Source organism: Prionailurus viverrinus, chromosome C1 (assembly GCF_022837055.1).
Source record: "Prionailurus viverrinus isolate Anna chromosome C1, UM_Priviv_1.0, whole genome shotgun sequence".
NCBI classification, from domain to species: Eukaryota; Metazoa; Chordata; class Mammalia; order Carnivora; family Felidae; genus Prionailurus; species Prionailurus viverrinus.
Window position 1 is genome coordinate 177,302,493 of NC_062568.1, and position 282,889 is coordinate 177,585,381.

The 282,889-nt window shown below is 46.5% G+C and overlaps 11 protein-coding genes across 25 annotated transcripts; 8 read left to right on the forward strand and 3 right to left on the reverse strand.

Moving 5' to 3' along the window:
• The first annotated feature begins 4,727 nt into the window (after nucleotides 1–4,727).
• On the forward strand, nucleotides 4,728–15,500 carry LOC125172295 (cytochrome P450 4A11-like). 2 transcript variants are annotated; one of them, XM_047870117.1, is made up of 12 exons: nucleotides 4,728–4,937; nucleotides 7,520–7,661; nucleotides 8,471–8,515; nucleotides 9,272–9,399; nucleotides 10,551–10,675; nucleotides 11,028–11,182; nucleotides 11,618–11,724; nucleotides 11,811–12,001; nucleotides 12,098–12,231; nucleotides 13,509–13,573; nucleotides 13,722–13,798; nucleotides 15,202–15,500. In XM_047870117.1, exons 1-12 carry the CDS (start codon nucleotides 4,743–4,745, stop codon nucleotides 15,368–15,370), a joined length of 1,533 nt encoding a protein of 510 aa, XP_047726073.1. In that variant the 5' UTR covers nucleotides 4,728–4,742; the 3' UTR covers nucleotides 15,371–15,500. The 2 variants fall into 2 exon arrangements, with proteins under 2 accessions (XP_047726073.1, XP_047726072.1); XM_047870116.1 differs by having other exon boundaries at nucleotides 4,743–4,937; nucleotides 10,551–10,679; nucleotides 11,125–11,182.
• Nucleotides 15,501–17,727: 2,227 nt separating this feature from the next.
• Nucleotides 17,728–28,197, forward strand: LOC125172299 (cytochrome P450 4A11-like). Its single transcript, XM_047870120.1, is given in 11 exon segments — nucleotides 17,728–17,932; nucleotides 19,977–20,108; nucleotides 20,854–20,894; nucleotides 21,341–21,471; nucleotides 22,449–22,574; nucleotides 23,542–23,648; nucleotides 23,963–24,148; nucleotides 25,012–25,076; nucleotides 25,226–25,302; nucleotides 27,669–27,831; nucleotides 27,833–28,197. Coding segments are annotated over 11 exon segments (1,266 nt in total). The 3' UTR covers nucleotides 27,866–28,197.
• A 3,021-nt stretch (nucleotides 28,198–31,218) lies between these two features.
• LOC125172291 (cytochrome P450 4B1) lies at nucleotides 31,219–92,099 on the reverse strand. Of its 4 annotated transcripts, XM_047870110.1 has the most exons (13): nucleotides 91,806–92,099; nucleotides 68,239–68,376; nucleotides 38,860–39,001; nucleotides 38,633–38,677; nucleotides 37,962–38,089; nucleotides 37,035–37,159; nucleotides 36,567–36,718; nucleotides 36,307–36,413; nucleotides 35,418–35,608; nucleotides 33,086–33,219; nucleotides 32,223–32,287; nucleotides 32,040–32,122; nucleotides 31,219–31,611 (listed from the first exon to the last, which is right to left on the reverse strand). In XM_047870110.1, the coding sequence occupies exons 1-13, from the start codon at nucleotides 91,827–91,829 to the stop codon at nucleotides 31,428–31,430; spliced, it is 1,518 nt and encodes a 505-aa protein (XP_047726066.1). In that variant the 5' UTR covers nucleotides 91,830–92,099; the 3' UTR covers nucleotides 31,219–31,427. The 4 variants fall into 4 exon arrangements, with proteins under 4 accessions (XP_047726066.1, XP_047726067.1, XP_047726065.1 ...); XM_047870111.1 differs by lacking the exon at nucleotides 68,239–68,376 and having other exon boundaries at nucleotides 91,806–92,097; XM_047870109.1 differs by lacking the exons at nucleotides 68,239–68,376; nucleotides 91,806–92,099 and adding an exon at nucleotides 50,531–50,710.
• Nucleotides 92,100–92,179: 80 nt separating this feature from the next.
• EFCAB14 (EF-hand calcium binding domain 14) lies at nucleotides 92,180–131,463 on the forward strand. Of its 2 annotated transcripts, XM_047870114.1 has the most exons (11): nucleotides 92,180–93,327; nucleotides 94,760–94,908; nucleotides 100,636–100,781; nucleotides 110,546–110,644; nucleotides 115,333–115,443; nucleotides 117,444–117,548; nucleotides 118,516–118,707; nucleotides 120,451–120,537; nucleotides 123,327–123,438; nucleotides 124,442–124,567; nucleotides 127,974–131,463. In XM_047870114.1, exons 1-11 carry the CDS (start codon nucleotides 93,146–93,148, stop codon nucleotides 128,147–128,149), a joined length of 1,485 nt encoding a protein of 494 aa, XP_047726070.1. In that variant the 5' UTR covers nucleotides 92,180–93,145; the 3' UTR covers nucleotides 128,150–131,463. The 2 variants fall into 2 exon arrangements, with proteins under 2 accessions (XP_047726070.1, XP_047726071.1); XM_047870115.1 differs by lacking the exon at nucleotides 118,516–118,707.
• Nucleotides 131,464–133,646: 2,183 nt separating this feature from the next.
• On the reverse strand, nucleotides 133,647–135,107 carry TEX38 (testis expressed 38). 3 transcript variants are annotated; one of them, XM_047872446.1, is made up of 2 exons: nucleotides 135,027–135,107; nucleotides 133,647–134,395 (listed from the first exon to the last, which is right to left on the reverse strand). In XM_047872446.1, the coding sequence occupies exons 1-2, from the start codon at nucleotides 135,061–135,063 to the stop codon at nucleotides 133,788–133,790; spliced, it is 645 nt and encodes a 214-aa protein (XP_047728402.1). In that variant the 5' UTR covers nucleotides 135,064–135,107; the 3' UTR covers nucleotides 133,647–133,787. The 3 variants fall into 3 exon arrangements, with proteins under 3 accessions (XP_047728402.1, XP_047728404.1, XP_047728403.1); XM_047872448.1 differs by having other exon boundaries at nucleotides 133,647–134,316; nucleotides 135,027–135,103; XM_047872447.1 differs by having other exon boundaries at nucleotides 133,647–134,316; nucleotides 134,966–135,078.
• Nucleotides 135,108–139,213: 4,106 nt separating this feature from the next.
• Nucleotides 139,214–167,749, forward strand: ATPAF1 (ATP synthase mitochondrial F1 complex assembly factor 1). Of its 2 annotated transcripts, XM_047872050.1 has the most exons (9): nucleotides 139,223–139,600; nucleotides 142,425–142,533; nucleotides 147,269–147,319; nucleotides 147,953–148,015; nucleotides 151,341–151,391; nucleotides 152,569–152,616; nucleotides 156,410–156,505; nucleotides 158,413–158,520; nucleotides 164,929–167,749. In XM_047872050.1, the coding sequence occupies exons 1-9, from the start codon at nucleotides 139,278–139,280 to the stop codon at nucleotides 165,121–165,123; spliced, it is 1,044 nt and encodes a 347-aa protein (XP_047728006.1). In that variant the 5' UTR covers nucleotides 139,223–139,277; the 3' UTR covers nucleotides 165,124–167,749. The 2 variants fall into 2 exon arrangements, with proteins under 2 accessions (XP_047728007.1, XP_047728006.1); XM_047872051.1 differs by lacking the exon at nucleotides 156,410–156,505 and having other exon boundaries at nucleotides 139,214–139,600.
• Nucleotides 167,750–182,506: 14,757 nt separating this feature from the next.
• Nucleotides 182,507–191,066, forward strand: MOB3C (MOB kinase activator 3C). Of its 5 annotated transcripts, none has more exons than XM_047870142.1 (5): nucleotides 182,538–182,925; nucleotides 185,536–185,663; nucleotides 185,960–186,428; nucleotides 188,538–188,740; nucleotides 189,056–191,066. In XM_047870142.1, exons 3-5 carry the CDS (start codon nucleotides 186,011–186,013, stop codon nucleotides 189,083–189,085), a joined length of 651 nt encoding a protein of 216 aa, XP_047726098.1. In that variant the 5' UTR covers nucleotides 182,538–182,925; nucleotides 185,536–185,663; nucleotides 185,960–186,010; the 3' UTR covers nucleotides 189,086–191,066. The 5 variants fall into 5 exon arrangements, with proteins under 5 accessions (XP_047726101.1, XP_047726098.1, XP_047726097.1 ...); XM_047870144.1 differs by having other exon boundaries at nucleotides 182,577–182,679; XM_047870145.1 differs by lacking the exon at nucleotides 185,536–185,663 and having other exon boundaries at nucleotides 182,507–182,679.
• An 11,417-nt stretch (nucleotides 191,067–202,483) lies between these two features.
• Nucleotides 202,484–234,589, forward strand: MKNK1 (MAPK interacting serine/threonine kinase 1). Of its 2 annotated transcripts, XM_047870139.1 has the most exons (15): nucleotides 202,489–202,628; nucleotides 203,704–203,870; nucleotides 209,108–209,178; nucleotides 210,134–210,240; nucleotides 212,641–212,742; nucleotides 214,798–214,895; nucleotides 217,673–217,752; nucleotides 219,291–219,364; nucleotides 221,483–221,587; nucleotides 224,812–224,867; nucleotides 227,811–227,906; nucleotides 229,461–229,655; nucleotides 230,365–230,529; nucleotides 231,957–232,000; nucleotides 233,293–234,589. In XM_047870139.1, exons 4-15 carry the CDS (start codon nucleotides 210,225–210,227, stop codon nucleotides 233,519–233,521), a joined length of 1,260 nt encoding a protein of 419 aa, XP_047726095.1. In that variant the 5' UTR covers nucleotides 202,489–202,628; nucleotides 203,704–203,870; nucleotides 209,108–209,178; nucleotides 210,134–210,224; the 3' UTR covers nucleotides 233,522–234,589. The 2 variants fall into 2 exon arrangements, with proteins under 2 accessions (XP_047726096.1, XP_047726095.1); XM_047870140.1 differs by lacking the exon at nucleotides 231,957–232,000 and having other exon boundaries at nucleotides 202,484–202,628; nucleotides 233,293–233,419.
• On the forward strand, nucleotides 227,842–245,259 carry KNCN (kinocilin). The gene is made up of 5 exons (XM_047870146.1): nucleotides 227,842–227,906; nucleotides 240,318–240,568; nucleotides 241,657–241,725; nucleotides 242,439–242,513; nucleotides 243,326–245,259. Exons 2-5 carry the CDS (start codon nucleotides 240,418–240,420, stop codon nucleotides 243,403–243,405), a joined length of 375 nt encoding a protein of 124 aa, XP_047726102.1. The 5' UTR covers nucleotides 227,842–227,906; nucleotides 240,318–240,417; the 3' UTR covers nucleotides 243,406–245,259.
• Nucleotides 245,260–256,168: 10,909 nt separating this feature from the next.
• On the forward strand, nucleotides 256,169–256,693 carry TMEM275 (transmembrane protein 275). The gene has a single exon (XM_047869496.1). It carries the CDS (start codon nucleotides 256,169–256,171, stop codon nucleotides 256,691–256,693), a length of 525 nt encoding a protein of 174 aa, XP_047725452.1.
• An 18,313-nt stretch (nucleotides 256,694–275,006) lies between these two features.
• Nucleotides 275,007–280,292, reverse strand: DMBX1 (diencephalon/mesencephalon homeobox 1). 2 transcript variants are annotated; one of them, XM_047873102.1, is made up of 4 exons: nucleotides 280,130–280,292; nucleotides 276,988–277,166; nucleotides 276,381–276,729; nucleotides 275,007–275,449 (listed from the first exon to the last, which is right to left on the reverse strand). In XM_047873102.1, exons 1-4 carry the CDS (start codon nucleotides 280,281–280,283, stop codon nucleotides 275,007–275,009), a joined length of 1,125 nt encoding a protein of 374 aa, XP_047729058.1. In that variant the 5' UTR covers nucleotides 280,284–280,292. The 2 variants fall into 2 exon arrangements, with proteins under 2 accessions (XP_047729058.1, XP_047729057.1); XM_047873101.1 differs by having other exon boundaries at nucleotides 276,988–277,183; nucleotides 280,132–280,283.
• Between the last annotated feature and the right edge of the window lie 2,597 nt (nucleotides 280,293–282,889).

The window sequence follows — 282,889 nt, forward strand, 5'->3', positions numbered from 1 at the left end:
CTTGAGTCCTGGATGGTGAACCCTGACTATGGAAGAACCAGCACCATATATTGGAAGTTGGTTTATAGCATATCCAGCCGGTTGGAGAGCCATCCTTCACCCTGAAAGTTATTGCCTCTTAGCTGGTGCTGTATACCCTAACTTATCCTGAGGTTATTTCTCTGCTTCTGCAATACATAACTGGAAAGGACATATTCTCCAACTGAAAGAAGATTCAGTAGAATATAGGGGTTTGATGTCTCCAACCTCATGAGGATAACCTACATGTCCCCATTCCAATTTTCAAGCTCTTGTTGCTCAATATTCTCACTGTAACTTGACACCTACAAGATAGGGATTCAGTTTGGTTATAATTCAGGCACAGACAGGATGATGCTCTGGGTTTAGTTCTCCGAAATCTGAGCCCTGGCAAAGGGCAATGTGGCTATAGGGCACAATGATCTTGAATGCCAACATAGAAGCATTCAGTTCATGTATTTCTTTTCAATCCTCCACATTATTCTTTTACACTTTCTCCAGGATACCATGGACAACTAAAATGCTTTTTAGCACCAAATACATGGTCACCAAACCTTGCCTTTTGCAAGTATTTGATTAGCAGTATCTAATGGTGATGTTTTGCATTTTGCAACCTCAGGCTTGGGGCTACCAGTGACCTCTTTACCATTGGCAATAGGGTCATCAGTGCCTTTCCAATGAATCCTAATAGAGAACACATTCATGAAATCTAGAACCTATTCAGAAAACTCGTTAAGATTCTGTTCCTCTAGAACCATTCTTGCTATGAAAATTTGTATTAGTCAGAGTTACACCGGAAAAACAAAAACTGGCTGAGTAGATGCCTGTCTAGAAAGAAAACAACAGACCCAGAGGTATAATGTGTCTGAGCCCATTTTTTGGACAGACAGTAGCTTGTTTATATTCTCTTCTGTCTTCCTAAGGAGCAGCTTAAGTAAGAAAGGGCACTAGAGGGCCACGTTGTCCAGTTGGTGGGATGCCTGAGTGAGTGGTGACAGGACAGGAAGGATGCATAGAGAAGAACCATGGTCACCCAGCACCAAAGGTCTTGGAGGAGAAAGGCAGGGAAGGCAGGTGCCCACTCCTCAATCCAGTGGAAGAAGAAATTAAACACATCTGTGATCATGGGATCTGTAGGAGAAAGATGATCAGGTCAAGCACAGACTGGGAGATTCCTAGATATTTATTTGTGGATAAACAGGACATGTGGATAAATAGGACCTCAGTTCCTAAAAGTGAGATGCAGGTCCCAGGACTCCTCCCCACCTGGAACCTGAGCCCTTTGTTCTCTGGAAACTCACCCTCTCCTGAGAACACTAACCCCCTCAGGTCTACAAACCTTTAGGGAAGTCAGGCTCATAGATGTTCAGGAAGCCAAGGAACTGTTCGAGCCAGGGTGGGCAGGCTGAGGAGAATGGGTGGGCTCAGGTTACACCTTTGTCCAGGTTCTGTCCTTCACTCCTCTTCTAGCCCCTCCTAGGCAGTCACAGTCTTAATATCTTTGAGCTCACCTGCTCTCCAGTCCCAGAGCCACCACTGTAAGCCCAAGGCACCCTCTCTCTTACTGTTCCTGGGTTAGCTCAACAGCCCCAAACTGGCCAATCTGCTTGCAAATGCTGCCTGTCATCAACCTTCTATCTATACTACTCCCAGAAAGAAATTTAGTTCAGCATTAAAGTTTTTCATAAGAAAGATAAAACCAGCTTGCTGTGCAATGCAGAAGTCAGCTCAGTTCTGTTCCTTATGTCATTTGACACATTTTCATTGAGGACCTGCTATGTGCAAGGCACTGTCAAGATACTCCATGTGATGGGATGGACATGGTCCTGCCCTTTCATTCTTGGGGAAGACTGATAATATTCAACCAAGCAAGTAAGTAGAATGAATACAGAGAGCAGTCCATCTAAAACAGGAAACAAATACAGTGCTATGAGAGAGACTAACAGGGAGAGTCTACTTAGGGAGATCCAGGATGGCCTCTTGTTGGAGAGGGCATTCAAAGTGAAACTCGAAGGATGACAAGGTGCTGGCAGTGTGAAGGGTAAGAGAGGAGCATTCCGGTAGAACCAACAGCAAGCACACATGCTCTGGGGCAGGAAGAAGTGTGGTGTCTTCCAGAAGCTGCCGCTTGGTAGGACAGTCGTCTGAGATAAGTTTGGAGAGATCATCCAGAGGCTGGTATCTGTTCTAAGATAGGGTGCTTTAAAAATGTAGGTAGATAATATATGAAAACATTGGCATCATGTCAACAAATGTAACTATTACACAAAATAAGTGACACTCGGGTATTAGCAAAACTAGAGTTCGACATTTATGGTCATTGTTCTAAGTTTGACACTTACTTGCTTTGTGACCTTGAGACAGTCAACCAGCTCCCTGGGCCTTAGTTTACTTGTCTGTAATTTAGTATTGATAAATTGAGCAGTAGTTGTGATTGTGCTTTGGAAACCACTATGCCAATATTGAGGACATATTTTGGAAGCTTACCCATGCCAGCACCATGCATGGTACCGGGTAAGGAGCGCTCACATTCTCAGAATCACCCTAGATCTCATTCTAGGTAGAAAGGGGTGCTGCATAATGCCCCAGCCAAAAATAAATAAATAAATGATGGCTTCAAGCCTTCTCTTAGATGGGAAAAGCAAGCCAATATTTAGGAATATCCATCAGCCCCAGAAACAGCAAGTGCCTGGTATTATGAGTAATCACTTGAGTAATCACTTCAAGCTTCCGCCTTGGGGAATGACTGCACCCATTCACCTGCCTTTCTGCGGCCTATTCACAGAGCCAGGAAATACTCATTTCCCTTTAAAATGTGGCAACCATCACTAAACCCAGTCTCTTCAAGACAGTGATCTAACTGGTGCAGTGTTATCCTGATTTCCAGCTTCATTCGTTCGTCACATCAGTATTCCCTGGGTATCCTCAGCAGGCACAGCCCTCAGTCCCACGCGATAGAAAGCATAAGACATGGGTTGCCCCATTACAACCTTCAAAGAACCCTTGCTTGTGGTGTCTGGATCGCAAATGAACGGGACAGATATTGACTCTTTAATAATGTTGACAATGCCAGCACAACTTAGTAAGACTTAAACTCTCTACAGAGAGCTCTATGTTCTTTTGACCAGTTTATCATCAGCTTTACTCACATCGTGAAAATTCTCTGTGAGCATCGTCTTCAATGACTGCTACATCTACGGACATGGTGTGCCCTACACTTGCTCACAAAAACAGCCCTGCATAGTGAGGCTTGCATTTATGCCAAAATGTGGGATTGATACCCGAAACACACTGCTGCTCCCAGGAAACACTGGCTCAAACAAAGCAAGCATGAAACGTCCCCTGCAGCGTTTGGGCGTTGCCCCCTGCGGGCTGGAGCCTGGTTTTCAACAAATGGTTCACAGCAAAGTCTCTGGGGCAGGACTTCCTGGACTGAATGCCGGCTCTCCCTCTTACCAGGAGGGTGACTCTGGACAGACAACTAAGCTCTTTATGCCATGGTTTTCTCACTTCGACTTGGGGATTTTTGTTAAAAAGTCTATTCCGTAGGGTTGTTGTGGAGAAAACCTCTAAGGTTTCTTTCTCAGTGCCTAGAACATAGTAAGTGCTCACTAAATGTTAGCTACACCAAGCATCATGTGCTCACCGTATAGAGGAAACTGAGGACTCTGGGAGGCAAAGACAGAGTGACCCCCAGAATTGCACCCAGGCTGTCCTACTTCCAGGCTCTCTCCACAACTGCTCCTGGTATGCTAGTTGCAAAGCTGGTGCTGGGCCAAGTAAGGGAAATTGTCTGGCTCCAAAGTCTCTGACCAGGGGCCACAGAGGGATGGAAGGTAACCATATTAAGATGAGGGGAATGGATAATGTGATTATGTCCCCTAAGGTTTGGACAGGAGCCCAGGATTTAGGGGAAGCAGGAAAGAACTCTGGTCCAAGGGTTGTGTGATGAATCTTCTGTCATGAAGTCGAGAAAGGAGGACTTTGGAGGAAGGAACTTGGGGGTAATTTGGGAAAGGGACGATTACCCCACCTTCCAGAAGGAGAAACCGAGGTTCAAGTAGTCTACATTGCTGGCCTCCTATGTCATGAGCATGCTCTGGGGCTGGGGATCTGAGTCTAGGGCCGGTGCTCTGTCTGCCAGCACAGTCCGCTCCAGGCACAACTGGTGGGTGGACAGTGACAAGCATGGGGAACAATGCTGAGGCAGCTGAAGCAGGTGGTCGGGAGAACCCCTGATTCTAATCCCAGCTGGCACTCTCAATGGCAGTGCTCCTGTGGCCACATCACACTAGCTCCCTATAAGACTTCTGCTCTCTGATAAGGGAGAATAAGCCAACCAACCACACGTTCTGAACTCGGTAACTGGACTGCGGTCTTCTTGCTGTCAGGGCTCATGTCTGTTTGCAGGCATCTGTGCTGTGGCACTCAGTACACCTGGCACTTAGGGGTGCTCCTGAAATATTGAATGAATAATAGGGAGAAGGCCAAGTGGGAGTTTGCCAGTCACTGTTGCTGTCTGCTGGGAAAGCTTTCCTCCCACTGGTTCCCAAGGTGGATCCTCTCAGTTAATGAACTCTGGAGGCCCAGTCTAACCTCTGCCCCCTCCATTTGCCATCTCTCTCTGTGGGCAGGGCAATCTTCCTTGGACTGACAAGGCTGCGGTGCTCAGGGGAGGTCAGCCACATTCAGGAATAGTCAACAGATCCAGCTGTCCCTGCACCATGAGTGTCTCTGTGCTGAGCTTCACCAGACCCCTGGATGGTGTCTCTAGGCTCCTGCAAGTGGCCTCCTTGATAGGCTTCACTCTGCTGTTGCTCAAGGCCGCACAGCTCTACCTGCGCAGGCAGTGGCTGCTCAAAGCGGTCCAGCACTTCCCGTCGCCTCCTTCCCACTGGCTCTTTGGGCACATTCAGGAGGTAGGAAGGGGCTGGTTGGGGTATGGGGGGACAGAGTGGGCCTGGCTTCTCAGAGTATCCTCCTGGTCAGCAGATGCATCCCACAGGCTTCTTGTGTGACAGCACATGGGTCTAGCTTACCTCTCAGACCTCGGTGCCCCATGCCAGCCTTGGAGCTCAGCCCCTCCAAGGAAGCCTGTGCTGGTGCCCTCTTTCTTTAGGCAGATCTGCAGGCTGTGGTGCAGCTTTGCTCTTTGAGGACAATGGCTGCTCCTTCCAGAGTCTTCCCCTCCAGGCTGAGCAGCCCTGCCTCTTCTCTCAGAACTGGCTTCCTGATGTTTCCCTGCCCAGCCACTCAACCCCATCCTCTCAGCCTGGCCCTGAGATGCCTGGAAGTCAGATATTAGTGGTTTCCCAACCTATGCAGACCATAGACAGGAATCCCAGAAGGTGTCAGATTACAGGAAAACAGGGTCAACTGCTGGACTGGGGATCACGTCAGGTGTAGGGAACAACCAGGTTGGGTGCCTGAGACTGTGGATGTTCCAGACTAGTGGTGTCAGTGCTACAACCCTGACAAGTCACTGGCACACAGGAGAAGGTTCCCAGGATGGGGCAGGTAAAGAGCATTCACACTGAGCTCCACCATTAACAGAATCTGTTTCCACATCAGCTCTCATTCCCCAAACCCGGCACCATGTAATCCATGGGCTGAGGATGTCACCTCCTTCCAGTACCCCGGTGGCCAGCTCAGAGCTGACCCCAAGGAATGCTTGACTCAGGTTGTGCAGTGACAGAGGAAGGAGCAGCTTGGGGTGACTGGGTGGGAGACAGCACCTACCCAGCCAGTTCTGTCAGCACTGGTCCCCGAGGGAGGGTTACAGGAAGGGGGGCACTTGGAGAGGGGCTCACTAGTGGGGTGTGGATTGAACAAGCCTAGGAGGTGGGGTGTTGTAGAGAGCAGAGACCGGTCTTTTCTCAGAGAAGGAGGCAGAGCGATTTCAACCGAGTAGCGCCAGAGATGGAAACTTCATGTCAGCCACAGGGAGACAGCCAGAGCCCAGATCCTTCCTGCACATTGTTGCACCAATGACTTCTAGATTATTTGTCCAGTTGGAGAAATTGGGACCTTTTGTTAGATGCAGTTGTCACCTTCCCGAGCTGGGATTTGACATAAGGAACTAAAAAACTTCCTCCAGTGACTTTCCCATTAACTGACTGTATGTAGACTCTGTAAGCAGACAGGTTCTGCTACATAACGAATATTACTCCCGGTGCCCAATCATCTCTCATCGCCTGCTGACCTATCAGATATTGTAGCCAAATATTTCTTGTTTTTATAATTCTATCTGAAACCTTCCTTTATTCAATTCCTCTGTTATTGGCTAAGTCAGGAGTTAGAATGCCACCTGAGGTGAGTTAAAGCTAACCTTCAGGCAAGGTGACAAATCACAATGGGGACAGGGAAGCATGTGGTCTCTGAGCCAAGCTCTGTAGATTTTATCCTAGCTCTGCCACATACTCTATGCCTCTGTTTCCTCCTCTGTAAAGTGGGGATGATGATGCTGATGATTACAGTCTCAAGCAAGTCATTCTAACCTGCATAATTGATAAAAATTGAAAATAACGTAATGCCTACGAAGGACAAGCATGCTGTGGGTCCACAAACTCGCTGCACTACCTAGGGGTGAAATCCACCAGGAACTATGAAAGGGGAACTGCAGGGTGGGAAAGAGGTGAGTCAACAGCCCCATCTTTCCTCCCCTGTCTCAGCCTGACTGCTAGTAGCAGAGCCCACAACACCTGACCATTGTCTGTGCTGCCCCTTTAGTTTCTGTCCTCCTTCTTCCTTGTGCCTCCCTTGGGGGACATTTTTTGTGGCTGCAGCTTTAGTGGAGCATAGCCTGCATTGAGTAGTCGCAGGCTGAAGGCCAGTGGACATTGGGTATTTACCGACAGAGTAACTGCCACTGCCACCGTGGGCAATGTCTCTTCTACAAGACTGTCACCTGGCCCTGGCCAGACCTGCTCAGGGACAGATCGCAGCCCCAAGTGTATGTCCAGACAGCTGACAGATCAGTGGCCCTCAGAATGGCCCAGAGAGGGGAATAGCCAGGCATGGCACCATTTGGCTCCTTGGGGTCCCCTAGACGAGAGGAGCATGTGATCAGCATAGAGGCATTACACTGGGCAGAAACAGGACCCAGGGCCCCTGCTGTGCAGGTTGAGGGCATCGTGGTGGACAAAGTAACATAGCTTTGTGGTAAGAGGTTCTCACTGGATGGTCACTGCACTGGAACTAAGGAGAAGGGTAGCCCATGATGGCCATGACCTGGGAGCACAGAGCAGGCCCCTTAAGTAATTGAAGAACACTTCAGACTCTAAGGCCTGATTCTCTTCCCCAACTCCACCCCACACTAGAACATAAGTTCACTGAATGTGGAATCTAGATCAGAACCTGTCTCATCAGAAACAGTTCCAAATTCTTAAGCACTGTGGATATCTAGAACTATCACCCTGTGGCCAGCCTACCTGCCACCACCACTCTAAGCAGTGCACCTACAGAGGAAGGTTTTATTGACTTGTCTTTCCCTCGGTTACAGTTCCAAGATGGCCAAGAGCTACAAAAGCTTCAGAAAAGGGCAGAGAAATACCCGTGCGCCAGTCCTCGCTGGCTGTGGGGGAGCAAAGTTACCCTCATAGTCTATGACCCGGACTACATGAAGGTGATCCTGGGGCGATCAGGTGAGAACTACCCCGCGTGTCTTCTGCTATGGCTCTTCCCTCTTGGGGATATTCCTTGGGGACTATGAAATTCAGGAAGAGAGTCATGGCTCAGCCTTCAGTACCCTCCAGCAACCATCCTTCTAGCCCACAAGCCAGCATAAGGCCAAATATAGATACTTAGATGGAATGCTTAAACAGCTGTGAGGGATTACATTTTTCATTTTCTTTCTTTCTTTCTTTCTTTGCTTCTTTCTTTCTTTCCTTCGTCTTTCTTTTCTTTTCTTTCTTCTTTGTCTCCCTTATTTCTGTTCTTGCCTTCCTTCTCTCTCCCTTCCTTCCCTTCCTTCCCTCTACCTTTCTTTCTTTTCTTTTCTTTTCTCTTTTCTTTTCCTTCCTTCCTTCCTTCCTTGTTCCTTCCTTCCTTCACCAAACTTATATGATCCCAGATCTTAAAGACAATTTGCTATCCATGATGGCTGGGATTTGGAACCCTATCTGTTGCCCATGCTATGTCATGGAAATCCTGGATCATCATTAAAAAATACACACCAGCTACTGTCTTTTCAGTGGCACTGAGGACAGCAGTTATATTTCTTGCTGATTCAAAATCCTCGTTGGGGCTATGCTATAGACACTGAGTCTGCCATCATGAGCCTACAGTGACTATCAGGAAAGAAACAAGATTCATGGTTGGGAGGCAAGTGGGAAGTGGATGGAAACCAACAACCAGCTTACAGTCCTCAGGAAGGGATGGAGGCCAACGGCCAGGACCACAGCTGCCTCCTCAGTTCCCTCCAGTTTCCTGTAATGCCCCCTGTACTTTTCAGACCCAAAGCATCATGACTTCTCCAGATTCCTGGCTCCCTGGATAGGTAAGTACATGGAATCAGGACCACAGTCCACCTTCTGGTTAGGCTTGCCAAAAACTATCCATTCGGCCCAGATTAAACAAGAGGTGACCGGAACCACAGTCACACCCTCATCGCTGAATGGAGCTCCATCCTCTCCATTCTCTTCTTTTTATCTTTCTTTTTTAAAGGCTTTTTATTTAATATATTTTTTAATTTAAATCTATGCTTGTTAGCATATAGTGCAACAATGATTTCAGGAGTAGAATCCTTAATGCCCCTTACCATTTAGCCCATCCCTCCTCCCACAACCCCTCCAGTAACCCTCTGTTTGTTCTCCATATTTAAGAGTCTCTTAGGTTTTTGTCCCCCTCCCTGTTTTTATATTATTTTTGCTTCCCTTCCCTTATGTTCATCTGTTTTGTATCTTAAACTCCTCATATGTCCATTCTCTCCTTCTGATGAAACACTTCCTAATGGTGGGGAGAGCCCTCCTGCAGCTCAGCCTCTTCCACAACACTTCACAGTCCTCAGAAATGATGTCAACCTCACTTTTCACCAAAGTCCTTCTAAGACTCGCACCTCGCTCAGTTTCCATCTTGATCTCTCAGCTGTCATGACCACTTGCTGGGAACCAGCTCTTGGAAATTTACTTTCCCGACATGCACTGGCCTTCCCTGCCTCACCCAGGATGCCCTTCATCTCACACTCTGGGTTCCTCCCAAATACCCTGGACAACTCTTGGGAGATCCCTTCCAACACAGCCCCATTGTGGCCCAGGGTACGGTTTGCTCCTGTTGAATGGGCAGAGGTGGTTCCAGCACCGGCGGATGCTGACCCCAGCCTTCCACTATGACATCCTTAAGCCCTACATGCGGCTCATGGCCGACTCTGTCCATGTGATGCTGGTAAGTCCGCCCTACGCTCACCTGCACACTCACACCCACAGCATAGTTCACAGAGCCCACTCTCAGCCAGATGTGTCCTGGAGACATCAATCAGGCACCGCCCTAAAAATCATGCACTTATACCTTACTATGAGACCGGGTACCCCAACGAGGGAGGGAAAAGAAAGTACCCAGGCTTGCCTCCACTCTGTGCTCATTGCCCACAGAAGAGACAGTCATGGTGGATCCAGGGTCCCTTCTCCTCCCACTTTATGTCTTCCGCTTGGATAGGAAGAGCAGCCAATCCCCCTGGACAACAGGACAAGTGGCCCTGGCTGGCCTGGGCAGTAGCAGCTTCATTTACAGGTGAACACCCCAGGATGTCACTGAGGTGGGCACTAGCCTTGGGGCAAAAGCTTCTGCATAGATTTTCACCACTTCATGAAGGGAAGTGGAGACCGGATCTCAAAACCCAGGGCTGGATCATGCCCTAGTATCACTTCTGAGCAGGACCCTGTCTCACTAACTGTGATGAGCTGACATTTGTTGAACAGTCCCTGATACCTTTACTTAGGAATCCTGGTACTGGCCCATTACTTTTCTTTTGCCTTGACACTTGCTACCTAATGTGGGACTTCACCTTTTCTTTCTCGTGTCTAGATCAATCACAAGAGAGAGAAGATTCACCCTTTGTCCCCTTGGAAACATTGTTTTCCGGTCTGCTACAGGTTTTTAGCACCATAAATTGCTCCTAACTTGTAGGAGATAGTGATTACTTACGTAACAAAAGTTTTTGAGAAAAAACTCATCACATTGCAAATGCATATTTGCTGTATGTTCCCAAATTGTTAAAACACATCTGGGGTATCTGCGAGGCTCAGTCGGTTAAACGTCTGACTTCAGCTCAGGTCATGATCTCACACTTTGTGAGATCAAGCCCCATGTCGGGCTTTGTGCTGACAGCTTGGAGCCTGGACCAGCTTCTGATTCTGTCTCCCTCTCTCTCTGCACCTCCACTGTTCACACTCTGTCTCTATCTGTCTCAAGAATAAACATTAAAAAAATGTTAAAACACATCCCCTTTAGAAGGTGAGGACATCTCATCAGAATATCTACAGAGAGCGCATGGGCCTTCTGGAGGAGTAGAGGATTAATGTGTCCCTCCAACACAGGACAAGTGGGAGGACCTCATCAGACAGAACTCATATCTGGAGATTTTTGAGCATGTCTCCTTGATGACCTTGGACACCATTATGAAGTGTGCCTTCAGCTACCAGGGCAGCCAGCAAGCAGACAGGTCAGTGAAATCCTCAGTTTCTGGGTCCTATCTCCTATCATGCTGAGAGGTAAGTAGAGCAGTTGGGGTGTTTCCCAGCACAGACAGCCACATTCTGCAGAGCGTCCCAGACCACAGTCAAATTCAGCCCACCGCACACCTTCATTAGGCACAGATCCCAGGTCCCTGCCATATGGAAAAGCCTGGCTGCAATGTCCCACACAAAGGGCTGAGGGTCTTGAGGGTATTAAGACAGAAAGTGCGAATGCCTCAAGTTGCCTGACCCACTGACTGAGGAACCCTCACAGCCCCAAATCCACTTCAGGGCAGAAGTCTCTTTCCATCAAGGCCCTTCTGCATCCTCCCCATTTAGGATCTCCCAGTCCTACATCCAGGCCATTCAAGACCTGAGCAACCTGTTTTTTTCCCGAGTGAGGAACGCTTTCCACCAGAATGACATCATCTACAAGCTGACCCCTGAAGGCCGCTGGAACCACTGGGCCTGCCAGCTAGCCCATCAACACACAGGTTGGACTCTGACCCCTGGGTGGCTCCCTCCTTCACTGGACACATCTCAAAGGGACAGGCACTGAACCCTCAAGCAGAGCCCTATCCCCCCTTGAGCCATTTCAGGGGCTGGGACACACCTACCCTGGGTACCCCCCTGGTGCAGGTGTTAGATGCCAGTGCTGTGCAGGAGCTGACATGTGTCAGCACATGGGTGAAGGTTGAATGAGACTCCCTGCCAGCAGCATTCAAGCAGAGCCTCCCTGGGCTGTCCTGTTGAGGGGTGACCCAACACACAAGCACATGGTGCCCCAACTCTCACCCTGACATTACCACTTTCCTCCTGACCTAGCTGGCACCCAGGCCAGGATACAGGCAGCAGGTGGGCTAAGGTGGGTGGCTGTGTCTGGGCACCCAGAGCTCTCAGCTCTGCCTGGGAACACTGTTCCTGGACAGACCGAGTGATCAAGCTGAGGAAGGCTCAGCTGCAGGAGGAGGGAGCTCTGGAGAAGGTCAGGAGCAAGAGGCACTTGGACTTCCTGGACATCCTCCTCTTTGCCAGAGTGAGTGTGAGCAGGGGAGGCCTGAGGCTTTGCCCACAAGCTTGGAGGAGGGAGACAAATCCTGCTGTGTCACCATGCCTTCTCAGATGGAGGATGGCAGCAGCCTGTCTGACAAGGACTTCCGTGCCGAAGTGGACACGTTCATGTTTGAGGGCCATGACACCACAGCCAGTGGCATCTCCTGGATCCTCTATGCCCTGGCCACACAACCTGAGCATCAGCAAATGTGCCGGCAGGAGATCCAGACTCTGCTGGGGGATGGTGCCTCCATCACCTGGTGAGTGCTCACGAGATAGGAGAGCCCAGTCCACCCAACTGGAGAATTCCCTGCTTGCCAGCATCTTGCCTGTCCTTCAGGATAGCTTTGTTTCAGGGACCACCTAGACCAGATGCCCTACACCACCATGTGCATCAAGGAAGCACTGCGACTCTACCCACCAGTTCCGGGCATCAACAGAGACCTCAACAAGCCCATCACCTTCCCTGATGGACGCTCCTTACCCAAAGGTATGAAGGTCAGCACACTCGTGCACCAGTTCTGCAGGAGCACATGGGAGGTCAGAAATTTGCAGGTCCCAGGGTAGTTCTGAATATGTCTGGTCTTCATTTTTCATCAATAAATGGACACTTCCTCTCTGGTTTGGATGAGGAGAGAAAATGCCTGACACAGAGCCAGAGAACTGCCAAAGTGTCGTAAAGGTTAGTTCCTCTTCCTATCTATGGAGAATATTTTCTATTTTTGTTGATTCTCTCAAATAACCTGTAAGGTGCATCTCAATTCTAAGATCTCAAATGCATAGAATCCTAAGTTTCTACTCTTACCGAGGAAAAACATGCTATTAACGTGAGATTCCATTGGTTTGTGATGCTACAGCACTCCCATTGAAGGCACTGACATTCTCTGATTCAAAACTACATGCTCCAAGTCAGAACTCGTGGACTAATTCTGTTCCCAGACACATCTATTTGAATATCCTCAGGATTTTACACAATGTTTAGATATCTCCTTTGGAACAAAGGCAAAATACTATATACAGGCCAGTTAAAATAATAGTGACTCAATGCATTGCATTCTCTACAAGGAGGTGTTGGCTTCAGGAGGGGGCTTCAAAATTAGCATAAACTTCTAATATCCAGAGATTTGAATGCTGGAGAGACAATCCCACTGGGCTAGACAGAGTTGTTTTTCCTTCCCTGTGAGGTCAGTAATTGAAGCACTTCAGGGAATCCAATAATCTGTCATTATTTTGACAGTCCAGTCTGTGGGGAGCCCTCAGATTGGTGGCAGAGAGCACCTGATGACCAGATCTGAGAACCCAGTCATGGTTGGAGCCACCGTTGGCTCACCTCTGATCTGAACTCCAGGCCTGCCACACCCTAGCTGTGTGGTTATAGGAAAATTGCTTAGCTTCTCTGAGGCTCAAGGTGCCTGATATGGACAATGGGGACATGAATGCCTTCACCGGAGGGTTGTTGTGAGGACTGAATGAGTTCATGCATATTACCCAAGGGCCTAAGGGTGCTACTTGATAAATGTGAGTTTTCTGTCACTTGAGTTGTTCCAAAAAGTAAGCCTCCTGTTCTTTCCTACTTCTCAGCCCAGGCATGGTTCTCTCGTAATGAGTGTACGGGTGCTTTCCTTGTCCACCCCATCTCTCTTGCAACACAGTCATTCCACTCACAATGATGAGCAGTGGCTTTCACTGTGGCTTCCAGGCTGTTTGTGCATGCACATGACTCCTCGTGGCGTGGATATGATCCGTCTTCTCTCTTGTCTCCCACAGGATTCCAGGTGTCCCTCTCCATTTATGCCCTTCACCACAACCCGAATGTGTGGCCAAACCCAGAGGTATGATGGCCTTGGGAGGAGGGGCTGGGATGAGCTCTCCAGACCAATGCATCCTCCTGTCCCATCTCTGGGTGGTCCATCTGGTGGCTGGTTGATAGGAAGGAGGGGCTTGACCACACCTGTCCTAGTCCTGGTGCTCCCTCTGCAGGAGTTTGACCCTTCACGGTTTGCACCGGGTTCTGCCCGACACAGCCATGCTTTCTTGCCCTTCTCAGGAGGAGCAAGGTGAGTTACTTGTACCAAGATGGGATTGGGGGCTGTTTTCTGGGTATACACCTGATGTTTGTGACTTCCTATGTTAATATGGGTGCCTACAGATATGCCGTTGCGTGTCTCTGTGCTAGGAAAAAGGTGTATCCCTGTCTATTTACAAAAGAAAGTTGGTAAGCACCACATGACCTGGAGACTTTGACCCATCGCTCATACCTAACCTGTAGCTACAATTCAGTGTCAGTGGCTGATCCAAAGCTCACTGCATTCTGGTATTTGATTCACTGTATGAGTAGGACTTTGCGCAATAGATTTTCTCACATGTTAATTTTCAACTGCTGTTGATTTCAAAGTCTGGATGGAATCAATAGACTTCTTTTGTGCACATTCTCAAGCCAGCCTTTCCTACTCAACTCGCCATTCTGTCCCCGCACTGAACCACTGACTTCTTTGCCTGTGTGTCCATTCTCAGCTGCCTTGCATATCTCAAATATTTAAGTCATACGTGGGGATGGTTACTGTAGCCTATTAAGGGTTCCATGAAGTATTCGACTAATCTGTGTGGCTGTTATGTTTGCATCTATCCACAAGAATTCTTGAATACATGGTAATGGTCATGTACTTGACAATTTTCCCAGTTGTCAAATCAGTATATATGGTCTGGGCTCTACACACATTAACATTACACTCAGTCCAACGCTGAGTGGGCAAGTGTATGCAAATGAAGACATTAAACTGCTTTTGAGAGAAAAGCCTCTGTTTCATACATGACACATGGTATTTGAAAGTTTCCTGGAGTATAAAACATAAAGCAGACTTGAAGGGGCCATGGAGCTGGGTGACTGTTCTCCAGAGTGGCTGCTGTGAAATCCTCCAATGCTGCTGAAATTGTCCTCTAAATAGTAACTTCAGGAAACTTTCCAAGAGTTACTAGAAACAAGTTTTTTTCTGAATACATAAATCTATCAATTCTTCAAATAGTGAATCCACTTTCACAGAACGGGCTTAGAGCCGATTATGTTTGCAGGTATTGGCTCTAGGATTTGGTTTCTCCCTGGGAATGAGTCCTTCCTCTTAGATGTTGGTGGAAGATGTGTGGCTGCCAGTGGAGACAGAAGAGGGCCAGACAACACTGCCAGAAATCACATTACTTGCCTGTGCGGCTCAGGAAGGTGACCCTCTTGTAAAAGGATCTTAGGCCTGCTGACAGCAGAGGTAGAAGTAGGAGTTAGTCCTGGAAGACTGTCGGCTTTGTCAAAGGTCAGGGGCAGAGTGTGAAGCAAGGCTTGGGTCGAGATGTGTGTGTGTCCGGGAAGGAAACGGATTGGGGCTGGGCCCATGCATGAGGGCCCTGCATGTGCTGTTCCCAGCAAGGGGATTGAGGCCACTTCTCATTTCCTTTTCCCTCCCTGACCCAGGAACTGCATCGGGAAGCAGTTTGCCATGAGTGAGATGAAGGTGGCGGTGGCCCTGACCCTGCTCCGCTTTGAGCTGGCGCCAGATCCTTCCAGGGTCCCTGTTCCCTGGCCAAGAATTGTGTTGAGGTCCAAGAATGGGATCCACCTGCATCTCAGGAAGCTCCTCTAAAATCTGTGCAGACAAGGATGAGCCCGAGAACCTCCTGCCTGCCATCCTGTCTTCCTGTCTGTGTCTCCCGTCCCCTGTCTTCTGCCTCCCTCACAACCTCCATGATCTCCCCCTCTTTCCCATCAGACTGTCTGCCCTTCTCTGTCTCACCCTTTTCCAAGACTCCTACTAGTTTTCTGTTACCCTCCTCCTACTTGGCTGTAGCCCTGACTGGGCATGTAACTCTCGATTACGCACCTGTCCTCCAGCCTGTCTGGCCTCTCCTGTCGTTATTCTTCCTGTGCGCTGGTCTGTCCTGTACTGTTTTGTCTTGCTGGTTTCCCAAATGACACAAACTTAGCCCCTTAAGGGACTGGCCAGACTGTCTGGCTTTGAACACTGGCTCTCCCTCTTACCAGTATATTGACGCTGGAAAGGCAACTAAGCTCTGGGTGCCTTGGTGTTCTCGTTCAGATTTTGAGATTTATTTGAAAAAATCTGTTTCGGGTTGGGGCACCTGGGTTGCTCAGCTGGTTAAGCATCCAACTTTGGCTCAGGTCATGATCTCATGTTTCATGAATTTGAAGCCCACATCGGGCTCTCTACTGTCAGAGCAGATCACACTTCCAATCCTGTCTCCCACTCTCTCTGCCTTTCTCCCACTTGGCTTTCTCTCTCTCTCTCTCTCTCTCTCTCTGTCTCTCTCTTTCTCTCTCTCTCTCTCAAAAGTAAATAAACATTAAAAAAACCTGTGTTAGAGTAGTTGTGCGTTAAAATATATAACGTTCTTTTCTCAGTGCCTAGAACATGGTAAGCACTCACTAAATGTTAGCTATTTACAAGTATATGCACCCAACTATATCGAGGAAATCGAGGATTCGGGGAGGAAAGACAGAGTGACGCCCAGAATTCCACCCCAAGTATCCCACTTCCAACCTCCCTCCACAACTGCTCCTGGTATGCTAGGTGCAAAGCTGGTGCTGGGCCAAGTAAGGGAAGGAGTAGGGTCCAAATTCAGTGGGCCGGGATCAGAGAGAGATGGTAAGTAAACAGAGAACTGGGGCAAGGTTGAGAGGAATGGGTAAAGTGGTTATCTCTCCCTGGGTTTGGACAGGAGCCCAGATTTAGGAGAGAGAGCTAAGAACTCCGGTGCTGTGGGTTGTGTAATGAATCTCCTGTCACGAGGTTGGGCAAAAGAGAAGGACTTTGGAGTTACAGGTGAGATGGGTGAGGAACAGGGCAGAAGGAAAGGGGGACTCATGGAAGATGCCTTCTAAAGAAATCTTCATGAAGATATTTTGTTTTTATTTTTCTGAATTTTGGGCCTAGAGTTGACTTTGGGGAAGAGAAGCAGGAACAAGTAAGAGATTAAGTTGTCCCCATCAGATATGCTTTCATAGGCTCTCCATGAGCCTTTAGCGCCCATCCCCTTCTCTAGCACTCCACCTGGTGAACTTCTATTCACCCTTAAAGCTCCCACTCTCCTGTTTTGTTTTCTCCTTCCCTCGTAGGGCCCAGCCTACACTTCACTCTTTCAGTACAGGCTTTATTGTGTTTTCCTATAATGTTAGTTCTCTGCTTTTACCCTTTAGACTGTGAGCTCAAGAACATTGGCTGAGTGCATGAGTGACTGCATGAATGTGCATTCCTGGGAGCAACTTGGGAAAGGGACGATTATGCCACATTACAGGAGAAACTGAAGTTCAGGGAGTCTAAGTCACTGGCTTCCTAGGTCATGAGTGTGCCCTAGGGTTGGGCATCTGAGTCTAAGGCTGGTGCTCTGTCTGCCAGCACAGTCAGCCCCAGGCAAAACTGGTGGGTAGACAGTGACAAGCATGGGGAACATTGCTGAGGCAGATGAGGCAAGTGGTCGGGAGAACCCCTGATTCTAATCTCAGCTGACGCTCTCGAGAGTGGTTCTCCTGTGGCCATCTCACATTAGCCTCCTGTAAGACTTGCTCTCTGAAAAGGGATAATAATCCAACCAAGGCACACATTCTCACTTGGTAACTGGACTGTGCTCTTATTGCTTTCAGGGCTCATGTCTGTTTTCAAGCAGCTGTGTTGTGGCACTTAGTACACCTGACACTTAGGAGGTGCTCCTGAAATACTGGATGACTAATTGGGAGAAGGGCAAGGGGGAGTTTGCCAGCCACTGTCGTTGTCTACTGAGAAAGCTTTCCTCCCACTGTTCCCAAGGTGGATCCTCACAGTTAATGAACTCTGAAAGCTCTGTCAAAGCTCTGCCCTCTCCCTTTGCCCTCCCTCCAGGTGGGCAGGGCAATCCTCCCTGCAGTGATGGGGCTGGGGTGCTCAGGGGAAGTCAGACATAGTCAGGGACAGACAGGAACAGCCAGAAATCCAGCAGTCCCTGCACCATGAGTGTCTCTATGCTGAGTCTCACCAGACCCCTGGGCAGTGTCTCTGGGCTCCTGCAAGTGGTCTCTCTGCTAGGCCTGGCTCTGCTGTTGCTCAAGGCAGCACAGCTCTACCTGCACAGTCAGTGGCTGCTCAAAGTGGTCCAGCGCTTCCCATCCCCTCCTTCCCACTGGCTCTTTGGGCACATCCAGGAGGTAGGAAGGGGCTGGACCAGAGATGGGAGGGCAGGCTGGGCCAGCAAGAGCAGCAATACCCACCCAGCACTGACAGCACTAGCTGGTGGTGAAGGGTGCCCAGAGCAAAGGAACGACCCACATGGTGAGGGTCTCAACAAGGTTTTGTGGGTTGTTCAATGGTAGGAGTCGATCAGGATTTGCCTTCTGATGTCTGCCTTTCCTTAGAGAAGGAGTCACCTTCATTCTAGTGGCTTGACCATAAAGTGGAGAACTGGAAACAGCTCCTATGCCATATTGGTGCCCCAACACTGCTCTCTCCCTTCTCCTTCCTAACCTCCTCCTGTACCCTAGTCATTCATTGTCTCCCCCTGCCTGTGCATTCCCCTTCAATGGCGCTGCTCATACTTTCCCTTCTCCCTGGATAAATCTTGTCCCTCATATGGCCATCTGCCGAAGTCCATCCCCTCCAAGATGTTTTTCTGGGCATCTCAGGAGTGGAGAGGACAACTCTTTTTCCCCTGGACTGTCCTTCTAATAAAGCAGGGCTGACCTGACTCCGCTATTTTTGTCTGCAGTGTCAGAGTTGTGAGCTCCTTGTAGGAGAGACCACCTCTAATTCATCTTTGTAACCCAATACGGTGTTGGTCAATGACTTGATGAATGAGCAAATGCATGAGGAAGGGCTTTCTAATGTCCAATTCTGAGTGCCCAAAGCTTCCCCAGACACTTGGGTTTCCCTTTATCACATTAATAATCTACTGTCATGGCCACTTACTCTGTCTGTCTCCTCAAGTACAGCAGAAGCTTCAAACAGGTAAGATCTATAGTTATATCCTAACTTAGTGTTTAAACCAGAGCCGTACACATAGTAAATGCTCCGGTAACATGTGCTGAGTGAAGGAACCTGCCCTACAGTAGCACAGGTCACCTCAGCACTAGGAAATCCTGATTGTCAGTGGGGAGCAGGCAGAAATTAGATGCCAATGTAGCAGAGAGTTGCTTGAGTTACATAGATGTGGTAGAAATAAGGGGAGTTGCCTACGGGAACACGTCCAGGAACAATTGCCTATGTGAATTCCAGAAGTGGAGAGCAAAGCAGAGTGTTGAGAGCTGAGGAGTGGCAGTTGCTCTGTGGCAAAGTAGAAGGGCCCTCCAGGTAGAGGAAAGAGTGTGTACAAAGGACAGGAAATGTAAGCAGGTGTTGCAGGGCAGGTGTGAGGAGCAACAGTAACAGCATCTTCAGGGAAGGAGCAACAGGGCTGCTGGAATGGTCAGTGTGGCAGGAGGCAAAGTAGAGAAAGCGAAGTCAGAAAGCAAAGACTTTTGTAATCCCCACTGAGGAGATGAAGGATACTACTGCAGACGGTGGAAGCTCACACAAGTTTCTTTTTATTACAAGGTGAAAGTGAGATAAAACCCTCAAATATCAAAACCATAGATCAGTATCATTTTTATCTCTATATATCCAGACTTAACAACTGTGTACATATTCAATATGTAAAACTACATCATACACATAATTTTGTATTTATTTAGTTTTCACTTAGCTATATACCTCCCAAACACTATGCAATGTTAACAAACATTTACATGTATTTACATGTATGCTTTCAATTACTATTGAAAGTAATATGGCAAACTAAAGTTAATACATAAATTTAATTTTAAAATATAAACCATTTCATGCTCCAAATAATATAATGAGTTGGCAAACTGCTTACCAAGTAATAGAAGTTGTCTTAAATTTTTTATGCCAATGTTATACCAATGACTTCCAAAAGTTCTGTACACCATGGAGTCAATCCCTGACATGTTTCTGTAGGCAACTCGTTGTCAGGGCTCCTAACTCTACTCGACAATAGGACAGAACCTGGCCTTAGGGCAATCCTTGGACAGCCACCAGAGATGGATCAGAGGCCAGGTCATAAGACACAGTTCTGAACACTTTGTTCTGCTGATAGTTCCAGAACTCTTTCCCTGTGCCCATCCTGCCCTTAACGCCAACACTAACCCTGGAGCCAGAGGAAAGGGTTTACTGATTTACTTTTCCTGTGGTGATAGTTCCAAAAAAGAAGAGGATCTGCAATGCCTACGGAAATGGGTAGAGAAATTCCCATGTGCTTGTCCTCACTGGCTGTGGGGAACAGAGGTGGAGCTTGTGGTCTATGACCCTGACTACATGAAAGTTATCCTGGGACGATCTGGTGAGGGGACACCTTCATAACTGTTGAAGCAGCTCTTGCCCCTTGGGTACATGCCCACAGGTCTGTGAAATTGTAGAAGAGACTGGAGGCTCAGAAATCAATACCTGACCCTCTCTCTAGCATCCTCCCTGCTCACAACCAGCATGAGGCTGAATATTTATTGAAACCGAACTCTGTTTCCTTCCCTTCCCTTCCCTTCCCTTCCCTTCCCTTCCCTCTCCTCTCCTCTCCTCTCCTCTCCTCTCCTCTCCTCTCCTTAATCCTCCTTCCTTCCTTCCTTCCTTCCTCCATTCCTCCCTGCTCACCTTCTGGCCTTCTTTCTTTCCTTTTTTAATCAAACTGAGATAATTCTAGAGTGAAAGACAATTTTCTACAGAAGATGATCTGACTTTGGCACCTCTAACTGTTCCATATGGTGAGTAATGGGATGGCTGAGCCACTACAACTTACAGAAAAAACAGATTCTGTTTTTTCTTTGGCAATGAAACAGAACTTTTGTTTCTGCCCAATCCACCTACCTGGACTGGTAGGGCAGTATTGTGGACACTGAGTCTACCCTCCTGAGCCCACAGTGATTATCTGGAAAGAAAGGGAGTCAGGGCTGGGAGGCAAGTGGGAGGTGGCTTGACCAGCTGACAATCCTCAGGAAGGGATAGGGACCCATGGCCTGGACCACTGCACCTCCTGGGGGCAGCCTGCCTTCCTTATTCCCCTCAGTTTCCTGCAATGCCCTCTTACCTTTCAGACCCAAAGTCTCATGGCTTCTACAGACTCCTGGCTCCCTGGATAGTTAACTACATTGAACCAGGACTAAAGTCCACCTTCTGGTTAGGTTTGCCAACAACTATCCATTCAGCCCAGATTAAACAAGAGGTGACTGGCACCATAGTCACACCCCTCAAGTCTGAATGGAGCCCCATTTCTCTCCTGATAAAACCCTCACCCCTTCCTAATGGTGGGGAGAGCCCTCCTGAAGCTCAGCTTCTTCCACATCACTTTGCAGTCCTCGCCAATGATGTTCTGCCTGACTTTTCACCAAAGTCCTTCTATGACAAACACCCTACAACAGACTATAAGAGATCTCAGCTGTCATGACCATTTGTTGTGAAGTCACCCTCCTCATATGCATTGGCCTTCCTGACTTGCCCAGGATGCCCTTCTCATACACTGGTTACTCCCAAATTCTCGGGACATGTCTGGGAATACCCCTCCCCACACCCCCCCATTATGACCCAGGGTATGGTTTGCTCCTGTTGAATGGACAGTCATGGTTGAAGCACTGGAGAAGGCTGACCCCAGCCTTCCACTATGACATCCTGAAGCCCTACATGGGTCTCATGGCTGACTCTGTCCGTGTGATGCTTATAAGTCCATCCCACCCTCACCTGCACACTCATACCCACAGCACAGTTCACAGAATAGACTATCAGGCAGGTGTTTCCCTCAGATATTCATCAGGCATGCCCCCCAAAATCATGTACTTGTACCTTACCATGAGACAGGGCTCCCCAAGAGTCGATGGGACAGGAAAGTACCCAGGCACCAGCTTTTCGCCACTCTGTGCTCATTGCCCACAGAAGAGAGAGTCATGGTGGATAGAGGGTCCTTCTCCTCCCCACTTCATGTCTTTGGCTTGGATAGGAAAAGTAGCCTATCCCCCTGAAAGCTGCTAGGACAAGCTGCCACGGGCTGACCTGGGCAGTAGCAGCTTCAGTGGCAGGGTAAGATCCCAAGGATGTCACTGAAATGGGCTCTTGGCTTGGGCTAAAGGCTTCTACATAGATTTTAGCCACTCCATGGAGGGAAATGGAGACCAGGTCTCTACCCCCGGGGCTTGGTCCTGGAATAATATCATCTCTGAACAGGACCCTTATTTCTCACTGTGCTCAGCTGACTTTTGTTGAACAAAAGGAATTGAGATCCCTGATATCCCTTCCTTAGGAACCCTGGTACTGGCCCTTTAGCCTTTCTCCTACTTTGACACTTGCCCCTTAATGTGGAACTTCACCTTTTTCTCGTGTTAGATCAACTACAGGACAGAAAGATTCCCCCTTTGTGCCCTGGGGAACAATGTTTCCTGGTCTGCTAAAAGATGGTTAGTGCCATAACTTACTCCTACATCAGACTATAAGAGATCATGATTAATTATGTAACAAATATGTCTGAGAAATAATCATTTTAGAAATACTTACTTGCCATATAGCTCCAAATAGCCCCAAACAATCCACTTTAGAAAGTGAGGACATCTCATCAGAATATTTGCAGAGACAGAAAGAGAGTCTAGCCTTGTCAACATGGGCCTTCTGGAGGAGTAGAGGATTAATATGTCCCACCACCACAGGACAAATGGGAGGACTTCATCAGACAGAACTCATACGTGGAGATCTTTGAGCATGTCTCCTTAATGACCTTGGACACCATTATGAAGTGTGCCTTCAGCTACCAAGGCAGCCACCAAGCAGACAGGTCAGTGTAATCTTCAGCTACCAGGTCCTATTTCCTACCAACTGGCATGGACTTATCCTGAGAGGTAGGTAGGGCAGCTTAGGTGTTTTCTAGCACAAACAGCCACATTATGCAGAGAGCACCAGGCCACAATCAAATTCGGCCCACACCAAAGTTAATTAGGCACAGATCCCTGATCCCTGCCATAGGGAAAAACCTGGCTACCATCACACAAATGGGCTGATGGTTTTGAGTGCATAAGACAGAAAAGGAAAATGCCTCAGGTTGCCTGTCCCACTGATTGAGGAACCCTCCACCCACAGCCCAATCCACTCTAGGGCAGATGTCTCCCTCACACAGGCCCTTCTGCATCCTCCCCATTCAGGATCTCCCAGTCCTACATTCAGGCCATTCAAGACCTGAGCAATCTGTTTTTTTTCCCCGAGTGTGGAATGCTCTCTACCAGAATGACATCATTTACAGGCTGACCCCTGAAGGCCGCTGGAACCACCAGGCCTGCCAGCTTGCCCATCAACACTCAGGTTGGACTCTGACCCCTGGGCAGCTCCACTCCTTCACTGGACACATCCCAAAGGAACTGGCCCCAAACACTCAGGCAGACCCCTGTCTCCTCTCTGCTACTCCAGGGACTGGGACAGACCTACACTGGGTACCCCCCTGGTGCAGGTGTTAGGATGCCAGTGCTGTGCAGGAGCTGACACATGTCAGCACATGGGTGAAGGTTGGGTGAGACCCCCTGCCAGCAGCATTCAAGCAGAGTCTCTACAGGCTGTGCTGTTGAGAGGCGACCCAACCCACAAGCACGTGGTGCCACAGCTCTCACCCTGACATGCACACCCATTACCACTTTCCTCCTGATCCAGCTGGAACCCAGGCTGGGATACAAGCAACAAGTGGGCCAAGGGAGGTGGCTGTGTCTGGGAACTTAGAGCTCTCAGCTCTGCCTGGGAACACTGTTCTGGGACAGACGGAGTGATCAAGCTGAAGAAGGCTCAGCTGCAGGAGGAGGGAGAGCTGGAGAAGGTCAGGAGAAAGAGGCACTTGGACTTCCTGGACATCCTCCGATTTGCCAAAGTGAGTGTGAGCAGGGGAGGCAGGAGGCTTTGCACACAAGCTTGGAGGAGGGAGGCAAACCCTGCTGTGTCTCCATGTCTTCCCAGATGGAGGACGGGAGCAGCATGCCTGACAAGGACCTCTATGCTGAAGTTGACACGTTCATGTGTGAGGGCCATGACACCACAGCCAGTGGCATCTCCTGGATCCTCTATGCCCTGGCCACACACCCTGAGCATCAACAGCAGTGCCGGGAAGAGGTCCAGAGCCTTCTGGGAGATGAGCACACTGGTGAGTGCTCATGAGATGGGAGACCCCTGCTCACTCATTTAGAGAATTCCCTGCTTGCCAGCATCTTGCCTGTCCTTCAGGATAGCTTTGTTTCAGGGACCACCTAGACCAGATGCCCTACACCACCATGTGCATCAAGGAGGCACTGCGACTCTATCCGCCAGTTCCAGGCATTGGAAGAGAGCTCAGCAAGCCCATCAGCTTCCCTGATGGACGGTCCTTGCCCAAAGGTATGAGCATCACCACACTCACTAAATAAGAACACATGGGAAGTCAGAAATCTATACACCCCAAGGCAGTTCCTGAAAGTCTTTGAGACTAGTTTCCACCTCAGAATCAATGCTTCCTTTGCAGTTTGGGTGAGGTATATGATGTGCTTTGCACAGAGTTTAAATCCAGCAGAAACTCAATAAACAAATGGCAGCCTCTGAATGTGGCTTTGGGTTTTGCCTTAATATTCTAATTCCCTGAGATGTGAATGCTTGAAAGACAATCAGGTGGAGTAGGGGGAGATGTTATCTTTCCTTTTGGGGTCTAGGTTACTGAGAGACATTAAAAAATTCACTGTCATGGCTCAGATGGTCCAGGATCTGGAGAGCCCTCAGGCTGGTGGCAGAGAGAAGCTGAAGATCATACCTGAGATCCCAGCCATGGTTGGAGGCCAACATCCGGCTCACCACTGATCTGAATCCCAGCCCTGCCACATTCTAACTGTGTGGTCATAAGCAAGTAGCTTAGCTTCTTGAGGCTCAGGTGCCTCATGTGAACAATGGAGATATGAGCACCTTCATTGGATGGTTGTTGTGAGGATGGATAAGTTCATGCATATTCCCCAAAGGCTCATAGATTGTACTTGACAAATGTGAGTTGTCTGTCACTTTAGTTCCTCCAGAACATAAGCCTCCAGTTCTTTCCTGCTTCTCAACCTGTTCTGGTTATCTAGTAATATGTTCACATATGCTTTGCCATGTAAGCCCCACCTCCCTTGCCACACAATCAATCCTCTTGGAATGATGAGAAGTGGCTCTCATTGTGCACGCACATGGCTCCTCATGGCATGAGTATGATCAGTCTTTTGTCTTCTGTCCCACAGGATTCTTACTCATGCTCTCTTTTTATTGCCTTCACCACAACCCAAAGGTGTGGCCAAACCCAGAGGTATGATGGCCTGGGTAGGAGGGGATGGGATGATCTCTCCAGGCACATCCATCTTCCCCATCCCACCTCTGGGTAGTCTGTGTGGTGGTTGGTTGATAGGAAGGAGAGACTTGACTACACCTGTCCTGTCCCTGGTGTTCCCTCTGCAGGTGTTTGACCCTTCACAGTATGCACCAGGTTCTGCTCGACACAGTCATGCTTTCCTGCCCTTCTCAGGAGGATCAAGGTGAGGTGCTTGAACATGGATGGGGGTGTTCTAGGCATATATTTGATGTTTATGACCTGTTCTGTTCATCTGTGATGTCTGCAGTTACTGGTCTTTTATGACTGTGTGTTGGGAAAAGGTGTGTGTCTCTGTGTTCAAAGGAAAGGTGGCAATCACAACCTGCCATGATGTCTTTGACCCATGCTCTTACCCAATAGCCAACTATAATTCAGTATCATGGTGTTCCAAAGTTTAGTGTATTCCAGTGCTTTCCTCACTTTAGGAGGATGATTTCTCATAATCAGAATATTTCAGATGTTTGATTTTCTCAATTATTACTAATTTCTAAAGATGATTTTCTCTCATCCTATATTGTGAGTCCAGCCCACTGCTTTTTGTACCTAATTCACTGATCTGTCACTCACTGTATCAATGCTATTTGCCTGGGTTTGGATTTCCCATGGATTCCTGTTACAAATGGTCAAGTCATATACATGATTGGTTTGAGTAGTCATTTGAACAATGTCTCACATCAATACCTGTCTTCTCTATTTTTGCAATCTAATCCAACAAAATGTTTACTTTGCATTAATATTCACATAACCATGACAACTTTTCCAGCTAGCAAAATTCCTTATGCGAATGGGATTTATATATCTTAGTCCCAGAATCTATATAGTCAACATTAGCCAAAAGCACAAAATTGAGGACAATCAACTGCTTTTGAGAGAAAACCCACTAATTTGTAGATGACACTTTATATATGGCATTTGCAAAGTTCCTGGTGTGTAAAACATAAAGCAGACTTGAAGTGGCTGTGGAGCTGGATGACTATTCTCCAGAGTGGCTGCTCTGAAATCCTCCAGTGCTATTGAAATGGTCCTCTAAATAGTAACCTCCATAAACCTTGTAAATATTTACTAGAAACAAGTTATTTTCTGAATACATAAATCTGTGAGTTCTTCAAATAGTGAATCCACTTTCACAGAATAGGCTTTAAGCAAACTACTCTTCCAGATACTCGCTGTAGGATTTGAGCCTAGACATTAGTGCAAGTCATATGGCTGCCAGTAGAGACAGGAGAGGGATAGACAGCTCCAGCCTAGCTCACACCTAATAGTTACTCATATTTCATTTCATTCCATTCAGGGATTTTTCAGTTCAATAAACATCATTCAGTTATAAGACTACTAATTAAGCCTATCTATGTATGCCAAGTCCTCTTCTAGGAGTTGGAAACACAGAGAAAGATACTGCCCTTGCCTCTAAGAGTTCACAGTCAATAGATAAATGTCTCCACTCAAAGAGACATCATTCATTCATTCACTCATTATTATTTCACTCCATCATTTACTAACTGAACACACAGTAGGACATTCCATGTACCTGGAACTGTCCTATTATGGAAGGTGATGTGTCCCTGAGTAAAAAACACTAGTGTGACTTCACAGTCTGTGAATACAGATGTGCTGCCAGCAGCAGAGGTGAGGGTGAACTTTCATTGCCCTTAACCTTGAGCATGTGGCAGGTAGAGGTAGAGGGAGGGTATTCTCAGGGATCTCATCAGCAGGAGCTGAGCTGGAAGGTGGAGCTGGATAGATGACAGGTGAGTGAGGCAACAAGCAGGAGAGGGTTTTCATGCCAGCTGAGGCACAGGGACATGTCTTAGCTGTGATGGAGGGCCTGGGAGGGTCTGAACTGGGCTGAGGCTTCAGGACAGGAAGGGAAGGCAGGAGACAGGAAAGCTTGGGTGAGGAGCCTGAGGGATGGCAGGCTTTATCAAGTACAATTAATATCTACAGCAGCTGGTTGAAGGAGGGGTCAAGGGGATGACAGGAGTCTAGACCCAAACTGGGTGGCAGATGGTGTAGCAGGTTGAGCATCGCTAAGGCCTTGCCCCTCCAGGATGTTTCCCTGTTTCCATTCTGACTTCCCTACACAATTCCACCTTGTCCTTTCTCTGAGGATCTGGGTCCCTATTGCTCCCCAGATGGTTAAGGCCTGAAGTGTGTCCCAGCCTATCCCCTATGGTACCGTATCCTGGCTTTCCCTTTATGAAATCAGAAATGGCTTATGGAGAGGGCAAATAATTTGATTAACTGTTGTAGTGATCACTTGACTTGCCTGGGTGGCTCAGGGGGCTGACTCCCTTGTAAGAGGATTTCAGGCCTGTTGACAGCAGAGGTAGGAGAAAGAGCTAGCCCTGGAAGACTGTAGGCTTTGTCAAAGGTCAGAGGTAGAGTGTGAAGCAAGGCTTGGGTCAAGATGTGTGTGTATCCTATAAGGAAAGGGATCGGGGCCAGGTCCATGCAGGAGGTCCCTGCATGTGCTGTTCCCAGCAAGGGGATTGAGGCCACTTTGCATTTCCTTTTCCCTCCCTGACCCAGGAACTGCATTGGGAAGCAGTTTGCCATGAACAAGATGAAGGTGGCGGTGGCCCTGACCCTGCTCCGCTTTGAGCTGGCGCCAGATCCTTCCAGGGTCCCTGTTCCCTGGCCAAGAATTGTGTTGAGGTCCAAGAATGGGATCCACCTGCATCTCAGGAAGCTGCTCTAACCCCTGTGCAGACAAGGATGAGTCCTGAGGCCCTCCTGCCTGCCATCCTGTCTTCCTGTCCGTCTCCCCTGTCTCCTGTCTTCTGTCCCCCTCCAGCCTCCCTGAGAGCCTCCTCTTGCCATCAGAGTGTCTGACCTTCTCTGTCTCACCCTTTGCCAGGTTTCCTATTTACTCATCTTTTACCTTTTTCCTATCTATGTGAATCCCTGCCTGTCCACTTAACCCAATGCCTGCTTGTCCCCCACCTTGCTTTCCTCTGCATGTCTTTCTCCTTTTGTACCTGTTTGGTTGTCCCTATATTATTTTTTTCTGGCTGCCAAAATAATTTACCATAGCCTTAGTGACTTATAATAATATCAATTTGTTCTCTTACAGTTCTGGAGTTGAAATTCTAAAATTGATTTTGCTGGAAAACAGACAAGAAGTTGGTACAGTCACACTACCTCCAGGCTTTAAGAGAGAATCCCCCTGTGCCTGTTCCAGCCTCTAGCTGCATTCCTTGTGATCTTTGGCTTCTGGAGCCTCCTCTATATTCAAATTCAGCAGTATCTTTCAATGTTTTTCTGCTTCTGTATTCATATCACCTTCTCTTCCATAAAGGTTTTTGTGATTGTATAGCCCTGCTTGGATAAAACAGACCTATCTCAGGTTCTAGGACATGGACTTGGGGAACCATCATTCACCCTGCTTAGTTTCTGTGTGATTGCTATTGGTCCATGATCCCAGCTCTTTTCTGTGTGTTACCTGCATTCTTGTTTGTCATTATTCATATACCCTCTTCTTTTTTCCTCCCTGGAATAAAGTTCTTAATGTTGTATGGAGTGTGTGTCTTCCCTTGGAAGTAGATGAAGAAAAGAGAGAGAAGGGGGAGAAAGACAGAGGAGACAAGGAAGTGGGGTCATATCTGCTCTGTGATGCCAGAACCCCAGGAGGGCCGGATGTGTCCCATTGCATCAGGCCATGGAGTGGTTGGCTATCTAGGCAGTACTGGTAGGAGACCATGTGGGCCAATGGATTGGCCAGTGGCAAAGGATGTGACAAGCAAGCAGCAAACTGAAGGTGGCATCTCTCCCACAGGACAACCCCCTTGGCAGTCCCTTGCATCTCTGGTCTGCCACCCTGAGTGGGAGGGACTTTTTCAACCCTGCTCCATTATGTGACTGCTTGGGGGTTTGTCCTCCTGACCCTGGGCCCTGTTCCCAGGTCCTCCTTTGCCCTCCTCCATCTCTCTCAAACAAGCCCCCATTCTTTCCTTGGTTCTAAACACAGATCTCCCTCCTATCCCACCCCCTGCCATTCCTAGCCAGACCCCTGGATGCCATAGACAGACTTCCTTGCAGGCCTCTGCCTATGGTGTGATGCTACATTCTGCCTCCCTGAAGGGCCTTCTTCCCCAGTTGGTGCTTATAGCCAGGACCTCCCTTTCTGTCCCCTGGCTTTCTAGATCACTGGGCTAGTTCAGCCCTGCTTTGAGAAGGGACAGAGTGGATGCTTGGTGTTTGACTAGGGGTTGGGGCAGGAAAGTAAGCTGGGAAGGCACTGGACAGGAAGTCTGGAAGGTTCCCTGGCATCAGGTGGTGCAGAGGGGAGGGGCTGAGGCTCAGAGAGTACAAGATAATGGGAGCTTGGAATTCTGGGTGGCCAGCCATGGACACATGCTCTGACCACAGGATTATACTGATGTTAATGATTGTGACCAAGAAGTAAGCCTGCTGCCTCTAGGCAAAAGAAGAAACCCAGGCTGAGTTCACACTCATATGCACAATCCCCATGCCACATACCTGTATAGCCACACCTGTGTGCACTCCTCACACACTCTATACTCTACCCCATACACATGCATACAAATGCCAGGGGTCATAGGAAGCCACTGGGTGTTTGGAGGGCTAGAAAGATTAAGTGGAGTTCATCTTTGGTGCCCACTGTTCTGCAGCCTCGGTCCTCCCTTGCCACGTGGAGCTTTCCCTTTCTGTCAAGCTTGGAGCTCTCAGCTCTGTTTCCCACAGACATACACTCTCAGAACAAGAGAATCAATACACCTATGGAGTCTTGGTCACGAGGGTCCAAAGTCAGAAGGCCTCATCTCAAGATTTTTTCTGATGGGCATCTTGGCAGTTTCCTTCTCTTAACATTGAAGTAGGATAAGGGCCGCCTCCAGTCCTTCCTCATAGGTTTCCTGACAAACCAAACAGATAAGGGAAGCAGACAAGTCTTAGACTTGGGTGCCACCCATGGGCCAGAGGTGATTATGACCTCCGAGTTCTGCTCTCTGGTGATGGCTACCTCTACTTGCATAGAGAAGGGTCTTTCTACAAGCAGGACAGAGAGGGAAGTTGGTGACATGGATGACACCCTAGCTGAGGTCTCAGCTCAGGTGGGTAAGGAGGTCTGGGTCTTGACAAGGCTTTGCAGGAGTGAGCAGGTGGCCCATAGCCAAACTTCCAGGGCTGTGGCCTTCTTTTAAGAAGGGGAAGCATCAATAGCAGGAAGGTTGTGTCTCCATATGGTACATCCTCAGGGCAACATGGAGACATCCCCAAGTCCCAGGGCTAGAATTCCCCTCTCTTATCCATCCCCTCCATCTCCAGTGTCCTCCCTTCCACTGTTGTCTAATTCCTGGATTGGAACTCAATAGTGGCCTTAGAACTTGAACCCTGGTGATATATGTGACCCCACCCATCAGGCAGCTGCCGCAGGGAATACTGAAGAAGAATTTCTAATTCATCATGGGGCCCCCCAGTCTGAGGCCCTCCCCTAAAACCATTCTTTGTACCTTTGTACCTCACCTGCCTCAAGGTTTGATTTAAGCACTGTCTCTTCCAGGAAGCCCCCCTCTTTAATGCCACTCTACCACTTTCTCCAGCAAAAGCCTGAACACTCGGAGTACTGGGTGACTGTGACACAGATGCTGACAATGGCTGGAGTGCTACAGAAACCTGTCTCAGGAGGGGCAGAAGATACACTTGGGAAACCATGTTCCATATTCCTTGATTTCAGTGGTAGTTGCCTGGGAATTTCCTTTAGAAATTCATTGCCTTGTACATTTTTTGTTTAGGTAATTTTTCCTTATGTCTGTTATATTACACACACACACAGATGCACACACACGCACACACACACACACACAGTTAAGCAGAGAAATACATCTCAGTGAGGGGGAAAGTCCTCAAAGCCATCCCTCTTTCATGTGGAGTAGGTGAGTGCTGGATCAGAATCATGAATCCCAAGACAAAGCTTCCATTGCATTCACTGCATCATCAGGGCTGGCATGTAAGTTTCTGCTACATTCTAGAAAGATTGTCAATTATAGGAGATAAAGGGAGATCCTAGAAGCAAGTATGTGCTCATCATATGTTTGTTGAATGAATGAGGTTTAGAATACACACATAATAAACATTTATTGACACACATGCTTACATGTCACTGCCCTCCAGGTGACTGTTTATGTGGGTGCCTGCTCCCCTTCTAAACTGTAAGCCTCCCAAAGACAGGGAGCCATAGCTATTCTATGATCCAGCTTGGGAGATTCTATGATCCAGCCCAAGGAGAGGCCACAGTCTGGGCTGTCTGGGGCCCTACCCCAGGCAGAGCTACTTCCCAGAGCCCAGGTGCAGAGGCTTCAGACGGAGGTGGATTCCATTCTTGGAGCGCAGGATTAGCTGGGGCATCTTGATGGGGGGCTGCAAGGGGTCCAGGGCGAACTCAAAGCGGAGCAAGCAGAGGGCCGTGACCACCTTCATCTCATTCATGGCAAACTGCTGTCCGATGCAGTTCCTACCATGAGCAGCACAAGGTGGCATCAGACTATGGTGTGTCAAGAGTGAGAAAGTCCAAAACTCTTAGTGGCCAACAAAAGCCAATAACTATTTGTGGATGGATAACTGGCTGATCAATTGATTGACTTGGACACAGGCAACAGATCTTGGGAGCACAGTGAGGGTCCCAGACCGAGTAGATTCACATTGGGAGTTCTGGTTTGGGGGCTTCTCTTGGAATGACTCAGCCAGCCCACCACTTGCCAGGAACATGAATATGCTAATGGAAAGAAGAAAGTCCCTGGAATTTACTCTGCTTTAGGATCACCCAAAACCCAGTGGCAGCTCTCTTATCACAGAATTCCCCAAAATGATGCTTTACCCACAACATCTTCCATTCTCCCCTCCCCATTCCTGAGGGCCTGGGGACATTGGTCCTCTCCTTACCTGGGCCCAGCAGAGAAGGGCATGAAAGCAAAGGGGTGGCGTGTGGCCACATTCTCAGGAGTAAAGCGCAGAGGGTCAAAGACCTAAGAGGACAAGCCTTGTTTAAATATCTGCCAGGTGCTGGAGAGGGTGACCTCCATAGCCTCCCACCCCATCTGACCTCCAGGCCCGGGGATGGGGTACCTCAGAGTCAGGCCACACTGAGCTGTTCCTGTGGAGGGCATAGATGTGCAGAGAGATCAGGCTGCCTGTGGGCAGAGTAGAGGCTTGGTAGCTAGGTGGTCCTCAGAGAGCCATGCCCACCTCCTCACAGGGCCAGAATCCCCTAGTATTCTTCTAACTAGGTACAAGCCCCCACCTGAGCACTGCCAGTGATGGAGGGTTCATCACCATGTTCAAGACATAAAAGTGCTTTTGATGATCATATCTACTTCCTCCAGTCCCAGCACTGGACACAAGCACCCGACACAGACATTGTGGAATGGAGAGAGGAAAAAGGAGGACTGAACCCACCTTACCATGAGACAGGACAGGCAAGGACTATTACAACACTTTCTACTTTCAAACAATTGATGCTTGAGGGAAGTTACTATTCATAACCTTATGCTATCAATAGTAACACCTACCATTCATCAGGTGCATGTTGTGTGCCGGATACAGAGTTAAACACTCCTTACGAAGCTACTACATACAGCTGCACAGGTTGTGGAATGCACATCATCATTGTCTATGTGAATGGTGCTTCCTGAAGTTGTTCAGGACACAACCTACATAGTGGTACATGACATCCCTGATGAATACTGTCTCTTTAACCTTGACAACAACCTTGTAAGGCAAATACTCTTCTTGCCCCTGCTTTACAGAAGAGGAAACAGAGGCTCGAAGTAGAGATTTATCCATGCATTATAGAACCAGGATTTGGACCAAGGCCAAACACAAAGCTTGAGCTCTTCCCCATTGGTGCAAAGATTTGACCAAAGTGACAGAGAGTGTCAGAGAAGCATCCACAAGGACTCCAGTTCCATCCCCAATCCATTCCATCTCACCTGCAGGTAGAGAGCGGCCATCCACAAAGTTGACAGGCTTGCTGAGCTGGCGGTACACCTGGGGCACAGGTGGGTAGAGGCGAAGGCTCTCCTTGATGCACATGGTCAAGTAGGTCATCTTCCCCAGATCATCCCTACCAGCAATACAACCAAGCTTTCTGGGGATGGGAAGCAATGGGGTTCCACAGGAAGGCAGGCTCCAGCCCCACCTTTCCACCTTAACCACCATCACACATCCAACAGGGAGAGGGACATAAATGCTTCAAGTGTCTACACCAGACGGGAATGGGGTAGCCACTTGGACCCAGGGGTTCTGGCTCCACTTTTCCTTTTTTTCTTTTTCTTTTTTTCTGATTCCACTTTTCTCCATCCCTCCCTCATTGCTGCTAGAAAAGGAAGGCACAGAACCCTAGAGTTGTATGTGTATCCAGCCATCAAAGACAGTCACTCCTGTGTCTCTCAAGGCCCCACAAAAGCCCCATAAAGGACAATTCTTTAGGTTCCACTTGGTTTCCCCTGTGGAGCTGAGGTGGAAGAAAACAAGGGCTGATATACATTGGTTGAATGAAGAAATAAATGCATAAACTATGACAAGCTCAGTTCAAAAACAAAAATTGTATTTCTCTTTTCCTCTTTTCTACCAGGAAGCTCACACACAAATGTGGTCCAACCATGATCACTATGCAGCACTTTATTAGAGAGCCCCAAACCCTAAGGATTTTTTTTTGGCCAGGTCCTCATTTTTTTTAGATATACTTGACTTTGTTAAAACCAGGAACTTGTATTCATCAAGAGATACCTTAGAGGAGATGAAATGGCAGGTTACACACCGGGATAAGATATTTTCAATTAACATTAACAAAGTATTATATACCAGTAATAATTTTTTCATTTGTGTTTTATTACTTGTATTGAATAAGTGTCCTGTAAGTTGCTTCAAGTTCTAACTGAAATGAAGTGAAAATAAAATAAATAAATATTTTAACTCCCTGCCTCCAAGCCGTGTTCATGTTGTTATACCACCTAAATGCCTGTTTCTTTCTTCCTTTGCCTGAGTGTCACCCCTCCTTAGAAAGCCAACTCAAGTGGCATCTGGGTGGCTCAATCAGTTAAGCCTCTGGCTCTTGATTTTGGCTCAGGTCATGATCTCACAGTTCATGGGTTTGAGCCCTGCATTGGATTCTCTCTTTCCTTCTCTCTCTGCCCCTTCCCTACTTGTTCTTGTTCTCTCTCTCTCTCTCTCCCTCTCTCTCTGTCTCTCTCTGTCTCCCTCTCCCTCTCTCAATAAATAAATTAATTAAAAAAAAAAAAAAGAAAGTCAGTCCAAGCCCCACTCCTTCTGATTCCTCTGCTCTCAACATGGGCCACTCAATCTTACTCCATTCTGTGTTTTCTCTCTAGCTTTTGGTTATTTGGTTCAACTTTCTAAAAACCTCCTAATGGCAACAACTTGGCTCCTTTTCCTTCTCTTCCCAGCCGCACCCCCAGAAGCACCTGGCACATGGCTGGACACCCTGGGAGGTTTCCAACATCTGTCTGGTAAAAGTATATAGTGGAGACATCAAATCTCAGATTCTGAAATATAGGTCAGTCTCCTTCCGGTGAATCTAAAGTCTCTCCCACTGACGGAGCATTTGCTGTGCTATGCTCTGTGCCTAACCCCACGTTGGAGGTAGCCCAGGAGCCAGAGAGAAAGTTAAGGTGGCTGACAGAAGGCCAAGGCCTGAGGGGGAGGGGGGAGGGAGAGAGGGGCCTGTGGGAAAATCCCAGAGATGACCTGCAAAGAGGTCAGCACCTGTCAGTGTCATGTCAATGAGTTCAAATTTGAATCAAGAAACAGAGAACAATTGAAAGATTTTAAGTGGTGGGGTTTGGGAAACAGGCTTTTCTCTTTCACCAGAGGAGTCTAGAGGCTGCACATAACCATCCAAAGGCAGGTGGGAGGGATGTGGTCAGCTCCCCAGGGTCTGGCTGTATCCATCCTCAGTTCCCTCCTATCTCCCGGCAGCTGGCCCCCACTGTTCCATCCAGCACCCCAGAAGGGTAGTCAGGTTCTGCCAGCAGAGGCAGTCAGTACACCAAAAATCGGCCTCCTGGTGGCAACTCAACCTGAAAAAGGCTGCACTATGGGAGAAGGAGCTGAGGGATGTGTCTGCAGAGGTCCCCCCCTGAAAGCCACAGCACTGGAAGGAACAGGACAATGGCCACCACCCTCACCTAGTTTCCAGGATGGCCCCCCTGCATCATCTGAAGATGACACCAGACAGCATAGGCTCAACTTATTGCTGGGACAGGGAAGAAAGACACTGTGCTCAGCCACAGCCTCACTCACCACTGGAAGGAGTCCCGGTCCCCAAGGATCTCGCAGACCTCCTCCCGGCAACGACTCTGGTGCTCCGGGTACAGGGCCATGCAATAGAGAAACCAGGAGATGCCACTGGTGGTGGTGTCATGGCCTTCAAACATGAATGTGTCCACTTCAGCCCGCAGTTCTGCATCGGACAACTTGATCCCACTTTCATCCTAGGTTAGGGAAGGCATGATGGGACAGCTCAACGTATTTGAGATAGGTATCAAGAAGACATCATAACAGCTGTCAAATGAAGGTCCAAGGGAGGGAAGGAAAACTCCTTTTCAGACTGGGAGTTGAGACCTTCCCCCAGATTCCTATCCCAGGCATGGTTTGGATGCCTCCTACTCCAGGAAACCTTCCCTGATCCCTCTGCCCAAGTGACCTTACCCAGCCCTGACAGTCAATTCTGCTCAGAATGCCACCTGGCAGAGGAAGAGATCTTTGTCAGTGTCCACCTCCTGTCTCCTCCACTAGACTATAAGTGTCTGGATGCAAGGCCAGGTCTTTCTCATCTTCCACACAAGAACTAACCCAGGGTAGGGGTTAGTGAGTTTGTAGAGTGGATGAATAAAGGAAGGAAGAAAGGAAGGAAAGGAAGGAAAGACTCTTCAGAGTCTTAGAAGGCTAGAATTGGTCTTTAGGACTTCTAACATATGACCCAGGCTTCCTGCTACTACATCTCTCCCCACTGCCACAGCTTCCCATCTATGAGTTTTTTCTGATGTGTGTCATAAGACAAGGAGCAGGTCATATTTGCTGGGGAAAGAGAAGGGAAGTGCTTACCAGCCCCTGCTGCTGTCCAAGGGAGGGGCTTGACCCCTCTGGTACAAGTTCTCGGGTGGGGGTGGCCCACTGCACACTCACTCACCCGAGCCCCCAGAAGAATATCTAGGAAGTCCAGGTGCTTCCGGTTCTGGATCTTCTCCTGCTCTTTCTCATCCTGCAGGGCTGCCTTTCGTTCCTTGATGACCTGGTCTGGGCCAGGAGCAGAGAGTGTCACTGCCTGGGGACCCATTCTCTGCCTGAAGGGGGGCTGAAATTCTAAAATGGCAGAGGTCCCAGATGGGCCTAGAGGAGCTAGACTGGACCCTTGGCTTCCTGTGGTTGGGTCCTGTGGGAAATGCCCACCTGTGTGGTCGTGGGCTTCCTGGCAGGCCCGTAGGAAGCGTCGGCCGTGTGGGGTGAGCCAGTAGATGAAGTCATTATGGTACTGGAAGGACTCGATGCGCTGCTGCATCAGCAGAGTGAGGTCGCTGACCGCCAGGTAGTAGCTATTGTCCCTACACAGTAGAAGAGTGGGCAGGAGTGCTCAGACTGTGACCCACAGAGTTGCCTGGGGCAATTCTATTCCAGAATCCAGCCCCAACCACATGCTTCTCACCCTTCCTCTCCCTGCCATTAAGCCTCTCCACCAAAGGAAGAATCTGTCTTCTAACTTTGGGCAAGGCCCAGTTGCCTCCACCTATGCCCAAGCTGGGGCTTCCTAGGGCAGGACCCTATGTCCTCTCAAACCAGGGCCCTAGAGTCCTGCCAACACTCCCCACTGAGCTGGCCTGGGTAGATAGAGACTGTGGTCAGCCCCAAGTACCCCCGGACCTGTGACTGAGACCGCTGTTTCCTTTGCCAAAGGTGCACTTCATGAGTGAGTCCAGCGCCATGTGGCCCACATCACAGAAGATGTCAAAGCTCTTATCCTCACGAACCTTTTCTTCCCACTTGTCCTGGAGCCCAGAAATGGAAGGTAATGTCAGGGGGTCAGCTGGGCACCCCCACCCCTGTCCTCCAGGACGCACAGCCTATCCTCTCTCCCATGAACCAAGTCCCTGGCCTGGCCTCCATTCTGCTGGAATGTAGGGGTGCAGGGCAGGTAGGGGCTTCAGGCTAGGGTAGGACAGGAGGCAGCACATACAGACACTGAGCCAGAGAGCCTACATAAAGGGAAAAGGAGGGCTGAGAGGTGGGGAGCTCCTCAGCACAGCCTGTGTATAAGTCACGCCTGCAGTGATGCTAGCGAGGAGTTTCCTACGAGGGGAAAGACTAGCCCGGGTAACTTCTAGGGATTACCCATCCCTGAGAGTCAGAGCCTGATCCCTGATCTTTGGCATCCCTTTCAGAGATGAGTTGCTAATGACATTATTTTAGATAGTTGTGGTAGGCAGAGAATGAGAAGGAAGCACTTTCCAGATATGAAAGACCTTCCTAATATTCTCAGATATAGGCATCCCTCCAGTCTGCTACAGGAGGACCCCTACTGGGGCCTCACAGAGCCCTTTGTTCTAGGAAGAGGGATGCCTGGATTTCCCAGTGGAGACAGGGCCAGAGCTGCCCAACTACTTGGAGCCTCAGCACTTGATCAGAACCCAGCACACAGCAGGTATCAGGCACAGCAGGGCTTGGCACTGCTATTATAGGTAGTACAGGCCTTTGGGGTCTTAGCAATTCTCCTTATGGCCCTGCCCCAGGGAAGCTTGGGGGTGGGGAGGAGGCAGCCATAGCCTCCAGGAGCCTGGCACTGGACCTCACCAGCATGGCGTGCGTGGAGTTGTTGAACACAGCCACGTAGGGTTTCAGCACATCATAGTGGAAGCCAGGTGTGAGCAGCTTGCGGTGCTCATACCACTTGGGCCCATGGAGGACCAGCAGGCCTTTCCCTGGGTAAAAGATGGCAGAGGGGAAGCTGGTCATCTACAAGATCCTGTCCCACACCTGGCAGCTTGGGGCTCCCACCCCAGTCCTCCTTACCCAGACTGCTGTCCCAACAGCTCTGCCTTCTAGCCACCCAGTGTTTGCAGCCTCTGATGAAACCAGCTTAGCCCTACCATCACTCCCTCCTCAGGCTTTTGCCTGGCCAGCACCACCAATAAAATCTCCTAGGATCCCACTCCAGGGCCACCTATTCCAGGAAGCTGTTTCTCAGACTCATGTATTTTCCAAAGCCCTTGCTATGCCTGTCCATGGAAGAGGACATACCCAGCAGGAGAAGATGCCCGAGCCCCACTTTCCCAGCCAGCTAGGAGCTATCCTGCCTCTTCCCCTGTGTCCCCACTGAGCAGCTGAGCTTGGGAGGGGCACTTGGGAGCCAGGTGTTCCCATGGATGAGATAAGACTGAGTGGGCACAGGACAGAGAGGGATGGGACAGGGAAGGATGCTGGTAACCCAGCACTAAGGTCAGAGAAAGCAAGTGCCCACTCACCAATCCACTGGAGGAAGAAATCATACACGTCCGCAGCCTTGGGATCTGAAGGAGAAAGAGAAGATCAGGTCATGCAAAAACTAGTGATACCCGAAAGAGGCTTATTAATCAATAGGATGTGGACCTCAGCTGCCCAGACGTAAGGTGCAGACCCCAGGATTCCTCCCCACTTGGAGCTCTGAGCCCTTTGCTCTCAGGAAACCCCACCCTCTCCTGGGAGGCCTCACCTCCTCGGCTATACACAGCCTTGACATAATCAGGCTCATAGATGTTCAGGAAGCCAAGGAACTGTCCAAGCCAGAGTGGGTGGGCATAAGGGAACTGGTGGGCCCAGGACACCACCTTGTCCAGGCTCCCTGTCTTCTGGATCTGAAATAGTTAAAGAAGAGCAAAACATTCAGGGAACACTATCACCAGCCAGGCCTTAAGTCCCTGGGCAGGAAGAGAGGAGGCTGCCCAGAGAGACCCTTGGAGCATCCTCCCCTCCTCCTGCATTCCTCTGCCAGCCAGTCACAGTCCTATATATCTCTGGGCTCAGTCCCCTCTCCAGTCCCAGAGCCACTGCTGTAAGTCTAAGCACACTCTTACTATACGTGGTTTAGCTTAACAATCCCAAACTAGCCAACCTGCTTCCATCTGGTGCTTGTCACCAACACTCTGTCTATACTGCTCACAAAAAGCAAATGCTTTTGAGCATTAAACTTTTTCATAGTTTAGAAAGATAGTTTAGAAAGATAATACCAGCTTGCTGTGCAATGCAGAAGTCTGCTCGATTCTGCCCCTGCTATGTCATTCAACACATTTGTAGTGAGGTCCTACTATAAGCAGGGCACTGTCTAGATGTCCCAGGGGATGGGACAGACATGGTTCTACCCTTTCATTCTATGGGGAACACTGATAATATTCAAGTAAACAACAAGTAGAATGAATACAGACAGTAGTAAGTGTAACAAGGGAACAAACACAGTCTTATGAGAAAGACTAACAGTGCTATGAGAACAGACTAATCTGCTTAGACAGGTAGATCCAGGATGGCCTCTTGTTGGAGAGGACACTCAAGGTGAAAACCAAAGGATAACAAGGAGCCAGCAGTGCAAAGAGTAAGGAAGGAACACTCCCAGTAGAGCAAACAGCAAGCACAAATGCTCTGGGGCAGGGGGAATGTGGTGTCTTCCAGGAGCTGCCCCTCGGTGGGACAGTGGCCTGAGATGAGGTTGGAGAAGTTATCTAGAGGGTGGTGTGTGCTCTTTGGGGGATTTTCTAGCTACATCTACTCAACCAGATGTGCTTTATATAAATGTACTTTTCTGAAACCTGCCTTTTTCATTTAACATATTTTGTCCTTCTTTTCAAACTCATGCATTTAACTGTCCCTCAATATTTTTAGCTATTTCAATTATATGGTATTCCACTATAGTGATGTACCATTATGTACTTATCCATTTTCCCCTATTCAGAGGCAGTCTTTCAGAGATATACTTAAAACCCTTCAGTGGCCTGCCCATGGGTCTCAGAATAAAGTTTGAGCTCCAGAGTTTGTGAGGAGGTATAGTTATAGCTAATTGGGGAGCTGGAATGTGAACTAAGGAAAGCTGACTTCACAGCCTGCAATTTTGGAGCTTGGAAGATCTGGGCTTGATATTGATTTCCCCCATTTTTAGATGTGTGAAATTGGGCAACATCTTTAGGCTTTCTGAATCTTACTCTTCTCATCTGTAAAATGGGAATGATAACTTACCTTATAGGATTTTTTTTGGTATTAATTAAATCATGCAGGGCATGTGTTATTTGTTGAGGTCATGCGGCATTTAAAGCCCTTAACTGATATATTATATGGAAGGACCCGGCACTGGATCCTGCACAAGGTAAGCCCTCAACTTGTAGTTACCTCCCCTTCAAGCCTATCTTTCCCCAACATCTTCCTCCTCCCTGCATCTCCTGCCATATCCTACTCCCAAACGCCCCCAAACTACACTAAAGAATTCATTCTGAACATGCCCTACGATACTTCCACCCATGGATAAAGGATTAATCCTTGTCCCGAGTCACATGGGAAGTTGAGCTTGAGTTACACCCTCCATCTCCATTCCCTTGGAAACCTGGTAACTGCCTGTGGCGTTCTCTGTTAGTGTCCACTCTAGTATCTGGGACCACAGGCTCCCACTGCCCAGGAACGTCCTGGGATTGGAAAGTGGGGGCCAGATTCCCCAGACCGGCTCCTCTCTAGGGTGGACATCCTTAGGGGTCCATGGGTGCTCTAGTCTCAGTCCTCCCCCACCCCACCTCTTGGTCACTACCTCTCCCCACAAGACTGGGCAGCACTAAGCATGTGCATAAACCCTAACCAGTATCAAGGACACCAAAACTGTATATTCAAAACTAAAAGATTAGAAATATCTACCAAAAAGAACTAACAACAATTGAGATGAGGCAGCATCTATGAAATAACCATAAAAAATCAGTTTAAGAAAATGGATTAGATTTACACAAACTCCATGGGGCTAAGCACAGAGTCATCAGGAGATTGGAGGGGTATGCAATGGTCCACGGGGTAGAGAGACAATTTCCCCCCCACCCTAGTGACAAATAGGTGACTTCATTCTCTATCCTCCTTTTCAGAGACAAGTGTACTACCACAAATGTGCATGTGAACACATGTGAATGGCTGTGAACACACAACTCAGAAGAGACCCTTGGCTCAACAGAAGGAGCAGAGGGACTTTGGGTGAGATTCACATGGGTCACCATGACTCTCCCAGCCACCACATATTGGCTAAGAAGTGATGGTGAGCCTTGCCCAAAGTCACACAATCCTCAAGTCCAGGTCTTTCAGTTCCAAAGCCTGTGCTATGCCTCCAATACCTCCTGTATTCAGCACTGAGGATGAGCTCCAGCCCCAGGAATGACCAGGTTGGAAGGGGAACACAGGGAAGCATCCAAACACCTAAGAAGACAGGAGGACAGGGGCCCAAGAAGTGCCCAAGTCATGGGGATGGAGACATTGGCCCCCACCCTATACGAGCAGTTTTGCTGCCCCAAATTGGGTCCCCCAGGGATTCATTCACACATTCAACAAGTGGGCATGGAGTACCCACTCTCTTTCTTTTTAAAAAAATGTTTAATGTTTATTTATTTTCGAGAGACAGAGTGCGAGTGGGGGAGGGGCAGAGAGAGAGGGAGACACAGAATCTGAAGCAGGCTCCAGGCTCTGAGCTATCAGTACAGAGTCTGACACGGGGCTCAAACCCACGAACTATGAGATCATGACCTGAGTTGAAGTCTGGCACTTAACCGACTAAGCCACCCAGGCACCCCAAGTACCCACTCTCAATGCTAGACAACAGGGCTAGTTCCTGGGGGAACAGTAGTGAGCAAGGCAAAGCTCTGACTTCTCCAAACTCACATGCCAAGTGGGGAGAAAGGAAATAAACAGGAATCAAATGCATTAGCAATATAATTTCAGATAGCAGTAACTCCAGGAAGAAAAATAAAGCAAGCTAAGGAGCAAGGCTCCTACTGTAGACAGCAGCTTAGGATGGTCAGGGAAGTCCTCTTAGGGGACATTTGAGCAGAGATCAGCAGAAGCACCTTCTAGAAAGCCCCATAGCATTGGACCACTATCTACTTCTCAAAAGCTGCTTTCCTCAGTTGTCCCCTTCATCCCTCTGCTCCTTGCTCCCAGAAAATTAGCTTTGCTCTACTTCATAAAGGAAACAGAAGCCATCAGATAAGAGGGCCCTAAAACCACAAGATCTGAAGAACTATCTGCTCTGCACCAGCTTCCCTCCTGTTCCAGTAGAGGAGGTGCCCAGGGCCTCCAACCCTCCCTTTGGGCACCTCACCCATCAATCACCCCCTCACTCTCCCACATCACAGACCCCATCCTCTATTGGCTCCTCTCACCTGCATTTAAAACATGCTCAAGTCTCTCTCACTTACAAAACAAAACAAAACCTCCATGGATTCTGCTTCCTCCTCTAGCTAACACCCCCATTTTCCTTCTCCTTTCATAACTTCTCAAAAGAGTTTTCTGGATGTTTCCTCCCTCTTCAGCCCTCATCTCTCCAACACTGCTGTTGCTAATGTGACCAATGCCCTTCTTGTGGGTGAGCCCAGTGGATTTCCAGCTGCTGTGACACAGTCAATTCCCTCCTCTTTCTTGAACTCTGTCCTGGATGTCTTCCCACCTCTCCCGATGCACCCTCTTGGTAGCTCCTCATCCATTATTTATCAATCAAAGAGTGAGGCTCCCCCTAGATCCAGTCCTGGGCCTCTTCCCATGCTACACCTTCTCCCTGGAGGCTCTCACCTACTCCCATGACTTCCTTTGCCATCTATCTGAGACTACAAAATTGACAGCTCATCCCAGCTTATCTTTCTCCTAATCTCCAGAAACATGACCAGCCATCCCCTGGAAATCTCTGCATGACACCCCCTAGGCCCTCAGACCCAGCATTTTCAAACATCAACACAATATCTGCCCTCTTCACATACCTAGGAATGGAATCACCATCTGCCCTGATACCAGCCAGAAACATGAATGAAGTCCTCCCCCCTAATTCATAGTAATACAAAAGGGGATGCCCTATGGAGGTTGCCTTTCTCCCCTGCAGGTCCCCCAAGTGATTTTTTCCCTGGAATCAATAAACCAGAACTAAGAGAGCCAGATATAGCAGTTCCTGGGAAACTCTCCAAATCTGGACCCCAAGGCTCCTGTGCCCAGACACTGGAAGGTGCTGTCAGCCTTAAGCCTTTTTGTCTTGGGTCTCAAATCCCCACATTTTTACACTTAGACACATAAATTCATTCCTCCTGGTTACAGTCCAGTCTTGTGGCTCAAGGAGACCTTTTCTCTCTTTAGGTGACTTTTCTAAATTCGGCTCTTATCCAGCTGTATTAATGCCACAGTTTAACAAAGCTCCCCTTTTCCTAGTGCATACAGGGGACCTCGCTGACACCATTACATCTGGCTGTGGAGGAGGCCTTACTGCCAGCTTCTGCCATGCCCTCAATGCCAGGACAGCCTGCTCTACCTCATACTCCTCCCCATGTCACTAATATGTCATTCCACTAACATCTGCTTGGATGGGAGCCTCAGCCCTGTCCTGCTCTTCCTGCCTCCTTTTTGGTCTCTGCCAATCTAGCCACCATCCCAAAGCCAGTGTTCACACAAATCTGAGCTCATCACTTCCTGACTTGAATCCCTTCAATGGTTCCCCGTTGCACTCAGAACAAAGCTTTTTGATGTGGCCTACAAGGTCCTATGTGATCTGCACCTGCCCTCTTCCGGCTTCATCCTCTTGCTTCTGTCCTCCCCCCTCAGAACTCCAGAAGTGAACAGCCATGAACATACTAGACCTAGAGAAAGAAGTATTTGTTGAACAAATTAATTTCCTACACACTCGATGCTCTTTCCAGCCGCTGTGCCCCTACACAGGTAGTGTCTTCCACCCTTCCTTCCTCACTTCCATAGGCTGCTGCATCTAGATCTTTTGGGACTCACTTCAGCATCCCCTGCCCAGGCTGGGCACTGTGTTGTGTTATCTGTCTCTCTTACAGACCAGGTCACTCTAAGGCTGGCTCTAATCTCATTGCTTTATCCTCTGCCCTCAGCAGAGGGCAAGGCCCAGAGTTGTTGATCAGATAACACCAGCTGTTTGAGAAAAGAAGAACCTTATCTGACTCCCAAAGACTGGGTTGATTTTGGAGAAAGGAAGAGGATGAAAGAAACCAATGCCTCAGTGTGTTTTGCAGCAAGAATCTCTCCACAGGGGTTTAACAGCTGACATCTGCCCAGCACTTTGCAAAGTATCTATCTATATTTTATCTTTTCTGATCCTCTACTAACCCAACAATGTAAAAATGCTTATCTCCATATTGTTGACGAGGAAAGGGAAGCACAGACAAGAAGCACAGTGAAGGCCCATCAACTGAATAAAAATGAGCCAGGGCCCCAGACTCCAGCCAGGGCCCTTCACTTCACAATACAAGGTCAGGGGCACTGCCCCAGTGATGAGCAAGGCCAGGGAGGAGGACTATGCAGTCCCAGGGGATCACTGTTCCTGGGCTTGGAGCTGGCATTCTCCCCTCTTCCCCCTCACAACAGTCCAGATTCTCCAGCCCCTCCCAACCTCAGACCAACAATATGACATGGCACCTACTATGTGCAAGATCCTCTCTGGGCCCCAGAGTAGAAGAAGGGGGACCCTGGAAGAATAAGACATGATCCCACTTCAAGGGGACACACTGTGAGAATTGAATAGGATGATAGGCAGATGTGTCCAGGGCCTCTAGACTGTAATCAGAGATAAAAAAGGAAAAATTAAGGGGTGCCTGGGTGGCTCAGTTGGTTGGGCATCCGACTTTGGCTCAGGTCATTATGTCACGGTTTGTGAGTTCAAGCCCCACGTCAGGCTCTGTGCTGACAGGTCAGACCCTAGAGCCTGCTTCAGATTCTGTATCTCCCTCTGTCTCTGCCCTACCCCCACTTGTGCTCTGTGTCTCTCAAAAATGAATAAATGTTAAAAAAAAAATCTTAGGAGCACGTGGGTGGCTCAGTCAGTTAAGTGTCCAACTTCAGCTCAGGTCATGATTTCACAGCTTATGAGTTTGAGCCACGAATCGAATTTTTTAAAAAATTAAAAAAAATTTTTTAAAATAAAATAAAGGGAGAAGTTAATCCTGATGGGCAGTTCTGCCCCCACCTCCTGCCCTTCCTTTCCTACTTCCACAATCACTAGGCTAGGAATCAAACTTGCAGTCACTTTGTATGGAAAGATCATGTCCTGCATGAAAAGGCACAAGTCTTGAACCCAGCCTTGTCTCATTTCCTGAGCTACTATATGGACATAGGCAAATACCTCCCCTTTTCTGAACCTCAATTTCCTCATCTTGGTTTGGAAAAACATCCCTACACTTACCCTCCCATCCCTCAGGCTCACATGTGGATCCAACATAGCAGAGGTGCCAAACCCCAGAGGAATGTAGAGGTGTTAGGCCTGCCATGGTTCCCCAGGAAACCTTTGTAGGCCCAAAAGAACCTCCCCTCCAACACTTGTTCTTTCTTCCTGGTGCCAAGGCCCTCCAGATTCTTGTGTAAGAGCCAAGAAGCCAGAGCTAAGCTGTGCTCCAAGCCCTCTATACATCTCAAGGTGGGGGACAGAGGCATTTGGGGGGAGGAGGGCATCCAGCTCTGACATGAGATAGGGGAGCAAGTCCCTGGGCTAGGGAGTCCTACGGGCCTAGGGCAAGCCTAGCTTTGGTGGAGGCAAGTAGAAGTGGAAGGAAGTGAGAGGCAAGGGATTGAAGGTCTCCCTAAATGCCTTTCACACCTCCATTAGGGTTGACCTTCCCATGACCTCCTTCTGTACTCAGCAAAGCCTCTCCTTAACCCACTGGTCTCACTACTTGTCTTCTCCATCACTGTCTCCTCTATCAAAACCCTCCCTGTTCCCCAACATTCACTGTTTGTTCATTCAGTGATGTCCACTCTGTGCCAGGCTTTGTGATGGATCCTGAGGGTACAGAAATGAATCAGAGTAGATCTCCATCCTCCAGCAGTCATGGTCTGGTGGGCAAGATGAACAAGAAAACAGAAGATGACAACCCAATGGGACAATGATATAGAGATACAGAGCAATGATATAGAGATACAGAGCACACGCTGATGCAAAATCCTGTTTAGGCATCCCACTCAACCTGGGGCAAGAAAGGCCCTGGTGTCTGTTTTCCCTCTAGACAGCAGGCTCTTTGAGAGTAGGGCCTGGGTCTGATTCAGCTTCCCAACCTATCCTTTCCTTTCCTGGGTTTCTCCAGGATGTATGTAGGTTACTAAGCCATCCTGAGAGGGTAGTTATTTGTAGGGGAAAGGTTAAGTCTGGACAGTCCTTACCTGGAGGTCAAGCTCATTCCCAGAATCACGGAGGAGAGGCAATCCCTAACACAGTGAAAAGGAAATGGGTATTCAGGAGGCAGGAGCCTTAATCTCTGGCATTTATACCTGAGTTCCCAAACCTGGATGCACAACAACAAACACTTGGAGAGGCTTTTAAATTCAGCCTCTTCTCCTAAATATATAAATTCCTACATATCGACAACAACTACAACAAAACAACCAACCAACAAACAGACTACAATCCAATTTAAAAATGGGCAGAGGACCTGTGCAGACATTTTTCCAAAGAAGACATACAGATGGCCAACAGACACATGAAATGATGTTCAACAACACTCCTCATCAGGGAAATGCAAATCAAAATCACAATGAGAAATCACCTCACACCTCTCAGAATGGCTAATGTCAAAAGAGAGGAAATAGTAACTCTTGGCAAGGATGTAGAGAAAAGGGATCCCTCATGCACTGTTAGTGGGAACGTATGTTGGTACAGTCACTATGGAAAACAGTTTGGAGATTCCTTAAAAAAATAAAAATAGAAGTACTGTACAATTTAGTAATTGCACTTCTGGATATTTACCAAAGGAAAACGAAAACACTAATTCAAAAAGATACATGACCCCAATGTTTATTGCAGCATTATTTACAATGGCCAGGACATAGAAGCAACCCAAGTGTCCATTAATAGATGAATGGATAAAGAAGATATATATATATATATATATATATATATATATATATATATATATAATGGAATATTACTCAGCCATAAAAAAGAATGAAATCTTGCCATTCATGACAATATGGATGGACTTTGAAAGTATTATGCTAAGTGAAATGAGTCAGAAAGAGATAAGCACATACCATATGATTTCATCATTTGGAATCTAAAAACCAAAACAAACAAATGGCAACAAAAAGAGAAATTAACTCATAACAATAGAGAAAAAAATAATGGTTTCCAAAGGGAAGAGGAGTGAAGGGATGAGCAAAATAGGTGAGGGGCATTAAGAGGTACAAACTTCAGTTATAAAATAAGTAAGTCATGGAATGAAAAGTACAGCATAGGAAATATACTCAATAATACTGTAATAACTTCATATGGTAAAAGATGGGAACTACACTTCTTTTTTTTAAATTTAACTTAATGAAGGAAATTCTGCAATATTCAACAACATGGATAAACCTGGTGAAAAAAAGTTTAATTAAGATAAATAAATAGGCATCAAAATTGGCAAAGATGAAGTTAAGCTTTCACTTTTTGCAGATGACATGATATTATACATGGAAAATCCGATAGACTCCACCAAAAGTCTGCTAGAACTGATACATGAATTCAGCAAAGTCGCAGGATACAAAATCAACGTACAGAAATCAGTTGCATTCTTATACACTAATAATGAAGCAACAGAAAGACAAATAAAGAAACTGATCCCATTCACAATTGCACCAAGAAGCATAAAATACCTAGGAATAAATCTAACCAAAGATGTACAAGATCTGTATGCTGAAAACTATAGAAAGCTTATGAAGGAAATTGAAGAAGATATAAAGAAATGGAAAGACATTCCCTGCTCATGGACTGGAAGAATAAATATTGTCAAAATGTCAATACTACCCAAAGCTATCTACACATTCAATGCAATCCCAAGCAAAATTGCACCAGCATTCTTCTCGAAGCTAGAACAAGCAATCCTAAAATTTGTATGGAACCACAAAAGGCCCCGAATAGCCAAAGTAATTTTGAAGAAGAAGAAGACCAAAGCAGGAGGCATCACAATCCCAGACTTTAGCCTCTACTACAAAGCTGTAATCATCAAGATATCATGGTATTGGCACAAAAACAGACACATCGACCAATGGAATAGAATGGAAACCCCAGAACTAGACCCACAAAAGTATGGCCAACTAATCTTTCACAAAGTAGGAAAGAACATCCAATGGAAAAAAGACAGTCTCTTTAACAAATGGTGCTGGGAGAACTGGACAGCAACATGCAGAAGGTTGAAACTAGACCACTTTCTGACACCATTTACAAAAACAAACTCAAAATGGATAAAGGACCTGAATGTGAGACAGGAAACCATCAAAACCCTAGAGGAGAAAGCAGGAAAAGACCTCTCTGACCTCAGCCACAGCAATTTCTTACTTGACACAACCCCAAAGGCAAGGGAATTAAAAGCAAAAATGAACTATTGGGACCTCATGAAGATAAAAAGCTTCTGCACAGAAAAGGAAACAATCACCCAAACTAAAAGGCAACCAACGGAATGGGAAAAGATATTTGCAAATGACATATCAGACAAAGGGCTAGTATACAAAATCTAGAAAGAGCTCACCAAACTCCACATCCGAAAAACAAATAATCCAGTGAAGAAATGGGCAGAAAACATGAATAGACACTTCTCTAAAGAAGACATCCAGATGGCCAACAAGCACATGAAAAGATGCTCAACGTCGCTCTTCATCAGGGAAGCACAAATCAAAACCACACTCAGATATCACCTCACGCCAGTATAGATGCTGGAGAGGATGTGGAGAAATGGGAATCCTCCTGCACTGTTCATGGGAATGCAAACTGGTACAGCCACTCTGGAAAACAGTGTGGAGGTTCCTCAAAAAATTAAAAATAGACCTACCCTACCCTATGACCCAGCAATAGCACTGCTAGGAATTTACTCAAGTGCATAGAGGCACTTGTACCCCAGTGTTTATAGCAGCACTCTCAACAATAGCCAAATTATGGAAAGAGCTTAAATGTCCATCAACTGACGAGTGGATAAAGCAATTGTGGTTTATATACACAATGGAATACTACGTGGCAATGAGAAAGAATGAAATATGGCCTTTTGTAGCAACGTGGACGGAACTGGAGAGTGTTATGCTAAGTGAAATAAGTCATACAGAGAAAGAGAGATATCATATGTGTTCACTCTTATGTGGATCCTGAGAAACTTAACAGAAGTCCATGGGGGAGGGGAAGGAAAAAAAAAAAAAAGAGGTTAGAGAGGGAGAGAGCCAAAGCATAAGAGACTCTTAAAAACTGAGAACAAACTGAGGGTAGATGGGGGGTGGGAGGGAGGGGAGAGTGGGTGATGGGTATTGAAGAGGGCACCTTTTGGGATGAGCACTGGGTATTGTATGGAAACCAATTTGACAATAAATTTCATATTAAGAAAATTAAAAATGGAAAAAATAATAATAAAAAAATAAAATTAAATAAATTCAGACCACCAGTTCAAATATGCTAATTAGGCTCTCCAGAGACTGGGGGCCAAGGAATCTGCTTCTCCCAGTTGATTCCAATGCAGGTGTCCCTTGCCCTATGTTCAGAAAACTCTGGTCTCAATCTGATTAAGGCAGGGAATGTTCCTAACAATAGGTGCTAAGGTGGTCCCCAGCACCCTGAGGTAACTGGGAAGGACAAGCCAGGATTTGGACCCAGGAAGATGCCATGGCTCCAAGTTAGCCCATAGACATGACAGAGAGAACCCCATCTTTGGGTGCACCAATCACTTAGATGCTCCAGGGTAGAGGGGTCTCTCCAGGATTGCTCCAGGAGATGCTCTCTAGAAGCAACAGACTCATCTCTGCTTTCACTTTTAATTTCTTAAAAATGGAAATCTTTACACTGCACAGAACAAAGAGGATGGTGCTTAAGCTCTAAACAAGATAGCCTACTTCTTCTGGACTTTGTAGGTAGTTTTCCCCAATGCTATCACTGAGCCCTTAGCAGAGTTTTACCAGAATCTTGAGCCTGAGAATGATGAGGAGTCTGTGGCCCATTTGGGTTCCAACACTGAAGTGTTCCCACTCCCAAGGCTGGGTCAGAAGGCAGAGGTGACAGGAGGAGTCAGTGGGGAAGCTGAATGGAAACCGTGGCTCCAAGGACATTAACTCCCTGCCCAAGCATAGGGGCTCCCTCCATAGCCGCTGGGGGGTTAGGCTGTATTCTCTGAAGGAAAGGAGGCTGTTTCCTTTTTCCAACCCATCGCCCCACGTACCTCGAGGGCATGCCCGAAGAGCCAGTGGGTGGGGGGTCCTGGGAAACTATCCATAGCCCTGGCCAGCATCTGCCTCCGCAGCAGCAGACGAATGAGCTTGAGGAAGCCTAAGACCAAGATCAATCCAGATGCCCACAGGCCCAGGTGGGAGAGATTCAAGGAGAGCAAGACGGAAAGCATGGCTACAGCTACAGTCACCAAGGCTCTGGCCTCCTTCCTGCAACCCTGGGGTTCCCTTATACTGCACACATGGCACCCTGCCAGCCCCCACCCCCAGCCACACCCTATAGCCAACAGCAGCACAGGCTGGGCTGAGCTCCAAAGGGCAGAGACAGCAGCCCCAGAAGTCACAGGCAACAGAGAGACAGCCTGGCTGACTCCTCCCAAAACTCAGCTGAAGAGAAACCAGGCAATGTGTATACCTCCTTGGCTTCTTGGAGGAGAAAACAAAAGGCAATTCTGGGTATAATCATCAGCATAATAATGACTTCTTTTCACACAAGCACTTTGTATGTTTTGGGAATTTTCTATACACTATCTCATTTAACCCAAACAAGGAGGTCATAGTTACTCACTCTTTATATGCATTTGCCAGATAATGAAACTAAGGTTCAGCTTGCTTGTGCTTTCTCACAAGAAAGCTTCACTGTCTTCTTCAGGATGGACCTCTGGGAGGCCTTGCATTCATGCCAGGCTCATAATGCTTTGAGTCTTTTTTTTGTGTGTGTGTGAGGGATCTTCAGGGACAAGGTTCTAGCCCCAGAAGGGAGATCCTAGGTCAGAAAAAGGCTAACTCTACTCCCAAGATCCTAGTACAAACTTGACACTTAAGACCATAGAGTATTACACTTCGAGGGCAATGAGGAAGGTCATGAAATCTAATTACTCCTGGATTGATGGACCAAGTCTCTTAGGACCAGAGAGGGGCAGGGAATTGTCCAAGGTCTCACAGTAAGGCAATGGCAACTCTCAGTTCCCCAGGCCAGGGTTCTGTTGAGGAACAAGCTTGTCCCAGGCCCCAGACTTGCATGTGGAGAGTCTGCTGTTTCTCCCTCCACTCTAGGGTTGGAATACTCAGTATCCCCGTGCAGATGTTTCAGATGAAGAGACTTGCATCAGGCTCCTTTCAGAGGGGTAGGCAATGTTAAGAAATCAAACAAGGTATAAAGTGGCAGCCAGAGACTAGCAACAATGGAAACCTAAAGGCTGGAGAATACCATTCCCAGGTTTTTGGGCTGAACGAAGGGGAAGAAATAGCATACTGGAGCCTCATAGAGGTAGCTATTGAATGGGGCTGAAACAGGAAAATGTGTAGTCAAAGGTGTGTTCTAGGAAGATTTCTCCCTCTGTGTATGTGCAGTGGTTCTGAGCTGGACTGGGGTAGGAGGAGCCTGGAGTCCGGGTTCACAATCAGGAAGAGGAAGTCAGAGAGAAGACCAGCAGGATGGATGTTTCCTAGGCCTCAGAGGTCCTATATACCTTGTCCTGCCACAAACATGGGTCAATTTATCACTCTCTACTCCCTGGCTGAAATCTAGCAACCACTCACACTTCTAGAGCCAAAGACAAGCCATCATGTGGCCACCACATGGAGACTGGGCAGTAGTCAACTCCTGACCCTACCAGCTATGCTTCCAGATGCCTTGGCAGTGTGATTCTTGGAAGTCAAAATAGGCCTCCCTGGAACTTCCACCCACTGGCCCTCGAGGGCCCAGTAGAAAACTTTAGCTGTAAGGAAAAATGTGGTGAGAACCCTCTATCCAAGCATGCACATGTTAAGGAGACGGAAACAATGAGACTCTGCCTTTATCCAAATGCTCCCCAATAGCCCTTCCTTCCATACCTGTCCTCTACCCCAGAAACACCAGTTAGAGCCAGTCTTCTAAATCTGCCAACTTAGCCTGCAGGTCTTCCCTGATTTCTTCACTTTCTCCTTTGCAGCAGCTGAGGGCTTGGTTTCTCCTGAAATCTTCCCATTCTGCTGCAAGCCTGAAGACCGAGCTTGTCTCTTCCCTCACTTTGCTTGGCTGAGCCGGGACAGACAAGCCATAAGCATTCAGTGAATGCATGATCAGGTGTATAAATGAAAGAATGGACTACCTTGAGGGTTCAGTAGGTGCTGAGTTTTGTGGAAGTTGAGAGAACACTGGCAGTGTGCGCTCACTGCACCACCCTGCTACCAGCCACTCCATAAACCTTCAAGGGAGGCTCCTCTCTGCTTCCCCAGCACCAGCACAAAGTGGCACTTAATAAATACTTGTTTGTTGAATGGATGCTGCAAGGATTGGCTGCTATGGTAGGGGATGTGGGGAGGAGAAGGAGAGTAAAGGTTAACTGGCCAGTGCAAAATATATGGGAAATGCCCTACTGGCGCCCTTCTGGATGATGCTGTTGGCACCCCCTGTGGGCAGATCCCAGCAGCTGCTGTTTGATAGGGGGACCAAAACTCACCACCAACCTCAACCTGACCTCTACCTCAATTTCCCAGGGATGTCAGGCCAACTGAGGGAGTGGCGAGTATAAAACTCCTTGACAGGGGAGAGGTGAGGTCAGATTACATTCAGGAAAAGAGTTGTGTCTAAAACACTCTTTCTCCATCTTGGCTGCACATCGGAATCACCTGGAGAGCTTTAAAAAAGCCCAATGCTCTCGACATATCCCCATCCTCTCTGCTTGCCCACATCTGTCTCTCCTGGTTACACAGCCTTCTACACAGAGTTGGGGTGAGGACGCTGAGAGCCTGGCAATGCTCTGGACCCACTGTGAGTTCAGTGAACAGGTTAGGATATTTTTCATTGCTACAGTCATTTCCCAAAGCGAGTCCAGAGTTGGGGAGGGGAAGCAAGGAAGATGGTTCCCTGTCCTGGCATCTGGGACTTCCTGATTTTTAAGATCTGCCTGCCTCCTTCCACCTAGATTTGTATTTGCTCATGAGCAATCCTGACTTGCTTTGGCTGAGTACTGAGCTGAGAATTGGCTGAGTTAAAACGAAAACCACAGGATCATAATGGAGCCACTTAAGTTAGGGTCCCATGTCAGTAAACTAAGATTTAATACCTAACCTAACTGCAGTTTCCAACCCCCTCAGCTGCATTGGGATTTCCTAGAGGCAACCCTCTCAGGGACCCTTTCCCCCTTAGGAGGGCCACCTTGCCTAAACAATGCATTCCTTGCTAACCATTTTTTGTGTGTGTGCCTTCTCTCTGTCTTTAAAAACTTTTCCTTTCCTGCAGCTCATTGGAGCTACCCTCTGCTTGCTGGATGGGATGCTGCCTGATTCATGAATCATTTATCTTAATTTGTTTAAGTTTATTTATTTATTTTGAGAGAGCATGATCACGTGGGCAGGGAATGGGCAGGGAGAAAGGGAGAGAGACAGAATCCCAACCAGGCTCCACACTGATAGTGTGGGGCCTGAACTCACAAATTGTGAGATCATTCATGGCCTGAGCAGAAATCAAGAGTCAGACACTTAACCAACTGAGCCACCCAGGCTCTCCACATAAATCATTTAATAAAGCAAATTACATCTTCAAATTGACTCAGCTGAATTTTGTTTATTAACAGGATGCTGGTCCTAAAAGCATGGGATGTAGGGGAGGGGAGTGTGGAGGGTATAGATGGAGCAGGGGGCAGGAGGGAAGTTGGTTTCTCTGCAGCCTCTGTCCTGAGCTGAGGCTCTAGAGAGTATAGGGGACTTCTTCCAATGTGCTTCTGATCACAAGAGGAGCTTTGCCATGAGGACTGCTAACTAAGGGCCTTTGTCTCAAAATCCCTGCCCTTTGGGGGACACCAGAGCCCAGCCCTTCCAGCTGGAATGGTGTAGTGCTTTAGGTTGCAGGTAACACTGTGAACTGTGTAACAATCTGATGGAAGTTACTGAGAGATATGTGCCTGGGAAGGACAGGTGCAGTCATGGCAAATGGGAGGAGAAAAGGAGGTGAGGGAACAGAATGTTCAAAACTCAGCAGACCTGAGTTACAATAAGTGAACAAAGACATGTCAGTGCTCGTGAAGATACACATCAAAGCGGAGACTGCTTCTACTTGTGTATAAGAGGGAAGGAGCGCAAGGTGGCACCATGTTTCTATCAGCCATCAAATCATTCATTCATTCATCAACACATATATATTGAGTGCCTACCATAAGCCAGATATTATCTTGGATACCTGAAATAAGGTGATAGACAAAACAGAGAGTTCACATTCTAACACCATTCTGCCAAAAACAGATTTCTCCCTGTATTCCCAGGAGCTGAGGTCCAGAATTCAGGTGTTCCCATGCCTGCCAGGTGACCGCCCTTTCCCTGAGAAGATGACTTCTATATAAGCCCAGTAACATTAAGACATTTGGAGGAGTGAGGAGTCAGGAAATACAGGTTTTGGTTTCAAGTCTTGGGGCTCAGTGGGTGACCTCTGGTGAAACCCTGCTGCTCTCAGTGCCTCAATTTGTCCCATGTCAGTGGATCAGATGGTGTCTAGGGGGTATTGGGGCTGTGGTGAGGATCCTGAGAGCCCTGCAATGCTCTATGCTCTCCAGCATACAAACTATAGTACATTGGCCCTGGAAGAATTTTTGTCCCATTTTACATCCTCTGTTCCCACCTTTTGGCTCTGATCATTTCTGCAGCAGCCAGTTGGCATGCAGGTGTAACCTGTTGGCACCTTACCTCACTTCACGTCTCTTGTTTCTGCCCTAGGACTGCCCTGCTGCTAGTAGGGCCAGAGAACTACCACCTCTGAGGCAAGCTTTGACCAATGAAGTACGGGAGCTAGTGAGTAAATAGTCTCCTCTCCCATGCCCTGGACAATTTTGAGGTGCATTCTATACAGTTCCTCAGAGGCTCCCCTAGCAGGACTGAGCTGGTTACCTCCAGTGGCAACCAGTTCAATAACACAAGTTAGATCAGCTTTGTCTCCTCCCCTGTTTACTTGTCCCAGGCAGGCCCCTCCTATTTTCTGGGATCAGCTACCTGCAAATGAGACTTTCCTGCAAGTCCTACACTTTGGGGAAACCCAAGCTAAGCCATATGGCTATATGACTCATGGTGATATGACTCTGTGTGGATGGAGGGTGCTGGAGTGTGGATGCTACATGTTGTGCTAATGCCATCTTTTTAAAAATTTTTTGTGTTTTATTTATTTTTGAGAGAGAGACAGAGCATGAATGGGGGAGGGTCAGAGAGAGAGGGAGACACAGAATCTGAAGCAAGCTCCAGGCTCTGAGCTGTCAACACAGAGCCCAACACAGGGCTCAAACCCATGGACCGTGAAATTATGACCTGAGTCAAAGTCGGATACTTAATCAACTGAGCCAGCCAGGCGCCCCTGTGCTAACATCAGCTTATTGCACAGATTAGTGCAGTAGACTCTGAGTCTGAAGAATCGTGAAGCTTAGCAATCCCCATGTGAATACCCTGTTTCCCAGGTACCAAGAAAAAATGATACAGGTATTTCTCAATCGCTGCAGAACCCACAGGGAGAAGACGTGTATTTGGCACATCAGGGGAAACTCTATCTGACATTCTTAAAGGACCTTTGTCCTTGCCTCTCTCCTTCCCTTTCTCTTCTTTCTTCTTCTTCCCCTCTTTTTGCTAAAAGATAAACTGAGGCATATGAAAAATGTTAAAAGAGTTTATTTGAGCAAAAACTGATTTGAATGGGGCAGCAAACCATTTAGCAGATGGAAAGGAGCCCCAAGGAGCTGTACAAAATGGAAGACTTTTATAAGTAGAAGGGGGCAGGACAAGGAAGTTATGAGCAAAGAGCGGGCTGTTTCTGGCAAGGCCACTTTCCTTTAGGAGACAGCAGGGGTCTCTCTGGAAGATTACCTCATTAGTGCTGGCCAGGTGATTCCGTAAGATTCCACTCCTGGGAGAGGTTGAAACTGAATTAAATCAGGCATTAAATCTCAGTTTGGTGATGTTGGCTCAGCACAAATGACTCCATTTTGGACCTGTTGTCCCTTTTTTAAAACTCTCTCACCAGAGATGATGACTCAGTACATTCCCTGATTGGTCCCCCTGGGGGACAGATAGATGAGTTGGCAGTGTAAGCTCAGAGAAACAGGGCTTCTGTTCCCCACTGGAGGAACCCAGGTAAAAGGGTGTATTTCTGCATGGGTGTGGCCTCTGGTATATGGACCCTTACATCCCTCCCCTCATGCCCTGTTCAGCTCTACTCCACTTGGTATTTCCTAGATATAAACTTCCAATAGTTTCTGCCCTCAGGGGCCTGGCTGGGGGAGCCAGGAAAAAGCCAAACCCTTACCCTGGCATTCAGGCCACTCCCCATCTAAGCCTTGCCTGGCTTCCACCACCTCCTCCTCAGATAAACAAGCTGCCTGGGACAGCCAGGAACCTTCTCACCTAGGGTTTCTGAGTGGCCTGAGGCACACATCCAACCCTGAGTAAGTCTCTTAACCTCTCCAGCTCTCTGGTTGCTAATCCTGTAGAACAGAGGTTGTAACAGTATATACCTCATAAGATTATTCAGAGGATTAAAGGAGATAAAGTGTATAAAACACACAATTCCCACACTGAGTGCTCAGTAAATTTAAGCTTAAAATTCTTCCAATTGTTTTTGGATGGGTATAATCAATGAAAGGAGAATGGGTGAGACAACCTCTAGCTTTGTCTTTGGAACTGCTTGTCCCACTGAGATAGACTTGCTTCAGAGCAATGCCAGCCACCCTTGCTGGTGTTTAGGCCCAAGCATGTACAAGTTGAGGGAGACAGCTCAAGCTATGGAATGTTGGCAGTGTAGGGTAGGATCAGGAGGCCTGGAAGCCGGCCATGTTCCATTCAGGCACTACGCAGCAAGACAAGCCAGGATTCTGCCTCTGGAGTGGCCTGAGGGCCTTTGACTGAGAGTGCAGGATCAGGTCCCTGGAATAATGGATTTGGGGTGTGTTGGACAGTCTACTGGGCTAGGAAGCTGAATTCCAGGTCAATCTCTGCCATGGACTTGCCGTATAATCCTGAGTATGTTCCTTCTCAAGTCTTCAATCTGCCCATGTGTTCAATGGGACACAGGTCCCATCTTGCTCTAAGACATTTTATCTGAAAGAGTCTGACACCCAAAAAAGAGAACATACCTAGTCCCAAATCACAGATGAGTCTGAACGCAGCTGGGAGAATTCTAGAATTAGAAGAAATGGCATGGAAGAGAGACCATTTGAGTAAATAACAAGGAGGAACTTTAAGAACTAATGAAAGACAGGGGTGCCTGGTGGCGCAGTCGGTTAAGCGTCCGACTTCAGCCAGGTCACGATCTCGCGATCCGTGAGTTCGAGGCCCGCGTCAGGCTCTGGGCTGATGGCTCAGAGCCTGGAGCCTGTTTCCGATTCTGTGTCTCCCTCTCTCTCTGCCCCTCCCCTGTTCATGCTCTGTCTCTCTCTGTCCCAAAAATAAATAAACGTTGAAAAAAAATTAAAAAAAAAAGAACTAATGAAAGACATAATCCTTAGAATCAAGAATTTTAATAAATTCTAAGTGGGATAGATGAAGAAAAAAAAAACCCACATCTCAACACATCACAGTGAGTCTGAAGACGGTATTCTCCATCTTCTGTGCTTTATTGTTGCTATTGAAAAGAAAGTCATTAGTCTAATTTCCTTCCTTTATTGCTAATTACCTTCTGTCTTTGCAGTTCTGCAAAGTGTAAGAGAGAATAACCATCAACCTAGATGTGAATACCCAGAGAAACTATCTTTCAAAAGTGAAGAGGAAATAAAGACATTTTCAGATAAAAAAGATGGGGCGCCTGGGTGGCGCAGTCGGTTAAGCGTCCGACTTCAGCCAGGTCACGATCTCGCGGTCCGTGAGTTCGAGCCCCGCGTCGGGCTCTGGGCTGATGGCTCAGAGCCTGGAGCCTGTTTCCGATTCTGTGTCTCCCTCTCTCTCTGCCCCTCCCCCGTTCATGCTCTGTCTCTCTCTGTCCCAAAAATAAATAAACGTTGAAAAAAAAATTAAAAAAAAAAAAGAAATAAACATTTAAAAAAAAGAATACATTTCAACAACTTTTAAACATGGTAGAAAATGGAGTGAGAGAAAATGTTTAGTCAATCCAAAAGAAAGCAAGAAATACAGAAAAAATGCAGAATGCCATCTTCAATAAGAAATAGAAAAAAGAAAGCACAAAACAAAATAGACAGAGGAAGGGGAAGTTTTGCACCCAGCTGAGGCAGGGAGGCTGGGGAAGTCTGCAAATGGTACTGAGGGCACTTTCCTGACTTTTACCCCCAACCTTCAATAACCTACAAGAGGCTCCCACCTAGTGTCCTTCAGAAATACCATTTAAGTAAAAACAAAGCACTTGTTATGTAAATGCAAAAAAGCAGTGCTCCAGATACTCCCTACTCCTTCTCCAAAACATACCTCCCATTCCAGTTGAGGGTTCCTGTGCAGATTAGATGTTTAATTTGCACATGCAAAGATAGAAGGTGCTCCAGTCAATTTCATGGGCCTTTTATTGGGATTCTCCTGAGCACAGGAAGGACTGACCCAACCATTGGGGAGCATCAAAAATGTAAGAGGCTTAGGGGCACCTGTCTGGCTCAGTTGGTGGAGCATATGACTTCTGCTCTCAACGTTGTGAGTTGGATCCACGTTGGGGGTAGAGATTACTTAAAAATAAAATATTTAAAAAATACTTATAAGAGGCTTGGTATTAGACTCAAATGGGGGTGGGGTGGGATTCCTGGACATGCCTTGCAGCCTGGAGATAGGAAAAGGACAGGAGAACAGGAGCTCACAGTTACAGAACACTTACCATGCCAGGTCCATTATACAATCAGCCTGCCAGGCAGGCACACCTGAGCTTTGAGATGGTAAACTCCCCATCACTCTGAAATAAGTGAGCAGGGCTAGGGTTACAGTCAGTGAGAGAGAGGAAGAGGGGCTGATTCGATGCCCACAGAAACTCCTTTCTCCCTAGCTCAGAGAACAAGGCTCCACTTGAGCAAAGCAGGCCTTTTGATGGCCCATTCTCTGGGGACAATCGATGGGCTGGGGCAGGTACAGGTCAGGGCAAGTGATCAAGTTACCTGGCTATCCTGTGGGTCCTGCACCCGCCCTGTGACAGCTCAAGCACTTAGGCAGAATTTAGGGTTAGGACAGTGTCCAAAATCTCTGAGAGCTGGCTAAGTACCTTCGTCTCTTTGTGCAGCCTACGGCCCTGCCCTGGGAATGGCTCCCTTTACTGTGATCAGGAAACATTTCCTGGCCCTCAGGCCTGCTGAGGGGTAGCTGAGCAGATTTAGAAAAAGGGCTGGGCTCAGAGAAAAGTCCTGCTGGTTTGAGCAGGAATGGGTAGGGGTGTACTCTGGTGACCTGGGCCAAAGCCATGGCAGAGGAACAACTCTGGGGCCAGAAACAGAACACAGTGGATGGAGGAGTGAGTGGGGAGTAAAGAATGTAGGCAGTGAGGGACACGGATCAACTGAGCAGGGCTCAAAAGAGGAGAGGAGCACCAGAGTGTGCTTTACTTTAAAGGTGGAGAGACCGGAGCATTTTTTAATGTTGAAGGGAGGATTCTTTTAATGCTGAAGGGAGGATTTTTTTTAATGCTGGGAGAGAACAAGGTTGAAAATGCAGGGCACGGGGATAAGAGATGGACCCAGGTCCCAAGCAGGCAGGAAGACACGACCACTCCAAGATGGAGAAGGTGCAAGAGAGTGGGGTGGGCTGAAGGGATGAAGGTGAGGTTCTCAGGGGATCAAAAAGGATGCTGGATCCTTCTCAGGGCAGAAGCCAGGTTCAGGCAGAAGGGAGGTTACCCTGAGTAGAAGACATGAATAGGAAATGGTGGCCACCCAGAGAAGCTCAGGGACAGTGTCAGAGAAAGGACATAGAACAGAGCATGAGCTGGGGCACACCATACTGAAGGCAGATAAAGGATAACAGAACCTGCCTGGAGCGGAGGTGCACAGAGTCTATGAGGGCTATGGCAGCCCTGGATAGAGAGCTTAGCCCAGTGTCAGTGATAATGGGCTCTGAGCACCTGCCCACAGTACCCCGACTGGTTCCTCCTCAGGGACTGTTCTTCATCCTTCAAGACTCAGCCTGGGGCCTTCCCCAGTCCCTGCCACCCAGCCAGAGTGAACACCTCCATCCTGAGAGCCCCCGCAGGCCTCTCTTGAGAATCGCAACCCCTGAAATAGTGCCAGGAGCACCCAGATCTTTAGGTATGTTGCTTTTATTTTCCCTTTAACCCTTATAACACACTGTCCATAAGCAGGAATTACCATCCCTATTTTACTGAAGGGAGGACTGAGGTTAAGAGAGAGCAAGACAGTTGCCCAAGATGTCTCAGCCAGAACTTGGCCAGGTCAGTCTGACCACAAAGCCCAGCCTCTCCACTTTGCCATGATTTCCCTGCTCTGAACTGTGGGCTCCAGAGGGCAGGAATGGGGGCAGCAGACCCAGCATGGTGCTTGGGAATATTTGTTAAGATGACACCAGAGACAGATCATCTAGTGTGACCTTTCAGATGGATAAGGAAATTGAGGCTCAGTAGAGGAAGAGGGACTCATCAGGGTTGCCTGGCAAATTGGTCCCAGTGCTGGCTTAGGACACAGATCTTCTGACTCTGAAGCCAGAGGCAGGCCTAGAGAACCCAGAATAATGTTTGGCTCCTTTCCCTGGCACCACACTCTCACTTGTAGCTAATTATTTGCCTGCTAATCCCATTGTATACTAGGTCAGAAACAGAGTCTCCTCTGACTCTCTTCCAGTGTCTTCTGGAACTTTGGAAGGCTGCCCACCAATCTCCATGCTTCTTCTAACAAAGGAAGCCATTCCAAGAAACAACGCAGCCATCTTGCCCAAGAAATCTGGGCTGGGAGCTGAGTCCACAGGCCAAGGGTTAGGCTGGGTCCTCCTTGGAAACACGAGAGAAGTCACAGATCAGAAACATCTGTGAGGGGCCCAGATGTGATTTGGAGAAGTGGCTACAGAGCCGAAGTCTGTGTAAGAGGTAGCCACCCAGAAAGGAGTGTGGGAAGGGCACTTCAGGTGGAGGGAACAGCAAGAACAAAGGTGGTAGAAAAGTGAAAGATGAAAAGGACATCACAAGTTCAGGATGGCTGTAATGAAGGTGCCATGAGACATAGGGTTCAGGAGTAATAGGGGAGGAGATAGTGTACAGGGCTGAGTGAAGCCAGAAATCCTCCCCATACAAGGAAGAGAATGGCACTGGGCACTTCAGGTGAGAACAGAATGAGCAAATACCACAAGAGGGAACAAAGAGAAAACTATTTGAATCATGGCACTACTCAGTCTAGAAGCTACCAATGGGATCACACCTCTCACCCTCAGGATGGAAGTCAAATCCTTTGCCACCCAGGCCCTGGTACAAGCAGATTCCTGCAGGTTACCCGATGTCCCCTCCTCACCTGCTGTTCCCTCCTCATCTCCTGCTCCTTATGCCCAGGACAAGCTGTGCAGTTCTGTTCATGCTGTTGCCTCTGCCTGGAATGCTCTCACAAGCTCAAATGTCACTTCCTCCATGAAGCCCTCCATGGCCTACACTTGCAACTGGATACTCCCTGCTCTCTGCCCCAACATACCCCAGTGCTGGCCTCCACCACAGCTCTGGTTACACACCACAGCTCGGTTTTATAATTATATAACAGGCGCCCAAAATTATATAACAGGAAAGAGAAAAGTGTTATTTTTAAAAGGCATCTGCAATCTGGGCCAATTGGCTTAGGAAGGAAGAAGGTAGATCTGTTCTTAGGGTAAAAAAATGTTCTTCTGGTTGGAGAATGGCCCTAAGAGGGCACTTTTGATGAAATGCCCTGCCCATAGGTTAGATGTGAGCTGAGTGGACAGAGTTTAAGTTGCTCTGTGAGAAGTTTCCTACCCAGGGTTCTGCTATCTGTGTGCCTCTTTCCCTGCCCCTTCCAGTCCCCACCCAGGCAGCTAGGTAGGCCCAGGCTCTTTGCAATCAGAGTTAAGTTCTTGATTTGGGGATTCAAATGCTGAGACCTTGAATTCCAAAAACCTAGGCTTTGAACTTCAAAAGCCTAAGCCCTGAAGGATTTGGAGCATCAACTCTATAACGTATAGTAGATCTGGAGAAGTACATGCTCAGTCAGGGCCACATTCCTGCAGGTGAGACCAGAACTGAACTCAAGTGGGGCAGCAGGGAGAGAGGAGAGGCTGGGATGAAGAAGAGATGAGACACTGATAAGTCCCTGAGAAAGGTCTTTGCATCACATATGTGAGAACTCTGTGGAGATAAGAGACATGTGTAACACCTGGGGCAAGCCCAGGAACACAGCAAAGCTGAGTAGTGGCTTTGGAAAAGTGGCAAAGAAGGGGGTGGCATGGTGCCTCTAGGCTCACAGCTCTTAACCTCACTGCATGGGAGCAAATGAGGTTTCCATGCACTCAGGTGGGGTGCAGGGGCGACTGGGAGGGAGGTGGACCTGGAGAGGCTGGTGGTTGAAAATGAGGGAAGACATGGCAGCCACCCTCATGAGTTGGCAATAAGGGTGAGACAGGCAGCATGTACAGCTCAGGGTATGCCCCCAAGATCAGGCACCCCAAGCACCATACTCCCCACAATTGCAGTGACTACTAGAACTTGACATACACCTGGCAGAAGAAATGAGGAAACCCTGTAGTGACAGAAACATGTTTCTGGTGCCTGTAGGGAGGGTGTCGGAAGAAGAAAAGCTTAAATGTGGAGACAGAACATTTCGTTTCTTGCAGCCTTACATTTATGGACTAAGAATCCAACTGTTGGATGGTTCCCCATATGAAAACCAGAATTACTGCAGCTGAAGAGGTACAGGAAGACTGAGGGAAGAAGAAGAAAGAAAGGCCAGAGATGACAGGAGAGAGCTTCGGCCGAAAGGTGGACAGGACCAGCAAGAATCCCCTGTGGTGTGGAGCACCTGTGAACTTGCACTGAAGTAAGTGTAACACTCAAATTTATGTTCTCATCTGTCTTGGTCTTTCCTGCAGCTCCCCTCTGTGGCCCCAAATTGTCAGTCTCACCTACTACAGATGCTAGCCTTGCATTAGTGATGCTTTGTCAAGATGAAGAAGGAGAGGCAACGGTGTGAATGCAACCAAGCACCAAGAAAGAGCATGGTCTTGCCAGGACATATGGTGGATGTGGCCAGCTGGCGCTGAGGCTGGGGTCTTCTCAAAGTTTCCCTCACTCACATGTCACCCACAGGTCACCTGGGATGTCAGCTGAGGCTGTTGGCCAGAAACATACACATGGCCTCTCCATGTGGCCTGGGCTCCCTCATGGAACAACACCTGAGTTCCAAAAGCAAGTGGCCAGAGAGAGAGCTTGACAGAAGCTCTATCACCTTGTATGATTTTGACTCGGGAATCGGGTAGCATCACTTCTGCCTCATTCTGTTTATTAAAAGCAGATCACAGAGGTTGGTCCACACTCAAGTGGAGGGGATTAGACTCAACTTCTTTTTTTTTTTTCAAGTTTGTTTGTTTGTTGAGAAAGAGAGAGTGAGCAGGAGGGGCAGAGAGAGAAGGAGAGAGACAGAGTCCCAAGCAGGCTCTGCACTGTCAGTGCAGAGTCTGATGCACAGCTTGAACTCAAGAAACGAGATTATGACCTGAGCAGAAATCAAGAGGTGGACACTTAATCAACTGAGCCACCCGGGTGCCCCTAGACTCAGCTTCTTGATAGGAAGAGTATTAGAGAATTGGCAGACATGCTTAAAACCACCACAAAGACCAAAAGGTGACCAAGAGAAACACAAGTCCCTGAGAATCTCTGAAAATATTGATTGTGAGGGTCACGCTAGTTTCCCCACCATGGTGGAAATGGGTCTCAGATGATTCTATTTGAGTAGCAAAGAGCAGGATGACCTGAGAGGCTAGAGGACTTTGGAGAACCAGTTTGCCTGACTCCCAGTGTGCCTCAGAAGCACACTCACTGCCCTCTGCCCCTGGGCATTGGACTATGCAGGTGAATGAGTAACCTACTATAACTGGAACCATTTAGGGTTTCAGTTTCCAGGGTGGGCACATGCTTGCTTACACTCTGAAAAGTTTGTAAAATACATGATGCTCAAAGGAGCATTGCTACAAGAGAGGGTACAACACTTTTCATAAATGGAAATGAGCATCTGGAATGGACTTTGGGACTGACCAGGTCTCCTCTGGACACACCCAGAAGTGGGCAATGGTTCCTCCAGTGATCAAAACTCTCAAACTAAACCAGGCAGCTAAAATCAGTATAGATATATTGAAAAATTAATCCCTCTACAGCAGTTAGTATCTAATAATAAAACAATCAGACCTGTGTATTGCAAACATGTCTGTGAGTGGGAGGAGGACAAGACAAGGCAGAAAATGTGAATCAGTTTCTGCCAAAAGGAAACAAAAAAAAAAGAAAAAATCCCAGGGCCCCCCAGCTCCCATTGCCTCTGAGGACCCTCCCTTGGGAGAGGCTCAGCTCCTGACAGTAAATCGTTCACCTTCTTCCCTGCAGCAAGTCCAGAAGAGGAGGAATTACTTCTGCTTAGTCATTGTTGCCACTTCCCTGAGAGAATGGAAGTCCCAGAACACACGCATATTACTCAACCTGTCCACTTTCACTCTCTCCCATCTCTAGCCTCACCTTCTCCCTCACCCTCTCTCCTGATAAGCGACAACAGGGAATGGATAATGTGGAGGCCAGGAGCTACACAGAGACTTTGTAAAGACCATGGGCAGACTTCCGGAGAGGGAAGTGGCTGGGGAGAATGGAGAAGGGAATGTTCCTCAAAGCACAACTCAAAGATAGGCTCTCCCTCTGGCCATGGTGGGGTGTGGTGGGGGATATGCCCTACCTGTGGAAGGGTACCTGGAGGAAGAGGCAACCTGACTAGCAAGGACAATGAATCCAGCTCTTTCTTCATGCCACTTGGTACAGTTTTCCCAAAACCTCAGAGGATATTGGAGCAGCAGGAACTAAAAGCCACGGACCTGAGCAGTGAAGCCATCTGAGATCATGTTCATACATTTAACAGACACCCATTAAGGTACTACTATGTGCTGGACCCAGTGCTGAGGGCTGGGGACACAGCTATCTCAGACATGGTGCTTGGGGTCAATGGGAGAGACACAGAATTAGGGCAGTCACGTGTTTTTGGTGCCAGAACACGAGGAGGAGAGGAGGAATTTGTTTTAGCTGGGGTGGAAAGAGAGGTCATGGAAGCCTTCCCAGGGAAGGGTCACTAGACCTGAGTCTGGAAAGATAAACAAGCATTCCCTAGCAGAGGAAGTAATGTGGGTAGCCAAGACCACAGAGGTGGGGGATAGCTGGGGCACTAGGTGTGAGGATGGGGTAGACTGAAGGAAGACCCTAGAGAAGCAGGCCAGGCCCAGACCATGCCCAACATTGCATAATTTGGAGGAATTGGAGCTTTACCCTATAGAGGCCATGGGAGTGCTGGAAGGCTTGAAGGGAAATGAGGCATTGGCAGTGAGGCCTACTGTGGCTATGATGTGGGGATCAGTGTGAAGAGGTGGAAAGGTGTGGAGGGTGGGAGATCAGTGGGGAGGGCTGACAAGAGATGGTGGAGGCTTATACTAGGGCAGGGGCTATTCAGGAACACCTGGATGCAGGACTAGCAGCAGCAAGACCAGGATAATTGACAAGGCCAGAGGCCAGTGGTCAGGATCCAGCTGTCCAGTGTCCCAGATACTAACCCCAAGCATCTGGTTCCAATCCCAATCCCAGATTTGAATGGAAAGAAGATGTGGTATTGTAATATACAATAACATATATATATGTTAGAAATATATGTTATATATAGAAATTTATATATAAATTTATATATATAAAACATATATAAATGTATTTTAGAAATATATGTTATATATAGACATATAAATATGTAAACATATATATATATATATATATATATACATACATACACACACACACACACACACACACACACACGCACATATAAAGATATATATATCTTCCCTTGGTTCCTGGCACAGAGCTCCTAAAACTCTTGTAAAACCTAAGAACACTAAGAGCATCTTTTGTTCTAATATTTGTCTTTGACCCTGGTTTTGAACACAGGGCTCCTGAAATCCTTATAATTTCCTGGGCGATGGAAGTGTCTTTCATTCCAACAAGGCAACTCTGGGTGTATCCTGGATAGCTCCTAGATGAGGGCTAATCACCAGAAAAACAAAGCCATAATTAGAAGCTTGGAATTTTCAACCATACTTCCCATTCTCTTAAGAAGGGCAAAGGGCTACAAATGGACTTAATGATTTATCATTAAGATGCCTCACTAAAGATAAACCCTCACTAAAATCCCAAAAGTACAGAGTTCAGAGAGTTTTCAGGTGGGCAAACACATCCACACCAGGAAAACAAAAACTCCTGTGCTCAGGACCCTATGTATCTTTTCATCTGGATGTTTGTCTACATCCTTCATCATATCCTTTTATAATGTACCAATAAACCTAATTAAACTGTTTTCCTGAGTCTGTGAGCCACTCTAGCAAACTAATCGAATGCAAGGAGGATTTCACTGGAATTTTTGATCCATATATAGCCAACTGGTCAGAAGCACAGGTGACAAACTGAACTTGTGACCAGTGTCAGGAGAGGTGGGGGCACTTGTAAGACGGAGCCCTTAACCTGTGGGATCAAACACTATTTCCAGGAAGATAGTGTTAGAATTGACTACAATTGTAGGGCACCCCACTGGTGTCCAGACGATTGCTTGGTGTGGAGAAAAACCTCCCCACATTTGGTGACTGGAAGTGAAGTGTTCTGTGTGGATAGCAAAGAAGAGTCACTGGCAGGAAACATCCAGTAGGAAAGAACCCACCTTTTCCTGAAAAGATAAAAAGTTGAAGCTTTCTCCTTTTTAGAAATATTGGGGCCAGCTTCAGAAAGAAAAGAGAGATAGAGAGAGGAAGGCATCATGGGAGACACTGGGCAGTGACAGAATCCAGTGGGGGAGGCAGGGAGCAGGATGACTTCCTCCTTGAGCTGGGGATCTGCACTCAACCCTGTGTGGTGTTGACTTGGAGCAGTAGGATGGCTGGGAGGGAGGAGGACCCCTCCTTGACTTCATTCAACAAGTTCATTCAACAGACATTTGTCCTGGGCCTGATGAGGGAGAGGCACCAATCTTTTGGAAACAGCAGACCTGGTATGCCATTTACTAACTCCATGGCCTCAGGCAAGTAACTTAATCTCTGGGCCAGTTTTCCCATCTGGAAAATGGAAATGATCATCCCTTCCATATATAGTTGTTTTAGGGATTAGAAACAATAATAGCAGGAGGAGCCAAGATGGCGGAACAGCATGGAAGTTTTTGTTGTGTCTCGCATCCATGAAATACAGCCAGATCAACACTAAACCACACTGCACACCTAGAAAACTGATTTGAGGATTAACACAACAATCTGCACAACCTGAACCACAGAACTCAGCAGGTACATGGTGCGGAGAGATGAACTAGGGGAGAAAGCCGCCGCGGATGGCAGGGAGCTGTTTGCATGTATGGAGAGAGGATGGAGATAGGGGTGGGGAAAATATGGGAAAAGCACACCCCCCAAAAGCAGCTGAAGAGAAAGTGGAAAAGTAGAAACATCCACAGGGACTGAACTAAAAAGGGAGAAAAGGAGAAAGGAGAGGGTTTAAATTCCATTAAGACTCTATAAACAGGGGGAGTGCAGAGTCTGAGGCTCCAAAGCTCAATACCTGGTAGTGCTCTGGTGGGAAGGGCAAATCCCCTGAAGTCCGGGGGTCTTCAGGCCACACAGAGAGAGGCAGTTCCCCTGCTGGAAGGACATCTGGTAGGGGCTGTGTGGCCCTCCACAGGCAACGGTTCCAGTGGACCTGGGAGAACAACCACATTCGCTGGTGCTGGAACAAGGTGGTTGGGAGTGAAGCCTGGTACCAGACGCATGTTGTCATTTGCCATAATCTCTGAAACGCTGCTGTGACACAATCGCATGAACTTTTTCTGGGGTGGGCTGGCACCCAGCTGCAGTCTCTGGGCATCAACAGCAGCACAGTCCTGCAAATGTTCCTGGGTGCGGCCGGCACCCAGCCATTACTCAGTGAAACTGTCCCGCAGAGGGGCAGAACAGGTCAAAGCCACAGTCCCTCAGAAATAAGGGATTGGGAAAAACAGCCACATCTGAGATAAAACTCAGGAGGGAGGTGCTGCCTAGGGCTTGGTCACGAACAGTGTAAAAGCAGGGAGTGGACAGAAGCCAAAGACAAAGGATGGGTGCACTATTGCTGATCAGGGAGAACAGAGTTCTGATAATAGAGACTGAATAGCTAGATGATGCCATTTTCACTGCTCCCGTACATGCACGTGCGCGCACACACCTACAAGCACTGCAACAATCTACCACAGTAAGCTAAGCAGTGCCATCTAGTGGAGAATGGAGCCATTACAGTAAGCCCCACCCAACTGGGCCAACCTCTGTCTTCAGGAACACAAGTCTCTCTGCCTGCTTAGTTTATGGACTATAAAGCACTTCATAGTTTAACTTCTAGGGGAAAACGAAGTAATTTCAATCATATTTCAGTCTGTTCACTGGTCCATCTACTCAATTTTATTTTTTTCTTGAAAAAATTATTTTTATTTTCAATTTTTTTAATAATATTTTTCTTTAATTTTTTCTACTATATTTTTACTTTTGTGTAAATTTTTTCAAATTCTATTTTACTTCCATCATTTCACTTTATTCTATTTCAGTGTATTCAGTTTTTCAAATTTTCAAACAATTTCCTTTTTCTTTCCCCTTTTTTCTCTAATCTGTCAAGCCCCTTTCAAGACCCAGACCAAAACACACCTAGGATCTACCTTCATTTATTTGATTACGTGTGTGTGTGTGTGTGTGTGTGTGTTGTTTGAAATCTTTTAATTTTAATTTTTTATTTTAATTTAATTTATTTTATTTTATTTCACTCATTAATTCCTTTTCTCATTTCAAAATGATGAAATGAAGGAATTCACCCCAAAAGAAAGAGCACGAAGAAATGACGGCCAGGACTTAACCAACACAGACACAAGCAAGATGTCTGAACCAGAATTTAGAATCACAATAACAAGAACTAGCTGGAGTCAAAAATAGATTAGAATCCCTTTCTGCGGAGCTAAGAGAAGTAAAAGCTAGTCAGGATGAAATTAAAAGAATGCTATAACTGAGCTGCAATCTTGAATGGATGCCACGGCAGCAAGGATAGATGAGGCAGAACAGAGAATCGGCAATATAGAGGACACATTTATGGAGAATAATGAAGCAGAAAAAAGAAGGAGACTAAGGCAAAAGAGCATGATTTAAGAATTAAAGAAATCAGTGACACATTTAAAAGGAACATCAGAATCATAGGGGTCCCAGAAGATGAAGTGAGAAAAAAAGGGCTAGAAGGGTTATGTGAGCAAATCACAGCGGAAAACTTTCCTAACCTGAGGAAAGACAGAGACATCCAAATCCAGGAAGCACAGAGGACCCCCATTAGATTCAACAAAAACCGACCATCAACGAGGCATATCATAGTCAAATTCACAAAATACTCAGGCAAGGAGAGAATCATGAAAGCAGCAAGGGAAAAAAAATCCCTAACCTACAAGGGAAGACAGATCAGGTTTGCAGCAGACCTATCCACAAAAACTTGGCAGGCCAGAAAGGAGTGGCAGGATATATTCAATGTGCTGAATCAGAAAAATACGCAGCAAAGAATTCTTTACACAGCATAGCTGTCATTCAAAAAAATAGAAGGAGAGATCAAAAGTTTCCCAGACAAACAAAAATTAAAGGAGTTCATGACCACTAAACCAGTCTTCCAAGAAATTTTAAGGGGGACTCTCTGACAGGAGAAAAGATGAAAAATACACACATACATACATACATACATACATACATACATACATACCAAAAGCAACAAAGACTAGAAAGGACCAGAGAACACCACCAGAAACCCCAACACTACAAGCAACATAATGGCAATAAATTCATGTCTTTCAGTACTCACTCTAAAAGCCAATGGACTAAATGCTCCAATCAAAAGACACAGGGTAACAGAATGGATAAGAAAACAAGATCCATTTATATGCTGTTTACAGGAGACCCACTTTAGACCTAAAGACACCTTCAGATTGAAAGTAAGGGGATGGAAAACCATCTATCATGCTAATGGTTAACAAAAGAAAGCCAGAGTAGCCATACTTATATCGGACTATCTAGAGTTTAAAATAAAGACTGTAACAAGAGATGAAGAAGGACATTATATCATAATCAAGGGGTCTATCCACCAAGAAGACCTAACAATTGTAAACATTTATGCTCCAAATGTGCAAGCACCCAAATATATAAATCACTTTATCACAAAAATAAAGAAACTCATTGATAATAATACCATAATAGTAGGGGACTTCATCACCCCACTTACAACAATGGACAGATCATTTAATCAGAAAATCAACAAGGAAACAACGGCTTTGAATGACACACTGGACCAGATGGACTTACCAGATATATTTACAACATTTAATCCTAAAGCAGCAGAATATACATTCTCCTCCAGCGCACATGGAATATTCTCCAGAATAGACCACATACTGGGACACAAATCAGCCCTCAACAAGTACAAAAATATCTAGATCATACCGTGCATATTTTCAGACCACAACGCTATGAAATTCGAAATCAACCATAAGAAAAAATTTGGAAAGCTAACAAATACTTGGGAGACTGAAGAACATCCTACTAAAGAATGAATGGACTAACCAAGAAGTTAGGAGGAAATTAAAAACTATATGGAAGCCAATGAAAATGATAACACCACAACTCCAAACCTCTGGGATGCAGCAAAGGCAGTCATAAGAGGAAAGTATATAGCAATCCAGGCCTTCATAAAGAAGGAAGAAAGTTCTCAGATACACAACCTAATCCTACACCTTAAAGAGCTGGAAAAAGAACAGCAAATAAAACTGAAACCCAGCAGAAGTCAGGAAATAATAAAGACTAGAGCAGAAGTTAATGCTATCGAAACAAACAACAACAACAAAAAACCAGTAGAACAGATCAATGAAACCAGAAGCTGGTTCTTTGAAAGAATTAACAAAATTGATAAACCACTAGCCAGTTTGATCAAGAAGAAAAAGGAGGGGCGCCTGGGTGGCGCAGTCGGTTAAGCGTCCGACTTCAGCCAGGTCACGATCTCGCGTCCGTGAGTTCGAGCCCCGCGTCGGGCTCTGGGCCGATGGCTCGGAGCCTGGAGCCTGTTTCCGATTCTGTGTCTCCCTCTCTCTCTGCCCCTCCCCCGTTCATGCTCTGTCTCTCTCTGTCCCAAAAATAAATAAAAAACGTTGAAAAAAAAAAAAAGAAGAAGAAGAAAAAGGAAAGGACCCACATAAATGAAATCAAGAATGAAAGAGGAGAGATCACAGCCAACACAGCAGAAATAAAAACAATAATAAGAGAATATTATGAGCAATTATACACCAATAAAATGGGCAAGCTTGAAGAAATGGACAAATTCCTAGAAATATATACACTACCAAAACTGAAACAGGAAGAAATAGAAAATTTGAACAGACCCATAACCAGTAAGGAAATCGAATTAGTAATCAAAAATCTGCCAAAAAACAAGAGTCCAGAGCCAGATGGCTTCCCAGGGGAATTCTACCAAACATTTAAGGAAGAGTTAACACCTATTCTCTTAAAGCTGTTCCAAAAAATAGAAATGGAAGGAAAACTTCCAAACTCTTTCCATGAAGTCAGCATTACCTTGATTTCAAAACCGACAGAGACCCCACTACAAAGGATAACTATAGACCAATTTCTCTGATGAACATGGATACAAAAATCCTCAACAAGATATTAGCCAACCGGATCCAACAATACATTAAAATAATTATTGGGGTGCCTGGGTGGCCTAGTCGGTTAAGCGTCTGACTTCAGCTCAGGTCGTGATCTCTTGGTTTGTGAGTTCAAGCCCCACGTCGGGCTCTGTGCTGACAGCTCAGAGCCTGGAGCCTGCTTCGGATTCTGTGTCTCCCTCTCTCTTTTCTCCTCCCCTGCTCATGCTCTGTCTCTTTGTCTCAAAAATAAATAAAAAACATTTAAAATTTTTTTTAAAAAATTATTCACCACGACCAAGTGGGATTTATACCTGGGATGCAGGGCTGGTTCAATATCCGCAAAACAATCAATGTGATTCATCACATCAATAAAAGAAAGGACAAGAACCATATGATCTTCTTGGTAGATGCAAAGAAAACATTTGACAAAATACAGCACCGTTTCTTGATAAAAACCAACAAGAAAGTGGGGATAGAAGGATCATAACTCAGGATCATAAGAGCCATGTATGAAAGACCCAATGTTAATATCATCTTCAATGGGAAAAAACTGAGAGGTTTCCCCCTAAGGTCTGGAACAACACAGGGATGTCCACTCTCACCGCTGTTACTCAACATAGTATTGGAAGTCTTAGCCTCTGCAATCAGACAACACAAAGAAATAAACAGCATCCAAATCGGCCAGGAGGAGGTCAAATTTTCACTCTTCGCAGATGACATGATACTCTATATGGAAAACCCTAAAGATTCCACCAAAAAACTGCTAGAACTGATTCATGAATTCAGCAAAGTTGAAAGATATAAAATCAACACACAGAAATCGGTTGCATTCCTATACACCAACAATGAAGCAACAGAAAGAGAAATCAAGGAATCGATCCCATTTACAGTTGCACAAAAAAAACATAAAATACCTAGGAATACATCTACCCAAAGAGGTGAAAAAATCTATACACTGAAAACTAGAGAAAGCTTATGAAATAAATTGAAGAAGACACAAAGCAATGGAAAAAGATTCCATGCTCCCGGATAGGAAGAACAAGTACTGTTAAAATGTCAATACTACCCAAAGAAATCTACATATTCAATGCAATCCCTATCAAAGTAACACTAGCATTCTTCACAGAGCTAGAACAAATAATCCTAAAATTTGTATGGAAGCAGAAAAGACCCTGAATACCAAAGCAATCTTGAAAAAGAAAACCAAAGCAGGAGGCATCACAATCCCGGACTTCAAGGTGTATTACAAAGCTGTAATCATCAAGACAGTATGGTACTGACACAAGAACAGACACTCAGATCAATGGAACAGAATAGAGAACCCAGAAATGGACCCACAAATGTATGGCCAACTAATCTTTGATAAAGCAGGAAAGAATATCCAGTGGAATAAAGACAGTCTCTTCAGCAAATGGTGCTGGGAAAACTGGACAGCGATATGCAGAAGAATGAACCTGGACCGCTTTCTTATACCATACACAAAAATAAACTCAAAATGGATGAAAGACCTAAATGTAAGACAGGAAGGCATCAAAATCCTCGAGGAGAAAGCAGGCAAAAACTTCTTGGATCTTGGCTGCAGCAACTTCTTACTCAACACATCTCCGGAGGCAAGGGCAACAAAAGCAAAAATAAACTACTGGGACTTCAACAAAATAAAAAGCTTCTGCACAGCGAAGGAAACAATCAGCAAAACTAAAAGGCAACCGACAGATTGGGAGAAGATATTTGCAAATGACATATCATATAAAGGGTTAGCATCCAAAATCTATAAAGAACTTATCAAACTCAACACCCAAAAAAACAAATAATCCAGTGAAGAAATGGGCAAAAGACATAAATAGACCATTCTCCAAGGAAGACATCCAGATGGCCAAACGACACATGAAAAAATGCTCAACATCACTCATCATCAGGGAAATACAAATCAAAACCACCATGAGATACCACCTTACACCTGTCAGAATGGCTAACATTAACAACTCAGGCAACAACAGATGTTGGCGAGGATGCGGAGAAAGACGATCTCTTTTGCATTGTTGGTGGCAATGCAAGCTGGTGCAGCCACTCTGGAAAACAGCATGGAGGTTCCTCAAAAAACTCAAAATAGAACTACCCTACAACCCAGCAATTGCACTACTAGGCATTTATCCAAGGGATACAGGTGTGCTGTTTAGAAGGGACACATGCACCCCCATGTTTATAGCAGCACTATCAATAATAGCCAAAGTATGGAAAGAACCCAAATGTCCATCGATAGATGAATGGATAAAGAAAATGTGGTATGTGTGTATATATATATATATATATATATATATATATATATATACACACAATGGAGTATGACTCGGCAATCAAAAAGAATGAAATCTTGCCATTTGCAACAATGTGGATGGAACTAGAGCATATTATGCTAAGTGAAATAAGTCAGAGAAGGACAAATATCATATGATTTCACTCAAATGTGTAATTTAAGGAACAAAACAGATGAATGTAGAGGAAGGGAAGCAAAATATGATAAAAACAGAGAGGGAGGCAAACCATAAGAGACTCTTAAATACAGAGAACAAACTGAGAGTTGCTGGAGGGGAGGTGGGTCAGGGGATGGGCTAAGTGGGTGATGGGCATTAAGGAGGGCACTCGTTGGGATGAGCACTGGGTGTTATATGCAGTGATGAATTGCTGGGTTCTACTCCTGAAACCAATACTATACTGTAGGTTAACCACCTTGAATTTAAATAAATAATTTTTTTTAAAGATGGTGGATGTTATCAATGCTTTTATGCAGACGTGATAATAATATTGTTTTTCTCCCCTTATTCTATAATAGAGTGAATTGCACTAATCTTCAGATGCTAAATCAACTTTAATTACCAATTTTTTTAATGTTTATTTATTTTTGAGAGAGACAGAGACAGAGCATGAGCGGGGGAGGGGCAGAGGGAAAGGGAGACAGAATCTGGAGCAGGCACCAGGCTCTGAGCAAGCTGTCAGCACAGAGCCTGACATGGGGCCTGAACCCACAAACTGCGAGATAATGACCTGAGCCAAAGTCGGACGCTTAACCAACTGAGCCACCCAGGTGCCCCTAAACCAACTTCAATTTCTAAGATGAACTCCTAGTTGTTCATAATATATCCTTTCATGTGTAGCTGGTTATAATTTGCTAGTATTTGTTAGAGATTTTTGCATCTATTTTCATAAGAAAAAGTGAGTAATTTTCTTTCTTTGCAACGTCTTTCTCTTTTTTTAAATATCAGGAGAGTATTGATCTCCAAAGGTAAGTTGGAGAAAGCTCCCTTCCTCTGTTGTATTTGGAATGAGTTTGTGTTGGATTAGTATTATTTCTTCCTTTAATGTTTAATAAAATTCACCAGTGAAGAAATTTAGGCCTGGATTTTCTTCTCCTTTATTATTTTTTGGGAAGAGAGGGAAGAGATTTTAATTACAAATTTAATTTCTTTATGATATAGGGCTCTTCAAGACATCCCCCTTTTTCTTGAGTAATCTTTGCAGTTTGTACTTTTCAAGAAATTTGTCCATTTCTTCTAAATTGTCAAATTTACTGGCATGTTTTTCAAAATATTACCTTATTATCCTTTTCACATCCAAAGGACATGTAGTGATGTTTTTTCTTTCATTCCTGATGTTGATAGTTTGTGTCTTCTCTCTTTTCTCTTGATCAGTCTAAGTACAGATATATCTCATTTTATTGATATTTTCAAGGAACCAGACTTTAGTTTAACTTTTTCTATTGTTTGTTTTCTATTAAATGATTTCCACTCCTATCTTTCTTATTTCTTTCCTTGTATTTATTTTAAATTTAATTTGCTCTTTTTTCCTGGTATGTTAAGGTATATATTTATATAATTAATTTTCAACTTTTCTTCTTTTCTTTTTTTTTAATTTTTAAGTTTTTATCTATTTTTTGAGAGACAAAGCATAAGCAAGGGAGGGGCAGAGAGAGAGAGAGAGAGTCACAGATTCTGAAGGAGGCTCCAGGCTCTGAGCTGTCAGCACAAAGCTTGACACAGAGCTTGAACCCATGAACCATGAGATCACTACCTGAGCTGAAGTCAGATGCTTAACCAACTGAGCCACCCAGGTGCCCCAACTTTTCTTTTTTTCTAACATAAGAATCTGAATTGTAAATTTTCTTCTATGTTATATTAACCACAACCCTCAAATTTTGATATCCTTTGTTCTCTTTTCCTGCCTTTCTTTAGGTAGAGTTTTTGCTTGTTTTTACTATTTCATTATATTTCCACCAGTAGCCTATCAGTGATGCATCTTTTCCCTATGCTTTACAATATTTATCTGTAACTTAACTGCAATCTACCTTCAGACAATATTATATCAATTAATACATGTTGAAAGAGACATAATAATATGCTTCTGTCTCCCTCCTATCCTTTGTTGTCATACATTTTACTTCTATATATGTCATAAACACCACAATACAATGTTGTTGGGTTTTTTTTTTCATTAAACAGTTAATTTCAAATTTTTTAACTAAGAAAAAAATTCTGTATTTAACTTTCTTGGTGCTCTTCATTCCTTTGTATAGGTCCAAATTTTCAGCTGGTATTATTTTATTTGAACTTAAAGAATTTCCTTTAGCCTTTTTAAAAGTGAAAACTTGTATAAATTCTCTCAGCTTTTGTTTGTCTGAAAATGTCTTTACTTTCCTTCATTTTTGAAGAGTATTTTCACTGATGTATAATTCTAGATTAACATCTTTTTTTCTCATTCTGTTATTTTTTTATGTTTATTTATTTTTAAGAGAGAGAGAGAGAGAGGGCAAGCGGGGGGAGAGGCAGACAGAGGGAGACACAGAATCTGAAGCAGTCTCCAGGCTTCGAACTGTCAGCACAGAGCTGACACGGGGCTCAAACTCACAAACCACGAGATCATGACCTGAGCCAGAGGCTTAAGTGGCTGAGCCACCCAGGAGCCCCATCTCATTCTGCTCTTTAAAGAAATTATTCCTTTGTCTTTTGGCTTCCATTGTTCTTAATGAGAAATCTATGATATTTCTTATCTTTATTCCCCTGTATATAATACATATCTTCTTTTATGTCTGCCTCAAATATTTTCTCTTTATCACTAGGTTTTTAGTAAATTTGTTATAATGCGCTTTGGTATGGTTTTCTATGTGTTTATTCTAGAGTTTGTTGAGTTTCTTGGGTCTGTTGTTTATAGGCTTCTTGTTTCAAAAACATTTTGGCTACTATTTCTTCAAACATTTTTCTGCCTCTACGCTTTCTGGGATCCTGGTTATCCACATGTTATATCACTGCAGTGTTCCATAGGTAATGAAGCTCTATTCACTTTTTTTCAAGTCTTGTTTTTTTTCTTTTTCTGCTACAGGTTGGATATGTCTTCAAGGTAACTGATGTTTTCTTCTTCATTATATAATCTGGTTTTTAAGTTACACAATGTCATCTTTAGTTCAGATATTGTACTTGTAAACTCTTAAAGTTCCATTTGGTAACTTCCACTTCTTTCCTCATATGTTCATATTTTCATTTAAATCTCAAATCTCTCTCTCTCTCTCTCTCTCTCTCTCTCTCTCTCTCTCTCTGTATATACATATATATATAATATACATATATATTAGCTACTTCAAAGTCTATGTCTGCTAACTCCATCATCTGTTTTTTTCTGGGTCTATTTCTATAGATTAATTTTCTCCTGGTTATAGGTCATATTTTCCTGCTTCCTTCCATGTCTAATCATTTTATTGAATGTCAGACATTGTGAATGTTCCATTGTTGAGGGTCTGAATTTTGTTTCCTTCCTTTAAAGAATGTTGAAGTTTGTTTTGTTTGGGCAGGAATTTAGGTTACTTGAGGGTCAGTTTTGTTCTTTTTAACTTTTATTAAGGTAGCTCTAGAGAACCTTAACTCTGAGACTATGTTAGCTCTACTACTATGACCTTTTGAGGTCTCCACTGAATGCCCAGGTGTTCAACAAATTCTCTCCCCAGTAGCCAGCTGGAATTTTAATGTCTCCCAACCTGGTTCGGCTTATACCTACCTAGTAGTTATTATTTCCCCACACTCATTAAGTTTCACCCTGTGCACGCACAACTTAGGATTTAGACAAAGACTCAAGAGAGACCCCTACACAGATTTCTAGAACTTTTTTCTGGGTAGGTCCTTCCTCTCAGGTACTCTACTCCTAGAAACTCTTCTTGAGTTTTCTCTTGCTGCTCTGCCAGAAAGTGCCATCAGGCATAAAGCTAGGGTAATCGTTAGGCTCACCTTGTTTGTTTTCCTTATTTCATGGATCACAGTCCTGTGCTAGCATCGTCCAATGTCTGAACAGTTGTTTCATATACTTGTCCAATTTTCTAGTTGCTTATGCAGGAGGGAAAGCCCAGTACAATTTACTCAGTCATGTTCCATGTTACTTCATTGAAATGTTACTTCAAAAGTTGCAATCACGCCGACAATACTCCCTGTCCTCCTTTCCTGCTTCATTTTTCTCCTTAGTACTCAGCATCCAACACTATCTATTTTTGCATTATTTTGAATTATTTCCATTCATTAAAATCCAGGCAGGCAGAGATTTTTTGTGTATTTTGTTACAGCTGTAACAAGCACAAAGATAAGTTGTAGCTCAGGCACAAAGGTAAGTTTTTATAATACATTAAGGACTCAATAAATATATAATAGATGGATGAATAGATGAAGTTTCAAAAACTTTCCTAAATGACATCCCTAACCTTTCTGCATCTTGTATCATGGTGCTGATTCACCTTTATTGCTTATGTGTCTGTTTCTCTTCTTCTCTCTCTCTCTCTCTTTCTCTCTCTCTTTCACTCTGTGTGTGTCTCTGTCTCTTCTTACACACACACACACACACACACACACACACACACACAGGAGTTCTTGAATAACAGGAATATGATTTTGTCTATCTGTGTGTTCCCACCTCCCAACACAGGGCTGGTCACAGGAGAGTTACCATTTATATGAGTGGAAATTGTCCACATCTTAAAAGTGAAGTTTTCTAGAAAACCAGAAGAGGGCAGTACAAGGCCATGCATGTCTTTATTGTGTCCCAGTGCATCTTCCCTAAGTAGGAATTGGTCTCAGATGGAGCTGGACTTTCAGTCTTAGGCTTAGACACACAGAGCTAGTGCTATTCTCTCAGAAAAGGACTCAGGAGGGCCCAGGAAGTCTCCCTTAAGTTGTTCTGTCACACGGTTTTGCTGATTCACCCTCTCCCACCATTTACTCCTTCATCCATAAACACCCAGCCTTGACTGATGAAGCACACACACACACACACACACACACACACACACACACAAACAGTTCTTCTTTGCAAAAGAGACTTCCTTTCATGATCCCATCACCTCCTCTCCCAGCCTGTGCTATTTAAGTTTCATGGTTAAAATGGGATTTCTCAAAGGTCTGTTTCCTGGCCTCCCTGTTTACTTAATGCACTTTGCAAATTCCCTTGAAGCTTTTAATACACGCCATTTAAATTTAATCCTTACCACAAGCACTGCCAGGAGGTAAGCTTTGTTAGTTCCAATTTATAGATGAGGAACCAGGCTCAGAGAGGAAAAGGAACTTGCCTAAGGTCACACAGCTAGTGGGTGGAAAGGGTGAGACCTGCACCCAGATGTGCTAGTCCAGGGCTCCTGTGGTCACTTGCAGCCCTTTCTCCAGCTCAAGCTCCAGAGGAAGAGGGCAAGTGGGCTGGAGGCCACAGTGCATGCTCTTTCTTCTCAGGATTATTGTTCTCATCCCAAAATAAGCTCAGTCACTCCAGACTTGCTTCCCACCCCCCCCACTTCCAGTATAAACCTCCTCTGTGGTATTTACCCCCAGGGCCATTGCCTGCTTCCTGGAAACTCTTGCAGGGCAGAGCATGGATATTATTGGTGTATTCCAGAGCTTCACACAGCCCCCTGCAAGGGCTCCCTCAGACCAGGGTTGCTGGATGGATAAAGTAACCAAAAAGAAGGACAATGCCTAGAAACTCTTTAGAGTTTCATCTACTTCCCCCATAATTTAATCCAGCAAATAGTCCCTGAGGTCCTCCCAGTACGGGGCCCTGTGCTGGGGGCTAAAGACAGTTGACGGATGGGGAAACTGAGGCTACGACACAGCCGAGGCACAAAAACTTGCAGCAACTGAGAGGAGGCTGGGCCCAGAATAGAAGGAGAATCCCAGTGGGGGCAGCTCTCACCCCTGCCCATAATAATGCTGGGAACCAGTTGCTGTTTCCGGCTGCCTGGGACCCACTGGGAGAGAAACAATTGTTTAGCTTGGAGCCTGGCCCCTTTCCTACCACCCAATCTTTCCCTTTCCCATTGTCTTTAGGCCTCTCATCAGGGTACAGGATACAGCTGCTGGCAAAGCAAGGAAAAGAATGGGAAAAGGGTTGGGGGAAGCAGATGAGGCCATCCCAGGAGAGGACAGACCCTTACTGGTGGTCCCTTCCCAGATGAGCTGCAGACAAAGGCCTCAGGCTGCGGGCTCCCTGGGTGAACAAGTTGGGCTTCAGAGGCAAATAGATCCAGATTCAGGCCCCAGCATCTGCCTCTGACGTGAGGTGCCTCTTTTTCTGAGCATGGATTTCCTTCTCAGTTAGAGCATGGTAAGGTGCTTGCCTAGTGAGGTTGGCTTATTGTGGTGAGGATTAACACCAAAATGCCTGATACCTAAGTATTTCTAAATGTTCGTTTATCTTCCCTCCCCCCACTTTGATTATAGCAAACCACCAAGAAATATGATGATGGCAGAGAGGCTTCTAATAGCAGATGGAAGCAGCACATTCGATTAGGTAAATGACGATGTGTTACCAAGTCATCATTAAAATCAAATTTTAGGGGCACCTGAGTGGCTCAGTCGGTTAAGCGTCCAACTTAGGCTCAGGTCATGATCTCACAGTTTGTGGGTTCGAGCCCCACATTGGGGTCTGTACTGACAGCTCAGAGCCTGGAGCCTGTTTCAGATTCTGTGTCTCTGTCTCTCCCGGCCCCTCCCCCGCTCGTTCTCTCTCTCTCTCTCTCTCTCTCTCTCTCTCTCTCTCTCTCTCTCAAGAATAAACAAACATTAAAAAGTTTTTAATCAAAATTTAAAATCTGTAGTAAATCACATTTAATAATTAATAATGACATTAATGGAATAGCTGACATTTATTGAGACATTTATTGACATTTCCTATGGGATAGGCACATTACTTGTTCACAGCTACCCTGTAAGCTGGGTATTATCAGGGCCAGCTTCATGGATGTGTGAGTAGTGCAGTTACACAGAGCCCTCCACTCAGAAGGGCACTCCATAACTGGGGTTTAATGCTCTGTGACTACCATCTTATAATTCTTAATAATTTTAACTTTGAATTTGTGTTTTGTAAGTGAAGTCCAATGAAATAATGGAGCACGCTCTGGGGACTTGGAAACTCAGCTGACACATAGCTCTGCCTCTCATTGTCTCCCTGCCTCACCCTCCCCAGAATGGGTTCTTGGCTGCCTGCTCCCTGGCCCCTGGCCCAGGCAGGGGCTTGGATTCAGGCATAGGGAAAATTGGGTTGAGGATGCCTGCCAAGTCATGAGGCAGGGCCCCATAACCCTGTGAGTATCCCCATGCCCAAAGGACTGCAACTTTAGTGAATAATAAACAGGTTGAGTGCAAAATCACAGAAGCAAGAAAAAAGGCTTTTTTTTCCTGCTTTTTGAACAAGGAGCCCTGCATTTTCACTTGCACTGGGTCCCCCAAATTATGTAGTTGGTCTTGGGTACTATTACTACCACCATTTCACAAAAGTGGAGGTTCACAGAGGCTCAGTAATTCCCCTGAGATCACACAGCTACCAAGTGGCAGAGTTTAGGCACGGACTTGGATCCCAGAGGAAAGGATTCATCTGAGATCTCAAAGAGCCACAACCCAAGAATTAGAAGCCCTGGATCTGATTTCTGACCATGATGTTGGGCAAGTTTGCCCCCACTCTGTGCCTCAGTTTTCCCAAGTGATAGTGCTCTGTGGAATTTTCCCAAGGTAGCAGAGGGTCTCAAGATTTGGCTTTGCACCTATACAGGTTGAGATTTTGAGCACGGGAATGTCATCTCTGCCCACCTTCCCCACAGAGATGCTAGGAGGATTTAGTAGGCATCACTTGTCCTACATGACACTTCACAGCATATAAAGCACTTTCATGCCACTCCCTCCCCAGAAAGCTGGGCAAGGAATATTCTTATTACCAGTTTACAGACAGGGAAGTTGAAGCATCTGACCCACAGAGTGATTTAGTCAACTTCACACTGCATTTCAGGCAAGTTTTGGAAGGGTTATAAGGGTTCCACAGATATATGTACATCCCCAAATGAAAAGATGGGTCACAACATTGGTGAGTCTGGTGTGGGAGCACACCATGGGCTTCTCAGTGCAGGAACACTTGCTCTGAGAAGGTTGGCTTCACCTCTGGTCTTAACAGTCCCAGGTATGAAGGAGGAGGCCAGAGAGGCACCAAGAGCTCCTGAGAGAAGACACCTGACCAGCAACTTTCAAAGGTCCTGGGAATCCTTTGGGATGTTTACCCAACACAGGAGGGCTGTTATCCACAGATCAACAAACAGACAGACAGAGGGGCTAAATGACAGACTGAGCAGAAGTATCCCCTTAGCTCTCAGCTCCACTCCTCAAGTCTCCCCACCCATGACTAGCCCACTGGCCAGTCCTGGGATAGGGCCCCATCTGCAGAGAGGACAGAGTCTGGCTGACCGGAAGTCATTGCAGCTAGGTCATGCATCCTCGGCCCGGCACCACTCCCCTGGATTTCTCAGTCCCTGGTTCCCTGGGTGACGATGTGGCATCTACAACACAGGAGGGCCATGGGAAGGGCTGTCCTAAGCTAGCCACCTGTCTTGCCTGGGGACTCTCATGACCCCAGAACGTGTTTGTGAAATGCCTCCTGAAGTCAGGACCCTTTCCTGCCTGTCCCCAGACCTTCAGGAAGGTGCTAGTGCAGAGTTTTCCAATAAAACTTCCTATAGAGATGGAAATGTTCTATGCTGCCCAATAGCCACTAGCCACATATGGCTATGGGACACAGTGGCCAGTGAGACTAAGAAACTAACTTAAACTTTTTATTTAATTTTAATTAAGTTAAATGTCAACTTTAAATTGCCATGTGTAGCTAGTGGCTACCATACTGAGCAGCGCAGTTCTAGAAAAAAAAAGGAGATAATAAAAACAGAATAACTGCACCATAATTGGGGCTTCAAAAGCCCTTTCACAAGCACCTTATCTGGGCTAGACAAATGAGAGGAGAGTAGTATCTTAACTGTCCTGTGAAACAAATGTTAATCCCCATTTTGCAGAGGAGAAAACTAAGGCTCAGAGAATTTTTTTAATGTTTTTATTTATTTATTTTTGACAGAGAGACTGTGTGTGCAGGAGGAGCAGAGAGAGAGGAAGACCGAGAATCCCAAGCAGGCTCCGTGCTGTCAGCACAGACCCCAAGGCGGGGCTTGAAGCCATGAACTGTGAGATCATGACTGAGCCAAAACCAAGAGCCCAACGCTCAACCAAATGAAAGCTCAGAGAATTTAAATGGCTTCCATGTTGACAGAGCTAGTACTACAAGCATGACTTCATCCCATATCTCTTGATTCCAAAACTCTATTAGTACCTGTATTCAACCCTGCCCACTTCTGTAAACATTACATATTTATTGGCTCATTATTATTAGATGCCTAGCTCTGGGCTAGACACATAGAGACAAATAAGAGACAGGCCTAGGCTTTGGAGGGGGTATCCCAGACAAAGATGAATAATTACCACAATAATATGGGGGTATAAAAATTACTTCAAGTGACTTTTTTCCAATTAGTTCAAAGCACTTTGCTTTAAAAACCACCTACATTTGATAGCTTTCAGATTTATATTTCAGGCCCCAGCCTCTGCCCAGAACTCCAGATGAATACAGACATACTTCATCTTATTGTGCTTTGTTTTATTGCGCTCCGCAGATAAGTGCATTTTTTTTTTAATTGAAGGTTTGTGGCAACCGCAGGTCAAGCAAGTCTACTAGCACCATTTTCCCCACAGCATTTGTTTACTTCGTGTCTCTGCATCACACTTAGGTGATCCTCACAATATTTCAAACTTTGTCATTATTATATTTGTTATGGTGATCCATGAGCAGTGAGTATAATCACTGAAAGCTCAGATGATGGTTAACATTTTTTTAGCAATAAAGTTTTTAATCAAAGTATACTTTTTAATCAAAGTATAGATTGTTTTTTTAGACATAATGCTATTGCGCACTTAGTAGATGACAGTATAGTGTAAACATAACTTTCATTTATTTATTAATTTTTTTTTATTTCTTTTTGAGAGAGAGAGAGAGAGAGAGATAACACGAGCGGGGAAGGGGCAGAGAGAGGGAGACAGAGAATCCCACGCAGGTTCTGCGCCATCAGAGCACAGCTCAATGTGGGGCTGAAACTCACGAACTGTGAGATCATGACCTGAGCCGAAATCAACAGTCGGCTTAACCGACTGAGCCATCCAGGCACCCTAGCCATAACTTTTATATGCACAGGGAAACCAAAAAATTCATTTGACTCACTTCACTGAGATATTCACTTTATTGTAGTGGTCTAGAACTGAGCCTGCAGTATCTCCAAGGTGGGCCTATATAACAAGCAGTTCATTTGAATGTTGAATTGGCTTCTCAAGTTTGCCCCAAACTGCTTTTCCCGGTCTCAGCAATCTTTCTTTCCTTTGTTCCACACTAAGATTGTGGAGTCATCTATTATTCCTCTTTTGTTTTCATACCTTTCGTGTAACCCATCAGCAAATATCGTTAGCTCTGTCCTCAAAAAGCCAGAGTGATATTTTCAAAATCTAAGCCAGAACATGACTTTTCTTAGTTTTTTTTTTATTTATTTTAACGTTTTTTTTTTTTTTGAAAGACAGAGAGACAGAGCACAAGCAGAGAGAGAAAGAGATACAGAATCCGAAGCAGGCTCCAGGCTCTGAGCTGTCTGCACAGAGACCAACACGGGGCTCAAACCGTGAGATCATGACCTGAGCCAAAGTTGGCTGCTTAACTGACTGAGCCACCCAGACGCCCCTCCTCTTAGTTTTTAAAATCAAAAACAAATGGAGACCCGCCTTGAAAATTCTCTGAGCATACAAAACCAGTTTAATTCTACAAACAAAGCTTAATTTAACTTTAAGTTAGCAAGACTAACTTGACCTGAGTTGTTTTTTGCTTTTGCCTCTGGAAATCATAAGCAAAATTCACCTTTTCCCAAGGTTGATATGAGGTAGCCACTGGCCACCTCCCTATCATTTAAGAAAAGTTTAATGTTGTAACAAATCCCTGTGAACAGTCTCTGCTTTCTTACTATATAAGCAGCTTTATAACAACATAACCTTGAGCCTCATTCCATATTTTGGTTTGAGCGCTCCTGGTTTGCAAACTGTCTTTTTGGTGTGTGTATAACACACCTATGATCCATTGGTTTTCCTTCCATTATTTTTGAACTTTTGACATTTCATGTCATCAGAAGTGGAGCCCAAAGAAGACCTCTAACAATTTTGAAACCGGTGAGCCAGCAGGTGCTGGTACCCACAGAGCCCACTGAGCTCATTACTTTCTCATCCACCCTGGAGCTTGAGGGTAAGTCTATCTTGGATCCAAACTCCACTCTCTGTGTTTTGAGCCCTGCAACTTTATTGTGCATACCTGCATTTGATTTGTTGAAGCTTCTTGGTCAGTCACCCTATTGTGTTCAGAAGTGGGGAGGAGGGGAATACACGATTCCCTGTGTTTTGGAACAAATATTGGAAAATACGGCACCTCATAGTTAGGATGTCTTATGAAATCTAAAGCAAAGATGATTTCCTCCTGATCTATGAGCCACGATCTTGAGCCATTTTGGAAAATGGCTGAACTTTTGGAATCATTGTGAAATCTTTCACTTAGATAAGTCCACCTTAAGGGGATACCCTTAAAAGAGATGATTCCAAACCCCTCAGAGACAGTAAAATGCATTTTTAATTGATATGTAGAAGCTTCTAAATGACAAAGACTCTGAAAACAGCTCTAAAAGGATTCTCACAGCATGCAAATAAAAAATCTTTAGTAAAAACTCTTTGGTCATCTGAGCAGATAGCCTTAACTTAGTCCAGCTGCCAGAAACACAATTTCGATCCAACTATTCTTTTGAGTTCTGTACCTGAGACATGGTTAAAATATTTTTTTAAAAGTTGTAAGATCTCTGTGTCTGCCTGTATGTTCATGTATGTCCATGTATGTATGTGATATGTTTCTATCTCCAGGTGATACTGCCAAAATTAATTTGTAAAGAGCTCTATTTAATTGGCTTAAAGAAAATCAAGCATTTATACAAATCAAGTATGCTCTCAGAAATATGGAAAGTAATCCAAACGTTTTTCAAGTTCATGTGATTTGAGATAATCTTTGATAAATGAAAGCCAGTTTACGTTTATTGGTTTAATAAAAGCAGGCCTGTCTTCAAAATTTGTCAACAAGAAAAATAACTTAAGGTGATTAGTTGTTTAATGTCTAATCTAAGCATAATCGTTAAAAGCAAGTAATTTAAACAAATATAAAGCTTATACTAAGGTAAACTAAATAATGGATATTCATTGAATATATAAATCATCTCCAAATAAGATAAGCATTCAATGCTAAGTGTAAGTTCATCTACTTTTGGCTTTTTTCTAATTTTTTACAGAAAGACAAAATATATTTGGGTTTATTAACCATGTTTCGTGCCACATTTAAAAAGTACTATGAGGGGGCGCCTGGGTGGCTCAGTTGGTTAAGCATCCATCTCAGGCTCAGGTCATGATCTCACAGTTTGTGAGTTCAAGCCCCACATCAGGCTCTGTGTTGACAGCTCAGAGCCTGGAGCCTCCTTCAGATTCTGTGTCTCCCTCACTCTCTGCCGCTCCCCAGCTTGCACTCTGTCTCTCTCTCTCTCTCTCAAAATAAATGAATATTAAAAACAAAAGTTACCATGAGGAAGAACATGCTTCTAGAAATTATGAAATGTGTTTATCAATTTTCTAGTCCAATAATTGCTTACTTCTTAGTTTAAACTAGGAATTAAGGATTCTAAGGGTTAAGAATTTTGATAAATATATGTAATTAAAACTACTAGAAATAATAAGGTTGAAAAAACAACTGTCTATGGAAAGCAGAAAGGTAAGAAAAGTAGAATGTGTTTTTAGATAAGGAAAGGCATGAAGGACGTGGGGTTTGTTTTTTTGTTTTTTTTTTTTTTTGCTTTGGGTTTTGGTTGTTTTGTTTTGTTAAGAGAAAAAAGAAAGTAATTTTGTCCTAGAGTAAAAATTATTCCTAATTAAGGAAAAAAATAAGACAAAACCTAAATGGATAGAGAAAATTGTGTAAGTTGTGGACAAGGAATCTTGAGAAGGGAATTTTAGGTGTGGTCAAGCTGATTAAGATTAAAATGGATTTATTTATGTTAAAAAAATGGAGAGTTTTAATATCAAAAGTACACTGAAGCAGAATTAGAATTTAGTTTTCTCTCTATTAAAAGGACAAAAGTTTCTTAGATTATTGGTCTGCTCTTTTTTTTAAAAAATTTTTTAATGTTTATTTTTGAGAAAGAGACAGAGTGCAAGTGGTGGGGGCGGGGGTGGGGGGGTGGCAAAGAGATGTGGAGACACAGGATCTGAAGCAGGCTCCAGGCTCTAAGCTGTCTGCACAGAGTCCGACGCAGGGCTCGAACTCACAAACTGTGAAATCATGACCTGAACTGAAGTCGGATGCTTAACCAACTAAGCCACCCAGGCGCCCCTGTTCTGCTCTTAATAAAAATTATAAACAAAGATTTTTCTTTACCTTTAATGTAATCTGTCTAGAAAACAAAGATTCTGTGTTTTGTCTTTATAAAGTCTTTGATCATTTAGGAAAGAACCCAGTCTTCTCTATTAAAAGAGCTAGGTTTTTGTTGTTGTTTTACAAGGATGTAACTTCCAGTATTTGCTTTTTAAATTTTTTTAATGTTTATTTTATTTTTGAGACAGAGAGCATGAGCGGTGGAGGGCAGAGAGAGAGAAAAACACAGAACCCAAAGCAGGCTCCAGGCTCTGAGCTGTCAGCACACAGCCCCACACTGGACTCGAACTCATCAACTGTGAGATCATGACCTGAACCGAGGTCAGGCACTCAACTGACTGAGCCACCCAGGTGCTTTTTAAATCTTGTATCACTTTGGTTTAATGGGTAACTAAATATTGTATCACAGTGATCTATGATTGTATTTTATCAAATAATAATTTGTCTTTTGACATTTGTAACAAACTTCCCCAGATGAAATTCTGAATAAAGTAGTAAGAGAAATGTTAATTTCTTTGGTCATTTGAGATGTTAAATTACATGGGAAGCATGGTCAAATAAGAAGCGATGCTGAACTTTCTTTAGCTTATACTTATATATGTTAATATAAGTGTTCCAGAGATTGTATGAAATTCCTAAAAATCCGATGTGTTCTGGTATAACGTTATCAGCCATGATTTTTAAATGTATGTCACAAAAAGAACTAAATTTAGTTGTCAATTTCATCATTGTCTTTGTGTATGTGAACTCTTACCAGATCTTTTAAACTCTTTTGTAACTTATAGACTGTTATTGTTTCACTTTGATGCTTTTGCAAAAGTATTCCTGCAAAAGTGCTTCATCTTCAAAGAGATAAATGGAAAAAACCTTGACAAGTATTCTAAAATTCAGGTTTCTGGTATCGTTAAGATCAGAACATCACATAAAGTAAGAATTTCTAAAGCTCCAATGGAAAGCTGATTGATTCATAAAGCTGCTAACTCAAGATGAAGCAAAAGTTAGGGATTAATTGCCTAACACTGAAGGAACTGATGAGATGATTGTAATTTTTATTCCATTTAAAACATTGCTAGTAAAAAAAAAAAAAAAAAAAAGACTGGGGGGAAAAAAAACATTGCTAGTTCTTTAATGCTTTGTTCTCCAGATTTAAAGAACCCCTTTTTCTCCTCTCTTTCATGCTATCTGTAACTTATAGCAATTTGGTAAAATGTCTTTGTGACCAAGGTTAAAACATTTATCTTTTTCTCCCTACCTGATCCCTCCTGTATTCAGAAACTCCTATTAAATATTCTTGTTTTTATGATAATATATATATTTGCATAAGTTCAATAAGAATCTGTTCTCCTTGTAACAGGACACAATTGGACAAGTCATTGGCTTGGCTTCCTAGCCTCAAGAAGCTTTGGAAAGTGCAATCTGAGAGAAGTTCTAGCAAAGCAGATTTTAAAGAGCCTATCACTATCAGTCAGTCACTATCCTTGCGGTACTTATGCAAATAATCAGGCCCCATTTATTGAAACTACTTAATTTATAAACAAACTAGTCTTACTGTGGTTATCTTTGGCAGAAATGGGGATGATTATACAGAATCATAACCTCAAACTCAGAAGCAGTATTTGTAATTTGCTTGAACTATCAACCTTTGTTTTTATTTTGTTTCCATAGAAATCCCTCTCATTAAACTACCTGATTGCTCACATCAAATAGAAGCCAATTTAGCCAACACTGGCTTCTGACCTACAACCTCCTCAAGTTCAGCCTGTTCTAACTAATCATGCTAATACATGATGTGATGCCTATGTAAATAAATAACTCATAAAAAATTGAAACCCAATTGCACATTATTCAAAAAATATAGATTGACTTAGGTAAAACATGAATCTGATTATAACCCATTTGAGTTATTTAGTTGGTTAAATCTTGGCCCCTGGGAATCTCTGCTCTGGAAAATTTCTCAGTCCTTGGTTATTGTTTTCCTTACAGTCATCACATTAACCTCTCCAGCATGTTGCATACTCTGGAGGGTTTTAAATGCCTCAGCAGCCACTCATATGCCAAATGGTAGCCATCAGGATCAGACAACTGAATGAAATCAGCAATAGCCACGTAAATGATGAAGATGGTAACTAATGGCCCTCCTGCCTGATGACTCAACTACTGGGAACATAGAATGTGTGATTCTTCAGCCTGACTACATCAATGGTAGTAACCAAGAATAATGCTATATTGGTTGGTCATACCCTCAACGTGCTGAGACAATGACCAAAATGGGGGGAAGGGGGATTATGAAAATCAAAAACAAATGGAGACCAGCCTTGAAAACTCCCTGAGCAGACAAAGCCAGTTTAATCATACAAATAAAGCTTAATTTAGCTTTAAGTTTGCAAGGCTAACTTGACCTGGGTTGCTTGTTTCCCTGGAAATCATAAGCAAAACTTAAATTGCTTCCAAGGTTAATGTGAGGTAACCACTGGCCAATTCCCTATCATTTAAGAAAATTCTAATATTTATAACCAATCACTGTGAAGTCACTGCTTTGTTACTATACAAGCTTCTTTTTTTTTTTTTAATGTTTATTATTTTTGAGAGAGTGAGAGAGGGAGCTGGGGAGGAGCAGAGAGAGAGGGAGACAGGATCCAAAGCGAACTCTGCCCTGAGAACAGTGAGCCCAATGTGGGGGTCGAACTCACAAACTCTGAGATCCTGACCTGAGCCGAAGTTGGATGCTTAGCCCACTGAGCCAGATGCCCCTATACAAGCTTTTTTATAATGATATACCCTTGAGCCTAATTCCAAGTTTTGGTTTGATTGCTCCCAGTTTGCAAACTGTCTTTAAGTGGTGTATGTACAATACAGTTTTACTAATTACTACTTCTATGACCCATTGATTTAACTTCTGTTATTTCTGAAATTTTGACACAGTTTTAAGCACCAAACTTTCCCCAAAGTCTTCATCATGGTCCATAAAGCCCTACAAGATCTAGCCCCTGATGCTGCCTGCCCTCATTTCCTACCAATCTCCTCTTTGTTCTTCAGGTTCAGCCACACCAGATCTTCCAAGTCACTCCTTCCTCAAGGCCATCGCACAACTCCCCACCTGTCTTCCTCCCAGTATCTAACCAAATGCCCCCTCCCTTATCATGAGCCACTCCCTATCCCCTTATCACATTTCAGTTTTCCTCATAACATTTGTCACCTCCTGACATTTAATATACTTGCCCGTTGTTACTCTCCTCCCACTAGAATATAAGCTGCAGAAATAGAGTTGGCAGATAAAATACAGGACATCCAGTTAAATTTGAATTTCAGAGTTAAAAAAAGATTGACTTTCCAGTATGAAGACGTCTTAGACATTGCATGGGATATACTTATACACTGAAAAAAATTCGTTGTTTATCTGAAATTCAAGTTTTCCTGATGTGCTGTTTTTGTTTAATCTGGCAACCCTACGCAGAAAAGCAGGTGGTTATTTAGCTCATCGCTGTGTCCCCAGCGCTAGAGCTGCTCCTGACAAGTAGTAAGCTCTCAGAAAATATTTATACAATGAAAGAATGTGTTCAACCGGGTCACTAACCTGTAACACGCCTAAACTTTTCATAAACAGCAACTGAGTCAGGGGGGCGGAGTCTCTAGACTGTGTTAGCCCAGATCACAACCGGGGGTCAGGTGGCTGATGCATTTTACAAGCAGGTCGAGCAGGTGGGTATTTTGCCGGCCTTCACCCCAGCACCTGGCGAAAGAAAACTCCGCCCCGGACAAGTGAACCGGCTGGTCCCAGGTGGCCCTCCTGGGGGCGGGGCGGGGCCTCCCCAAACTGCCGGCGGGACCCAGCCCTCGCCGAAGCCAGGGCCTCTTTAACGCCCCGCTTCCCACTACGGCTCGCGTCCTCGTGTGACGTCACCCGGCTGACGGCCAATGGAAGCGCGGCTTACTGGCAGGCGGCGCCGGCTGCTGTGCCAAAGGGGAAGTGAGCTGGGGCTGGAGCGATGGCCCGGGTTTGGAGCCCGCGGCCGCCGCCGCCGCCGCCGCCGCCACCGCCAGCACGTTTGGAGCAGCTGCGGCTGCAACCGGAGCGGGGGCCGGAGTCGCGGCTGGAGTGGAAGCGGCGCATGTGAGTTGCCGAGAGTCGCCCTTGCCGAACACCTCAAACTCTGGGCGGGAGCGCTTCAGGTGGGCTGAGCCGCCGTCGCCCTTCTGCACCGCGCCACGCCGCTGGCCCAGACAGGAGGGTTGGGGTCTCCCAGGTGAAGGACTGGCGCTTGGCAGGCTTAGCCCTCCGAGCCGGGTTCTAGGCCTTCCTCAGTCTCGGGCTCCTTTCAAACTCAGGGCGGAGGCCGAAGGACCGTGATCACCCCGACCCGGGCATTTTCTTGGCGCCTAGGCTGTGTCGGGTCTGCGAGCCCCCTATTGCTGCCACCTCTCCAGCTAGAGAGCGACTAGCGCATTCCCACTGTCTAGCTCTGCACCTCCCCCTCTCCTCTCATTCAAGAACAAGTTTCTTTCCGCTCTCAGTTGGAAGTCCTGCCCTGGAAGGCCAAAACACCCATCTGTGTGCCCTTCCCCAGTTCCTGGAGCACACTTAGAAATACCTACTTATCGGGAGATAGAGGTTGCTCCCCTATCCACCCTCTTATCTAATTGAAACTCCATGCCCAGAGCCTTACCCATTTTGATCACCAGCTCCCTGGCCATCTCTATGTGACTTCCCCCACCCATCTGAGTTCCACTTTCCTCTGGGCTCCAATCTCTAGCCCCCAGCGGATCTGGTCAGTCCCACCCCTGGGTGGGAGTGACCCAGGGCTCTGGCCCAGATTCCCCACCCTGGAAGGCAGCTCCAAGGCAGCGAGAGAATTGGGCGTCGGGTACGAACCTGGCAGCTCAGGAGTGGGTGCTCCACTCACCCCACACAAGAAGATGAAGAAGCGCAAAGAGCTCAATGCATTGATTGGTTTGGCTGGGGACAGTCGGAGAAAGAAACCCAAGAAAGGCTCAGGCCACCGCCTTCTTCGCACTGAGCCTCCTGACTCAGACTCTGAATCCAGCTCTGAGGAGGAAGAAGAATTCGGTTTAGTTGGAAATCGCTCTCGTTTCGTCAAGTGAGTGATGCAGTGGTGAGGGGTGGGGTGGGGAAAAGGCATTTCCTTATATTACCAAAGGGGAAAATTGAAAGGAAGGAGAAGGGTGTTCTTACAAAGCAAAAAGAGTGTAGACCTTGGACAGCAAACAGGAAGAAAAGATGTTAGGGAGAAGATGAACTCAGGTTCTGAATGAAGAAGTTAGAGATCTGTCTGTAAGTGTATAAAGAATTCAGAATCCAGGGTGGAAGTATGGACTTGGGGAATGTGCCAAGAGCCCAGAGAGAGCAAGTTGGGAGTGGCAGAAAAGCTAAGAATAGGTACATGGGAGCAAAGAAGCTTTGAGGAGTAGACCTTTTTTAAAAAGTGTAGTAAAGACAGGAACTTTAAGGCTGAAGATTATTTTTCACACTCTTGATGAGTCTGAATCTTGATGGTGGGAGGATATGGTGAGGAACATACAAAGTGTGACACTTGAGAGTATGTGGAGAGTGGGAGACAAAAAGATGAGGCAACTTTTTTCCAAACCACTTTGAGATGGTGCAGCCACTAGGCAAATCCAAATGAGCTTTGAGAACATTGGGAATTGGGCCCAGGATAGAAAAAGGCTAAAGGGAACCTCGAAGGTGCCCTGGGACCCTCCCAAGAGAGCACACTCAAAGAATATTCTGCTGAGGATGTGCAAGCTAGAGCTAGGCAGAAGGTTGGAGTGCTAAAAGAGATAAATCCTTTGAGGTTTTTTTGTTTGTTTAGAGTGTCTTTGTCCTTTTATTTTGTTAAAGGAAGAGTTTGGTTTCTAATGAGCTTTGTCAAATTAAGCAGTTAAAAGCAGTCTCGGATTTGGGATATGAAAAGATGATGAATAGTTCTACTGGAATAGTTGCCCTGATGAGTTACTTTAGACCTTGAGTGCTGGTTGAAGTTTGGTGTGAAATCTAACCCTTTTCCATGTTTCCTGCCTTCTGAGCCGATAAGCTAGAGTGCTTCAGGTGTCCACTTAAACCTACGGGCTCCTATTTCTTCTGTTTGCACTAAAACTTGCTCAAAAGTCTATGAAGTTTCAATAATAGGAAATAGGGTCCCCTGGAGGGAATATATGTTGGAGAGCCAGAAATAGGGAAATTGTAGTGCTGTAATGGAATTGCAGAGATCTGGTCTTTACACTTTCCTAACACGAGTGTATCTCCAAAGACCTGAATCCATGATGATGGCTGTGGGCTGCCGTGCCCACAGGATCTCTTTCTGTGTCATGTGAAGTTTGAAACCTTTGTATCCAAAAGATGAACTCTTCATAAGGTCTTAATTAGTCACCTTCAACCCGCTGTTCAGATTTACGTGTGTTACCCAATGTTCCCTGGTAAACAACTATATGGCAACACATGTATGCTATTTCTAATACAGCTGTACTCATAATCATTTTTGTACTCCTGGTTGAATCTGTTCTTATGATCAGGGGAGACTACTTACGATGCTGCAAGATCTGTTATCCCCTCTGTGCTTTTGTCATCCTTGCCGCCTGTGTTGTGGCCTGCGTTGGGTTGGTGTGGATGCAAGTTGCCCTGAAGGAGGATCTGGATGCCCTCAAGGAAAAATTTAGAACAAGTAAGTGGTCGCCTTTTTCAGAGTATTATCTTATTTCCAGGTCTAGGTCCACAGAGTGGAATTAAGAGTTTGCCCAATTATATATTCCTTCCAGCCTTCTTATACTTTTTCTTAGCTGTCAGCTTGAATGTGAGAATAGCTGTTTGTATTTTTGAAACCCACAAACAAAAAGTTATGCTTATGTACCATCATGAAAAATAGCATCTGAAATCATGGCATTACAGTCAACACTTAAGGTGCAGAAAGGAAGTGCTAAAGTCCAGGAGTCTAGAACCTTGGTGAACCTCAGCCTGTTGCCACTTATATTTCCCCAAAGATGAAGTGGCAGTAGCCACACTGGGCTATTTCCTTCCTCCTCACAGGGCCATTTGAGAAAGAATGTGGGAATGTCTGTCAGTTTCCTCCTTAAGAAACACCATATGGAAATGGGAATGGGCAATAATAATAGCATTTATTGAGTGCCTACTGTGTACCAAGTCACAAATAAATATTTGTCTCATGAATGAGAAAACCGTTTAAGAAGCTTTTTTTTTAAGTTCAAGAGTTTTATATATTTTAAATTATAAAGTTATATTTTGCCATGTCCGAGGTACTTTATTTGAGAGGTGTATTTGCATAGTAGCTTCCACCAGATTTAACCTAAGTATCTTCCTTCAGCAACACTGAGATCTTTAGTTCTAGGATTCAGGAGTTAATTTTCTAAGCTAAAGAACCAGTTTCAAGTTAATCCCAAATGCCTTAACCCTAGCAGTATTAGCACATGGGGTAACTGACCACTAGGCTTTCTCAAGGTTTTAACAAAATCTGGCTCCAGAACTGGAATTAGAGCTGTGTCCCTTCTTCCCATCTCCATCCTTCAGAGATCACAGCCTCCAGGCTTTCCTTCACCCCACCCTCTGTTTGCTGCCTGCAGTTATTCAAGTTCCGAACCTGACCTAGAGGCAGCTAATCCTTAGTTACTGTGATAGTAAAGTTCTTAGTGATGTTGCTTGAAAAAAATGTTGAAATACTAATTTTGCTTTTCTTCTGATTCAGGGAATGGAACTGGGTAAACCACAGTTCTCTGCCAGAATCATCTTGACCTATATGTTTAATCAACTGGTGGAATCAGAGTACAGTATAACAAAAAATGAGATTTGTATTCTAATTAATTTCCTTCCTTAATGGCTGTCCATACCAGTATTACAAAGTGTTTTTAAGGCCAGTGTTGTTTTTGTAAGCCAGTAATCATAACTTGGAAATGAGGTTCTCAGAAACAATGTTTGACTATATATAACCACTAAAGACACCTGCCTGTGCCCTCATCTCTATATAATTAATTGGGCCACCTAGGTTTGTGCTATAGTTTGTTTTGATCATGTATAGCAATTATTTATTTATACATTTCAAAACATTGCTCACTTCTACCCTCCAGGGGTTCCTTTCTCTGACTGCTCTGTGCTTGTGTTTACAGGACACCCATGTAATTTATACCTTAGCTGAGCTTTTCAGGGAATTTCTTTTTTTAGAAATGTATATTTGAAGTGTATACACATAATTGACCTGGCAATCAATCAGTCAACAAATATTTGTTGAACACTTGTTAATATCAATCCCTGGAAATACTACATTCAGGAGATGCCAGGAATTGTACCCTGAACTATGAGACCTGCTTTCTACCATTGAGCAACAGTCCCCTGGGACCCTGACTACATTTGTCAGCCAGCTGAGTGAAGCAGATTTGGAATTGTCAGTCCAGCTGCTTTGTTGTCTTTGGTTTTCTGCAATAGAAATGCCAGCTCTGTAAGGGTGTCTGGGTGGCTCAGTCAGTTAAGTGTCCGACTTCGGCTTAGGTCATGATCTCATGATTCATGGGTTCAAGCCCTGTGTTGGGCTGTGTGCTGACAGCCCAGAGCCTGGAGCCTCCTTTGGATTCTGTGTCTCCCTCTCTGTCTGCCCCTCCCATGCTCATGCTCTGTCTCTCTCTCTTTCTCAATAATAAATAACATTTTTAAAAATTAAAAATTAAAAATTAAAAAAAAGAAATGTCAGCCCTGTAATGTCTAAAGCAGGACTTCTAGGGGGTAGATCACGGGGCATAGTCAGTAGGCTGAACCATCGTGGACCACTGGCCTCAGAGATGTTTTTTTTTTTTAAACCATTATCTTGAGTAAATGAGGTCAGTCATGTTAAGCTTAAATAGTCTTTCTTTGAATTACATTTCTACTTTAAATATATTTCAAGAAACTTATTTCTTGTTTTTCAAGAGGACCCTGGAAACCACTGATTTAATTAAGACCACCTGCTGGTCTGGCTTTACTAGCTTTTTGGGACATTCAGATCCCTTTTTCTTTATTTCAATAACTTCTCAAAGACATTTGTCAGGAAAGGAGGCAGGATTGCTGAAATATCTGAAATAGAAAGCAAATCCGATAGACTTGGTATTTTTCCTTGTGGTCCAAGAGTAACTTGATACTGAAGCTAAAGGTACTAACTGGCCTTGAAACTCAGCTCAGTATTCTTTCCAGACCCAGGTACTTCAGAAGACCTCCACAGTTATTCTAAGGAAGGTTCCGTTCTCAACCATCCCTCCCTGTCATTCAACAATGAAACACTAGAGTAGAGAAAAAGAATTTGGAAAAGAAGGAAAATATTAATAAATTAGGCCATCTCTTCAGTCACACAGGCAAAGTAGCAGTTTGGTCATTTAGTACAGAACTTAAAAGTGTTCTTGTGGTGATGAAGGCTTTAGGAGGTAAGTGTCTGACAGCTGGAGTATTCTAGAGAGAGTACTGGCCCTAAGAGCAGATTTGACTGATGAATCCTGGGTTGCTCATTGCTAGCTGTAAAACTTAGATAAGTCGCTTATTCTTTCTGAGCCATGATTTTCTCATCCGTAGAACACAAAGACCTATTTATGCTACCAAAGCACTTTGGGCATCTCTCTGTTGTAACATCTGTCACATTGCATAGTAACTCTGTGACAACACCTTGCTCCCCCGTAGGCTGAAAGCTTCAGGGTCTTCTGTATGCACTAGTGCTGTATGCAGGACTGGGTACATGGTAGAGACTCCATAACGAGTTTGAATGATTACACAAAAGTTTATTGCAAACTAAAGTGTTAAATATAAAATGTTGCTGTCGATAATGTATGTATTCTGACCAGAGTGTATGCAGAAATCTCTATTTCATTATCTTAGAGATCAGAAAAAGAGCTATGTAAAGTCCTTTGAGTATTAATACACCAAATTTTAAATGAGTTGCTTTCCATGTTGAAAGAACATAAATTAGTAATTGTAAGTTGTTTGCTACCCTTCCTCCCGTTTATGTAGTCAAAATACCTTGACTGAGCTGGTCTCTCCTAAAAAGCCCCAAATCAGATAATGAAAATGATCATCTCTTGGCTCATACCATCTTAAGTATCCAGGGTGTTTTCAGGGCTTATCAGCTTTATTTGTTTGTTAGTTGATAACTGTAACCCAAGTTACTTATGTATTTGTCTTATTTCCTCTTCCACTTCTGCCTTCTACTTCTTTCATATAAACTATAGGAAAGATTCCGGCTCCCCTCCCACTTCCCACTTGGGACATTTGACCACCTGAGAATGACAGGCATATGTGGGATAAGTTTTACTTTACAACCTCACTGAAAACGTAAAAGAAATTCAGTGAAATGCTAAGTGCTGTATTAATTTAGACTGGTAAAATGTTCTTACTGTTGGGTGGATGTTTTCCTGCAAACTGTGTGAGTCAAATATTACATTAAAAGCCCTGAGGGGGGAAAAAAATAAAAGCACTAAGGGAAATCTTTCATTTGTAAAGAAACCATTTCACACATATTTTTGAAAAATTAATAAAAATATCTAATTTTTTAAATCTGAATTTTGAGGTAGTGGGCTTGTTTGCAGTAGGGATACCACCACCACCCCATCCCCAGTTTTGTTGGGGACTTTTTGTTGTTGAGTTTGTTTGATTGCATTTTCTTTGTTTTACTTAATAGGATAACATTAGTTCCATTTCATACCCTATAGTTATTTCCCTGGAGAAGCATTTGGGTGCTTCTGTGTACCTGGCACTGTGCTGTGTGCTGGAAATACATGACAAATAAAACCTGTCCCTGTCCTTAAGCAGCTCTCTCTTGGTCTGATAGAGGAGGACAGATGTGTTAAATGTACGTAATGAGCACAGTGTGTTAAGTGCATTGCAGAGTTTGGAATGGTAAAGTGGTGGTGGTCCAAGCCGGGAGCCCAGCTATTTGTGCTGAATCTTGAAAGGAATTAACTAGGCTAAAGTAACAAATGGAGAAGGAGCAAGCCAAGGGCATTTAGGAAGAAAGAATAGTGTGCGCAGGGTCACCGAGGCTTAAAGAGGTTCATGTCTGGGAAATCCATTTGGCTGGGAGATAGTTTGAAGAGTTATGTAAAGTGATGAGAAATGTGGTTGGGAGGTAAGTACAGACCAGATTTATTTGATCAGTGATACTTACTGAGTGCCTAAGATGTGTCAGGTATATTCCAAAGCTGGCTTCACAGGGAGGAACCAAAAAAAGTCATGGTGCTTAAATTTTAGTAAATGGTTATATATCTGTCCTGTATGCCAGGGGTTTTTTTGTTTTGTTTGTTTTGTTTTTTTGGTTTCAAAGGAAATGTACAATAGCTTATCAGGCAGAAGAGGAAGGACTCTTTCAGGCCTCTGCATTCAGGCTGGCAAATCTCTAAACCAGTCAGAAGTTACAGTTTCCCAAAGGAAAGTTCAAATATCACCCTGTGCTTCACCTAACATGTTCCTTTATCTTCTATTTCACTTTGAGCTTTTGGGTTGATTTAAGATTTGAGGAAACACTTTGCTGTTTATGAAAAAGATTTAGAATTGTAATCCTCATAACAGCACTTGAAAGGTGATTAAGAACCTATCTTGCATTTGATCAGTTTGAGATATAAAAAAAAGTAGATGTAAGCACTTTGAGATACAACTTTTGATGTCACCTTGAGCATTAATGGAGTAAGGTTTATAAATCTTCACTGACTAATCACAAATCTCCTTAATTGCTCTGATTAATACTTAATATTTATTTATCACTTATTGTATGCCTGACCAGCCCTGTTTAGTACTTACTTTACAGCCATTCTTTCACTTAATTCCAAAAATCCTGGAGGCGCCTGGGTGGCTCAGTTGGTTAAGTGTCCGACTTGGGCTCAGGTCATGATCTCACACTCTGTGAGTTCGAGCCCCGCATCGAGCTCTGTGCTGACAGCTCAGAGCCTGGAGCCGGCTTCAGATTCTGTGTCTCCCTCTCTCTGCCCCTCCCCTACTCATGCTGTCTCTCTCAAAGAATAAACAAACATTTAAAAAAACTAAAAATAAATAAAAATAAAAGTCCTATAAAGTATATTTTATCCCTGATGAGGAAACTGAGCTCAAAGAATTTGAGTAATTTACTCAAGATCACAGTAAGTTACACAGTTAAGATCCAAGTCCAACTCTTTTTGCTGATACTTTATCATTTTTAGCCATGTGACTTTTAAAAGTTGCCTGTAGTGAAATAGCCCCAGTTAAAATGGAGCTTTAGTATTAAAGATATATGTTTGCATAAATAAAAGAACAGTATAGCTGATCAGATACAAATTCAGTCATCCTATCAGGATTAACTTTTACTAATCTGTCTTCTTTCCTAACATATGATCATTTTTTCATCTTGGAGTCATGAGGAACTTTGGCTATTTATGATTATTCTTGTTTTTGCTTTTAGTGGAATCTAATCAGAAAAGCTCATTCCAAGAAATTCCCAAACTTAACGAAGAATTGCTCAGCAAACAAAAACAACTCGAGAAGATTGAATCTGGGGAGCTGGGATTGAACAGAGTCTGGATAAACATCACAGAAATGAATAAGCAGGTAGCAAATGTGTGATTTTATTTCTGCGTAGTCTGTGAATATTTAGTTTGTTTAGTATGAATTTGTAGGTATAGAGCACTCACTTCCAGTTGTCTTACTTTTTGAAATGATGTCTTGCACGCTATGATCCGAACACATTACAGTCAGGCAGAATGGGTAATAGTTTTGCATTTGCCAAATATTTAAGATGTTAGCCTTTTCTGTAAAGCAACAGTTTTACCAAATAAAGTAGTTTGGAGGGAGTTAGAAGTTCTTGAGTCAACGTTTCCTAAGGAGCATTGTAGGTGTCAGATAAAGAGTGTCATTCTGACCTCTAAGAAAAATGGGTAGTCGATTTGTATTAGATAATGAGAGCTTATTTTGTTTAATTAGAGTTCACAGACTTACAGTTGCAGCCTTGAGTTTAGTGGTATACACTGTTGTAAGAAAAAAAAAATCTGTAAACCATCAATAGCTAATAATAGTTATTCTAGAGTAGCATAGGAAGAGGTAGCAGAGTTCGTAGCAAGCCTAGAGGAAAAGCCCCTAAATTGGCCAGTTCTCAGTAGGCATTGATTCCAGAAGAGGGGTTCTGCCACAGGAAAAGGGCTAATGCAAAGGATGTTGGTCGAGAATCTCCTATGTATAAGGTACTATAGTTGCCACTAGGTACTCAGCCTCTGTCCCCAGTTTTTGCAGTTTAGTTACAAAAGCTATGCATTGGCAAGACAACTCAAGTACCAAATGAATGGTATACCTGCAAAGTATTAAAAAATAAATATACCATCTTCATTGGAGCTAAGAAGATATTCTCTTCTTCAGAATGGAGTCACAGTGTTCAGAATCAGCCACTGGCAGGGAGCTCTGTGCTAGAATAAAGTGCTTACACACATTTCCAAAGCTACCCTCATCTTTCAGCAGCAGTGTGAGAGGGGCAGTTCAGCTCTTGAGACCAGGGGTCAGTGGCCTGTGTCAGTGGTTTTCAGACTTTGGCCTCGGACCCATAAAAATAAATGTTTTATGTCATGGGGCGCCTGGGTGGCTCCGTCGGTTAAGTGTCCGACTTCAGCTCAGGTCACGATCTCGCGGTCTGTGAGTTTGAGCCCCGCGTCAGGCTCTGGGCTGATGGCTCAGAGCCTGGAGCCTGCTTCTGATTCTGTGTCCCTCTCTCTCCGCCCTTCCCCCGTTCATGCTCTGTCTCTCTCTGTCTCAAAAATAAATAAACATTAAAAAAAAAATTTTTTTTTAATAAAAATAAATGTTTTATGTCATTACCCAGTAAACATTTATCTCCATACATATATGGGTAACCTAAATAAAATTTTCTGAAAACAGTAACTTACCCTTAATATGTTTTATGTTTACTGGTTTCTATTCAGTTCTATTTCACTTTCTTAAATCACTCATGAAATAATTGATGGGTTGTAGCACCTAGTATTTACTCGTTATCATTTATCTTTGGATTCTCAGTAATAAAGGAAAAGCAAGTATTCACTCCCTTTTTGTAAAAAGAATAGGATAAGTTGTAGCCTTGCTTATATTGACAGAGCAAATTAGCAGTTTGACCAGAGATTATATCAGGTGAAAATAGACCACAGCAAAGCACTGAGAAATAATTAATTAGCATCCCTCACTGGGGCAAGCCATGGATTCCATTGATATAGTTAGTCATGAAGAGACAAGAATGAAATCTTTCAAGATGAAGAGTCAATGTCAGCTCTTTCCCATCTCCTTCACGTAAATCGGCATTGTGGGAAGAGTCAAAGAGGAAATTGGTACTTGGTGTGAGAGGTCACACAGGTTTTCAAATGTTTGCTACATATTTTGGCTTCTGAACTCTCTTTAACCAGGAATCTAGCAACAAAAGAATCATTTTGTTCTTGTCCTGGCTGTTATTTTTAACGCAAGAAGTACCTGGGAAGGCAGGCATACAGAAAAGTTTACTTCAATCCTAGGGTTTCATGTACAAAACTGGGAGAGATTGAACTGAAGCCCTTTCCATTTTAGTCTCCATAGATCTTCAGAGATGAGGGGACTGATGAGACCAGCCTGATGCAGAGGAATTCTCTTCTGGCAACGGCATAGGAGGATGCGTGGTAGTGAAGAGAGCTTTGTGTTGGTCCAAGGGGAGCCCTTCACTCTCTGAGTGATGTTCTGAAATTAATGATACACATATCTGATGGTGTACTCAAGTAAAAGGCATTTGTCCTAAATCAAAATAGGTCTAAAAATAAAATTAGTATTTAACCATGTTTCCATATCTAAGGGTAACTGTCAGTTAAGATGCTTTTATTGGCAAATTATTTTTTAAAGAACAACTCAGAGTGGCTTAAACAATAAGAAAATGGATTATACCACTTAACAAGAACTGTCCTTATCACAGTGTGAGTTGAAAAAAGAAAGCCATTAATTTGAAATAAGTTAAAATCAAATTTTGCATTGCAAACCTTTAAACTAATAGTTAAAATCTCATTTACTTTTCTGTTTTATTCATGAGAAATCTCTAATTTCATACCCATAGCCATTCTCAACCATTATAAGGAGTCTCCTCCCCCTTCTTTGAAGGCCGGTAATTCAACAAATGTTTAATGAGCTGCTCTTTTAGAATTAGGCCTTGGATTCAAAACCAAAAATGATGTGACTTCTGCCTCAAGTCTCTTACAGTTAAATGAAGGAGATAAGAGTGAACAATTGTTATACAGCCTCTTGAGCAATAAGAAACAGGTCCACATGAGTGCTGTGAGGGTATTTTTAAGTATGTATTAACGAGCATGCTGGGGCCAGACGAGGCTTCTCACGTATCTTGAGCTGAGTCCTGAAGGGCACATAGGAGTTGGCCAGGTGAAGTTTGCAGAAAGAAGAGTGTCATAGGTAAAATATTACTAAAGTTTATCCTTATTTGGAGATTCTATATTTGTGAATTCACCTACTTGCTAAAATTTGTTTTTAACCCCCAAATCCTTACTTGTGGTGCTTTCATAGTCATTCACTGATGGGCGTACAGTGGCAAAATATTTGAGTCACCCAACACAAACGTTTCCAGGTGATGTCAAACAAAGTGACACTCTGTTGTTTCAGCTCTCATACTGTAAACAGATTTCCTTTTCGAACTATAGTTAGTGGAGTGTTTTCACACTTCTGTGGAGTTTTTGGTGATTTCACTGTTTGAAATGTCCCCCTAGCATAGTGCTGAAGCACTAGCTAATATTCCTAAGTGCAGAAAGGCTGTGATATGCCTTACAGAGAAAATATGTGTGTTAGATAAGTTTCAGGCATGAGTTCGGCAATATACGTTTAATAAGATGTCTTTAAACAGAAACACATGTAAAACAAGGGTTACGTATAATATTGACCAGTAGCCAAAAATGTGACCAGTGAGCTCTCAGGAACCTAACCCTCTGCTTCCCTTAGGAGCAATGGTTCAGTAGCCACTAATTCAGTTTTTACTGCAACTTTCTAGAACGTAACTATTACAAATAATGAGAATATACTCTATGTCCAAAAAAATAGACAAATGAAAACCACGGTGTGTTTAGAGAATTTTAGTAGTTCATTATAGCTATAGTTTGGCAAAAGAGGCCAGAAGTAAGGATATGTCAGCAAGAGCCAGAGGACCTTGAGTGCCTTTTTATAGTATGCTCTGTATCCCTTTTGGCACTCAGTCCCAATAACCTTATGTTATAGTTATTTGTATATACATCTAATTACACTACAAGGTCATATACTGTAGTGTGAACTTTAAGCATGATGATGGCAATGATGATGATGGCAGTTAAGATGACAACTGCCACTCATGAAATGTTTTCTTTGTGTAGTCCACTGTTAAATGCATGACATAACGTGATCTCCTTTTGTGGTTCTATAGCCCTTTGAAGTAGGAGGTAGTATCTCCATTTTACAGATATGAAAACGGAGGCCCAAAGAGGTTAAGTAGTTTGCTCAAGGTTACATAGATGTGTAGCATTGCTAACATTAAAATATTCAAGGCATGGGAGCCCGTTTTCTTTCCAGTTTTCCATTCTGCCTTACATCTTTATATCCTCTATAGGATGCAGTAAGTGCTCAGTAGATCAAGTTGAAAAGTTGTGATGTCAGGTTTCTACTAAGACTCATCATTCAACACTGATGATTATCTGTTTTAGTAACTTTTTACTTACTGTTTAAAGAATCCTTAATTTTAGCCCCAGAGCAAAAAAAGCAGCATTTCAGACTTTATAGTAGGAGATGGTCTGATAAGCAAATGGTCTACAGTAGTTATTTTTAATTCTGCTAATGAAAAGTCATGTAATATGCATAAAAGTCATGAATAATCTTTTGGCTGGAATGTGGAATTTTTTCTTAATTCAACTTTTGAGACTCTTTGAACTACAGCGTGTGACTTTTAGAGATAAATTCTGTCATACTTGAATCCTATCTGACATTCTAGAATGTCTATTAGAGACCAGAGGAGTCCCAGAGATAGTAAAAGGAGAGTGCCCCTTGTCTGTCCACTCTAGTTCCACATGTAGCTTTGCTGTAATTTTCCACAGATACTAACATTACTCCACTCTTGAGAGAGGAGTGCTGACAGATGGAGTCCAGCTTTGCAGTTACAGGGATGTAGTTGAGTCCTAGTGACCAGTGTGGGGCTCAAGACTTATAAATAAGAGGTCCTAAGTGATGTTTGGTAGAGAGTTAATGGTCAGCGCATCCTCTTTCAGGGAGGCAGCTGATACCCTAGGCCTGGCTTTCACCTGCTCCTCTGGTTTTGGGTGAAGTGGTGGCTGCCCCCAACCACACTGGCCATTTGTGGGTTTTTTTTGTTTTTTGGGTTTTTTATTCCAGGTGTCCCCCACCCCTGCCTCCATCCTACACTGGCCATTTAAATGGGAGGCAGTTGCCATTCTTGAGATACTTCTGATTAACATCAGACTCTACCATAGCCTCAGGATATTGCAGTACCCGGGAGAATAGTGTCTACCTGATCACTCCACCCAGAACACAGCTTGTGTCTTTTAGGACCTGGCCTATTGTGAGTGGAAGGAATTTGTTCCCTTAGGTGGCCGAAAGGTAACTGCAAAATTGATGGGGCATTTAGAATAACCATATTCTCACCATCAGATTGGTATTGAGTTGATTGTGTACATACTTTGGAGTACTGAGTAAAACATACCTACCTGGAGGATGGCCTCCTTCCTAGCTTTTATGTTTGAGCTAAGCATGTTCAGATAGCCTTGGAAGGCCCAGTGAAGGGCATGGAAGAAAGGGCCAGCCAAGGAAATCTATTAAACCCTTCCAGAGTTGTGATGTCTTTTTCCTATGTGTATTTCGTTCCCATCTTTTGTGTTTAAAATTTTATGAGTAGGGGCGCCTGGGTGGCGCAGTCTGTTAAGCGTCTGACTTCAGCCAGGTCACGATCTCGCGGTCCGTGAGTTCGAGCCCCGCGTCAGGCTCTGGGCTGATGGCTCGGAGCCTGGAGCCTGTTTCTGATTCTGTGTCTCCCTCTCTGCCCCTCCCCTGTTCATGCTCTGTCTCTCTCTGTCCCCAAAATAAATAAACGTTGAAAAAAAAAATTTTATGAGTAGTATGTGAATGTATTCTTATGTAAGGTTTAAACAGTAAAACACGTAAGGAACTCTTATGAAAATTCCCTTTCAACCCTCATCTCTGTATGTTCCCCCATCACATACACATTTCTTGTCCCCATGGGTGTCCACTGCCATTGGTCTGGACTGCATTCTTCTAGTCCCCTTTCTAACAAAATCATAATAGCTTTTAATATGAATTAGCTTATGGGTTAGCGTGTGTGTATGAGACCAAATGGATGGAGTCATTCAGTATATATTGTACAACTTGTTTTGTTCCCTGAATACATCTCTTTATCCTTAGCAATAGATAAAATGGTTTCTAGTGTCTTGCTATTACAAATAAGGAAGGAGTAAATATTCTCGTGCGTACATCTTTGTGTACATGAGCAAGTTATGTGTAGATAGATTTCTAGAAATGAAATTGCTAAATTAAAGGATATAAGCACTCAAATTTTGACAGATACTCCTAGATAACGTTCTTACAGGTCTTCTCCAGTTTACATTCCCATTAAGAATGCCTTTTTCCTTATGTCCTTTTCAAACCCCAGTATTATTCATATCTTTTTAAAGGCGTGGATTAAAGCAACCTCTGTGATGTAATTGCTACTCTTAAGAGGTTATAGTTTGCTGAGAATATCTCTCTGTGGGCTGAGGTTTCTCAACCACATTGATTTCAAGTGCATAGAGTTGGAACGTTGAAGAGTATTCTGAATATTTTGGAGCATTTATGGAGAATTACATGTTCAAATGCTTATTAAATTTCACTATTAAAGAGCTAACATGGGGCGCCTGGGTGGCTCAGTCGGCTAAGCCGCCGACTTCGGCTCAGGTCATGATCTCGCGGTCCGTGAGTTCGAGCCCCGCGTCAGGCTCTGTGCTGACAGCTCAGAGCCTGGAGCCTGTTTCAGATTCTGTGTCTCCCTCTCTCTGACCTTCCCCCATTCATGCTCTGTCTCTCTGTCTCAAAAATAAATAAACGTTAAAAAAAATTTTTTTTTAAATAAAAAAATAAAGAGCTAACACTTATCAGGTATTTTGTTTGTACTAAGAACTATGCTACGAACTTTAGTTATATATCTCATTTAATCCTCGTGGCCTGTATTAGTCATCTTTCACTGTGTTACTTTTGTCTCAAAACTTAATGACTTAAAACAGCAAACATTTGTGATCTCACAGTGTCTGGGGGTAAGGAATTTGCGAGCATCTTAGTTGAGTGGTTCTGGCTAGGATCTCTGTAAAGTTGCATTTAAGATGTAGGCCAAGGCTGCATCATGTGAAGGCTTCCCTGGGACTAGAGGATCTTCACTCGTATGGCTGTTGGCAGCAGGTCTCAGTTCCTCTCGATGTGGGCTTCTCCACAGGGCTACTTGAGTGTTCTCATAGCAGGGCAGCTGAGCGAGTGATCCAAAGAGGAAGCCCTGGTGCTTTTAAAGACCTAGTGTCCAAAGTTGTTGTCACTTCCACTGTCTAGTGTAGGCTGAAAGGAAGTCACTAGGGACAGGCCACACTCAAGGGAAAAGGATGATGTCCCACTTCTTGAAGGGAAGACTCTCAGACACTTTGTAGACCTATTTTAAAACATTCAGATGTCCCTATGAGATGATTGTTGTTAAACAGTTTTTATTGTTTTAGGCATTTTACTGGGGAGAAAAATGAGTCGACTACTTATTTAGGCTTATCTCCTCCTTCCTGGCCTCTACCCTCTACTCTGCTTGGACTAGTCTTCTCAGCGTCCATCCTAGACACAGAGTGTTCTTTCTCAGCCATACATACATTGCTTTCAGTAAATACTTAACCAATCCTTGTCTATGTGCCAGGCATATTATGGAAAATGTGAAAATACACATGGTCCTTGATGTCATGGAGCTTACAGTCTAGTGGGAGAGATTATCCTTAATCAAGTAATCACACAAATAAATAAATTATTGTCACTTTGAGAAATGCCATGAAGAAAAGGTATTCCTGGACCCCTTCATGCTGTTGCTCCCTATTTCCTAATGCCACACTCACCTATTTAACCTAGGAAGAATAGCTGCTTTATTTTTATATATAAAATCCTTCTCCATCAGAGTCTAATTTGAGCCCTCCTTCAGTGAAGCCTGTCCCTTTCAGGCTACACAAATATTCTTTTCACTGAACTTTATTCAGTATACCATCTAGTACTTAATTATTTCTTTAATGTTACCTACCTACCTCTACCCCTCCACCTCCCTCCTTCCTTTCGTCCTTCAGTTTCTCCCTTCCTCCCTCAGTCTCTCCCTGTTTCTCCTTCCTCCTCCCCCTTTCTCACTCACATTACAGTTCCTTCCACTGAGCCTTCTTTCTGTTCTTTAGATATGCCAAGCTCTTCCCTGCACAGAGGCATTTGTCCTAGCAATTCCCTCTGCCCTGCAATGTACTTCATTCAATCTTTGACTAATTCCTTATTATTAAGATCTCAGTTCAATTTTCATCCCTCATTGAAGCATCAGCTAATTTAATCTATTTGCTACCATCTAATCTAAGGTAGCAACCCGGTCACTCATCAAGTCAACTTATTTTAAATTTTCTTCTAATGCACCTCACTAACCAGTGTTTTTTTTTTTTTTCTTTAAAAAAAATTTTTTTTTTAATGTTTATTTATTTTTGAGAGACATTGAAAGAGCGCATGTGGGGAAGGGGCAGAGAGAGGGAGACAGAATCCAAAGCAGGCTCCAGGCTCAAGCTGTTGGCACAGAGCCCAATGCAGGGCTCCAACTCAACGGTGAGACCATGACCTGAACCGAAGTTGGACGCTTAACCAACTGAGCCACCCAGCCACCGCACTAGTGTTTTTCTTATATAAAATTGTCTGTCTGCTTGCACTAAAATGTAAATACCACAAGATCACTCACCACTGGTATGGAATAGGTCTCATTTGTTGCAGTAATGAATGAGTGAAAATGGACCCGAAGTCCCTGAACATACCCCTCCTAAAAGGAAACAGGTAAAGAGAACTCAGTTCCTAAGTTCCTGGGCTCCTTACTAGGCTTCTTGTTCAGAACACACTGTCAGTTGCTCCAGGAATCTGTTGAAATTCTTCCTAGTACTTAATCTGGTGCTTTTCTTCTTTGTTTTTCTTTCACCTTCTACTAAGCTGTAAGCTCCTCGAGAGCAAGCCTCATGGTCTTGTTTGCCACTGTCTCCATAGTGTCTGCAGCAGTGCTTAGCACAGAGATGCCCGGCATTTATTGAAGGAAAAAATGAAGGATCAGGTTTACTTTGTCTGCTAGCTCTCTGGTGCCTACCACAGAGTTAGGCACATAACAGGTGCCCAGAAACTTGAGCTGTTACTGTGTGAGGCCATTCTGAATATAATTGCTATTGGTAGATCTGTGTTCTGATCCTAGAATTGGGGACAGGAAAGCAGTTTGGAACTAAAACTCTTTCAAGAATGTTTTGAGCCACACTATAAAGGTGTTTAGAATGTGATTTCTACAGCCTGAAATTATGTATTATACAGATTTCCCCAGTCCTCATTCAAGAGAGAAATCCAGCTATTTAGAATTCTACCCCTAAATAGCAGACAGGAAGACACATTTTATTTTTATTCTGTTCCAATTTTAATACATGTACTGAATCAGTCAGCGAGTCAGTGGGTATTTATTGAGCCCCTTCAGGTGCAGAGTACTACTTTGATTGAGCTATTGGGTTTGAAATGTTAATCACATTGTTAAACCAAAACTGAATCCCCAAGTAGTTTCAAGTGTTGTACAAGTTCCTGTAGACTGTATTTTGTGATGATGGGCTTTTACTTTATAATGTATGTTCCCACTTGGTCAGCAACCAAAGTTCAGTAAATACCCAAAGTGTTATTTTTTTTACCAAAATGAAATCTTTCAGGGGTCCTTGATCATTAGCCTCCTCCTTGTCCAATTGTTGAGGGATTATGTTATGATTACTGCATCTTTTCATTTATTTAAGATTTTGGATCTTGTAGCTGCCAAGAGTAGGGTAAGCAATAATACTTACCCTTCCTTCTTTGGCACTAGTGTTTAAATTGAGCAGAGAAAAAAGAGATATTACTACTGCCTTCCAGATCTCGGTTCTTTCCAAAGTGCTGTAGTTCCCTTTCTTCTTGTGAGCTGACAGGGTATGATGTCTGGAGTGCCTTCATACCATCAGCAGCTATAGAGTCTGTGAAGGAAGCATTCATTCTCCAGATTCCGTTGTCATTTTTTGTTACTCTCTTCCTTTCAGATTTCTCTGTTGACTTCTGCAGTAAACCACCTCAAAGCCAATGTTAAGTCTGCTGCGGACTTAATTAGCTTGCCTGCCACTGTAGAGGGACTTCAGAAGGTAAGTGCTGCATTTGGGCACTGAGATTAACCTGTTGCTGTAATTTTAGCTTCTTACAAGATTTCTTTGAAAGCATGGCATTTGAAATCCTCTGGCCCAGGAGGGCAGTAATAGAGTATATCACTGTGTTCTGAACAGTTCAGAACATCTCTGTTTTAGTTTGGTTAGTTGGGCCTTTAATTTGCAACAGGTGAGTTTAGTTGTGGTTTGTACAGATTCACACCTTTTTATTTGCCTCCCTGAATCCCAGGATTTCTCTTCGGGGACTCTTAGGTTAACAAACGTGGGTTTGCTTCTCATCACTTGCCTTTTCAATTCATCATCCACAATGTCTTCATGAAAGCAGACCACTTGTACAGGAGAGTTGCTCTAAATTGCTATTTTTTTTCTTGGTTAAGAGGTTGTTTAAAAACAATACTAATTTGAGGGAAATGCAAGAATTAAAAGTTTAGGATATGATAGGTATTGGCAAGGATGTGGAGCAAAGAAAACTTTCAAAGACTCCTGCTGGGAGTATAAATTGGTAAAAAGCATTTTGGAAAACATTATATATTTTTTTATAAAGGTAAAGGTGCACATACTCTAAGCAATTCACTCCTAGGTATATATCCTAAACTCTAGGGCCTAGGCCAAAAATAATTTGGAATTTTTGTTTACTTGATCCCTAGGATTCAGGCCCAGAGCAGGTGGCAGTGACAAACCAGGTGAATAATATAAAGTGATCTGTAGAGCTGAATAGGGAGAGTGGCCACGGGTAGGAAGGAGAAAAAGGTGCCTAATTGAGACACAAGCAACATCAGCCCCTGCAGCAGGAAACGAAAGGTTTTCTGGAGCAAGGGAGCCTTAAAAAAATGGGTGCCAAATCTAGGATCTTTGACTTTTAAAAATTAGCGTGTGATAAGTTTTATTATATGCCAGGCTCTATAAACATATAAATCATTTCCACAAAGGAGTGAAACACTACTATGTCACATGCAGAAACAGAACTTTGTATTTTATAGCCATACCACCCATGTGTGCTCAGTCTCCGTAGTTTCCTGTTTATCCAAGATGGTCATCCGCTTACAATTTAAAGTGGGGGAGGGAGAAGGCAGGGAGACAACCATAATAAAGTAAGTTCTTCTTATCATCATTCCCAAGGGTCCAATGGGAAAAAGGTAGGCTTCTGTAATCTTTAGCACAGAAACAACTCTGGCAGTCTTGCGTTAGAAAAGGCCATTGAGGGGTGCCTGGGTGGCTCAGGCAGTTAAGCGTCTGGCTTCAGCTCAAGTCATTGTCTTGAAGTTCATGAGTTCGAGCCCTCCATTAGGCTCTCTGCTGTCAGTGCGGAGTCCTCTTTGGATTCTCTCTCCTCTTCTCTCTTCCCCTCCCCCACTTGCTTGTGCTCTCTGTCTCTCAAAAATAAATATTTTAAAAAATTGGTTTAGGGGCGCCTGGGTGGCGCAGTCGGTTAAGCGTCTGACTTCAGCCAGGTCACGATCTCGCGGTCCGTGAGTTCGAGCCCCGCGTCAGGCTCTGGGCTGACGGCTCAGAGCCTGGAGCCTGTTTCCGATTCTGTGTCTCCCTCTCTCTCTGCCCCCTCCCGCATTCATGCTCTGTCTCTCTCTGTCCCAAAAATGAATAAACGTTGTAAAAAAAAAAAAAAAAAAATTAAAAAAAAAAAAAACAAATCCTTTTAAAAATAAATAAATAAATAAATAATTGGTTTATTGCACTTATTAATTCAATAAACATTTGGGGAGCTTCCTCCAGTTTGTGCCAGGCATTTTGCAAGTGGTAAGAATACTAGTTTCAGGGTTTTGCTCTGGAATTCACATGGCTCTGTCAGCTGCTTCCTTAAAAAAAAATCTTAAACAAGAGCTTACTGTCGTGCATCCTAATGGGCTCGTACATCCAACAAGAGAGGATTCTCTAACAGTAGATGTCTTTGAACACCCATCACTTCTGTTAACAACAGTTTGCATAGATAACATCCCAACTTAGAGACTTGTACCACTGTGTTTTCTCTTTGCAAATCTGTGTGTTTATAATGTCAGATAACTACTTTTAATACAAGTGGCTCAGTTTTGAAGTGGTAGGTCATCTCAGATACCTGACTTCAGTGTATCTCGTTGATTTTTTTAAATGTTGAAAATGTCGTCTCTTGGTCTTTTGGATTCTTGGCTGTCAGTGTAATAAAAACAACCTTGGTTAGAAATACTAACATATTTAGTATAAAACCAATAAAACTGTCAGTATATCTTAATAAAAGGCGAACATCCGCCAAACAGTAACACTCTTTTGGATGTTCCCTTAGGACAGGTCTTTTTAAAGTGATGGTTTCAGAATCATGTTTCCCAAGTCCCCAGTCCACTTGGGCTCCTTAAACCTAATGAAGACAAAGTAAGCCACTACTCACGGCTCATTCCACTCAGCAGATGCTGATGGGATTCTAAAGCAAAGGAGGAACAAACGCTGCCAAATGGAATTTTTCCTTCATCTCTGCAACACTGGGTTTCCCAAAGCCAATAATGCTTCCACCCATTTTCATTTAAAAGCCCTCATTTGCTCCTGACACAGTGGCAATCTGCAGTGTTAGCTATGGCCTTCTGCCTGTCTGCTCTACCACAGGGCTTAGTAAGGGCCATTGGTAAGAGAACCTTATCTGTGGGTTCCAGATTTATGAACTAGAATTTTTTTTTAAGACAAAGACTTAGGGGCGCCTGGGTGGCGCAGTCGGTTAAGCATCCGACTTCAGCCAGGTCACGATCTCGCGGTCCGTGGGTTCGAGCCCCGCGTCAGGCTCTGGGCTGATGGCTCGGAGCCTGGAGCCTGTTTCCGATGCTGTGTCTCCCTCTCTCTCTGCCCCTCCCCCGTTCATGCTCTGTTTCTCTCTGTCCCAAAAATAAAGAAAAAACGTTGAAAAAAAAAAAATTTTTTTGAAAGACAAAGACTTAGTTTTTCTCTAGGAAAAGTCCTTTAAATTGGGAAAATTATTTGTTTTACATATATAATTTTATATATAAAGGTGATCTTTGAACAGCATAGGTTTGAGCTGTGCAGTCCACTTGTACATCAAATTTTTTTTCAGTAAATACAGTACAGTCCTGTAAATGAATTTTTTTAATGATTTTCTTTTTTTTTTCTTTTTTGTTATTTATTTTGAGAGAGCAAGCACGTGCACACGGGAGAGGGACAGAGAGAGAGGGAGAGAGAATCCCAAGCAGGCACCACTGTGTCAGCATAGAGCCCAGTGCAGGGCTCGAACCCACAGACTGTGAGATCATGACCTGAGCTGAGACCAAGAGTCGGGCACTTAACTGACTGAGCCATCCACCCGCCCCTCTCTTTTGATTTTCTTAACAACAGTATCTTTATTGTAAAAATATAGTGTATAATACATATAATATGCAAAATGTGTGTTAAGTGCTTATGCTATTGGTAGGCTTCTGGTCAACAACAGGCTATTTGTAGTTAAGTTTTTGGGGAGTTAGAAGTTATATGTAGATTTTCAATTGCATAAGGGGTCCGCACCCTAACCCCTGCATTATTGAAGAGTCAACTGTATATAAACATAAACGTGTAGATTCCTGTTAATTGTCTCTGCATACGCTACATGAAATTCAATTTGAAGAGGCTTGAAATAATTAAAAGCACCAATCAGTGCTTACCCTAAAATTACAGGGATAGACCACTGCACTCCCAAAAGAATGGCGAAAATTGAAAAGACTGAAGGTAACAGTATTGATGAGAATATGAGGGAACTGGAATTCTCCTACATTGCCAATAGGAATGTAAAATGGTATAATCATTCTAGAGCAGATCTTGGCAGCTTTTTAAATTAAGTAAAGCATATATCTACCATATGATTAGCCATTCACCTCTTAGGTATGATGGTGATAAGAAAGCATATGATGAAGGGAAATGAAAACATATGCCCACATAAAGACTTGTACATGAATTCTGAAGGCAGCTTTATTTGTACTAGTCAGATAGAGAAAACAACCCATAAATGTCCATCAACAGATGAGTAGTTAAATTGTGTTGTATCCGTATGATGGAATGCTTCTCAGCAACAAGCTAAGTGGCTACGGCATGGGTTAATCTTAAACTAATGAAGCTAAGTGAAAGAAGCCATACCAATAAAACAAAAAATGAAACCAAAAAAAAAAAAAAAAAAAACCCCACATGCTCACTCACTGGTCCCCTTTATACAAAATTCTAGAAAGTGCAAACTGATATATAGTGGATCAGTGGTTGCTGGAGGGCAGGAGAAGAATTACAAAGGGGCTTGAGGAAACTTAGGAGTGATGAATGTTTATTATATCGATTGTGCTAATGGTTTCCCAAGTGTGTATATATATGTCAAAACTTACCAACTTACACATTTTGAATATGTGAATTTTATTGTATATCATTCATATCTTTAAAAAACTATTAAAGTTTCTGGGGCGCCTGGGTGGCACAGTCGGTTAAGCGTCCGACTTCAGCCAGGTCACGATCTCGCGGTCCGTGAGTTCGAGCCCTGCGTCAGGCTCTGGGCTGATGGCTCAGAGCCTGGAGCCTGTTTCCGATTCTGTGTCTCCCTCTCTCTCTGCCCCTCCCCCGTTCATGCTCTGTCTCTCTCTGTCCCCAAAATAAATAAACGTTGAAAAAAAAAATTTTTTTTAAAGGAAAACACACTGACCTTACAACATGTTTCTGTTCAGAGCGTAGCTACCATTGGCAATACGTTAAACAGTGTCCATCTCGCTGTGGAGGCAGTACAGAAAACCATGGATGAACACAAGAAAACCATGGACTTACTGCAGAGTGATATGGTAAGGAAATCTACAAATGCTGCAGGAAGTCAGCATTCTGCTCACCCTCTCCTGTGTAATTGGAGTGATGCCAGTTATCCATTTGTCTAAACAGACCCTACTAAACACCTTGTTAAAAGATGTAATCTGTAAATTAAGCAGTTAAGCTGGATAAAATTAAAAGCCGAGTCTTCTACGAACATAGTAGAAAAAATAGTAAGATACAGTTCATGGGTGGAATGGGTAGGAAAGAAAATGGGGAAGAAGGAAAGGGAAGTGTCACAAGTATTGATTGCTACATAACAGATCACCCTAAACTTTGTGGCTTAAAACAACATATTATTTCTCACTATTTTGCGGGTCAGGAATTTGGGCAGAATGCAGCCATACATGTGACTTCGGCCTGTACCACATGAAACAGAAGAATACCCCCATCCCACTGAGCCCAGTCAACCCACAGAACCATGGGAAATAATAAATTGTTGTTTTAAGCCACAGAGCTTGGGGATGATATGTTATGCAGCAGCAGATAACTGAGACAGAAGCAAACCCCTGCAGTGCTCAAGAATTGTTTCCAGATGGCTCTTAGTGTTGTGCAGGTGTAAGCTATCTGCAATCATTCAGAGGCCTTAATTCATCACCTAGTGGGTACTCTGCTCCATGAAAGATTTATGAAGGGTGAAAAAGATGGCACAACCTTTGCTGTCTTGCTGGGGAGATGAGTTATATGTACATAAGATTAGGACTATTCAAGAAACACAAAGATTCCCTAGATTCTCCACTAATTTCTAGGTCTATCGCACATGCTCTTCTCAAGCTTTGGAGTTTCGAGTTTAAACCAGGAAGTTTGTACCAAGGAGACCTGGGCTATATTAGAGCTCTAGAAAGGGGGGTTTTTCATTTCTTCAAAACAAGAACTCCTCACTGTTATTTAATGGGGCTGACCCAGAGGAAAAAGCATTGACCTGGTGTTCAGGCACTCTGGATTCTAGTTCCAACTCTGCTGCTGAGTGGGAGATTCATAATAATAAAGACCCCTAATTTAGCAATTCTTTTATTACTATTATTTTAATATCTGGAACATTTTCTCAAAGTAATTAAATATGTTCCAAAATAACTTTTTTCCTAACTCAAAAATTCATGCTTTAGAGAACCATGGAGTTTTTTTCTCCCACCTCTCTTACTTTTTCTTTATTGTGCCTTTTATTTCTTATAAAAGGGTTGATAAATATCTAGGATTTCAGGGAAAACAATTTATTTCCCCCAGTTGCATTCTATTATAATTAAATCTGCCTCTTTTAAACTTCCATAGTTGCCTGTGGTAATCCCTCCATTGGCACATTATATACTGAATTAAGTCATAGGTACAGACTCTGAAAGATTAAGGCGTGCAAAGTTTTTCCACTAGAGGGGAAAAGTGTATATAAACGTGTTACACTTCACCCTCTTCAGAGAGAGACCTGAGCAGTGGGAAGGGGATGGGAAAGGAAGGGTAACCTTCAGACATAAATCTTGGCATGTGCTGTTAAAACTGAAAAACTAACTGTGGTGCGTGATTGGTTGTTGTATTCAATGCCCAAGGCCAGTGGTTACACAACTGGCTGCTCTTTGAATGTACAAACCTCTTTAGTCCTGGGGAAATGATGACACTAGCCAAGTTCGGACTGAGTTCTCAGGCCCCTGGGACGTTACAGTGATTCTACAGTTTCTCTGAGAGTACAGGTAATAGAGGCAAGGAGGACTGGTGTCTGGGGAGTTCATTCCATTCAGAGATGGAGAAACACTGGGAGGGTCTCAGTTCCCTGAGGTGTCTGGGTGCTGCTGATCCAGTCCACCCTTCAGGCTGGCATCCCCAAAAGTACCTGGTGCCCTCAGGGCCTAGCACAAGACTGGTCACACTATAGGCTCCTGGGAACTAATTGTTGATTAATCATGGATACCTCCTTTGGGAAGCTAGAAGGTTTTGGGACCATCCTAGATGGTAATTACTTGCCTATACGAACCTCTATTCCTGTAAACAGAATCAGCACTTCTTGAAAGAGAACAGTGGAAGCAACCAGAGCAGTCCATCACCTTCAGCTACATCAGAAGTTGACAATAAAACCCACAGTGAGAATTTGAAACAGGTACTTTTTTGTCTCTAGCTTAACTCCCTGTGCCCACAGTGAACTCTGAGGGCCGCTTGAGTAGTTGGGCTCCATGTTGTGGCGCCTCATCCCATGCATATATTTGCCTGCCTGAGAGCTGAGCAGAAAGCAATGTGCGTTGCTGTCTTAGGAGTCTAAGATGTCATCCTGACTCTTCTTTGGCACTCTGCTTTTTTTCCCTGCATGTCCGTCAGTAGAGTAAATTCCTTTTCACATCTTAAAAGGCATAGAAGAGCCAGATTATCCTGAAACTGTTTATGAAAAATAGTGATCTGAGCAAGTTAACATTTCTAAACTGTTAGAAAGCATTTTAGATGCTTTCTGAGACTAAAGACAAGAAGAGGAAAAAGGTTATTGAGTTCAGAATCACATGAAAGAGAATAAAGGAAATCTTCACTAAGAATTCCTGTCCTGAGTTTAATGCCCTCTAAAACCTATAGTCATCATTCCTTTTTAAGTAGCAATCAGTACTAGAGGATGTCAATAAAAATAATTGAATCTTGTACTAAATAATGCACTACTTGTTATGGTTTTGCTACATGAGCCAATTCAGTAATTGGTATTGTTCCTAAGGTAGTTTTGTTCTGACAAATTAGGTTAATGGGCGTTTCAGTTAATAACCCAGCAAGCTTTCCCGCCAGCAGGTGAGGTAAACATTGGGCAATCAATTCCCAAGCTCTCAGCTTTCTGGGACCAGAGAGTGAATCATGTAGTTAGTTCCCTTTCCTCCTCCTGTCTAGCTGAGGTCAAACAACTCCAGAGGGAGTAAACTCAGAGCAATTGAGAGTGGAAGGACAAAGCCAAGACAGACAATCGATGGTCTAAACCAGGAAAAGGAGTTTACTTCGGTCACGTGACATGGTAATGGTTGTTTAGTGCTGCTGGCCTGCTTGTCTAGTGTATGTCTTTTAGTTGGATTCCACAGTTTGATTTATTTCCACTCCAGGATATCCTGTACCTTCACAACTCTTTAGAGGAGGTAAACAGTGCCCTAGTGGGGTACCACAGACAGAACGATCTTAAACTCAAGAGAATGAATGAGACAGTCAGGAACCTTACCCAGAGAGTCAACTGGATAGAAACAGATCTGGTTGCTATGAGCAAGGTAGAAAAGCAAGCGAACCTGTCCCTCAGCATGGTAAGCCATTTCGGGTCTTTTGTGATATGTTCTGTGTTGCCGTGTGTTTTGTCTGCACGTGGATGACACTCCACAGACCTTTCAGATGCAGTCTCCTGGCATATTTGAGAGGCTACACCTGTGTGCTGTGCTTCATCCTGCCTCCTTTAATCTCCACACTAGCTCTGTGATGTGAATGGCACAGGCATAGTTAGCCCTGATCTGGAAAGAGAGATGTAGAGGGGGTTCAGTTGCTTGCCACGGCTTCACCACAAGCTGATGGCAGAAATGACAAACCGCCTATTGTGTTACCAGTGACCCATCTGGTAGAGAAGCTCTGGCACATGTTTCCAAGGGAGATCTCCTTGCTCTTTTTTAAGTTGTTAGGGGTGGGAACAATGACAGTGACAATAAGTGAAGAATCTTTTGCCATTTCTTCAAGCCTGAACTTGGCTTTTCAGATTTATCCTGCTTTGTCTGCATGTTAGGGGGATCCTTTGCCATATAATGTGAGAAAGCCATTTAAAACAGACCAGGTCAGACCAGCTCCTCAACTTGAGAGATCATTGAGTCCATCCTCCCATTTTACATGAGGAAACAGTGACCTGAGTCATTGGTGCTGGCAGACCATGTGGTTTACTGGTTTTCATGGTATTGTTAATAAAATGTGTTTTTTTCTATATTGTCCTGGGATCCATGTGGATTGCTTTTTATTATATGTGCTGCCGAAGCGAGCACTGGATTGCTTTTTAATAGCTGCAGGCCCCACCCTTAAAGATTTCGTACAACAAAGACACAGGCATATGTAAAGAAATGGAAACCTAAAACAGGGAATTGTAGCATAAATTCAAGGAAGCAGCAAAGCTAGAAGCAAGCCCACAAGTAAAGTTGAACTCCAGCACCCGGCAGGCAGGGTTTGAACTGACTCTGCCGCAGTGGAGCCTTGGTGGCTTGCCTGGCATGGCTTGGAGCGTGGAGTCAGAAGACCTGTCCCCACTCCTGCTTTACAAGGGCATGGATTTACTACAAAGCCGTGAGGATTAAAGGAGCCTTGTTTTATTTTACTTATTTATTTTTTAATGTTTTTATTTTTGAGAGGGAGAGGCAGAGGGAGAGAGAGAGAGAGAGAGAGAAAGAGAGAGAGAGAGAGAGAGAGAGAGAGAGAGAGAGAATCCCAACCAGGCAGTATGTGTCAGTGCATAGCCTGACACGGGGCTCAACTCATGAACTGTGAGATCATGACTTGAGCCAAAATCAAGAGTCGGACATTTAAAACTGACTTAGCCACCCAGGCGCCCTAAAGGAGCCTTATTTTAAAAAGCCCCTTTGAACTCAACTAAACTAAGTAGGGGCTAGGAATTTGGGGTGGTTTGATGAGTGTTGGGCCTTGAAGGTTTTCAAGGCTAATTGTGAGAATTTGCTGCCCCAGACTCCCCGTACAGTCCCTCCCCCTCCACTTTATTTTTCTCCAGAAGAAGAAATCGTTAATAGCACCGTCTGTCCTGCTGTTTTCTTCCAACAGCGTCATGCCTAGCCTGGCTCTGGGTATATAAGTCCCCTCACCTTCTGTACTTTAGAAGTATGAAAGTTTGTGAAGCTACGGTTTCAGCTTTGTGTCTCAGCTGCCTTTCTCCCCCTCTGCTTCTCCTATTGGTATTTCTGTTGAAAGTGTCCTGAGAACCTTTCAGTTTGACTACTTTGTTTCAAATGTGCTAGATGTTTAAGTTTTAATGTTTGCCTTTAATCTTGTTTTTACCTTTTAAGATGGATGATAGAGCCACCACTCTAAAAAGAGAGTCCTTGCATCAAATGACCAACAGAACGGATACATTAAAAACCCAGAGCATAAAGGTAAATTACAGGGGGCTTCTTTTGAAGTAAGAATAATGCATCAGCATCTTTGTGCTTTTGAGGGGTGTCTGGCTGGTTCAGTCGGTACAATGTACAATTCTTGATCTCAGGGTGGTGAGTTCGAGCCCTGTGTTGGGGGTAGAGATTACTTAAAAAGAAAAGACACAACAGCATCTTTGTGCATTTGAGCAACTGTTTCTTTCTCGAAAGGAGCACATTGGTCTCGGTTGCTGAGACTTCAAGACAGAGTAATTAATAAATTAGTATATGAGTGAATAGGTGAATACTTTATCAGGCACCTACCCTGTGCCAAGCCCTTTTTGAGGAGCTGGGGTGACCGCAGTGAGCAGGATAGACATGTGATCCTTATTCTGATGGAACTCAAAGTCCATCAGTCAGAAAATCATTACTACATAATTGAACAGATAATTACTGTGAGTATGATACCTGCTACAAAGGAAAATTACAGGGTATGATGAGAGTGTTAACAGAGGTCAGGAAAGCTTCCCTAAGGAAATTACTTTTAAGCTATGACAGTAGGTTATCTGTACTAACAACAGAGAACAGAGGCATAGATCATCTAAAACTCTTGTCTAACCTAAACATTATTTTTAGATTGCAGTCTCAGTACTTACATAGTCCATTTAAACTTCAGCCAGTTCCTTTCACCTTGTACCTTCCTGTTTTGTTTTGTTTTGAAGTTCTTCCCTGACATACTGTCAAGATAAGACAATCTGTGATATGCTTTGATATCCCAGGAAATAAAGTTTATTAACATTCTCTGTGATTAGAGTATTGTTTAATACTATAAGATCTGGGCTATAAAGTAAAAGCCAGGAAGATTGTGGCTAAGTGGCTAAAATACCACCTCAGATGCATATTGTGTGTGAGAAGCTCAAGGATATGAGGTTCAGAGGAAATGAACTTGGAAATGAACCATAGGACAGGCAGTTTTCAATGTAATACTTTGTATCTATATTTGTTCTTCCTTAACTATTGCCCAGATATATTAAGATTTTAATACTTTGTGATCTCGGCTTTTGTTGCATTTTCTAACTACTTCTATAAAAAATAAATAAAAATACCTCACCTGGGGAATGACAAGAAAAATTGAAGATCCAGATACAAATGTTGAACACAAAGTAACAGGTGGTTACTGATGGAAGCTAGTGATTTTAGCAGCGGTTCATATTTTAACAGTAAACGTCAGAATCAAACAAACATCAGAATCATGCACATTTTTTGTCTAAATTTCCTGGTTTTGCTTTCAGACTCTATGTTTTTAACTGTCATCCCAATGTATTGGTCCCTCTGTCCTACTTAATTTACACATCCTAACCAGATATAATTTCTCTTTAATTTCTTCATAAATTCCTCAAGTATTTAGTACCTAGTTTTAGTCATCTGTGTCCATATATTAGCCCCTTAATAAGCCCGAGTGATCTTCTATATGGTAACTATTAGAGTAGAAATGAAGGTCAGAGAAATAATTGAATTAAAAAAAAAAAAAACAAAACAGGTAATGAGTTGGTGTTCTGACAGAACACATGATCAGGACCTTTCACACTAGCCTAAGCAGTTAGAAATGCCTAATAAGCCTTTGGCGCCTGGGTGGCTCAGTCAGTTGAGCATCCGACTCTTGATTTTCGCTCAGATCACGATCCCAAGGTCATGGGATCAAGCCTTGTGTCAGTCTCCATGCTGTGCATGAAGCCTGTTTAAGATTCTCTCGCTCTCTCTCTTTTCCTCTCCCTCTCCTCTTCTCCCCTCTCCCCTGCTATGCTTTTTCTCTCTCTTTTAAATTAAAAAAAAAAAAAAATTTTTAAAGCCTAAGCCTCATAGAAACCAGACTTCTCTCTTTTTATAATTAAATATATTTTTTGTATGCCACTCTGGATCATCCTGGAAATGAGGAAAGGGTGTAGGGAAAAACTTTTTTAATTTTTTTTTAACATTTATTTATTTTTGAGACAGAGAGAGACAGAGCATGAATGGGGGAGGGTCAGAGAGAGAGGGAGACACAGAATCTGAAACAGGCTCCAAGCTCTGAGCTGTCAGCACAGAGCCCGACGCCGGGCTCGAACTCATGGACCGCGAGATCATGACCTGAGCTGAAGTTGGGTGCTTAACCGACTGAGCCACCCAGGCGCCCCTGGAAAATCTTTTTTAAAAGATGTAAGTAAGTCAAACTTGGAATTAGAAATTTTACAGCTCTCCTACAGCTCCTCCTGCTCCTACAGCTCCTGCCACCACTTGAACCCTCGGGTGGGGGAGAGGGGGACAAAGAAAAGCCAGGGTTTGTTGCCTTTTTTTCTTTTTTTTTTTTTTTAAGGTGATAAGAGCATAAAACTCTACCTAAAGTTATCTAGTCACAAGGTAAAGTAAGATATTCAGGAAAATTATTTAGTGTGAAATAGCTCCTAGAAAATAATATCTACTCATTTAGGAAATGGGTGTTACATGGGCACCTGAGCAAGGGTACATTTCCTTTACTGCTGACACACGCCTGCCTTCCGCCATCAGCCAAACATTCACAGTGGATCTCACATTGCCTGTCGCATAATGTCCCCTAATGGTCTAGTCTCAAATCCAGCTAGGCCCTCATCAACTCTGAGTACCAAAGGTATCTCTAGTATTTGTTGATTCATTCCTTCATTACCTTTAATAGGGAACCTACTGGAAGTCAAGCACTTCCTGCTAAATAGGCTCTGGGAACATAACGAAGAATAGGAAGAATCAGGTAAGGTCTTCTCTCCACCCTAAGCCTCTGTGGTCTTTATTTTGGACAGAAAGAAGATAGTCCAGATTCTCAAGTATCCAAGCTCAGAGAGAGACTGCAGCTGATCAGTGCTCTCACAAACAAGCCTGAGAGCAACAGGCCACCAGACACCACCGACAAAGGTGAGATACTCAGGGCTGGCTTCTGCATGTCTCACGTAGGCTTGGGCAGCTCGCCTCCCACACAGGGAGTGGGGACAGGTGTTCTAGCAGGACTGATCAGACCGAGGGAATGATGCCTGAATGCACCGAGATGAAGATGATACACTTTGGTTTCATTTAGGAAAAACCATTTTGTACATGATTTGTATTCCAGTCTATTAAGGAAAGAATGGGTAATGTTTAGCTTGAAATAGACTTCTCCATGCTGTCTGCATCCAATTATGGGCAAAAATGTAACTGTCATAGTATATATTAAACCAGCCCTATATGTTGTTTACGGAAGTCTTTTCATTACTCTAAGTGCATAAAATTTACTTAAAAATAAATATTAGTCCTTCTGAAAAACCATTAGCAAATAATGATGGGATCATTGAGTTGGAAAGGCCCTTGGCTTTAGGGAGGGACATACCTAATCAATATTAGCAGATGCCTCAAGGACATAACTAAAGCACTGGACTGGATTGGCTTTGGCCCCTACCCTCCACAAATATTTTTCATTTTGGGGAAAACATTACATCCTCTCTTACTCTCTTTTGGGTAGGGGAACAGTCTACAATGGGAGGCCTTGTCCTAACATCATGCTACATAATTGTGTGACAGCCCTCTTTCAGCACCAGCTGATCTGGTGGCACATACCCCACATCAGACTTACGGTATGGCTCCTAGGATATCAGGCATCCAATGCTATTCTCACTTGGCAGCTTAAACTCTTAGCATCTAAACCTATGTAAAGCTAACTTGTACTAGAAGAGCTTCCCATGGGACCACAGCTTAAACCTTAATGTTATAGGGTACTGTATGATCTTCACTTACCCACACAACGTATCTCAATCCATGCCTTTAACTTCACACAGTCACTGTGCTACTTGGTATGTATGTAATTACCCTAAAAGGTGACCTTTAGTACTGGTTTATTTTGGTGTCAGGTTTGATAATACTATAAAACAATATATGTTTGTTACAGAGCAAGTACAGAGTTTCACATCAAAGCCATCAGCATTGCCAAAATCTCCACCGTCTTATGGAGATCACATTGAGAAAACTGCCCAGCTAAGACCTATTGCCCTACCAGGAATTTCTAGCATCAAAGGTAAATGCTTAGGGGCGCCTGGGTGGCCCAGTCGGTTGAGCTTCCGACTTCAGCTCAGGTCATGATCTCACAGCTCATGAGTTCAAGCCCCACGTAGGGCTCTGTGCTGACAGCTTGGAGCCTGGAGCCTGCTTCCAATTCTGTCTCCCTCTCTCTATGCCCCTAACCCAGTCGCATTCTGTCTCTGTCTCTCTCCAAAATAAGCATTAAAAAAAATTTTTTTTTAAAAAGGTAAATGTTTATACCATGGAATAATAGGGGAAATGTTCAAAGCTATAAATTTTTAATTTTTTTAACTTATAAGAAAAAAAATTATAATTCTTTTATATATAATTATATATAATTATATAATTATAATTAACATTGAGTACTTTCTGTGAGCCAGATACTTGGTATGATATGCATTATATTATATATTATTATTATATAATATATATATTATATAATACTCTGAACAATCCTGGGAACATAAATATTCATGTATTCTACCCATTTTATTGGTAGGGAAACTGCCTAAGTCCACACAGCAAGTATCAGACTAAAGCAAAATTCACACCAAGACAGCCTGACACCCAAGTTTGCACTCTCAACCAATGCACTGTAGAGTCTTCATTCATTCAGTGAGTGCCTAATTAGACCCAGTGCTAAGCAGTAAAAATACAGTGTAAGACATGATCTCACTTTCCTCAAGGATGTGACAGTCTAGTGGAGAAGGCAAACAAGCAACCATAATACCCTGAGATAGCAAATACTGTTTGCTAAGGCCCTCTAAAAAATGAGGGGTCCTCTGGCTGAACACCAGCAAGATAAACAGTAGGAAGGATATGATTCACAGAAAAACCATGTTTGCCTTGCTTCCAGCAGTGTGTGCTATCCTTCGTGGTGATGTTTAGAGTCTCCTGATTTTGCATTCGCTAACTGCTTGGAAAATCACCCATTCCTGTCCACCTACATTTGTCTGGCTCTCCACCTTAACTTAGATACCATTCCACCAGAAAACATTTTCTTACCTCCCAGGACTGGATTAGGTTCTTCCTGTGTATGCTCTTTTATAATATCTTATGTTTGCCCCTGTGTAACACATGTCACTGTGTTGTAATTTCCTGGGGAGATAGAAAATTGGCTTTACTCCCAGCCCCTAGCATAATGCCTGGTACACGTGAATATTTGTTACGTGAATGAGTTATCTACAGCCTACAATTAATGTGTAAAGCATAGAAGACTTAAATTTCTATTGCCATATAAATGCATTACTTTTTCATCTTATCTCCAAGTTTTTTTCTTTCTGTTTTCTGGGGAGACAGAAGAATGCTAAATTGTGTTTACTGGCAACACAAGTGCCTTCTCCCACTTTGCATTTATTACATCAAGAATTGATGAGAATGCATGGAGGAAAGACTGATAGAGCAGATTGAGAAATAGCCATCTTAACATTTATACTTCAATCCTTAACATTGGCCTCAGATACTTTGGATGACTACACTTTTGGAATCACCCAAAGCAGCAATAGGATTTTTATTTCAATACTGCTACCAAGTGCATAGCACATTTTATAAACTCACGCCCTGTATAGAGACACACACAAAACACATTTTCCAGCTAGCCACTTGGTGGCAGCCATTGAGAACAAGTGTCCCACCTGCTTTTCTGGCTGTCAGAGCTTTTGAGACTCTTGAGCTGCTTTGCTGGGGCTGTCTCAGGAGTGAAAGCAGGGCCTTCAGAAGCTTGTCTGCAAAACTCCTTGATGGACTGCACCTTGCACTGCTTCCCCCGCTTTAGGCCGTTTCTGTTCTTCCTGAGTACCAAACAGCAAGAGGCCTATAGAATCTACAGGTGGAGCTGGCTACATGAAGAGAGGAAAGAGATTTAGGAAGACTTTTAAGGAAACCTAAGCCTCATGACTGTCTCTTGATATTAGAGACTAAATCTACTAAGTCATTCTGTGGGGACACAATCAAGTCCTTTTAAAATATTATGTGAATAACCGGCCCTCCTACGTGTTCATTATGGGGCCCTTGAGAAAATACCAGAAGAGACCATTGATGGAAACTCTCCGATCCTATTGGCTCAAATAATATCTTAGAACTAAAAAAGAAGCTACAGATCAACTGGTGATAGTGCTGTCTCTTAGCTGGGAGAGAGAGAGAGCACATGTGCCTGATGCTTTATACTATATATATCACTTTGAAGAGATCTGTAGCCTTCTGGTTCTTTTTTTTTTTAATTGACATATAAGTCATAGTATCATAGTATTCACCCTTTTAAAATGTATAATCCACATTGTACAACCATCACCATTATCTAATTCCCCAGAAGAAATCCTGTACCCGTTAAACACTCACTCTCTATTCCCCCACTCCAAGCCCCTGGCAACCACTAATCTTTCAACCAAAATCTTTGGATTTGCCTGTGCTGGTGTTTCATATAAATGGAATCATAGGATCCATGGCCTTGTATATGCTTCTTTCACTTAGCCTGTTTTCAGGGTTCATCATATTGTAGCATGTAGCAGTATTTCATTCCTTTATATGGCTGAATAATATTCCATTATATGGATAATACTACATTTTATCCATTCATCAGCTAATGGACATTTGGATTGTTTCTGCCTTCTGGCTATTAGGAATAATGCAGCTGTGAATATTCACGTACAAGTTTTTGTATGGGCATATGTTTTCATTTCTTTTGAGTATATACCTAGGAATGGAATTGTTGGATCATACGGTAATTCTGTTTAACTAACAATATGCTATAGTCTGTTTTACAGGCTCAGCTCCTACCATTAGCTCTTGAGGCTTCTGCAGTCCTTTTTACCCGTCCAACATAAGAATAAAATCTGGAAAATCTAAAAGGAAGGCCTTGGGGAGAAAGCCCAGCCCACTCATTTCTCCTGTGATTATCTGTCACTGCTTCTGTTTTGGAAGGATAGTGCCATTCAGTAATTCTTCTCATTCGTAAAGGATCAAGAATCATCTTTCTGATTTAGTGAGATACTGAACTTTATCTTTTGGAAACAGAGTCTGCAAAATAGCCTTTCTTTTAGTGCTTTGCATTCAGTTGAGGCTGCTTGTTAAACTGTTAAGTAAATTTGGGGCACTTGGGTAGTTCAGTCAGTTAAGTGTCTGACTCTTGATTTCGGCTCAGGTCATGTTCTCACGGTTCATGAGTCCAAGTCCCTCATCAGGCTCTGTGCTGATAGTGAAGGGCCTGTTTGGGATCCTCTCTCCACCCCCCCTTGCTTTCTGACCCTCTCCTACACACACACGCCTGCGCGCACATACGCTTTCTCTCAAAAATAAGTAAACTTTAAAATAAACTAATTAATTAAAATAAATAAATAAATAAACTTTTAAGTAAATTTAGCTATATGTGTAGACATACACATTATGTAATTCCTTTTTAACAGATCTTCAGGATTTATTCCACAAGACTGGCCAGGACATGGATGGAAAGCTGACCTACCAGGAAATCTGGAACTCCTTAGGTTCTGCCGTGCCAGGACTAGAGACTTTGAAAGAGTTTGATTCTGATGGCGATGGAAGATATTCATTCCTGGAGCTAAGGGTAGCTTTAGGTGTCTAGTCTCATCAGGCATATTTTAGAAATGCTATACACCCAGGACTACCTAATATCTACTCACCTAACAAGAACAACTGTTTTACTTACCAATCAATCCTCCAGTCCTCCAAACTACTGTAGCAGACACATTGTCACCTTTTAACTTGTTTGAAAAAGCTATAAAATTATTTTTTTAAAAAAAGGCCATTTTACTTATGTGATATTCAGAAATCTCTGATTTCCTAAAACCAGTAAGATCTTAATTTAAAAATTGCCAGAAAAAAGTCAAGCTCTCTTTTTTCCCACTTTCCTTTTTTTTTTTTTTTTTTTTTTTTTTTTTTTTTTTTTTTTTTTAGGGAAGGAAACCTTATCTTTTAAAACTGGAAAATGTGTATATAGAGAGAATAAGCCACCTTTTATATTTCACATAAATTTGCCTTAAATTAGCTGCACTTTATACAGACTCAGAAAATGTCTTTCCTTTAAAAGGTAGACCTTTTCTGTTTGTAAATATTTAAAATGAAAGAAAGAATTGTGCATATTTTGTGGGAAGTAGGAAGAATGGTTTGAAACAGGATGTGAACAAATGACTTGTTATTAAAAATCGCTGATCTGGTAACTTTGGAAAGTATGTCCATGTCTCCTTTAGGTGCTGCCATGGGGTTTGGCATGGAAGCTGGAGGAATAGATTTGGGGAGGTGAGGTGACACTGTAGCACAGTGCTGCCCCCAGGCTCAGGAAAATAAGATTCTGGCTCTTTGTTCCTGTCCCCTCAGCTAATCCCAACCTCTGAACCAGAGAAGTCTCGTTGGGGGTTTTTTCTCACTTTTAATCCTATTTCAGTGTTGATGAGCATAAAAAGTTATCCCGTGGGGAGCTACATTTTCCCCACTGAGTGAGCTAGATTATCTTCACCCACCCACCGAAGTCCATCCTCAAGCCAGAGCTGACTGCCACCTCTGATGCGGTCTCCCTTCTGAGGGGCAGGGCAGCACTTTCACTCACTATCACAGCCTGGCTACCCAGGAGGAGCCTTAGAGGATAGCTTTGCCCCTCCTTTTGACCCAGGAAGCTCCTTGAGGTTTTACCTGAAGGCTTTTGCCAAGAAGAACCTCCTACGTTCCTCTATGGCCTGAAACCAGAGAAGTTGTGAAATGCAGCACATGAAATCCTGTTAGGTCCCTACCAGTTGTCAGCTCAGAAGTGGCTACAGGGGTTCTGTCCAGAGGATGCCAAACCACGTGGAGCTGGCCTGGACCAGGCGCTTCACTTGATGGCCTCAAGTTTCTTCAGATCTCATAACAAGCAAGTGCAATACTTCTCCCTTTAAATATTTCTGTAGGCCCCCAGAAAAGTAGGAAAGGTCCCCAGACCGGAAGGAATTACATCTGTGTGTATGCTGTGCTGTTCGTAGAAGCAGGCTTTGGGCAACACAAAAGGAAAAACTTAACTGGCCGTAGGCCACGTCAGGGAGAAACTACAGGTTTCATGGCATAGACTTCTTTAGTAGAGCTCATTTCTATTTTAACTTTATCCAAGTTGCCCTGTTACCCGTGGATGCAGTCGCACACTCTTAAACATTTTAGGGCTGGGTTTTTTCTTTATATGATGTTCAGTTTAGTGTTGGCTAACCTTGATTTTTTTTTTTCTCTGAAAGTATTAAAGTTTAGTTAAAGCAAGATGAAGTCTTTTCCCATGAATGTGTCTGCTTACCTCATAATGGCTTGTGCTTCTTTCTGTCTTTTGAAAAAAACAAAAAAACTCCCTTGCCCATCTGAGCTATTTCACTTTCTTGGAAAGGTTAAAATATAGTATAAAATTAGCCTGGCACTTTAGGTACCTTGAAGATAACTCTTTTTCTTCTGGCTGCCTTCCATGCCCACCCCCTTTTTAAATATATATACCCTTACAGATTTTGTAACAACCAAATAAAATTCTAGCAATAAATTGAATTATACTGCTATATTTGTATATACTGTACCATAAATAGTATGTCTGTACCTGGAAGGTATTTTTTTGAGAACTGATTTATATGAAATATACTTGAGGGTAATGTAGCTTGTCCTTTTTAGTTTCAAATTCTTATTCATAGGCAGATACTTTGAGGACACCTTAACTCTTTGTTGCCTGTACTTTTCTTTTGTACCAGATAGCTATACCTGGAGAAGTCAGTTTTGTTTTCCAGTTGATCACCTGTCCGTCCCTCCTCCAGCTTATCTGGCTAGCTAGCATTGTCCAAGGGCCAGCTGTATGTACCTCTTCCCTACCAAACTGGCGGAGGTGTTTCTGCTTCACTCGCAGATGAATCCCTTTGCCATAACTGCTGCCCTGTCTCCCAGACTGAAGCAGGGCATGTTGAACTCTTTTGTTCCAGGTTGAGCAGATTCATTGGCTTAAGAGTTTTATAAGCCACTCACTCAGTGTTAATTTGGGAGTTTTATTTGTAAGTGGTCTTAACTTCTCCAACCTGGGACTTCTGAGCTGTAGTCAAGCCTTTCCTGCCTCATCTCAGGGGAAGATTGGGTTTTGGTTTTTGTTTCAAATACTTTTACCTTTTCACTCTGGCAGTGCCTACTGCTGCTGCTTTCCTAAGTTACCCAAAGCACTGCTTCTTGGCCCCTTTTTTTTCTTTTGCCTTACTATCTGGGATAATGTTTACTTAGAGAGCCTCCCTATAAATCAGAGAACCAAAAAGGTATTCTAGGAAGAGAAGAATCAAAGGAATAGAGAACCTGGCTTAGGGGTGACTGTAGTGTCATTTTACAGGCAGAGAGGGACCTGGCATTTCGGAATGTGTCTGATACAGCAAAGCTGAAGAGGACACCCTTCACCTGCCACCAACAACTTTTCCTTCCATTGGTGTTTCCTCACTTTATGTTGCTTTGCTGGACGTAACCCTGTTGCCCCCTACTCCTACTGCGCCAGTCTTGCTCGTCACAGTTGAAGACTTTGACGGTGATGGGCTCATACTCATAATGGCCTGCTGTTGAGTTGTTTTTAGTGGCAGCTTTTGTTTGCTACACACCTCATTGGCTTATGAACACCAGCTAGATGTGGTTCCTTCTTTCATATCCAAACCAGAACACATTTGGGTATTCCTGAGACTTAATACAGAGTGTGTATTGTTTGTTATACGAACCTAACCTACCTTGTTGTTTTCTCATATTAAGAAATGTAAATCTACTTTGCTTTAGTGGAGCTATTTTGGTACTGTATAAGCAATTTCGGTTCTATTTAGGGAGTGAATTCAAGGTCTCTATGACTTAAGCTTTGCTTATTTCATATAGGTAATACAGCTATTTTAATTTATCTAAATAAAACATTTCCTTTTTCTCCCACTGTGTCTGTGACTAAAGGTCCCCCTCTCCTCCGACCTTCAATTACTAAGGAAAAAACCTTTGATCCTTATATAGACTCCCTCCTTCCAAAAACAAAAACTAACAGATGGGAAAGAGTCTGCTTTAAGAACTGCAGAATCTGGGGGCGCCTGGGTGGCGCAGTCGGTTAAGCGTCCGACTTCAGTCAGGTCATGATCTCGCGGTCTGTGAGTTCGAGCCCCGCGTCGGGCTCTGGGCTGATGGCTCAGAGCCTGGAGCCTGTTTCTGATTCTGTGTCTCCCTCTCTCTCTGCCCTTCCCCCGTTCATGCTCTGTCTCTCTCTGTCCCCAAAATAAATAAACGTTGAAAAAAAATTTAAAAAAAAAAAAAAAAAAAAAAGAACTGCAGAATCTGCCCTAAAAGTGAAGGCTGCTGCTTAGGCATCTGCAGTGTTGAAGAGGGTGGGGCAAGGGAAGAGTGAGTCCCTTCCCCTCTCTGTATCAACCAAGCTCCACTTAGGTCTCCATTGGTGTTTTGTGTTTGGGGTTTTTTTGGTTCTTGGGAGTTGCTTTTGTAAGATTCAGTGGAAGAGCATATTTACAAGGAATGTTCCACTGCCTTCTAAAGGGGTAGGGGATGGTGGGAGAAATCCATTCCAAGAGAGTGGTCATATAGAGGCTGGGGCTTTTTCATACACTGAGAAAAATTAGCTCTGCGTGTTTGCTAGGGTTCTGGGATTTCACACACAGAAGCAAACATACACAATCGGTGGCCTTTCCCTTCAGGAAGACTACAGAAAGCTTACCTCATTTACAGTTATGGTGAGATGATGTCTTCATGCCTAAAGTGAAGGGGAAATTTTATATCCTGGGGGAGAGCTGGGGTTTCTTATCTTTAAAGTGGGACCAGGGCACCTGGGTAGCTCAGTCAGTTAAGCGTCCAACTTCAGCTCAGGTGATGATCTCACGGTCTGTGAGTTCGAGCCCCATGTCAGGCTCTGTGATGACAGCTCGGAGCCTGGAGCCTGCTACTGATTCTGTGTCTCCCTCTCTCTCTGCCCCTCCCCCACTCACACTCTGTCTTTCTCTCTCAAAAAAAAAAAAAAAAAAAAAACCAAACATTAAAAAAAAATAAAAAGTAAATAAAGTCAGACCTCATAGCCAGTATTCTCTTTGTCTCTTCTTTTAGGATTGTTTCCAAAATGTACAAAAATATCCCCATGTAGTGGATATTTACTTTTGGAGGGTCCATGGATGCGTTTGAGAAACATTTTAAAAAGAAGAAAAAAAGGAGGGGTGCCTGGGTGGCTCAGTCGGTTGAGCATCCAACTTCAGCTCAGGTCATGATCTCATGGTTCATGAGTTGGAGCCCTGCATTGCACTTGCTGCATTGCACAGAGCCCGCTTCGGATCATCTGTCCACCCCCCACTCACACTCTCTCAAAAATAAACATTAAAAAAACTTTTTTTTTAAGATTAAAAAAAAAGTACACTGTGTGTAATTTTAGGGGGTTCGATGACCAGTCCTCCTAAGCCAATCCATGGACCAAGTTAATTACACCCTACAGACACACACACAATCATTTGCCAAGTGTTTTCTAACGAGACTTACCATTAGGGAAGGGACACTATGGGGGATGCTGAGAAGACCAAGAACTTTGATGCCAGGAAGATGGAAATTTGAGACCTGGCTCTGCAGCATAAAAACGATATGGCAGACGCCCTTGGAACCTGTCTCTTCCTTTGTAAGAGGAGGATTGTGGTGTCCATTTGGCAGTTTTCTTGTATCAGACATAATGCAGAGACACCCATAACTCAGTGCATCATCAATGTTAACAAAGAATGCAATTCAGCCAGCAATGCAGTGTGGCTCGTGGATCTCATGATGACTTGTCTGTGACATGACCATGACCACTGTGAATCGCCATAGCTCATGCACCCTCAGCAGCTATCACTCTTGGGGCAGCTGTGCTTAATGTCACACAGAACAGCAGTGCCTTTGGATACCTAGCCCAGGGCCTGGCATGCATTTTTGGTCTCAAATACTGAATAGAAGGATGTTGAGCTCCATTGTGTCTCCCCACAGCCAACCCTCCTGTTCCCATTTATGAAGGTCCCATTGGTGACCTTCAGCTAGGTTTGCAAAGTGCCCCCATCAGACAGGGGAAGGACACTGCCCTCCTAAGGACAAATAAGACACAAGGGAGCCTTGGACTTTTTTTAGTCTTTCATAATGTGACATCCAGATGAGTTCTGGTCTGTGTGTCAATACCACCTCCCCGAGGTTCGGTCCATTTTCCTGCTCTGCCCATAATACTTCCAGCTCCCACCCTCAGTGAGAGGTGGCTATAATTCTGAGGCAAAAGCCTTGGCACTGAAGCAGTGGTCTTCATGGACCATCGTGGGGAGGGAATGGAAGTGGACATTCCTTTCAGGACAGGTGTCCAAAGGGTAGGAGACCGAGTGGTTCAGCATTGGGGGCAGGTTGCACAGGGAAGGGGCAAAGGGCACCTCCTGAAAGATGGGCACCAGGAGTGGGGAGCTGGTCCGGGACTGCAGCACTGGGGAAGGTAAAGCCTGCCCGGGGACCAGCTGCAGTGCAGGTTGCGTGGGGGCAGGGGCCTCCACCTTGGGGCTGCTGTCTTGGGCAACAGAGCTCCTGCTCCCAGGGACGTCCAGTTCCCACAGAGGATCTGAATTCTGGACCTCAGTCTCGGTCTTGGTGACAGCAGGGGGAGGGCCCGTGTTGACAGTTGTGTTCATGCCATAATGCCGACGCTTGTTAATCCAGTACAACAGGGGGCTGTAGGTGAACGTGGCGGCTCTCATCACCTTCACCCACTCCTGGGCACGCTCTTCTCGTCGCAAGTTCTTCCTCCAGTGCAGAAAGAGAATGCAGCCACCGGTTACCACAGAACACAGCCCCAGGAATCCAAAGTACAATGAGACCCATACTAAGGCAATAAGAAAGAAAAAGAGGCAAGCTGGCTGATAGCTCTAATTGGGGCCTGAGCTGTTTCCCATTCTTTCCCTTAACCCTTTCATCAATTATCCCATCCACTTAACCACTCTCCGTTCCTCCCTTCCCTCATTGACTTGTCTCATCATTCTCTTATTTAGTCAATGCTAGATTTCCAGGGAGGTTAAGAGGCCATCTTTAGTCCTTTACAGATAAGGAAAGTTAGGTCTAGAGGGGGCATGACCTGCCCAGGCTTGGTCAAGCCTCTGATTCACCATCCTGGCCCCATCCAATCCATCAGATTGAGAAGCCTTACCAAAGGCAAGGCCCATCAAGGAAGTAAAAGTTTATCAGTTGACAAGGACATAGGTATCCCATCCCATTCCACCATACCCTTACCCATTCAGCTGTGATAGCCCTAGGGTATTCATAGAACCCTCCTCTGGTTCCGCAGAGAAACGTGATCTCTGCCCTCAATCCTTAGTTTTCTAGAGGAAACTATATCCTAACTGCTTGGCACACCTCCAGGCAGGCAGCCACCACCCCATCCATGTAAAACGTTTACCCTGGGTGCCTGCTCTGAGCTAAGGCACAAAGCAAGGGGCAGGAACTGAAGGGGCATTTACCACCAGGGAGGCTCAGGTCCTCCCGCTGGGAATCCATAATTTCGAGCCCTGGTACCCAGCTGATGGCTCTGGGGAGAGGGAACTCACCTACCCATCTGCCTAGCCAATAGGAGTCCCTGTAATGCTCAGCCCCATTGTTCCCTAAAGGTGAGGTCACTGAGTTCTGAGCATTAAACATTCTAGGGGCAGGGCTTGTGAAGCCTTGGGTAAACGAAGGAAAGGACTCTATCCAATGGTGTCCTTATAGGCATAGTGTGTCTCTACTTCCAGGGACTGATCCACCCACTGAATTGTCTGTCTCCCACCCCTTACGGTGAAGACAGGACCCCAGGAAAGGGACCCAGGTCTCTCAAGGGTCTATCCATGTTGCTGGGCTTTAAGAAACAGTTGATGGATACCTGTCGAAACCTGTTCAAGGGAACTAAGTGATCAACACCTCAGTCCTTGACTCTTACAATCTTTTGTTTAGTTACCTTCCTTCAACAAGTGTTAGCCAATCTTTCCTGAGCATCAGGCCCTGTAGGAGCTCCCCACCATCTGGCCCTACATCTTTTTCCAGCCTCACCTTCCTCCCTATCCTTTACATACCTTCCCCTCTGACCAGGCCAGACTCTTGAACAGACCCTGCCTATTCACATCTCTGGACTTTTGCTCATAATGCTCCTCCACCTAGGAGTGCCCTCCCCACTTCCCCCCGACTGAACACCCACTTACATTTCAAGGCTCAGCTTAGCCCCCCAACTCTGTGACAGTTGTTTCTGTTGGCTTCCCAGAATCCCATCATCTCCAGTTTGAAGGGACTTTGACAGCTGCTACTCCAACTCCTGTCAGATGCTTGAGGCCTGGAGGTAGACCTCTTCTACCCAGCAGCCAGTGCTTCAGGACTCACCTGAATCAGGGACTTGCCACACCTCCTGTGGCAGCTCACTCAGAAAGCCCTTCCCTAAATGAAGCCCAAGTCAGCCTCCCTGCAGGCACAACCCTGGGCCTAGCTCAGCTTCTTGGCACCATTCAATTCCTTCTTTCTAGTCCCCTAGCCTGTGACTATTCAGCACAGATTTCCCTCCAGGTTCCACTTGCCCTTGGCTCTCCTATCTCACTCACTCCTGCTTTTCATTGTCTTTGCTGATTGCTTCTCTTTTCCCTGATCTCTCAATGTCAATGTGCCCCAGGGCTTGGTCTTCAGCCTTCTATGTATATTCATTCCCTCTGTGATCTCATCCAGACTGTGGTTTTAAATATTATACATGCACTGACTGACAACTCACACTTTATTTATATCCAGCCCAAACTGCTCCCCAGGACTTTGAACTCATTCACCTAACAGCCTGGTTGACATGCCTACCATTACGGGGATTAAGTCTATTACGTTATCTCAAACTAACATGCCCCCCAAACTTCTGATCATCCAGCCTCCAAAACCTACCCCAGACTTCCTCCTCTCCATAAATGGCAACTCTGTCCTTCCAGTTGTTCAGACCAAGAGCCTGTAAGTCACCCTGGACTCCTTTTATTCTCTTGTGGCCACATTCGCTCCATGAGCACAATCATTAGGCCTTGCCTTCAACACACATCCAGAATGTAACCACTGTCCCATCACTATCACTTCTTTCTAAGCACTGCCCTCCCCCACTTTGAGTACTGGTCTCCCTGTAGGGTGACCAGCCATCCCCATTTGCCCTGGACTGAGGACGTTTCCAGAACAGCAGATTTTTGACACTAAAAACAGGAAAGTCTCAGGCAAACTAGGACAAATTGGTCACCTTTGGGAGAACTTCCATCCTTGCTGCAGCACCCCCACCCCACTGCCACCCACCACAACATGCCCTGTATTTCACCAGCAACCGGAAAGAGGCTTTTAAAAACTAGATTTAAAAAAAAAAAAAGTAGAGCATGTTACTTCTCTGCTCAAAACCTACATTGACTCTCCATCATACTCAGAATAAACAGTCCTCGGGGCGCCTGGGTGGCTCAGTCGGTTGAGCGTCCGACCTCAGCTCAGGTCACGATCTCGCGGTCCGTGAGTTCGAGCCCCGCGTCAGGCTCTGGGCTGATGGCTCGGAGCCTGGAGCCTGTTTCCCATTCTGTGTCTCCCTCTCTCTCTGCCCCTCCCCCGTTCATGCTCTGTCTCTCTCTGTCTCAAAAATAAATAAATGTTAAAAAAAAAATTTTTAAAAAAAAAGAATAAACAGTCCTCAACCAAGGTCTACAGAGCCCTAAGTGATCTAACTACCCCTTCCCATACCTCTTCACATAAGAACCTCCTTGGTGTTCCAAAAGTAGGGCAGGTATGCTCCTGCATCGAGGCCTTTACACTTACTGTTCCCTTTATCTGGAAGGTTCTTCTCCCAGATATCCAGATAGATGATTCCCTCATTTCCATCAACTCTCCGCACAAATGTCCCCTTATCTCTATCTCTCTTACCCTGTTTTGTTTTTCTTCATAGAATGTATCATCACCTAACATTACAGTTGACCCTTGAACAATATGGGGGTTAGGGACAACAATCCCCTGCACAGTTGAAAGTCCATGTGCAACTTTTGACTCCCCCCAAACTTTACTAATAGCCTACTGTTGACCAGAAGCCCTACCAATAACATCAATAGATTAACACATATTTTGTGTATACAATATATGCCATATTCTTACACATAAAGTAAGCTAAAGAAAATGTTAAGGAAATCATAAAAGAAAACACATTTACAGCGTTGTAAAAAATCCACGTGTAAGTGGATCTGCACAATTCAAACCCGTGTCGTTCAAGGGTGAACCGTTTATTTTTTGTCTCTTACCCCACTAGAATGTAAGCTCCATGAATAAGTGTAAACAAGGAAATAACTACCTAAGAATTTCAGATAGAATTGCTATGAAGAGAATAAAATAAGGTAGTGGGATAAAGAATATAAAGGGATAGGGGGCATCAAGAAAAGTCCCTTTGAGGTGCTGACTTGTAAACTGAGCCATAAATGATGAGGAGGGAGCCTCATGCAGATCCAAGCAGAGGGATCAGCCAGTTCAAGGATCCTGACGCAGGTATAGGTCAGCACACTTGAAGGACTTACTAATCTCAGAGTCTACCACACTACTTCCAGCACAGGTCGGGGCCCAGGGCCAATCTCCACGAGTATAGGTTAGCCTGAGAAGAGGTGAAGATCCTGTCCCTGCCCCAGAGGAATCCACCATTCAGGAAGGGTTTCTACCAGGTAAGACCCAGACAGGAAGGACTTCCATGAAGACAAATTGATCAGTGCCATTGTAGGAGGCTTGTTCCAGGGCCCTGTGCTGGGAGCGGGACACAGAGATGTTGATGTCACTGTCCATGATCTCAGGAGCTCTCACTTGGTTCAAGGGGATGAAGAAGACTGTGGTGGAGTACCTGGGTGGTTCAATCGGTTAAGTGTCCCACTCTTGATCTCAAGTCAGGATCTCATGGTTTGTGAGATGGAGTCTAGCATTGGGCTCTTCACTGACAGTGGGAAGCCTGCTTGGAATTCTCTCTCTCCTTCTCTCTCTGTCCCCCCACCCTTGTTCATACACACACTCTCTCAAAATAAATAAATAAACTTTAAAAAAGATGGTATTGGGTCAAGAGAGAGGAAAGAAAGAACATTCCAAGCATCAAAAGCAGCCAAAATAAAGACTTGTCAGGGACAGACCCAGGTGTCTCTTTAGGGAGGAGGGTAGTTCAGTTTGGCTGGCGCTCAAAGTGGATGTCAGGAAGCAGAGGGAGACAAGGCTTCGGAGGCAGCCGGCATCTTGCAAAGAGTTCAGTCCTTGGGTAGAACTTAGACAAGTTCTCTTAATGACCCTCAGCCTCAGTTTCTTCATTGGTAAAATGAGGAAAAAGCCTGCCTCACAGGGTATGAAGCAGTTAGTGTCCTGCACACAGAAACACCCAGTAGAGAAGCTGTTAGTGTGATTCTAGTTGATGAAAGGGCCTTGGATGCTGAAGGACAACTACTGCGGCGAATGCCAAGAGAATCTGAGAGGGAGCAATCTCCGTGAGGACCAGCAGCAGGTCCGAGCGGCTTTAAGAAGAGACTTGGAGCGCACAGACTGCTGGACCCGAGCGGGAGGGCGTGGAGGCCAGCGGGCTCGAGGGAGGAGGCGGGCCGTGGCGCTCCGAGCGGCGGGCAGAGCGGCGAGCTCCCTCCTCCCCGCTGCGCCTCACCTCGCCCTCTCCGGGGCCCGGAACCTTGCGCGCGCGGAACCTCGGTGCCGGAGCCGGGGCACGGCAGACCCGGAACGCGATGGAGCCGGCGCGCGGGCCGCGGGCTGAGGCCGACGCGCACGAGGAGGAGGAGGCGGGGGCGGCAATGGCTGCCGTGGTGGCGGCGGCCGGTGGCACGGGCCCCGCCGTGCTGCAGGTGGCCGGTCTGTACCGGGGCCTGTGCGCGGTGCGTAGCCGCGCTCTAGGACTGGGGCTCGTGTCCCCCGCGCAGCTGCGTGTGTTCCCGGTGCGCCGCGGCTCGGGCCGGCCGGCGGGGGGTGCCGACGGCAGCGGAGCCGGGACCGAGCTCGAGGCCAACCCCTTCTACGACCGCTACCGGGACAAGATCCAGCAGCTGCGCAGGTGCGGGCGCCGGCCGGCCGGCGGCGGGCTGGGAGGGGCGGCGCGCGGCCCGCGTTTCTGGTGGATCCGACGCCCTTGGTGCTTAGAACAGCCCTGCGATGCGGGCCCGGTTGCTGTCACTACTCTATAGATGATGCGTCTGGGCTCAGAGAAGCAAGGTCACTTGCTAACATCGCACAGCTAGGGTCAGAGCTGAGAGTCTCTGCAAAGTCCTCGCTCTTCCCCCAGTTGTCTGTCTCTGTGCTCTAGTTCTCAAAATGCGGAGGTGGAATCCTGTGTCAGACCTTATGAAGTAGGCAGTTCCAAGAGACCTGCCCTCATTATAGAAATGGGAACGTGGAGCCTTTCATAGAAGGGACTTGACTTGCTCAAGGCCACATATTGATTCACTGGGGCCTGGCCTAGAACTGGGGTTCCCAGGTTTCTAGCTACAGCCCTGACTACAAGGAAAGGAGGTTGGGGGAGGGAGCAGGGCGTCAAAGACTAATGGTGTGGCAGAGAATCAGCGTCAGAGATCTGGCAGAGGTCACACAGCTGGTTGGGATTCATCTGTCTTGGAATCCAGGATTCCTAACACTTCTTCTCAGCTTCCAGATAAAAGGACTTGGAGATCAAGAGGCTTAAGGTGGGTGTAAGGGGACCAAGGGAGGGTCTGAAGAGTTTAAGTGGGAAGAACTGAAGGAGATCAAAGATGAAAATTAAAGGGGCTTGGGAGAGAATTTGGCAGGGTAGGCAGGCAGTTGGTTTGGGAAACCAAAGACTGAGTACTATTAACTTTTTTGAGTTCTGTCTCACCTCTACTTCCATGGCCTTAATTTATTCCTCCGTCATCTCCTGGACTCTTGCAGTCATCCACCAGCTAGTCTTCACCACTTCCACCCCAGTCCAGCTCACTGCTGCTATTGTGATCTGTCTTCTCTTTTTGAAAAAAATGACAGAATAAAGGAATGAGAATTTTTGCTCTCTTTTCAGCAATGTTCATATATACTCAAGAATTTCTCATCTTTAAAACCTTTCCTTGACCTACATTCCCCTCCAGTCTTTTCTCATTGATCCCTTTCACAAGCAGGCAGGCAGGCAGGCATCTTAGCAGAGTTGTCTACTCATACCCTGAATACTTCACAGCTCCCATTCATTCTTACTCATGAACCAATGAATGGCAGGTTTTATTCTTCTTCCCCACTAGATCATTCCCATCAATATTTACACATACTGACATCTCCTAAAGAGTGAGCTTTCCAAAGCACCCACACTGACTCTGGGTAATGTCCATATTCTGTAGTGTTCCACACAAGGTTCTCACGCTGTAGTATCTGTCAGTCTCTCTATACTCACGAAAACCTGGGCTCTTGTAGCACCAGCCCCAGGTTTGGTTTGAGCCAATAGCAGGACAAGGCTGTGTGCCCTGCTGACCCCTTCCAGCCTAGTATCTGGATTTTGCATCATACTCTGCTTTGGTGAATTGGGAGGATATGATCTAGCTCCAGACCCACTATATCTAGAGTGTGGACAAATTCCAGAGAGCAGGTTGATAGTGAGGAAATATTCACAAATTACTATATAAAGAAGGGCCAAAAGAACTAAGGCAAGTTTAACCTAGAGAAAAATTTAGAGGGTGACATAATAGTAATTTTCAAGTACTCAGATAAAAAGAATTAGACATTTTTTTTTCTTGTTCCTAAGAGTGAGAGATACAGATAGATTTAGGCTCAGATGTTTTAATAATAAAAGATGTCCAAGGTGGGAGTGCACAGACTCCAATGTCTGGGCTGCTCCTCACTCACTCTACCCACTCACCGTAGCAGACCCAGGTACAGCTGTGGATGCTTGCAGCACTTACCCTGGTCCTGGCATTTGCAGTCCCAGCTGGGTGGGTGCCACATCCCACAGGACAGGACTGCTGGACTGACTGTGTACTAAGTTGCTGCTCTGATGTGGAGGGGAGGAAGACGATCTGCCCATGTAATGGCAATGAAGGGAGTGGTGTTCCTCTGGAATGGAAGAATGGAGTGTTATGGAAGAGGAGTCCCATACAATGCCTTGACCGGGAAGGACTTCACCAGAGTGGTGATCACGATGCCCTTGGATCCTGCAGACCTCACCTATGACAGGTCTCATGGCCCAGGAGCTGGAATCCCTATATGAGGTCTTCTCCAAAGTGTACAGTGGCAAATATCACCTTGTTGCCTACACAGCCTGGAGACTTCTTAACAAGGATGTCAGCCCCAACATAGCCTGAAGACTAGCTTCATTTTGACACAAAGGACAAGTTCTGCTATTCCATCTGCAGGAGCAAGGTCTTGGGAGAGAATCAGGGAGATACTCAGATACTAAATCTTCTGCAAAATAGGCTGCCTAAAGCCTCTGAATCATCTGCATCTGAATAAACAAGTATTTAACCTGGGAGTGGGGGAAAGAGGATGTCCAAGAACTAAATGTGTTCAAGTAACAGTGTTTAAGTAAAAACATCTACTAGGAGTGCTATTAGACTCCGGCCTGAGTAGGACAACCAAGCAAGATGACTTCAAAGTCCCCTTCCCATCTTGAGGACTGAATTCCAAGGATGTAGAGTATAAGTACCTGAGGGACCAAGCTCTGCATCACCCTAGGAAATATCCTGCAGGAGAAGAATCGTACACAGGCCCCTTGAGGATTAACAGTTGTTAAATAACTGGATATCTTTGTCCACTTTCTTGATTTGTAGGCAAATCCTTCAACCTCTGAATGCCTGTGTCCTCTCTCTCTGGAAGTGGAACATGATGCTTTGTTATTTCCAAATCCAAAAAGGCTCAAGTAGTTTAACTTTTGGTTTACCTTTAATCAGATCTGACCCAGCTGCTTTTGAATCCCGACTAGAGAAGCGCAGTGAGTTTCGGAAGCAGCCAGTGGGGCACTCCAGGCAAGGTGACTTCATCAAATGTGTGGAACAGAAGGTAAGACCTGCCCCCTTTGTGTTTTTGGCTCACCAGTGCTCTACCCCCCTGAATGTAGCCTCATTATATTCATCTCAGGCTCCATCCATAAAGGGTATCCTGCTCTTTCTGGCAAGGTGCTGTGGTCGTGGTAGAGATACAGAGGGATGAAAAAGGCATGCTTCTGGGGGGATGCAGTAGAGTGGTCAAAGCAAGGCACACATGGCAGTGGGCTGTAGGGATCAGGGGACAAAAAAGTGCTTCATAGCTATTATTATCCTTAAACAAGAATCAAAGCTGGGGGAAAGCATGTTGAAATCTAATGCAGTGCTTTTCAAACTTTTTGATCATGAGCCACAGTAAGAAATATATTTTACATTGCAGTTCAGTACACACATGTGTATGATTATAACTGAAACAAAGTTTTTACAAAACAATGCTTACTTTTAGTACATGCAATGCATCTTATTTTCTTTTAAAAACCTTTGGTCACAATCTAGTAAATTGATTTCACGACCTATAATTTGAAAAATACTAACCTAGGGGCACCTGGGTCACTCAGTCAGTTAAGCTTCAGACTCTTGATTTTGGCTCAGCTCATGATCTCATCGTGAGATCAAGTCCCACATTGGGCTCCATGCTGAGCGTGGAACCTACTTGTGATTCTCTCTCTCTCTCCCTCTCTCTCTGCCCCTTCCCTGCTCACGTGTGTGTGTGTGCATGCACGCACACACACATACGTGTACTCTCTCAAAAATAAACATTAAAAAAAATACTAATCTAGAGTGGTACATAGAACAACTTGGGGGAAAAAAAAGAAAAAGAACAAATTGGAGTGGGAGAGGCTAACACCAGGAAGGATATGCAGTAATCCAGGTGTAGACTTGAGATAACATACAGTAGAAAATTGGGATTCTGCATTGTGTTTTAGCATGAGAGATTTTTATTTAATTTGGAGAATAACTTTTTTTGCCTTAGGTGTTTTAAATTTTAAGAGAATCTGCTCAGTTTTTTAATAACTGAGTGAGTTCATTACAACAAAAGCAATAGGTACTGGGTTAATCATTGCAAGGTTGGGGAGCAAATTCAACTTCCTATGACAAATATAGTTTACAACTTGATGTGAACAAACAGGTCTCTACTACAATATTTTAACAAATATAATTTCCTATAATAAACATTTATAGTGCCAAGATTACAAGTCAGTAGCTCTTGGAAATATTACTATATTATAAACTTTTAATGTGACATGGGAAAGCTCTTTGTCCCCTTTTGTAAACAGAGTTAGAAATTCAACTTTATGATGACAAGATAAAATGTAAGTAAAATGTAATTTAATTTTTTTTTAATGTTTATTTATTTTTTGAGAGAGAGACAGCACAAGTGAGGAAGGAACAGAGAGAGAGGGAGACACAGAATCTGAAACAAGCTCCAGGCTCTGAACTGTCAGCACAGAGCCTGACGTGGGACTCGAACTCACAAACCGTGAGATCATGACCTGAGCCAAAGCCGGATGCTTAACCGACTGAGCCACCCAGGCGCCCCGAAAATGTAATTTAAATTATGGCAACTCCTGGGTAAATAATGACTTTCTGTCTTTACTATCTAGGTAGATAGAAGAGGGCTAATGACTCCATTCCCAAAGCCTTTTCTTAACTCTGAGTCATCGGTTCCCTACCACATGAGACCCAACATCCCCTTTTTAAAAAAAAAGTTTTTTTAATTCTCCATTTTCTATACTGAAATGGTATGTAGACAATGTAACCCACTGGTGCACATAATTTCAGGGGGAAAAAAATCAATATAATGCCCTAGCTGTAATATAAAGGAAAGAACTTTTTAATAAAATACTTATTTAGTAGATGATATGAATGATATTTTTCTATAATGAATGAATGATACAAATGAAATTTTTATAAGTGAAATTTAGTATCTAAGTTCTTTTTTTTTAATTTTTTTTTTTCAACGTTTATTTATTTTTGGGACAGAGAGAGACAGAGCATGAACGGGGGAGGGGCAGAGAGAGAGGGAGACAGAATCGGAAACAGGCTCCAGGCTCTGAGCCATCAGCCCAGAGCCCGACGCGGGGCTCGAACTCACGGACCGCGAGATCGTGACCTGGCTGAAGTCGGACGCTTAACCGACTGCGCCACCCAGGCGCCCCAAGTATCTAAGTTCTTGAGCACAACTATGCTGTGAAACCTAATGCAGTCATCAGAGGTTTTCGCCTCCATGTGAAATCCCCATGAAGACGTAAGCAGCAAATATTGACTGGTATAGGGGTGTTACATTATTACTTAAAAAAAACTCCCAAATCATAAGCGATGTTGTTTTCAGTGATCCTCATGAGATTCCATAATGTACGACCTTCTTTTAAGTTACATAATAATTGCATTTCTGAAAATTTCAGTGTTTGTTAAAGCCATGTTAAAAAGAGAGAGAGTGAGAGAGAGAGAGAGAGAGATAAAGAAAGAGAATTAGATTCTAGATGCAAGTAATTGTAAAAAGGTTTTTCACTTACAAGGATATTTGGCTAGACCCTGAAAAGTTGTGCAGGATGAGGGAAAATTCATTATGTGGAACTCATCAGCAAGATCACAGCTCCTGGCACCCCTTCCCTTCCCATAAATACAAATGTCTTCATCCAGTCAACTATTGTAATAATAGAAAAGTTGTCCACACAGATTTCCAAAGCATCTGTAGGGGAGTATTAATGTACCCATTTTAATGTTTTATTAAGTGCTCTTGACACTTTGGGCACATACTTTCAACTATAATTTTAATTACCTAATTTCATTATTTCCAAAGCCTACTTTTTTTTATTTTTACATTTTATTTTTTTTTTCAACGTTTTTTACTTATTTTTGGGACAGAGAGAGACAGAGCATGAACAGGGGAGGGGCAGAGAGAGAGGGAGACACAGAATCAGAAACAGGCTCTAGGCTCCGAGCCATCAGCCCAGAGCCTGACGCGGGGCTCGAACTCACGGACCGCGAGATCGTGACCTGGCTGAAGTCAGACGCTTAACCAACTGCGCCACCCAGGCGCCCCTATTTTTACATTTTAACATTTCCAAAATTGTCTTAAAATTGATGTGATCTGAAAGTGTGCTATGTTATTTAGTTAGCGTCATTTTCTGATGCATCAAATAATGGTGCTTCTTTTTTTTTTTTTTTTTTTTTAATTTTTTTTTTTTCAACGTTTATTTATTTTTGGGACAGAGAGAGACAGAGCATGAACGGGGGAGGGGCAGAGAGAGAGGGAGACACAGAATCGGAAACAGGCTCCAGGCTCTGAGCCATCAGCCCAGAGCCTGACGCGGGGCTCGAACTCCCGGACCGAGAGATTGTGACCTGGCTAAAGTCGGACGCTTAACCGACTGCGCCACCCAGGCGCCCCAATAATGGTGCTTCTTAAGAGGTGTCTTAGGGTTAGATAAAACACACTAAGCTTATACTTAGAGCTTAAATTTGTTATTTCTATAAGTGCAAATGGAAATAAAGAATGGATTGGAGGGACATTGTGGGAAAAGAATACATCAGGCTTAGTGAGTAAGAGGAGAAGGCAGCTGTGCAGGTGGAGGGCTTCATTTGTTTTGTTTTCACAACGCATATGAAGGTGAGTGGTATGAAAATGAAATCCATTCTCTCTTTTCTGGAAAGTTTACGTATGAAGGACAGACTGCATTAGGATGCTGCTACAGGATAGGGGTATGACCAAAAAGACCAGGGTGTATCCAATAGATTTTTCTACACCAGACTTTTGTCTAATTTATGGGTACCAGTCTGTGGGCATCATTTATGAAAGGTTTGAATTTGTGAAGGCACAGAATAACAAAAGACAGGGTTTTGTGCAGAAAGTGCTTTTTAGCCTCAGAATCCCAGGTATAGATTATACTCCTTCTGAAAGGCGTGGACTTAAACTAAGAAATTCAGAGGAAGACTCAGAAGAACCCATCCATGCTATCAGAAATCTCAAAAATAGGATTTCCTGGATGTGGCCTTTCTCAGAAATAGTGGGCAGGAGAAGAAATAATCACTAATTTGATGGAGGGAATATTAAGAGTATGTGCTGGAGGGACGTCTGAGTGGCTCAGTTGGTTAAGCGTCTGACTTCTGCTCGGGTCATGATCTCACGGTTCATGGTTCAAGCCCTGCGCCAGGCTCTGTGCTGACAGCTCAAAGCCTGGAGCCTACTTCAGATTCTGTGTCTCCCCCTCTGTGCCCCTCCCCTACTCATGTTCTCTCTCTCTCAAAAATAAGATTAAAAAAAAAATTAAAAAGAGTGTGTGCTGGAAAACACTCTAGTCTGATGAGGATGGCTGCCATCAGAAGTGCTGTCACAGATAAGAAGTAGCCTTGGAAAATACATTTTTTCATTTCTTGCCTTCTTTGTGGCTCACTATGGAGCAGATCAGAGAGAGCAGAGCGCAGGAAACCCAAGCAGCTCTCATTCTGGGAAGGAGTCCCTCATGTCTATAGTGGCAGGTATGGAATGGACTCTCAGTACCATTAGATGGTAGTTACTAACAAAGAATCTTTTTTCATCTCTGTATCTCAAAAGCTTAGTCATAGAAAAGTTATATCACAAACAATAACTCTTCGAACAGTGTGTACAGTTACTATATAGAATAGAGAAAAGTGAGTTCTGTAGTGTCAAATTACTAAAATGAGATATTGGGCCCTTCACCTAGCTTAGTGGTCTTTTTCTTATGAGTAAAGCACAGATAAATATCCTGTCTCAACATGTATTTCAGACAGACCCCTTGGGGAAACAGCCTGTGAGCAGAGGATTCACTAAGGACAAGGTAGGTTTCTAATTAAAGATCCAAGTCGGGAGTCATGTGGAACATCTATAACAAGAGGCTGCAAATTTGAACATATTTACCGTGGTTCAGCAATTTGACGATTTTTTTTTTCCCAACTGTGGAGATGAGAAATATTTCTAAAAATGTTTATGTCCTTGATATAACCTCTAGCATAGTCTGGGTCCCGGGGGTGCTATGGGAAATATGAAGTAAATACAGTAATATAGAAATAAAGATACCCTTTCTTTCTATAGGAAGTATTTTTTTGAAAGATCAAAGCATGTTTACGCTCATTTAATTTGCAAATAAGGAGCCACCTTTGATAGAATAGCAGTTAAGGTAACAACCAGATTTTCTTCTCTTACCAGCTACAAGGTGCTGTAGTGCTCATTAGTGAGGATGAAGCATTCAGAAAGTACGTATAGATACTCTCCAGGAATAGTACTGTGAAAATCTGCCTGGGCTTAGGGGTTTACTTCTCTGGGCATGCAGATTTTCTTATACATGTTTTCTACTTACTGAAGATCTGCTCCACTGTCCTGATATGTTGCATCTGACAAGGCTTATAGATAGAGCTAAGCTATTTTATTTTTTAAATTGTGGATGTTAATTGCCTTTTATTTTGTCATCCAGACTCTCAGTTCAATCTTTAACATTGAGATGGTGAAAGACAAAACTGCAGAAGAAATAAGACAGGTAATGAATGAAAATGGATTGGCATACTTGATGAAAATGTGTGCTCTGTAAACCAAATCTGGAAGTAGAAAGCAGCATACATTTCTTGATACCTTTTTCTAGCCAAAATGAAAGGTGGTCATAGAAAGGAAAGGTTATGAATTACATGAAAAAGAATGGCATAAGAAAGCTTGTCCTTATTGGTTTTACTCCTATATGTCTCACCAACTCACATTTCGCCTTTCTGTTCCATTCCTGTTGCCCACATCTTATTTAAAATCATCCATACTGGGGTGCCTGAGTGGCTTAGTCCGTTAAGCATCCAACTCTTGATTTCTGCTCAAGTCATGATCTCATGATCTCACCAGGCTCTGCACTGGTGTGGAGCCTGCTTAAGATTCTCTCTCTTCCTCTCTCTGCCCCTCCTCTGCTCATGTGCACTCCCTTCTCTCTCTCTCAAAAAATAAAATAATCAGTACCGTTTCCTGGCTTGCTGTACTACCTGTCTGAATAGGTTTCCCTGCTCTTGTTTCTCGCTGCTTTTCCACCTCTCATAACCTTACCAGTTTCATTATGGAGAAGCATAGTATATTGGTTAAGAACACAGACTCTAGGCCAACCTGCCAGTTTTAAGTCCTGGCTCTGCCACTCTACATGAATGACTTTGATAAGTTAGTTGATCTCTCTGGGTCTTAGTTTCCCTATCTGTAAAGTGAAGATAATAATAGTACTTATCTCTTAGAGGTATTTGAGGAATTAAATGAGTTAATATTTATAAAGCATATAGAACAGTGCCTGGCACAGAGTGAGTGCTACATTTGTATTTTTAAGTAAATGAATAAAAATAAGTATTTTGTTAGTAACCCGCTTGCAAATGTTCAGTGACTTCCCATATTCATTTGCTTAGCATTCAGAGTCTTCTGTTATAGGCTCTCCTTCAGGAAACTTTCTGGACACTTCAAAGCACTTACCATCTATGCTGCCTGTTTGGTCATTCCACATGCCTTGATTTGCATTGCTATTTACATTTTCATGTCTGTGATTCTTTTCTCTCTAATTAGACTATAATTGATCTATTGGTATTCTTTGTAATTCCATTAATTATTTTAGGTATATTGAGAAAATCAAAATCATAATAAAAGCAGTAGACTGTGTGTCAGGTCCTGTACTTAATGCTTCATATGCACTATTTCATTAAATTCTCATAACTGCCTTGTAAAGTAGGTGCTATTACTTCCAATTTACAACTGAGGAAACTGTAAGATTAAGTAACTTAGTCAGTGGTAGAGCTGGGACTCAGACCCCTGTCTGTTTGACTCTGCTTCATATTCCCTTTCCGGAAGTTGTGCCAGTTGCCACGAGTTTTCTTCAGGTGCTGTATCATTTGTTTCAGCAGAAGCATTTATTGAATACCTATTAAATGTCAGATTGTATGTCAGACCCATAAATTAAATGAGAGAATCCCTTACTCTCAAGGAGTTTTAACCTAGTAGAAGGACAGACACAAAAACAGATAAGAACAGCACAGGTTCTAACTTCTGTTAATAGAGGCTTATGCAAAGTCTGTAGGAGACCTCAAACTGTCTTTGGGAAGAAGTGCCAATAGAAAGTGGACACCAAGCATGTCCTTTAGGAGAGACAAAAGCCAGGCCCAAGCAGCTTGATCATGTGATGGATATCATTCAGACTTACAATTTTAGACATAAGTTTGTGTTTGTTAAAAGAATTTTGAGTAACCAAGATCAACTGTGTTAGTAAACATCTGTCCATTCTATAAATTTCAGTGTTGTTTCATGACCTATCTACTAATATAGATTAAATAAAAATAGCTGGATGTGCTGTCCTTAAAATGAAAAGACAGTGTCTGACATGCAAAAAAAAAAAAAAAAAAAAAAGGCAAAGCAACTTTAGTCTGCATTGACAGAGTGATTTGCCCAGGTCCTAGGAGGTAATAGTCCTCTATACTCTGTGTTGGTTAGATCATACTTTGATTAGTGTCTTCAGTTAGGGCTCACCCATCTTTTTTTTTTTTTTTTAATTTTTTTTTTATTAACTTCTTTTTTATTTTTTTAAAATTTACATCCAAATTAGTTAGCATATACTGCAACAATGATTTCAGGAGTAGATTCCTTAGTGCCCCTTACCTATTTAGCCCATCCCCCCTCCTACAACCCCTCCAGTAACCCTCAGTTTGTTCTCCATATTTATGAGTCTTCTCTGTTTTTTCCCCCTCCCTGTTTTTATATTATTTTTGTTTCCCTTCCCTTATGTTCATCTTATGTTCCCTTATGTTCATCCCTTATGTTTTGTCTCTTAAAGTCCTCATATGAGTGAAGTCATATGATTTTTGTCTTTCTCTGACTAATTTCACTTAACATGATACCCTCCAGTTCCCTCCATGTAGTTGCAAATGGCAAGATTTCATTCTTTTTGACTGTAGGTCTCACCCATCTTAATGAAAATGTTGACAAAGCAGAGAATCTCTAAAGGAAGGTGGCCTGTTCTTCAAAAGCTCACTCAGGTGTCACCTTGGCTGCGATGCCTTCCCCAACTTCTGTGCCTTTGCTGATGCTGTCATTCTCTGCTTAGACTATGTCTCTTCTATGGTGTTTGTCTTCCCAGCCTCCTTGTTCACCCAGCTAACCCCTGTTCATTCTTCAGGATGCAGCAAAAGTATCCCTTCCTCTGGCACTCATTCCCTAACTTGGGTTAAGTGCCTCTTTGTTGCCCTCAGAGCACCTTGTCTCTGGTTTGCATTATAATTCTGTTGTGCTAAGCACAAACCTACTTTATTTCAGCTAGTCTTCACAACAATCCTGTTAGGTTGGTTTTATTGCTATTTTACTGATGATTATATTGATGTTATATAGTGATTTCTAATAATTTGCCCAAAGTAGCATGGCCAGCAAATGATTGGAGCTGGGATTTGCATCCAGGTCTGCCTGACTCCAGACACTGAGTTCTGAATGACTGATGTCCTGGCTGTCTGACAAGGCCCACAGTTGGCTGGGGAATATGAGTTTGGGGAAGGGAAAAAGAAGATAAAAGAGCATGTCTGTTACATACAGGCACATCACATCTTGAGAGAAATGATTAACAAGATCATGGAATCCATTTGTCCATTCCTGGCAGGAATTTGTTACAGAGTTACAGTTTAATCATCTAGAAGAGTAGATGGTATTAAATCTTTTTTGTAATCATGTACTAGTAATAAAAGCATCACGTTGGGTTTTCTTCCCTGTTGTCAAATAGCATATTACTCTGAGCAATGAAAGCTGTCATCATTTCTTGGCGCAGGTTGAAAAGATTACCCACATGTCACAGACACCCTCTCTTTTTTGTACAGATTTGGCAGCAGTATTTTGCAGCAAAAGATACAGTCTACGCAGTTATTCCTGTAAGTAGTTTGGAGGGGAAAATGAAAGTGTTATAACATGAAGGTCAGGTCTCTACCCTTAGCAGGCAGTTGCCTTTACTTTCCAATGTTTATTGCCTCTTGAGAACTTACATTTATAGCTCTGAGGGTTTTTATTATGCCCTAAACACCAAAGATTGGAAGCTCCATATGGTATATTTATGGCTCTTGTTTTCCCTCTTTCTGGTTTAGAAATGTCTCTTAGACTCAAGTCTCTGGCAAGGGAGCATGGTATAAGTTCATGTTGCTGAGCAATTTCCAAATGTATTTTACTTCTTTTTGGTGTTTCCCAGCCACGCTGTTGGAATTTCAGGCAGGGCCTCTAGCATAGCTTTTCTTCCCCTTTTGTCTATAAGTGACCTATTACTGAGCTGACTTAGAGCCTCCTCCTAGGCTTTTTCTGGCATTTCCCCTTAGCAAGTGGTGTTTTCTTTATTTTTTCCCTGCTTGAAATTGCTGTCTTGGAGATAGTCACTGGCCACTGCTTGACCATTGAGGTTTGTGTCTGGGAAGGGGTGCTGCTGGCTTCTTCTGGTTCGGTGCCCTTACAATGACTTCTGCCATAAGGAAGTATTCGATGTACTGGATTATCAGCTAGTTCTTCCACTATTCTTCTTTCCTAAAGAGGAAGCCATTTAAGTTGAGTTATATCAAGCACACAAATAGATACTGAATTTACATGTATGAGTTTAAGATTAAGGAGGTAAACTTAGAGATGGAAAAATAAAGCCAGGCCTTTTGGTTGCTCTGAGAGTATTGCTATCATTTTTTCCCCACCTCTTACATGTATATACCCTTGCCCTTCATGAGCTCAACAACCAAAAGGATCTATATTTTTTGTGATATTTTAGATCTCTAATACCGACTCATTGTTTGAACAGGCATTCTTGGCTCTCCCTCAGACAGCCTCAGTGGCACTTGGCAGAGTCCCTTGCAGAGTTTGGAACATTTGAAATATCCACTCTTGACGTGTAGTTCTGACAACGAGCAGCAAAACATAACATCACATTTTTCTCTCTGTCATAAGAGGGATTTGTAAATAATAGAACTTAAGAGATATTTTTAGTAATATTGAATAGAGTTCAATATTGGTGAATTTAAGTGTGGTTGAGGCCTTATGTCTTCTTGTTTTTGAATTTTCTTCTTTTCTGACCTGTAGGAAGAGAAGTTTGACTTGATCTGGACCCGAGCTCAGTCCTGTCCAACAGTAAGTTTGTAGTGGTCGTATGAGGATTGCTTATCAATTCTACCAAATAAGGATATTTTCTAGCCAATCTCTTCATACTCCATACTATCTCACATGTTATAGTGTTCTGTTTATTTAAGAAAGATGCTCACATGCTGACTCTACTGATAAGTGAGATTTTCAGCCTTAAGAAATCATGGGACTTATTTGTCCCAATAAGTGTCTCTGGCTTTTTAGCCCTGTGACACAGTGTAGCCCTTTCTGATTTGGATCTCTTTCAGTATAAGCGAATGTGGGAGGCAACACCTGAGACCTTAATAATTTCACCTTCCTTTAATGTTCTGTTTTATTGGCAGTTTCTTTTTGATTTTGGCCATGCTATCCTGATTGTATGTGCCTAAGGAATTATGAGATTGTTGCTGGAGTAATGAGCTGCCAGAAGACCTTAGGAAAAGGGAATTGGTGAGGTGGACCAGCCGATTTGGTGTCTGTAATAATTTCTAAGATTCTCGAATAGATTTTCCAAACATTACTGAGAGAAAATAAAAACATCTAAGTAAATGGAGAGATGTATACTATGGTCATGAATTGAATGACTCACTATCGGTGTCCTTTCCCCCCAAACTGATCTCTAGAGTAAATATCTCAGTCAAAATCCCAGTAGGCTTTTTTTTCTTTAAAGAAATTGACAGAGTGATTTTAAAAATTATCTGGATATCCAGAGGACCTAGAATAACAAAATGATTTTGAAAAAAAGAACAGTTAGAGGACTTACATTTCATGATTTCAAGAATTAATATAAAGCTACAATAATGAAGACAATGTGTTATTGGCATAAAGATAGACATATAGATCAACAGAACCGAAGAGAGAATCCAGAAATAGACCAACATGTGTGGTCAGTTATTTTTTAGCAAAGGTGCCAAGGTAATTAAATGGGGAAAGGATAATCTCTTCAACAAATGGTACAAAACAGTTTGGCTTTCCATATGCAAAAAAATGAATCTCTACTCTTGCCTCATACTGTATCCAAAAATTAACTCAAGACAGATAATAGATGTAAATGTAACTTCTTAAAAAAGCAATCTTAGGTTGAATGTTAGTGATCTTGAGTTTGGCAGAGATTTCTTAAGTATATCACAAAAGGCCCAAACTATAAAAGAAAAAAACAAATCAGTAAATCAGATTTCATCAAAATTAAAATTTTCTACCTGTATTCTCATGTTTATAGCAGCATTACTCCCAATAGCTCAAATATGGAAGCAATCCAAGTGTCCACTGATGGATGAATAAACAAAATGTGGTATATACACCCAATAGAAAATTATTTAGCCTTAAAAAGGAAGGAAATTCTGACACATGCTACAATGTGAATGAACCTTGAAGACATTATACTCAGTGAAATAAACCAGTTACAAAAGGACAAATACTGTATGATTCCACTTATAGATCTAGAATAGGTGTAGGTACCTAGAATAGTCAAATTCGTGGACAGAAAGTAGAAAGATGGTTGCCAGGGGATGGGGGAACAGGGGATGAGGAGTTCCCGTTTAATGGGTATGGGGTTTTAGTCTGGAAAAATTTTAAAAAGTGGAGATGGATGGTGGTGATGGTTGTACAACAGTGCGAATGTACTTGATGCCACTAAATTGTAAACTTAAGAATAGTTAAAATGTGGGGCTTCTGGGTGGCTTAGTCAGTTGAGCATCCGACTTCAGCTTAGGTCATGATCTCACAGTTCAGGAGTTCAAGCCCACATCGGGCTCTGTGCTGATAGCTCAGAACCTAGAGCCTGCTTCAGATTCTCTGTCTCCCTCTCTCTGCTCCTCCCCCACTCACACTCTCTCTCTCAAAAATAAGTAATAAAATAAGCATTAAAAAAATTAAAAATAATTAAAATGATAACTTTTATGTTACATATACTTTACCACAATAAATAAAAAATAAAACTCTACTTTTCAAAAGACATTGTTATGAAATTTGAAAAGACAAGCCACAGACTGGGAGAAAATATTTGCAAGACATGTATTGACAAGTGACTTGTACCTAGGAATATATTAAAAACTCCTACAACTTAAGAAGACAGGCAACCCAATTAAAAAATGGGCAAAAGATTCAAACAATTCACCAGTGAAGTGGAATGGCAGATAAGCACCTGAAAAGATGCTCAATATTATTATTCATAATGGGAACTGCAAATTAAAACCACAGTGAGATACCACTAAAATGACCAGAATTAAAAAGACTGACTATACCAAGTGTTGGTGAGGATGTGGAATAACTGGAACTCTCATATACTGCTGATATAATTGTGTAAAACGGTAAAAGCACTTTAGAAAACAGACTGACAGATTCTTTAAAAGTTAAACATATACCTGACATACCACCCCGTTATTCTACTCCCTAGATATTTTCCCAAGAATTGAAAGCATATGTTCATATAACACAAATGTTCATAGCAGCTTTATTTGTAATAACCAAATATTGAAAGATACCCAAATCTATCACAGGTACATAAAGAAATTGGTGGTGAGGGTGCTATGTGTATATATACATATACAGTGGGATAATATTCAGCAATAAGAACAAATGAACTATTGGGCAGCTCAGTTGGTTAAGTATCTGACCTCAGCTCAAGTCATTTTCTCACAGTTCATGCATTTGAGCCCTGCATTGAGCTGTGTGCTGACAGCTTAGAACCTAGAGCCTATTTCAGATTCTGTGTCTCCCTCTCTCTCTCTGCCCCTCCCCCACTCGCTCATGCTCTCTCTCTCTCTCTCTCTTTCAAAAAATAAATAAACATTAAAAAAAGGAGGAATGAACTATTGATACATGCAAAAACATGGATAGATCACAGAACAATTACACAGAATGAAAGAAATCATACAAAAGAAGTATAGATTATTTGGTTCCATTTTTACAAAATTCTAGAAAATGTACCCTGACCAGGAGTGACAGAAATCAAATCAGTTGCCTGTTAGCTAGGCACTGATTTTATGTCATCTAATAAAAATAAAATAGAGCCTGAGTGGTTGGTCATAAGGGGACAGTTCGTGACTAACATGCATTGGACTGTTTTTACTTTGTTTTGTTCTGGCACCATTCTCTTTACCACTCATCCCCAATTCTAAACATCTTAAACCTAAAACTAATCATTTCTTTGTGTTTAGAACCATGCTCCAGTATCAGCCTCAAATGATAGAATAGAAAGCAATTGTAATAATTGGAACAAAAGTTAATTCAGCATTAGAAAGTTTACACATTGAAAAACTCATATTATCAGTAGAAGAACAGATAAATTGTGATAAACTTCTAGAGTAGAATTTCATACAACAGTGAAAATTGAGTTAGAGTTTTATTTATCAACATAGACAAATCTCAGAAGTATAGTGTGAAGTGAAAAAAGCAAGTTGCCAAGTGTACGTATAGTTTGGTAAGATTTAAATTTTTAAACATGCAACAGGTTTTTAAACATGTAATACATATTTCTTGTTTATGGATATGTGCATGCACTTTAAAGTATAAAAACCTCAAAGAGAATGACAGACACCAAATGCAGGATAAATGTTACTCTGGAATGGGATTAGAATGGGTGACAGAGAAAGAAACCTTCAGTTGGATCTCTAATGCTTTCATTCTTAGGTGGATTGGGAAGTATATGACTATTTGTTAGATTATCATTTATGAATTTCATAATTTAAAAAGTGTTTAAAGACCAAACAGTGAAGAAATGGAGCAAATGATATAAGTGGTTGGACGTAGAACAAATGAGTTTATTTATTCATCTATATCCTTGTGTATTTATTTCCCATAGTTTCTATGTGCACTACCAAGAAGGGAAGGTTATGAGTTCTTTGTAGGACAATGGACAGGTACTGAACTCCACTTCACTGCACTTATAAATATTCAGGTAGGTGGCCTGTACTCATCCCCTAGAAGAAGGAGTCTTCCTTTGTGGGACTATGACCCCTTGCTGAGGTTTGAAGACACAGTATCTACTAACTCCCAGCAGTATTTGCTTTGGTATTGATGAATTGTCATACTTTGTGTATCGGACTAGCTGTCTAGACCCTAGTCAATACCTAGAAATTGGAAAAGACCCCAAAACATATTTTCTGACTGCATCTGGTCTCTTGTGTCTCTTCCCCAGACCTCTATACCATTTGCTGCATGTGCCTCACTTAACAAACATGGGTGAACTATGATGGTTATCTTTTTAACCCTAAGGTAGATTCCACGTCTTGCTTGTGTTTTGTTAACCAAGTCAGCACTTTCCAAGATGCTAGATGCATAGTTTCCATTCCATAGATGTCATTTTGTTTGCTTCCTTCCATCCTTTCTCTTTCTTTGTTTTATTCCCAAATATTAAATTAAGAAATTCAATCTAAAGCATTTGAAACTTTTAAAAAAGAAGTCAGTAGTTTAAATCAGATCATAACTAGGATTTATATTATATATTTGGAGGCCAAATCTGGCCCCCAAATCCACAAGCTTGTAATTATAATGGCTTTGAACACGGGGGAAAAAGAAGTACAAGATAGAATAAGAGTTTCTTCATTTCTGTATCCCATGTGATTATATGCTAAAATTGTATCATGTTTGTTAACAAAAACAAAGGCAGGGTGTGGGTGGGAGAGAAAAAGCAGAATGAGGGGGCAGACTTTACTTTTTTTTGTGGATGAATTAAAAATAACATTTATTGGGCACATACTATAATAGCCAACCCTTGATGTACTTACTATATGCCAGGTGTTTTATATACATCATGCTTTTTAATCCTCACAAATGTCCCATGAGATAGTTACGGTCATTATTTCTCTAGAGAGAAGAACATGAGCCCATGCTAGGAAGTTAGGAAGCTAATATAGATGAGTGTGGTAATAGGTGCCAGGGCTAGATTTGATTGACTCAAAACTCTGTGAACTGAACCATTATGCCACTGTGTTAGGGATGATGTTCGGACTTGGAGACCTGTGAGACAAGGTCCCTGCCCTCCTGAAGCTCTTAGACAAGAAAAAAATCCAGAAACATAATTATGATCAAAATGATCAATATATTTGAAGTATATGGGGGGGGGGGACTGAGAGGCTGAACCCTAGCAATAGTTAGGTATTGATAGTTAGAAAGACTCTTGCTGAAATTTAGAGATGAAACCCAGAGATCTTTTTTAAATGTATAGTTGTTTCCTCCTGTACTATATGAAGGCTTTAACTTTGAACCCAGCCTCTGTTCCTAGTCTGGACTGAGGTCTGATAACCACTACCCTCTCCACTCTTCATGAAATTATGATGTTCCCATTCTTCTTTTCCCCCCTATCTCCCACTCAGATTATATTTTAAAACTGCACATTACAAATCTGGCCCATGTGCAAACTCTCCAGCTGTTTGCTGCAGCTTAAAAGAGCTCAGTCTTCAGAGCCAGCCAAGGGGAGTAGATTTCAACTGTGAAATGCACTAGTCCATAAAAGTGGCAATTACACAGGCATATTGCTTTCTTTAGAACTTGATTTGGTAGCTGCTTGTGCCGTTTTGTTTTTAAATATATGGCCATGATGAAGGATTCACTGCCTACTGTAAACATTTTCTGGGAAAAAAGCCAAACCCTTTTCAATTGAAGACACAAATAACACTGTGCAAACTGTCAGTTTCACGGTGCCTTGGCAAGCCTGACCATCCCCCCACCTACTGGTCCTCTGACTCACTGGCCACCCAAGGGGCTGTTAAGAGCCCAAATTTCCTCCAGACTCTCTATTGCTTTGAAATTGCAGTTTTGTGTGGTAGTACCTTATTGAGCCTTGATAAGTGTTTGTCCTTACAGACCCGAGGGGATGCTGCAGCCAGCCAGTTGGTTTTATATCACTACCCTGAACTTAAGGAGGAAAAGGGCATAGTGCTGATGACAGCAGAAATGGATACCACATTTCTGGTAAGAATTAACTTTCATCTCTTTGGATTTACTTGGTGGCCCTGAAGGTGCTATCCTTCTGCCAAAGATCATGAGAGGTAAAATTCCAGAGACCTACATGTACTTGTTTCTTACTTAAAGTTGGTCATAATTTTGTCTCGCAAGAGCTCCTCCAAGTTGAAGTTAGTGCAATCACTAACTCAATCACTTATTCACAATTTTGAAGTCCATAAGCTCTGAAAACAAGGTTTCCTCATAATTCATTTGGTCACAAAACCTTACCTGACTAGAACTTACTTGGTAGCTAAATCTTCATTTAAACTGATGTAAGGCCACTTATAGTCCTTATTAATCCCACTTGATGTAGAATAGTCATACATTTTACTAAGGAAATATTAATGTGTTTGATTATGGGGTGTTGCCTAATGTACCTATCGCCTTTATAGAATACAATAATTCTGACTCCAAAACACATCTGGCCCGAAGGGTTTCAAGTAAGAGAGTGTGGACAAGCAAATGGCTTCTTAAGTATAAGGAAGAGTTCAAAGTCTAGAATAGTTCTCAATCTCTTATCTTCCTGCACACTGTTCATGTGTACTACCTTCATCATACATAGTGATTTCTCTTCCTCCTTTTCCTGTAGAGCATCAACCATATGTCCATAGGTAATGATGTCCATTGTGTTTGTTCTTTCTGTATATCCAGGGCCAGGAGCAGTTTTATGGTTCTTGTACAGCTGGTTTGTCTAGTCCTTGCTCATTTCTGTCTCTCTTATTTGGCAGGATTTAAGTTCAGGATGTCCTCAAGACAGTGGACACTTTAGTGCCTCTTCCCCCCAAGATTCATTACAGCACCCATTTATTTTTCCTCTCTCTCTTTACCAGCCACTTACAGAGAAGGAAAAAGTGAGGACACTTAGCTGGTATCTCATAGTAGCAGTAAGCCCCAAGTCTGGAACCAGAACTGGAACTCTTCTTCCCTATTATCCCTAAAACTGTTCAGTCCTATTTCTCCCATTCTTCTTTCCACCATCACACTCAACTGGCAGTCACCCAAAATCCTATCCAAGAGAATGGAGTTGCCATTAACTTAGATAGATAAGATTTCAGGAAGAACAGATTTGAGAGGAAGATCTGGAGCTCAATTTTGGATATATTAAATCTGAGATAACTTTTAGATATCCAAGCGGTAGGCAGTAGAACTCCAGTGAGCCTGGAGTTCAGGGGGGAGGTCCAGGCTGGAGATATAAATATGGGAGTTGTCAGCAGGCAGATTATTATTTAAAACCATGAGACTGGGGGTGCCTGGATGGCTCAGGCAGTTGCACATCCACCTCTTGATTTCGGCTCAGGTCATGATCTCATGGTCTGTGGGTTTGTGAGATTGAGCTGTGTGTGGAATTGTCTCCTCTCTCACAGTAAATAAATAAACATTAAAAACAAAAACAAAACCATGAGACTGAATGAAATCACCAAGGAAGTAAATGAAGATAAAAAGAAAAGAGGTCTAAGAACTGAGCCTGGAGACATGAGGAAGCTTCAGCAAAGATTTAAAAGGAATAGTCAGTGAGATAGGAAAACTAAGATGGTAAAATGCCCTGAAAGCTAAGATGTAATGTCTCAAGGAATAGGGAATGCTCAACTGGCCAAGTCTCACTTGCTGGTAGTGCAAATGAGATGAAGACTGAGAATTTACTAGATGTCACAACATGGAAGTCATTAGCGAGCTTTTTAAGGACAGTTTCAGAGGAGTGGTAGGACAAAAGCAACATTGGAGTACATTTAAGAGAGAATGGGAAGAAAAATTACAAAGAGTAAGCATAAACAAGTCTTTTCAAGGATGGTTCTGTGAAGGGAAGGAGAGAATGAGACACCAGCTGGAGTGGGAGATGTGGGGACAACAATGTTTTTGTTTTAAATATGAGAGAAATAACATTATATTTATATGCAGGTGGAAAGATTCAGTAGAGAGGGAAATACTGATAATTCAGGAGAAAGAGGAGAGAATTGTTGAAGTATTTTTGAGTGGGCAAGTCTGGAAATGAGGGATTGATCTTTGCCAGAAATATCATAATAGGAGAGAAGCCAGAATATATACAGACACAAATACAGCTAAGTGGATAAAGGTGTGGGTGGTATCTTGAAGAAGTTCTCTCTAGATTGCTTAGAAAGAAAGGTCATCAGCTGAGAGGGAAGATGGAAGAATAGGTGTTGGACAATTGAGTGGAAAAGAGAAAGTGAAATGGTTTTCCAGGACAGAGTTGGCAACCACGGTTCAGTGCCTATAAATAAAGTTTTATTGGAACACAGCCATACTTATTATTTACATATTATCTATGGCTGCTTTAGGTCCACATCAGAGTTAAGTAGTTGCAACAGAGACTGTAGGGCCAGGAGAACCTCAGATACTAGCCATGTGTCCTTTTACAGAAAGTGTTTGTCAACATGTGGTCTAGGAGAATGAAAGAGAGACTGGCTGTGTGGGTACGGGCACAGAGAGAGGGCTGAGATTTGGATTTATCTGGGGTTATAGTTCAGCCAAGTGGTCTAATGAAGTATAAGAGACCGGGAAGTTAAAGGTGAGTGCAAAAGAATGATTATAATTACTGACTGTGGAATGCAAGCTGGCTAAAGAGGGAAGTGAAAACGTAAGGAAGGTTTAGAGACCATAAGAATTGTGAGTTCTGGTGGAGTTAAAATATTTTTGAAGGTGGGAGTGAGCTTAAAAGATAGGAAAATATAGACCAACTGTGGATGTTTCAAATTGAGATTTGGAGGGGATATAGTTACTGCTAACGACAAGGTTTAAGATTTGACCACAGGAAGGAGGGAGTAACATAGAGACTTTCTTTTCTGGACTTTAGCAAAGCCCAGCATCTAACCATATTGAAAGTGTGGACTCTAGAGGTCACAGGAGGCCCTTCTGCTCTGGCATTTTTACCACCTCACTCTGGTGGTCTCAAACTGCAGCACAGGCCTCATCAAGATTAAAATTTGCTTCCTGGCCTTATAATATTGGACAGCATGCCAAACAATATACATTTGCCTCATAGAAATCAATGTGACTGTGAGTTTCTTACTCGCAGTACAGAACTAGACATGTTAGAGTTTATTGTAGAGCCTGTGACTCCGAGATGGGAAATCTAGAGATGTAATATGAATATATGATCCCTTGCTGCTCTTTCATGAATTTGCACTTTGGCATAGTACTTCCAAAAACAGTAAGGCAAATGAAGAGAAACATACAGAATTGAGAACTGATAACTTTAATGCCGAAATTTAGTAGAATATTTGAAAACCTTATTTGGTTCCACCTCTGTGTCAATAGATGATTTCATTGGAATGCAGTCAGTGCTTAGGGTAGAGTACTGGGATGCTTATGCAGGGGGCGTTTGTTACCTGGCCCAGGAGGAGGAAGGAGATCCTAGATCCCTGGGCTGAATCTCAAAGATGAGCAGGAATTTAGCCAGATAAAAAGGGAGGTGAGGGAGAATGTTCTAGACAAAGGGAATAGCAAAAGTACATGATGCTTGGAGGCATAAAATGACTGGAGGTATTACAGTTTGGTATCATATATATATATATATGATATTTTTTATACATATATATATGATTTTTGATATAACATATATTAAAAGGAACATTTGGTGGGTTGTGTGTAGAGGAGGTTTGGCTTTATCCTGAGAACATGAAAGTGTCATTAAAGGTTTTTGAACAGGGAGTGACCCATAAAGAGTTGGACTTCAAGGCCATTTACCTTAATTATTTGCTTCCTAAATATATTTTAGTTCTAGCCTAGTCAGTATGATCATTTAGAAGACAGTTGCAATAGTGTTAGCAAGAGATAGGGAAGACCTGAAGTAGAGTAGTAAGGGTGATGGAGAGAGAGGGGCCCTAAAAGTAGATAGTAAAATGGACAGGATTTGGTAAGTTGATAGTATCTATGAAGATTGAAAGAAAGGGAAGAATCAGTCTATTTAATATACCTCCTTATTGAGCAACATAGGAATGAATATATTTATCTTCTTTGGTCCTAGAAAGGGAGACTATTGCTTCATATTGAGACCTAAGGCAGGGGGAGGGGGCTTTCCATAACCCTCTGTGAGAGACAAATACACATGTCTCCCATACTAGTGGTTAGAACCCTTTATCCAAACAAAATCTTATTATGTAAAACCTCTGATATAACAGCCGACACAGGTAAAGGGACCTGAGCCACCTCCACAGAGCCCCTAGCACTCTGCAGTGTGGACAGCACTGTTCTAAAATGAATACAGCTAAAACTACCCTTACCTCCACTATTCTGAGCCTTGAATTAAAGTTGATAATTGGAGGTCCCTATAGTTCACAGGACCAGAAAGTAGTGGTATCTGCCTCCAATTATGGCAGTGCACTTGCTTTAGAAATGGTTTACTCTTTTTTTTTTTTTTTTAATTTTTTTTTCAATGTTTATTTATTTTTTTTGGGACAGAGAGAGACAGAGCATGAACGGGGGAGGGGCAGAGAGAGAGGGAGACACAGAATCGGAAACAGGCTCCAGGCTCTGAGCCATCAGCCCAGAGCCTGACGTGGGGCTCGAACTCACGGACTGCGAGATCGTGACCTGGCTGAAGTCGGACGCTTAACCGACTGCGCCACCCAGGCGCCCCTAGAAATGGTTTACTCTTGAGGCATGTTTGAGTAGAGGAAAGGTAAAATTGATGAAGTAGTTATCAGTCTTGACCATTCTTAATTATCTTGCCCCACCAGAAACTGTATCAGGATGAAGTAGAGGGAGTACCAGTCTAGGAGTCCAGAGGACTGGTCCTGGCTCTGCCATTTGCTAGTCATATGACCTTGGACCCATCCCTGAACCTCATCTTCTTTTACTTCCTGGCCTATTAAATGAAGACTGGGTGATCTCTGAGGCTCCTTCCAGCTCTAAAATTCTATTAATTTGAAATACCCAGAGTTTTGGAAGAAGGCTTTTGATTGAAAATCCAGTCTCAGAGATTAGTCCCTGCCTGTGAGAAATGACCTGAAAGCCCCATGGGAGGGAATGGAGGTAAAGCAACCTATGGTATTCATAAATCCATTTTCATCATTCTGTAGCTAGACATAGCACACTTTTGGCAGTTAGTTTTAGTGGGAATTTCCCACTATCTTTTGCAGTTGGGTTTTGGCCATATGAACACAGTGATGATGAGTAAGTGCCTCTGACCAGCTAGAACTAGAGGATTGCATAGGAAGCAAAAGTAATAGTTGTTTGAGGTAGTTCTTTTGTAAGGTTTTGAGAGTGTAGCTTGTGTCCTGACCCTATCTCTGTTACATGGAGTGAGTGTACCATTTCCCCACAGCTGAGCTTTAGAGAAGGTGGACCCTTCTCTTCCGTGGAGCTTTGCTGGTAGATTTGCATAGCAAATTATTCCAAAATTTAGTGGCTTAAAACAAAAAAATTTATTACCTCACAGTTTCTGTGGGTCAGGAATTCAGGAGCAGTACAATTGGATGGCTCTGGGCATAGAGTCTCTCATGAAGTTGCCAGGATGTTCACTTAGGCTGTAGTCATCTGAAAAGAAGGTTGATTGGGCTCAACGACCCACTTCTAACCCCGTGGCATGGCTGTTGGCAAGAAGCCTCATTTCCTTGCCACATCGGCTTCTTCATAGGGCTACTTAAATGTCCTAATGACTTTGGCAACTGACTTTCCCCAGAGCAATTCAAGAGGGATAGCAAGACACAAGCTGCAGTGTCTTCTGTGACTTAGTAGAAGTCATTCTTCATTTCACCGTGGTCCATTTGGAAGAAGCAAGTCAGTACGTACAGCCTACACTCAAGGAAAGGGAAACTAGGCTCCCTCAAAGAAAAAAGTGTCTTAGAATTTGTGGACAAACTGTAGAACCACACAGCTGACTTTGGCACTAGTTTTCTGACTGAGGTGGTTTCAGTAACAGTGTTTATTCAAGAGTATGTCTGGTTAGTCAAGAACTTAGTACTGACTCACAAACTGGTTCTTGGAGGTGGGTAACTATTGCTGTTTTTCCCTCCCTTGAGATATACCTAACAGTTACTGAGGAACTGAATGAAAAGGAAAATTTTTGACATATTTGTTACTTTATTCAGCAAACATTGACCAGATATGACCATGTGCAGGAATGTAGAACAAGCACATACTTTGAGGAATTCATACTAGGGAAGACACAAAAAAAGCAAAAGAGGGAAAAAAAGGACATACAATTTAATATGATACATACTATGGTAGAGGTCAGCATGGTGTAATTTGGGTGCACAGACAAGGGGCACCTAACAAAGACTTGGATGTCAAGGAGTCAGAGAAGCTTTCTGGAAGCAGTGACTCCTGGGTAAGGCCCCTCCACCTGTCACGGGACTCAGAGATAGAGCTTTATGGCCCTGTGCAGGGAAGGACCTCATTACTCTTTCTACCTTACAGAATGTTGCTGAGGCACAGTGCATTGCCAACCAAGTTCAGCTCTTCTATGCCACTGACCGGAAGGAGACCTACGAGTTAGTGGAGACCTTTAACTTCAGACCAAATGAATTCAAATATATGTCTGTCATCGCTGAATTGGAGCAAAGTGGACTTGGAACAGAGCTGAAATGTGCCCAGAACCAGGATAAGACTTAGAGCCGTAAGGATTGGCTTACAGCGTCTGCTCAGCCCTGGATAGTTTTCTAAAGCCCACCTGCCCCCTTGAACTTTTGGAGCTTAACAGATATAAGGAGCAGTCTCTAATGAGTTGACCTGTGTGCTTATTGCAAGTAGTAGTCATGGAGGTGAGCCCTTTTACTTGATATTCAGGAATGAAGGTAGCAGACATTCTGAGAATTATCTGCCAGCGAATTTAAGCTTTCCTTTTTAAGTGTTTGAGGTCATAACCAGAGAGAGCTAAGGTTCCACAGTGTAATAGTGCTATGCACCGTACAGCTCCCAAATGATTAGTTCCTCATATGTATAAACTTGTGACAGGGTAATAAGCTTGACGACCTGCTGTAGTTAGACGTGGGCTTTGCATACTCTTCCTGTGTGCCCCTTGGCTGACCAAAGGCATAGCCCAAATATCCTGTTTAGAATCTAGAACAACCAGATATTGCTATCAGGATTAAGACTTAATGTAGATGTCCCCAGAGTTGCCTTTAGTGTAGCTGGTTTGGAGGGTCTTGTAGATTTCAGGTGTAGTTAAATACACCAGTATGGTGCCTGCGTACTGTTAAACCATAGTTTGTGGTACCTCCTCCTCTAGAAGCTGTGTATTTGGAGGGGGGGAGTCAGTACAGTGTCAACAAATCAACACTTCTGTAAGGAAAGGATTGATCCAGATTTGCATGTTTTGCTTTGTTTGTTTTAAACAACTCTAAACCATACCAGTATTAAATGAAAAAGTAGGTGGAAGCAAATGTTCCCAGATTGGGTGTGGGGAAAATGTAGCAATAAAATAAAGTCTGGTTTACAGTCTTTTTACACTAAACAGTGAAATCTAACCTGTGTGCTGTCCTTGGTGTCAGTGTGAATCAGTGGACTGATCAAAACCTATCTTTGGACTCAGCAGTTGCTTGAAACGCCAAATACAAGAAAGGAGCTCTCCAGCGCTGAAAACTCACATTTGGTTTGTAGTGTCATTGTTGTGGCTCCCAGCTCAGTGATAGAAGAGGGTGGTGGTTACACACCAGCCTTCTGAATCTGAGGCACCAGAGCCCCCCCACTATTGTCATCGACCCCCTTTATTATGCCTTTCCTTTTCCTGATCTGATGTGCTCCAACTTTGCCGCTCCTGCCTGCGGTTTGCCTGTGTGACACTGAATTGGTAAGTGAGAATGTAACCAGGAGTTTTAGACTGTGTGTGTATATGTTCTTTATTATGGAAGATTGTTTATAGGTTGGGCCTGTCTCTAAGCTCTAGAGATGGGATTGGTCTTTCCATTGTTTTCTGAGCTGTGTCTGTTTTGTTGTACTTCTGAGTCTGTGTGTAGAAAGAGATCGTGTGTATTTAAGCTGAAAAGGCTGCTAGCCTTTCACAGTTTCTCTAAAGGTTGAGCTCTTTCCTAATGCAAATTCTGGGTCTGCCTCTGTTCTGACAGTTCATTTTTTGAGAAACTTGAGTCTGGATGTTTCAAGTCCCAGGAATTTTTGACATCAGGTTGGAGTTGTTTTCATGGGTATCCAGCGATGTGTGCTTTTCCCTCTGGATGGACCCACTTCTTGGCCATAGTACATTTTTATAACACCTCCACCAGAGTGTGAGAAGAAATAAGATGATGGGAGAAGAAATAAGAATTAATTGGCTGCTCGTTCCTCCCAGCTTTGCTCTATATCCCCACTTGCCAGCAAAGAATGTATACATGGACAGTTATATTGGACATGGTCAGAATGCCATCTGGCTGCTCTTTATAACTTACCTGGCAAGATCTGGCAAAGAACCAAAAGAAAATTATGACAGTCAGTAAATTTGTACCCTGGTGCGACATGGTGTTACGGGAAGTGGACGAGTTTTAGAGTTAAGTGAATCTGGGCTCAGATGTCGTGTTGGGATTCATTAGCTCTGTAATGTTGAACGAATTATCTAAAGCCTTTGATTCTATTTCTCCATCTGTAAAATGTGGACCATAATAATATCTACCTCGTAGGATTACTGTGAGAATTTAAACAGACTTACACGTAGACTACAGTAGAGCTTCATAAATGTCAATACCACTCTTTTCTACTCCCCCTCCTGTCATTAAAGACCAAATCAGTGTTTCAGATGCGGAGATCATTCTTCATTCTGGTGTAAAGAGCAAACCTATCTCACAAGTTCTCAAACTTTAAGTTGCAGTAGAATTACTTAGAGCACTTTAAAATGCAGATTCTCAGGTCCCCCACCCTACTGAATCATAATCTTTTCAGAAGGTGCTGGGAATCTGCATTTAAGATGTGCTCCAGATGATTGGGATGTAGGTAATTCACCAGTCACACTTTGAGAACCATTGCCTTATCTGTTCTTCACAAAAAAAAACCCTCCCATTAGCCAGATCTTTCTTTCCTACGGACATTAACCTTAGGATTGGTTCCTTTGCTCTTGCCTCCCATAGTGGTCTCCCTTTCTGTACTTTAAAGTATAATTATTTATGTATGTATCTTTTTTTCCCCACTAGACTGTGAGCTCCTTGAGGGCCAGAGTTTATTTCCATTCCCAGTGCCAAGGACATGGCCTGGAACATAGATGATACTGAGTTGTTTGTTGAATAAATAAATAACATGGATTTTAGCCAAAACATGATCTTGTATGTGTACCTATATTTAAATACTCTGAATTTAAGTGAATCTCTCCACATCCACGGATTGGAACTTACTGAGTAGTAATATCTGCAAACCAAGAGGCCAGCTTCTACACAGTGTCTGTATCTCACCAGTCCGCTGGCATTACCACAGTGGGCTGTCTGCCCAGGACAATTCAGCAGGCACTCACAGAGCGCTTACTCCAACCGCCATGTAGGAAGATGAGTAGGATGGTCCCTGCCCTCAAGCTGTGTTCTGGCCGCAGCCTGAGTCTCTTTTCCCTCTGCCATTGTGCTTCACATCTGGCACCTGGTCTTAGTTCTTCTGCTTCTTTCTTCAACCAGTTTGGAAGCAGGAACCACATGTTCTGTTTTTTGTAGTCTCTACAACCCTGACCTTATTCAGTCTTGGAGGAGAGGTATAAATGCCCACCCCCAGTCATTTGATTTAGCATTGATTCAGCATCCGTTAATATTTTTTGAGCACCTGTTGTATGCCAAGCACAGTTCTAGGAAAACTGGGGAATACAACAGACAAGATAAATAAGGCCCCTGTTTTCATGGAGCTTATCTCCTTGTGGAGAAGACAAATGAATAAACCAGTAAGATTATTTCAAATACTGGTAGTGCTATGAAAATTAAAAAAAAAAAAATAGTGTGCTAGAATGTGGAATGGAGGCAGTAACTTAGTGGTCAGGAGAGCCCACTCAGCAGAGGTGGTAGCTGATACATGAGTTGAGGATAAGTCCCAGGTAGAGAGAACAGCAAGTGCTGAGGACTTGAAGCAGGGTCAAGCTAAGCATGAGTGCTTCTGGGTGCAGTATATAGGTTCATTCCCTTGAGGAGCTCACAGTTCAGCAAGTGAGACACTGACATGAACAACTATAAGGCCAGTGCCATCTCAGAAGAGGGGCAAGGAAGGCTAAAGAACACTGCTGGGTACTGTGGGGATGCACATCTTGCCAGATCATGGCACCCACCATGAAGCACTTAGGCTTGTAATAGAGAATAAGAGGTAGACGATATCGAGGTCTCAAAGAATATGTGCTCCATACAGAGAGGCCCAATGAGTTCAGAGCTGACCTCACAATATATACACGTTAGCAGTAACCACTAGCATAGATGACTGGAGGCTCACCACGTGCCAGGCGCTGTGTAAGCCCTTTGCATGGATTATCTCAATCCTCACAACCCTGTGAGGACAGCAGGAACCTGCTAGTTGGTGAGATGCTCTGCTGCCCTCTACACCAACCCTGTCCTCCCCTACTTCCAGCTCAGATAAGATGGCAGCCTCCCAGTTACCCCTAACCCCAGCTCCAGCAGCCAGCTCAGGCCCTGAGAAGTCATGGGTGGCTCTTGAATCAGCCCTTGCTCTGAGACACAGGTATGCCAATCTTCCTGCTGTCAACTAAAGAACAAAATGCATGCGTTAAACATTTCTGATTTCTCCAAACTTTATTTCAAAAGGCTTCGTGTTCTAAGGAGAACTTGCTTTGTGCTGCATGGAACACTCTGGTCTTGGCAATTCTAATGTGGCACGGTGGTGGCAGCATTTTTGTCCCTGTTCTGCCGAAGGAGAGGCTCAGGGCACAGAAAGGGAAGAGGTGGCTTAAAGGTCATTGTCTGCATCAGGAGCCAAGCCAGAAATAGAAAGTGACTGTCCAGGCCCCAGACTTAATGGTGTTGTTGGTAACGTCCACTGAGCAGGCTCATATCCCTCACATTCACAGGGCTACCTCTGAACTCTCTGGACCTCAGGAACTAGAAGGGCTGCAAGAAAAATTGGTTTGAAGCATTATGAATCCTCCCGGGCTCCCTAGAGCTTTCAGAACCAAGGCCCTTTGGATCAGCTCACAGGACACAGGAGCTTCAGGATCTGGTCAACTTCTCCAGGCTCATCTTGTGCTAGACCCCCACCCACTGCCTTAGCTCCAGACATTCTGGATGACCAGCAGTTCCTTGAATACACTGTGCTCTTCTTACCACTGTTCTGGTCTTTTTAGATACTTTTGCCTGCCTCAACTGCTCATTTCCCCTTCATCAAGTTAATTCGTCTATGTCTTTCAAAACTCCACTTAAGCATCCAGAGCTTTCCCTGACATCTGCCCCACTCCCTGCTGCCCATCACGTGCTCCTCTGTGACTCCCCGGCATTTTGTGCTCCACATTTACAAGGCTGTCTCTCCCATAGACTGGATGCTTTTCGGAGACAGGGATCACATCTTATTGGATATTATCTTCCCATGAAGCCTAGCACAGAGAGAGAAAATACCCAGCGAATGTTGAATAAATTCCTCTTGGATGACTGCTCAGCTCAGACCACCTGTGTCTATAAACATCCCTTGCACAATGAGATCTAGCCCCGGCAAACACACTGTGATAATGTCCCAGCCCCAGGCAGCGGGCATTTTGCTTGCTCTTATTATGGAGGCTGCACATAGAAAACAAAACCATGGGGCCATCAGAAGAGGCAACCAGCTTCAGGGTATGTAAGCAGGAAGAACTGAGAGACAATGTCCAAACTTTTGGAGCAAGACAATTATTTTAAGGTACCAGCACAGCATGTTCAAGCTCCTGTCTTGGCTTACCAAATTTTATTTATTTATTTTTAATGTTTTTATTTATTTTTGAGACAGAGAGAAACAGAGCATGAGCAGGGGAGGGGCAGAGAGAGGGGGAGACGCAGAATCTGAAGCAGGCTCCAGGCTCTGAGCTGTCAGCACAGAGCCCGACGCGGGGCTTGAACTCACAGAGTGTGAGATCATGACCTGAGCTGAAGTTGGATGCTTAACCGACTGAGCCACCCAGGCGCCCCAAGGCTTACCAAATTTTAACATTAAAAACAATCTTAGGGGCGCCTGGGTGGCTTGGTCGGTTAAACGTCCGACTTCGGCTAAGGTCATGATCTTGCGGTCCGTGAGTTCGAGCCCCGCATCAGGCTCTGTGCTGACAGCTCAGAGCCTGGAGCCCGTTTCAGATTCTGTGTCTCCCTCTCTCTCTGCCCCTCCCCTGTTCATGCTCTGTCTCTCTCTGTCTCAAAAATAAATAAACGTTAAAAAATTTTTTTTTTAAATAAAAAATAAAAAAATAAAATAAAAACAATCTTAGCCAGGGTACCTTGGTGGCTCAGTCAGTTAAGCTCCCAACATTTGGTTTCCACTCAGGTCATGATCTTAGGTTTGTGGGATTGAGTCCCACGTCGGGCTCTATGCTGACAGCACAGAGCCTGCTTGGGATTCCCTCTCCCCTCTCTCTCTGCCCCTCCCCTGCTCACTCTCTCTCTCTCTCAAACATAAAAATAAATAAATAAAAGGATCTTAGGGGTGCCAGGATGGCTCATTCAGTTAAGCATGTGACTTTTGATATTGGCTCAGGTCATGATTTCAAGGTTTGTGGGATCAAGCCCCACATCAGGCTCTGGACTGAGAGCATGGAGTCTGCTTGGGATTCTGCCTCTCCCTCTCTCTCTCAAAATAAAAAAAAGAAAAGAAATTAATTAAAAGGATCTTAGAGGGGCACCTTGGTGACTCAGTTGGTTAAGCATCTGCCTCATGCTCTCAGTTCAGGTCTTGATCTCAGGGTTGTGAGTTCAAGCCCTGCATTGGCCTTCAGGCTGGGCATGGAGCCTAAGATAGATAGATAATTGGTAGACAGATGAGAGAGAGTGAGAGAAAGAGAGAGGATCTTAGAGACTGTCCAGTTGCTAGTTTTCAACTGTGCTTCAGGAAATGCCAACGGTTCCTTAGAGGTGGGAATCCTGGGAGCCTGGTCCTTACCCCAAACTCAACCTGAGAAGCAGTGTTGTATTTACTGGACTTCGCCTAAGCTGTCATTTGAAGAAACAGTTCCCAAGAAAGGCTGAAAAACCGTGGTCTAGTTTAACCTCCCGCCATGACGGCAACTCTCTACAGCATCTCCTAGCCACTGGGCAACTGTTTGAAAACTTCCAGGGTCTGGGAGCTGTCCACCCTGCTAGCTGACGTGAGCCCTGCTGAAACAGCTCTGAGTGATGGTAAGTTCTTCCCCAACCAGCACTGAGACCTAGCCACCCCTCACTCCTGTCATCTTGCTGGGCTTCTTTCTGCCCACCATAGCGGAGCCTCCCAGCAAACTCTGTTCACTTTTCTACCTCACAGCCTCTCCTGCTGGGGTATGACAACAGCTCTCAAGTTGCCTGGCAGCCTCTGCTGCAGATTAAGCTGCCTTCTGTCTTTCCTGAGATGACTGAAAACCCTAGCCCCTGCTTATGGAAAGACTGCCTCACCACTGGGGCCTGGAGCTGAGCCTAAGGTCACCTACTGGGATGACCAGAGTGGATATAGGGTGACAGTCCTTCAGGAGTTGTCATGGCCCACCTGGCAGTCATCTCCTCACACTGCCACTCACTGAGGTCACCTTAGTAACCCCTCCACCTTGCCCTTTTCTCACTCACATCCCCACTCCCACCCTCGACTATCTCCCCACAATCAGCTGTCAAACATGGCTCTTCCTACCTGGAACTCTTGACTTCGAGGCTTCTACACGTATCCTGATTTCATGTCACCTGGCTGGTTTCCATCACAGTGTTCCCATCACATCTTGACTTGAACCTTGACTCTTGCCCAGAAGCTGTCTCCCTCTCAACAGATGTGATACTCACTTTTCCTCAGTCTTCTACATCTGCCATGGCAGTTATCAGAGATAAGTGGTACCCCCTCAAGCATTTCATTTAACCACTGCCCCCCCCCCCAAAAAAAAACCCTTGCCTTGGTTTGAAACATCACTGCTACATCATTTGGAGTCTTGGGATCCACTATGATCCCCAGATTACTTTTGCTAGTGTTGCTATTATGCCTACATTTATGATTTGGCATGAATCCCCACCTTACATTCTTATTTCTTCAACCCACATTTATTCTCCCAATTTGGCCTTCCTCTGTTCTGGTAGAAGTAGCTGACAGATCTAATATTTTTCAGGGAAAGGAAGAGAGCAGAGAGGTGTTTTGCTGAACCTCTCTTGGTACATGGCTCCCAGGAGACTCTGAGATGTTTGCTTCCATTACTTAAGTTTCTTCCATTTGATCTCTTTCAACAAGACCATGAAGACAATGTTACTCCCATTTTACAAATGAGGATACTGGGGAGACAGCATCATAGATGTTAAGAATTAGGTGTAAATTAGAATCCCAGGTCTGCCTTTGGACAAGTTACCCAACTTCTCTGAGTCTTTGTATTCTCATCTGTAAATTAAAAAAAAAAAAAGTCTTATCTCAAAAGAAAAGGATTAAATGATATAGCATATGTAAAGTGTTTAGCTCTATGCTTCACACATAATAAAAGTGCAGCAAAATCATAGCTGCTAGATTAAATACTTCGTTTTTTCAAGGCAGACATCTCCACATGGAGGAGGTGGGATCTTCCACTTTTAGAACACAGATCTACTTCTAGAATATGGACCTACTTTTTTTTTTTTTTTTTTTTTAAATTTTTGGGACAAAGACAGAGCATGAACGGGGGAGGGGCAGAGAGAGAGGGAGACACAGAATCGGAAGCAGGCTCCAGGCTCTGAGCCATCAGCCCAGAGCCTGACGCGGGACTCAAACTCACCGACCGCGAGATCGTGACCTGGCTGAAGTCGGACGCTTAACTGACTGCGCCACCCAGGCGCCCCCAAATATGGACCTACTTCTAAACACAAGTTTCTATTGTGCTATTTTTCCTGCACTATGTTTTCATTTCAAGAAATTCTTTTCTATGAATATAAAGAGACTTGAGCAATAGTTATCAGGTCAGAGAGCATGGCAGTAGGAATTTGGGGCTCTCAAGGCTGGATTCACAAACTGGCTGATAGGAACCAGGAGGGGAAGGCTGGGTTAAGCCCAGACCAGAGTATACAGGTTGGAATGAGCACTATTTATCTGTCCTGATGATCAGTGCCCATATCTAGGACAGGGGAGAGAGTGGTAGGGGCAGGCAAATAAATCCAGCACCTAGGAGCTGACATCTGGGTCAGGAGTCAGTTGACACTTGGAGTTTCAGGCCAAGGTGTGGGGCCTGCCTGATTATTTGTAGATGGCTTATCGGAGACCAAATTCTTCCAGATTATAGAACTCTGCTTACTTAGCTCATTAGATTGAACAGTTTGACAGCTTTAAGAGGCCTAAAGCGTATAATTTTCCCACCTGGTTGGGCATCAAAAACACCTAAAGAACTTGTCAAAGATGTTGATTCTTGGGCTCCACCACTAAAATATGGATTCTTTTGGTCTGAGGTGAGGCCTGGGAAACTATTTAGAAAATAAATCTCCAGGTAAGTTTACAGTTCAGCCTGGTTTGGGAACCCCTGCAATAAAGTAGTGATTATACACCTGAAAGAAAGGGCCCCAGGCCAGGCAACATGACTTTCCCAATGTCACACAGGGTGTTGGTAGCAACATTCCTTCTATCTCTTTGTAGCAAATTTTCTCTGCACCTTAGTGCCAGGCAACCCAACTGTAACTATCTGAAAAACAATGGTTGGGCTTATTGTCTGCTTCTAGGAAAGATTTCTGTTCCTTATGTTACTCTCTCCTTGGAAGAGAGTTTCTGTTCCTTATGTTACTCTCTCCTTGGAAGAGTCTCACCTGGGGTGAGACTGGCTATTCCTAGCAAGTCCCAGGTAAGGACTTTGAAGGACAACAGAGGAAACAGAGGCCTTCCCAGACTCTTGGAGTCCAGATGGCTTCCTTGTATGATTTGAGAGCTGAGATTTCCCCAGCTTGTGACCCCTGGAGCCAAATACTGGATTATCTGTTGCACTGGATTATCTGTGCCTGGACCCTGCAGCTGCACAGAGAATTGTGTGTTGCCTGTGTAGGCTGAAGCTCTCTATCCATCCTGTGCATATTTGCTCTTGCCTGTGGTGAGGGAGCAGAGGGGGATGATGTATGGTAGCTGGGCAGGCATGGGGGATGGATGAGAACTCAGCTACAGAGCTTGCTGGGAGACTCACACCCCATTGGAGCTGGGATTGATTGGCTGGAACTTTCTCGCCCTTCTCAGTTTGTCTCAGAGCCAGCAGCCTGCACTGTGTCCTCTGGGCACCCCTGTGGAGAGGGAATTGCTTTCAAGGTCACGGAAGCTCTGGGTATCTCAGTGGTGGTCTACCATATACCTGCTTCCCAGAGGCAGAGACCCTCCACTCAAGTGACCCTCAGATGGCCTTCTTTTCCTGAACCCCTTCTCTCTCTATCTTGTCTCCTTTTTGTGTCTTTCTCTTTTCTCGCCTTCTACCTGCAGCTCACCTTAATGACTTTCTCTCCTGGGTGCTATATCTGTAGAATGTGTGGAATATGATCTGTGCTGGCAGATTTTGCAAGGGTCTCAAAAGAGTGAGTGAGAAATCTAAGGTTTCAGTCAAGGTTACTGAGGATGGTGGGCGAACTTAATGCTGTTAATACTCTAACATGGATCCAGGCACAAATGTCTGTGCTATCATCTACTTTCCCAGGAGACCGTTTTTAGAAAAGTGTCTAGCTCCCTTCCAAGCCAATTGGTTTTCTCCCTGATTTACCAGCGGGTCATATGAGGTAGCTCTTAAACAGTACATGTGCTAAACACTCATGTGTGGGACAGGGGGTAGACCCATGACTGGAGTTAGGAGGCTGGGTCCCAGCTCCACCATTTTCAGGCTGTGGCTCTTGGCCAAGTCATTTCGAAAACCTTTTGGAGCCATTGCTTGCCTCCCAGGTTTGTCACAGGACTCAAAAATGACCAGAGAGGTGAAAGCACTTTGTAAACCAAAAAGTTCCTTACAACTTTCAGTTGTTGCTACAGGGTTCCAAGGAGAGAGTAACATAAGGAACAGCCCACTTTTCAGGGTTTACTGTCCAAAGGGGAAGACAATCTCCTGGGCTTCACCAGGAAGTCCTGAGAACTTTCTGCAAAGCACTAAGAACTTTCTGTGCCGAGGGCTCCCCCGTGAGGAGGATTGGTTCCAGGCAGCTGGTGTGATGAAAGAAGACTCCCTGGAAGAGGAGAGCGAACTCTTATCTCCCTTAGCCTGGGGCAAAGCTGCACTCCTTAAGCTGTTTCTTGAAAAAAACCCTAAATGCAGCCCCGTGGGGAGCTGGGTAACAACTGTGGAAGTCACGGGCTGTACTTGCTGTGGAATTCAGACTCCACAGGGTGCAGTGTGAGTCCTAGAAGCAGGGCCCCACCCACTGCCTGAACAGCTGCTTTCTGGCTGGGAGGAGCAGTTTTCCCACCTCCAGGAAATGAAGCTAAGACGGGACCTAGTGGTCCTCCCAGAGAGAGCTGTAGAGCAGAGCATGGTGTGTCATCCTAACGTGCCCACTGCCTTCTTCCCCCTGAGCATAACCTCTTTCTCTCTTGCCCACTCCTTCTTCTCTCCCTCTGGAGGGAAGGACAATTCACAGCCCTAGAAAGACAAACCTCTCTCCCTCCCAGGGTTGATGAGAGGAAGAAATGAGAAAATGCATCTCAAGCACAGGTATATAAAAAGCTCACTGAATGGCTTTTTTGTCATTATTTATCTTTGGGCCCATCCCCTTCACTCCCTGTGCCTCATGTTTCCCATTTACTCTAAGGAAGTTAGACCAAGTGATGATAGTCAAGGACTTTCCCCTTTAAGAGCAGATCTCTTTCGGTTGCATGTAATGATCTTCTGTAGCCTCAGGTTTTTGTTTTCCTTTTTGTTTTAAGTAAGCTCCGTGCCCAGAGTAAGGCTTGAACTCACACACCGGAAATCAAGAGTCCCATGCACTACTGACTGAACCAGCCAGGCACCTTAGTGTAGCCTCAGTTTTATGAGCTGTGAAATGGGACACCTGGACCGGGTAGAAAATCCTCACAAGACTGAGGCTTTTGTCAGCACCCACAAAGCAAGGGCAAATACAGCGTATCTGCCAAATGCAGTGCCTGACATCCAATGAGTCCTCAGTAAATACTATGGAATGAATGAATAAATGAACAAATGAATGCAGTGGGTATACTGTTTTCACTCCACCATGCTGTCTCTGTAAGATGTTTACACTAATTTACTACTATCATTACTAGAAGACAGCACCCCGGCCCTCTGGGAGGGCCTCCAGCTTGACTCTGCCCCACAAGTAAAACAGGGAACAGGAAGCGGTTGTCTTAGTCTGTCCAGGCTGCTGTAACAGAATGCCATAGACTGGTTGGCTTAAAAACAACAGAAAGTTATTTTTCACAGTTCTGAAGGCTGGGAAGCCCAAAGTCAAGGCATTCACAGCTTCAGAGTCTTGTGAGGACCTGCTTCCTGGATCACAGATGGCCATCTTTTTGCTGTGTCCTCACATGGGAGAAGAGGCAAGGGTATTCTCTGGGGTCTCTTTTGCAAGGACACTAATCTCATTCCTGAGGGACTCTACCCTCATATCATCCTCACCTCCCAAAGGCCCCACCTCCAAATACCATCACACTGGTGATTAGGTTTCAACATATGAATTTGATGGGGTGATATAAGTATTCAATCTGTAGCACAGGTTCTCAAACCTTAGTCTTCTGAATAAATATCCCTGGGTAGCTTGCTAAATAGCAGATTCCTGGACCCACCCCAGAGATACGGAAACAGAATCTCTATGAGAGAGGCCTAGAAATCTGCCCTTGTGTGGTTCCTTTTTAAAACTTATTGTTAATAAGTTTAGTCAATTATTGTTAATAAGTAAATACTTATTATTTAAATAAGTAATAATTATTGTGTAATTTAATTGTTAATAAGTTTACCTATTACTGTTTATAAGTTTTGGGGTGCCTGGCTGGCTCATTCAGTTGAGTAGTTGAGCGTCTGACTATGTTGGCTCAGGTCATGATCCCAAGGTTGTGGGATGGAGCCCAGCATCAGGCTGCATGCTGGGCATAGAGCCTGCTTAAGAGTCTCTCTCTCTCCCTCTGCTCCTATCCCCTGACTCATGCACTCTCTTTCTCTCTCTAAAATTAAAAAAAAATTTTTTTAAATATATTGCCATTAATAATTTTCAACTTACTGTTGAAATATTAAAATGTATACAAAAGTAGAGCCAATAGTATAACAAACCCCAAGTCCCTATGACTCAGCATAAAAAATTTTTAACACATGACAATCTGGTTTCATATCTACCCTCACCTACTTTCCCTCCAAATCCTAGACATCAGATTGTTTCATCCTTACATTCTTTTGTTTATATTTCTAAAAGACAAGTACTTACCAAAAAAATCCTAAAATAACAATAATTCCTTAATATTATCAAAAGTACAGTCATTCAAATTTCCTAATTATTTCATAAATATTTTTACAGTTGATTTGTTCAAATCATGATCCAAAGATCCACAACTCGCAACTGATATGTCTTTTAGTCAGTGTTTAAAAAAATATTTTTTTAATAATCTTGGACTCACATGGAAGTTGCAAAAATGACACAGAGCTCCTGTGTACCCTTTCCCCAGCTTCCCTCAGTGCATATAGTAATGATCACAACCAGGAAACTGACATTTAAAACTACAAACTTTATTTGGATTTCACCAAATATACTCATTTTTCTTTTCTTTCTTTTTTCTTTTTTTTTTCTTTTTTTGAGAGAGAGGAGGGGCAGAGGGAAAGACAGAATCTTAAGCAGAGGCATAAGAGCATAGAGCCCATGCAGAGCCGGATGCAGGGCTCGAACTCATGAACTGTGAGGTCATAACCTGAAGCCAATATCAAGAGTCAGACACTTAACTGACTGAGACACCCAGACATCCCCAAATGCACTCATTTTTCATTTTTTTCTTTTGTATATAGTTCTGTGAAATTTTATAACATGCATAGGTTTGTGGAACCACAATCAAGACACAGACCTGTGACCCAGAGAAAGTCCCATATGCTATGTCTTTATAGTTACACTCTCCTCCCCACCTCTAACTCCTGGCAACCACTGATCTATCATGAGTAGAGTGGGACAGAACTTCCTATGCAGGCTTTGTAGTAAGCTCTATGGAAGGCTGAGCCTGGGACACTGGTGAACCTGCCCCTGCCCCGGCCCAACACACACACACACACACACACACACACACACACACACATATATATATATATATATATATATATATATATATACTATCACCTCCCCTGGGAACTAACTGGGAACTAACCCAAGTGGTTGGAGGGTATGCACCTAGGGGAGGGGGCAATGCCCACCAGGGCCAAGTTGGGGGTCAGGTCAGAGGGTTGTGAAATTGTCCTAAGGCCCATATGCACACAACTATACCTCTCACTCCAAGGGTGGGTGGGGAGCCTGGAGGGAGGAGCACCTTGGAGCACAACCAGGCTGTGTGACCGGACAGTTCTGGGTGTTTCATACTGCCTGGGTCTCTGCCCCTGCATTCCAGGACCACAAGGACAAGCGCAAACCCTCTTCTACACAAAAGCCTGCCGGATGCTTGAAGGCAGCACCCCCCGCCCCAAAAGACTGGCTTTCTGCAGTTTACAAAGATTATTGCATCTGACCCTCGCAGCTCTTGTTTTGCTGTTTCTATTTTACAGAAGGGGAAATCGACTCAGAAAGAATAAATGCATTGTCCAAAGTCACACAGAATTTTAATGTAAATCCTTTTCTACCTTGTCTTCCCCTGTCACATTCCCTTGAACCTTGTCTTCCTCAAGCTAAAGGAAATCTAAGCTCAATTCCTCTTAACTGCCATGACAGTATCTTTCACTTTTTTCTCCAAGTGCCAGGATGGACGACTCAGGATGACAGAGCCTGCCTTCTGGGCAGGGAGGGGCAGAAGCTGAAATAGAAATTTTTCCTTTGGAGAATGAGGGGAAGGTGGGCCCCATCTGGCTATAGGCCAGATACCTGGTGGGGAGAGCTGGAGAGTACCATCACCCATTCTGGGGGGAGTGTGGAAATGAGGGGGTGCTTTCTATAGGAGGGGCTGTGGAGTCCCCAGGGAAAGGTCACTCTGTATCAGCAGAGTCACTGGGTACAGGCCCACAGGCCTATGGGGAGGGGGGGCAGGCAGGAGCAGGAAGTTGGTCCTGATAAGGGATTTGAAATGGTGTGGGTGGCACAAATGGGGGCACAAATGGGGAAGTAGACTTTTCCAGACACACACACAGAGGAGCAGAGACTTCCACAGATACACAGCAGGTACCCAGGTCTGGACACAACATGGCTGCCACTTGGAGCTCTCATAGAGGAGTCGTGTGCCCAGGCTGTGCAGTAGAAGAGGGTACAGCCTCAACTAGGTCCTTGATGGCTCCCACCAAGCTTCAGAGACAGGGCCTTATTTGAGCCACAAACACTCAGGACACAGTGGGATGGACCAGTGTCTGTCCCATAGGGTTACAACATGCCATCAGAGACGGTAGGAGCAACCCAAGGTCACACAGCTAATGTGTGTAAAGCCTCGACCTTGTTCTCCAAGGTCTGGGTCTGGAAGAACACAGTCTCTCTAGCCCAGACTGAGAGCCATAAGAAGGAGATACAGGTGTTTGAGGAACCTAGGTTATCTCTGGCTTCTCCCAACCCTTCCACCTGACAGCCTGTCAGCTTGTATTGAGGTAGATGCCAGAGAGCCCTGTGGATGAGCTGGGAACTTTTGAAGTTCCTTCAGAATGGATCATTTATATTTCCCACAACATAAGATTCTGTGCTTTTCACTCTTTACCAGGCAAACTCCTGCCCATCCTATAAAACTCAGCTCAGAGGTACAACAAATAACCATGTAGAAAACCACAGAGGGAGTCACATCACATTCCAAAGAATCTTACAGACCATGATCTCCAACCACAATGCAATATAATTAGAAGTCAACAAGAAAAATATAAACCTCCCATAGGCTGAGAAACTAAAATCGTACTTCTAAATCATCCATGAGTTAAAGAGGAAATGACAATGAAATTTCAAAATATTTAGAACTGAATGATAAGGAAAGCACAAGCGGTTTCTATTTCCTTTGTGGAGTCACAGTCCCTGGGCCCATGTGCCAAGCATTTAACTTCTATTGCCTCTCCAGCCACACTCTGCATCCTCCTCCCTCCAGCTTTAGGCCCTGGAAGGCCCATCTCAATGGGCTGTATAGAGGTTCCCTTGTCCAGGCTTTGGGTAGGATTTTCCCCCAGACCTTTGCACTATGATTGCTCTGAGCTGGGTATGTCCATCGAGCTTAGGCCACAGCTTCAGTCAGTAGCCCCCTCCTCATAGTTCCCACTTTTACCACTCCCTCCTAGCACCCCTGCAGCTTGGGGGTGACAGCTTCAGCCTAGGGTAGATAGCAAAGGGCTGCTCTTGCTAGCCCTTCAGTGATATGCCATCCCTGTGGTTTCCCTACACATTAACTACACCTCTAAATAGTGCCTCCTTTAAACTGTCCTTAAAGTGCCCAATTTGAGTGTTCCATGTGCTTCCTGCAGATAACCCCGCTCTTACAAAGAGCTTGTCATCAGTCCATAACCGTGTTCTCACTTCTGGATGACTGAGCTCTGGCCTTGTATTAGCTCTGAGTGTTGGACCTACTGCTGACTTGTAAGCACCTGAGGTCAGCCACTGGGTCAGCTTCCTCACCTGATCCCAGGCTCTCAGTGCACAGTCGTGCTCAGTAAAGGTATTGATTAGGATATCAAACAAATGAAGGACTAGATTAGAATTCCTTCTGCATACGCTAGAGCATGTGATTGTTTGCTTATAGGGGATTTGGGGAAGAGTGAAGACTCAGACATCATATAAAAAAAAAAAAAGAACTTTAGACTGGGCAAAAATAAGTGCTTAACAAAAGAATGAATCCTCAGTTCTAGGAGCTGGGATTCTTAAGGATCCAGTCTGTTCTCATGCCATCAAGCAAGCAGAAGATCCAGACACAAGAGGAACCCAGTGATCTGTGCAATGCTAAATGCCTACCTCCTGCTGCCAGCTCCCCCTACCCCACACCTGCTCATCTTCTGCACCCCTCCAGAGTGACTTCTGTAGCCCGTATCTCTGCCTTGGCCCTCCCACCCTAGAAGGCCTCCAACCTTCCCTTCCATCCCAGGAGAGTCAGCCAACTGGTCTCTGGGCCTGGGAACCACGGCCCAAGTCCGCCCAAGTCGTGGTATGGGATATCTGTCTGCCCTCAGGGGAGGAACCTGAGCTGAAAAGTAGAGAGAGCAGATCAGGTCTTAAAGGTTTGGATTTGGTTGGAAGAAAGGAGGTAAAGAAGATATTTCAAACTGGGAAGAGCTGGAACAAAGGTCTTGTGGGGGAAATGGGGTGACTTTGAGGAGTGAGGAGAATCTGCCCAGCCTGAGCAAAGCTCCCAGGCATGGTCGCCGGTGGGGGGGGGGGGGGGGGGTAAGCCTGTCATCTAAGCATTGTCCTTTCAGTGCTGGGTGAGGGACTCAGCTTGTGTTTACCAAAGCATTTATTCACTCAGCAAATGGGCATTAATTAAGTGCCAGCTATGTGCCAGGCACCATGCCAGGAACCGAGGGTATGAGAGCGGATAGGGCAGACCCGATCCTGATTGAGCTCAGGGACAAGTGGAACACAGACAGGAAACCACCATTACCTAGCAGCCCCTTGTTTCTGCTCCAGAAGCTGGGCCTGTCCCCATTTTACAGTTGAGGAAGCGGAGGCTGCCTCTGTGGCAGAAGTCCAAGGGGACTCGGCCAGGGCCAGCTGCTCAGTCCGTCCTTTGCCCAGCGGGAAGCTGGGAGCAAGATTCGGACTTCCCGGAAAGGCGGGCGTGCGTCTGTGCACTGGGAGGGGGTCCCCTTTCCCCGCCCCTTCCCCGCCCGGCGGCCGCGGCGCTTCGGGCCGGGAGGGCGGGGGCGGAGCTGGCGTCGCCGCGGGGGCGGAGGGCGACCGCGGCCCGGCGGGGCGGGCGGGCCGGTGGACAGGCGAGAGAACCGGCCCAGCCGGAGAACGGGAGGAGGACGCGACCCAGCGTGTTGGGGATGTGACCCTGCGGCCAGAGAGGAGGACCGAGGCGGTCCCCGTGAGTGAGCGCCCGCGCCCCCGCCGCGCGCACGGCCCAGCCTCGCTGCCACTTTCATTTCTTCGGCTGTCCCGGCGTGGCCTCGACCGGAGGCGACGTCCGCCCCAAGGCAGGCTGGCCGCAGGCGCTCGGTCCGGGGTCCGAGGCTCAGAGCTGTGAAAGTCGGGGTTGGGGGTGGCGGTGTTTGAGGGGGGCGTGTCTTCGGGAGCGGAAACGTCAGGCCTGCGCCTCTGGGTCCTAAGACAGGTCTGTCCCGGCAGCTGGGCGAGGGGGTCAGGGGGGTTCAGGGGGAGGGCAAGGGGTGGGCGAGGGTGACCGGGCGCGGTGGGAAGAGCGTGGAGTCCCGCCCCTACCTTTCTCTTGGATCTCTGCCCTCAGGGCGCCCCCGCACACCCATCCTACAGCTGTAGGCTGCATTCTGGGTTCAAACTGGGTCCAGCCCCTGTCCAAGATCCTGGGCCAGATCAGAGTAGTGGCAGGTGTGGCTCTGGCAGGGGGGTGGTAAATGTCAGGAACAGACAGGGCCATTCTGTGGTCTTTTGGGAAGCCCACCCAGATGCCCACCCAGGGAGTGAGTCATCACTGGGTACTTTAGGAGTAAAAGGACACCGAGAATTAGCAGCAGGGACTGAGAGGCAGAAATGGCCATGATTCAGGGAAGGGACAGAGGTTCTGTGAGGGATGGAAACTCAGCAAGGGCATGGGAGTGGGAAGTGAAGAGACAAGGGGTGTGTATAGATTCCCTCCCTCCCCTTCCTGAAGCTTACTTACATTTTCTTGGGGAAAGACCCAGGTCTTGACATTCTACAGCCAGAAGATGGGAGTCTAGCTCACTGTCAGGTCACTTAAGGTGTTGTGGGGGCAAGAGGGAGGTTCAGCATGTTGGGGGAATAGGAATTAGGTTCATCTAATTGGTGGGAATATGCTTCTCCTCTCCCCCCACTCCCCTCCTTTCTCTCCCTCCACTCCCCTCATTTCCCCTTACCTCCACCAGACCAGTGACCAGCCAGTACAAGAAAATGGTCCTTTACTCATTGTCATGGGCTGCGCCCCACCTTCTCCTGGTTCCCAATTCAATCATTAGAGATCCCCTACCAGAAACTTGCTTTGTGAATGGTGGCTCCTCAGAAAGAGGACCTCCGTTTCCCCATCTGTGCAAGAAGTGGGTTGGTCGGTTGGTTTTTCAGGGCTCTTTCAACTCTATAGTTCTTGATTGTAAGGTTTCCTTAAAGCCTGAGCATCAGCTATGTGCCCTGACTTAGGCTGGGGTAGGGGTGGGGCAACAATGGCCAAAGGGCAGCTTCCACCTGAGGAGAAAGGCTTCTGGGTTTAGTAGAGAGGGCTGTGGGAGGAGGTAGCATTCAACCTGGTCATGTGTAGTCAGAAAGACCAGTGGAAGAAAAACATGGGGGCAGGTGGGTGGGGGATCAGGAAACAGCCCTGGGTGGCTGGTGGAGGGAAGTGGGCAGGAAAGGTGGGGTGAGATGATGAATGCTCAGGTGGTAGTCTATTGGTAACTGTCAGTAAAGGGGGCTGTGCAAAGGAGGAGAACCAGGAACCCCACCTAATTGCGGTAGGAATGATTTTTGGAAGCACCTGCCGCAAGCAGAGTTTAGAATGCAGGTGGCATGTGAAGGGTGGAAATCTCCTCTGGGATCAGGAAGTCCAGGAGCTACACTGGGGACTTCTTTGGGTAGAAGTCAAGGATCAGGGAATGGGTGAGATGACTTTCCACATCTCCAAGGGGTTTTTTCAAGAGGACAAGATCCTGCTGGGAGATCTGCCCCTCCTGTCCATACCACCTGTCATTTTCTTGACCATCCCCATCCTGGCCTGCCTGTTATGGGTCCAAGAAAGAATCCTTGTTCCAAACTTCTCCACTAGCCTGACTTGTTGCCTAACCTGATACCTCCCCCAATTGTCACCTTGTTCCTGTCCTCATTCCTCCATTCTTCCCAGCATTATTAGAGACGTGAGAAAGGAAGGTGCTTCATATCAGCTCTGAGGTTAAGGCGAGGCTTTTTTTGTGGCTGTATTCAGCCTCAGTCTAGGGCTAGAGTCAGGACTCAAATTGACAAGGGTCAGGGCCAGGTCAGAGGTCAGGCCGGAGCCACAGCTCAGTGCTTAGCCTACACTCAGGCTTAGCCCTCAGTCTATGGCTAAATTCCATTCTCAGCAGTTACCTGGGTCTGATTTTCCCAAGAGCTCACACATGCACAGCGTAGGTGAGGTGACTACCACACCAGTCCCAGAAACCTAGTCTGTATCTGAGTGACCCAGGATGTTGCATGGGTGAGACTCATGCCTGCTACAGGGGTCACCCAGCCATGGAAAAGCTGAGACTAGAACCCAGGACCCCTGCCTGCCTCCAAGCCTGCTGTTCCAAACTCTGTTCTGAGTCTGGGATGCCTCCATTTAAGAGGCAAAACAAATTTGTCTGAATTCTAGATAGGCCCAGCTGGGTAGATCTGACTATATTCCCCTACTTTCCAGTGCCAGGCACATAGTAGGTGCTCACCGAGTTTGTACTGTCAGGTGCAGGGGGAGCCGGCAGCTTGTTCAGTTTTGGGTCTGGAGGAGGCTGGCTTGGTAGGGAGGGATCTCTAGCCACTGTTGGAGGAAGTGGTACCCATCTGGACCTGCCACCTCCCCCTCTCCTCTAGTGCCTGCAGCCACACTCAGAGGCCACCAGCTGGCCACATGAGGTCCCTTTCCTCTTTCGGGGGTAATAAAAGGAAAGTACATTTTTGGTAGAAAAGTCCCTCCCGCTCCCTGGGAATCCCCGGTGGCCGGATGGACTCGGGATATCCCAGAGGAAGCTGAAGGCGGGGCCTTGCTCCCTACCCCAACCCCCAGCACAATACAGCCAGCCTCTCCCACGCTGCACCACCTGGTCCACAGGGCACCCCTGAAGTCATCTTATCCAGGCCCCTGCCTCCTGGAGGGCCTGCAGGAAGCCTCTGCCACCTCTCTAATAGTCAACAGTAAGTCTGATGAGCACCTGTTTGGAGCCCAGGCCCAGACCTCTGTGAGATGCAGTGAAAGGGGAGAGGTAGCAAAATGAGATGGGAGGGCTGTGGGCACTTGGCAGGGGGAGCAAGGGTAGCTTGGAAATAGGGCAGGGGCCCTGGACCTAGGGGATGAGGAGGACTTAGACTCCAGGCAAAGGCTGAGGTGGGCCAAAAGCTGAGAGTGAGAGGAAAATGATGTATTGGGAAGTCAAAGCCCTTTTGGCGAGGACCTCACCACCATGCTCTCCCCGTGCCCTTGGCCCTGGCAGGGCAGCCACAGGTCCTGCCCCTGGACACCTTGCCCTCAGCCCCGCCTGGCCATGGCACTGTGCCTGAAGCAGGTGTTCGCCAAGGACAAGACATTCCGGCCTCGGAAGCGCTTCGAACCAGGCACACAGCGCTTCGAGCTGTACAAGAAGGCACAGGCATCACTCAAATCAGGCCTGGACCTGCGCACTGTGGTCAGGCTGCCACCAGGAGAGAACATCGACGACTGGATCGCCGTGCACGTGGTGGACTTCTTCAATCGCATCAACCTCATCTATGGCACCATGGCTGAGCGCTGCAGTGAGACTAGCTGCCCGGTCATGGCCGGAGGGCCCCGCTATGAGTACCGCTGGCAGGACGAGCGCCAGTATAGGCGGCCTGCCAAGCTCTCAGCGCCGCGCTACATGGCCTTGCTTATGGACTGGATTGAGGGCCTCATCAATGACGAGGATGTCTTTCCCACTCGTGTTGGTGAGTGCCACCTGGCAGGCAAATCAGGCCTGGCCAGGGAGGGAAGGAGCCACGAGAGGCCATTCTACAGATGAGGCATTTAGTTTGACACAGCAATTCCGTAAGGGGTGGCAGAGGGGGCATGATTTTCATCCCTATTTTGTAGAAGAGGAAACAGCCTCAGAGAGGTTAAGTGTCTGTTCAAAATTAGGCATCTTGACCTAGGACTACGTGGTTCTGTTTGGGGCCCTTGTCTGAGGCTTAAGTGTCCTTCCAGGAACCACCCTGGCAAGACCACTATGATTCTCAGAACCTTCTAGAACAGGTGTCTCTAGGTGCTCCTAACAGGTCACCTTGCCTTGGCTGACTGACTTGCAACCTCCTGGGAGCTCCCTCTGACTCCCTGCTCCAGGAAAGGGAAAGGGGTGGGGATTGGGAAGGCCAGATTGTATTTCCACCTCAGGGGGCTCAGAGGGCAGAATTTTCCCTTGTCAGGCCCAAGCCAAGGGGCCTTTTCTTATCTCAGCTGGGCAGCCTGGGCCCGTGAGGGTGGGGAGAGGAGATGAGTGAAGTCACACTGGCCCTGCTTCCCCACCCAAGGGCAGCAAGAGCGGGTGTCAGCCCAGGAGCTGAGCAGGCATGACACCCTATTCATCACAGCAGCCCCACCCCCACCTGGCCTCCTGTTCCTCCACATCAAGGCTGTAGGAATCAGAGATGGGTTGGGCAGGGTGGTCAAGCCCAGAGGGGAGATGTCTGAATACTGAGAGAGGCTGGGCACTGAGTCATGATTCAGTGCTCACAGCCCCTCCCCAGCTGGGGGCCTGCCATTTCCTGCACCATCATGCCCAACAGTGGGCATCTGCATTTCACATAGCAGGAACTGAGGCCAACAGAGGCAGTGCACTGAATCAGGAGGGATTCAGAAGTGCAGCTCAGGTCTCTTAAGACCCAGGGCCCCAAGTCTAGATGGGCAGGACAAGTCTGAGGAATATGGGCTGGGCCTAGTAGGGCTCACAGGGAGGCAGGGCTTAACCCCACCTGAGAGCAGTGAGGACCAGTATGGAGCAGGGTGGACCAGTGTGGGCCTGTGTCTGGGCTCTTATTCTCTTGTAGCCTCTTCTAACTCAGGACTGTGAGCCCCAGGTGTCTGTACCTTAACCCTGGGGATGACTCTGCCACAGCAGAGAAGATGGCATCGCCACCAAGATCTCTACCCTGAGTGTGAGGGGCTGTGCAGAAATTGTGTCTTTTTCACAGGTACCGGGCTTCCCTCAGGCAGGGGCTGTGGCATTTATCTCTGCGGGTCACAGCAGTGCAGTGCCAACAGCATTTTAATCCTGCCTTCAGTCTGTCTAATCAAGAAGCATGGCCTTGGGCAAGTGGCTTCACTGTCGTGTGTCACCGTCACACACTTCTACTTTATCTTACCTATAAGGCTATGGTACCCATACCATATGAAGCAAAAGGTGAGGAGGGCCCAGCACAGAACTTGGCTCAAAGATGGAAGGTTCTTCGTAAGTGTTATTGAATAGTTGAAGGAATGAGAGATATCTGAACTAGTTCTTGAGGATTTTGTAGTTCTCGGGATTGGGGATCTGGGACCTGCTGTGTGAATGTTATGAAAAGGAAGGGTTGGGGTGGGGCTGGAGAAGGAGGTCAGGATCAGATCATGAAAGTCCTTGAGCAGGCACCATGCTGTGCAGTTAGAACTTAATCCCAAAGACCAATGTTTTTAAAAATGGACCCTAGATGTTGATAAACTCGCCTTGGAATTGTAACCCAGGTGTCACAGGACAGCACCTGCAGACACACATATTTCTGTGGAGAATTTGAACATAACTTTCATCATAGCCAAAGAAGGGTTGGTCAGTGACTCAAACACAGTTGCAGAGTCCTGCTCAGGGTGATGGGAAAGTGTGGGAGATGATTTGTATTTCAGCAAGGGAGGGGCACAGTGAGATTTGTGCTTTGTTCAAAAGGGAAGTGGGGAGAAAATGGACCATGGTCTCTCTCTGTCCCTGGCAGGGAAGTGGCCATCCTAGGCCTGGAATGGGGAGGGCAGGGTTGAGCAGTGTTTCATCACCAGGATGCTGATCCCCACCACTTCTGCCCATCCCCACCCCCTAGGAGTTCCCTTCCCCAAGAACTTCCAGCAGGTCTGCACCAAGATCCTGACCCGCCTCTTCCGTGTCTTTGTCCACGTCTACATTCACCACTTTGACAGCATCCTCAGCATGGGGGCTGAGGCACATGTCAACACCTGCTATAAACACTTCTACTATTTCATCCGCGAGTTCAGCCTTGTGGACCAGCGGGAGCTAGAGCCACTGGTAAGGCCCCTGTTGCCCTCTCCAACCAAGGCTAGCCTCAGAATTTTCAGATCCAAAGGCTATCTACTTCAAGAAAATCCAATACCCAAGTGGATAGATTAGAAGAAGGCAATCCATTTAGCAGTGGATTCTGTTCTTTAATAGAGAATTCATTCAAGTCTCAGTTTACAGACTTAAGTCTATAGTCTGGAGTTGGCAGTGGGGGCAGGAAGGGGCCAGGTTCAGGCAGAAGAACAGCCAGACTCTATAGTTTGGGAAGGGGCTGCCTGGTAGGTTGAGCTCTGACTCATCCCTTTCCACCTTATATCTCTGCAGAGGGAGATGACAGAGCGGATCTGTCACTGAACCCAGGTCTGGAGTTGTTGACTGTCAGATGGACCATGTGAACACAGAGTGGCTGGAGAGAGAACCCTCAGTAGTCTGGTAGCAGAGAAATCTGAAGTGCCTGGGACTCTTCCACACACACAAAGCCCCTGAACGTGTGGTTCTCAGGAGTCTGCCCACATGCTCCTTGACTGCTTATGAATGGAGAAGGGGAGAGCTTAAAAGTGGTCAAACAGAAGGAAAAAAGGAGCTACATCTCCACATGAAGTCTAGGGGTGGGATTGGCTAGGTTTCTGCTCCAATACTTGACCCTTCCATGGTGGTTCCCTTGCCTATTTGGGGAATGTGGATGTGGTTGAGTGATAGCAAGAAAGGTACTAGAGAGTGAGCAATCTGTGTGAGTGAATACAGATGACTCTGAGTGTGTGTGAGTGTATGTGTGTGTGTATGTGGTTTTCACCGTGGGGTGTGTCTATAAGAACTAGCTGCTTTAGATCCTCCCTGGCACATAGTAGGCCCTCCATAAATGTTAGGTAAATGGATGAATGGAAGGAAGGAGGGAAGGAAGAGGAAGTTAATAGGGATTGGGACCACCAGACCACGACCACTGTAGGAGTGATGACAGGTCAGCGTCCCCACTCTGACCATGTGTAAAAGTGCACAAAATGTGATTGCAGATGTAGCTCTATATTTTAACCTTTAGGCTACCGTCTTCCATAAGCATGAGTTCTGGGGAGCTATAGGGAGGTAAGGAGGGGGTCTTGCCCTGGATACCTACACCCCTGGCCCACCACGGACACACGTTCTGACTTGCTCAGCCAAAGATACCCAGGAGCTATCATTTCACTCATCGCTCTGCCTCCGGGAAAGCCTGATTATAGACAGCCTCTTGAGGGCTGGGGTTGATCCCTTATATCCACAAAGGTCCTCTGGTCCCTAAACTGGAAATCATATACTCCAATCTAGCTCCCAGAATCTGTAGACTTGGCTCTCAGGATCTGAAGCCCAGCACAAAATAATCTTCCAGCCCAAGGAGCCAGTGGAACTTGAATTGGGGAACTCCAGAGTCTTTTCTCCCATCCCAGGACACTGAAGATGTGTTACTAGTGAATGGACCCTTCTAGGCTTGGAAAGCCCCCATTCTGCAAGGACCTGCCTCCTTCCCAACCATCCCTGAGACAATCCAGCTGGTTGGATAGCTATCCACAGAGAAACTGTTGATTTGACACTCCATTACTCAGCACCGCCATGCCCAGCCCTGTGCCCAGATCCACAGGTGGGGAAACTGAAGCAGAAGCGGGCCCTCCCCTCCAAGAGCCTCTACACTGGGAGGCCAGGATGGACAGCCACGAAGGGCCTAAGGATTATCCAGTCTCACAGAATCATCCGTGTACCTAGGAGGAAACGGAAGCCCTGGGGAAAGGAGGGAGAAACTGTCCAAGGCCTCATAGCAAGGCTTTTATGGAGTTGGAGTAGAAACCAGGGGTCCTGACTCCCACCTCAGGGCCTGTGGATTGCTACATAGGGAGGTGAGATGCATGTGGAAAGATGGTCTGACAGCCCCTCTCTAGGGCACAACTATTCCTGCTTTGAGCAAAGACTTCTAGTGAATGCCAGAGTGCCCCACTGCCTCTCAGGTTGGCTGGGGCTGTCTGCTGAGCCAAGCCTCCAAAATCATGCCCCTCTCAGTGGCCCAGAAGCTGCCTGATCTCTGGGGAAGTGTATACGGCTCCTGAGGCCAGCCAGCTGGACCTGAGACAGCTGTCTCTGGAGAAGTTCCCAGGGGAAACACTGACCCAGCAGCTTTGCTGGAGGCTCTGGGTTGGGGTGGGGTCCAGGGATCAGAGATTCCCTCAGGGAGGACTGAGGACTGGAAGATGGGTTCTAGGCCGTGGCCAGTGCTGACTGCAGAGGGGTTGGGGAGACGGGAAATCTATTTTTGTGAAACAGAGGGAAGACTTTATTATTGTTATTTTTGGTAAAATAAAGGAGGCAAACTAAAGCGGCACTGGTGGGAAGCTGTGGTCTGGATGCCACATGGCTCCTGGTTAGGCTGTGGAGGGAGCCGGGCCAGAATGGGGAAGGGAAGGCTCTTTGTCCTGAGATCCCAGGCCATGGGGAGGGCTGGCTGGTGTGGTCACATCTGGCCTAGCTCTACAGGGTGGAGACACTAAGGGTTTCCCAGGGTTCTGGGAATTCTGGACCCAGAACTTCTGGCCTAGTCTAGGACTCTCAGAGTAGGGAGGGTTGGCTCTTGACTTTGGGGAATTCAGTCTCTTGGGAGTCTTTCCTTGTTTCAGCTCAGGTTCCCTGGCATGGCTATTCTCACCCCACCCCTTAATCTGTGTGGCTTATTGGAGCTAGTGGGTTAAGGGACAGGGCAGAAATATAGTGCTACAGTCCCCAGTCACAGCAGAGGAAGCCCTTCTCGAGAAAAGGCTGTTTGTTGGGTGCTGGCCAGAGCTCAAAGTTGGGGTGGCAAGACATGGGGCTGACTCCTGAGCTTATTCCCAAGGAGACAATTTGTTTTGGTCTTGCTGCCATTCCACTTATCCACCAGCTGCCCACACAAGAGCAGAAAACAGCTTGTTCGTAAGAGTTAGCAAAGGGTTACCTAGAGCTCTTTCCTCTCCCTAAGAAGGAGACAGCCTGGCTTTGTGCAGTGACTCTCCTGGGAGGCAGAGACCTGGGGTCCAGGCCCAGCCCAGCCCCTGAGGTACAGTGGTGGGCCTCTTTCCCCCTCTAGACCTCAATTTCCCAGTCTGTTTCATGACCAGGTGTGGGAGTGAGTGACTGACTTATCTCTGAGCTCCTTCATTACTCACAGTCTGTGGATCATTCACAATCAACAATAACAGCTAATATTCACTCTGTGTCAGGTACAATTCTAAATGTGTAACATACAATAGCTTACCAAATCAGGTTTGTCTTAGGCTATCTGCCTGGCTTGGCTCCCTTCCTGGTGCCCAGTATCCCTGCTTTCACTGCTCTAGGAGCTGGAGGCCCAGCCCAGCATTCTAAAAGGTAGCTCTGTTTGCACACTTCCTGTGACAGGTACCCACTACCTCCTCAATGACTGGATAGCTCAGACTCTTAGAAAGTTCAGGCTCCGGGCTCGCAGTTATTTTGAAATACACTATGGCAGAGAAGGTAAATTTATCTCAGAACTGTGTGGCTAAGGCCTGCACTTTACATGAGAATGTCTGAATACATCAGGAAGACATCACAAAACTGCTTTGAGAAATTCAGACAGGGATGCTCAGAGAAGACTGGACAGAGGTAGAGAGAAAGGAGGCTACAGAAGAGAGAGCTGGTGCCTCAGCAAGACAGAGGATAGAGCCCCCACCTCCACCCCATAGGGCAAAACTTGGCAGGAGGGGTTCCTGAGAGAGGCATGTGTTGGGGGTAGAAGGGCAGTTCGGTTGGGCAGCCACTGCAGAAGGCTTTGTTTTCCTGCTTGTTCAAAATCCATAAAAATACTTAGAGCAGGGAATGAGGAAGCCAGCCACTCTGTATCTTGGGGCAGAGCTTCCACCTTTGAGTAAAGGATGCCCCCCACCCCACCCTTGGCCCTGAAGAACACTGTAGCTTCTTTTTTGAGGTTTCTGCTGCAATTCCTACTCTCCCACCCCCAAGAGCTGTATGTAGTGTGGGGTGAAGGGAGCCACAGTATGGCTAGAGCTCCACCTGATTTGGGGGAGCCCTCCTGGAGCCCTTCTCTGAGCCCCCAGAGCCATCATCTAATATTACCTGAACTTGGTCACCATGTGCATAGAGACATAGCAGTTTTAAGAACCTGGATTGGAACATAGGCCTGAGCAACTCAGGACCAGTTGGCTATTTAGATATTCAGGGAACAGGGCAGCATGGCCTCTGAGGACATGTAGCTTGAGTGGGCCTGGAAGGTTATGGGTGGGGAGAGGTCAGGATATACAGGGGCCTCAGGTTGGACTGAGGGATTCTGTAAGTGACTCAACACAGAAGCGTGGGAGAAGGTTCCCCTCTCCAGCCTTCATCCAGACTGGGAAATCTAGCAAAGCCCTGAATGTTCTCTCATGTTCCAGACCTTCTTCCATCATGCAGGTGAGAACACTGAGCTCAAAAGGAGAAAGGAATAAACATTGTCAGAATGGTGGGAGATAGAAGTCTAAGAGGCTCCACCTCATCAGACCCACACAACAATCCTGAGACAGATAGGGAAGGGATGTTTACTTCCATTTCACCACGGAGGAAACACATTCAGAGTCAGGACCTGAATTAAACCCAAGTCAGCACTGGTTCCCTCATTACACTTGCAGCCTAGGGAAGGGCTGGGGGTTAACATATTAATTTAAATGCACTTGGTTTTCGCCAAGAAATTAACTTAAATTCTTTTTTTAATGTTTACTTATTTTTGAGGGGAGGAAGGGGCAGAAAGAGATGGAGACACAGATTTCTAAGCAGGCTCTGAGCTGTCAGCACAGAGGCAGACGACAGGATCAAACTCACAAGTGGTGAGATCATGACCTGACGCAAGCCGAAGTCAGACGCTTAACCGACTGAGCCACCCAGGCGCCCCTCCAAGAAATTAACTTTTAAGTGTTTCATTTTGAACTACTGGGGGTAATCCTTTACTCAAGGAAACTCTCAAGGTGAAAAGAGAGGTACGCAAACGTCTTCAGAAATTTTACAGAATCAGCCCTCGTTTTAGAAAAGACTGGCAGCATTTCCCCACATGCAATAGGCACTTTAAAAATTCCATCCTGGCACACGGAAGCTCCCGGTGAATGTTAATTACGCTTGCCGAGCCGCGTCCCTCCTGGCGCTTCCTTGACTTCCCGACCTTCACTCCGAAAAATATTTGTCAAAGGAGCTAAGCCCCACCCCCTGCCCCGGCAACCTCTACACCCCTCTCCCTCCCTTGGTCTCAGTTTACTTAGCTCGCTCCCACGCTTTCCCGGGGAGTAGCCATCAGGGCGCACGCGCAGCCCCGCCCCTCTCTGGTCGGGCCCGCCCCTCGGCTCCAGCACCGCCTCTTCCGCGTTCTCGGAGCGACCTGCAGGTGGGTGCGCGCGGCCGGTCCCGCAGAGAGTCAGCTGAGGTAAAGCCGCCCCAGCGAGGTATCCCTCCGAGCAAAATGGGGCGGGGGTCTGTGAAGGAGTCGGTGTGCCCGGGACAGGGCAGACGGGGCCTTCAGAGCGGCCCGAGGTCACGATCCGATCGTGCTGTGAAGGGAATGTTGAGGGGACGCTTGTTTAGGGCTCTCTTCAGGGACCGCGTCTGTGACCTGGCGGGGTACCGTCTGTGGCGAGCCCAGGACGCAGCGTGTGTCCCCGGTCGGGGCTCCGCCAGTGCCTGGGGTCAAGATTAGATTGACAGGTGTCCGAGGTCGGAGCTCAGTCAGTGGCCAGTTTGAAACTCAGCCCCTACCCTGCTGTATGGCTGAGCTCAAGGCGCAGGCAGTCCAACATCACGAATAGATTTTCACGTGAGGAGTTTATTCTGTATGTGTCCTACCTTATTTTAAAGTTAACTGTTTTCATCTAAAAGCTCTTGACATGTGTGGGTCGCTGTACAGTGAGGAGAGATGATGTAAGGAGTAATCTGTTCTTCGGGATTTCCAGGCTACCGTCAGGTGGTCAGTAGCAGATCAGAGCCCAGCGCAGGTGACACGAATAAAATGTTGGAAGTGCTTGATTTTGGGTTAGGTAGTCCTGGGTTCACATTTCACACCTGCCACTTCCTAGCTGTGTGTTCTTGGGTCATTTCCCCTCTCAGAGCTGTGGTTTCTCTGGTATAAAAAGGGCATAATACATATGGTCATTGTGAAGGTTGACTAGGATTACATGTGTCACTGAGGATGGCATCTGTCACAGAATGGGTGCTGAATACATGGTAGCTGTGATTTCTAGGAACTGGGTCATTTTGGAGGGGGAGAACTTTAGAGAGGCCCCAGGGGAAGAGTTGAGGTCACCTAGGTCTTGAACCCTCACTGGACTTTGTAGATGGAACTGACTTGTAGGATGAGAAGGGAACTGATGCTTTATTGACTGTGGCTTACGTGCCAAGCAGCGCCCTGGGCAGTTGATGTATATTGTCGCTCTAGATCCTCAGCCATCCGCCTGCAGCTTTCAGCCCTACTATCCTTTGCTTCAGCCTCTCTAAAAAGGGCCAGGCTGGAAGTGATGTAAAGAGGAGACTCGGGGTTGGATGTTCATATGGAGCCAGACCAGTTCAAGACTTTGTCCCCTTCCCCAATTTCTCCCACCTCAGCTCTTCCCTTTGTGTTAATTGTGTTCTTGACTTTGGGGAGCCTTTACTCTAGTGCTGTAGCAGATTTTGATGGTTAGAAGGCCTGGCAAGAGAGCACCTCTTAAACTTAGATTGCATGAAGCTGAATCATGGCAGAGAGAAGTTCTGTGAACAGGACCTGTTGGATTCCAGCACATGCTTAGGAAGTGTATATGGCCTCCTGTTATGGGGTCCCATAACAATCTAGTAATGTGGTTCTTTTTGCATCCCCTTCATGGGTGCCCGTGTGATCTAAGACAATGTTCTCATCATGTTATGTCTCTGCTCAGAAACCTTGGCCGGCTTCATTGCTTACTATATAAAGTCTGGACTCCTCAGCTGCATAGACAATTCCCCCCCTCCCCGCCCTATAATCTGTTCCCAAACTTATCTCCTGCCCTGTTTCCCTATGTTCTCCCAAAACTGCACCCATGCCTCAGTCAAAATAAACTAGTTTTTTTTTTTAATTTTTTTTAACGTTTATTTATTTTTGAGACAGAGAGAGGCAGAGCATGAACAGGGGAGGGGCAGAGAGAGAGGGAGACACAGAATCCGAAACAGGCTCCAGGCTCTGAGCTGTCAGCACAGAGCCCGACGCGGGGCTCGAACTCACGGACCGCGAGATCATGACCTGAGCTGAAGTCGGACGCTTAACCGACCGAGCCACCCAGGCGCCCCAAAATAAACTAGTTTTTGTTGCTTAAATACTCTCTGCATGTTTCTTTGCTTGCACTCTCTTCCTGGCATTCCCTCCTCCTTTCTTGTCTTTCAACGCTTGTCTCATGTGACCTTCTCAGCAACTTCCCCTTGCTGGATTAGTTGCCCCCCTTCCCATCTTCTATAGCAGGGGCTGAACCTTGAATATAGCTCTGATTACTGTTACCTTGGGGTATATCACCTCATGTGTACTCTGAGTACACTGGTAGTAAGGGACCATGTCTGTTTCATCCCTCCTCTTCCTGACACATAGTAGGCCTTTGCAGTGTTTGTGGTTGAGTGAGTCATTGACATTTTTTATGTACTCGCTTTGGTCTTTGTTTTATGAGCTTTCAGGTTCAGAGTGGGCCTTTGTGTTTTTCCTTCTCTTTGTGCTAAGGAGAGCCCTTGTTTAGATTGATGATGCCCTAATTTACAGGCATCAAAGGCAAGAAAGTGCAGGAATTCTGTACAAGGCAGGATTCTTCATTGATATTATTGTTCTCTTGCCTTTGCTGTGAATTTTGTTGGAAGGGAGGTGGTGCTCTGTTCAAGGACCTGAAATGAGTATGATATAGATCATGCAGGGGAAGGCTCACAGGTGGTTTATTAATCTGTTGTCCTGCCTTTGGCCTTGGCATTGTCCCTGGCCCTTTCCATCTGGGAATGAGCTGCTACAAATCCACATTTTTCCTTGCCAACAGCTTGAGCACATGGAACAGAAGACTCCTTGATGATCATAGAAAAATACACATCACTGAAGATAGAGGAGTTTGGGAACCATCTGGTTCTACCTCTGATTTTACAGATGAGGAGAGGCCCTGAGAGGGGAAGGACTTGATCAAGACTGCACAAGCAATCAGTCAGTGGCAGAGATAGTACTAAAAGTGAAAGTACTGACTCTTTTTTTCAGTCCACCGACCTTGTTAATATAATATCTAACATTTATTGAGCACTTACTATGTGGTGGATACTATTTTAATGCTTTATATGTAACACCTTATAACTCCATTTATAGACTTGGAAACTGAGGCAGATGGAAATCATTCAGATCTACTTTCTGATTCCACAACTCTGGTTTTTAATATGGTGGAAATGGCAGTCCTCTCCTAACCAATGAGATAGAATGGTTCTCCAAAGAGTTTGCTCACAGATCCCCCTACCTCTGTGAGTAAGAGATGTCCTCCCAACAATGTATCCCTATAACCTGGGGAGATGTCTTGAGAGGAATCCAGAGTGTATTGAAAGAATGGATGAAAAAAGTGAAGCAAGCCAATGAGTATTAGTTTATCATGTTTATCAAGTCAGGTAGTAAATGCAAAGTTTTAGAATAAACTCAGTCCAGGATCTTTCTGTAAAGATTCCCAGTCAAGGATGGCAAGATTCAATTCAATGAACACATATTGAGCTCTTGTATGTACAAAACCCTGGTATTGAGAAATATACACAGAGGAAAACAACACATTTCCTGCCCTTCTGTAAGTAATTGTCTTCTCAGAGCCTTCTCCCTCCAGTGTAGTTGGGAAGATAGATAAGTACATAAATAACTGAAATCAGACTGACTGTGGTAAATATAGTAAGGAATGTAAACAAAGTGGGAGTTTGGGAAAAGGAGAAATCAATCCCAACATGACCAAAGGGGGCCTGGAGAAGGATTCTTGAAGGTAGAAATTTATGCTGGGCTTTGGAGGAAGTTCATTCCTATGAGAAGCTTCAGTTTGAGCACTGGTCTAGAGATGGAAATGAACAGAGGTGTGTGTGTGTGTGTGTGTGTGTGTGTGTGTGTGTGTGTGTGTGTTGGAGGAGAGGAGTGGAATGGGTAAGGAGAGGAAATAAGCTGAAATGATGGATTGTGGCCAAAACGTAGAGGGAAGTTGGGAGAAGAACATTAACATTTATTGAAGGTCTGTTCTGCATTATGGCTTGCAATATGTTAGGTGCTTTACACACTGTAATTTATTTAACCCTCACAATCCTATAATGTGGGGATATTTATCCCCAATTTAAAGATGAAGAAGCCAGACCTCAGAATGATTAAAGTGACTTGCCCAAGGTCAGGTAGCTAGTAAGTGTCAGAGCTTGGTCCAAACTGATGAGTGTTGGATTTCAAACACCTATGTTCTTTCCAGTATGCTGCAAGGCTCCTAATGCCATGACTAGGGTTCTGTTTCCTCTGGTTGCATAATGGAGGCTAGTCTGGAGCAAAGAATGTCCCAGAAGGAGGACATCAATGAGGAGTCTGTTGGAATAGTCTAGTTCAGGCTTAAACTGTGAATCACCAGCCTAATATGGAAGCTGCCTGGTCCAGGTCTGCTGCTGTAGCACCATAAACCAAGCATGTTGCCGTCCTTTGCTAGTAGAATCTCAGAATCAGTTTAGAGAGGCTGCTGGCACCCTTACATTTCAGGCCTAAGTTCTAATGTGAGATTCGCAGGTTATTACAGAAGTGTCTGGGGAAGGAACCCATTTGGCAGATACTGTTCCTTCATTTTCTCACCCTTACATTGAACAAGAATCTGTAGTGGAGGAAATAGGACCAGCTCAGAGTCACTAGGCTGGTCTTAGTTTTGCTCATTATCATCTGTGAGGCCTTGATCTCAGCTTCTTCCTCTGTAATATTGGATCTGTTTGGGTTCACTTTTGAGATCTCTTCTCTTGCTAATGTCATGTGTTGCTTTGCTCTTCCTGGGTTGGGGTAGTATAAAGAAGTGGCCGAGTTGGGGCGCCTGGGTGGCTCAATCGGTTAAGCGTCAGACTCTTGATTTCGGCTCAGGTCATGATCTCACAGTTTGTGGGATTGAACCCCACATCGGGCTCTGTGCTGACAGCAGGGAGCCTGCTTAGGATTCTCTCTCTCTCTCTCTCTCTCTCTCTCTCTCTCTCTCTCTCTCTCTCTGTACCTGCCTTCCCCCTATCTCAAAATAAATAAATAAACTTTAAAAGAAGTGGCTGAGAATATGCACCTGGATTCCAAGAGATTAGGCTTTAAATTCCAGCCTCTCATGCTTCTTGTGGTTGCCAGTAGCTAGGTGTATAGACTCCAGAGTTGGACTGACTAGGTTTGAGTCCTGGCTCTATCACTTGCTAGCTGTGTGACTGGGGCAAGTTATTTAACCTTCCCGGGTCTCAGTGTCTTCATCTGTAAATTGGTGATACAAATATTATCCACCTCATAGGGTTGTTATGAGGATTGAGATAACTCATCTCAAACACTTAGCACAGTGCCCAGCATATACTAGGTGCTCAATGAATGTCAGCTTTAATACTAATCATATTAACAATTACTATCAATGTCTAGTTAGCTATTCTTTTTATAGAAAGTATATTTATTAGGGCCATTTTTCCTATGGTCTTACTCTGACATTGTTGCCTTCTCTTTCTTTCCATTGCCTCATCAGGAAACTTTGAAATAATAGATAGTTCTATCACAGAGCTGCAAAGTGTAACATGACAGAAAATGCCTATAGGAAGAGGGTCAGGTAATAGTCAGTGGCTCATTAGAAAATCTCACTTGACTTGTGGTTTCACCACCTCTGTCACGATAAACAGGAAAAGAGCAGCATACTTATTCCCTTTTGCACAGCCTTCAACAAAAGTGCCAAGTAAGACCCCTCCAATTCACTTGCCAAAAAGTACAATAACAGTATCTCTGGAAAAGTAGTACGTAATTTGGTTCTTCTTTCTCTCCAGTTTAAACCCCTTTGACCTTAACTTAAGCCACTTCATCTTGTTCCATTGTCCATAAATATGGAGAATTTCCTTCTGATTTTAAAGGCAGGATGAGATCAAGATTTTCTCATGAGAACCTTTTGTGTACTTAAAGCCAGAATCGAGTTAGGCCTCCTCTTCTCTTCTCTAGGTTAAGCAGCCTTGGTTTCTTTTACCTCAGTCTTAAAACCTATTTTCCGTTGCTTGGATCACATTGGTCATGCTTCTTTTCCTTCTTTTTGGTTTTTCTATTTCTTGGCAGTGACCCAGACTGCTTAGTCTGCTAATAAGAGTCCAACTAAAACAGTTTAAGGGAAGAATAACTTCAGGTGTTTTCATTCAGTCATGAACATTTATGGAGTGTTTGCCCCGTGCCAGGCCCTGTGCTAGGTGTAGGGTACCCAGAGAGGAATTAGACGTAGTCTTCACCCTGTCCCTAGCTTACAGTCTAAGGGGAGGTATACAATTAAATGTTACAGATGCCGTGATTAGATTACGCACAAGTGTGGAGAGCTGGAAATTGTTGAGGGCCATTAGGTAGAAACAGATTATCCATTTTGCCTGGACTGTAGGTCAAAATTTCTGTAGAGGAGTGGTAGGACACAATGCAGGAGTGGTAATCTGAAGCAAGGTTGTGGAGGCCCTGAGTGACAGCACAGGAGCTTGGTTATTCCAGCAATGGATACCCATTAGACGTGTTGGAGCAAGGAAGTAACAGGCTCATATTTGGGGTTTTGGACCAAGCACAGAGATACCACAAGCTTTAGTCTTATTGGTCCTCTATGGATGTTTTCATATTACTTGAAAGTAATATGATGGATCCCTTGTTTGTAGACTGGCTTTTTTGCTCTAAAACTTCTTTAGAAAAATTAGTTCTTAACTCTGGAAAAATTTCATTCCTTATACAGGCAGGAAGTTTGTGAGGAATTGAGAGAGAATTGGGTGACCAGCCTATATAAGACTCAGTGGCAAGCCGATGTGTGTAGGTATGGTCTGACCACATTCACCCTTTCCCAGCCCTATCCCAGGCAGAGGTCCAGGAAGGAGGAGAGGGCTCCAGAGCTCATCAGGGTATTTGGTAAGCCATGCTGAGAAGAGTCAGGCAGTGTGAGAGACAGAAGTTCTTTCTGAGGAGGAAAAGAGGCCCAGAGGAATTTGAAATGGTGCCAGAAGGAATCAGGGCCAACCAGGCACTTAGAATCCTGGGTCATGAATCTGAAAACCTCCAAATTCTATCTCTCTGCCTTTGTACTTTGCTATCAGTTTATTCCTTCTGGCTGCCCAGTTGTGGTTTACAGAGTGCTGTCCAGGGCCACAGCTAATCTGGGGAAGCCTTATCTCAAGCTAGAGTCATATCTGCTATTTATGGAGTGCCTACTTTGTGCCAGCCATTGTGCCATGAACTTGAAATACATTAACTCATTGAATTCTCACAACAAGCCTGCGGCGTAAGTATTCTTGCCCCCACTTTATAGATGATGACAGTGAAGCAGAACGGTTAAGTATTATTTCCAAGACAACCTCATTAGTCAATGTGAAAGCCAGAATCTCAATCTAGGCCCTAATGGCTCGAAAGCCCATGTACTTCCTACCTCCCCAGCCCTTGAGTAGTTCCAGACAGCAGAATAACACAAAATCCATAAAGGAATTCTGAAGATTGTTTTTACTATAAACCTACTAGAGGTAGAAATGAACAGAGGTGTGTGTATGTGTGTGTGTGTGTGTGTGTGTGTATTGAGGGGAGGGGAAAGTAAACTGGGTTGGCAAACTCTGGCCTGCAGGTCATATCTGGCTCACCACCTCTTTTGTGTGGACTAAAGAATACTTCTTACATTTTTAAATGGTTGGGGAAAAAAATTCAAGAGAAGATTAATATTTGTGATGGGAAAATTATATAAAATCCAAATTTCAGCATCCGTAAGTAAGGCTTCGCAAAAGTAGAGCCACAGTTGTTTATTTACATATTGTCTATGGCTGCTTTCACTCTACAAAGGCAAAATAAAGTAGTCACAACAAAGACCATGTAACACAGAAAGCCTAAAATATTTACTATCTGGTTCTTTGTGGAAAAAAAATGGTGGGGCTCTTGGATGGGTCAGTCAGTTAACCATCCGATTTAGGCTCAGGTCATGATCTCACAGTTCATGAGTTCAAGCCCTGCATCGGGCTCTATGCTGACAGCTCAGGGCTTGGAGTCTGCTTCAGATTCTGTGTCTCCATCTCTGTCTCTCTGCCCCTCCTCCACCTGTGCATGCTCTCTCTCTCTCTCTCTCTCTCTCTCTCTCTCTCAAAAATAAAAAATAAACATTTTTTAAAAATTGGCCAAGTCCTATAGGCAGCAAGAAGCAACCAATGTCAAGACTAAAGACAAAGAGTTGAAGTTCAAAGATGGTCAAGGTTGTCCCTGGAGGTGTGGCTGTAAGGAGAGGGAGTGTAACCTGAGCTTCTTTGGGCCCTGGAAATAGTTTTATTGGGCCAAAGAGATTTGTTGGGGAATAAAAAGTACGGTAGGAAGGATAATTGTATGTGCCAACATTCTCTATTGGACAATAAAGAAATATTTTATGGATGAAGTAACTTGGGTATTTACTAGAGCCCTTTTTTGTGCCAGATACTCTGTTAGATACTAGAAATACAAAGATGAAAAAGGGGTGTCACTGCCTTTGAGGAGCTTATGGCCTAGTGGGCAAGCCACACATGCATGTGAATAGCAGCTCTGTGTATTATCATAGCATGCCATGGATTTGATGAAATGCTGGATGAAGTAAAAAAGAGCCAGGGACTGCTGTACTTTGTGGAACCACTTTCAGTAATTCATGAGAGGTCCTGAAGGATGAATAGATGTTCTTTTCAAGAAGCAACGTACCAGGCTGAGAGAAAGCCTGACCATGTGAGTATTTGGAGCAAGGAGGTTAGAGGAGAAAGAGACATTAGAGATGATTTAGGGGCGCCTGGGTGGCTCAGTCGGTTAAGCGTCCGACTTCATCTCAGGTCACGATCTCGCAGTCTGTGATTTCGAGCCCCGCGTCGGGCTCTGGGCTGATGGCTCAGAGCCTGGAGCCTGCTTCGGATTCTGTGTCTCCCTCTCTCTCTGATCCTCCCCCATTCATGCTCTGTCTCTCTCTGTCTCAAAAATAAATAAACGTTAAAAAAAAAAAGAAATGATTTAGAAACATTCTGTGGGTGGGCAGCTGGCAGGGTGAGATAATCTGATAGAGAAGAAGGGAAAGGAGGAAGGATAGGGGTTGGGACAAGTCCAGTTCGGGACACGTGATTTGAGGTAATGGTGAAACATATCCGGCTTCCAGTTTAAAAATCATTTTAGAAATGTTAGCACAGAGGCCCAGAATTCAGATTTAAACTGCATGGTCAGAGCTTTTCCACTGGGAAAAAAGGGAAGTAGAGACTCATTTTGTAGAGAAATTGACAAATCAGCTTTGATACAGGATAACTAGAGCCGCGAGTTTGAAAATAGCAGTGGACATGTAGAAAATGACATCAGATGGAAAACTAGCAATAATTATGCATTGGGCATAAAACCTTGCTCGTGTTTATACCACCTGCTGCTCTCGGCATCTACTCTTACCTTTTCTGGCTCCACTGCCTGCTGCCTGTGAGACCTCGACCTGGCCACTAAGAGATAGAGCCAGAACTCATTCATCCCTAAAAACATGGACGACAGAGAAGTGTCAGCTTTTACCTTCTGCGAGATGCTCTTCGGTGACCAGAGCTGTCCAGAACCGTCATCCAGGCCCTTGTTAAATCTCCAAATGCTTGGTGTCAACATTTTCAAACACTCAAATGTCTAATTTTCCCACAGATGGGAAATCTGTGATGTCCTTGTGTATATCTACTTACTAGTATGACACATAGGTTTGGGGGAACATGTAGAGTGAGCTTTATCTTCTTTAGTCGTTTTAAAGAAGTCAGACTTTTATATCTTTTCTATTTCTGCTTTTTTAAAGATTTTCATGCCAGGTGAAGCAAAAGCCAGTGTAGAACTGAAGAATGCTACCCTCCAGAGGCCATTGAAATGCTGCAGTAGCTGGTAGACAGCGGCCCTCTGTCAGGAGCATTATTTCATTATTTCATCTCAGTTTACAGAGGATTTACTTCTCAGAAGTTGGGCAAGGTAAGACGGATGCACATTTCACTTAACCTTTTAGATTGCTTCGGGCGGAAATTACCTGATACTTCCAGAGGGAAGGGTGGGTCAGAGATTTCAGTATTCAGGGGGCAGCGAGGATTAACTGGGTTGCCTGGCATGCCTAAAACAGTTACTTAGTAGGGACGAGCACATTTCTACCAGAATACAATGGCCGAGAAGGTCACAAGGAAAACCACACAGTAAGTAAAACATATTTATTTACTTATAAAAGTAAAACAACTGTACCATAAATAACAAAATTCAGTAAAACAGAGGTATGAAAAGTAAAGTTCTGTACCCACCCAATTTCATTCTCTTAAAGTAACCATTGTTAATAATGGCTTGAGATGTATCTTTTGGGGTTATTTATTTTTATTTTTATTTTTTTACTGCATAATATTTGTGACACATGATGCTACTCTGAAGTGTTCTTTTTTTTTTTTTTTAATGTTTTATTTATTTTTGAGAGCAAGAGCTCGAGCAGGGGAGGAGCAGAGAGAGAGGGAGACAGAGGATCCAAAGCAGGCTCTGCACTGAGAGCAGTGAGCCTGATGCGGGGCTCGAACTCACAAACTGTGAGATCATGACCTGAGCCAAAATCAGACGCTCAACCACCTGAGCCACCCACGTGCCCCTGAAGTGTTCTTGAATACCTGCGGCTTCATCATGCCTGGCAGATTATAAATAATGCCTGTGTTGTAGATTGGGTCCGATGAGGGTTGGCTGAGAATAATTTTAGTCTGATCTGTGAGCTTTTTACTCCTTTGCTGCTATGTGTCACCCTTCTTTATCTGAAGCTTCCCAGTGGCCTTCCCCCATTCCCAACCAGCTCCCCTTCCTGAATTCTCCCCTTCTTTGGTGGTACCACTGATCTTAGGGTTACCTGACTTTAGTTAATAAACATAGCTTCATAAACATATACTGAGGTCCTCCTCTGTGCTGGATCCCTGCTGGGCAGTGGGGACAGAGAGAAAATAAGCCCCATCCCATCCTTCAAAGGGTAGTCATCTTGGACTCCTCCACCATCTCCAGTCGCTTGGCAGGACTAGGACCAGTTCTGCCTGTGCGGCTTCATCCCCTCGCCTCTTTCTCCCATTCTGTCCCTGCCTCGGTCACAGGCTTTCCTTGCCCTCCTGCCTATTGCGGCGGCCTCTTTCTACTCTCCCAGACTCAGTCTAGCCTCCAGTCTGTTCTGCATATCACAGCCAGTTTCATAGTCCAGTCCCTCCCCACTGCCTAGAATGGTGGTTCACAAGTGTGCTCTGCTGACCTTGGGGTCTTTGAAACCTTTTCAGGGTATCTACAAGGTCAAAACTGTTTTCAGAATAGCACTAAGATGTTATTTGTTGTTGCAAAGCAACAGTGTGTAGAACTGCTAGTGCGTGAGCATGAGTCCAGGCAGCAGCACAAAGATGTGCTAGCAGCCTCTGTATTCCTCACTGCTACACTCCCAGCTTCTTACAAAATGCCATTTTCACTTAAGAATGTCCTGATGAAGCAATAAAAAGTATTAATTTTAGTGAATCTCAGCCCTGGAGTACACATCTTTTTTTATTCTGGGTGACAGAATGGAAACGCTCACAAAGCACTTCTGTACATGCTGACGTACCCGGGTTGTCTCAAGGCAAAGCGCCTGTGGGATTGTTTGCATTACAAGCTGAACTCTTCATTTTTACTTGAAAGAAGGACTGAGGCTTGAGGAGGCTGCAAAGTAGATAGGGACCTTGGAGGGCCTCGCTGGCCACGCTAATAAGCCCTCGTGATCTGACTTCAGCCTGCCTTTTTCAGCTTTTTATACTACCCTGCTCACCCAAATCCAGTCCTTCACTCCTGCTTGCTCTTTCTAAAGCACACACTCCCTTTACCCGCTCTACCCTTCCTCTGATCATTCCTTCCACCAGGAGATGCAGTGACAGCTCTGAAGAGTGCTTGTGATCCCAGAGTCAGAACAGAGGAAGAAGATGGGCCTGACTCCAGACCCTTTGCCTCTGGGAATCTTGCTGTCACAGCCCTGTTGGGGGCCTGTTGTGAATGACCACCCTGCTGGCACCCTGGGCGGGGGGGGGTGGGGGGGGGGGTGGGGGGGGGTGCTCACACTGCCCACTTCCATAGCAGTTGAATGAGAATCTGCAGTCTGCCTAATGCTGGCCAGCCTTGCAGCACACAGCACTCTTGGGAAAAACCTATGAACTACCCTAGCCCCTTGGAATCACACTCCCAGACTGTCATCTGAGTGAGATGATTTCACAGGTGGCTCCTTTCATCTGTCATGCGTTAAATTTGACTAGCTTCTGTTGGAGTGTACTTTTCCTTGACCTTGTCCCCTACACAGTAATGATCCATCAGAAACAAAATCAACCAACTAATAGGTCAGGTGGAAGAAGAACGTAGCTGTGTACCTGATACCCGAACTGCCATGAAATAACGTGGTTGGACTGGTTTGTAGCTCATCCTCCATAATATGCCGAAGCATAAAATGCAAAGTTATCTCCAAGTAAGACAGAGAAACTTATGATTAATCAGATTTCTGATTAATATAATAATGTGACAGCAATGCTTTTGTATTTATGTAAGCTAGTGCAGGGCTGCCCAGCCTTTTTGACATCATAGCACACACAGAAAATGATATTGTTCAGCCCGGTGAGGGGATCAATACCTCATTCACAGCACATCAGTAGGGAAGCTCTGTGCTAAGGTTTCTTTTTTTTTTTTTTTTTTAAGGTTTCTAAATAAAAGCATTCTTATTGATGCCTGGCTAACTTTACCCTCCTGCCTTTCAGCATTAATGTTTAAATATAATATTAATAATATTTAATATATGAAGTAATATTAAATATGCTTATAATAATGTAATAGTTAAAAGCTTGACTTTTAAGCCAGTCTATCTAGATTTAAATCCTAGCTCTGCCACTTACTTAGCTACGTGACGATGGGCAAATTAATTACTTAATCTCTTTGTAGCTCAATTTCTTCATCTGTAAAATGTAGATAATAATTATACTTATCTCCTCCAGTTGTGAAGATGAAATAAGGTAGGATATGTAAAATGTGGTGTTTGTAAAATACTTGGGACGTTGCCTGGCATATGAAGAGCACCACGTAAGTGTGCCTGCTGTCACTAGTCATTGTGTGCACTATGGCTGCGAGTACTACTCCTTCAGGGACGTCAGCGTCCTGGGCTCCAGCTCCCCAGACCCATCCTCAGTGCCTGCCCCTCGGCCACACATGTGTCAGTCTTAGCTCTTCCTTCAGAGTGCCCACCCCCTTTCTTTCATCTCCTCCGGTCTCCATTGTTTGGGGACCTCCACCAGCTGGTGACTGAGAAGGCATCACTGCAAATAATTGTACACATCACCTTGTTCTCACCACTGTTCCTTCTCTGGAAAGCCCTTGTGACTGAGGCAAATAACTCTTACAGGGTGGGAAGAGGAGTGAACCAGTCTTTGAAGAGAACTCTCAAGTACTTGGGAGAGGAGTGTGAGCTAAATTTGCCGAGCTGAGTTAGCCAGCAAAGTCGTGTTCTTAGCGGGGAAATGATCTCCTTTGGTATCACATAGCAGATGCAGGAGCTGGTCGGTTCTCTGAAGTTTCTGTCAAAACATGGAGAACAGATATGGTGATTTGGGGGACAGTTTGGAGAAATGACAGTTCTTTCAGAGGCAGGCCTTGGGGTCACCTGTGGGGAGAACTGTGGATGATGGGTACTTGCCTGTCAGGAACATCTGTTGCTGTTGCAGTCCCACCCAGGTGAATCTCCTCAGTGCCTCCTCAGCTGCTCCGGGAGTTCTGATTCGCGCTGACCAGCCATAATGCTTCTCTTCAGGCTTAGCACATGTTCTTTGTCTGTCTCTCTCCCCAAGCCCACCCTGGCCAGTTCCCATTTATCCCCCAGATGTCAGCTTAGCTGTTCCTTCCTCTAGTTACCAAGCTGAGTTTGATGACTGTCTTCTGCTCCACAGCACCTGCTACTTGCTGTCACACAGCACCTGTCCCACTCTATTGAAATTGTTTTATACACCAGTGGATTTAAATTCCTAAGGGCAGAGACCGTGTCTTCTCTTGTATTCTCACTGCCTAGCACTAGACAATCTGTAGGTACCCAGTAAATATGGTAGTTGCCGAATGAGTAAGTCAGCAGTGCTCTTATGTTGTGTCTTCTTTGACCCTCACACAGCCTGGTGGTGCAGGCAGTCTGGGCCTTACTCTGACCTTTTTTGTTACATGAAGAAACCGATACTTAGGGAAGCCAAGCAAGCTACCAGAGTGCACACAGTGCTGGAGAGCCAGGATTGAGACTGGTATCTCTCAGGCTCAAATGCTCATTGCATCATATTGTCATATTGGTTTTTACAGAATTTTTCCTTTTAAAAAAATTAGCATTTAAAAAAGATAAAAATTAAAATAGTATTCTATGTTGTTTTCCAGTATTACAAAAATAATATCTTCAGGGCACCGATATTCCTGAAATGTTTTTTCCTCACTGAATGTTGAATTTCAATACAGAGAAATCTACATACAGTTTTAAATATTGTATGATCAGATTCTAAATTGCAATTTGTGTGGGAGAAAATTTATTGTGTATTTTATTGAAAATAAAACTTGGCTAAAACAATAAGAGCATTAAAAAGTAACACGTTTCATTATATACAATTTGGAGAATGCTGAAAAATATAAAGCAGAAAATAAAAATCACCCTATCACACAGAGAAAACTACTATATAGATTAGAAACATCCTGGACTCGAAAGGTAGCACTGAGTTTGAACCCGCTAAACCGCTAACTAGATGTTTGATGTTTGGTAGATTGTTTAACCTCTGAGCCTCAGCTTTCCTCACCTAAAATATGGCAAAATATTTACCTCGTGGGATTATTGTAAGAATTAGAATTATTGTAATGTATGTAAAATACCTAGCATGGTGCCTGGCACATACTAAGCACCTTTTCAAATTTTAGTAGTGTTAACATTTTTATGTATTTCTGTCTGGTATTTCCATACACGTGTGCACACACAGATTTACCAAGTGTGTCATTGGGTCATCACAGGGTTGCTGGAAAGGGCAGGTGTTATTTTAAAACCTGTGTTTTAAACCATTGATGAGGAAACGGGGGCTCTAAGAGGCAGAGTAGCTTGGCATAACCTTGGTGGTGTGTCTGGTAATCTCTGAGTCAGGGCTCTCACCTTGGTCTCCTGATACCAAGCTCATGTCCTTCCCTGTCAACAGTGTGCTTCCCCTCCAGCTCCAGCTCCACCAGTACACAAATGGTAGACCACCGAGCTCTGACCAAGAGGAAGGTAAGGGCTGGAGGCAGTGGAAGTACTGGGAACCTACACACCAGCTGGGGCCTGTCTGAAAACTTAAAGGAAGTACTCACTTTCTCCTCTAAAATAACACATTGCCCAATCCTATAGCAGGCACTAGACTTCTGGCTAGGATCCCCTGGGTCATGGGGCTTTTTCTTAGAAGGAGTTTGTCGGAGAACTCATAGAACTGAATAGCCTTACACTGCATTGTCTGTAGGGAGAGGTGTACTCACATTTCTTTCAGCGTGTGTCCTTGTTACTTGTACCTTGTTACAGGTGACACGCATGCACCTGACATTAAGAGCGTGCATTGTTTCATATCATTTCACTTCAGAGCACATTTTCTGATACCTCATGGGTATCTGACGCTGTGCCGCAGCTTATAGGAGATGCAGAGATGAACAGGCAACAGTCCTGGCCTGTAGGAACACTAGGGAGAGCTCAAGGCTGTCAGTGCTCAACACCAAATTCTGTCAGCACTCTAGAACTTCTAGCAGGGTGTTTGGGAGCAGAGGAGGAGCACTATTAGTTCTATGCGATAATACCATCTGTTTGCCTGGTGCCTAACTGATTTCCAAAGTGTTTGTACAAACTGAACTCATTCAAAGGGGCACAGCCTTCTGAGCTGGGTTTTGGTGGCTGAGAGGACGTCGTGGGCCAAGGGAAGGAGGTGAGCCAGGGACCAGTGTGATTGTGGAGCCTTACACCTTGAGGAAGCTTTCATCAAATGATTGTGCAATTAATAAATTAAGGACCCACAGCCCCCGCTAGTGGACCGTGATAAAACAGAGTTTATGGACAGGCTCCAGATGGGGACCTATCAACCCCTTGGTAAGATTAGGACACCTCCCCCCTCCCTGTGTAAACAGGGAAGTTAAGCATGTTTTGTTTTGTTGTGTTTTGTTTTTTTACTTCACTGTCTTCCTACATTTTTTTTTCTTCCTAGTTTCAAAAACAACTCTCCTTCAACAAGTTCTGTTTCCAAGGAAAGTGTTAACCATTTGTCCCTTCTGGCGTACCCTCTTCCATTGAAATCCATGCAGAATAGTCCAGGTACTCTATCTTTTTGTGTGTGAAGCCATAAAATCTAATATTGAGTATGTGGCGGTGCTCAGAGGTATGATTCTTCCACAAGAGGCTCCCTCAGCCCTGCTGTGGTAAAAACCAAGTATAAATTGCCGCTAACAGGGTTTTCTAGCTAGAGTCGTAAGTATGTCTGAGCATCCCCTGTGAATTATAATGCTGCCAGCTCTCTTGCTGCTCCTCTGCATTGCCTGCCTTTTGGCTGTTTTGCTTGTCCTCAGGCCCTCCATCAGAGTGCAGGCAGGGGAAGGAGAAAGAAGTGAATCCAAAGTCAGTCCGCTCTGCGTTTGCCTCGCAGCACCGATGAGAACATAGATGGGGACAAAGACTGACACAGCACTGCACACAAGGGCAGGGTGAGAGGGACAGTGGTCCCTCCTCCTCTGTCTGCTGTCCCCATGGCCAGTGCCCCTCCCTGGGCTCCTGAAGAGCCCCCTGTGTTTCATTTCTGTAGAATTTCTCACTGCGTTGGGCAGCTTTTTCCCTTTCATTTACCTTGGGGGGAGGGTGGATATTGGATGCTGATTCAAGTTGGATTCTTTGAATTCATAACTAGCTACAGTCCCCAGATTTATCTTGTGCTTGAAGCTGTTAGCCAGAGTACTATTTTGAGATCCCCTGTGGACTCCTTTTATCCATGTGTTTATCTGTTCCCTAAAATATCATTGGGGGCACCTGGTGGCTAAGTCGTTTGAGCGTCTGACTTCAGCTCAGGTCATGATCTCACATTTCTTGAGTTCGAGCCCCATATTAGGCTTTCTGTTGTCAGCACGGAGCTTGCTTTGGATCCTCTGTCCCCCTCTCTCAGCCCCACCCTGCTTGTGCTCTCTCTCTATCTCTCAAAAATAAATAAACTTTAAAAAATATTTCAAAAAATGAAGTATAATTGAAGATCTGCTGTCATCAGATCCAAGAATGGAGGAGGAATCGCCCAAACCGGGCTGTCAGACGCTCAGCTGTCTAACCGTGCTTTCCAGGCTGTGGTGTCGACAAGTGCCATCGCTCTGCTTTCTCTTAATGGCTGTTGTGTACTTGCTTCTGAGAACAATGTATAGATGTACATTGGCTCTAATCAATCTTCCTGAGCCGAGTTGCCATTTCTCCGACCGTGTTCAGCCGGAGTCCTCCAAGAAGAAAGTGGGCCCTTCCCCTCAATGGGCAAAGAGCCAGCTTCCATTTCAAAACCTCTTAGGAAAAAAAAAAAATCCAACAAGCCAGAGCCTGTGTTTATTGAAGGTTGGTCTAAAAGTCTGTCATACTGAATGCCCCACCAGTACCCGAGTGCCTCTATTTTAGAAGGATGTAAAGGTTTAATCACCCTGGTGGGGATTTAGACCCAGAGACTTCAGAGAAATCTTATTATTTCTAACTGCAGGCAAAGAGTATTAAGGCTTCACTCTGCATCAGGGGCATGACATGTTCTATAAGTAATTTATCTTTAATAGGGGAAGGCCCTTACTAGAGTGTCTTAGAAACAGTGCTGTGATTGGGCCCTGGTTCCCCGTGCCCCCTTTCTCTTTCCCCTCGTGCCTCCTGCTTATTCTTTCTGTCCCTACCCTTTCCTGCCCAGTGTATCCAGTGTTGAAATTCTTGCCTCACAAATCCTCCCTTGAACATGGGGAGCCTCCCTTTAACCTGCTGGTCAATGAGAGATAATAATGTTTTTGCAATGAATGACCTCATCCAGCAGCCTGATGTAGACCTGTCAACTGCAGACTTCTGAATGGACCCTAAATGTATCCTCTCAAATAAGGAGCTGAGGGGAAGGGGAGAGTGTGCTCGGGGCTCCACAGGTACTCAGGTCTTTGCTGTTATACATGAAGTAATTTAGGGCCATCCTCAACCCCGTCCCCTGCCCCGTTGTACCTCGAGAGGCTGCTCCACCAAAGGCCTGTGAATCTATGTGCACATCCATTCATATGTTACTGCATATATGATTTCATTTGCATGGACCCCTCCCAAGCCCACGCCCTTGCTTAGCTCCCTGGGTCCTGCCTTTCTGGTGCTGAGGCAGGAGGACGTCACAGGTGGAACTCTGCTTATGGATTCATTGTTTTTGTTGGGAACTATAGTTTGACTGGTGGCGATCTAGATCCATGTGCTAATGAGCCTGGATAAAGCAAGCTCTGCTATCCTCTTTTAATCTAGCCTGTCTGTCTGAGTTCCTTTCCACAGTTAATGATCTCTTATAATGGCTTTGCCTTTAGTTTTGCCTCCTGGGTCAAACAAATCGATAGTCCTCACAGATATTTAAAAACCATCAGTATAAAGCTCCTGGGTCCCCCCCACACACACTTTTTTTTTCCCTTCTGGGTGAACTTATGGCTTGATCAGTATAGTGATGTTTCCCTTACATCTCTTTTCTCCCAGAGATGGGCAGCAGTGAGCCCCTTCCTATTGCAGAAGGTGACAAGAGGAAAAAGAAGAAGCGGAAAGCCCGGGCCACTGACTCCTTACCAGGAAAGTTTGAAGGTTGGTCACACGACTTCTCAGATCTGGGCCTACGGCTCTACCATATGGCATTCTGGTAGCCCATGGATCTAGGTTAGAGCATGCATCATCTGAGAGCCACCTCGTGCTTATCTGTGTGATAGGGATGAAAGATGGGATGGCAAAGCTCCCGGATGGTGTGCTCTGAATGCTTTCAGCACTTCATCAGGGGAACAGGAAGACCAGCTTGTCAGACTTGTATATGGAGTGAGATCACTTGGTGTGTTTCAGCCCTTTTCTGATGTGATCTTTGACCCCAGCTTGTTCCTGCAGGGGCTGCTGAGATGTAGAACAACCAGGTAAGAGAGAACACCTAGGGCCACAGCTCCAGATGAAAGTTAAATCTTCTATAAGCAGAGGATTTGACTCCTAGAGATTGCAGCTACTTGTGCTGTATGAGTTTGACTCCATTTTAAGAGTTCATGCCGTGTTCAGGTTGTGAGGCACAGATTCAGTGTTGGTCCTGTTATCGCTGGACATGTGATGAAATGAAGTGAATCACTGAACACTTTTGCAAATGGATCAGTAGCTACTCCAGGAGTGACACCTCCCCCCTTCATTTATTGTGTTTCTTTCATCATGAGAACTGAAACAGCTTCCCCTCATGGGCCTTCTTTCCAATGTTGCAGATACACTAGTGAATTGATTGTTTTGTACAGTGATTCTAATAACGAGCCCTTTTATGAATCAGGAATATTTGGGCTTCCAACCACCAGCCTATCCTGACATGCATGAAAGGCTAATGCCAAAGTGTCCATTGTGAGAGAAACATGTCACTTAAAATACTTACAAACAACAGTGTACATGCTTATAAACAGTCACAAGACCAAACTGTGATGGACCCAGGAAGGTACTTAGTGTAGGGTTTGTCTTTAACTTAAACGGTAGACATATGTGTATAGGAGGGTCGTGGGGATTGATAAAAGCCTCAAGGTTTTTAGAATAGTTTCCAAATCAACAGGTCTTGCCCTTTCAGTGAACATGAAGTGTTTCCTGTTATTCAAGGATGGCTTGTGCAATTATAGGCTTCTCATGCTAAAAGTGATAAAATCTAATTTCATGGTTTGCAAGTGTTCTGCTCACTCTGTGGGTTTAAATGCTAGGCTGCCTTGAGAGGAAACAAACTGAAGAATGGAGGTCAAGGGAGGAGGAGGTCAGCTCGGCAAAGGCCACGATGGAGCTGTGGCTTTCTTAGGAAGGGGCTCAAAAATTTGTGCTATTTGTGAGCTTAGGCAGGTTACCTGTATGTTCTTTCAACCCAGGCCTATTCCTCTGTTAGAACTGCCCTGACTCAGCACCCTAAAAACCTCAAGGCATCCGTTTGCATCCTACTTCTGTCTCCTGTTTCCTGTGGGTGACTTCTGGAAACTTCTCGAAACCTCCAGTGACTTCTGTGTGTGGTGTAAAATAAAACTGCTTTATTTCCCTTTTATCACCAGTGCCTAGCACAGACGTAGGCACAGAGCAGGTGCTCAAAAAATGAGTAAATGAGTAAATGAATGAATGATATCCATTTGAATCACACTCCTTCTATGAGGATCCCCCAGCTTCCCTAAACAGATTTAACCTTTCCCTCCCCTTGTTCTTTTTCGCTGTGTCTTGTCCCTTTATAATAGTACTTACCACTGCCTGGTTTATTCTGGAGTCATTTGTTGATATGACTGTCTTTCCCACTGGACTGTGACCCTCAAAGGGCAAGGACTATACTTTATTCCTCACTCTGTCGCTATTATGAGTTTAATATGTTGTCCGGCACATAGTGGATGCTCAGGAGGTGTGGGCTGAATTGAAACTCTTTCACTGACCTCATCTCTAAAATGAGGAACAGGATGCCTTCGATGTGGTGTGGCTGTTGAGAAACTGAGTCCTAAGATGGCTGGGACAGTTAATGATCTTCCTCATCACTGAGTGCTGCGGAGCCATTGTGTGTGCCTAGGCTGTCACACAGGGACGGGCAGTGGCAGAAGCTCCTCTTTCCGTGTTGGCTTGAAAAGGCGTGACTCACCTCGTAATTCCTTTCACCCATTTCACTTCTAGATATGTACAAGCTGACCTCTGAATTGCTTGGAGAGGGAGCCTATGCCAAAGTCCAAGGTGCCGTGAGCCTGCAGAATGGCAAAGAGTATGCTGTCAAAGTGAGTGTCTCATCTCACAGGCTTTACTTTGCAAATAGGTGTCGCTTGTCCTAAGCCAAGTAAATTTTATATTCTGCCATATGGCAACTCAATAAAAATGGGGGCTCCAAAGTTGTATTCACTGGATTCAGCTCTTGATTTTTCAACTTACTTGCTGGGTAACATTGGGCAAGTTACTTAACATACTTGCCTTATCTGTAAAATGGGTATAATAATAGAAACTATACAGTATTGATGTAGGGATTGAATAAATATGTGTAAAGTGCTTAGAACAATGCCTGGCCAGTAGTAAGCTGCTTTTGATTATTCTGAAAAATAAAGTAAGCTTCAGGGAGTAGACAACCAGATTTGGAATTAGAAGGCCTACCTGAATCTCTGTTTTAATTTTTTTTTTAATGTTGATTTATTTTTGACAGAGAGAGAGACAGAGCATGAGTGGGGGAGGGGCATAGAGAGAGGGAGACACAGAATCCAAAGCAGGCTCCAGGCTCTGAGCTGTCATTACAGAGCCCGACGCAGAGCTCGAACCCACAGACCGAGAGATCATGACCTGAGCTGAAGTCAGACGCTCAACCGACTGAGCCACCCAGGCACCCCATGAATCTCTGTTTTAACAAACTACTACTTGACTTTGGGCAAGTCACTGAACCTACTTAAGCCTCAGTCCCCACATCTCTAAAATGAACACAATAATACCTGCCCTTCCTATCTCATGGAGTGGTTATGAAGATGAAAATAAAAATGAACTGGTAGTTTTAGAGACCCTACAAATTATAAAATGCTGTAAAGTGATGTATAGTATAATAATGAGGACTGAGCACTCAGCTTTGGGGCAGGAGAGGTGGCTCCTTGCTGCATGACCTTGGGGTGGCTCACTCTACCCCTCTGTGCCTCCATTTGCCAGCTCCACGTGGAAGAAGGGATGGATCTCAAAGTGTGGTTCCTGCACCAATAGTGTCAGCATTGCCTGGGAACTTGTCAGAAATTATAGATTATCTGGCTCCATCCCAGACCTACCAAGTCAGAAACTAGGGGTGGACCCAGCAGTTTGATTGTAGCCAGCTCTCCAAGTGGTTCTGACACTTGCTGATGTTGGGGAAGCCCTTATTTAGGGCCATTTTCCATTTAGTGTGGATCAGAATCATCTAGAGAGCTAACAGCACAGAGACCCAGTTTCTTGATAAAGGATAGGGTCTAGGTCTTTGGGGTTTTTGTTTGTTTGTTTGTTTGTTGTTGTTGTTGTTGTTGTTTTACCAAGTTCCCCATGTGATTCTTACTCCCACCAAAGTTTGGGAACCACTGATCTGGAAACAAGGTCACATTAAATCCAAGGGGGTAATTCAGGTGTATTTCCCATCATCCACCTGAACGCCCAGGTCAAAGCGCTGCCTCATACAGGCAAACCCAGCCAAAGTGGCTTCTGAAAGAAGTGTTTCTTCTTTTAACCAATTGTCCATAGTCCCAGCTGTGGATTAATGAAGGCAAAACTTCTGCTAAGCCATAGTCCTTGTTGCTGGAGTGTTGCTTCATATGGTAACGAAAGTATTACCTCAATTCCTTTTTGGAAACATCAGTATAAATTACAGGTAATTTTTTAAAAATATGCTTAAGTGTGGCAATAAATCACAAATACAAATTGATTTTCAAATGCATCCATCCAGACCTATTTCTTCGGGGTTGGATCGTAAGAGGAAAACCTGGCCCTCCATGCGTCCCCCAGCATCTTTGGTGCAAACACAGGAAGGACCCTAGCTTGGTAATTCTTTGAATTGAGCAGTTTGGCCCACATCTCTCCTGTCCTTTGGAGGCTCCCTAGAGATGTACTACTTCTGCCACTTTGAAGGAATGAAGGAGCAGGATGTCGTCGTCTGTGCTGTGCCCACTCCGCACGTGGGACTGTAAAGCAGAGCCGTCTCTGCAGAGGACTTGCCCCCATGTGCGACTTGCGGTGGTCTGGGGCTCGGGAGGGGTCCATGGAGGTGTTTGGAGCTAACCAGTCCCTCCCTATTTAAACCACCTGCTCACCTGTTGGCTCACCCCTTCAGTTTGTACTTGCCAGGCACCCCCAGGTATGGGAGGGAGAGACAACGCCCCTCAGCTCCCTGAGAGAAGCTGGACAGGGTACAGACAGGGATAGGATAGCAAGGGCTTTGGAGGCAGCTCTGGACTGGAATGGCAACCCTTTCACCACTTACCAGAGCTGTGGGCAGAATGTTTGACCTCTTCCTGTCTTTTGGATTGTGTTGTAAGAGTTAACTGAGACCACGGACCTGAATTACTTAATGCAGCGCCTGCCGAAGGGCAGGTTCTCTGCAGAACTGCAGAGGTGGGGTCTGAGCTGGGCCTTGGAGCTTTAGTCCCTCTCCACTGTGTCCTCCATCCCCCTTGCTGTACCTTCAACCCTGGGAGGTCCTTCAGTGGAGGTTGTAAATCTTACCCTTAAGGCAGGAAGAGATGCCCTTGGGGTAGGAGCTGGGTAGAGGTAGCTCTTTATCTTCTTGCCGGCAGCTTCAGTCTCCCCTGGGCAGCTGGGGGCAACCACCCCATGACTTCCATCGTGTTTGCCTGGCCAGAGTCAAACAGGCCCAGCCAGGCTGGAAATCCCTCAGGCAGGCCAGTCTGTCGTGTTGCCGGCAGAGTCACAGTGCCAGGGTCTACTCCAGGCTTGTGCTTGAAACCGGCTGTGGGCTGAATTGGGCCTTGCAGTCTCCCAGAGGGATCCTGCTGAGACGTGTTTCGAGGTCAGGTGGGTATGACAGATTTTATTCTTCCCACAGATCATCGAAAAACAAGCAGGGCACAGTCGGAGTAGGGTATTCCGAGAGGTGGAGACGCTCTATCAGTGTCAAGGAAACAAGTGAGTACAGTCTTGGGTTACTTGCTACTTCTCTTGGGGGGATACTTAGCCGCAGAAAAAGTTCTTTCTCACCACCTCCCAACCCCAGCATTTAGCTCTCACTCCTTGGCTACAACTGCACAGGATTCCTTCCGTGTTTAAAAAGAGAGAGTGGGGACAGAAGCAGGGTGGCCTTTGCTTCTGTTCAGGCTGCAATACTATAAATAACGATACAGACAAGTTGGAAGAGTGAGCAATCTGAGTGAGGGGCTGGGAGAAAATTGGGATTCTGTTTCTTTCAAGTGCCTGTGGGAACCAGGCCGACGCAGTGTCTGTCCCCCGACACGCAACTTTAGGGTCCAGCTGTAATGACTAGGTGAGGATGTGTTCCGTTCCTAGCATACCTGTGTCTGTGTGGCCACTGCTCAGGCGGAAGAAGCTGCCGGGCACTGTGCTGGACAGCTGGGCCAAGGTGGTCTCCAGCCCCGCCTCAGCCTGCTCACCACCAGCTCCAAATGAGTGGCTGTCCCACGGTGGCTTTAAATCAGGGTCACCTCTAAGACTCTGCTTCCCACTCTCTCTCCCTGCACAGCAGGGTCAGCGGGGAGCCAGCGGCCAGGTATTGATGGCTTTGTCATTAAGCTTGGAGGGCGGGGGCTGCTGTTGATTTAACTCCAGGCGCTACCTCCACAATCTTCTTTCAAATCAGGCCATTTCAGTCATCTTATTTGGATGCCTTCACACCAGTAAAAGCCTGGTGTCTCCCAAAGTGGTCAGCATTTTTTTATGAGGGACAGATTTTTATTTTCAGCCCTGCAGCTTCTGAGTTCAGCATTAGAGACTCTACTTGGTTTATTTCGTTCTTTAAAAGAAAAAAAGCCCCCAACACCTCCGATATCCAGGCTGGTGGCTTCCCTCCTGAGTTACAAGACGACCTTGTTGGCAGAGCCCGGTAATGCGCAGGCAGACAGAGAGTGCTCACCGGGGAAGGCCACAAGTGCTGCGGTGGCGGGAACGCGGCCGTTTCATTAAGCAGCGCTTAGCAGTTAGGGTCTAGCGGTGCCCACGTTAGGCCCCAAGTCTATTTGACAGATGTTTCCATTTTCTCCAGGCAATGTAAATACTGCCCCGTGATTTATGGGCAAGAGGGAGGGCAAGTAATTATTTGCTGCCTGCCTCCAGGACACACACCTACTATTCAGTGTTATTAGCCGCAATTGCTTCCAGTCGGCTGCAGATTTTATTCAGTTTAATGTGACCAGGACTTTTTTATAACTCTACCTAGTGGGTTTTAGGGTTGGGGTTTGACAGCACAGGCTTGGTGAAAACACCAGAGACCGAACATTATGGAAAGATAAGGTGACCTGAGTCTTGCTAACACCACTGGCTACTTCTCAAACATGGGTCTTTAATAAGCATTCTGATTTGAAGCTGATTTCTGCCCTGCTACAGGGCGTTGTGAATTTTTTTTCATTGTATATTTGTAAGCGGGCTTTAATATATGATACCATTTTCCTTTTTTTCCCCTTTCCTCCTATTTTTTTGTTTTCCTATTTAAGGAACATTTTGGAGCTGATTGAGTTCTTTGAAGATGACACAAGGTTTTACTTGGTCTTTGAGAAATTGCAAGGAGGTACTTACTGTTGAGTATGTGTTTGGACTTCTGATTAAGACCCAGAACGGTGATCATCCATCACGAATCCCAGAGACTTCCTTCTAAAATGAGTCAAGCTAATAAAAAGGATGAAGGACTTAAAACTGCCCTTGATTTGGGAGAAGGGAGGCCGGAGGGAAGGATGATAATTAGCATTTTGCAGAGCCTAGAATGTCACCTGTGTGGGCATTCTAAAAATGCCTTCTCATTATAATAGGACTCATATATAGATACATTTACTTATCAATTTATCAATCCAGTGTTTTGACATGTTCTCTATTTAAATTAATTGTGGGGTGGAAGCTCTTGCATACATTGTGAAGGCCAGAAAGGCTCGCCAGAGGAACGGAGGGTCCCATGGCTTAGGACATAGACCCAGGATAGAAAGGAGGCCTGAGAATCTGGATCCTTCAGATGGAAAGATCCACTACTGCCATCGCCCATGCACATAGTCACTGGAATGTCTGTTGAAGTTGCTTTCCTGACATAGAGAAGGGGATAGAGGAGCCCTTGCCCTTACCATCATTCATCCAGCCCGAGGACAGATTTGCAGAGTACAGGTTAGGGAGGCTATCTGGAGCTGAGTGGAGGGCCATGTGGAGGGGTTTGGTGGCTAAGGGAGCATGCTTTAGAAACCAGTAAAGCTGAGTTTAAGTATAGCTCCATCACTTACTAGCTGTGTGACCTTGGGCAAGTCACATAACCTTTCTAAACCTTTCTAAACAATGTTCTCGTCTGTAAAATAGGGATAATGACAGTACCTACCCTCTCTGATAGCTCTGAAGATTAAATGAGATCATTCATGTGAAATGCTTCGCACAGTGCCCCATAGGCACTAAGGGGTCAATAAATGTCAGCTGTTAATATTATGAAAATAATAGGGTATACTGGAGGCTATCTTAGAAGCAAGTAGCATGTCACTCTCTATCTTCCGCTTTAACAAATTTGGAAGCAAGAGACTCACTAGAGTAGAGCAAGCCTGAGACCTAGCCAGGAGCCAGTTTTCTGGCAATGTTCCTTAGCATGCTGGGATCCTTTCATTGTTTAATCTGGCAAGTGAGAGATCTTTCATCCCCTCCCCATGCCAAAAACCAGCGATAAGTAAACACGTGCCATTTTTAAGATACAGAGATGATACCTCCAGCTTCCAGGAGTGAGCATAGACCACATGGAGCCAGGCCATGTGCTCCTGCCCTGCCCAACAACACCGAGACATTACATTTGAAATGCTAGGGGTCATCTATAACCGTATTGCTTAGAGTGCAACCCTACTGAGGCTAGACCCAGTGGGAAAAGAGATTGTGGTTGGCTCAGGGCAGCCCATGCCCCCAGCAGTCAGACCACACATCTGGTTCAAGGGATGTGCACAGGTTCTCCGGTCAGACTTAGTGGGCTTACGTCCTCATGCCTCCACTTAGTGGGGTGTCATCTTAGCAAGTGGCTTACCCATTCTTGGCTTCAGGTTCCCCACCTGTAAAATGGGGATAGCTGTATTTTGTACATTTCATACAGTTATGGTGCGGCTAAGATAATCTGTTCAAGAGTATTACTTAGTGCCTGGCACATAGTAACCACTCAATAAATGTTAGCCATTGCCAACAAAGTAGTAACAATGATATTAATAATAAATAGGAAAATTCAGAGGGAAAGTACTTTCCCCCCTTTTTCTAGACCTTTACATATCTGGTGAGGGTGTGGAATTTCTGTTTAAAGGCTCATGCTCTTGTTTGGATCTGAGATCAAATGCAGAGGAGGTAAAGTTCCTGTGGAGAGGCCCCCAACCCTATGTGGATTCACTTTTAGTTCTTATTTCATAAGTCAGACCTGCCCTGATGGTGCTAGTATTTTTGGTCATTTAAATAGTTGTTTGCTGTCCCTTCTGTGCTCATCATGGGCAGGTACAGAAGACAGCAGTGCAGTTCTGTTCCATCCAGTTCTGTGCTCGTGTCTCCTTGGTGCCAGGTACCAAATGGGTGCTGGACATTTAGTGATGAATAAGCCTGTGTCCCCACCCCAAACTTGTGAAAACTGGCCTCTGAGAATTTATACTTCCTAAGGCCCGAAAAGGCATAGCTGTGTGTCTCCTCTGTTCCCCAGGCTCCATCCTGGCCCACATCCAGAAGCAGAAGCACTTCAATGAGCGAGAAGCCAGCCGAGTGGTGCGGGACGTGGCCGCTGCCCTTGACTTCCTGCACACCAAAGGTGAACCAAGCCTTCGCCTCAGTGATTGGGTTGGGCCAGCCAGCCTCTGAGGACGGAGGGAGAGGAGCTGGGCCAGGAGCTGGTACAGCCGGCAGGCCCGCCCATGAGGGTGAGGGAGCAAACCAGGATGGCACTAGGCTTCTGATGTGGATGGTGGGCAGATGTGGCGCTTTTAAGAAGGGGAGGGGCACAGGGGAAGGAGCAGGGAGGAAAAAGTAAATTTCATGTTGAACAAGATGTGTGAGCGTGTGGGTATGGATGATCTCCTTCTCCTGTCCTAGTGAAGAGTGCAAGCCTCATCATAACACTACTATTCCAGTGTAGATATGTGGGTGTTACTCTTTCTAGTGTTTAACATACATCACCTGCATCTCTCCAGAATCAGCATGATAGTATGTATCTAGTTTTGTATCTTGTTTGTCATAAATGGAAAATGCGTTTTTCTACTAACATGGTTGAGGTATCTGTTGAACATCGCGATGGTAAATCACGGGTTGCTATTGTCCAAATTACACTTCAGTTAACAGTCCCTTATCTAAAACTGATTATTTCAGAACTTTTATAGTGAATTAAATCTTTTTGCAAATTAAATGTTTTTGTATTTCCATAAATATGTTTGACTATTACATTTTTTTAAATGTTTATTTACTTATTTTGAGAGAGAGAGGGAGAGGAGGGGCAGAGAGAAAGGGAGAGAGAATCCCAAGCAGGCTGTGCTGTGTCAGTGCAGACCCCAGCGCAGGGCTCGAACTCATGAACCATGAGATCGTGACCTGAACTGAAATCAAGTTTTGGACACTTAACCAACTGAGCCACCCAGGCACCCTTGATTATTATATTTTTTTAATTTGCCTAACAGCAGTGCAACGGAAAAATGAATTCTGGCTTCACTTTTTACCCACTATGTGCTCTCTCGGTAATAATGCCAACCCACAGAGTGATGGTGTGAAGAGAGAGAGTTACATCATCAACAGTAGTTAACACTCACATAGTCAGTGTTAGGCACTATTTCTAACTCACTTACGGAATTGCATGCAGCCTGTGTCTGTGTTGTGTATGTATAGCACAGTTGGAGCGAAGTGCCCGGCACTTAGTAGCTCAGTAATGTTATCTCCTCCACCCTTAACCCCTGCCGGACAGAAGTATTTTTATTCCTAATATTAATTCCCTTAAAATAAAACATTGTGTCTGGTGGGGGATGTGGGTGGAACGAATAATCTGGGACTTAGCTCTGCTCCCTTCCGCTATTGTGGGTATGGGCCAGCCACACTGGTTGCAAGAGACCACTTGTAGTCATGCTGGGTGCACAGAGCAGCACAGACCCGGGTGGCATGTGTGCAAGGAAGTTCAGCCTCACTGGTCCCGCCTTGTTTCCCTCCATGGCTAAAGGGAGATCTCCGTGTCGACAGTGCCCGTGTTGGGCACCTGACTTGCACGTGGGACGAAAGTTCCTAGGAGGGGCATCTGTACTTTCCCCCGCATGATGAATAGCACTAGTTCTGTTTCTGAAAGCTGGGATGCATGTAGGTAACACCTGCTTGACAAAGATTTACAACTGTTCCCCAAGCTGCCTCTGTAGATTGCAAAACTGGGTCACGCTTTTTGCAAGATCCATACCTTAGAGGGGGGTAAAGGCGGTTTTATTTTTTATTTATTTATTTTTAAATTTTTTTAGAAGAATGCACTAAAGGGAACTGAGCTGGTGTGTCTTAGGAGTTCTGAAGTGCTTGTTAACATCTAGCTGGCCAGCTGCCCATGTGACTTGAAGTTGGAGGGGATGAAAAACGATTTCCAGCTGAACTTGGCTGTTTTCTAAATAACTTCACGCTGGGAAGATGAATTGGGCAAGAATGGGTCAGCCCTGAAACAAGTTCCACACTTTTAAATACTGGACACACTGCAGCTTAACCTCTGGGAAATGAACCAGAGCAGGTCGATGGCTGGTGTGCTCACAAAGGCAGGCCCATTATTACGGCATGGCGCTCAGTTCTCAGGCTGGGGGACAACTGGGCCATCGGCACCTATTTGGAGAGCAGGACTCCATGTGTGGCTCGTGATCCTTCTGTGGGAGCACTTGCTGTAATGGAAAATATCTTTCACTTTTAGTGCAGCAAGCTGTAGCCCGACTCAATTTGTACAGCCTGGACAGAGCTGCTCTGGGTTCTCATTCAATTAGGTGACTGATGAAGTTACTCAGCCTGCTGGAGCTCAGGTTTTCCCTCCCTCACGAAGTGCCTTGGGTGGGCTGGGCCTCTGCCTCCTACCAGGGAATTGGAGGGCTGCCCAAGAATTTGGTCATCGAGGGAGTTTTAGGAAAGCAGATTCTGCTTTTCCATCTTACTCCATGAATCCTCTGCTACTTTCCAGTACTTCTGGGCACTAGCTGTTTGGCTCTCGCTCAACCTTCCAGCCTTTCTGTCTCTGAACTGTGCATTCTGCAGGAGGAGAGAGGGATCAAGGTTTCTGTGTCCGCCATGGCCCTATGAGTTGGTTCTTTGTCCCTGTCTTTGGTCAGAAGGTGGTTTTCCCCCAGGTGCCCTCTTGGCCAGGTCAGCAGCCTTGAGCGCCTCATGGAGTAAGCTGCTATCTGCAGGAGGTCTGGTCAAAATGCAGGGCAGGTGTCTCTTAAGAACAGCACCCTCGGCCAAAGCAGTCCTTGTTGTGCTTCTAGCATGACTATTTTGGACATGCAGCGCGGGTGAGAAAGGGATTGGACAAGCTTTGGAAGATTTGTTAACTAACACTTGGCGCTCTGACCATTCAGGGAGTCCTGCTTAGGGAATCATCTTTAATACACATTGGCCACCCAAGAAGAAATGAGGTAGAGCAGCCTCAGTCTCCCCAGATGCTCTTAAACAAGGCACTAATTATTTCTGCACTGCTGTCCCAGCATGGCCATTTGCAGGGCTCTTTGCTTCATATTAGCTGCTTATTCTTGGTCGTCCCTGCGGTGCTGAGGAGTAGGCTGGCTGGGACTCGTTCGGCCCAACTTATCCCTGCCAGACTTCTAAAGCTTTGGCTTCGAAAGAGCTTGCAGAATCAACTGTGCTTTTTGGTTCGTCTCCGGTTACTCCTGCCTCCTGCAGCTCGTTGATTTTTTAATGTACCATAATTGGGAATTAATCTGCGAACAACAGCATTTGGAAAAAATTAATTGTGTGTGGAATGTTTGATAATTATGTGCGTATGTTAACCCTTTCTTTGTTTGCTCTTTGTCATTTCAGGCATTGCTCACCGCGATCTGAAGCCAGAAAATATATTGTGTGAGTCTCCAGAAAAGGTACGTAGGGCTGACTTGGGAGATTACAGTTTATACTGATGTGGGGAAGCCACTTCCACTTTCCTTTGGGTTGTTAGCAGCACCATCGGCCTTGGATACCAACCTGAGCTGATTGTTATGAACCTGTGAGAATGTTATGCCTACTGTGTGGCGTTTCTGCCTTCCCAGTTGGCTTCCTCCCTGTCTCTTCCTTGCTCTTTATCAATAGTGTGATTGGCTTAAGCCTGAGAGTTTATAAAATACATGGGACCTGCATAGAACGAATGTTTTCTAGTCCAGTCTTTAGAGCAATTGATGTGAGTCATAAACAACAACTCAATCTTCTGGGAAGCAAATCTCTGCCTAAAAATGTTTGTCTTGCAGTACACACACCAGCTAGTGTCCACCACTTGAAGTGATAATTAGGAAGCAAGTTCTTAAGAAGGGTTTCTGTTTCCGTTTTTGTTTCCAGAGGTGCCCATTAATAAGAAAACACTTACATTTGGTGTTGAACAGATGCCACATATTTAAACATTACCTCAACCTACTAGTAAATGGAAGTGTTTGCCCTTCTGTAAGCATGTATCAATTTGACAAATTCTGTGTTTGTTGGAGGGACTGAGGCCCTGTCGACACACATTCATGGCTCTGTGTACGTATAAGAGTGTATACATATGAACACACATATTGGTCTGACTGAAGGGATAGCTCACAAGCAGGAATGGCTTCGAGTGAACGTGGGAGCCAGCCTGCTACTTACAGCTCTTTTGTGGGGATAGTAATACGCTCAGATAAGATCTTGTGACTTCCCGTCAGTGGCTCTGGCAGAAGACTTTATGATTTGTCACTATTATAATTATGATTATTAGTAATAACCCTAGCTAACATTTCTTGAGTACTTACATTGTGCCTGGCACTTATACTCAGCTGATAAATAGTATAGATTAAAACTAAGGTGGTCTCACCCCAGAACTCCACAGGCGTTCTAAACCACTCTGTTGCCTCTGATTTACAATATGCTTTCATGTCATTTATCCTTTCATTTGATCTTAATGGTGCAGGATTGTTGCCCCTTTTCTGTGGTTGAAAACTAAAACTAAGAATGCCTGAGCATCAAAAGACATTATCAAGAAAATGAAATGATAAGCCACAGAATGGGGGAGAATGTTTGCAAATAATGTATCTGATAAGAGTTTAATATCCAAAATGTATAAAGAACTTCTAAACCTCGACATCAGAAATACAGCCCAAGTTTAAAAATGGGCAAAGGACTTGAATAGAAATTTCTCCCCCAAAAAAGTATACAAATGGCCATTATACATATGAAAAGATGCTCAACATCCTTAGTCATTAGGGAAATGCTAATTGAAACCACAATTAGATACCACTTTGCAGCTACTAGGATGGTTAGAATTTTAAAAAGAAGGAAAAAAATAGGTAGGAGTGTAAAACAGTGCTGCTACCATGGAAAGCATTCTGGCGGTTCCTCAAAGAGCTAAACACAGAATTACCACACCGCTCAGCAATTCCACACCTGGGTATAATACCCAAAAGAATTGAAAACAGAGGTTTGAACTTGAACATCAGTGTTCATTGGAGCGTTATTCACAATAGCCAAAAGCTGGAAACAACCCAAGTGTCCATCAACAACAGGTAAATGGATAAACAAAACGTGGCTTGTCCATGCAATGGTATGTTGTTCAGCCGTACAACAGAATGAAGTTCCGATCCATGCCACATCATGGATGAACGTTGAAAACAGTATGCTAAGTGAAATAAGCCAGACGCAAAAAGACAGATACTGTGTGATTCTACTTACATGAAATATCTGAAATAGCCAAATTCATACAGACGGAAAGTAGGTTAGACATTACTAAGGAGAGGGGGGAATGGGGAATTACTATCAAATGGTTTCTGTTTGGGATGATGGAAAAGTTTTGGAAACAGATACTGGTGATGGTTGCACAACAGTATGAATGTAATTTTTGCCACTGGGTTATTTTCTGTTCTACAGATTTTACCACCACCACAACAAAAACAGAGAGGCTAAGTGAAAAAGAAAAGAAAATAGAAGAAGGAGAAGAAGGGAAGAAGGAGGAAGGGAAGGGAAAGGAAAGAAAGGAAGGGAGGAAGAAAAGTTGAGAGACTGTCCTGGCTTCCCTAGCAGGTTAAACGGCTAAAGCTGGGACTCCCAAAACCAGCATTTTGGAGTGGCTCACTGGGCTGCCTCCACCACGCAGGCCACTCTCCTGCTTGCGCACAAAGTGCCCTCCCGGTTGGCTCCAGAGATGACTAATGCTGTCTGTGGTTTCAGGGGCAACATCCAGTATGGGTGACCAGCCATCCCAGCCTGCTTGGGCCTGTAGGCTTTCCCAGGATACATAACTTTCGGTGCTCAAACAACAAAGTCTCAAGCAAGCAAAAACAAGTTGGTCACCCTGAGACACCAGAGGTCATGCCCTGCACTGAACAGGCCACAAGGAGTCTTTCAGGAATACATACTTCTCAGATTCTGCAACCTATACCATCATTTGTCATTTGTCATTTGTCATTTGTGGGCAAGAGTTCCATAGGCTTCCTGCTTGTTTTACTAAGTGCACAGCAGTCTGACACCACGTAGCGTGCACATTTTTCCTTAGGAAGTGAGGAAGGGTGTGGGGCAGAGGGCACCTTAGGATAAATCCTCAGGTGATTTCTAGTTAACCCAAGGACTGCAAACATGACCTAACAGATAAAGCTGGGCTTCAGGATGGTGGCCATATAAACAGAGAGACAGAGAGAGAGAGAAAGAGAGAGAGAGAATGCATCCCCGAGGGCAAGAGCAAGAGTGAGCCAGTGAGAGGCCCCCCCCTTCCTACATGAGGGGAGGGAGTGAGAGGGGGTAAGTGTGTCACAGTCACACTGGTCTCCTCCTGCCCTTGGGTTTCTTATATTTGTAACCTTGTTTTCGGCTTTCCTTTGCAGGTGTCTCCGGTGAAAATCTGTGACTTTGACTTGGGCAGTGGAGTGAAACTGAACAACTCCTGCACCCCCATAACCACACCAGAGCTGACCACTCCAGTATGTATGGCTGGGCACCCTGTACCACCTCCTTCGGGGCTCCTGTCATTTGGAGTACCCACAACCCAAAGCTGGAGTGCAGAACAGGGGCTAAGGAAGGAAAACGAAGTGTATCTACATCATTGCCATCTGCCTGAGTTGTCATCTGGCCACTGCATAGTGGACCACCCCCCCCCCCACCATGCCAGTGCTTAACTGCTGATGAAAGAACTTACAGTGTGGGGTGGGTCCTCTGCCAATGACAGGACAGATTGTATCTATGAGAACAGGCTGAGCCCTGACTCCTGACCCAGGTAAAGACAGACACTGTCCCAGGCCAGCCCTTTGCACATGGGCACATGGTAGCTCTGAGAGTTCCACTGTGCCCGGCAGCATCTGGGCGCGTCCCCCTGTGATGGAGGACAGGAGTGTGGTCTCTCTGTGGCACGAACCGAGAGGTCCTGGCTCCCTGCACGTAGGATCACTTGGCTGAGTTATCCTGCGGCTTCCTTCACTTCACATTTCATGCCCAGATGTGCAGCTGGGAGCTGTCCTTCCTAAGACGTCTCTTGTACACACCTGATGTACTGCAATTATTGTGAGGCTTTTGAGATTTGCATGCTTCATAAGTGAATTTTCCTAATACCCTTTTTTAAGACATGCATTTCAGTATGCTCATGTCTTATTCTAATCAACATTATTAGAAATGTTTCCATATTAACTTCTACTACACTGAACTACCTTGTTCTCAAAGTCATTAACTCTAATTACCAATAACAGAAAGTCCTTTCTCCATTTCCCATCTTCCCATGTAATTAGTTGTGTGTGTGTTGGAGGCCAGGGAGGTATCTCTTGGCGAGCCTGAAATAATGAAGAAGGGAGCAAAAAGTATTTGTTTTGTTTTTATCAGCATTTTCCATGCAAGGATGGGAGGAAGGAATCCTGAATTCTTATACTTGGTTACCACTGATGTGCTTGAACCAAATCCCTGCCCCATCCTAGTCCTTGGTGTTCCCATCTGTAAATGGGAGAAGCAGGGAGGTTGGATTTGTTCTAAGAGCTGTTCCAGCTTTGATGGACTCTTAATTCTAAATTCTTACTCCTCCTTGGTCTAAAATGACAGAGAAGCTTGGCAGGGCTTCACCTGAAGAACTCCTTGCCTTATGGGATTACATGTCCACAGACCCCCTCCCAGAGCCATGCCCCTGGTACAGCCAGGTGCCTGTATATTAGGTGACTGTCTGCAGAGAGCTGAGGCAGAGAGACTCCTGCAGCTTCTTGACCGGGAGCCTCTGCCTACTGGAGAAAGACCTGAAAAGATAAGTGACCTGGAACTGGTCATGTGATCGTGAGGAATGCTAGGATTCCATTTACAAATGTTCAGTTGGCCCAGCTTTTCTAAGTGCCTTGGTGGCATCAGGCGAGCCCTCTGGTGGCTTTCCTGACAGCTTCTTGCTCTGCAACCCCATCCTCTTGCTCAAGTCCCATTTCATTCTGCTCTTCGCCATCTCCTCTCCCTGTGACTAAGCCTCTCCCTTCTCTGCCATTTCCCCTCCCAAACCTTGGCCCCCACAGTGTGGTTCCGCAGAATACATGGCCCCGGAGGTGGTGGAGGTCTTCAGGGACGAGGCCACTTTTTACGACAAGCGCTGTGACCTGTGGAGCCTGGGCGTGGTCCTCTACATCATGCTGAGTGGCTACCCCCCCTTTGTAGGTCACTGCGGGGCCGACTGTGGCTGGGACCGGGGAGAGGTCTGCAGGGTGTGCCAGGTGAGCACAGCACCGGTACCCCCTACACAGGGCCTGCTGGGCGGGGGTCAGCGTGCTTGTGGGATGCCTAGCAGGACTGGGCTGAGGGTTGTTCCTGCTCTGGAAGGGGGTCTATAGTGCCCCTTCCCTCTTTTGTCCAAGGGCCAGTGACAGGGTGAGAGAGAGACAGTGGGGCACTCAGCCCAGCTGGGAGCTCAGAGGAGGATTGTTAGAGAAGACCATACCTGAGCTGAGTCTTAAAACATGAGTCTAGCCCAGGGACAGAGGGGCAAGGAATAGAAGCAGAAGCAGCAGCGCCAGCAAAGACACAGAGGTGTGAAACAGCGGCGTGTGTATGGGGAAGGAGGGTAGAATTGTAAGGTTGAGGGTTGGGGAGGTGAGACCTGACAGGTTGTGAGGAACCCATTTGTGGGGGCCCCTTACGAAGGGCTAAGGAATTGGGGCTGTGTTCCCTAGTTGGTCTTCCCCAGGTGTCACCCACCTAGCCCCCCAGGTGACCTAGCCATCTGTGCCCGCCAGGGGCATTCTGCGTGGCCTGATGATTTAGTGGGGACAAGGGAGCCGGGGAGGGCCCTGGCCTGTGGCATCCTCAAGCCCTGAGCTGCAGCTTCAGCTGAGGTCAATGGGACCTGGGGTGACCAAATCAATGGCAGCCACATCCTGCTTATTCCCTGGTAGTGTGGCCTCAGGAGGAATCTTCTTTACCTAGAACAAGCTGTTTGAGAGCATCCAGGAAGGCAAGTATGAGTTTCCTGACAAGGACTGGGCACACATCTCCAGCGAGGCCAAAGACCTCATCTCCAAGCTCCTGGTTCGAGATGCAAAGCAGAGACTGAGTGCCGCCCAAGTTCTGCAGCACCCCTGGGTGCAGGGGGTGAGTAACCCAGGGCAGGGTGGCCATCCACCTCCTCGGGCCTGGAGTGTGGCCATGAGGAAGCTTTTATAGGAGCAAGTACTGGACAGCCGCCCAGGTGTCTGACTTCAGCTGGAGGGAGACTATACGGCAGCTTCAGTCCCTGCGCATATGGAGTGAACTGCCACTGAAGGAGCCACGTACTGGTCATAGACTTGGCTCTAATCTTGGCCTCAGATGAAGCTCCTAACTGACCCATGCCTCTCAGGAATGGACAGAGGCCTCTGGGGGATTTGGCTCATGCATCCTACCATTGGCAGAGGCACACAGTCTGGTATTGGCATTTGGGGTCTGTGGTACCCTCCCCTTATACAGACATATCATTAGCTGGGAATGCCCAGAAGCAGGGCCTTGGTGCCCTGCTTGCAGTGAGGATGCACTGGGGGCACATAGGTTCTCCATGTGGTCCTGGAGTGCAGCTTGCCTAAAAGGCAACGGTGGTGGTTTCCCCAAACTAAAGATCCAAGTCCTTACTAGAAAATATTTTTTTTAATGTTTGTTTATATTTTAGAGAACGAGAGCAGGGAAGGGGCAGAGAGAGAGGGAGACAGAGAGGATCTGCAGTGGGCTCTGTGCCATCAGCAGACAGCCCGATGCAGGGCTGGAACTCACAAAACTATGAGATCATGACCTGAGCTGAAGTCAGCCGCTTAACCAACTGAGCCACCCAGGCGCCCCTACCAGGAGACATTTTTAACTGTCCTCCTCAGTTAGTCATGGTACCTGACATCTGCCCCTCTAAGGGGTCTGCTACACCTCCTGTGATTCACTGTGTCATTGGTCTGCCAGGCCCTACCCAACCTCGGTGGCCCTGCCAATGGAAGGGAGCAAACATTGCCAGCCCCATGTTACAGGGGTACCCAATCCAAGAATCTCTGAATGGCTAATTCCCAGCCACCCAAGAGTTGCTGTCTTTACTGAGCACCTGCCCCATGCCGGACTCTGCAATCCTGGGATGAGCAAGACCCAATCCCTGTCTTCATGTTCTAGTGGGAAGAAGGAGACAGGAATAAATGATGTGATAGTGTAACGAATGCTTATCAAAAGGACAAGGGTCCAGCCTCTGCTTGGGACAGGGGGAGGGAGGTGGCATGGGTGGGAGTATAAATGCTTCCTTCACAGGGGAAGTGACCCTCAGGCTGGGTCTTGGAGGAAGGTTAGGACTCTCCCAGGCACAGGGAGTGGCTCTCCATGCAGAGGCAGCTGGGTTCAAGCTGGGCCTTTCTTGCTCTCTCCTTGGAAGGTCTGACCCCACAGGCAAGCTCGACCAAGTCTCTGTGCTGGGCCAGGAGCCTCTAGTAATGTACCCACCCTGTGCTGGGGTGGGCAGGGGCAGCTCTTGAGGGAGGGAACAGTGCTTACCCCCGCGTCTGTCCTTCCCATTCTAGCAAGCTCCAGAAAGGGGACTCCCCACGCCGCGAATCCTCCAGAGGTAAATGCCCGATGCCCCTTCTTTGGCTTTGACTGTCCCTCAAACTTTCAGCCACATTGGGATGGAGGTGGGGACAGGGAGCCCATCTCTAGGCTCAGGTGTCCTCCTCCTGGAGGGGTTCCCCAGTCTGCCTACTCTGCATGTCTCTTCCTCTTTCCCCTCTTCTCTTCTGCCACCTGATGGCCTCCTCTGCCCTGCAGCTCCTTCAAGGACTCTCTGCAGGAGAAAAACCTGTTTCCATATCCACTCACATCCTAACTAGAAATCACCATTTACAGTCCAAAGACCTTCTCTGTGGGTTATTCACCCCAGGGTTTCCTACTGCTGCTCTGGTTGTAGTAGCAGGTTGGAGGTGCTGTAAAGTGCTGGGACAGGTTGTCCTGTCACCACTAGGCACAATAGGAATGGCCACTGGAAAGCAAATACATACTACGTGCCAGATATGCTGCTAAGAGCTGTGCAGAGATGCTATTCATAATCTGTAGGATAAATTTAAAAGAGAGGTTTACCTATTACCCCCATATTGTGGATGAGAAAACTGAGAGCAGAGAGATTATGGTAACTTACTCAGGGCCACACAGTAGCCTTGGGAGTTGGACTTTGAACCCGGATCTGTTGGACTCTAGTCCTTTTAACACTAGGTCATGTTCCTAGTGAGCACTGCCCTATTCCCAAAGGACCAGGGCTACCACGTTGTGGGGACCCCTCCAGGAACCAACCTCATGACCAGTTTCTGGGAGTCACACAGGGAGGTCTTACACCACTGTAGTCTCCATTCATGTGAGCCAGAATGCTACTGCCCAGCTTGGTTCCTAGCTGATTCTCTAGAGCTGTGTCCAGGGGCCTTGAGGCTCCAAACCTCTGGTCCACCTTAGAGGATGTATTTGGTAGACCCACAGTGCCTGCTGTAGGCTAGCCCTGAGCTGAGCCCTGGGGACACAGACATAAAGGCACAGCCCCTGCTCTTGGCGCTCTATGCCCTGACAGGGGAGAGGGGATATATGGGTGCGCACTTCGTGTGCCGCGCCTTTCCTCTGGGAGAGCTAGGTGTGGAGCATGAGAGCTCAGAGGAGGGTGTTCTGAATAGAAGGGGGCATTTGTCCCAACTCTGAAGTCTTAGGACTGTAGTTGAGGCTCAAAGCCATTCCAGCCTCAGTGAAATCAGATTCTGAACCCGGGCAAGAATGACTTCTGGGGGAAGCCACCCAGAAAAAGCTGCCGGGGGTCTGGGAGGCAGCCAGCCAGGGCGCTAAGCCCCTCTTCCCTCTGCTCTGTGCTGCCCGCCCCTCTAGAAATAGCAGCACGATGGACCTGACACTCTTCGCGGCTGAGGCCATCGCCCTTAACCGCCAGCTTTCTCAGCGCGAGGAAGACGAGCTGGCAGAGGAGTCCCTGGCTGAGGGCTTGTGCTCGGTGAGGCTTTCTCCTCCATGCAAGTCACGCCTGGCACGGCGGAGGGCCCTGGCCCAGGCAGGCCGCAGTGATGACCTGGAACTGTGTCCAACTCCCACCACACTCTGACCCACTCCAGCCACAACCTCCAGGACCTCAGCCTGCCCGGGCTTGGCCAAAGTCTGCAGAGCAAGTAGAGCGAGCTGCTCTGTGGCTCCGTCCAGGCCACCCAACCCCCCATTTCCCCAGAGTCCTCAAGGAAAAAGCTCTTTCCAAAGGGGTTGTCTTTGAAAAGGAAAGCAATCACTTGTCACTTTGCATAATCGCCTGCGGCAGGGACATCTCTGCTGGGCTCTTGCCCACCTGCTCACCCGCCTGCGGATCCGGGATGCAGCCTGCTCTCCTGGGCAGCAGGCGGCAGTGGCGGCTGGGGCTGCAGCCTTCAGGGAGCCAGCCTTGAGAAGCAGCAGTTGACAGAGGCTCTCTCTTCTCTTTGCACTGTCACCCCCCCCCCCCCCCCCGCTGGTCCTTCCACCTTCCTCTGTCCTCCGGATGTCCTCCCCTGGCTGAACAAAGCCATCCCCTCACTTCAGGAGAGGGCAGGGAGCCTTCTGTGTTCAGGAGGCCAGATCAGTCTTCCAGTCTGTAGCGCTGGAGAAGCACATAATCTTTCTTTGCCGGGACCAAAACGTGTCCCTCATTTATCATCCCCTTCCTTGTTTGGGATTGCTGCTGAAGTCCGTATTATTTCATTTAAAAAAAATGTTTTTTTTTAACCATGCACTTCCAGCAAAGATGGGACTTTCAACGCCCACTGCGAGCCCGTGGATTTTCCAGAGCACGTAATGGCTCGCTCTTCCTCAAATGTCCATGCATGTGAAAGGTTTTAATCAGCTGTTTCCTATTATTCTAACTGGTTTTAAGCTGTTGAGATGATGCGTGACTTGGAGGCTGTGTCTGCTGGAGGGCAGCATCAGTCCAGGGCAGTTAGAAGGAGCCGTGCGCCTGACGTGGCACCAGATCGGAGGCGGCGCGGGTGCCTGCTGCCGGAGAGTGAAGGCACATCCGGTGTCAGATAAGCTGGGCTGCTCAGCTACCTTGAGAAAATCAATTTGTACAAGTCAGACAAGACATTTACACCAAACGACAATGCTATTATACAATGTGCTTGTTTTAATAAAACTGTTTTAAATTTTAGCTGTGGCCTTCTTGATGGTCCTTTCTGCCCCTGTAAACCTGAGGAGACAGGCCTCCTGGAGAGGGGCCGAGTCCAGCCCTGTGCCGAGAAGGTGCGCCTGGTGGGACCTCTCAGTCTGGGACCTCTCAATCTAGCCCCTCATTGGACCCGCGACACAGGTGAAGGAGATATCATTGCTCTTCCTTTTTACGCGAAGAAATGAAGTTCATCAGCATTTGTCAATCTCCTGTTCTGTGCCTGGACCCAGAGATGAGTGAGAAGCAGTCTTTGCCCCCTAGGGTCTCCTCATCAGACGGAAGAGGTGCCTATCAGGAACCATTACACAAGCCGTCTTCAAAAAGTATTTTATTAGATGTGCTCTGTGCCCAGGCCAGCTACCCCACCCAGGCAGGAACAAAGCTCCCATCTGTCTGGAGCAGCACTAAGCCTTTCTCAAGGATCTGTTGTGGGGGTGTTGTGTGCTCCGGACTGTGCCAGACTTGGAACAAAGAAAACTGGCACCTCACAGCCATGGCTCTTGTGTCCATTGTGCAAAAGGGCTTTCCTGTGCTTCGTCCCATGTCATCCTCAGAGCCACACTGGAGAGGGCAGGGATGGGAAGGGGGCGGCAAGGGGGAGGTCCGAGGGGTCAGGGCAGTGCACAAGGTGCTGCTGGCAGATTTTCTCCCCATGGAGAGCAGAGAGGGGTGATGGGATCGGGAGCTCCTCATTCCAGGGGCTCTCCTGCAGTGTGGGTGCTTCCGTGTTGATGCTGACGTACTTTCTGTTGACTGTCTTCCCTTCCCAGTAACTGTTACCACCCTCACATCCTGTCTTCTACCTGAAGTGAGATGGGCTAGAGAAACAGGCCTGCAGAATCGGAGCCTTTGGGCCCAAAGTCTCCCAGTCCCTGGGGGCTTAGAGCCATGATATGAGTTTTGTCCAACTCCGGCACCAGCCCAGTCAGTCCTTCGGGTTGGCCAGCTGGGATGGGACTTCCAGGGGCTTCCTGGACCAAGCACCCCTGACTCCAAGCTGCATGTAGCTCCAGCCGGCTCTCGTGCCTCCAAGCCTTTGCTCAGGCTGTGCTGTGCCTTCTACAAGCCTGCCTCCCCACCCCAGTCCAACCGGCAAGGCCCCTCTCCTCCTTCACGGCTCTGCTTTTAAGTGCTACAGTGCCTACTTTGGTTTTGCTGGCATTATTGTGTGCTTACTAAGGAGCAGCTGCTTGCAGAGAATGTTCTAGGCATTATCTCATTTAATTTTCATATGAGGTAAAGTACCATTATGTTACCCGACTTAGAACTGAGCAGAGAAAGGAAAAAATTACTTTGCTGTATAGGTAGGAAGACAGAGATGGAATTCTCCCAAGAGAGACTTGAGATCCAGAGCTGCACTGCAGGGGTTCAAGTCCCAGCCCTGCTACTTAACTAGCTTTGTGCCCTGGGCAAGTTCCTGCCCTGGGCGGCAGTTTCTTCAACCAAAAATTGGTGCTGCTTACCTCTTGGTGCTGTTGTGAAATTGTGGATTGATTAACAAAGTGTTAGAGCAGTTCCAGGCACATGCAGCAAGTACGCAGTATAGGTTGGCTGTGATAGTTGTAGTTGTTTTTATTGCCATCTCCTAGGGCAGAATTATTCCACTTGGTGCCAGTGATGGAGATGAGCTTTCCCCCTTTCCTTGGCTTGTGTGGGTGGAGACGGATCTGGGCTTTCCAGGTGGGTCTGGCTTCTAGCCCTTTGTGGGGTCCTCCTACTGACAGGCTTCTCTGCCCCTCGGGGCTGGGGTCCCTGTCTCCAAGGGGCTGCTGTGGTGCCCAGAGCAGAGTCTGAGTTTGGGGATTTCAGGGGTCCTATGTTCTAGTCCTTCTGCTACTGTTCACTGGGTGGCCTTGGGAAGTCCCTGCCCTTTCTGAGGCCCAGGCCACGTACCTGGCTCTGCTGGGCAGAGACGCATGGCAGACACACAGGGGGGCTCTGAGGCCTTTAACTGGATGGCCAGTCCCCTAGCTCTAGGGCTCAGACTTGGACTGGGCCTTAGGAGAAAGATGGTCCCAGCCAGCCGGCATGTCCTAGACCTCAGGTCTCCTGCCTCAAATCTAGTTAGCAAGACTCCTATCTGACCCCAAATTGGGCCCTGGGCATAGGGGCCAAGTGTTTCTCCCTGTGGGTGTCCACCTGCCTGAGCTCTGGGGCACCCTCCTCCCTCCTGGCCCAAAGCCCCTGTTCCACGAACAGCAGTGCCCTGGTCCCGTGCCAACTGCTCCAGCTGCTTAGGTCTGGAGGGGAGCGAGGAGCAAGGTCCCCCCACGGCTGGCACTCTTGTTGCCATGGTAGCAGTTGCCTTGGAAGCCACTTCCCCGGAGTTTAGCTTCTGAACAGTCTGGGAAAGCTGCCCGTCCCCCAGGGGATCGGTGCATTAATCACGCTCTTTTCCAGGGTCCTCACCTCTCAAGGAAAATAAACAGAACTAAACCACACTGAGGCCTTCCACCCACTCTTCCTCCCCACCCCAGGCCAGCCTTGGACTTGGCACCTCTGGGAAAGAAGGAGCAGAGGCAGGCACTCCAACCCCAGCCTTGCCCAGAGACAGAGATGACCCATTGCCTATACAGCCCCCGAGTCCAGAGGCCTGGGAGACCCAGACTTCAGCGAGGAGGGCTCTGATGCTCACAGGGTGGGGAATAGGTGGGGTGATCAGTCTCTAGTGACTTGGACCTCCATCTCCTTACCTATTGTAGGAAACACATCACCCAAGGACAGGCTTGTATTTTCTTTTTCACAGATGAAACAGCCTATATTAAGGAAAGAATTGGCAAGCCTTCCTCTCTATATTTCTAATCAATGGAAGAGTGGGCGTCACAAAGGTTTTAAGATAACCAATGGATGAATGGGCATCCAAAGGTTTTAAGAAGCCTTTAATGACACTCCCCTGTCGTGATGGAAAAAATGGAGGCCTTGACTGAACACAGTGCCTCCCTCTGATGGTGGGGTTGCCAATTCCTCCCACCTCAAATAAGACAATTTAGAAATTCAGAGACAAAGAAATGCTAGAGTACTTCTGAGCTGAGCCGGGAATCTGGACACAGGTTCTGTCAAGGTCTCTGGGGCAACCCTTCCTTTCCCCATGCCTCAGTCTCCCCATCTGTTCTATAAAGGAGCTTGCATGGATTTGTAGTTCTGTGATCTTGTAACTGATAATGGCTTCATGTGTCTCTCCTCCGTATTTCCTCCTCTGACTTTGTGCCCTGAGGAATTTACAATGTCAAAAAAACAAAAACAAAAACAAAAACCCCAAACCCTCTAATTTAGCTTTGGTCTCCAGTTTTTAGAGGTCAGAGTATTCTTCTGGAAGCTGAAACTCACAATGTCCAGGCCCTCCTGACTCCAGCTTCTGCCATCCCCACCCCCCTTCACCAGATGGGCAAAGTGAGGTTCAGGCGGTGGAGTGGCTGGCCCAAAACCCACAGTGTGAGGTGGCCGTCTCGCTGACGGCGTGGGAGCCACCCTTGGCTTTACACCCTGCCCAGCCTGAGTTATGCAAACACTTAACGGGGGTGAGGGCTTTGAGATTCCCAAAGCTCAAAATCTCAGAACACATTTTCATAAACAATTATTTTGACAGCTCCTTCTAAAACTAGTAAGTGGGGGGGTCAATTATGTGTGACAGAGACATGGGCTGTCATTTGATGCCTAATTAGAGGAATAATCAGACCTCATCCTGGAGAGAAGCACAGAGAACGTTGGCAGCAGCCGCTGTAACTGGGGAATGCCCACATCCGGGGGCTTCCTCTTCTGGGGCCCAGGGACACAGCCTGGGGCCCCCTGGTGCTCTGCAGTCACCCCTCCTCTCTATGTACCTTTGAGTTCACACCTGTCTTTGCCTCAGGCTTCTCTCCAGCCTCCTGGCAGTGCCTTCCCTCAGCTGAAGCTCAGTCAGGTGACCCTGGCCTTCTCAGGCCCCCACCCCCACCCAAGAAAAGCCCCTTGTTAGAGGCAGAGGTCCCAGGGTGCCTGTAGCCTTCCTCTTTGAGGACCTGAGGTGGTCGTGCAGGTCTAAGCCCTCCCTGAACTCTACCTTTTGTTCAGAAGCCTCACCCGAGTCCCTTCTAGCCATGGCATTCTGTGGAGCTCACTCTGAGTCTGCCCTTGAGGGGCTCACAGTCCACAGAGGAGACAGAGGATGAGGTCAGATGGTGGGCACTTCAGCATGGGGAACACAGGAGCAGCGGTAGGCAAAAACCGCCCCCCCCCCCCCCCCCCCCCCCCCGCCTCAGGCATGGTCAGGAACAGCTCCACAGAGCATGGGCTGGCCAAGCAGGGTCCTGCAGGAAGGAGGCGCTCTCCAGACAGCTAAGCAGACATTCAGCAGAAGGCAGCAGCAGAGAAGGGGAAGAGTGAGGGGCAGGAGGTAGCTATGGAGGTGGAGGACCTTGGCCTGGCTATGCTGGGTGGCAGACATCATCAGGGAGACAGAGGCACACAAAGAGAGGCCAGTGGGGCCAGTGATGGGACCCTGGAAACAGTGCCCAGGTGCCTAGGTGCAGGCATAGGAGCAGGCCCCGATTCTGGGATCGGGGAGGTCCTTATCCACAAAGGCCCAGAGACTGCAGTCAGTGGCGAGGGCTGTGTCTGGGGTGGGATAGGGCTACAAATGCCCAGCCTCTAACTGGTGGGTACTGCAAGTAGGTCAGATGGGCCGGGCAGAGGAGGTCAAGAGGTGCCAGCCATGTCCCTATCTCCTGACCCCGGCTGCTGACACTCCACCCCTGCCAATCCTCTCCCCATATTTATCTTCCTCCTATCTCATGCCTCCCCACCCTTGCTCTTCCCTCTCAGCCCCCTACCAGGGATCCCTCCCAGCCCACTGGCAACTAAAAGGGGTGTGGGTACCAAACCTACTTGAGGAGAAGGAGGTCCCCTGAGATCAGCCTCCAATCAGGACCCCTCAGCCCTGCTCCCCTTAGGAGACCAGAGGTTGACAGGCTGGGGGGGGAGGAGCAAGGGGGCAAGCGTGAACCTCTTTTTCTCCTCCTGTCCCAGTCACTGTTCTGGCCTCTGAGCCTCCTGTAGGCCCCCTGTGTCTCATGCTTGTGCCTGTCTCCGAGTCCCCAAGCAGAGGTCTCGTGTGCCAAATGGCCGAAGACAGCAGGGTGGGCCCTGAGCATGTAGCCAGAGAGTCTCCTCGCGTCCCTGGCCGCTAAACCCCACATGAAGCCACCAGTCCACCCTGCCCCCTCCAGCAGTGGAACCCGGGCTGCGTGCCCTCGTGGGCATCTGGGACAGGTGGCAGCTCGTGTTGCAGTCTCATGAATAACTCAGGACCTCCCTGCTGTCCGCTTCTCTGAGAAACCCGTGTCCCCTGGACCAACCTCCCCCACTGCTTTAAACTTTAATAGGCCAAACTTTAATAGGCCAAGGCCCAGGGGCAGCCAAGCAGGTTCCAGGGAGCTAGGGCAGGATATCCTGAGCAGGAGAGCTCAGGCTAAGCTCTCCCAAGAGGAAGCTAACAGGATAGAACCCTGTACAGCAGGCCCGGCTCTCCAGAACTCTGGCAGCCAAGGCAGGATGTGGCCAGGCAGGAGTCCCAAGAGTGGCCTCCACATTCAGGGGCCTTCCGGGGAGGAAGAGTAGGCTGGGGTGACCTGGCAGGGATCCTAGGTCAAGGTGTGGCTGGGGGCCCCTGGGAGAGCTGTGGGATAGGGTTACTAGCCTCGACTCTTCCTGACCAGAAACTCCCACTCTGAAGGTGGAGCTCCAGCAAAGATACATCCAAGAGGACGGAGACCTCCACGGCTCTCCTGGGGACAGGCCCCTCTGGCAGCAGACGGTACCCTGGGTAGGCCTGCATGGACATCCCCATCAGCAGCAGAGACTTCCGCTGCCTGCAGCTAGCCTGTGTGGCCCTCGGCCTGGTGGCTGGCAGCATCATCATCGGTGTGTCCGTGTCCAAAGCTGCAGCCGCCGTGGGTGGCATCTTTATTGGCGCTGCCAGTCTGGGTGAGCAGGTGCTGGGCTTGGAGGGGGAGCGGGGGGGCATAGTCAAGTGAATGAGAAATGGAGGCAAGGGTTGGTTTACTAGGAATTGGTTGGGGACCATAGAAGCTAAAGAGATGTGAGCAAAGCAGCCGTCGGGGGCACAGGGAGGCAGGGGAGGGTTGGAGTAAGCTTCCTTCTGCCTGGGGTAGGGAGACTGGGAGAAGGGAGCTGGTCGTCATGCTCCTCTCTGGCTGCTCCCCTCTGGCCCTCTAGTCCCAAGCCCTGGGCTCTTGGGTTTTTGGTGGAATTCATAAGCCTGTTGAGGGTGGGTTGACAGGGGGCAGGTAAAAGAGGACAGAGGTCTCAGTGGGACACTCTGTGAGCCAAGAGAGGATCCAACTCAAAGCGTTTCTTTTTCTCTCCTGGTATTTCTTGGCAGGGCATCTGTCTATCTGTCCAGGCATCCATCCATCTCTCTATCTGGGCCAGTCCCACTGATATCCCTGCACTGATGCTGAGTACTGTCCTTCCCCACTCCACCACCCTGGGCCAAAAGCAGAGCCAGAAGCACCAGAAGGGTGGGTTCTTGGCATCTGTACCTGCAAACTCCTGCCAAGAGCCACAGACATTTGGTCTGGGGATGAAATGCAGGTGGGCAGGGCAGGGTCCACTCTTCTGCTAACCCATCCACAGGTCTGGGTGGGAAGGAGCATGCTAAGAAGCTCCCAGGCTTGGGGCAGACTGGGGCAGAGGAGTGGTGGTGGTGGTGATGTAGCTGGGCCCACTTCCAGCCAGCTGAGAACATGCTTAGCACCTGGGAAGGCTGGAGCCGGGAGCCCGGGCTTTCACAGCCTGTAGCCCCTTCTCCAAAGAGGCACTACTCCCTGCCCCCTCTTAGGGCTGGGTGATGGGGAGCCACCCCCCTAAACTCCCACAGGCTCACATTTACGCACTCACAGTCCCAACCTGCACACTCATGCTCCTCCCATGCCCATCCATATCACCCTCATAAACCACCGCCAGGCTCACAGCCTACCCACAGCCCCATGCAGCCTGCACTAACCAGGCCCCTTCCCCATCACAGAACCCCTCTGTGTCTCTCTTCTCAGGGTTCCTCATCTTGGCCTACCCCTTTCTAAAGGCTCGGTTCAACCTGGATCACATCCTGCCCACCATAGGTGAGTCCTCTCCCCAGCACCCAGCAGAGCCCTCTTCCAAGGACTGTTGTGTGAGACCCATTGTGTGTAAGTCTGTGGCCCACTGTGGGGCAGAACTGAGACCCTGTGTGTGACTGATCCTGGCTGTGTGTGTTAGTTGCTATGTGTGTGTGTGTGTGTGTGTGTGTGTGTGTGTATGTGTGTGTGGTTTGGCATTGCCATGACTACGGTGTAACAGACTCCAGCCTGTTGCCTGCTCTAGAGGTGCCTGAACCAGCTCAGAGCACCTAGAACTCCCATCTCCCCGGAGGGAGCCTCCAACTCCCACAAAGCCTCCGAGATCTCCAGACAAGCGCATTTCATTCCTGAGCCCCCATAAAAACCCTCTACCTCCCCTAAGACCTCAGGACCCCTGTATAGCTCCTCGATTCATCTCAGCTCCCCACATACATGCTACCATCTCCATCAATCCTGGGGGGCTTTCCATATCCCTAGTTCTCCTCACGACCCTCACCTCCTCAAAAAGTTTGCCATCTTCCCCTTCAAGGGCCCATTTCTCCCATCTCCACTCCCAAACCAGCCCAGATCATGTGAGAGGCCTAAAGGAATGTGGTGGAGTGAAGACAGCAGCAGGGATGGAGATGAGACAACAGGCAGGTCTTCCCTTCCCAAAGCAGGACTTGATCTGAGAATGGCTTAGTAACCAGGGGACTTGGGGTGATCTTATCATGCAGGGAGCCTGAGAATTCACCCCCACCCGGGGCCAGACCATGGGGAGGGAAGATCCAGCACCAATGGCAATAAAGAGGGTAAGTTTTAAAAACTCCAGAATCCATCTTCCACCTCTGCTCTCTGGCTGAGCAGCTCTGGGGGGCCCAGGGAGAAGCCTTGAGGGACATGCAGAAGGGGTGTCCCCAGTGACCGGGAGCCAGCAGAGTTAGCCAGTTCTTCCATGTGTTTGGTCAAAACCCTTCTCACTCCAAGCTGAGCGGGGCTCCTGTTTGACCTCAGGGCTTCTCTGTTGTGCCTGGCATGGACACTGGGACCGACCCTTGGTCCCATGTCTCAGTTTATGTTTTCTCACTCTCTTCTCCCATGATGGAATCCAACTCTCAGAGCTGGTAACTGAAATGGAACATCTTCCTCCTCCCCTACCTCCACACACTGGAAAATTCTAGGGCAGGAGTTTCTCAAAGATGGGCCTCGCCCACAGCATCTACTGCCAGTGGTGGGATGCCTAATCCCAGCAAAAGGCCCCATTCCAGACCCTGCTCCAAACACTTTACATATATTAATTTGTTCCATTCTCAAAACAGCCACATGAGGGAGGTACTGTGATTAAGTCCACTTTATATATGGGGCAACTGAGGCACAGAGAGATTAAGTAAGGCAGCTAGGAAGTGGTGGGGCCAGAACTGAAACCAGGCAGTCAGCCCCGAGTCCTGCCTGTAACTGCCCCCACCATGCTGCTGTCCTCTTGAAGAGCCATTCTGACCATCCGTGCCTCTTTAAATTCAGCTGAAACTGTCCCTGGGACTCCCCTCTCTCCCCACTGGTCCCTCTGGGTTGCTCTGATCCGGAATCTGTCTACTCAGGCAGCCTGTGCTGGTCTCTTCCCCAGGAGCCCGAAGCAGCCTGTCCACTGTGAGCAGAACACTGGAGAAGCTGAAGCCAGGGGGCCGGGGAACTGCAGAGGGCTGAGGCAGGGGTGAGGGGTTACCCCCTACCCTCCCTCCCTCTCTGCCTACTACCCTGATCTCAGAGCCCTCCTGGGTCCGAACCAGAGGTGAACCAGGCCCTGGAGACACCAGACATGCATTCGCCTGAGCAAAGCTCTTGAAAATGGATCCCACATGGCCGAGAGCAGGGCCTGAAGCAAAGGTGTCACTGGAGGTTCCACAGGGGACCCTTGTATCAGGCTTTTGATGTGGATTTTCTCTCTGGACTGCAGCTCAGCAGGCTTCCCTTTTTGATCTACTGACTGGTTTCTCTGGAATTGGGGGCCAGAGGTACTTCAGGCCCTTGCTCCAGCCTGGCCACAGAAATGAACCACAGGCTGACAGGAGCCACAGACAGGATCCCCTCAGCCCCTGAGGCTTGGCCCTGGGCTTCTAGAGCTCACTGGATAGATAGAAGGGCTGGAACAGATTCTTTCTGGATATCAAAAACTTTGGGCCACTCCTTAGGTACAGGCTTTCAGCAATAGCAAACCAGACAGGAGCATGTCCTAGACAAACAAAATAGTCATGCTGGGACAGGGGCCCAGGTAAGGCAGTGACCTAGAGGCTTCCAGGAGGAGGTGGCTCCTGAACTGAGTCCTGTCCTGAGACTCTTGTGTGTGACTCCACCATCCAAGGCTTTTTGTGATCTCACCCCAGACAAGACCTCCAGCCTTCCCTCTTGTCCCCCACCCTCTCACCGCTGCTGAACAATCTCAAATATTCCAGCCTCCACGCTTTGTCTTGTGTTCTCCTGGAGGCCCCCTACTCCTCTCTGCCTATCCAAAGCCCTCACCTTGAAAGGCACAGTTCCAAGGATCCCCTTAACACAACACCCTCCCCATCATCTTCCTGCAGCCCATGCCTCTCTCCCTCCACGGGGTCCAGGCAGGCTGAAGTCTCCTTTTTCATAAAACAATTATTAATCCTACTGAAACCTACTGTGCGTTGCCCTTTTCCAGTTACTGTCAGGGTACACAGTAGGTGCTCAATAAATGTTAGTGGCATCAATTTAACACAAAAACAATTCCCCAATCTTTCCCTGGAGAGTCACATCAAGGCCCCATGTATCTTTGTGGTTTGGGGCAAGGAGGACCTGGCCCACGTGTGTGTGGCTATGCAGAAAACATTGTGCCTCCCTCCACACCACTCCTCACTCACCTACACCCTCAAGGTGGAGCAGGTGTTTGACCTCTACAGAGACATCTGCTCCATGTGGCCTCTGTTCATGTTTGTGAGCAAAGGACAAGCTAGGAAGAGTCTCATTCTTCAAGGACCAGTGCAGATGACACCTCCTCTCAGAAGCCTCCCCTGACTGTGCTGTGCTCCCACAGCCCATATCATTCTGAGTGGTCTTTGTCACCTTCCTCCTCTCAAGAGCAGGGGCCAGAGGACGTACCCAGCAGACGTCGCAAAACCAAACCAAAAGTGGGAGAGGCCACTTCATTGTACGGATGGGAAAGCTGAGGCCCTCCAGAAAAAAGGACTCATCGAGTCCCGCGGTGAGAGGTTGTGCAACCAGGCCTTATAGTCAGGGCTCCTCTCTCCCCACCCAAGGCTCTACCCTCTGCTGTCCTTGGCACAGAGACCAGCTCCCTGACCAGAGTGGGACAGACCTCCACTCATAAATGCTGGCCAGTTGTGGAGCCTGTGGTTCCTCCAGCCTGAGGGAAGTCCCCCTCCTTCTATTTCCCTCCCCTCCACCTCCCTCCTGCCTGATCACTTACCCTTCTCCACTCCCTCAACGTCATTATCATCAACATAACTTGGGCCCAGCGGCCCCTCCTTGCTCAATAAGGAAACCCTTCCTCCTGCCCATCTTTAATCCTTACCTGAAGCACCCTGAAAGATGCCCATGGGTGGAAAGGGTGGGAAGGGGGGAAGTGGAACCTGGGCTGTGGGGAGGGTGGTAGCCCTTGGCCCACCACCAACGCTTCCCCAACACGATCTCCCCAAGGCAGGGCTATTGCATCTTCAATGCCTGGCAGAGCCCGGCACAGAGTGGTGTGGGGATCAGAGCAGAATAAAGTAAGGAATGAACACATAAAAAGGCAAGGGCTATGTCCACTGGGGAAGAACTAGGCAGAGGTCCAAAGGACCCTTGAAACTGTGGGAGTCTTCAGGGCCTGAAACCCCGAGACCGCCTGTCCCCCAGTCTAAGTGAATGTCCAGATACATCCTCCCAAGTGCATACTGCACCCCAATGCCCCCACCCTTTCAGCCTGGTCACAGGAGTGGTCCGTGTGGAGCTCATGCCTTCACCCCCTTTGGAAGGTGAGTTTGGGCCAAGTAGGCAGGGTGGTGTGGTGGGTAGTGTTAGGGAGGAAGTGCCCTCTCACCTCTGAGCAGCTCCAGAACCCTCCAGTATTTCAGTGGGAGTGGATGTGGGCATGGACAGGTCATTGGACCAAGCTCTTCCAGTGGTCTGTTCAATAAATGAAATCAGTTCTGTCTGACAACCCTCAACTGTGGCTGTGCCTGGCTGGCCCCACAGGGGGTAATGATGCTGGTGCTCCAGGAAGAAAGTTGGAGGATACAGATCTGGACACCTGATCTCACCTGCTGGTTTGGGGGTTTAAGGAAGCCGACCTGAGGGAAGTGATGTCCCATCTGCACTCTGAAGGTTGAGCTGGAGTTAACCTGGTGGAGGGAAAGTCCGCCATGGGTCAGAGAACTCACTGAAGTGGGGAGTGCTTGGTCCAGGCAGCCCCTTGGAAGTTACAGCCCTGCTGGCCAACCTGGAGGACTGACCAGGCTGGGGCTGGAGTCTGGGGGTGACTCACATCCCACCTCTGCATCCACAAGTCCGGGGGCCGGAGTTCTGGGCAAGAGGCTGTGGGGCTTTGCGCCTCAGTTTCCTCATCAGCCAGAGAATGAGTGTAGCGCCGCCTTCCCAGGGCCACTGTCAGGAGGAAGGTTGCCTGGCACGTGGTTCACATCGCGGAAGGTTTATGAATGGATGAGCAAATGAATGAAGACAGAGGTTGGAGGAGATGCTCTTCCAGCTGAACTCCAGGTTCTGGAAATCAGCATCTCAGTCTCCCACCCAGTCCTCCCTCTCCATCCTTCGCCCCTCACTGGACCTCTTACAGATCCCAGTGGGACACGTGTGCCCTCCTACAAGGGGCTCGTGGCCACACCCCGTTCTCGAGCGCGGGATTGGTGGGCGGTGTTCTGGGAAGGGTGGCTGAAACAAGCCCCTTCCCGAGAGAAGGCTCCCTGCCCCCACAGCCCCACCCCCGTTCCCTCCAGGGAAGGTGGGGAATCCGTCAGGGGCTGCAGACGGAACCCGCGCCACCTACGTCCCTCGCTCCAGAGTGAGTGGCAACGTCTGCGTCCGGCCCCGAAAGTCTGGGCTGGAAACCGTGGGGGTGCTGGGAGCCCAGGGCAAGGTGCTAGAAGCCGCGGAACGTAGAGGAGGAAAGGGGAGAGGGGCGGTGCGGAGAGGAAGACAGGAGGACGCTCCGTGAGAACGCCGCTCCACCCGGGAGCCCAGGGGCCCAGCGGCGGCTGCGACGCTGCGCGAGGGGCGCCCCGAACCCGCCGCCGCACCTCCCGGCTCGCCGCCGCGAGGGGCGGGGCCTGCCTGGGGGCTGCGCTCCCCACCCCCACCCTCCGTGCCCCCCGGCCCCTCCTGCTAGCCCGGGGTGCTCAGAGAAGCGTCCGACCACCGACCGGCCCAGGCAAGTGAAAGCCCCACGAGTTGGGGGCGGTTGAGGAGGGGGCGGGGGTCAAGGGGATGAGACTGGCGGGAGAGGGCGGCCAGGAGGGGAGTCTTTAGGGAATGGAGGCGATGCTCCATCCAGCCCGAAACCCCAGCAGAACGGAGTAGTGCCCAGACAAGGGGTCAGGGACCTGTAGCCTGGGACAGACTTCCCAGAAAAGATGAGAAAGAGAGGAAAACAGGAGAAGGGCACATGCAGCATGGGGTGACTGCATTGGGCCCCCTCTGCCTGACCCTGATCTCTCCCTGCTCTATAACTCCGTGGGAATTTGCCCTAGGACCCACCTCCAGCCCTCGCCCAGCTGACCGCCATTGTTCCCAAGGCCCAAAGTGAACAGGAAGTCAGCATAGAGAAGTGGGCATAGAGTCACTTCAAAACCAGGACACAGGTGAAGCCAGGAGACCCCTGTGACCAACCTCTGTCTTCATCGTTTGTTTAACCAATATTCCCTGGGCACCTGGGGACAGTCAGGCGCTTCACTGGGGACTAGCAGCAAACAAGATGAGTATAATGCTGGTCCTCCAGGAAGAAAGTTGGAGGATGCAGACCTGGACACCTGATCTGGCCCTGCTGATTTGGGAAGTTAAGGAAGGTTTTCTGAGGGAAGTGATGTCCCGGCTGCACTCTGAGGATTGAGCTGGACTTAGCCAGTTGAAGGGAAAGTAGACCATGTTTCAGGCACAGGAAGCAGCGTGTTCACTTGGCCACCCGTGGTGAGTTCAGCTCCACTTGAGCAAAATCAAGGGGGCGGCCTGGAGGAAGCCAGCCAGGATGGCAGCAGTGGGGAGCCCAGGAGAGATGTAGCCACTAGGGAGACATGGAGGAGGGGGATGGTGGGGCAGCGGTGAGACTGAAAAGGAAGGGATGGGTTCTAGAGACACTCAGAGGGAAGAATCTGCAGGGCCTGGTGATGGATTGGGTTGGCAAAGTGCGGTGGAAAGCCTGAGGGAGAAGGAAGAGCAAGGATGAAGCCCGGGTTTCTGGCTGGGAGTCCGGGCTTTGTGGGAGAAAATGAAGTTTAAGGAGACTGTTTCCAAGAGGAAACACTTTGAAGAAAGGAATAGCGTGTTATATGGAGGCAGAGGTGGGGTGGAAGGAGGGTCTGGTTTTGTTTTAGGACAAGAGAGGCGTGAGTGCATCCAGGAGGAGGTGCAGTCACAGTGAGGGAAGCTGATGAACACCGATTGGGAAGGGGGAGGTTTCCCTACAGCCTTGAGGGCCTGAGCGATGCCAGAGACATGCCAGCTGGTGATTTTCTTTTCACCTGTGTGGCTTAACTGGGCACAGACTTGGAGGAAGCAGAAAGCCTGACCGATGCAGGGTCGAGACTTTGCTAGGCAGCTCTGGCAGAAGGACAAAGGAACAGGTGAGGCTGCAGGACAAGGTAAATTGCAGGGGAGTAACTGAAGTGACGTAGTGTGCAGAAAAGGAAGTGGAGATTAAAGGCTCATGGAGAAAATGCTGATAGTTCCAGGCCTGCACTAGATCAGAGAACAGTCACAGCAAGAGACAGTACAGAGTCACAGTGAAGAGCACAGGTTTAGAAGACACACTGCCTAGGTGTGAATCCCAGATCGGCCACATATTGTCACCATGTCTATGACAAGCAGTGCAACCTCTCTGAGCCTCTGTGTCCCCATCTGAAAACAGAGATGGCAAAAGCATCTGCCTATAGAGTTGTTACGGGGCTTAAATGAGATGATATATAACATATATAAAGGGCTTGAAAGAGTGTTTGGCACATAGTAGGTGCTGTACCGGTGTTTCTATAGTGGTAGCAGTGAGGTTATGGTGGAGAGCAGGAGGCTCGTGGTGATGACAGGGGTGATGAGGGCCAGAGTTGGTGAGGGAAAGGGTCACTGGGGTGGAATGGGGGAACTGGGCACTGGAGATGAGGAGCCAACCAAGTAGGAGGGCACAGGGTAGGGCGGTTGTGCCAAGGATGCTGAAGTCTCTCAGCGCTGGGACTCAGACTGGAGGGCAGGAAGGGCACGTCCACACCAGGGAGTCTTTAGTACCCCCTTCCGCCACCCCTCCCACTAGCTCCAGGCAGCTGAGTTGCATGGAGTGGAGGCACAGGCCCAGACTGAGGCTGGAGATCCAAGTCTGGCCTGCCTGGGTACAGACTTGGTTTGATAACCACAGAGCTGTGATTGCTGCAGAGTCCTGTGTGCCTGGGGACCCTCAGCTGTGCAGGAAGCCAGAGCCTGCTGGGCCGGCAAAGATCATCTAGACCAAACTCCCACTTTCCCAATGGCAAATCTGAGCCTCAGTGAGGGGAGCTTCAAGTACTCGCCTGTTTCAGGCATGGGAACCCCCTGTAAAGGGGAGGGTGCCATCAGAGCAGCTAGAATGGAACTCCCATCACCCCTCCCATAGGCCCCAGCTCTCCTTATCACCAAATTACCCACCCCCCATGCTCCCAGGCAAAGAGAATTCTCCAGAGCCCATCTACTGGGAAGCAGCTCATTTCCACTGTATAGGCAGGCACCTTAGAGAGTGTCTGTCTATGTGTTGGCCGCTGTTTGCAGCTTTCAGAGTATATTACATCTGTATTTGTATTTCTGAGTATGTCTGATCATTGAGTGTGCATGTGGGGTTTGTGTGTGTGTGTGTGTGTGTGTGTGTGTGTGTGCGCGCGCGCGCGCGCACATGTGCACATCCACTCAGAGACTAGGATAATGGGGCCCAGGAGTCAGACACAGGAACTGGGAGTCACACTTTCAGACTTCATCCTCAAGCCTTGTTTCCAGCTTGGGGAATCTATGAGGGGCCAAGGGTGGCCTGTGGGATGGACTAGGGTGGGGGTGGTAGCAGCTCTTTCGGCTCTGTCTGGGGAGGCAGAATTCAGCTGGCAGAAGCTGAGAGCTTCCAGGGTAGTGAATAAGCCAGCACTGAGTAATGGTGGTGTGGGAGGTTCCCTGAGGATAGGGAGAGGGTTAGGGATAGAGAACATGCTAGAAGTGTTGGGGGCCTGAGAGTTGGCCCAGACCTTCACGGACTGAGGGAGAATAGAAGGGCTAAGATTAAGGGGAACAAAGGGGTTCACAGTGAAGGGTAAAGAGCCAAGCTGAGCAAATAAGGGACTCAATCCCACCTGGAGGACAGGGGCTGGGACTAGTGACTAACGCCTGGACTAAAGCCTCAACCCCTTCACCCAGAGGCTCTTGAGCCCTTGGAGCAGGAACCCGGGACCAGGAGGCCTGGCAGCTGCCCCTGGTCAAGCCACCGCTCTTGTATAACAGACATCCCAGATTTGTGGATTGACCCAGGGGCGGGGGTGGCCAGCTGACCTGAAGGGGCTTCAGGCAGAGACCCTCTTTCCAGGAGCTCTTGCCTCCTCCTACTGAGGACCACCCTCCTTTGGCCCCAGGATTGCTGATGATTAGCTGGATAGTAATAAGTAATATATATATATATATATACACACATATATATATATACACAACACTTATCTCTATTATATATGTTTCATATTATATGTTTTATATTATAAATAATATAGAATGTTATATATATATATATATATATATATATATATATACAGAGAGAGAGAGAGAGAGAGAGAGAGAAAGCATGCACACAAACAGGGGAGAGGCAGAGGGGCTCAATCCCATGACCCCAGGATCATGACCTGAGCCAAAATTGAGAGTTTGACGCTCAACCAACTGAGCCACTCAGGCACCCCATTATGTCATTATATATAATATATATTATATAGCTATATAATATATATTATATATTATATAGCTATATAATATATTATGTATATTATATATTATATGTATATATTATATAACTATATATATGTATATCATATATTATACATGTATATTATATATAATATATATTATATGTGTATATTATATATAATACATATTATATATGTATAGCATATATATGTATAGTATATATATTATATATGTATAGCATATATATTATATATGTATAGTATGTATATTATAAATATATGTATATAAAATATATATTTTTTGGTTTGGGCTTGGTTCTGGTCTGGCTTGGCCACAGACACCCTCCATGACGTTTTCCATTCCAAGCTTCAGTTTCTCCCATCCATAGATGAAGAGGTTGAACTAGGTGATTTCTACCAGGTCAGCAGATTGGAGTGCTCACTAAAGAGAAGGTCTGTTCCAATCCTAACAACTCAAGATTCAGAGCAATGGCCTTCCCTCCTGTTCAGGCAATGAGATCGAAGTGGAGAGGGCTTAAAGGATTTGGGAATGTGATAGCATCATCCCAAAGGTTCCTGCTTCTGAAATTAAATAATCCGGAAGCAATGGAGCCTAGAAGTGATGCATGGTGCCGTTCATTGGCCAGAACTACTCACATGGCCCCACCTAATCACAAATTGGCCACTAAGTCCAATTTTAACATGTGTTCAGAAGGGGGAGAACAAAAAAGATTTAGTGAATGGCACCAGTGACACCACACAATAGAGTTAGAGCACCCACCACAAAATAGCATCCGACATTGCAGCAGCCCCAGCTGGAGGGCCACAGTCAGATGGAAATGGTGGCACAAACTGAATTGCAATAGCTGAGGAACCTCAACATCCCACCCCTTTGCACCCTGGATCCCAGTTAACCAGGCTGGAGACACCTATCAACCCTTAGCCCTTTCTCTGCCTGGGGTGGAGACTCTGGGGGTAGTTTTGTCTTTCAGAGTCAGCTCTGCATCCCAGAAGCAAATAATCATTCATTGACAATTGGCACTTGGAAGCTCAGTCCCCCGCTAGTGCTTTTGTTGCACTGAGTGTGCTAAGCAACAGAAGGAGAAAAGTGAGTTTACTTTTCTCGAGAGATGCACAAAACACACCGGCCCCCTCCTCTATTGTTGACTTTGGAGCAGTGTAAGTGCTGATTACAGGAGCTTAGCTACAGGGCCCGAGGAGAGTCCATGCCCTGTGTTCCAGTCATTCAACAAGCATTTAGCAAACCTAGCACTAGACTAGCTTGATTGAGAACTCAGGCTGCAGGGTCCGGACACCAGGTTTCAAGTCCTGGCACCACCACGGCCCCTCAGAGATCTTGGGGTGAACTTAGTTAATCTTTTTGTGCTTCAGTATCCTCAACTATAAAATGGGGATATAACAGCAATACTTAATCTCATGTTGTAAAAACTAAATTAGATATTATTGCAAAATGTTCAACATAGCACAACCTACTTAGCTAAATTAGTGCTAATTTCAGATTCCCATCTAGACCTGTTTCTGGATAGACTAGCTTGTATCAGACCAACTTACGCACTGAGGATAACTAAAAGGCGGGATTAAATTTAAGAAATCTGTTCAAAGGCATGGGAGAGCTATGAAGACAGTAAGGACTTGAGGGGCCAAGATCTTGGAGAGAAGTAATATTTGGTTCATTTTTCCCTTAAGGATTTTTTTCCAGTGTGTAGGAGACAGTGGCCATAAATTAGGAAGTCGACATTGGAATTCAGGGCTTAAAGAGGGGAGAACCTTGTTAAAACCTTTAGCTTTTGGTTAGGGGGCCCAACAGCCTATTCTCTGAGAGTAATGGTTAAACGAATACAGGCCAGACTCAGGAAGACTGAAACACGGCTCCCAGTCAGTGCAATCCCAGACTGGGTTAAGGTGGCCTATCCCTTAAGCTGCCTGTCAGAAACAAAAGTAAATCTCTGGACAAAGGTAACATCATCTGGAACCTCATGCTATCTCTACGATTTTTCATGCACAATGTTGGGCATTCAATAACTTATCTAGCCTTCCAGGAGATTAGACTAAATGACCAAAAGCCAAGGGCAATTAGACAATAGAAATAGGCAACCCAGATGTTGGAGTCTTCAGACAAGAACTTTAAAGGGCTTAATCTGTTCAAGAAAATAGATAAGAGGGATTCTGTCAGAATACTGGAAGCTATGAAAAAGAATCAAGTGGAAATTCTAGAACTGAAACAGTGTAACAATTGAAATTAAGAACTGAATGGTTGGATTTTAGAGCAAAGAAGACACAGGTAAAGAGAGGATTAGTGAGTTGGATGACAAATCAATTTTAAGAAAGCATCCAGATAGAAACACAGAAAGAGGGAAAAAAGGCTAGAAAATAACAGAACAGAGGGGCACCTAGGTGGCTCAGTTGGTTTTCAACTTCAGCTCAGGTCATGATCTCACGGTTCCTGAGGCCGAAACCCGAATCAGGCTCTGTGCTGACAGCTCAGAGCCTGGAGCCTGCTTCGGATTCAGTGTTTCCCTCTCTCTCTGCCCCTCCCCCACTTGTGCTCTCTCTCTGTCTCTCAAAGATGAATAAATGTTAAAAAAAGAAAGAAAGAAAATAGAGAACAGAGTGTAAGAGACGTGTGGGACAATGTCATATGGTTGAACATATGCACAATTCAGGTTCCAGGAGAGAAGAAAGAGAATGAGGAAAAAGATAATGCCTGAAAAATTTCCAAAACTGTGGGGAAAATCAAGCCACAGGTTGTAGAAGCACCAGGAAGTACAAGAAAGATAAATACAGAAGAAATCACACCTAGGCACATCATAGTAAAACCGAAACCCAAAGAATCTTCCCTAGAAGGGAAAAGAAAAAAGAGCTGGACCCTCCAGGGCCTCCCCAACCCTTGTCCAATGTTGCCTTTCAAGAATCTGTGTGAGGTGAGGTGAAGGACCAGACTCCACCTCAGCCTCAGACGGAGCCTTCCCCACAGGGGAGGGGGAGGGGGGGCACCTATCTCATTCAGATAATACTGGATATTGAGAATGTGGGGGAGGGACTTGAGAAGGGGGAAAATTGGAGAATCTCACAGCCCCTCCTGAGGGCAACAGGAAGAGGCTGTTAGGATTCACGTCCACATCAACCCTGAGGAGATCAAATCCTTCTCTTTAAAATGAAGCAAGATCACATATGGTGTGCACCAGATTATGTATGTATTCTGGGACTCTGGTCCCAGAATGTCTGGTCTTCCTTCTACTCCAGCCACAAGAGCCCAGATCCACTTCCCTCCCTGAGCCTCGGTTGCGTCAGTTGTAAAATGTGTTGATACTGTTGATAAGTATCAAGCGCTTGTAGGGATTCCGTGATGTCATGGCTGTGAACATGCTTTGCCAACTGTTGAAGTGTTGTATCCTCCAGTGGTTGCTATTTCTGCCTGGCAGAGCCAAAGGCTGCAGGTTAAAGGGAGCAGATGGTTCATGCAAATGTGGATCTTCCTGAGGAATCTGTGGTTTGTAAGTCCTCTGAAAGGTCAGCAAGTGCTTGCTTGGCCAGGATTTGGGGATTTCTGGCTCTGGGTCAGCTGGCTGAGTCAGCAAGGTGCTTCTGGCCAGAGTCCCAATAGAACTTCTACCTCTCACCGTGGTGCCAGGGGAGGGAACCCTGAAGTGATCAGATCTGGGCAAGAAGCAGAGGTGGCCCTCCTGGCCCTCTGACATGCTTGGGCCAGGCTGATTCCAGCCTGTGTCGAGCGAGGACTGTGCTGCCCCTCTCCCACACTAGCCCTCGCTTTCACTCACCCAGTCATCACATTCTCTCCAACCCCACAGTGTGCAGGCTTTGCAGACTCAGGAAGGACAACTCTGGGCTCAGTCCCAAGGCAGTCCCACCTGAGGGATAGATCAACTGTTCTGTTTCCAAACTGACACACCCCACCTCCCAGATCTGAGACCTTATAGATACCCTTCTCTAGCAGCCACCACCGTGACAACATGGCTGACAGTTATTGAATTCCCACTGTCCTCCCAAGCACTGTTCAAAGCACCCGATTTAGCTTAAAGCATTTAATGATCACTATACCCTATGAGGTAGGTTCTATCACTGACTCCACACTACAGGTGTTAACACTGAAGCACAGAGAGGCCACTCAGTCACGCTCAGTTACTCAACCGCATGCTCTGCTCCCGCCTGCGGTACCACTACCCCCATGACTCCCTCTCATCCCCACTCAGAGCCTTTTCTGACATTTTTTCACAATCCTAACACAGTTCCATAGCCATGATCTCATCCTTTGAGGACCTTTATACCTGTGATTTCATGTTATAGAACAGAATTCTCAAATAGAAGTCCTAAAGCTCCAGACTCTAATTTCATTACCTTTGCTTCTGCATGTATTCCCAGAATTCTAGAAGCCAGTGATAGATCCCAGAACCAGAGACAATTAGAGAATACTAGAAAGGCATTCCAGCAACCAGTGATTAGGCTTTCAAGTCCAGGTTTAATAGTAGAGTCCTGGGGGTGGGACGGGGACAGGGTTGGAATCTGCTCGGTCTACAAAAGATCTTGGGTCTGCTCCAGCCCATGTAGAGACTGTCCCTTCTCACTGGCCACCTGAAACATCAGGAGCTCCTTACTCTCACGTGGTCACTCACTCCAGGGCCTCATCTGATGTTCAGGAAAGTTAATGTCACTGCTGTGCCTACCAGAGCCTAGGGTGGGGACACCCAGGCCAGGTGGCAGGTCATTAGATCCTGGTCCTGGATCTTGGGTAAATTGCTAGAGCTCTCTGGGCTTCAGTTTCCTTATCTAGACAAGGAAGGGCTTGAGCAGATGGTTTCTAAGGCTGCTTCCACTTGCAAGGTGTTAGAAGTTGTCTAAATCCCAAGAGCCGCCATCTGCCCTCTAATTAGGACTACTGATGATGATTGTCATTTTATGAGCACCTAGGCACACGCTGGGCACTTTACAACCTTTCACTCACTTAATTTAATTAATGCAGGAAGGCTTCCTGGAGTAGAGGAGGTGGAGGGATTGCATCTGTCTGAAGGACTGGAGGGAGGATGGTAAGATTAGCCACCAGAGAGCCCAGGGCCAATTCCCATACAGGATGGGTTCTGCTCCCCGGAGGCAGAAGCAGAGGGCTGGCCAAGATAACCGCGGCACTCCCAGGCACTGAGTGTCGCCCCAGACCTGAGAGTTCTGGAAACTGAGGTGCCCCGCTGACCCTCCCTCCCGCTCTGTGCCCACAGGACTCCGGTGAGCTCGCCAGGTGGGCCTGGCCGGGCCGGCGGCAGGACAGAGCCTGATGCGTGCCCGGCGTCCCCAGGCCCATGCCGCCCCCAGAGAAGAGCCGAGGCGCCCCGGCCCAGGCGCTCGCGGGCCGCGCTCGGGGTCGGCTGCCCGGGCTGCCGTCGCCGGCGCTGTTCTGCGCCTGCGGCCTGTGCGTGCTGCTGGCGGGCGTGAACGTGACGCTGGTGGGCGCCTTCGCCTCCTTCCCACCCCGGAGCAACGCGCCGCTCGTCGTGGGCCCGGCGCTGCTGGCGCTGGCGCTCGTCTGCTTCGCGGCCTGCTGCGCGTGTAGCCGCCGGGGCCCCGCGCCCCGCGCGCGCTCGGCGGCGGCCTCGGGCCCGGGCCGGGGCGGCGGCGGCGGGCCGGTGGCGCTGGAGATGGAGAGCAGCGAGCGCACGGCGCAGGACACCACGGCCGTGCAGCTCAGCCCTGCCGCCTCGGCCGCGTCTTCGAGCCGCTCCAGCCCCGGCCCCTTCGCCCTGGACGCCTCCGCGCCCGCGGCGGCCTATGCGCCGCGCACCGAAGGGGTCCAGCTCAACCTGCCCCGGGAGCGCGTCGCCCCCTAGCGGACCCGGTGCCGGGCCCTGACTCCCCGTCGGGCTCCCTTCGTTCGGTGCCACTTAAGAAAAAAGAGGAGTGGGAGAGAGGAAGGAGAAGAAGGAAAAGGAAAAAGAAAAAAAAAATCCATATGGGTCGGGTGCTGGGCACAGGTGGCCTCATCTGTCCCATCTCTGGAACGTCTGGAGGGGAGAATGTGACGGTGAAGAGGCACACTCGCCAAAGGAGGGAGCTGTGCCTTGGCCCATTAAGTGGGGTCTGCTGGGCCCTACTTTACCTCACCCCCTAGACTTGAAGCAACGGGGCCCCTGGACCTTCGATCCCTACCACCACCACCCATGGCACGCGGGCACTGTGAACAGAGCTGCTCTGAGAGGGACTACCAGCAAGGCCCCTGAGCCCAAGGGGTGGGAGGAAGCAGGGGCAGGGAGGAATGCCCTGCGCACGGTGTAAGGCCACCAGCTCCCACTTCTCCTTCTGCTCTCCTTGTCTCTACCCCAACATGATCTTTTGGGATTAAGGGGGTGTGAGGAGGTCCTGATTTGAGCCAGGATAGTCTCCTAAGGTAGAGCTGGGTTGAGTACTCCACTGACTGGTAGATCAGATCCGGGGGAGTTGAGGCTGAAGCAGACAGGGATGAATGGTGAGGGGGCTCCTCCAACCAGGAAGGCCTCAGTGTGACCCCCACTGCATTCCCGATGAGCCTCTCTCCTCAGTAAAGCACCTCTAGAGTCCAGTCCTCTGTGATGGTGCAGCCTGGGGTGAGAGGCTGCCTGTGGACCTTCTGGCTGAGCACCCTTGATTCTGGGGTCCTCCTAGCCAAGTGCCTCATCTTCCTAGCACCGGCCCCTCTTGGAGACCTGGAAGGGGACCCCAGGGGAGAGGAGTGTGTGACCAATCATCGTGGGAACAAGTGTGTGAGATTGGGAGCGGGGTGAATCTATGTGTCTGTGCATGGGGTTGCCTGGCTACGCGTAAGAGATGGGGAGTGTGGGAGTATTTGGGTGACAGTATCTAACGTCATACACGAATGTGAGAGTGTGTGTGGGTGTGTGTGGTGGTGGTTAAGGAGTGAGTCACCCAGTGAGAAGGATGAGAGAAGCACTCCCCGGGGCTGGTCAAAGCCTATACCTTTCCCCTGACATGCCTGCGTTCTGCCCAGTGAGTGAGGGCATCTGGTAGAGGGATGGAGGCCGCCTCACAAGAGAAGCAAGGAAGCAAGGGAGCTGGGGACGGGGGGTGGGGGGGGTGGGGGGTGGGCGGAGATCCCGCAACCCTGGGCCAGCCCCTCCTCGCTGCAGAGACACAGGAAAGCTGTGCCCAGAGATGGTGGCACACCCCTTGCTGGCTGTAACTTCCTGCCCATCGATCTTGGGCTTCAGCAGCCTCCCTTTTTCTTCCCAGGGTGGACTCTACTGCTCTTCTTCCCTGGTCTGGGATTTCCCCCCAGCCCTGGGAAGGGCTGACCCCCTCTCTGCCTCTTCCCCCTCTGACTCTTCCCTTCCCCTGACTCCCTTTCTGCCTCTGCCTCTCCTGCTGTCTCCCCCACCACTGACCTGGAGAAAAGTGAATCTGCGTAGGTGCAAGCAGGTCATTTCTATTAATTCACATGGATCGATGGGCCCTAACCTTCGAAGCATCCAGCCCCTGGAGCTGATGACCTCTTCTCAGAACACTTCCCCACCCCCCACTGTGTGTGTGTGTGTGTGTGTGTGTGTGTGTGTGGACACGCTTGAGCATGCACATGCAAGAAAGTCCGCCTTCCCAGGTTTCACTTCTGGATCACTGGTCTGCAGCCTCAGACGCCACCTGCTGCTGCCTTGGTAGAGCAGGAGGTGAGAGGGGCCACTGCTGATGCTGCCTTGGGGTGTGGTCTGGACCACCCTCTTTAGGACGAGGTCCCCCAGATTCTAGCCTGGAATGGTAGGCCCAGCCCCAATCTCTCTCCCACCTGCTGGCAGAGGCCTAGAATTACACCACCAGACCTTCCTCTTCTCCCTGCCAAAGACTTCCAGGTCCTGTCTGGGAGGGTGGGAGGAAGAGTGAGCATGTGACAAGGGCTCAGTGCCACAAATGCATGGTGTGAGTGAATTGAATTGGGGAGGGGGGGCACCAGGGGGAAACATTGGCTCGCTGAAGTCTCCCTTCCATTGCCTCCCCTAGCCAAAGGGCATCCTTTGTCTCTTCTGTGTCCCCTCCCCCTCCACAGGTACATTAGGAGATATTCCCCGTACCCCAGGGCCCACTTCCCAAACAGCCAGCCCTAGAAACCACTCCCCCACTCCCTGTATCTTTCCTGGGCCTCCTACTGTGGGTGGGGGCTCCTCCCCTCACACTCCTTCAGGCCCTTCTAGGGCAGTAGACCACTGAGGAGCCAGCAAGGCCCAGGAACACCTCACTCTCTGACACAGAAGCTGGATGATGGCTCTGCCCCCCTCCCCCCCCCCCCCCCCCCCCCCCTGTCTGCAGGCTCCTCTCAGGCAGGCTCAGGGGGCCAGTCTGTGGACAGTGAAGACACAACTCTGACAGCACAGGAGCAGCGGGCTCCCTGACCTCAAGGAATTCAGGCCAGGACTGGCTTGCAGGGACACCGCACAGGGGCGCTGAGATGAGGGCCAGACCCTCCCACTCCTCCCCTGAGACTCTGAGAATGGAGGCACGAGGGCCTGTCCTCAGAAGTCCAGGGGCTGCAAGTGTAGGAGGCACAGCTGGTCCTTCTGAAAGGAGGGGTGCTTCCTGGGGCCTGTGGAGCTCAGGGGTTGGCAGGGTGAGCCCCACTTCCCGGAGGGAACTCCCAATAGCTTGGGACAAGGGAGCCTACTAAGGTGCTGGGAACTCGGATCTCCTCCCTCTGTTCCCACCAGAAGAAATGAGGGCAGCCACTTAGGACCATTTTTTACTAATGATTTAAACAATTCTTGAGGGGCGTCTGGGTGGCTCAGTCAGTTAAGTGGTGGTTAACTCTTGGTTTCGGCTCAGGTCATGATCTCACAGTTCGTGGGCTCGAGCCCCACGTCAGGCTCTTCGCTGACAGTGTGGAAGCCTGCTTGAGATTCCCCCCCACTCTCCCTCTCTCTCTGCCCTCCCCCACTCGTGCTTTCTCTGTCTCTCTCAAAATAAATAAATAAATAAACTTAAAAAAATAAACAATTCCTGAACCCTACTATGTGTCCAGCACTGGGAATATAGCGGTGAACAAGCTCTGGAGGGGGGCTTACATCTACTTGGGGGAGACAGACAATAAAGAATTAAGTAAACAAGACAAAAAATGTTAGCTAGCGGAAGTGCTGTGCAGAAAATCACCATAAGAAGATGTGACAGAGGGACTTGTCGGGTGGCTGGGGAGGTCTTCTCTGAGAGGTGACATTTAAGCTGAGCTCTGACTGACAAGAGTCAGTCATGCAAAGGTCTAGGGCAAGAACATTTCAAGCTCAGGAAATGGCCAGTGCAAAAGCCCTAAGGTGAGAATGAACTTAGCCTCTGTGTTCAACCAAGAAAGAAGAGCTGTAGATGAAGTTGGGGAGGGGGAGAGGGGGGGCATCTTGCTCAGCTCATGTACAGCTTAGTAAACCAGGATGCAGAGTTGGGATTTTACTCTCAGTGAGGTGGAGGGTTTTAAGCAGGGAAGTGACGTTGTCTGGTTTATGATGGTGAAGATCGCTCTGCCTTCTGTGTGGAAAATAGAGTGTCGAGGGGCAAGAGGGAAAACAGGGTGGAGTGGGAGGTTATTGCAGTGAGATATTCTGGGGGTGCTGGGACTGGAGTGGTGGCTGGGAAGTGGACAGATTCTATACCCATTTTGGAGGTCTCTCTGTTGGGGAAGTTCAAGAGGAGTGAAAGAGAGGACTCCAGGAAGAACTTCTAGAATTTTGATTTGAGAGCTCAGCATAGGGTGGAGGAAGAGTAAGAGCTGTGGTAAGAGGAAAATTCTGTTAACCCAGGGGAGCTGTCCTGTGATTGCTGGAGGCACAGCCCTGAGTTCTGGAAAGAGAGGATGCAGATTTAGAAGCCATTGTCATATGGATGGTCGGGAAGCCACGAGTCCAGATGAGGCACCTGAGACACGAAGACAGAGAACTCAGAATCTAGAATAGTCTAACCTCTGAATCTAGGAGAGAGAAGGAACATTGAATTGCCCAGTTCTGAATCCCACCCAACCTTCTGATGCAAGTGCCTTGCTGAGGCGGTCTGTGGACTTGGGGAGTTGGGGATTGGGGAGAAGTGAGTGGAATGTGAGCTCCAAGAAGTTAGCACTTCCGGCTTGTTCACTGCTCTGCACTCAGGTGTTCACCTGGCACAAGGTAAGTACACAATACATATTTGTTGGATGACTAAAAGGTGTGGATCTTATCACGTGGCAAAGACCCCACGTCCCCAGTAATAGGGAATTATTAAGATGCCTGCTCTGGGCAGGAAGGGAGAAAAGCCCCTTACGTGTGTGGGACTTGCCATGGCCAGTTCCTGTTTTCCACCTCTTTGTGGAAGGTGGGGTGACGCAGGAACGTAGAGCTGGCTAGATGGGTGTGGATGGAAGTGACTGAGGGGTAGGCTCCCCGAAGTAGGAGATGGCCAGATGGACTGGGGAAGCCTGAGGAAATAGGCACTGCTAGGGAGTGCCACCAGAGGGCACTCTAGGCACATGACAGGGGATGGAGACTTAGCCCAGCCAGACTGTATTAACTTGGCCTTTTCCCCTTCTGAGGGCAAACCCCTGAGGAGGAGGGGGAGCAAGGAGCCGGGCATACAAGGACTGGGGGTGGGGTCACCCAAGTTTACTGACACCTCCAACGCCGAAACCTGACCTTATTACAGAGGGAGGCCTGATCCTGGACAGCCTCTATCAAGGTCACAGGTAAGACCTGAGTCTGGTTATCTTGATCTTAGACTGAGACCTCACCCCAGTCCATACTGAGTCCTGGCCTAAACATGATCCTGGTCATAATCTGAGGCTTGACACTGCCTGGTCCCTACACTGAATCCTGATCCTGATCTTACACTGAGTTCTAACTCAGTCCATAAACTAAACCCTGATATTTATCAAAAATTAAACCCTGACCTGGGCACAGACTGAGTCTTGATCATGGGTCTACATTAAGCCCTTATTGTGGTCCCAACCTGAACTCTGACCCTGATCCATACATTGAACACTAACCCTGGACAAAGACTGAATTTTCATCATGGTCACAGACCGAGTCAGGCTTCAGTCCCAGAAGGAAAAAACTCCTGGAAATACTTTTGAGGGAAAGAAAAGGAATTCTGGATCTCTGAATGGTCCAGAAACTCCTGGACATTAGACCCCTGAGAGGCCAGACAGAAAGGCTGTCTAGGACATGAGGGAAGAAGGACAGCCAGGCCTTCTCCAAATACCCTTGGAGCTCCAGGTGGGGGGCCTTCCTCCCTGCCTGGATGTCTGAGGGGCCTGCAGGCTGAATTTCTTCCATCTGCACTTCTGACTCCCTAGGAACCTTGAGCAAGTCCCTCTCATTGTCTACCCCTTGTTACCTTTCAGGGAAAATGTGAGGAGAAGGTGACCTTCCATGTGAAAGTGTCCTTCCACGGACCAGGCCATGACTGAGGACTTGTGTCCCCTGTGCTCTGGATGCCCCTTCCCTCCTCACTCTGGCTGGTCACTCCAAATAGGCAAGAAAGAGTGAATCATGCTCAAGGTGGCACCAGCCAGGCCTCAGCCTCAGGTTGGCAGGGGCCCGTGAGCGTGAGGGCAGTGTGGGCTGGGTAGTAGAAGTCCCAGAGGTCCCCGTACACTCCTGGGGTCTGGTGTGTATGAGGGCTGGGAAGACCACACACCTGTCCCCAAGGCACACGGGCCAATTCAGTTTCTGCCCTACTCAGGGTACAGCCTGGGTGTCTTGCCCTGCAGGGCCAAGCTGTCCTCTACCAGGCTCACTGGCCAGCTCACCTTGGGAATGGGGACCAAGCCAGGCAGGAGCCCGGGCGGGGGAGGGGACAGCTCTAGTCAAAAAACGCTGACGCCAAAGACAATGAGCTCTCGGAGGCTGAGGCAACTCATTTGGTCCCGGCCACGCTTTATTAAATTCTCATAAACCTGTCAGGGGGGACAGGGCTCGCTTCAGTTTACCTCATTAGCCCGACACAATGACAGTGGGGGGGGGGGGGGGGGCGGGGAGAGGGAGGAGGCGGCAAGGGGAGGCCCTTGCTCAGCGCTGAGAACTGAGCCAGCCGGGAAGATAATTGAATTAAGTGGCTTTTGTTAATGGTTTTTAAGACTCCGAAGTGTAAATAACATTTAGGGGCTTTCTTTTAATGGTGCTGGGGTTTTAGAGACCCAGGGAGCTTAGAGGAGGCCCAGCAGGTCCCTGCCCCTCCCCCACCCCAGGGAGCTGCACGGTGAAGCCTTGAAGTTAGACTGGGAGGAGCGAAGGGAAGGGCCAGAGAAGGTACGACAACTTCCTGGTGGGTCTTTGAACCAAGGCAGGGAGGGGACGTGGCCGAGGGAGGACCGAGAGGCTGGGGCTGACGTGATGGCCTGCCCAGGCTGGAATGCCGCCATTGGACAAAATGAGCAGGGATGTCCCTGGGGTGTTACCAGAGGCATGGCTTGTAAGTGTTCAGGGGACACTGGGGCATCCAGTGTTCGTTCCTCATTGATGGGTCTCGGGACTTTATGGGTTTGTTGCTTATTGCCAGTGGGAGGGGCTCCCCTGGAAGGTGGTGAGGGCCTCACCATGGCACACGTGGGAAGGCTTCCTGGTGGATTAGACTAGACCTCAAGCTTCTGGTTTTGGAACCCAACCCCTGGCTTTCCTCAGTGACAACTTCTCCCTCTCTGCAAGTAAGAGCAGGTCCAGGAGCTCCTGGGGCTGGAGGCAAAGGGCTCTGACTAGATCCCAAGGAGCTGGAAGTGAGATGGGGCAGGACTGGCCCCAGGCCAGCCCATAAAGGGTTAAGGCATTAATCGCCCTGCATGCGACAAAGGGAAGTGGGTTTTCTGATCCAGAAAGGATCAGTCCGTGGGACGCCCCATCAGACCCTTCAGCGTGAAATTACACCCCAGCAGGGGTGCTCCCCCCCCCAACTACCCGCCTAGGCCTGGCACAGGATTAGGGCCTGGAGTCATCAGTTTAATAGATCCCACCTCCCCCACCCCCCCCACCACCACCCCCTCTCTCCCAGGAGCCTTCAGTCCTTCCTCCAGGCCCGGGCCAACCTCTTTACTCACCTGCTGTCCACCTGGCTATGGATCTGTCTGGTCATCTCTGGCTTCACTCTTAGTCTGGTCATTCCACTGGTCTCCTTGGCTGAACCCTGACCCCAGCCATGCACTGAGCCTTGACCCCACTCTCTATTTTAGTTTCTTCATAACCTTTAATCAGCATCCCAGATGTATTTATTTCATTGCTTATCCATGTCTCTCCCCACTAGCACTAAGTGCATTTGGAGCTGAGACTGTCTGTTCATCACTGTATCCCCAGCACCCCAGCTCTGTCTGGCCTGTGGACGGTACTCAATAAAATTAACTGACTGAAGTGCCTCCCGTCCACCTGACAAAGCTTGGGCTGTGGTCCCTAAACTCTGGACATTGGTGCTCAGGACTGAGAGGTAGGAGCTAAAGCCTGTGCCGGGACAGAGCCATGGCCTCCAGAAGAGACAGGGGGCTGTGCTATTGCTCTGCCTCAGGGCCAGCTTCATCTCATAAGGATGTCATGAGTGAGACAAGAGAAGGGAGAGGGTGCTCACCCATCCTTGGGTGCCATCCCTGAAGACCCTTTCACCTACTTCCTTAGGCTGCTGCTAGGCCTTTGCTACACAAGTCCCTCTAAGCCCTGTCTGCACCTACAACTGGCCATACCCAGCATAGAAAGAGCTCCTGGAGGGGCGCCTGGGTGGCTCAGTTGGTTAAGCGGCCAACTTTGGCTCAGGTCATGATCTCGCGGTCTGTGAGTTCGAGCCCCGTGTCGGGCTCTGTGCTGACAGCTCTGAGCCTGGAGCCTGTTTTGGATTCTGTGTCTCCCTCTCTCTGACCCTCCCCCGTCCATGCTCTGTCTCTCTCTGTCTCAAAAATAAATAAACGTTAAAAAAAAAGTTAAAAAAAAAAAAAGAAAGAGGTCCTGGAAGGAACACTTGAGGAAACTGGGGAAGGTGGGGGTGGGGTGTGAATATCACACAGTAAAGAAAACCAAGCAGGACATTCAGAAACCAAGGCTCTCTAAGGCAGGCAGGCAGCCTATATAGACTACCCTCCAACATCTACACAGGAAACAGAGGCCTAGAAAAAACCAGGGCTTGCTCAAGGCCGCACGGCAAGGCCAGACAGGAATCAGGTGCCCGAGATTGTAGGCAGAGCTTGTCCTTCATACTGTTCCTCCAGTTCAACTTGACAAGAATGGTATTCAGGTTGAATACTAACTCGGAGCCAGGCTTTGAGCCATGCCATGTCCTACCCGGGGTGTTCCATCTGCGTGTGGGTAAGAACTGTACACAGTAGCCAAGGGGGTTCAAGAGAGGGAAGGGGCTTCCTCTCCCCTGGTGTTATCAGGCCAGACTCCCTGGAGAGAGGGTGGTTTGTGAGTGGGCTCTGTATAATGACTAGACTTTCCCCAGGAGGAATCAGCAGAAGCAAAGGCAGGTGGGAAAGGGCACAGTGAGTGTGTGAGGCCCCACATGATTTGGTTGGACATCCCAGAACAAGATGAATAGACATGCTCTGTGTGCACAGTCCCCCACCCCCACCTCAGACCGGGGCCTGATGAGGAGGTGGCAGGTTTCAGCACAGCAGGAGGAAGAACTTCACAAGAGTCAGACCTGGCAAGGAGCTCCCCATCCCTGCAGATTTGTGAGCAGGGGCTGGGTGTTAGTGACCCCTGCCCGAATGGAGACTGAACTAGAGATCCCTGCCGATGTCTGTTCTGAGAACCTGTAGCAAGAACCTCCAGCCCATCCCTAAGCCTGCTCCTCCAGCGGGCCAGCTGCCACCCCTACCTTTGTCCATTCCCTTGGGCTTGGCAGGGTTCTGGTGGCTGGAATGGGGGAAAAGGAGATGAGAAGGCAGGCAGATAGACTCCTCCTGCAGCTCCAGCTACTCAGGGCCCTGTCTGTGTATCATAGCGTCCACCCAGTCCAGTCTAAGGTACTTGAGTCCAAGCCTGACTTAAAAACAGGACTAAGGGGGCGCCTGGGTGGCGCAGTCGGTTGGGCGTCCGACTTCAGCCAGGTCACGATCTCGCCTTCCGTGAGTTCGAGCCCCGCGTCGGGCTCTGGGCTGATGGCTCAGAGCCTGGAGCCTGTTTCCGATTCTGTGTCTCCCTCTCTCTCTGCCCCTCCCCCGTTCATGCTCTGTCTCTCTCTGTCCCAAAAATAAATAAACATTGAAAAAAAAAATTTAAAAACAAAAAAAAAAAAAAAAAAAAAACAAAAACAAAAACAGGACTAAGACCCTGAGAGGGACTTTCCCCATATCCCACAGTCCGAGAGGCAGATTGAAGGTGGCTTGCAAAGAGCAGACTGAAGGTGAGCCCGAATGAGGGAAGCATTTCGGGCCATTTGTCGGTGCTGCCTCCAGAGGGAGAGGTCCCAGGGTCTGAGGATATCCTGTACCTTCTAAAAGAACCAAAACTCTCTTCCTTCTCTCCCGTGTTGTCAAGCATCCACTTCAGCCTAATCTGGATTCTTCCTGAGGTAATGGAGCTCCTGTTTCTTGGAATTCTCCCTCCGAGAGAATCTTAAGGGAGAATCCAAAGCGTCCTTCCCCCACCCCCGACCGCCCAGCACATCTGCATGGAGGCGGGGGGATGGAGGAGGTGACCCTGTGAAGGACCCAGGCTTCCAGGTCTGCCAGGCTGCTCAGGTGGAGATGGCGACAAAGAGCGGCTTTGTGCACACACGCTCACACTCACATGCACCCGCACACGCCCCACACAAGCTCTTTCCAAGAATGGCTCTCCAAGCCTGGTTGCCAAGATAAAGGAGCCACTGGGCGGTCAGCCCCCAGGAGGAAATATCGCTCCTGTGGCCTTTGTTGTTCAAAGGGCTTTGCGAAATCTCCAGACTCCTCTTGGAACAGATCCCGGGCTGAGGTGGCGGTTTCCCGCAGCTGGAGACAGGCGAGGATGGCATGGCCTCCTGGGCCTGGCAGGGGGGAGGAGAGCCCCAGGGGGCCAGGCTTGGAGTCATGAGCAGCCCAACAGAAGTATAATCCTTCACTTCCATACTTCCATCATTAGCTCACTCAATTCCCACAGGCCTGGGGGTAGGCAGAGATCTCCCCATTTTACAGTGATAAAACAGAGGTCCAGAGAAGCCTAGAGTTTATTAAACGGCCCCACCGTGAGTTCATGCTAGCAATGAGAGCGACTCGGCACCCGTCTCAGACTTAGCTCAGCCCTACCCCAAATTGAGCCCTGCCCTGGCCACATTCTGAGCCCCAACTCTGACCTCTGAGTTGTGATTTGCCCTAGACTGAGCCCCGCCCCTGGCCTCAATTGATCCCTGATTCCAGCTACACACCGAGCTTTGACCCTGGCCCCTAACAGAACTATGCCCTACCCCAGACTGGTCCTTGATCCTAGCCTCAGATTGCCTCTCCTATTACCTGTAAGCCTCATATGAGGTCAGGGATCTGTGCTTCTCATTCACCTGTGCTGCTTTACATTTCTAAGTGTGTGATTACTCAAGTAATCTCTAGTTTACCTACTAGATTATATATAGGGCTAGGGGGCTGAGGCTATTTTGTTTGTCAGCACTTACAATAGTGTAGTGATAACAATAATAACAAACATTTGTTGAGCATTTACTAAATGCCAGGCTCTGGGCTAAGCGTTTTACAGATGCTGTCTCATTGAATCCTCACAAAGATCCCTGAAGTAGGTGTTATCCTGAGTCCACTTTACAGATGAGGACACTGAGCCCCAAGGCCACACTAGGAGGAGGGGTGTGGAAGTACAGGATGCTCTCAGTAGTTCCCTTATCCATCACACTCAGCTGCCTGGTGAGGGGAGGGGGCCGAGAGGGAAGCCTCAGATGTAAGAGGCAGTGGAGGCATTTGGGCAGGTGGGAACAGCTGAGGGCTTTCTGGAGACCGAGTTTCTGAAGCCACAGAAGGGCTGGACTGAGGGAGATTGTGATGAGGGAGCCACACCGGCTATGTAATGTGTGGAGTCCAAGGCAAAATGAAAGTGCGGGGCACTTGTTTACGAATTAAGGATTTCGAGATGGCAACATCAGAACATTATAGGGCTTGAGCCTAGAGCCCTGTGTGGCCACAACTCACACGACCACGAAGGCAGCCCTGAGAGGGAGGACAGTGTGTGAGGATGGACGTGTGTGGATCAGGGAACGTGGGTGCTGCAGCCAAGGACGGACTCACGTGGGCATTCGGGCAGTATCTTCAGCACGCACGGGGCAGCAGTCACGGAGTATCTTTGGACAGCAAGCTGGCAGCGTAGCTAAGGAGGCCCGCGTGTGGAGGGGGGTTGGTGCCACGCTCAGGGTGTTCAGGGGCGCCCATCTAGAGTGTAAACTAAGAATGCATGTCTGGGAGCTGGGGCGAGTGTGTATGGAACATCCAGGCAACAGACCACGGGCTTGGGTCTGAGGGCTTGTATGGGGGCGGGGGGTGTGTGTCCATGAGTAGGAGAGAGACAGACACTCTGGGACTGTGCAGCCCACGCGGAAGCCAGCATGTCCCATTGGTGCATGAGAGAGGGTATGTGTGTATGTGGTTGTGAGTGCGAGAAAAGGTGCGTGTGCAATTGTGAGTGTATGGGAGTGTGTGTGTGACTGTGTGAGGACGTGTGCGTATCTCCACCCACCCCCCTGGGCACTGGCCTGTGCTGCCTTCCCTGTTGTGAGGGACTCCCAGGTGAACGTGTCCCCCGGCCCGGCCCCAGGCCTCTGTGGGGCCAGAACCCTCCCAGAGACATTCCAGCCCCGCCATAGGGTGGGCAGACCACAGAGCTGCCTCCAAGGCTGCTGGAGTGATCCTGGGCCTGTGGTGTCAGGTTCCCGGTGGTGCCGGGCCCTCCCTCTGCAGCCCTCTGAGGGCCTTTGTTGGAAGTTCAGACAAACTTGTCAGGGGGGCGGGCAGGAGGCCACCTCCTAATCGGCTTTCCCAGAAGGGAGAGGAGAATGAGAGATTGGGGGGGGGGGGCGCTCCAGTCCCCACAGCTCTGTGGGAAAAGGGGGGGAGGGGCAGGCCTGGCCCTACTGGCCCTAAAGCGGCCCTAAAGCCGTCCATCCCCCACGACCTCTCGGAAGGTGCCCTATCTCCTAGGCCGCTGAGGAGCCAGACTCCTGGACTCAAAGAACACTGGGGCCAAGGCCTAAGAAAAGGGGGCTTTGGGGAGAAGTTTCAGGGAGCCCCTCCCCTCCCGACTTTCTCATCTCACCTACCACATACTATCTGAACACCTTCTGCATGCCAGGCAACCAACACCCCAGCCTCCTCTGGGGCTTTCTCCTCTTTAGCTCATCTGAGCCTCCCAGCCAGCAGACTGGTCATAATTAATGATTCCCATTCAACAGAAGAGGATACTGAGGACCAGAGAGGGCAGTTATTTGCCATAGTAAATAACACGCTGAGAGTAGCTTGTCCCAACCCCATAATAGAATCTTCTCTGCTTCGTTGGATTTCCCTGAGGTCCCACCCTCACCGTCACTCTGTTTGCTCTCTTATGATAACGAGGCTTCATCCACCATGTCTCTGTTGACAACCACCAAGGTGAAGAGCATGGATTCCGAGGTCAGCCAGGGTCATACCTTGGTCCACTTATTACTAGCTGCATGGTCATGGACAAGTTGTTTAACTGCTCTGTGCCTCATTTTCCTCATCTGTACAATGGAAATAATAGTGCCTACTGCATAGAGTTGTGTGAGAATTAAAGTACCAGGCACAGAGAAAGGGCTATGTAGTATTTGTTAAAGAAATTAAAGTCTAGGTCAGCAGTGCAGACAGACCCATCCCTTGAGCCCTGGTCCTGTACACTCCAACATCTTCCCTTGAAAAAACTGAAGGTTCCTCAGATGCAGCAAACAAGGCCAGCCTGAGCTCAGGCTCATTTCCCCAACACTCACCCCAGCCCAAGGGTCTCCATCTAGCATGTTGCCAAACCAGAGACTCAGCAGCAAGCTTGACCTTTCCTATTCCTACAGTCGCCTCAGTAATTCTAGTTCCTAGATTTCTCACCCATCTGACCCCTTCTCCCAGACCACATGGATGCCACCCTCCTCTCACCAGGACATGATAATGGCCTCCCCTCCGGTCCCCCAGCCTCCTCATGAACCACCATACTACAAAGAGATGGAGGGATGGGTTTACTAAAATGCAGTCTGATCAGCCCCCTCCCCCACTGGAAATAACTCCCAATGCCCCCCCCCCCCCCAGCTCTCAGGCTTGAATCCAAGCTCACAGCTTCTCTTTCCATTCTCAACCTCTGACTAGCCACCCCACCCCCCATGTTCAGTGCCTTGCTCAGGGCTCAGGGCTCAGGGCTCAGGGGCTCACCCAGCCAGCTAAGTCTTGCAGCTTTGTATGTGCTGTGTCTCTCCCGGGACACCCTTCCCTCTTGCCCTGCTGGTGAACACTGGACCCATGAAGCACAGCTCCGAAGTCCTTCTCCCAAGGGGCCTTGACCTCCCCAGGCTGAGCGAGTGACGCCTCTTCTGTACTCCCTTAGTTCTCTACTTTTCAACCCCAAATCACCTTGCGCTGTAACTGTCTTGAGAGCACTTTGTCCTCGCTTGTTTCTATACCCAGCACCCAACGCAGGGACAAGCATAGAGCGGATGCTCAGTAAGTGTTGAGTAGACGAGTGACTCGGGTTGCAGGGCTACCAGGGCACCTCCTACACCAGGGAATGCGTGTGCTGCACGGCTGAAGTATGTAGGAGGCACACAGTGGTTCAGGTCTGGGAGGGAGCAGTGAGAGACTTGGGGCAGACATTTGATCTGCCAACCCCTCCTAGGGAGGTGGGAAGGCAAGGTGAAGGGGGGTGTCCCGCCTAATCCTCAGCCCTACTGGGGAGAGAGGAATGTGTCTCCTGGGTCAGCACAGGGAAATGGGGAGGTCACGGCCCTCCCAGGGTCCCTGCAGCTTGAGGCACCTGCCCCCTAGAAACCCAGGAGACAGCTCCCTGCACACTATTCAGGCCTGCTGGGCTTCTACCAGCAAATCTTCAGAGGGGACTCTCACCACCCCCAAACCCCGGCCTTGAGCTCAAGGGCCCTGCTGGCTCAAGGGCCCTGTACAGACACTCTGGAACCCCAGGGAAGGGCAGTGAAAGCTGAATAGAGAAGATGCCTGTACTCTTTTTCTTGAAATGCAGCAGAAATGCAGGCGCACGCGCACGCGCGCGCACACACACACACTTATGAATTCATGGCACAGGTTCTCATACATACTTATAGACTTATAGGCTATAATCACACACACACACACACACACACACACACACACACACACACTGCTCACCCTAAGCTGGAAGGACCTTCATAAATCTCTAATCCATCCTGCCACCCATAGCAGAAATCTCTTCTTCATTCTCTACTTGTTCATCTCTGAGGACAAAGAGCTCATTCCCTCCAGAAGTCGTCCATCCCGCTGGAGAACAGCTCTGGCTTAGGTGCAAATGTACCTGTCTGTCATCCCCCTCTGGGCCTGGCTTACTTGCTGTTTCCCACGGAATCCCCTGCTTCTCCTTATCCTGCAGACCCATCATCCCAGGCTGCCCTGAATACCCCCAAGTGCCCTGCACCTGCCACAAGTACTGTGGTCTAAACAGCCCACAGAAGATGGAACCCTCCCCCACCCTGGTCCCTCTGTTCCCCACAACCACTCCAGAGTGGCACAACAGCCACAATTGGTAAGGGCCATGGAGAAAGCCATGACGCCAGTATGGGAGTGGCCAATCATGAGGCATGCCTGCTTCCCACCCCCACTGGCCACAGTGCTGGACAAGCAGGAAATAGACCTTGGGATGCTCAGCCCACTGCAGGCATCTCTGGGAATGAATGTGGACCAAGGGCTGTGCTGCCGGATTCTTTTATTAGCCAAGAAGGACAAAGAACAGGTCACAACATCACAGGAAATCAGACAGATGGACGGATCACAGGACAGAGTGTCATGCTGCACTATGCAGGAGGCAGGGCAAGGAGGGGGAAATTTGAGTCTTGCTTTTTTCAACTAACAGAATAAATAAATACAGTACACAGTGTTTTTGCCACGGCCTGGCACAACCTCTAAGCACAAATGGTCACAAAACAGCTGATTTGGAAAGCAGTCTGTACAGCCCTCCAGCTGCCAAGTCAGGGTTGGGGGCCCAGGCCCCTGGACCATGCTCAGGGGAAGTGAAGAAGCAGGGAAAATGGAGACCTCAAATAAGAGGGAGAGGTGAGGAATGAGGCTTTCCTGGAAGGAATGGTCAGAGATAGAGCCTCACGGTGAGCCAGCAGGCCCCAGGGGAGGCTTCAATCTCAGGTACAAGGGGCCCACGCCAAGCCCATACCCTCTGACTCCTGTAGGAGACACATGGTACACTCTCCTCGAGCTCTCTAGCTGTCTTCAGTAACAGGCTGGTCCCCTAAACGAGGCTGACATCTGCACAGGGGCAGGGGATCATGTATACTTTCCCTGCCTTTTCTGGGATAGTAGAATTGGATCAGTTGAATGAGGAAATGTCGACAAAGATCCAAGAGAAGCTGGGCTGACCTCCAGCCAAGACAGAACATGACTCCAGGGTGGACTTGCCCTTTAGGAGGTCAGGAGAGGCTTCCTGGAGAAGATGGTAATATCTAGAGCTGTTGGATTCCAAGGCCTACTGACAGTCACCTGCATCCAGGGACTGCAAAAGGTGTCAGTCCCCATGCCTGATCTAGATGAGACTGCTTTCATTGCAGAAACAGACCTTCCTGGAGCTGATCCCAGAAACAAACCAAAAATCCCTTCTGTCTCAGAGAGTCTCCATCCTTCAGTCTTCCTGCCTGAGTCCCTTTTCCTCTGATGCTCCAGTGGTTGTTAAATTCACCTTCCAAATCCCAGATCCCAGATCCTGGTTCAACTGATCCCCCTCACCTGCCTGCCACATCAAGGTGAAGTCTTTAGCCTGGATTCAAGGCCCTCAGCCCCACCTCTCATGAAACAAGGGCCCCCTGCCCCACCATCCACCTAGTCTCACTCCGTTGCTTTATTAAAATAGCTTTCCTGGCCCAGGCAACCATCCCCCTCACTCCCCCCCCCCCCAAAGCCTCCTCCATCCGCCCCAGCTCAGAATAACACCATCCCCGCACAAACGCCAAGAATGATGGGCATCTACTGCTCTGCAAACCAGTCCTACCTGGCCCCAACAGGGGCCTCTGCCTCCTACCACTGGGAGAAGAGACACACCTTAGGAATCTTTACCCCGGTTTCCAGATGCAATTTCTGTAAATAGAGTGTTGAGGGTTCAGTGGTGAGCCACAAAGGGTTGAGGATCATGACTCAGAATCTGTGCAAGCCGTTCCCCTCCCCTTGCCCTGAGTCCCTGACACCCTGTAAAGGCATGGAGATGGGGCAACCTCAAAAGCTGGCACTATGACTCAAGAAAATCAGGGTCAAATCCACATTTTCTCAACTAGAAGGGACCCATTATATTTATGGGGAAACTGAGACCCAGAAACTGTGGCCATGCTCATGCAAAGGCTTGTATGTACAACACTCATTGCTCCACAGCAAGGCAACAGTAAATTTCCAATTCATCCACTGTACTTTTGAGAGCCTTTTTGTTGTTGTTGTTTTGTTGTTGCTGTCGTTGTTAGTTTAACTAAAAACTTCCACCCTGCAAGGGTTGTGAGCCCAGACATGCAGGATGTTACAGCTGGGCAGGACGTTACAGACCATCTAATCCAGATGGGGAAACAGGCCCAGAGAGGCTATGGGCTGACTCAAGGCCACACTGCTTTGAAGGGAAGTTTGCTGAGCTGGGCTCCTGGACATAAACAGGAACCCACTTTTCCATGCCAATGACTAGCTGGACAGAAGCCCTAACTTCAACAATTAGCTCCAGGACGGCATGTCAACAGAAGCCTGAGACTATGCACTGCTGTGTGGTTTGCACTTATTGTGATCAGGAGTTAGGGTTCAGCCTTTCTTCCTGGCTCAGACGCACCCCTGCAGCAGACTCTAACTGCAGGACTTAGGGGCCAGGAGTGGGAGAAAAGAATCTGCCCCATTCCTCTGAAAACACCTCTCTCTGAGAGCCCCCCTCCCCTGCTGCCTCCCCCCAACCAGAGAAGTCTCACCAGAGAGACCTAGAACCCTGTGGTCAGTCCTGGATGAACACTGGCGGCCGTCCTCTGTCCTGGAGGTCTTACAGGCAGGGATGCCGCCATCCTATTGCCTGCCTCAGCCTGACTCCTGCCTCCACTCCCCTCCTCCTCCATCTTGGGTGGGGCCTCAAAGCTGAGAAAAGAGAGAGAAGAGAATGTGATTTGTGACCCCTTCTAGATGACAGGTCTGAGGGAGGATGGCTAAGGAGGCCAATGCCAGCTCCTGCCCTCAGCTCCAGTGGCAAAAGCGTCTCCAGCTAGGGCCTTACCACCTCTACTGGGGATGGAGAGGAACAGCAGCCTAGAGAGGCCGGTGCAGTGCAGGGAGGAGACAGGCAGGTGGGAAGAAGCAGGAGGAAGAACAGGAAAAAGCAAAATCACTACAACTAAGAAGTCACAATCCCAAACAAAACCTAGCCAGGGAACTGACAACATCACAGAGCCAGGACCAAAGAAAGAAAGCAGGAGCAGGGAGAAGAGATGTGGGCAAAGGTCCAGAGTGGGGAAGACAGAGGCTGGGAAGAGAGGGGTAGGAAACAGGACAGAGGCAGGTCAGGGAAGGAGAGGGGAGAGAGAGAGAGACAGAGGAAAGCCAGAGAGAGATGTGGACGCTGTACGGGGAGGCAAGGACGGCAGGGGGGCTGGGGCAGGCAGGGGCCTGAAAATATAGCTTTATATATTTATATTTATACCTCACATTCCACACATCGACTTACTAGGGGGCAAAGGGGAGGTAGGGAGGGCAGGGAGGAGGCCGTGCAGAGGGGAGGATCTGGCCACGGAGGGCCTCGCTCTCCTGCAGAGGCTGCGGGCGCCCCAGCCTCCCCTCCTCCGATTCGGCCTCCGTGGGATCCAAGCAGGGCCATGCAGAAGGTGTGCAAGTGTGGGCTTCACCGGGGGCTGGGACTCAGGGAGGGGGATGGGGGCAGGACTCCATGGCCCCAGGATCCCCGGGCTCATAGAGTTAACTCCATGCAAGCCGTCTGGGGGTAACCCTGGGGCTGGGAGGGGGCACCCAAGACCCCTGGCTGGGTTGGAGGCCAGCGGTCAGTTGGGCAGCGTATCGAGTCCCAGAGAGGCTGCGTGCTGCTTGGCCCGAAGCCGCAGGTTCTCGATGCTCGTGGTTTTACTGTTCAGGGCAGCAGAGGCAGGTGCCAGGCCTGCCGGGGGCGCGGGCAGCAGCGGGGACCCCCACACGCCCTGGTGGGCAGCAGCAGCTGCCGACAGGGACTGGTAGTAGGACTGGCAGTGCAGCGAGCCCAGCGGGGCCATGTTGACACCCAGGTAGGGGACGGCGGCAGCGGCGGCAGGGGCCGGGCCCCCCACTTCGAAGGATGAATAGTGCACTAGGTTGTTGGTGGCTGCCATATGCTGGCGGAATTGCTCCTGCAGGCGGAAGAGGCTCAGCGGGGATGATGAGTAGGAGTGGGAGGGGCCCAGGAGGCCACCCCCGGGTGCTGCAGGAGCCAGGGCCAGGCTGCCTGGGGAATCTGCAAGCAGAGAACCGAGAACCAAGGGCTCAGGACAAGGACAGTGGTCTGCCAGGAGGGTCTCCCTCAGTCTTCCCACCCCTTGGCACTGCAGATAAGACAGGCATTGGCTGAAACCATATCCACTCATCTCAGCTAAGGCGTGTCCTGAAGCACCCTTCAGAATCCTGGGAGGGGGGGAGCCAGGCTTCCTAGGGCAGTCCCAGAGACCCTGCCAGGGCCCCCCGTGTCTGACTTCTTGGGAGGACTGTCACCTCCCCTTCCCCTCTCCTGTCTGTGGCTCCCGCCCCTCACTGGCTCTCTGCCTGGGCTCAGGATTTGTGTCTGAGCTATGCCTCACCCCACAGCTCTGTTCCCTCAGAAACGTGGCTCTGAGTCTCTGCTGCACGTGAGAGTCCCTGATACCAGTGTGGAATTCACCCGATAGGCACTGGTGCATCTGTGCTGACTGTTAAAATACCATAGTATTTCCATAATGGTTGATAAACAGCTTTTGCCCTGGGCTCCCTAAGTCTCCTCCCCTGCCACCCGGCCCTCCCCGGAAAATACCTGGCACAGGCCTGCTACGATCAACTCCTTTCTTTTATTTTTTATCTTTTTTTTGTTTTGTTTTTTTGAGACAGAGAGACAGAGAGAATCTTAAGTAGGCTCCACGCCCAGCACTGAGCCCGATGTGGAGCCTGATGTGGGGCTCCACCTCACGACCCTGAGATCAGGACCTGAGCTGAAATCAAGAGTCAGATGCCTAAGTGAGCCACCCAGGCGCCCTGGCCAACTCCTTTCTAAGGGATCATGCCCTAGTGCCATGTGTTAAAAGCTGACTCTATCCCTGCTCTGATCCACCTCACATACCCAGGGCCCTGTCCAGCAGGATCTGGCTGTTTTCCCTCCACTGGGCCCCAGCCCGCCCACGGCACCTGCCAAGCCTCACCTGCCTTGGGGCTGCCCCTCTTGCAGCCCAGCCCCTTGCTCTCAGCGCCAGGGCTCTTCTCAGTTTTGGGATCCTCGATTCCTGCCCGGGGATCCTCCTCCCGGTCTGGCTGGTCCTCAGGGGCTGACTCACTGGCCGACTGCTCAGACAGGCTCAGGTGAAGCTCGGCAGGGGGGTCGCCACTGGGCAGGCTTGGGGGCTGATCAGTCTCCAGCTGGGTGTCTGGGGTTGGGGCCTCAGCCTTGCTTTCCCCATGGGAGCCCTCAGCCTCCTTCTGCTTCTGGAGCTGCTCTTTCTGCAGGCTGCGCTGCTTCTTCCGGAACTTGGCCCTGCGGTTCTTGAACCACACCTGGGGATGGGAGAGCAGCTGTGGGTTGTGGAACTGGGTGCTCTGGGAGGGGACGTGCATGATAACATTGCCTCCCACCCCGCAGGAAACATGCACCCCAGTCCCTTCCAAAACCCCACTCCTGTCATCGCAGGCATTCATGGAGAGAGCAGTTACACGGGCACTGAGGGATAAAAATGCTGGCTCCTGGGCAGAGGGAAGCCAGGTCGGTGGGCTGGTGCTTGTCTGCAAGGTCCACTTAGAGGAGCAGGGACCTACCTGCACCCGGGCCTCAGGCAGGTTGGTGCACATGGCCAGCCTCTCCCGCATCACCACATCTGGGTAGTGAGTCTTCTGGAAGGTCTTTTCCAGGGCCTCGAGCTGCTGGGCAGTGAACGCCGTGCGGCTACGGCGCTGTTTGCGATGCTGTGAGCCATAGCGGGCCTCCAAGATGATGTCTTGAAATGTACAGCCGTTGGAGGGCAAGGAGAGGGCGCCCATTTAATTATGGGAAATAGGTTTTGAATCTTACTTTGCTCTGACCCGCTGCAGACACCCAGGCTCCTGCAGAGCCGGGTCCTGGCCCTTTCCCCTTGGAAACCCCGCAACTTCTCTCCATATGGCTGGGGTTTTGAGATCTCTCCTTGCCCACGTTCACTATAAGGACCACAGAGGTCTAACTCATCTCCATGAACAGCTGTCAGGAATATGACTGAGAGCAGTCTTCCTCATTTGGTTTGAGGGTGTATGGGTAGATAGGTGGACATTGCCCTAAGATCCTCAAAGTCCTAGGATGCTGAGCATAATATTCCGAGACCACATGATGCTAATAATCTGTTTACCAGTGTCACAAAGGTTATAACATCCTGTAACCCTTAGATTCTGGATACCAACAGAATATTGGCCCCTGACCGTGAGAGGCCAGGCTGGCAGCAGGGATGGTATCTGCAAGGTCTAGTTAGGTGAGGTCTGACTGGTACACAATTCACTGGCACTTGATTCCATGTCCTCTGCGTATGACTCTGAGGATCCAAGTTGGCCTAAGAGTCTCTGATAGCAAGACCTGAGGCTCCTGCTCTTATGTCTCCTCAAAAGAAAGCCCGGCACTGGCAGGGCCCTCAGAGCACGGGAAAGTTTTTGCATCTAGTCTTGGCCCTTTTGGCTGCTTCCTCAAAGGACAAAAAAGACTAGGTTCTAACCACTGCTTGGATGGGAGACAGAGCTAATGGACTGTTGATTCGACCGTCCTGCTCACATGCTGGTGACATGAAAACCACTGAGGATAGAGATCTGCCTAGGGCTGGTGTCTAGGATCCAGCCCTTCTGCTTGAGTACATCCTGGTGGATGGACAGTAACCTCTCTCCCCTGCCTCCCATAGCCCATAAATGGATCCTGGACTGCCTGTATTGAAGCGAACCTGAGCTGGGTCAGCCTCTGATAGGGCTGCCAGAGTCCTTCCCCTGTACTCCAGGGACTGGGGAGTCATCCACAGCGCTCTAAATGGGGAAGGAGGCAGCTGGGTATCCAGCTGCGTATCCAGAAACGCTACCTTTGGGTTGCTCCTTCTTCAGTTTAGAGGGAGCCCTGAACCTCTCACAAACTGGCACTAATCCCAGCCTGGACTGAGCTCACACTGGTTACCTGGGGACTGGGGACCCCTCGGTCAGCTGAACCCTGGTTGAGGGAGCAGCGGCTCAGCACCCTGCTGCTGGCTCCAGGGGCCATACGGGTGGGTGATCACAGGGGAGGCCAGGCTGTCTGTACCGTCAGCAAAACTTTCTGCCAGAAGGCGAGGCCTCCAAACAAAGGCCCACCTAGAGCTCATGTCCTTCCGTCTTAAGAATTAAGAGAATTGGGGTGGAGTGCTAAATGTTCCCGTTCCTCTGCCCCCACCAGCAGAGAGGAGCCTCCACCCCCTGCTTCCTCTCTGGGTCTAGAGCACAGTGAGGAGCTGGTGTCACCACCAGGTTCGGGATAGGGAATCCACTCCAAATCAGAGATGCAGCCATAGCCAGGACAGGACTGTACCCACATTCCCACACTGGAGACTTATGCCCCACACTGATCTAAAGAAGACAACCAGGGGCCCAGGGATTTTGTTCACTGAGCCCTGCCCCAAGGCCCCGCAGGGTCTCAAGGAGTGGAAATGACTGCCCCGCCCTCCCCCAGGCCGACACCTCTTCCCAGGCAGGGTCCTCATATCCCATCCCTTTTCTGTGCTTCTGCTCATGCTGGTGCCCTCACCAGTCATTCCTTTTTAAGGCCTGGCTCCTCCCCCACAGCCTGCAGGAAGGCTTCTCTGACTACACCAGATGCCGCTGCTCTGAGCTGCCCCGCCACTGAATCTTAGCCACACTCCTGCCGTGCTCTTCTATGGCTCTGTGAGCACCTGGTCTCCCTGGGGGTGCCCTGAAGTCCTCTGAGTACTGCCTGGCACAGGGCAGTGAACCCACATGGGTTCACTAGCTGCTCAAGGTTTGATCTGAGACAGGAGAGAAAGGGCGGCCCCACCTCCCGGGAATCATGCCCCTCACCTATGTGGTCACATCCTTCTCACACCCAGCGAGGGGCTACAGGGCAGGGCAGCAAATCAGTAGAAGGGAGACGGGGACACAGGACTGCAGCTCCCTCATGGGCCCTTACCTTGGGACTTGAGGAATAATGACTTCTGAGCACTTACCAATCTCTGCTGAATCCTTTGCCTATGTTACCTCAAATAACTTCCCGATCATCCTATTGTCCCCTCTGATTAAAGGGGACACAGGCTCAGAGAGGAGAGGTGAATGTGCAGACCCCCAATAACTACAGACCTGGGGCTCCGAAGCTTATATTTTTAGCCCTAGTGTCATGTTCAAACCCTCCAGCCCCACCCCCACCTAGATTTGACCTCTCTGAGCCTCAGTTTTCTTGTCCATAAAATGGAGATAATAACCTCCTTTATCGGGGTTGGATTTGATGCACAGAGAAAGCCTCACACAGCACCTGGCACATAACCAGCTGTTATTACTTGTATGACTCCCTGTGCCTGAAATACCCTCTCCCGGGCACTCCACTCCTCTTGCAGCGACTCCTCAAGGCGAGTCCCTTACCCTCCCGCCTCAGTCTTCATCTGCAAGATAGGCAGAGAGGCGGATGAGTCCCTCCCTCATGGGGTCGTTAAGGGAATCCAAAGGCCAGGGCAGCACCAGTGCCCAGCACAGTCCTGGCAAACAAGGAGCATTCTGGATGGTCACACATAGATTTTAAATCGATGCCTTTCTGTGTTGCTAAGTGACCTGGGTCTTCCATAGCCTCCCAGAGTAAGATGTCCCAGTGCTCCCTCCCTCCTGTCTTCAACTTCCAGAGCCTCCTCCCCCAGACTTCTCCTCCACCGCAGGCCCCACGGTTCTGTCCCCAAGGTCCCATCTCCATGGCCCTTACCAGCCAGGCGCTCAGCCAGCGTAAGCGCATGCACCGATGGCCGGTAGTCGGGGGCGTGCTGGGCCTGCTGGGCCGCCTGCTGGTGCAGGTTGTACATGGCGCTGAGTGAGTTCATGGCGTGCAGCGAGTAGCCATTCACCCCGTAGTGCTGCATCGCGGCGTGCGCCTGCGGACGGGGAAGAGGAGAGGAGACCTGAACCAGGGTATCACACTCCACCCTGGGGTAGACATCCCTAGCCTAGACCTTGGGTGTTCACCTCACCCCCGAGAGCTTCTGCCCCTCCATCAGAAAGTGGCCTGGGCTCTGGGCTCTGGAGTCAGACTGCCCGGGCTGGAATCTCAACTCTACCACTTAGGAGCTTTGTGACTTTTGGGCAAGTCACTTAACTTCTCTGCCCCTCCGTTTCTCCATCTGCAAAATGGGGCTAATAAGAGAAGTCTTTACAATAGGGCCTGGCACACAGTATGTGCTAAAAAATGTCAGTCACTGTGATTTATCAGTCCAATTGCTGCTTTATGCAGCCATCTCCATTTAGTCACCTAGGCACTTTCTTATCTGTGCCTTCACTGATTCACTCACACACGTATTATTTACTCAACACCTACCGAGGCCCACATGGGGCCAAGTCCAGAGCTGGACTGGGGACACTGAGGCACTTGCTCTGAGATAATAGGATTAAAACCTTAATGTGCTACACAGACAAAAGGACACTATTGTTATGACTGGTATATATTCACTACCATTACCTCCCTCTATTTATCATTTTCCCAAGAGCAACGAACCCCATTTACAGATGAGTCTACCAAGGCTTAGAGGAAGAGCAGTGACATGTTGAGGCCACACTGCCAATCCAGGGCCCAGCCCACCCACACTGCTTCAGCTTCATTTTTTGGTGGCTAATTTATCATCCTTCCTGCTGGGACGGCCCAGCTCAGCACAAGGCTGCCAAGGTCCTATCAGCCCCAGGTCTCCTCTGGACCCTCACAGTCCTCATCTGAGTGCCCACCTGTGTTGTCCTGAAGTGTCGTTTTTGGAACGTGACCCAATGTCTGCAGGCTCCCAAAGACACATAGGTGCTTCCTGTGTCCTGGGCATGGGAGGGAACGGGGGAGGGTTGGCGCAACGGCAGGTCCATTTGGTAAGAGGAAGAACTTGCCCAAGTGTCTCAGCTCCCCACCCTCGCTGACGTAGACACTCAGGCTATACGTGACCAAACATCCACGGCACACACACGCACACACGTTTCATGCCCAAATAACACACACATGGACATTCTCAGCAAGGCACTCACAGAAGTAGTCATGGTCACACACAAACTCAGCAAATTTACAAATTCTATGTCATTATTCCCCATGGCTCTGCACACAGACATTCTCACGGGTATCTATCCATGCAGCAGATATATCTACACACAAACATTACACTCACACACATTTATATATTACACATATTCATTCAATAAATATGTATTAAGCATCCACCTACTAAGTGACCAAAAAAGTCCTTGCCTTCGTAGAATTTAGATTCCAAGGGAGGAGGACTACAAAATAACAAATAAATATAGGTACTAATGCCAGACAGAAACAAGTGCTCTGAAGAAAAATAAGACAGAGGAGGAGAATAACAAGAGGAAAAGGGAAGATTGTTGTGGAACACGTGGTCAAGAAAGGCACTCTGCTATTTGGAGTAAGCCATGCAAAGTTCTGGAGGGAAGGCTTTCCAGGCAGAAGGAACAGCAAGGATGAAGGCCCTGAGGCATGAAGAAGCTTGGTGTTTATGTGGAACAGCAAGACAACCAGGGTAGCTGGAACACAGAGAGGGAACGAGCGAGTGGAGGGAGAGGAGAGGCCAGACCCCAAAGAGCTTCACGGCTCCATTGCAAGGAGTTTGAATTTTACCCCCACCATGATGGGAAGCTCCTGGAGGGTCTTGACTGAAGAGTAACATGATACAATTTGTCATTAAAAGCTCACTTTGGCTGCAGAGAACAGCCTGCAGAGAGTAAAGAAGAAAAGTGGAGAGACCAGGTCACTGCAGAAGGCCAGGCCAGCAACTAGGTGCCTTCCGCTAGGCGGGAGCGGGGAGGTGGTGAGAAGTAGTGAGATTCAGGACATGTTTTTCTGAATTTGTTTTTTAATATTTTCTTAAGTTTATTTACTTTTGACAGAGACAGAGTGCAAGCATGAGCTGGGGAGGTGCAGAGAGAGAGAGAGAGAGGGAGACACAGAATCCGAAGCAGGTTCCACGCTCCAAGCTGTCAGCACAGAGCCTGATGCGGGGCTCGAACTCACGAACCATGAGATCATGACCTGGGCCAAAGTCGGACGCTAAACCGACTGAGCCACCCAGGCTCCCCCCCACCCTTATTTTAGAGAGAGAGTGCGCGTGCGTGCACACACACACACACACACACACACACACACACAGAAGTGGGGGAAGGGAGGGTCAGAGAGAGAGGGGGACAGATGATCTGAAGCAGGCTCCATGCTGAGCCCCAACAAACCATCATGAACCACGACAAACCACAAGATCATGACCCGAGCCAAAGTCTAACCTGAGCCAAAGTTAGACGCTTAACCACTCTATTGACTGAGCCACCCAGGCACCCCAGATTCAGGACATATTTTGATGGTAAAATGGACATGATTGTGATAGGTTAGTTATAAGATGTGAGGGAAAGAGGTCAAAAAAGGATGACTGGGGGTGCCTGGCTGGCTCAGTCAGTAGAGAATGCCACTCTTGATCTCGAGGTTGTGAAT

Excerpts from the sequence above, each read along its gene's own strand:
- LOC125172295 (XM_047870117.1), top strand. The coding sequence starts at position 4,743 with ATGAGTGTCTCTGTGCTGAGCTTCACCAGACCCCTGGATGGTGTCTCT. Across the intron at positions 7,662-8,470 it reads GGTGATCCTGGGGCGATCAG|ACCCAAAGCATCATGACTTC; the intron begins GTGAGAACTACC and ends TGTACTTTTCAG. Across the intron at positions 11,183-11,617 it reads GCTAGCCCATCAACACACAG|ACCGAGTGATCAAGCTGAGG; the intron begins GTTGGACTCTGA and ends GTTCCTGGACAG.
- LOC125172291 (XM_047870109.1), bottom strand. The coding sequence starts at position 50,710 with ATGCTTTCCGTCTTGCTCTCCTTGAATCTCTCCCACCTGGGCCTGTGG. Across the intron at positions 35,609-36,306 it reads ATATTCTTCTGGGGGCTCGG|GATGAAAGTGGGATCAAGTT; the intron begins GTGAGTGAGTGT and ends TCCCTAACCTAG. Across the intron at positions 33,220-35,417 it reads GACCGGGACTCCTTCCAGTG|GGATGATCTGGGGAAGATGA; the intron begins GTGAGTGAGGCT and ends TATTGCTGGTAG.
- EFCAB14 (XM_047870114.1), top strand. The coding sequence starts at position 93,146 with ATGAAGAAGCGCAAAGAGCTCAATGCATTGATTGGTTTGGCTGGGGAC. Across the intron at positions 94,909-100,635 it reads CAAGGAAAAATTTAGAACAA|TGGAATCTAATCAGAAAAGC; the intron begins GTAAGTGGTCGC and ends TTTTGCTTTTAG. Across the intron at positions 115,444-117,443 it reads ACTTACTGCAGAGTGATATG|AATCAGCACTTCTTGAAAGA; the intron begins GTAAGGAAATCT and ends TCCTGTAAACAG.
- TEX38 (XM_047872446.1), bottom strand. The coding sequence starts at position 135,063 with ATGGATTCCCAGCGGGAGGACCTGAGCCTCCCTGGTG. Across the intron at positions 134,396-135,026 it reads GGACCTGAGCCTCCCTGGTG|TATGGGTCTCATTGTACTTT; the intron begins GTAAATGCCCCT and ends TTATTGCCTTAG.
- ATPAF1 (XM_047872050.1), top strand. The coding sequence starts at position 139,278 with ATGGAGCCGGCGCGCGGGCCGCGGGCTGAGGCCGACGCGCACGAGGAG. Across the intron at positions 142,534-147,268 it reads TCAAATGTGTGGAACAGAAG|ACAGACCCCTTGGGGAAACA; the intron begins GTAAGACCTGCC and ends CATGTATTTCAG. Across the intron at positions 156,506-158,412 it reads CTGCACTTATAAATATTCAG|ACCCGAGGGGATGCTGCAGC; the intron begins GTAGGTGGCCTG and ends TTGTCCTTACAG.
- MOB3C (XM_047870145.1), top strand. The coding sequence starts at position 186,011 with ATGGCACTGTGCCTGAAGCAGGTGTTCGCCAAGGACAAGACATTCCGG. Across the intron at positions 186,429-188,537 it reads TGTCTTTCCCACTCGTGTTG|GAGTTCCCTTCCCCAAGAAC; the intron begins GTGAGTGCCACC and ends CCCACCCCCTAG. Across the intron at positions 188,741-189,055 it reads AGCGGGAGCTAGAGCCACTG|AGGGAGATGACAGAGCGGAT; the intron begins GTAAGGCCCCTG and ends ATATCTCTGCAG.
- MKNK1 (XM_047870139.1), top strand. Across the intron at positions 212,743-214,797 it reads CTTACCAGGAAAGTTTGAAG|ATATGTACAAGCTGACCTCT; the intron begins GTTGGTCACACG and ends TTTCACTTCTAG. Across the intron at positions 227,907-229,460 it reads CACCAGAGCTGACCACTCCA|TGTGGTTCCGCAGAATACAT; the intron begins GTATGTATGGCT and ends TGGCCCCCACAG.
- KNCN (XM_047870146.1), top strand. The coding sequence starts at position 240,418 with ATGGACATCCCCATCAGCAGCAGAGACTTCCGCTGCCTGCAGCTAGCC. Across the intron at positions 240,569-241,656 it reads TATTGGCGCTGCCAGTCTGG|GGTTCCTCATCTTGGCCTAC; the intron begins GTGAGCAGGTGC and ends CTCTCTTCTCAG. Across the intron at positions 241,726-242,438 it reads TCACATCCTGCCCACCATAG|GGAGCCTGAGAATTCACCCC; the intron begins GTGAGTCCTCTC and ends CTTATCATGCAG.
- TMEM275 (XM_047869496.1), top strand. The coding sequence starts at position 256,169 with ATGCCGCCCCCAGAGAAGAGCCGAGGCGCCCCGGCCCAGGCGCTCGCG.
- DMBX1 (XM_047873101.1), bottom strand. The coding sequence starts at position 280,283 with ATGCAGCACTACGGGGTGAATGGCTACTCGCTGCACGCCATGAACTCA. Across the intron at positions 277,184-280,131 it reads ACGCTGGCTGAGCGCCTGGC|CGGCTGTACATTTCAAGACA; the intron begins TGGTAAGGGCCA and ends CTTGCCCTCCAA. Across the intron at positions 275,450-276,380 it reads GAGGGGCAGCCCCAAGGCAG|ATTCCCCAGGCAGCCTGGCC; the intron begins GTGAGGCTTGGC and ends CTCTGCTTGCAG.